The 288206-nt window shown below is 42.5% G+C and overlaps 12 protein-coding genes, 2 long non-coding RNA genes and 1 other non-coding gene across 20 annotated transcripts; 5 read left to right on the top strand and 10 right to left on the bottom strand.

The window, feature by feature from the left end:
• The first annotated feature begins 16322 nt into the window (after nucleotides 1–16322).
• Nucleotides 16323–55093, top strand: LOC129813189 (guanine nucleotide-binding protein G(I)/G(S)/G(O) subunit gamma-2). Of its 2 annotated transcripts, XM_055865456.1 has the most exons (4): nucleotides 16323–16617; nucleotides 27264–27376; nucleotides 47264–47385; nucleotides 54002–55093. In XM_055865456.1, the coding sequence occupies exons 3-4, from the start codon at nucleotides 47299–47301 to the stop codon at nucleotides 54128–54130; spliced, it is 216 nt and encodes a 71-aa protein (XP_055721431.1). In that variant the 5' UTR covers nucleotides 16323–16617; nucleotides 27264–27376; nucleotides 47264–47298; the 3' UTR covers nucleotides 54131–55093. The 2 variants fall into 2 exon arrangements, with proteins under 2 accessions (XP_055721431.1, XP_055721430.1); XM_055865455.1 differs by lacking the exon at nucleotides 27264–27376 and having other exon boundaries at nucleotides 16332–16617.
• Nucleotides 55094–56682: 1589 nt separating this feature from the next.
• On the bottom strand, nucleotides 56683–56765 carry trnal-cag (transfer RNA leucine (anticodon CAG)). Its single transcript has one exon. It is a non-coding gene; the product is annotated as a tRNA-Leu (tRNA).
• An 8284-nt stretch (nucleotides 56766–65049) lies between these two features.
• dusp23b (dual specificity phosphatase 23b) lies at nucleotides 65050–66223 on the top strand. Its single transcript, XM_055865453.1, has 2 exons — nucleotides 65050–65319; nucleotides 65535–66223. The coding sequence occupies exons 1-2, from the start codon at nucleotides 65050–65052 to the stop codon at nucleotides 65718–65720; spliced, it is 456 nt and encodes a 151-aa protein (XP_055721428.1). The 3' UTR covers nucleotides 65721–66223.
• An 86-nt stretch (nucleotides 66224–66309) lies between these two features.
• On the bottom strand, nucleotides 66310–69076 carry LOC129813188 (uncharacterized). Its single transcript, XR_008753130.1, has 3 exons — nucleotides 68048–69076; nucleotides 67584–67657; nucleotides 66310–67487 (listed from the first exon to the last, which is right to left on the bottom strand). It is a non-coding gene; the product is annotated as an uncharacterized LOC129813188 (long non-coding RNA).
• Nucleotides 69077–80987: 11911 nt separating this feature from the next.
• Nucleotides 80988–87293, bottom strand: slc22a3 (solute carrier family 22 member 3). The gene is given in 3 exon segments (XM_055865727.1): nucleotides 80988–81358; nucleotides 81682–81944; nucleotides 86832–87293. Coding segments are annotated over 3 exon segments (858 nt in total). The 3' UTR covers nucleotides 80988–81225.
• A 10597-nt stretch (nucleotides 87294–97890) lies between these two features.
• On the bottom strand, nucleotides 97891–117141 carry LOC129813186 (alpha-taxilin-like). Its single transcript, XM_055865452.1, has 10 exons — nucleotides 116866–117141; nucleotides 114922–115162; nucleotides 114567–114658; nucleotides 106619–106789; nucleotides 104739–104933; nucleotides 102391–102510; nucleotides 102072–102146; nucleotides 101824–101916; nucleotides 98944–99039; nucleotides 97891–98639 (listed from the first exon to the last, which is right to left on the bottom strand). Exons 1-10 carry the CDS (start codon nucleotides 117094–117096, stop codon nucleotides 98022–98024), a joined length of 1932 nt encoding a protein of 643 aa, XP_055721427.1. The 5' UTR covers nucleotides 117097–117141; the 3' UTR covers nucleotides 97891–98021.
• Nucleotides 117142–127802: 10661 nt separating this feature from the next.
• LOC129813159 (human immunodeficiency virus type I enhancer-binding protein 2 homolog) lies at nucleotides 127803–147998 on the bottom strand. Its single transcript, XM_055865405.1, has 7 exons — nucleotides 147443–147998; nucleotides 131279–135416; nucleotides 130871–131052; nucleotides 130091–130266; nucleotides 129772–129870; nucleotides 128746–129617; nucleotides 127803–128464 (listed from the first exon to the last, which is right to left on the bottom strand). Exons 2-7 carry the CDS (start codon nucleotides 135299–135301, stop codon nucleotides 127979–127981), a joined length of 5838 nt encoding a protein of 1945 aa, XP_055721380.1. The 5' UTR covers nucleotides 135302–135416; nucleotides 147443–147998; the 3' UTR covers nucleotides 127803–127978.
• Nucleotides 147999–164002: 16004 nt separating this feature from the next.
• LOC129813182 (proton-coupled zinc antiporter SLC30A2-like) lies at nucleotides 164003–169538 on the bottom strand. Its single transcript, XM_055865451.1, has 8 exons — nucleotides 169130–169538; nucleotides 168525–168745; nucleotides 168200–168346; nucleotides 167229–167382; nucleotides 166771–166981; nucleotides 166427–166532; nucleotides 166091–166225; nucleotides 164003–165822 (listed from the first exon to the last, which is right to left on the bottom strand). Exons 1-8 carry the CDS (start codon nucleotides 169192–169194, stop codon nucleotides 165677–165679), a joined length of 1185 nt encoding a protein of 394 aa, XP_055721426.1. The 5' UTR covers nucleotides 169195–169538; the 3' UTR covers nucleotides 164003–165676.
• A 109-nt stretch (nucleotides 169539–169647) lies between these two features.
• dnajc5gb (DnaJ (Hsp40) homolog, subfamily C, member 5 gamma b) lies at nucleotides 169648–181851 on the bottom strand. 3 transcript variants are annotated; one of them, XM_055865448.1, is made up of 5 exons: nucleotides 181747–181851; nucleotides 180427–180551; nucleotides 178585–178798; nucleotides 178127–178280; nucleotides 169648–172553 (listed from the first exon to the last, which is right to left on the bottom strand). In XM_055865448.1, exons 2-5 carry the CDS (start codon nucleotides 180540–180542, stop codon nucleotides 172435–172437), a joined length of 603 nt encoding a protein of 200 aa, XP_055721423.1. In that variant the 5' UTR covers nucleotides 180543–180551; nucleotides 181747–181851; the 3' UTR covers nucleotides 169648–172434. The 3 variants fall into 3 exon arrangements, with proteins under 3 accessions (XP_055721423.1, XP_055721422.1, XP_055721421.1); XM_055865447.1 differs by having other exon boundaries at nucleotides 181511–181819; XM_055865446.1 differs by having other exon boundaries at nucleotides 181631–181819.
• Nucleotides 181852–182062: 211 nt separating this feature from the next.
• tp53i3 (tumor protein p53 inducible protein 3) lies at nucleotides 182063–186099 on the bottom strand. 3 transcript variants are annotated; one of them, XM_055865437.1, is made up of 7 exons: nucleotides 185704–186099; nucleotides 185252–185296; nucleotides 184602–184742; nucleotides 184066–184333; nucleotides 183655–183867; nucleotides 183238–183434; nucleotides 182063–182930 (listed from the first exon to the last, which is right to left on the bottom strand). In XM_055865437.1, exons 2-7 carry the CDS (start codon nucleotides 185282–185284, stop codon nucleotides 182736–182738), a joined length of 1047 nt encoding a protein of 348 aa, XP_055721412.1. In that variant the 5' UTR covers nucleotides 185285–185296; nucleotides 185704–186099; the 3' UTR covers nucleotides 182063–182735. The 3 variants fall into 3 exon arrangements, with proteins under 3 accessions (XP_055721412.1, XP_055721413.1, XP_055721411.1); XM_055865438.1 differs by having other exon boundaries at nucleotides 184602–184711; XM_055865436.1 differs by lacking the exon at nucleotides 185704–186099 and adding an exon at nucleotides 185385–185655.
• Nucleotides 186088–187882, top strand: LOC129813171 (transcription initiation factor TFIID subunit 1). The gene is made up of 2 exons (XM_055865429.1): nucleotides 186088–186210; nucleotides 186372–187882. The coding sequence occupies exon 2, from the start codon at nucleotides 186376–186378 to the stop codon at nucleotides 187651–187653; it is 1278 nt and encodes a 425-aa protein (XP_055721404.1). The 5' UTR covers nucleotides 186088–186210; nucleotides 186372–186375; the 3' UTR covers nucleotides 187654–187882.
• Nucleotides 187883–187905: 23 nt separating this feature from the next.
• cenpo (centromere protein O) lies at nucleotides 187906–193476 on the bottom strand. The gene is made up of 6 exons (XM_055865445.1): nucleotides 193033–193476; nucleotides 192725–192885; nucleotides 192302–192464; nucleotides 191843–192114; nucleotides 191408–191570; nucleotides 187906–188774 (listed from the first exon to the last, which is right to left on the bottom strand). The coding sequence occupies exons 1-6, from the start codon at nucleotides 193049–193051 to the stop codon at nucleotides 188665–188667; spliced, it is 888 nt and encodes a 295-aa protein (XP_055721420.1). The 5' UTR covers nucleotides 193052–193476; the 3' UTR covers nucleotides 187906–188664.
• Nucleotides 193477–209054: 15578 nt separating this feature from the next.
• On the top strand, nucleotides 209055–220315 carry slc5a6b (solute carrier family 5 member 6). Its single transcript, XM_055865427.1, has 15 exons — nucleotides 209055–209508; nucleotides 209720–209785; nucleotides 209881–209932; nucleotides 210328–210395; nucleotides 215826–215980; nucleotides 216142–216282; nucleotides 216464–216593; nucleotides 216848–216936; nucleotides 217078–217190; nucleotides 217778–217848; nucleotides 217949–218035; nucleotides 218244–218437; nucleotides 218637–218743; nucleotides 218877–218998; nucleotides 219583–220315. The coding sequence occupies exons 1-15, from the start codon at nucleotides 209161–209163 to the stop codon at nucleotides 219706–219708; spliced, it is 1869 nt and encodes a 622-aa protein (XP_055721402.1). The 5' UTR covers nucleotides 209055–209160; the 3' UTR covers nucleotides 219709–220315.
• An 18-nt stretch (nucleotides 220316–220333) lies between these two features.
• Nucleotides 220334–282969, bottom strand: LOC129813155 (dynein axonemal heavy chain 6-like). The gene is made up of 85 exons (XM_055865399.1): nucleotides 282794–282969; nucleotides 281033–281142; nucleotides 280795–280934; nucleotides 280561–280713; nucleotides 280291–280403; nucleotides 279846–280016; nucleotides 278385–278494; nucleotides 278193–278255; nucleotides 277862–277997; nucleotides 277652–277783; nucleotides 276791–277041; nucleotides 276569–276689; nucleotides 276245–276407; nucleotides 276090–276135; nucleotides 274250–274347; nucleotides 271991–272163; nucleotides 265677–266024; nucleotides 265112–265453; nucleotides 264506–264896; nucleotides 264151–264341; nucleotides 263655–263900; nucleotides 262250–262371; nucleotides 260518–260689; nucleotides 259185–259289; nucleotides 256686–256804; nucleotides 256503–256577; nucleotides 256302–256389; nucleotides 255499–255749; nucleotides 254193–254424; nucleotides 253880–253933; nucleotides 253385–253530; nucleotides 253168–253236; nucleotides 252339–252525; nucleotides 251822–251901; nucleotides 251475–251637; nucleotides 251238–251327; nucleotides 250649–250780; nucleotides 249849–250058; nucleotides 249519–249567; nucleotides 249182–249402; nucleotides 248687–248933; nucleotides 248457–248529; nucleotides 248140–248363; nucleotides 247825–247941; nucleotides 247416–247592; nucleotides 246874–247006; nucleotides 246652–246713; nucleotides 246208–246404; nucleotides 245941–246069; nucleotides 245017–245157; nucleotides 244706–244873; nucleotides 243038–243208; nucleotides 242059–242226; nucleotides 240796–240993; nucleotides 239468–239626; nucleotides 239193–239387; nucleotides 238833–239014; nucleotides 238597–238705; nucleotides 238319–238444; nucleotides 237649–237743; nucleotides 237260–237419; nucleotides 236879–237010; nucleotides 236700–236795; nucleotides 236412–236552; nucleotides 235899–236114; nucleotides 235341–235571; nucleotides 233836–233957; nucleotides 233208–233452; nucleotides 232578–233017; nucleotides 231044–231239; nucleotides 230636–230839; nucleotides 230225–230328; nucleotides 229954–230110; nucleotides 229517–229727; nucleotides 229338–229440; nucleotides 226382–226603; nucleotides 226043–226246; nucleotides 224144–224343; nucleotides 223718–223878; nucleotides 222397–222599; nucleotides 221888–222000; nucleotides 221553–221674; nucleotides 221175–221320; nucleotides 220800–220946; nucleotides 220334–220626 (listed from the first exon to the last, which is right to left on the bottom strand). The coding sequence occupies exons 1-85, from the start codon at nucleotides 282797–282799 to the stop codon at nucleotides 220411–220413; spliced, it is 13632 nt and encodes a 4543-aa protein (XP_055721374.1). The 5' UTR covers nucleotides 282800–282969; the 3' UTR covers nucleotides 220334–220410.
• On the top strand, nucleotides 221532–223526 carry LOC129813185 (uncharacterized). Its single transcript, XR_008753129.1, has 2 exons — nucleotides 221532–221619; nucleotides 221899–223526. It is a non-coding gene; the product is annotated as an uncharacterized LOC129813185 (long non-coding RNA).
• Nucleotides 282970–288206: the final 5237 nt, after the last annotated feature.

Here is a 288206-nt window from a genome sequence, read left to right as displayed (position 1 = left end):
AGACAATTGAGACATGGATTGTGTATGTGTGCCATTCAGAGGGTGAATGGGCAAGACAAAATATTTAAGTGCCTTTGAACGGGGTATTGTAGTAGGTGTCAGGCGCACCGGTTTGAGTGTGTCAAGAACTACAAACCTGCTGGGTTTTTCACGCTGAACAGTTTCCCGTGTGTATCGAGAATGGTCCACCACTCAAAGAACATCCAGCCAACTTGACACAACTGTGGGAAGCATTGGAGTCAACATCGGCCAGCATCTCTGTGGAACGCTTTCGACACATTGTAGAGTTCCATGTCCCCACGAATTGAGGCTGTTCTGAGGGCAAAAGTGGGAGGTACAAATCAGCAGATGTTAATGCATGTGTAACGCAGGTCAACTAATGTTGAATACTTATCATTACTAGTGAGATTCCAGTAACCGATCATATTATACTATATTGCTATTAATATGTTTAAATTGACAGCTATTACAAATTAGCTGTCAGCTGCATGATGAGCAGTTTATCTTGAGCCAATTCAAAACTCAATATTCTCTTAGTCCGTCTCCTAACCTCAAATTATACACCAATTAGCGCCAACATGCTGAAAAAAAAGAACGGAACGTGAGTAGCTACCGCCATTCCATGGAAGAAAAACAAAGTTTCAAATCGTTGAGAAGTTGTATAAAACTAAACTTGAAAGAGAGAACTGGATATTAACACTCCCTTTTCTATACTAACATGCTGTGAAGGGGTTGAGGGAAAGATTGACACCAGGATTTGGTCAGGTTTTTTGAGTTTGGATTCGTTCCACCAAGGATGGAGAGCCGCCCAAACTCAAGACATCAATAAGAAGATTTACAGGCAAAGATGTATTTTCCTTGGAGAACAGTGAATTTGCACTGCCATACTACGGTGTGGTAGGATGTTTCTTGCAAGGCATCCTACATTGCAGTGGGATTGTTAAACACATGCTACACATAAACACCTTACAGTGTTAATTGATAGGCACAGTCACTCACATTTGATTCCATGTCATAGTGGTTTATAAGTCACTATTTGTGAATTGGGTTGTGTTTTTCTGTGGATTCATGTTTATTGTATTGCTATTGAACTTTGAATATTGAAATCTGAGAGACCCTCAGATTAAGATAGAGTTGGGTGGGCCCTAGTAAACTATAGGCAGGCCAGCAGCATACCACCCTGCACACCACTGCTGGCTTGATTCTGAACTTAAGCAGGGTTGGTCCTGGTCAGTCCCTGGATGGGAGACCAGATGCTGCTGGAAGTGGTGTTGGAGGGCCAGTAGGAGGCACTCTTTCCTCTGGTCTAAAAAATATCCCAATGCCCCAGGGTAGTGATTGGGGACACTGCCCTGTGTAGGGTGCCGTCTTTCGGATGGGACGTTAAACGGGTGTCCTGACTCTCTGAGGTCATTAAAGATCCCATGGCACTTATCGTAAGAGTAGGGGTGTTAACCCCGGTGTCCTGGCTAAATTCCCAATCTGGCCCTCAAACCATCATGGTCACCTAATAATCCCCAGTTTACAATTGGCTCATTCATCCCCCTCCTCTCCCCTGTAACTATTCCCCAGGTCGTTGCTGCAAATGAGAACGTGTTCTCAGTCAACTTACCTGGTAAAATAACGGTAAAATAAAAAAATAAATATATGGCCGATATCTAAGTCTATTGTACTTTTGATGTATTTCATTCATATTGAGCTCATTGTACAAATTTCACACATCAATATTTACTCAAGGTGATTCATTCTTTTGTGAGTATTTTTATTTACAAAATATAAGCTGGCATTTTTCCCCTAAATGATTCACTTGTGTGGTTTTTATTTCTCCCTACTGCTCCAGTAGCGAACCTAAGTGCTCCAATAGCGTTTACGCTTAAACATACGAGTAAATCAAGTGCATTGTTGGGTTTCTCAGTATTTCTCAGTCCCATAGTGTTAAGCAATTGTTACACTTGTGCTTCAAGTTCTGACAGTGCAGTAATATCAAACAAGTAATCTAACAATTCCCCAACAACTACCGAATACACACAAATCTAAAGCGATGGAATAAGGATGTGTACATATAAATATATGGATGAGCGATGACCGAGCGGCACAGGCAAGATACAATAGATGGTATGAAATACAGTATATACATATGAGATGAGAAATGCAAGATATGTAAGTAAACATTATTGAAGTGGAATTATTTAAGCTGACTAGTGATCCATTTATTAAAGTGGCCAATGATTTCAAGTCGGTATGTACAGTTGAAGTCGGAAGTTTACATACACCGTAGCCAAATACATTTAAACTCAGTTTTTCACAATTCCTGACATTTAATCCTAGTAAAAATACCCTGTTTTAGGTCAGTTAGGACCCCCACTTTATTTTAAGAATATGAATTGTCAGAATAATATCACATTTATTTATAAAGCCCTTCTTACATCAGCTGATGTCACAAAGTGCTGTACAGAAACCCAGCCTAAAACCCCAAACAGCAAGCAATGCAGGTGTAGAAGCACGGTGGCTAGGAAAAACTCCCTAGAAAGGCCAGAACCAAGGAAGAAACCTTGAGAGGAGCCAGGCTATGAGGGGTGGCCAGTCCTCTTCTGGCTGTGCCGGGTGGAGATTATAACAGAACATGGCCAAGATGTTGAAATAGTAGAGAGAATGATTTATTTCAGCTTTTATTTCTTTCATCACATTCCCAGTGGGTCAGAAGTTTACATACACTCAATTAGTATTTGGTAGCATTGCCTTTAAATTCTTTAACTTGTGTCAAATGTTACGGGTAGCCTTCCACAAGCTTCCCACAATAAATTGGGTGAATTTTGGCCCATTCCTCCTGACAGAGCTGGTGTAACTGAGTCAAGTTTGCTGGCCTCCTTGCTCGCACTCACTTTTTCAGTTCTGCCCACACATTTTTCTAAAGGATTGAGGTCAGGGCTTTGTGTTGGCCACTCCAAAACCTTGACTTTGTAGTCCTTAAGCCATTTTGCCACAACTTTGGAAATATGCTTGGGGTCATTGTCCATTTGGAAGACTAACTTCCTGACTAATGTCTTGATGTTGCTTCAATATATCCACATAATTTTCCTACCTCATGATGCCATCTATTTTGTGAAGTGCACCAGTCCCTCCTGCAGCAAAGCACCCCCACAACATGATGCTGACACCCCCGTGCTTCACGGTTGGGATGGTGTTCTTTGGCGTGCAAGCATCCCCCTTTTTCCTCCAAACATAACGATGGTCATTATGGCCAAACAGTTCTATTTTTGTTTCATCAGACCAGAGGACAGTTCTCCAGAAAGTATGATCTGTGTCCCCATGTGCAGTTGAAAGCTGTGGTCTGGCTTTTTTATGGCGGTTCAGTGGCTTCTTCCTTGCTGAGCGGCCTTTCAGGTTATGTCGATATAGGACTAGTTTTACTGTGGATATAGATATTTTTGTACCTGTTTCCTCCATTATCTACACAAGGTCCTTTGCTGTTGTTCTGGTATTGATTTGCACTTTTCACACCAAGTACGTTCATCACTAGGAGACAGAACGCCTCTCCTTCCTGAGCGGTATGACGGCTGCGTGGTCCCATGGTGTTTATACTTGCACACTATTGTTTGTACAGATGAACGTGGTACCTTCAGGCGTTTGGAAATTGCTCCCAAAGATGAATCAGACTTGTGGAGGCCTACAATTTTTTTCTGAGGTCTTGGCCGATTTCTTTTGATTTTCCCATCATGTCAAGTAAAGAGGAACTGAGTTTGAAGGTAGGCCTTGAAATACATCCACAGGTACACCTCCAATTGACTCAAAGAATGTAAATTAAAGGCAAAGGCACAGTCAACTTAGTGCATGTAGACTTCTGACCCACTGGAATTGTGATGCAGTGAATTATAAGTGAAATAATCTGTCTGTAAACAGTTGTTGGAAAATTACTTGTGTCATGCACAAAGTAGATGTCTTAACTGACTTGCCAAAACTATAGTTTGTTAACAAGACATTTGTGGAGTGGTTGAGTTTTAATGACTCCAACCTAAGTGTATGTAAACTTCTGACTTCAACTGTAGGTAGCAGCCTCTCTGTGTTAGTGATGGCTGTTTAACAGGTTGATGGCCTTGAGATAGAAGCTGTTTTTCAGTCTCTCGGTCCCAGCTTTGATGTACCTATGCTGACCTCGCCTTCTGGATGGTAGCAGGGTGAACAGGCAGTGGCTTGGGTGGTTGTTGTCCTTGATGATCTTTTTTGCCTTTCTGTGACATCGGGTGCTGTAGGTGTCCTGGAGGGCAGGTAGTTTGCCCCCGGTAATGTGTTCTGCAGACCGCACCACCCTCTGGAGAGCCTTGCGATTGAGGGCGGTGCAGTTGCCATACCAGGCGGTGATATAACTCAACAGGATGCTCTCAATTGTGCATCTGTAAAAGTTTGTCAGGGTTTTAGGTGACAATATCAGGAAGTTGTCTTTAGCTTTTGGTATACTCTGTGTATAACAGACTGAGCAATGAAAACAGAGTCAAGCGCAGTGCCCTATTCAAATACTTTTTTGAATGCACCACTGACTAAGTTGCGTATACAAATGACTAATGCTCTTATACCTAACCCTTCCTTGACATTTTCACTGATCTAACAGTGGGTTTATCAAAGCAAATATATGTAGTGGAGTCCCTGCTTTGTGTCCAAATTATGTCAGATCAATAATTACTTCAAAGAGGGAAGTATTGGAACTGAGACCTCTCCTCTCGACTGACATTCTGAGAACACTGGGAGAAGCCAAGATTCTGTATCCATGGAGACATGCTCCCCTCTGCTGCCTGTAGAAAACATCTAACCTCAGCAGTCATTAGTTTTCTGCCTCATCATACTATAGTTAGCCACCAGGTGGCAGTGTTGTCTGTGTCCCAAAACACTGTGCCAGGGCTGTGCAGTTTGAAAAGGGTTGACTATCCCAAAAATAACATTTACCCTAACTATTTGATTTCAATATTTTTGCATTTGTAATTCACAAATTGAATCATTGAATTCATAAATTGAACTTGTATTTCATGTTTTGATACTGAATTGAAGGATTATAGTTTTTAAATTATATTTCAATGTAATTCAATATGATATATTCATTGTCTGTGTATCAAGCTGACAAACTATAACTGCAAGTTTTTTTAATGGAGACATGAGGGATCATGAAGCTACATAATGTTTAGTCACACACACACAAACATTGCACATAGATTGGACATGCCTCTCTCTATAGCCCCTCACTATTTGCTCTAACTCCAAGGATATAGGTCAGTGAGAGTTGTTACTAATATCACTTTCTTAAAGCTTGTGTATGATTGAATAGTGTTTATGTATAAGTGAATAGTGTTTATGTATGTGTGAATAGTGTTTATGTATGTGATTGTATGAGTGAATAGTGTATATGGATGGGTTGTCCTCTGACAAATCAACTGTAAATTTCGGTGTTCCTCAAGGTTCCGTTTTAGGACCACTATTGTTTTCTCTATATATTTTACCTCTTGGTGATGTCATTCGGAAACATAATGTTAACTTTCACTGCTATATGGTTGACACACAGCTGTACATTTTGATGAAACATGGTGAAGCCCCAAAATTGCTCTCGCTGGAAGCCTGTGTTTCAGATGTAAAGAAGTGGATGGCTGCAATTTTTCTACTTTTAAACTCGGACAAAACAGAGATGCTTGTTCTAGTTCCCAAGAAACAAAGAGATCTTCTGTTGAATCTGACAATTCATCTTGATGGTTGTACAGTCGTCTCAAATAAAACTGTGAAGGACCTCGGCGTTACTCTGGACCCTGATCTCTGTTTTGACGAACATATCAAGACTGTTTCAAGGACAGCTTTTTTCCATCATCGTAACATTGCAAAAATCAGAAACTTTCTGTCCAAAAATTATGCATAGTGAAAAATTAAAAATGTTTTGTAGAAATGTTTGCAAATATATATATATATATATATATATATATATATATATATATATATATATATATATATATATATATATATATATATATATATATATATATATATATATATATATATATATTTGATATCACATTTGCATAAGTATTCAGACATGCAGACCCTTTTTGGTACCCTTCCCCAGATCTGTGACTCGACGAAATCCTGTCTCGGAGCTCTACGGACAATTCCTTAGTTTTCGCTTTGTCATTATGGGGTATTGTGTGTAGACTGATGAGGAAATACATTATTTTTTACCAATTTTAGAATACGGCTGTAATGTAACAAAATGTGGAAAAAGTCAAGGGGTCTGAATACTTTCTGAATGCACTGTAAGGGAACTGTGTGGAGTAGGGCAGACCAGGTTGGTTGTCACAGTACTAAATACTCCCAATCTAAATGGAGCTGTGTAATATTTTTAAGGTTAAAATGTGTGAATTCTTTGAAAGAACTCATCTACCTGGTCAATTCATGTCAGAATGACAAAACATTGAGGTGAATGTACTTTGTGTTTTTCATAAGTGAAAGTAAAAAATATATATATGTTTGTGTTTTCTTTGTAAATGTTTGAATTATGGGAGAATCTAATTAATTAATGACATTTTATTTTTGTGTCAAATCACCAGTTAATCCCATACAGAATTAATCCTTTACGGGATTGACACATAAACAAACATTACAATGATTCACATAGAATGCAGTGCCCACAGCATAAAGAATGTAAAATAAATCAATACATAGGTTATCCAAGCATTAATAATATCCATAGAGCAGTTACAAAAAACTAAATGCAAAATGAAAACAGATAAATACAGAAATATTTTACGGATCGATAAACAATTATCTTTGTTGAAAAGAGGAAAGAGAACTATATTTCAAATGGATTTCTGAGTTCCTAAATCAAACCATGTGGTAACCAGCATCTTAATTAGCATTGGGGGGTGGTTTTGGATTGTTTGTCCCATGGAATGTGGGGTTGTTTGTCACTATTAACTTCATTATCATAAACAACCAACCCCGTACTGTGACATCCAATGGGGCTGGTTGTCACAAGTGGACACAGTGTGTTTGATGGTTTATACCTCCACGTTTGAATAAGATATTAGGATAAAAAGGGTTCCCATTTCAATTTTGAAAATAGTCTTGTAAGATATACTGGTTCTGAGAAATACACATGAGAGTAAAAAGTGTGACAACCAACCCCAGTCTCCCCTACACTTTGTGTGTGAGTGTATGAGTAATTGTTCCCAATTGTTGAGTTTTGCTCTACAGTACTTAAGTGGGATGGAGAGTTGTGTTGTGCGTTGAATGAGTATTTCTCATGGAGGGGGATGCTGTGTGTGTGGGTGGGTAGGTTAAAGAGATGACATTAATCACATTGTACACAGTCGGCTTTAATAAGCTAGGGACACACTTTCTCTCGCTCTCTCTCTCTCTCTGATTCTCCCTCTCCCCCTCTTTCCCTTTCACTCTCTCGCTCTCTCTCTTTCTCTCTTTTAGTCTTCACTGTTTTCAGTAATGTGTAGGGAAAATCATAAATCCCAGTTAAAAAATTACCCTAAACCTCATCAGTATATTTGCTATTGTAGTCAACCAAATTTGTCATGAATTGTAATAACTGTCAAGTCAATTACCCGATATTAACATGTAGAAATATAGTGGAGTTGTCACAACCTGACCATAGATTGCTTTGTATGTTTCTATGTTTTGTTTGGTCAGGGTGTGATGTGGGTGGGCATTCTATGTTGTATGTCTAGGTTGTCTTTTTCTATGTGTTTGGCCTAGTATGGTTCTCAATCAGAGGCAGGTGTCAGTCGTTGTCTCTGATTGGGAGCCATATTTAGGTAGCCTGTTTTCCTTTGTGTTTTGTGGGTGGTTGTATCCTGTGTTAGTGTTCTCACCATACGGGACTGTTTCGGGTTGTTTGTTTTGTATTTTTGTTATTTCGTTCAGTGTTCTGTTTGATTGATTAAATATATCATTATGGACACTTACCACGCTGCGTATTGGTCCGACATTTCATACTCCTCTTCAGACGAGGACGAAACCCGTTACAGGAGTGGGGAAATCAGATGTGGTTTAAAATCTAGAGAAAACATGGACTGCTCTCTTCAGTTAGCTCCTCCCCCAGCCTATGACATCAATACAGTCTCTCTCTCTCTCTCTCTCTCTCTCTCTCTCTCTCGCTGCTCCTCCTCCTTCACTCACCCTTTTCCTCCCAGCTACACAGCTGTACAGGAAATCAGTCATCCACCAGCCACCACTGTCGCCATAGCAACACAGACGGAAAATCTATTTTATCAGCCTCCTCCTTTTCTCTCCGTTTCTCTTTTCACCTGCTTCTCTTTTCACCTGCTTCCCTTTTCACCTGCTTCTCTTTATTTCTTGCTGTCTCCTTTTAAGATGTAATTTGCACTAAACACGCCTATTTTTTATTACAAATTAAAAATAATAATCATATTATTACGCGAAGCAGAATGATTCCGAAGCTCAGCACAAAGGCAGTGTCACGCCCTGCCCATAGAAAGCTTTTTATTCTGTGTTGGTTGGGGCGTGATAGTGACTTGGGTGGGTCATCTAGGTGATTTGTATGTCTATGGTGGCCTGATATGGTTCCCAATCAGAGGCAGCTTTTTATCGTTGTCTCTGATTGGGTATTTAGGTAGCCATTTCCCTGTGGTTATTCGTGGGATCTTGTCTACCTTTAGTTGCCTGAGTGCACAACAGTAGCTTCACGTTTAGTTGTTTGTGCTTGTTTGTTTTGTTTTGCTGAGTTTCGGTTTATTAAAAGTATGTGGAACTCTACTCACGCTGCGCCTTGGTCTATTCATTATGACGAGCATGACAGGCAGCTGGCGGATCATTAGAGACCCGCGTAAACCCTGCCCTGTACAACAGCTGCTGCAGGAGCCAGATGACCACGAAGCAGAATGGAAGGCCTATGGCCTGTAGCCTGTGGCCTGTAGCCTGTAGCCTGTGGCGGGAGATCCATTCAAGCTTCTAGACTTATTTTCAAATGTTTTGTTGTTGATATAATACATTTATTTTCATTTTTCGGGTTGCTTCTTTTCTTTTATGGCTTCTTTTTCTTATTTTAGTGTTTTTGTTTGTTATGTTTCAGGAATGTCTCTTCCTGCTCCTTGACTCTCTCCTCTACCATAAACACTAGCCTACGATCTTTATACCTTATTTATAATTGTAGTAGCCTAGTAATGATGGAAATACAACCGAAGAAGCCTGTAGTTGACCTGTTTCTGCTCCTTGTCTCGACTCTACCTCCTCTGTCACAAGCCCTAGTCTACCCCACTGTACCAATTTCTGGAATTGTTGTAGCCAGCAGTATATCTAGGAGGGAGTGTCCTCTGTCTGAGGGATTAGTGATCTAGTACTTATTAAACCAGCTCATTAACTAAAACAGCCTTAGTGACACCAAAACAGGGTTCAGAGACGATCCTATAAGCCGATAATAAAACATGATAGCCAGATTACAAATCAACAACTCTCACGATTTATCTCTCTCGGCTGGAGGGTGTGCCCTGTCACTGTGATGTCAATCTCTCTGAAGGTACGTCCCAAACGGTGCCCTATTCCATATGTAGTGTACTAGTTTTGTAGTGCACTACATAGGGAAGAGGGATAGAGTGCCATTTGGGAAGCAGACTGGCTTTACACAATCCCTCTGGCAGAGGAACCATTACTGGGGGGATTATACACCATCTGGTCTGGGGTCAGATCCATTTCAATTCAGTCGATTCTAGAAGTACACCAAAATTCTGATTCCAATTTTCTTTTAAAAGCATTGAATTTCAGGTTATTGACTGAATTTAAATGGAATGAACACCAAATACTGCTAGCTATCTCATGGTGTAGATATTCTCTGGTCTTCTCCAGTATTCCTTTATTTTATGCTGCTGGAACAATGACTCACTCTTGTCTCTCTCCATGTCTTTCTCTTTCTCTGTATCTTTCTCTAGGCCTATCTCTCTCTATGTCTCTATCGCTCTCTCTTTCTCTCTTTCTCTTTCTCCATCCCTCTCTCTGTAGCAGTGGTCTAAAGTAGTTACAGTAAGTAAACATACTTTAAAGTACTACTTAAGTCGTTTTTTGGTGTATCTGTATTTTACTTTACCATTTATATGTTTGATTACTTTTACTTCACTACATTCCTAAAGAAAATAATACTTTTTATTACAAACATTTTCCCTGACACCCCAAAGTACTAGTTACATTTTGAATGCTTAGCAGGTCTAATTGACACACTTATCAAGAGCACATCCCTGGTCATCCCTACTGCCTCTGATCTGGCGGACTCACTAAACACATGCTTTGTTTGTATTGGAGTGTGCCCCTCGCTCTCCGTTAAAAAAAAACATCACAATTTTGCCATCTGGTTTGTTTAATATGATCAGTTTGTAATGATTTATACTTTTACTTTTGATACTTAAGTATTTAAAGAAAGTACTTTTATACTTTAACTCAAGTTGTATTTTATTGGGTCACTTTCACTTTTACTTGAGTCATTTTCTAATAAGGTATATTTACTTTTAATCAAGTATGAAAATTTACTTTTTCCAACACTGCTTTGTAGTACATACAGTAACTCTCCACACTAGATAACAGGATAAGACAGGAGAAGACAGGATAACAGGATAACACCAGTATGAATGGAGCTGAGGAAATAGTGATTAAAAGACGGTCTGGGGAATGAAGAATTATTCAGCCTTGTCCGAGCCAGAACGGACCACATTTTATTCTGATAACAATGAGGAAGACAATATCTCTAAGGGTTTGACTCCACGCACGCACACAAAGCCTTGGCATGTATGTACGTATGTATGTATGTATGTACGTATGTATGTATGTATGTATGTATGTGTGTGTGTGTAGTGTGTGTGTGTGTGTGTGTGTGTGTGTGTGTGTGTGTGTGTGTGTGTGTGTGTGTGTGTGTGTGTGTGTGTGTGTGTGTGTGTGTGTTAGAGTGTTAGGGTGATTCCACTCTGGGATGCATGCAGGCATTTTGGGGGGGTTTAATCTTCTGTGGCTTTAATAATCCAGTGGTCTGAAGATGAAAGCCCTTTGATTACAGGAGCTCACAATGGGCTGTCTGTCTGTGTGTGCGTAGCAGGTATCAGCACAGTGTCAGAATCAAAGGTGTACATACATCATCTACATCAGCGACATCATCTACATCAGCTACATCTACATCATCTAGAGCTACATAGTGTAACGTTTGTCGTCTGGAGGAGAAGAAGAGGACCAAGGTGCAGCGTGGTAAGTGTTCATATCATTTAACTTCTACTTAGTACTCATCCCGGATCCGGGAGCACCCTCATCAGTAAAAAAGCTGACTAGCATAGCCTAGCATAGCGCCACAAGTAAATACTAGCATCTAAATATCATGAAATCACAAGTCCAAGACACCAGATGAAAGATACACATCTTGTGAATCCAGCCATCATTTCTGATTTTTAAAATGTTTTACAGGGAAGACACAATATGTATTTCTATTAGCTAACCACGATAGCAAAAGAGCCAAAAAAAAATTCACACCATTTTTTTACTGCATAGGTAGCTATCACAAATTCGACTAAATAAAGATATAAATAGTCACTAACCAAGAAACAACTTCATCAGGTGACAGTCTGATAACATATTTATTGTATAGCATATGTTTTGTTTCGAAAAATGTGCATATTTCAGGTATAAATCATAGTTTTACATTGCAGCCACCATCACAACTCTCACCAAAGCAACTAGAATAACTACAGAGAGCAACGTGAATTACCTAAATACTCATCATAAAACATTTATGAAAAATACACAGTGTACAGCAAATGAAAGACAAAGATCTTGTAAATCCAGCCAATATTTCAGATTTTTTTAAGTGTTTTACAGCGAAAACACAATATAGCATTGTATTAGCTTACTACAATAGCCAACCACACAACAGCATTGATTCAAGCCAACAGTAGCGATAACGAATAAACCAGCAAAAGATATTCATTTTTTCACCTACCTTCTCAAACTTCTTCAGATGACAGTCCTATAACATCAAATTACACAATACATATATGGTTTGTTCGAAAATGAGCATATTTAGCGGCACAAATCGTGGTTATACAATATGAATAGTAGCCAAAATGCAAACAAAATCTTGGGAGAAATCTTGGGAGAGGCACCTAATCTAATCAATAACTAATCATAAACTTGACTAAAAAATACAGGTTGGACAGCAAATGAAAGATACATTAGTTCTTAATGCAACCGCTGTGTTCGATTTTTAAAATTAACGTTACTACGGCATACAGCTTACGTTATAGCGAGACCGCCCCGAAATTAATGGCAGAATATTAGTCTGAACAATTTCGACAGATATACGAATTAACATCATAAATTGTTCCTACTATTTGATGAGCTTCCATCAGAATGTTGTACAAGTTGTCCTTTCTCCAGGATAATCGTTGCTCGGTTGTAGAACGTCGTCTTCAACTGTGTAATTAGCAGCAAACGTTAGCCATGTGGCGCATAAGTGGCCAACCCTCCATAACGCAGAACAAAGAAAATACCGAAAATCGCATTAAACTGATATAACTCGGTTTAAAATAACTACATTATGATGTTATTAACACGTATATCGAATTAAATCACAGCCGGAGATATCTAACTTATAAAACGAAAGCTTTTCAGAGCGCGATGGAGAGGTCCTTCCTGCGTCAGGTCAAACCAGGAAAAGACCGGTCCTTCCGTTCCAACATGTCTTGTTCCGCCTCAGATCTAGCTAGACACCCCATTCCAATTCTCACTGCTTACTGACATCTAGGGGAAGGCGTATGCAGTGCATGTCGACCCATAGATTACATGCAAATTTATAAACTGACCCTGGAACAGAGCCCCAGATTTCAGATTGTTCAGTTCCTGACAGGAAGTTTGCTGCAATATGAGTTCTGTTTTACTCACAGATATAATTGAAATGGTTTTAGAAACTAGAGAGTGTTTTCTATCCAATAGTAATAATAATATGCATATTGTACGAGCAAGAATTGAGTACGAGGCAGTTTAATTTGGGAACAAATTTTTACAAAGTCGAAATGTCGCCCCCCTATTGAGAAAAGGTTTTAATAGAACATGCAACACTAAACAAAACAACAAACACGACAAACGAACAGTCCTGAAAGGTGACACAAACACTAATCCGGAAACAACCACCCACAAACACAGGTGGGAACAGGCTCCCTAAATATGATTCTCAATCAGAGACAATGAATGACAGCTGCCTCTGATTGAGAACCATACCAGGCCAAACACATAGAAATACAACACAAGGACAACATAGAACACCAGACATAGAATGCCCACCCAAACTCACGCCCTGACCAACCAAAACAGAGACATAAAAAAGATCTCTAAGGTCAGGACGTGACACATAGCTACATCAGCTACATCATCTAGATCAGCTACATCTACATCCGCTACATCTACATCAGATACATCTACATCAGCTAAATCAGTTAAATCATCTACATCAGCTACATCGCTACATCATCTAGATCCGCTACATCAGCTACATCAACTACATCAGCTACATCAACTACATCAGCTACATCAGCTACATCAACTACATCAGCTACATCAGCTACATCAGCTACATCATCTACATCAGCTACATCATCTAGATCCGCTACATCTACATCAGCTACATCATCTAGATCCGCTACATCTACATCAGCTAAATCATCTACATCATCTAGATCAGCTACATCATCTAGATCAGCTACATCATCTAGATCAGCTACATTATCTAGATCCGCTACATCTACATCAGCTAAATCAGCTAAATCTGCTAAATCCTCTACATCATCTAAATCCTCTACATCAGCTACATCAGCTACATCTACAGTTGAAGTCGGACGTTTACATACACTTAGATTGGAGTCATTAAAACTAATTTTTCAACCACTCCACAAATGTCTTGTTAACAAATTATAGTTTTGGCAAGTCGGTTAGAACATCTACTGTGTGCATGACACAAGTAATTTTTCCAACAATTGTTTACAGACAAATTATTTCACTTATAATTCACTGTATCACAATTCCTGTGGGTCAGAAGTTTACATACACTACGTTGACTGTGCCTTTAAAAAGCTTGGAAAATTCCAGAAAATTATGTCATGGCTTTAGAAGCTTCTGGTAGGCTAATTTACATTCTTTGAGTCAATTGGAGATGTACCTGTGGATGTATTTCAAGGCCTACCATCAAACGCAGTGCCTCTTTGCTTGACATCATGGGAAAACCAAAAGAAATCAGCCAAGACCTCAGAAAAAAAATTGTAGACCACAAGTCTGGTTCATCCTTGGGAGCAATTTCCAAACGCCTGAAGGTACCACGTTCATCTGTACAAACAATAGTACGCAAGTATAAAACCATGGGACCACACAGCTGTCATACCGCTGAAATAAATCATTCTCTCTACTATTATTCTGACATTTCACATTCTTAAAGTAAGATGGTGATCCTAACTGACCTAAAACAGGGTATCTTTACTTGGATTAAATGTCAGGAATTGTGAAAAACTGAGTTTAAATGTATTTTGCTAAGGTGTATGTAAACTTCTGACTTCAACTGTACATCAGCTACATCTACTACATCATCTACATCAGCTACATAATCTACATCATCGACATCAGCTCCATCATCTACATCTACATCATCATCATCTACATCTACATCAGCTACATCAGCTATATCTATATCATCATCAGCTAAATCATCTACATCATCTACATCATCTACATCATCATCAGCTACGTCATCTACATAATCTACATCATCGACATCATCATCAGCTAAATCTACATCATCTACATCATCATCAGCTACATCAGCTACATCATCTACATCATCAGCTACATCATCTACATCATCATCATCTACATCATCATCAGCTACATCAGCTACATCATCTACCTTATCTACATCATCATCAGCTACATCATCTACATCATCATCAGCTACATCAGCTACATCATATACCTTATCTACATCATCATCAGCTACGTCATCTACATCATCATCAGCTACATCAGCTACATCATCTACCTTATCTACATCATCAGCTACATCATCTACATCATCATCAGCTACATCAGCTACATCATATACCTTATCTACATCATCATCAGCTACGTCATCTACATCATCATCAGCTACATCAGCTACATCATATACCTTATCTACATCATCATCAGCTACATCATCTACATCATCATCAGCTACATCAGCTACATCATATACCTTATCTACATCATCATCAGCTACGTCATCTACATCATCATCAGCTACATCAGCTACATCATCTACCTTATCTACATCATCATCAGCTACGTCATCTACATCATCATCAGCTACATCAGCTACATCATCATTAGCTACATCATCATCAGCTACCTTATCTACATCATCATCATCTACATCATCATCAGCTACGTCATCTACATCACCATCGGCTACGTCAGCTACATCATCATTAGCGACATCATCATCAGCGACCTCATCATCAGCTACATCATCATCATCTACATCAGCTACATCATCATCAGCTACATCATCATCAGCTACGTCATCTACATCAGCTACATCATCTACATCAGCTACATCATCTACCTCATCTACATCATCATCCTCTACATCATCATCAGCTACATCATCTACATCGTCATCAGCTACATCAGCTACATCATCATCAGCTACATCATCATAAGCTACATCAGCTACATCATCTACCTTATCTACATCATCATCAGCTACATCATCAGCTACATCATCTACATCTATATCATCTACATCAGCTACATCATCTACATGCAAAGATGGAAAAAGCCATGGGTGTCACTGTCATCTGGTATTAAATTCTGTGTTTGTTTACAGTATGTGTTTGTTGACAGTATATGTCTGTTTACAGTCTGTATTAGTTGGCAGTATGTGTTTGTTGACAGTCTGCGTTTATTTACATTATGCGTTTGTTTACAGTCTGTGTTTGTTTACAGTCTGTTTGTTTACAGTCTGTATTTGCTTCAGTCTGTGCTTATTTACAGTCTGTGCTTATTTACAGTCTGTGTATGTTTACAGTCTGTGATTAGAAAAGACAGTCAAGCCTTTTCCTGTGGCCCCACAGAAGCACTGTGTTTAAGTGTCGAACAGGGAGAGAGAGAAAGAAGGGGAGGAAGAGAGAGGTGTACGGGGAAGGAGTGAGGCAGAGAGGAGATGGTCTCCTACTGGCTCCTTGTAGGCACAGTGTAGTGTAGTGTTGGTGCTGGCTGAAGGGTGGAGATTGAGAGCAGCAGAGGGGAGGGGAGGGCGTATGTCAACTGGATCAGCAAGAGAGAGCAGCTAGAGAAGGAGGGGAGGGCGTATGTCAGCTGGATCAGCAAGTGAGAGCAGCTAGAGAGGGAGCCACAGCACAGTGAAAGAGTGTGTGTGTGTATGAGCCTGCCTGCCTGCCTTCCTGCTTGCTTGCCTGACTGACTGACTGTGTGTGTGTGTGTGTGTGTGTGTGTGTGAAAGAAAAAGAGGGAGAGGGAGAGAGAGAGTCAGGGAGCTTGTGGATACTACTCCACCAGACTGCATGTCTCTGGCATCACTAGGGGAGCAGTCCACACATTACAGAGGTAAGACACACATTGCCACCATATTCTAACCATGTATTGTTGGCTTTCCCTTTGTTTGGTTGTAAGAAAAAGGATTGTTAGGGATTGTCTTCTTCACAGGGGCGGTGGGTCTGTTGATTTACAGTCAGTTGTTGTGTTAGTGCTGCAGGGGAGAAAAAGATCTGTTCTGTTCCCGTCTTCCCTTCAGCTGGTCTCTACATCATGTAATCCCCCTCTCTCCCTCTCTCTCTCCCTCTCTCTCCTTCTATCCCTCTCTTTCTCTCTCTCTTTCCCTTTCGCTCGCACTCTCCCTCTTTCCCTCTTTCCCTCCCTCTCTCTATCCCTCTCTCTCCCTCTCTCCCTCTTTCCCTCTCTCTCCCTTTTTCTCTCTCTGAGGTGTGTTTTGCATTTACTGCCTTTGGATTTCTGATCTCTGTGTGTATGTGAGAGAGCGAGGGATTGAGAGAATGGAATGTTTTCATTTCACATTGGACAGGTCTGTTATACGGAGAGGGAGAAATTAGGAGCATCTGTTTAAGGGAAATTTGCATGAGTGGGGGAAGAGAGAGAGAGACGGAGAGAGAGAAGGAGGTTAGGGGGAAGGGAGAGGACTGGAGGATAGATGCTGCTGGAGACAGAGAGAGAGGGGGGGGGCTGAGAATGGAATAGGAATCCCTCAACCCTCCCTTGGGTTCTCTGGTCGTTCCTATTCAGAAGGCAGTTACCGTTCAGTACTATTGTAAAATATCAGCTGACCACAGGCTGAGCTGTCCTCTCAGTAAAGCAGCAGGGTTAGTGTTGGCCATGTTGCATACATTCTCTTCTCTTTGGGAAAGGCTTTCTTTGGGAACACACACTGATACAAGCAGACATTCACGCGCACAGACAGATTCACATTCAGATTTACACACGCACACAAACACACACACACACACACACACACACACACACACACACACACACACACACACACACACACACACACACACACACACACACACACACACACACACACACACACACACACACACACACACACACACACACACACACACACACACACACACACACACACACACACACACACACACACCTTCACACTCTCACATCCAGTCAGCCATGTTAGGTGTGCATGTATTACTATCTCCTACTGTATTTCACTGTGTGGTGAGAATGACCATTTTCTCACGTTGTTATTTTCTCAGCCCTGATTACATTACAGTGAAATGGTTTAACCGTCACCGCTGAAATAGATTAGTGTTTTCTGCCAGGGTGTTATTATAAAGGCACATAACAAGTCCAGCGTCATAATTATGCAACTGCTCCGTTACAGGCTGCTCAGCTCTCGTGACACAGAACAGAGATGTCGGAGAAGGGAAGTGTGCATATGTTTGTAGATGTGTGTGTGTGTGTGTGTGTGTGTGTGTGTGTGTGTGTGTGTGTGTGTGTGTGTGTGTGTGTGTGTGTGTGTGTGTGTGTGTGTGTGTGTGTGTGTGTGTGTGTGTGTGTGTGTGTGTGTGTGTGTGTGTGTGTGTATAACAGACAGACAGACAGCGAGAGAGTGTGAGAGAGAGGGATACAAAAGACTTTGACATAATGCTAATAATTTCCCAGTTAAAGACTTTTCCTCTCTGTCCACCGAAACTCATTGTTGCCTTCCATTCCCAGCTGGACCCTGTTTTGGGGTGTGGCTCCCTCTAAAACCTACTTACGACTGAGTCAGTAGCCACACACACACACACACACACACACACACACACACACACACACACACACACACACACACACACACACACACTCTAAAACCCACTGACTGCTGAGTCACTGGCCTAGTTCTGGCCGGATTGGTAGAGGCATTATAGTTAGGGTTCTCCTTATTGTGTCTGTCTCCCATAGGGCCCTGGTCAAAAGTAGTGTACTATATAGGGAATAGGGTGCCATTTGGGAACACATCCTGTGTAATTATTCCTGTAAGTAGAGTGTAATAACTTTTTTTTAACTTTCTCATTGTTTAACTGTAGCCACTTACACCGTAGTAGCTATGGGTCAAAGGTCAATGAGACTCCCTGATGGGGACGTCAGATCATCACAGTGATGTACTGCATGCACTCCATCCAAATGGCACTCTATTTCCTACACATGGGCCCTGGTCAAACGTTGTGCACTAAATAGGGAATAGGGTGCCATTTGAGAAGCGGCCGTGTCTGTGGTAGATGTGACAGGTAGAGAGGAGTATATACAGTGCCTTAGGAAAGTATTGCAGATCAATCTGTTACGTTACGGCCTTATTCTAAAACTGATCGAATAGTTTTTTTCCCTCATCAATCTTTACACAACACCCCATAATGACAAAGCAAAAAAAGGTTTTTAGAAAATGTTGCTAATTTATTTAAAAAAAAAACTGAAATATCACATTTACATAAGTATTCAGACCATTTACTCAGTACTTTGTTAAAGCACCTTTGGCAGCGATTACAGTCGTGAGTCTTCTTGGGTATCAATCAAATCAAGTTTATTTTATATAGCCCTTCGTACATCAGCTAATATCTCGAAGTGCTGTACAGAAACCCAGCCTAAAACCCCAAACAGCAAGCAATGCAGGTGTAGAAGCACGGTATGACGCTATAAGCTTGGCACACCTATATTTGGGGAGTTTCTCCCATTCTTCTCTGCAGATCCTCTCAAGCTCTGTCAGATTGGATGGGGAGCGATGCTGCACAACTATTTTCAGGTCTCTCCAGAGATGTTCGATCGAGTTCAAGTCCGGGCTCTGGCTGGGCCACTCAAGGCCAGGAGTGTAAAGTACTTAAGTAAAAATACTTTAATGTACTACTTAAGTAGTTTTCCGATATCTGTACTTTATTTTCCTATTTATATTTTTGACAACTTTTACTTCACTACATTCCTAAAGAAAATATGTACTTTTTACTCCATACATTTTCCCTGACACCCAACAGTACTCGTTACATTTTGAATGCTCAGCAGGACAGGAAAATGTTCCAATTCACAAACTAATCAAGAGAACATCCCTGGTCATCCCGACTGCATCTGATCAGACGGACTCACCTAACACACAAGCTGAGTTTGTAAATGATGTCTGAGTATTGGAAAATGCCCCTGGCTATATTTAAATAAATAAAAACAAGAAAAGGGTGCCGTATGGTTTGCTTAATATAAGGAATTTTAAATGATTTATATTTTTACTTTGACTTTTAATACTTAAATGTATTTTAACAATTACATTAACTTCTGATAATTAAGTATATTTAAAACCAAATACTTTTAGACTTGTACTCAAGTACTTATTTTCCTAGCGTCATTTTCTGTAAAGGTATCTTTACTTTTACACAAGTATGACATTTTGTTACTTTTTCTACCACTGCTCAAGGACATTCAGAGACTGGTCCCAAAGCCACTCCTGCGTTGTCTTGCTGTGTGCTTAGGATCGTTGTCCTGTTGGAAGGTGAACCATTGCCCCAGTCTGAGGTCCTGAGCAGGTTTTCATCAAGGTCCTCTCTGTACTTTGCTCTGTTCATCTTTGCCTCGATCCTGACAAGTCTCCCAGTTCCTACCACTGAAAAACATACCCACAGCATGATGCTGCCACCACCATGCTTCACTGTAGGAATGGTGCCAGGTTTCCTCCAAATGTGACGCTTGGCATTCAGGCCAAAGAGTTCAATCTTGGTTTCATCAGAGCAGAGAATCTGGTTTCTCATGATCTGAGAGTCTTTAGGTGACTTTTGGCCAACTCCAAGCAGGCTGTCATGTGTTTTTTACTGAGGAGTGGCTTTCATCTGGCCACTCTACCACAAAGGCCTGATTGGTGGTGCTGCAGAGATGGTTGACCTTCTGGGAGATTCTCCCATCTCCACAGAGGAACTCTGGAGCTCTGTCAGAGTGATAATCAGGTTCTTGGTCACCTCCCTGACCAAGTCCCTTCTCCCCCGATTCCTCAGTTTGGCCGGGCGGCCAGCTCTAGGAAGAGGCTTGGTGGTCACAAACCTCTTACATTTAAGAATGATGGAGGCCTCTGTGTTCTTGGGACCTTCAATGCTGCAGATATTTTTGGTACCCTTTGCCAGATCTGTGCCTCGACACAATCCTGTCTCGGAGCTCAACGGAAAATTCCTTTGACCTCATGGCTTGGTTTTTGTAGAAAAATATCAACGATGATCAATGGAAACAGGATGCACGTGAGCTCAATTTCGAGTCTGAGAGCAAAGGGTTAGAATACTTATATATTTTCTGTATTTCTGTTTCTTATTTCTAAAAAATTAGCAACAATTCTACAAACCTGTTTTCGCATTGTCATTATGGGATATTGTGTGTAGATTGCTGAGAAAAAAATTATATTTAATCCATTTTAGAATAAGGCCTTAACGTAACAAAATGTGGGAAAAGTAAAGGGGTCTGAATACTTTCCAAAGGCTCTGTTTACGACAGCCCTTTTATAACCTTTAGAGGAGACTCAGCATTCCACTACTGAACTGCTACAGTATGATGGACTTTTATATCTTTCTATACTGGTCAAAGACCATGTTTAAAATGAAGGCTACACCGTAACGCTTCAGAGTTATGAAATGGTTTGTTCTATTGAACATGCCGCAACAATTAAGCTATTTTAATTATATGAACAATGCATTGGTCTTGTTTTTTTTTAATGACCAATTAACCCCCTTACCTAAAAGCACCTTCTACCTACTAAGATCTACTATCGTATCCTAGCAACGCTTTCCTTCCTTCTTTTCTCTTCAGGGTAAACAACAACCAAAGGTATGTGCCTTGCAGTCTTTCTGTCAAGCTTTTGTACTAGCTCATGATTCCCTCTGTGTAGTGTATCCATATCTATCTAGACAGCCTGCTTAGGTTATGTTTCGGTTATAAACTTTCCTGCAGACTCTAAACAAGCCCGGATGTTTGTAATATTGTCTGTGTCCCAAATAGGGTGCCTATTCCATATTTAGTGCACTACTTTTGACCAGGGCCCACAGCAACCTGTGCCATTAGGGACTCAGACGTGACTGTTAACCGTCTAGCGGAGGGAGTCAGGAAGTGTTATTGGTGGCTGAGGAAGCTGTGTTTATTCCTCCTCACCCAGAGCAACGTAGCATAACACTACATTCCCCTCACTGCTGACCAGTCCAACGCTGGGGTGTGTGTGTGTGTGTGTGTGTGTGTGTGTGTGTGTGTGTGTGTGTGTGTGTGTGTGTGTGTGTGTGTGTAGCAGAGGCTATCTGGAACTCACTGCAATCACTGAACATTTTACAGGAATGAGTTTGAATACCATTATGTACAGTTGATGGCTACACTAAAGGTATGTGACCCTTAGAGATGAAAGGAGAGAATTAGACCATATAACCAGGCAGTATCATCAACACGTCCCAAATGACCCCCTTCTTCCCCATAATGCTCTGGTCAAAAGTAGGGCACTAAGGAATAGGGGGAGGGGCTCTGGTCAAAAGTAGTGCACTATGTAGGGAATAGGGTGCCATTTGGGATGCAGACCCACTCTTTGGCTTCCAGCGAGGGGTATGAAGCCAAGTAAATGAGAACAGATAGAGAAGTATTTCCTGTTTACATCCGCATACACAGTGCCTGCCAGCTGGATCAACCAATCCCCTGTATTTCCTGTTTACATCCGCATACACAGTGCCTGCCAGCTGGATCAACCAATCCCCTGTACTTCCTGTTTACATCCGCATACACAGTGCCTGCCAGCTGGATCAACCAATCCCCTGTATTTCCTGTTTACATCCGCATACATAGTGCCTGCCAGCTGGATCAACCAATCCCCTGTACGTCCTGTTTACATCCGCATACACAGTGCCTGTCAGGTGGGCTGGATCAACCAATTCCCTGTACTTCCTGTTTACATCCGCATACACAGTGCCTGTCAGGTGAGCTGGATCAACCAATCCCCTGTACTCCCATCAGGAGAACACCTTCTAACGCGAGTCTGTGAACATCCCATCAACTCTTTTTCTTTTTTGTGTGTCGTTGGGATTTTTATATTACAATACATTTTATTTGATAGATATTTCAACTTAATAGATCATCTCTGCAACATTTATAGCATGAACGTAAACTTTTTCACCATTAATTTATAGTCCATCAGTCAAGAGACCAAGGGATGTATCTACACACTACTGTACATTACACCATGGACTTCATTTAAGGTAGGGTCAATCTATTAGTATAGAATTACATCTAGATTCTTCACGTAGTCTGTACACGGAGTATACCAAACATTAGGAACACCTTCCTAATATTGAGTTGGGGACATGGACTCTACAAGGTGTCGAAAGCGTTCCACAGGGATGCTGGCCCATGTTGACTACAATGCTTCCCACAGTTGTGTCAAGTTGGCTGGATGTCCTTTGGGTGGTGGACCATTCTTGATACACACAGGAAACTGTTGAGCGTGAAAACAGCAGCATTGCAGTTCTTGACACAAACCAGTGCACCTGGTACCTACTACCATACCCCGCTCAAAGGCATTTAAATATTTTGTCTTGCCCATTCAACCTCTGAATGGCACACATACACAATCCATGTCTCAATTGTCTCAAGGCTTAAACATCCTTCTTTAACCTGTCTCCTCCCCTTCATCTACACTGATTGAAGAGGATTTAACAAGTGACATCAATAAGGGATCATAGCTTTCACCTGGATTCACCTTGTCAGTCTTCGTCTTGGAAAGAGCAGGTGGTGTTAATGTTTTGTCCTCTCAGTGTATAGGCCAGCTGTAAGGCCACATGCACCCACTCACCCGTAGCCCTGTCCAGCTAGCTGTATTGCTACCCTCCATGGTCTATATCTCTCTCTCCAGCACCTGATCTTGAAACATTCCTCTGTATCTCTATCCTCCATGGTCTCTCTCTCTCTCTCTCTCTCGCACCTGATCTAGAATCAGTCCTCTGTCTCTCTGTCACTCCACCATTACGATCCTATCTGTAAGTCAGGCCCTAGACCAGTTGATAATAATAGCCTAAAATAGCCTAAAATAACCACAGACATAAGGCAATGGCCTGGAGGAAGGACCATGCCTGCTGTCTCCTCGCATCCCAGGGGAGGCATCATTTCCTGGGCCACTGCCCCCACCCCTCCCCCCTAAACATTGGAGCCCCAGGTTCTACCTCCTCCTCCTCCTCGTCATGCAGAGCAGAACCAGGCTGGGCAGGACAGTGCCCGCTGAGGCCATCGGAGGGCACAGATGTCTGGGGTAATCTAATAGTTGTGGGTTGTGGTCGTCTGACTGTGGTGGGGACACTGTAGGACAGAATCTCTTTATGCACTGACGTTCATATCGAGCATCATAGAAACAAAGATTGTGTCTCAAATGGAACCTTATAATTGGTTGCAACTCCTTTGGTTGCATTCAAAATAACACCCTATTTCCTATATAGTGCACAACCAGAACCCTATGGGCCCTGGTCAAAAGTAGTGCACTATGTAGTGGATAGGGTGTTATTTGGAATGCAGCCTAAGGAGTTCTAAAGAATCTAAAGATAGTCTGGAATCGTAACGGAAGGAAGTGAAGGGACAAGAGAGGTGTGTCCTCTCGTTATTTGACTCTTTTAGAACACACCCATATCAACATCGATCACAACCCTGTCCCATGAGTGTACAAGACAGGGAAAAGTCTGAAATGTGATGTCTGGGACGGATACAGTACAGTAGGAAGGCCTACAGGCCAACCACTACAGACTGTATAGAGAACTACACTAGTGGAGGTAGCAGACTGAATAATGTTGTTATTAATCTGCTTGCTAAGCTTCTGATTTATAGTTATTATTCTGAAGCAAGCACACCAATTTTCTGAAGGAAAAATTCTAGTTTCTACTTGTTTTTACTCTTTGTGCATGTCGTCATCATTGTTGAGTCATGCTCCCAGGCAGAGCAGAGTAGTAGGATTTGGACTGAGAATAATATACAAGGGGCATCATGACAACTGATCCAATTCCATCCTCCTCTCCCCTGTGTCCTATCTCCTCCCTTCCCCTCCCGTCCCTCTCCTCTCCTTCTCCCCCACTCCTCTTTTCCTCTCCTCTCGTCCCCTCCCCGTCTCCTATCCTCCCCTCTCCTCTCATCTCTTTTCCGCTCCTCCCCTGTGTCCCAGGCCTTCTGCTTCCTCTCTCCCCCTCCAACACAGACAGGTGTATAGGGATGATTCATAAAGCACCCAGCACGCTTCATCCTGCTTCATCCCTCCCACAGCATTAACTAATCAATGATGAATCTCTCTCTCCATGTCTCTCTCCATGCCCTTTGTAGGATCTAGTCCTGTAGGTTTAATTAATCACCCTGCAAGTCAGAGACATCCAGAGGCAAACACCAGCCATGATCACATCTGTGGAGGGCCTTGTCACGAACACACACACACACGCACACACACAGTCCCCCACCCCTGCCCCATGCTGCGATGCCCAGGGTGTGAAATCAGAGCATGGTAATTAAAAAATCTGTCCCTCGCTGTGTTTGTGTTTGTCCCTCACAGAGCCATCTGGAACTCTGTGGATGAAATACTAAATTATGAGGGTCAGCTGGGGAAGGTGGGGGGGTGGAGGGGGGAGATGGTAGGAATCACAGGAAAATGGTAGGAAAAATGGGTGGTAAGAAACCTGTGAAATTCTATCAATATCACATCAAAATGGATTAAAACCATTTACATGTGATGGAAAATATTGTCTAATGGTATATACATTTGAAATAAAGTCATATTTTGTCTGAAAAAGCCAAATTGATCAATTTGACCAATCCACACAATTGCATTTTGCAATAACAAAACATATTTCTGTGTTTTTTCTATGTATGGATAATATCTAACTTACTTTAAGTAATATTGGGTTTTCCTTTCTGGCTTCATTTGAAGAGATCGTATCTTACTTCTTTACCTTAAAATGAATGGTTGTCAATGGCAGTGTTCTGACCTCATAAACCACACATTAAAAAAATATATATGTATATATACAGTACAGTGCATTTTTCCACATTTTGTTAGGTTACAGCCTTATTCTAAAATTGATTAAATATTTTTTTCCCCCATTAATCTACACACAATATCCCATAATGGCAAAGCAAAAACAGTTATTTTTACATTTTTGCACATTTATAAAACGGAACTATCACATTTACATATGCATTCAGACCCTTTACTTTGTTAAAGCAGCCTCGAGTCTTCTTGGGAATGACGCTACAAGCTTGGCATACCTGTAATTGGGGAGTTTCTCCAATTATTCTTCGCAGATCCTCTCAAGCTCTGTCAGGACTCTCCAGAGGTGTTTGATCGGGTTCAAGTCTGGGCTCTGGCTGGGCCACTCAAGGACATTCGGAGACTTGTCCCGAAGCCACTCCTGGGTTGTCTTGGCTGTGTGCTGTCGTGTCTTTACTATGGATTAAGTGATATATGACATGCTATTTTATCAAATCAATTCTCTGTAATTAATATTACCTGATTAAACTAATCATGTAAATGTAATTAACGAGGAAGTTGGGGCACCACGGAATAATGTTTATAGAGCTGTTGTCTTCCGAATAATGTCTTAAAGACCTGGTCATCTTTTATATCAATAGCAGTCAATTACTAATCGTCACCTTATTCAGTCTCATCTGAACATCGTAAAATTCTTGGTTATCTTCATGAACCCTGGCTAACAAGTTGGATCAGCAATACAAAATTTGGTTTAATTTTTTATTTACTAAATACATAAATAATCACACAGAATTGCATATACACAGGATGAATCATAAATTGATTAATAATTATGTCATACAAGAAAACGTCCCTAGCGGATGAAACCGATATGACGTCTGGTTACACAAATAAAGGGGGTTGGGTTTGAATGAAAGTGCGGGAAGACTGAGGAACAAAAGGATTGGGTATCTATCGGACCTTATGAAGCTATGGTATCGTAAATACAGAATCTTATGCATTCTAAATAACTGCCCATTCGGAAAAGGAAAATGCAAGAAATATATTTACTCTGAGCTGCGCTTCGATAGATTGGTCAAAGATGGAGGTTGGGTTGCCCAGCAGAGATCTCCCTTGTCCTTTGAAGAATATTTCTGGGCAGATGCGTTGTAGTCTGTTGTCTTGTGGTAGAACGGATATGTTGTAGTACCCTGTCGTTCTGAAGAGATTGTTCGTCCTTTCCTAGGCCACAAACATTTACAGCTGCTGCTGATAACGCAACGTCTGGGATGTATCACTTTAAGTGAATAAAAGTGATGCTGCCACCACCATGCTTCACCGTAGGGATGGTGCCAGGTTTCCTCCAGATATGACGCTTGGCATTCAGGCCAAGACTTTAATCTTGGTTTCTTCAGACCAGGTGACCATTGGGTTCTTGGTCACCTCCATGACCAAGGCCATTCTCCCCCGATTGTTCAGTTTGAGAGTAGGAAGAGTATTGGTGGTTCCAAACTTCTTCCATTTAAGAATGATGGAGGCCACTCTGTTCTTGTTGACCTTTAGTGCTGCAGAAATGTTTCGGTACCCTTCCCCAGATCTGTGCCTTGACACAATCCTGTCTCGGTGCTCTACAGACAATTCTTTCGACCTCATGGCTTGGTTTTTGCTCTAACATGCACTGTCGACTGTGGGACCTGATATAGACAGGTGTGTGCCTTTCCAAATCATGTCCAATCAATTGCTTTTACCCCAGGTGGACTCCAATCAAGTTGAAGAAACATCTCAAGGATGATCAATGAAAACAGGATGCACCTGAGATCGATTGCAAGTCTCATAGCAACGGGTCTGAATACTTATGTAAATAAGGTATTTCTGTTTTTTTAATTGAAATAAATTTGGTTAAATAAAACATTTGATGCTTTCGCTTTGTCATTTAAATATTTGTTGACCTCTTATTTAACTAGGCAAGTCAGTTAGGACAAATTCTTATTTACAATGATGGCCTACACCGGCCAAACCTGGATGACACTTGGCCAATTGTGTGCACCATATGGGACTCCCAATCACGGCCAGTTGTGATACAGCCTGGATTTGAACCAGAGTGTCTCTATTGATGTTGCTAGCTCTGAAATGCAGTGCCTTAGACCGCTGTGCCACTGGGGAGACCCCCAAATTATGGGGTATTGTGTGTAGATTGATGAGGAAAAAAACAAATTTGATCAATTTTAGAATAAGGATGTAATGTAACAAAATGTGTAAAAATGGAAAGGGTCTGATACTTTCCGAACGAACTGTACGCTTGTGTAGGGGACAACTGTGATGTCAGACGAGTGGACAGGCGTCTAATGTTTCAGAGGCTACTGATGCCACAATCATTATACTGACACACAACACAGACTACTAAAGGATACATCTGGGTCTGAAGAGAGGCACTATGACTGTGAGTGCCATGATGTTTTTGTTTAGGAGCTGTACAGACTGCAATTTAGGAAACCTTGTATTTATTGCAACAATGGGTCGATGCTAAATTACACATTCTGTTAACATTTATAGTCTATGACGGTTCAGATTATGATCATTTTCACAGTTTGGATATAGTGAACTACATTTTCAAAGTAACTTTAGTTCAGTAAACTGTACGTTTCTTAAGCCTAGCTTCAGTGTAGCTTAACTTCCTCCAGTGTGAAGTAATTGGTAGCTTGGAGGGGGACATGATGGTCTGTCTAAGCACAGCTGGGGTCCGCTTTCTCTCGTTCTCTCTCCCTCTCTCTCCCTCTCGCTCTCTCTTTCTCTTTCTTTGTCTCACTTTCTTTTTCTCTCTCTCGCTCTCTTTTTCTCTCTCTCCTTCTCAGTCTCTGTCTCTCTCTCTCTCCTCTGTCTCTCTCTCTCACTATTCAGAGTACAATATCAAGCACAAGTCCTCAAAGAGTGTGCAGACAGTGTTGATATCATACTGCTGTAGTATTGTGACCTGTTTCGACATCTCCCATGAGTATTGACCATTATGATATTGTGGCCCCATTATGGAAAAATCATTTTATTTTAGAGTTGTTCAGAGCTTTGTCAATGATGCTGTTGTAGTTTCTGCCCTATTTCAACAAGTGGGGCAATTTAAATTACATTCTCATGTAAAATTGGGAGACCAAGTCTGGATTTCAATACAAGGCACGTTGTCGGGAACAGCATTGGTCTGTCAACAATGCACCTTTTAAAAGCAATGGTCCCGATGTTCACGAACATCACATTCACAGTAAATATTTTAAATGTTGGGTCAAGTGTAAATTGCCTTTAAAAGTCAAAGAGCAATGTGTTTCTCTAAAACCGCCTTGGACTGAATCATAACCTAAATCAGTATTAACCATCCAACATATAACGAGGCCCTTGGGGGCCTCAATCTCACAATGCTGGTCTTCCTGACACCCATCAGAGGCCAATGTGTAGAAGGGCAGGCATATGGCCTCCACTGAGGGGACCCAGATTATAACAGATTATAAGTATGGAAGATTTATCCAGGTCTGTCTTGAAAAATCTATTTTATATCTCAATAAGACTAAGCTGGTTAAATAAAATGAATGATACAGTGTCCCAGCCAGGTTAAAGATTATAAAACCCTTCTCACAAATATGAAAACATCCAACGCACCTCTCTGTGTTATCTCTCTGTAATAATTATAATTGCAGTATTCACTAGTATTCATTTTAGTATAGTATTGAATAATATCCAATTCTACTATTTAATGTATATATTCAGTAGGCTATTCTTATATTCAGTTCTAGTATTCAGTTCTGCTATTCAAGTATTTACTGTTCAAGGGGAACTGGTTTCATGGTAGAACTCAACTGCCCACCCATCCAATTAGTGTGACGCATGCTGGAGTGGTCCTGGAGTGGTCCTAGAGTGGTCCCTAGAGTTGTCCCTAGAGTGGTCCTGGAGTGGTCCCTAGAGTGGTTTCTAGAGTGGTCCCTAGAGTGGTCCCTAGAGTGGTCCTGGAGTGGTCTCTAGAGTGGTCTCTAGAGTGGTCCCTAGAGTGGTCTCTAGAGTGGTCCTGGAGTAGTCCTGGAGTGGTCCCTAGAGTGGTCCCTAGAGTGGTCCCTAGAGTGGTCCCTAGAGTGGTCCCTAGAGTGGTCTCTAGAGTGGTCCTGGAGTGGTCTCTAGAGTGGCCCCTGGAGTGGTCCCGAGAGTGGTCCCTAGAGTGGTCCCTAGAGTGGTCCTGGAGTGGTCTCTAGAGTGGTCTCTAGAGTGGTCTTTAGAGTGGTCCCTAGAGTGGTCTCTAGAGTGGTCCCTAGAGTGGTCTCTAGAGTGGTCCCTAGAGTGGTCTCTAGAGTGGTCCCTAGAGTGGTCCTGGAGTGGTCTCTAGAGTGGCCCCTGGAGTGGTCCCGAGAGTGGTCTCTAGAGTGGTCTCTAGAGTGGTCCCTAGAGTGGTCCTGGAGTGGTCCTGGAGTGGTCCTGGAGTGGTCTCTAGAGTGGTCCTGGAGTGGTCTCTAGAGTGGTCCTGGAGTGGTCTCTAGAGTGGTCCTGGAGTGGTCCTGGAGTGGTCTCTAGAGTGGTCCTGGAGTGGTCTCTAGAGTGGTCCTGGAGTGGTCTCTAGAGTGGTCCTGGAGTGGTCTCTAGAGTGGTCCCTAGAGTGGTCCCTAGAGTGGTCCCTAGAGTGGTCATTAGAGTGGTCCCTAGAGTGGTCTCTAGAGTGGTCCCTAGAGTGGTCCTGGAGTGGTCCCTAGAGTGGTCCCTAGAGTGGTCCTGGAGTGGTCCCTAGAGTGGTCCTGGAGTGGTCTCTAGAGTGGCCACTGGAGTGGTCCCGAGAGTGGTCCCTAGAGTGGTCCCTAGAGTGGTCCTGGAGTGGTCCCTAGATTGGTCCCTAGAGTGGTCCCTAGAGTGGTCCCTAGAGTGGTCCTGGAGTGGTCCCTAGAGTGGTCTCTAGAGTGGTCCTGGAGTGGTCCCTAGAGTGGTCCTGGAGTGGTCTCTAGAGTGGCCCCTGGAGTGGTCCTGGAGTAGTCTCTAGAGTGGCCCCTGGAGTGGTCCCGAGAGTGGTCCCTAGAGTGGTCCCTAGAGTGGTCCTGGAGTGGTCCCTAGAGTGGTCCCTAGAGTGGTCCCTAGAGTGGTCCTGGAGTGGTCCCTAGAGTGGTCTCTAGAGTGGTCCTGGAGTGGTCCCTAGAGTGGTCCTGGAGTGGTCTCTAGAGTGGCCCCTGGAGTGGTCCTGGAGTGGTCTCTAGAGTGGCCCCTGGAGTGGTCCCGAGAGTGGTCCCTAGAGTGGTCCCTAGAGTGGTCCCTAGAGTGGTCCTGGAGTGGTCTCTAGAGTGGTCTCTAGAGTGGTCCCTAGAGTGGTCTCTAGAGTGGTCTCTAGAGTGGTCTCTAGAGAGGTCCTGGAGTGGTCTCTAGAGTGGTCTCTAGAGTGGTCCTGGAGTGGTCTCTAGAGTGGTCTCTGGAGTGGTCCCTAGAGTGGTCTCTAGAGTGGTCCTGGAGTGGTCTCTAGAGTGGTCTCTGGAGTGGTCCCTAGAGTGGTCTCTAGAGTGGTCCCTAGAGTGGTCCCTAGAGTGGTCCTGGAGTAGTCCCTAGAGTGGTCCTAGAGTGGTCCTGGAGTGGTCCCTAGAGTGGTCTCTAGAGTGGTCCTGGAGTGGTCCCTAGAGTGGTCCTGGAGTGGTCCCTAGAGTGGTCCCTAGAGTGGTCCTGGAGTGGTCTCTAGAGTGGTCCCTAGAGTGTTCCCTAGAGTGGTCCCTAGAGTGGTCCTGAGGTGGTCTCTAGAGTGGTCCTAGAGTGGTCCCTAGAGTGGTCCTAGAGTGGTCCTGGAGTAGTCCCTAGAGTGGTCTCTAGAGTGGTCCCTAGAGTGGTCCTGGAGTGGTCCCTAGAGTGGTCCTGAAGTGGTCTCTAGAGTGGTCCTAGAGTGGTCCCTAGAGTGGTCCTAGAGTGGTCCTGAAGTGGTCTCTAGAGTGGTCCCTAGAGTGGTCCTAGAGTGGTCCTGAAGTGGTCTCTAGAGTGGTCCCTAGAGTGGTCCCTAGAGTGGTCCCTAGAGTGGTCCCTAGAGTGGTCCCTAGAGTGGTCCTGGAGTAGTCCCTAGAGTGGTCCCGAAGTGGTCTCTAGAGTGGTCCTAGAGTGGTCCCTAGAGTGGTCCTAGAGTGGTCCTGAGTGGTCTCTAGAGTGGTCCTAGAGTGGTGCCTAGAGTGGTCCTGAAGTGGTCTCTAGAGTGGTCCTGGAGTGGTCCTAGAGTGGTCTCTAGAGTGGTCCTGGAGTGGTCTCTAGAGTGGTCCCTAGAGTGGTCCTGGAGTGGTTTCTAGAGTGGTCCCTAGAGTGGTCTCTAGAGTGGTCCCTAGAGTGGTCCCTAGAGTGGTCCCTAGAGTGGTCCCTAGAGTGGTCTCTAGAGTGGTCCCTAGAGTGGTCCCTAGAGTGGTCCTGGAGTGGTCCTGGAGTGGTCCTGGAGTGGTCCCTAGAGTGGTCTCTAGAGTGGTCCCTAGAGTGGTCCCTAGAGTGGTCCCTAGAGTGGTCCCTAGAGTGGTCCTGGAGTGGTCCCTAGAGTGGTCCTGGAGTGGTCCCTAGAGTGGTCTCTGGAGTGGTCCCTAGAGTGGTCCCTAGAGTGGTCTCTAGAGGAGTCCCTAGAGTGGTCTCTAGAGTGGTCCCTAGAGTGGTCCTAGAGTGGTCCTGGAGTAGTCCTGGAGTGGTCCTGGAGTGGTCCTAGAGTGGTCCCTAGAGTGGTCCCTAGAGTGGTCTCTAGAGTGGTCCTGGAGTGGTCTCTAGAGTGGTCCCTAGAGTGGTCCTAGAGTGGTCCCTAGAGTGGTCCCTAGAGTGGTCCTGGAGTAGTCCCTAGAGTGGTCCTGAAGTGGTCTCTAGAGTGGTCCTAGAGTGGTCCCTAGAGTGGTCCTGAAGTGGTCTCTAGAGTGGTCCCTAGAGTGGTCCTAGTGGTGCCTAGAGTGGTCCTGAAGTGGTCTCTAGAGTGGTCCTGGAGTGGTCCTAGAGTGGTCTCTAGAGTGGTCCTGGAGTGGTCTCTAGAGTGGTCCCTAGAGTGGTCCTGGAGTGGTTTCTAGAGTGGTCCCTAGAGTGGTCTCTAGAGTGGTCCCTAGAGTGGTCGCTATAGTGGTCCCTAGAGTGGTCCCTAGAGTGGTCCCTAGAGTGGTCCTGGAGTGGTCCCTAGAGTGGTCTCTAGAGTGGTCCCTAGAGTGGTCCCTAAAGTGGTCCCTAGAGGAGTCCCTAGAGTGGTCTCTAGAGTGGTCCCTAGAATGGTCCTAGAGTGGTCCTGGAGTAGTCCTGGATTGGTCCTGGAGTGGTCCTAGAGTGGTCCCTAGAGTGGTCCCTAGAGTGGTCTCTAGAGTGGTCCTGGAGTGGTCTCTAGAGTGGTCCCTAGAGTGGTCCTAGAGTGTTCCCTAGAGTGGTCCTAGAGTGGTCCCTAGAGTGGTCCCTAGAGTGGTCCTGGAGTAGTCCCTAGAGTGGTCCTGAAGTGGTCTCTAGAGTGGTCCTAGAGTGGTCCCTAGAGTGGTCCTAGAGTGGTCCTGAAGTGGTCTCTAGAGTGGTCCCTAGAGTGGTCCTAGTGGTGCCTAGAGTGGTCCTGAAGTGGTCTCTAGAGGGGTCCTGGAGTGGTCCTAGAGTGGTCTCTAGAGTGGTCCTGGAGTGGTCTCTAGAGTGGTCCCTAGAGTGGTCCTGGAGTGGTTTCTAGAGTGGTCCCTAGAGTGGTCTCTAGAGTGGTCCCTAGAGTGGTCCCTAGAGTGGTCCCTAGAGTGGTCTCTAGAGTGGTCCCTAGAGTGGTCCCTAGAGTTGTCCTGGAGTGGTCCTGGAGTGGTCCTGGAGTGGTCCCTAGAGTGGTCTCTAGAGTGGTCCCTAGAGTGGTCCCTAGAGTGGTCCCTAGAGTGGTCCCTAGAGTGGTCTCTAGAGTGGTCCCTAGAGTGGTCCCTAGAGGAGTCCCTAGAGTGGTCTCTAGAGTGGTCCCTAGAGTGGTCCTAGAGTGGTCCTGGAGTAGTCCTGGAGTGGTCCTGGAGTGGTCCTAGAGTGGTCCCTAGAGTGGTCCCTAGAGTGGTCTCTAGAGTGGTCCTGGAGTGGTCTCTAGAGTGGTCCCTAGAGTGGTCTCTAGAGTGGTCCTGGAGTGGTCCTGGAGTGGTCTCTAGAGTGGTCCCTAGAGTGGTCCTGGAGTGGTCCTGGAGTGGTCCCTAGAGTGGTCCTAGAGGAGTCCCTAGAGTGGTCCTGGAGTGGTCCTAGAGTGGTCCCTAGAGTGGTCCCTAGAGTGGTCTCTAGAGTGGTCCTGGAGTGGTCCTGGAGTGGTCTCTAGAGTGGTCCCTAGAGTGGTCCTGGAGTGGTCCTGGAGTAGTCCCTAGAGTGGTCCCTAGAGTGGTCCCTAGAGTGGTCCTGGAGTGGTCCCTAGAGTGGTCCCTAGAGTGGTCCTGGGGTGGTCTCTAGAGTGGTCCCTAGAGTGGTCCCTAGAGTGGTCCTGGAGTGGTCTCTAGAGTGGTCCCTAGAGTGGTCTCTAGAGTGGTCCCTAGAGTGGTCCCTAGAGTGGTCCTGGAGTGGTCCCTAGAGTGGTCCTGGAGTGGTACCTAGAGTGGTCCCTAGAGTGGTCCCTAGAGTGGTCCTGGAGTGGTCCCTAGAGTGGTCCCTAGAGTGGTCCCTAGAGTGGTCCCTAGAGTAGTCCTGGAGTGGTCCCTAGAGTAGTCCTAGAGTGGTTCTGGAGTGGTCCTGGAGTGGTCCCTAGAGTGGTCCTGGAGTGGTCTCTAGAGTGGTCCCTAGAGTGGTCCTGGAGTGGTCCTGGAGTGGTCCCTAGAGTGGTCCCTAGAGTGGTCCCTAGAGTGGTCCCTAGAGTGGTCCTGGAGTGGTCTCTAGAGTGGTCCCTAGAGTGGTCCTGGAGTGGTCCTGGAGTGGTCCCTAGAGTGGTCCCTAGAGTGGTCCCTAGAGTGGTCCCTAGAGTGGTCCTGGAGTGGTCCCTAGAGTGGTCCCTAGAGTGGTCCTGGAGTGGTCTCTAGAGTGGTCCTGGAGTAGTCTCTAGAGTGGTCCCTAGAGTGGTCCTGGAGTGGTCCTGGAGTGGTCCTGGAGTGGTCCCTAGAGTGGTCCCTAGAGTGGTCCCTAGAGTGGTCCTGGAGTGGTCCCTAGAGTGGTCCCTAGAGTGGTCCTGGAGTGGTCTCTAGAGTGGTCCTGGAGTAGTCTCTAGAGTGGTCCCTAGAGTGGTCCTGGAGTGGTCCTGGAGTGGTCCCTAGAGTGGTCCCTAGAGTGGTCCCTAGAGTGGTTTCTAGAGTGGTCCTGGAGTGGTCTCTAGAGTGGTCCCTAGAGTGGTCCCTAGAGTGGTTTCTAGAGTGGTTTCTAGAGTGGTTTCTAGAGTGGTCCTGGAGTGGTCCCGGAGTGGTCTCTAGAGTGGTCCCTAGAGTGGTCCTGGAGTGGTCCCTAGAGTGGTCCTGGAGTGGTCCCTAGAGTGGTCCCTAGAGTGGTCCCTAGAGTGGTCCCTAGAGTGGTCCTGGAGTGGTCCCTAGAGTGGTCCCTAGAGTGGTCCTGGAGTGGTCCCTAGAGTGGTCCTGGAGTGGTCCCTAGAGTGGTCCCTAGAGTGGTTTCTAGAGTGGTCCTTAGAGTGGTCCTGGAGTAGTCGTAGAGTGGTCCCTAGAGTGGTCCCTAGAGTGGTCCCTAGAGTGGTCCCTAGAGTGGTCCTGGAGTGGTCTCTAGAGTGGTCTCTAGAGTGGTCCCTAGAGTGGTCTCTAGAGTGGTCTCTAGAGTGGTCCTGGAGTGGTCTCTAGAGTGGTCTCTAGAGTGGTCCCTAGAGTGGTCTCTAGAGTGGTCCCTAGAGTGGTCCTGGAGTGGTCCCTAGAGTGGTCCTGGAGTGGTCCTGGAGTGGTCCCTAGAGTGGTCTCTAGAGTGGTCCTGGAGTGGTCCTGGAGTGGTCCTAGAGTGGTCCCTAGAGTGGTCCTGGAGTGGTCTCTAGAGTGGTCCCTAGAGTGGTCCTGGAGTGGTCCTAGAGTGGTCCCTGGAGTGGTCCCGAGAGTGGTCCCTAGAGTGGTCCCTAGAGTGGTCCCTAGAGTGGTCTCTAGAGTGGTCCCTAGAGTGGTCCCTAGAGTGGTCCTGGAGTGGTCCTGGAGTGGTCCTGGCGTGGTCCTGGAGTGGTCCCTAGAGTGGTCTCTAGAGTGGTCCCTAGAGTGGTCCTGAAGTGGTCTCTAGAGTGGTCCCTAGAGTGGTCTCTGGAAGGGGTCCCTAGAGTGGTCCTTGAGTGGTCCCTAGAGTGGTCCTGGAGTAGTCTCTAGTGGTCTCTAGAGTGGTCCTGGAGGAGTCCCTAGAGTGGTCCTCAAGTGGTCTCTAGAGTGGTCCTGGAGTGGTCCTGGAGTGTTCCTGGAGTGGTCCTGGAGTGGTCCTGAGAGTGGTCCTGGAGTGGTCTCTAGAGTGGTCTCTAGAGTGGTCCTGGAGTGGTCTCTAGAGTGGTCCTGAGAGTGGTCCTGGAGTGGTCTCTAGAGTGGTCCTGGAGTGGTCTCTAGAGTGGTCCTGAGAGTGGTCCTGGAGTGGTCTCTAGAGTGGTCTCTAGAGTGGTCCCTAGAGTGGTCTCTGGAGTGGTCCCTAGAGTGGTCCTGGAGTGGTCCCTAGAGTGGTCCTGGAGTGGTCCCTAGAGTGGTCCCTAGAGTGGTCCCTAGAGTGGTTTCTAGAGTAGTCTCTACAGTGGTCCTGGAGTGGTCTCTAGAGTGGTCCTGGAGTGGTCTTTAGAGTGGTCCTGGAGTGGTCCCAGAGTGGTCCCTAGAGTGGTTTCTAGAGTGGTCCCTAGAGTGGTCTCTAGAGTGGTCCCTAGAGTGGCCCTGGAGTGGTCTCTAGAGTGGTCCTGGAGTAGTCCTGGAGTAGTCCTGGAGTGGTCCCTAGAGTGGTCCTAGAGTGGTCCCTAGAGTGGCCCTGGAGTGGTCCCTAGAGTGGTCCCTAGAGTGGTCCCTAGAGTGGCCCTGGAGTGGTCCCTAGAGTGGTCCCTAGAGTGGTCCCTAGAGTGGTCCCTAGAGTGGTCCTCGAGTGGTCCCTGGAGTGGTCCCTAGAGTGGTCCCTAGAGTGGTCCCTAGAGTGGTCCCTAGAGTGGTCCCTGGAGTGGTCCCTAGAGTGGTCCCTAGAGTGGTCCCTAGAGTGGTCCCTAGAGTGGTCTCTAGAGTGGTCCCTAGAGTGGTCTCTAGAGTGGTCCCTAGAGTGGACCCTAGAGTGGTCCCTAGAGTGGTCTCTAGAGTGGTCCTGGAGGAGTCCCTAGAGTGGTCCCTAGAGTGGTCCCTAGAGTGGTCTCTAGAGTGGTCCCTAGAGTGGTCCCTAGAGTGGTCTCTAGAGTGGTCCTGGAGTGGTCTCTAGAGTGGTCCTGGAGTGGTCCCTAGAGTGGTCCCTAGAGTGGTCTCTAGAGTGGTCCTGGAGTGGTCTCTAGAGTGGTCCTGGAGTGTTCCTAGAGTGGTCTCTAGAGTGGTCCTGGAGTGGTCCTGGAGGAGTCCCTAGAATGGTCCCTAGAGTGGTCTCTAGAGTGGTCTCTAGAGTGGTCCTGGAGTGGTCCCTAGAGTGGTCCCTAGAGTGGTCCTGGAGTAGTCCTGGAGTGGTCCTGGAGTGGTCCAAGAGTGGTCCCTAGAGTGGTCCCTAGAGTGGTCTCTAGAGTGGTCCTGGAGTGGTCTCTAGAGTGGTCCCTAGAGTGGTCCTAGAGTGGTCCCTAGAGTGGTCCTGGAGTGGTCCTGGAGTGGTCCCTAGAGTGGTCCCTAGAGTGGTCTCTAGAGTGGTCCCTAGAGTGGTCTCTAGAGTGGTCCCTAGAGTGGTCTCTAGAGTGGTCCTGGAGTGGTCCTGGAGTGGTCCCTAGAGTGGTCCCTAGAGTGGTCCCTAGAGTGGTCTCTAGAGTGGTCCCTAGAGTGGTCTCTAGAGTGGTCCCTAGAGTGGCCCTGGAGTGGTCCTGGAGTGGTCCTGGAGTGGTCCCTAGTGTGGTCCCTAGAGTGGTCTCTAGAGTGGTCCTGGAGTGGTCCTGGAGTGGTCCCTAGAGTGGTCCCTAGAGTGGTCCTGGAGTGGTTTCTAGAGTGGTCTCTAGAGTGGTCCCTAGAGTGGTCCTGGAGTGGTCCTGGAGTGGTCCCTAGAGTGGTCAACTAGAGTGGTCTCTAGAGTGGTCCCTAGAGTGGTCTCTAGAGTGGTCCCTAGAGTGGTCTCTAGAGTGGTCCTGGAGTGGTCCTAGAGTGGTCCCTAGAGTGGTCCCTAGAGTGGTCCCTAGAGTGGTCTCTAGAGTGGTCCCTAGAGTGGTCCCTAGAGTGGTCCCTAGAGTGGTCCTGGAGTTGTCCTGGAGTGGTCCTGGAGTGGTCCCTAGAGTGGTCCCTAGAGTGGTCCCTAGAGTGGTCCCTAGAGTGGTCCTGGAGTGGTCTCTAGAGTGGTCCTGGAGTGGTCCCTAGAGTGGTCTAGAGTGGTCCTGGAGTGGTCCCTAGAGTGGTCTCTAGAGTGGTCCTGGAGTGGTTTCTAGAGTGGTCCTGGAGTGGTTTCTAGAGTGGTCCCTAGAGTGGTCCCTAGAGTGGTCCTGGAGTGGTTTCTAGAGTGGTCCTGGAGTGGTCCCTAGAGTGGTTTCTAGAGTGGTCCTGGAGTGGTTTCTAGAGTGGTTTCTAGAGTGGTCCTGGAGGGGTCTCTAGAGTGGTCCCTAGAGTGGTCCCTAGAGTGGTCCTAGAGTGGTCCCTAGAGTGGTCCTAGAGTGGTCCTGGAGTGGTTTCTAGAGTGGTCCCTAGAGTGGTCCCTAGAGTTTTCCTAGAGTGGTCCCTAGAGTGGTCCTATAGTGGTCCTGGAGTGGTCCCTAGAGTGGTCCCTAGAGGGGTCTCTAGAGTGGTCGAGGAGTGGTCCTGGAGTGGTCCTGGAGTGGTCTCTAGAGTGGTCCTGGAGTGGTCCTAGAGTGGTTTCTAGAGTGGTCCTGGAGTGGTCCCTAGAGTGGTCCCTAGAGTGGTCCCTAGAGTGGTCCCTAGAGTGTTCCTGGAGTGGTCCTGGAGTGGTCCTGGAGGAGTCCCTAGAGTGGTCCCTAGAGTGGTCTCTAGAGTGGTCTCTAGAGTGGTCCTGGAGTGGTCCTGGAGTGGTCCCTAGAGTGGTCCCTAGAGTGGTCTCTAGAGTGGTCCCTAGAGTGGTCTCTAGAGTGGATCCCTAGAGTGGTCTCTAGAGTGGTCCTGGAGTGGTCCTGGAGTGGTCCCTAGAGTGGTCCCTAGAGTGGTCCCTAGAGTGGTCCCTAGAGTGGTCTCTAGAGTGGTCCCTAGAGTGGTCCTGGAGTGGTCCTGGAGTGGTCTTGGAGTGGTCTCTAGAGTGGTCCTGGAGTGGTCCTGGAGTGGTCCCTAGAGTGGTCCCTAGAGTGGTCCCTAGAGTGGTCTCTAGAGTGGTCCCTAGAGTGGTCTCTAGAGTGGTCCCTAGAGTGGTCCCTAGAGTGGTCCCGGAGTGGTCCTGGAGTGGTCCTGGAGTAGTCCCTAGAGTGGTCCTGGAGTGGTCCTGGAGTGGTCCTAGAGTGGTCTCTAGAGTGGTCCCTAGAGTGGTCCTGGAGTGGTCCTGGAGTGGTCCTGGAGTGGTCCTGGAGTGGTCCCTAGAGTGGTCTCTAGAGTGGTCCTGGAGTGGTCCTGGAGTGGTCCCTAGAGTGGTCCCTAGAGTGGTCTCTAGAGTGGTCCCTAGAGTGGTCTCTAGAGTGGTCCCTAGAGTGGTCTCTAGAGTGGTCCCTAGAGTGGTCTCTAGAGTGGTCCTGGAGTAGTCCTGGAGTGGTCCCTAGAGTGGTCCCTAGAGTGGTCCCTAGAGTGGTCTCTGGAGTGGTCCTGGAGTGGTCCCTAGAGTGGTCCCTAGAGTGGTCTCTAGAGTGGTCCCTAGAGTGGTCTCTAGAGTGGTCCCTAGAGTGGTCTCTAGAGTGGTCTCTAGAGTGGTCCCTAGAGTGGTCTCTAGAGTGGTCCTGGAGTAGTCCTGGAGTGGTCCCTAGAGTGGTCCCTAGAGTGGTCCCTAGAGTGGTCCTGGAGTGGTCCTAGAGTGGTCCCTAGAGTGGTCCCTAGAGTGGTCTCTAGAGTGGTCTCTAGAGTGGTCTCTAGAGTGGTCCTGGAGTGGTCCTAGAGTGGTCCCTAGAGTGGTCCCTAGAGTGGTCCCTAGAGTGGTCCCTAGAGTGGTCTCTAGAGTGGTCCCTAGAGTGGTCCCTAGAGTGGTCCTGGAGTGGTCCTGGAGTGGTCCTGGAGTGGTCCCTAGAGTGGTCCCTAGAGTGGTCCCTAGAGTGGTCTCTAGAATGGTCCTGGAGTGGTCCCTAGAGTGGTCTCTAGAGTGGTCCTGGAGTGGTCCCTAGAGTGGTCTCTAGAGTGGTCCTGGAGTGGTTTCTAGAGTGGTCCTGGAGTGGTTTCTAGAGTGGTCCCTAGAGTGGTCCCTAGAGTGGTCCTGGAGTGGTTTCTAGAGTGGTCCTGGAGTGGTCCCTAGAGTGGTTTCTAGAGTGGTCCTGGAGTGGTTTCTAGAGTGGTTTCTAGAGTGGTCCTGGAGTGGTCCTGGAGTGGTTTCTAGAGTGGTCCCTAGAGTGGTCCCTAGAGTGGTCCTAGAGTGGTCCCTAGAGTGGTCCTAGAGTGGTCCTGGAGTGGTTTCTAGAGTGGTCCCTAGAGTGGTCCTGGAGTGGTACTGGAGTGGTTTCTAGAGTGGTCCTGGGGTGGTCGCCATGCCCCCCTTCTGTTGGCACCTCCTTCTGTTTGTACCTCTTTCTGTTGGCACCTCCTTCTGTTTGTACCTCCTTCTGTTGGTACCTCCTTCTGTTGGCACCTCCTTCTGTTGGCACCTCCTACTGTTGGTACCTCCTTCTGTTGCCACCTCCTTCTGTTGGCACCTCCTTCTGTTGCCACCTCTTTCGGTTGGTACCTCCTTCTGCTGGTACCTCCTTCTGTTGGCAACTCCTTCTGTTTGTACCTCCTTCTGTTTGCACCTCCTTCTGTTGCGCACCCCCTTTTGTTGGTACCTCCTTCTGTTGACACCTCCTTCTGTTGACACCTCCTTCTGCGCTTCTGGGTAAACTCCCTGTCTACCTCTGTAGCCTGTTCTCCTTCACCGCTAGCAGGTACCAGACAAGGTCTACTAGGTGGTTGCAACTTTGTGTGTGTGTGTGTGTGTGTGTGTGTGTGTGTGTGTGTGTGTGTGTGTGTGTGTGTGTGTGTGTGTGTGTGTGTGTGTGTGTGTGTGTGTGTGTGTGTGTGTGTGTGTGTGTGTGTGTGTGTGTGTGTATGTGAAGACTGTGAGAACAACCAGAGCAACCAGGGTTGCGTCAGAAATGGTACCCTGTTCCCTATGTAGTGCATTACTGTTGACCAGGGCCCAGGTCAAAATATGTGCACTACATAGGGAATAGGCTGCCATTTCTGAAACAGCCCATGTCCTGAGAGCCTTAGACTCAGTAAAACCATGTAGTTTACATTACACTGTTGATACAACTTAGCCTGTTTACAGTCACTATAAATCCACTATGATAGCTGGTTCTTTGCCTCACTGAAATAATTGGCTTTATTTCAACTTCTCCAACTTATTGTGGGGACAATGTAGTTGTTTAATGGAGGAGACAGCGCGTCACATAGACAGTATGAGTTTTTTAATGGAGGAGACAGTGCATCACATAGACAGTATGAGTTTAAGGGAGGAGACAGTGCATCATAGAAAGCATGAGTTTAATGGAGGAGACAGTGCATCACATAGACAATATGAGTTTTTTAACGGAGGAGACAGTGCATCATAGAAAGTATGAGTTTAATGGAGGAGACAGTGCATCACATAGACAATATGAGTTTTTTAACGGAGGAGACAGTGCATCATAGAAAGTATGAGTTTAATGGAGGAGACGGTGCATCATAGAAAGTATGAGTTTAATGGAGGGGACAGTGCATCACATAGACAATATGAGTTTAATGGAGGAGACAGTGCATCACATAGACAATATGAGTTTTTTAACGGAGGAGACAGTGCATCATAGAAAGTATGAGTTTAATGGAGGAGACAGTGCATCACATAGACAATATGAGTTTAATGGAGGAGACAGTGCATCACATAGACAGTATGAGTTTTTTAATGGAGGAGGCAGTGCGTCATAGAAAGTATGAGTTTTTTAATGGAGGACGCAGTGCGTCATAGAAAGTATGAGTTTTTTAATGGAGGAGGCAGTGCATCATAGAAAGTATGAGTTTAATGAAGGAGACAGTGCATCACATAGACAGTATGAGTTTAATGGAGGAGACAGTGCATCACATAGACAGTATGAGTTTAATGGAGGAGACAGTGCATCACATAGACAGTATGAGTTTAATGGAGGAGACAGTGCTTCACATAGGAAGTGTGGGATTTGAACCCATGTTGATGCTGGTCTTTGTTTGCTATATGTGGTGGCACTGACCCCTAAACCACCCAGGCCACACCAGAGGATTTAATATGAGGAGGTGTGTCGAAAGGTAAGGGTAGGATAAGGGAATTCTTAAAATGTGCAGGGGGACTCAAGTGGGACCTCAGACACACTGTGTTCTGGGGTAGAACCAGACTAATGAATAAAGAATGACCCACCTCAGGCTAACACCACCTCAGGCTGATCACCTGACCCACTAACACCACCTCAGGCTGATCACCTGACCCACTAACACCACCTCAGGCTGATACCTGGCCCACTAACACCACCTCAGGCTGATCACCTGACCCACTAACATCACCTCAGGCTGATCACCTGACCCACTAACACCACCTCAGGCTGATCACCTGACCCACTAACACCACCTCAGGCTGATCACCTGGCCCACTAACACCACAGCCTGCTGTAGCTGCAGCTTACTCCTCAGACATACTGAGGTCTGGTCCCTGTTCCTTAGCTGTGTGGTGCCATCTGGGGTGCATGGACTTGAAATAAAAACAATTAAATAAAAAAGACTCTGTTACAAAACTTGAACACACAGACCCTCCTCAAACTATACACCTCGTCACACCACCTCTAACATGCAGTTCTATCTGGCAATAATTGTGATCATTTTCAATTGAAGTACTCTGAAAAATATTGATAACCTCTATTCTTACTTGTGAAGCGACGTGTAGCTAAAAAAAAAAGTTGTATCTCAGTTATCTTAACCTGTCAAAAGTGAATCCCTGCTCTGCAGTTTTGTCTCCTCAGATTTAGGACAATGTAAATGAAAAAGGTAGGGATAAACCAGCACCTAGTGGAGGTCTGTGGTAACTGGTTAGGTCTGGACCCTGTGGCTGAGGCAGATCAGGTGCAGGGTGTAGTCAAGCTGTGACAGCAGTGAAAACTGACCGTGCTACAGGGCTGTCCCTTTTGAGGCATCCACATGGACAGGTGTGATGCTGTGACATGGACCGATGGGGTGCTGTGACATGGACAGGTGTGCCACTGTGGGACATCAATATTGATGTTCCAGCACCATGCAGAAATCTGAGATGAGCGTTTAACCCACTGATCCATCTAATCCCACGGTGAGCCCAACCCTAACCTGCTGCACCATGGGGCTGAAAGGTAGGAGGCCACTGATGGGATGAATCACCAGGGATAGCTAGTCGGTTACACTGGCGCACACACAGACACTTCAACCTCCCTCTTATCATTGTTTTAATCCTGTTTTTAACCGCCCACGCAGAAATGTCATTAGCATAATAACAAAAATCCACCATCAAAATCTGTCTATTTAAACTCGATATATCTGTTCATGTCGGCCTTCCGCATCTGCGGTGGAAGGTGGCAGAGCTACAACGATGTTTGTCAGACCAGGAGACATCCTGAAAACGTCTGTAGCGACTGAACGGTTTGGGCTCTACGATGCCCACAAGCCTCACAAAACTCGCCTAAAGGTAACCCAGTACCAGTTTTAAAAAATGATGGAAGCATGAACGTACTTTAGTGCCAAAACAGTGGTTAAATATGGATAGAAACAGATTATAATAACCCTGAGCTATAGGACAGACACTGCAAAATAAGCTTCATTTTTTGGTATTTTACCCCCTATTTCTCCCAAATGTAAATATTGTCTCATCGCTGGAACTCCCCAAAGGGTTCGGGGGGGCAAAGTTCGAGTCACGCGTCCTCTGAAACATGACCTGCCAAACCGGCTTCCTAACACCCGCTCGGCAGCCGCACCAATGTGTCAGGAAACACCGTTCACCTGATGACCATGGTCAGCCTGCAGGCGCCCGGCCCGCCAAAAGGAGTCCTTAGAGCGCGGTGAGCCAATAAAACCCCCCGGCCAAACCCTCACCTAACCCAGATGATGCTGGACCAATTGTGCACCACCCTATGGGACTTCCGATCACGGCCAGTTGTGATACAGCCCGGGATCGAACCTGGGTGATGCCTCTAGCCCTGCAATGCAGTGCCTTAGACCTCTGCACCTCTCGAGAGGCCCAAGTATACTTTATTTGAATAAATGTTTTGACTATCTGTTTTGCCATGTATGAATATGTTATTCAATATGTTTCTATGGGCTAATAGGAGTAAGGCCAAATTCAATGTTTCATTAAATGTTGTACCTACAAGGGTGCGAGAATTCCAAATCAAATAGCTAAATGATCCTTGGTATGACCATCTTAAAACAATTCCATATGTTAGCTTAGTAGAAACAAAGCCCTGGCCCTTAGACTCTAGGCAGTCATTGTTTTCGAGGGTTGCAGTGAGTTCATCCTGTCTTTTCATGGCCTCTGGTCAAAAGTAGTGCACTATGTATAATGCAAACATCTAGCAACCGAAAAGGTTGAGTGTTTGAATCTCATCGTGGACAACTTTAGCTAATTAGCCACTTTTGAACTACATTTGAGCTACTTTGCAACTACCTAGCATGTTATCTAACCCTTCCCCTAACCCTCACCTTAAACCTTTTAGCTAACCCTTCCCCTAACCTTAATTAACCTGATCCTAATACTAACCCTAACCCATAACCCTAACACCTAGCCTAGCTAACATTAGCCAGCTAGCTAACGTTAGTGTTATCCACCTAGCTAACATTAGCCAGCTAGCTAACGTTAGTGTTATCCACCTAGCTAACATTAGCCACAACAAATTGGAATCGATAACATATCCTATGAATTGTAAATCGTAATATATCATACAAAATGGATGAACATCCACAAATTAATGCATACAATACGAAACGTGACATTTCATACTAAATGGAGTGCCTCGGATTTACAGGGCATTCAAAAAGTATTCAGATACCTTGACTTTTTCCACATTGTGTTGTTACAGCCTTATTCTAAAATGGATTTTATAGTTTTTTCCCCTCATCAATCTACACACAATGCCCCATATCCTAAACACGGGGGGCACTCAGGGGTGAGTGCTTAGTCCCCTCCTGTAGTCCTTGTTCACCAACGACTGCATGGCCAAGCACAACTCCAACACCTATCATTAAGTTTGCTGACGACACAACAGTGGCCTGATCATCGACAACCATGAAACAGCCGATAGAGAGGAGGTCAGAGGCCAGGCAGTGTGATGCCAGGACAACAACCTCTTCCTCAATGTGGGCAAGACAAAGGAGCTGATCGTGCACTACAGGAAAAGGATGGCCGAACATGCCCCCATTCACATTGACGGGGCTGTAGTGGAGCGGGTCGAGAGTTAAGTTCCTTGGTGTCCACATCACCAACAAACTTTCATGGTTCAAACACACCAAGACAGTTGTAAAGAGGGCACGACAAACCTATTCCCCCTCAGGAGACTGAAAATATTTGGCATGGGTCCCCATATTTTCAAAAAGTTCTACAGCTGCACAGCAAGCGGTACCGGAGCGTCAAGTCTAGGTCCAAAAGGCTCCTTAACAGCTTCTACCCCCAAGCCATAAGACTGCTGAACAATTAATCAGATGGCCAACCAGACTATTTGCATCGACCCCCCCCCCCCCCCCCCTTGGTTTTTACTCTGCTCCACTACCCACATGTACAAATTCCCTTGACTAACCTGTACCCCCGCACATTGACTTGGTACCCCCTGTATAAAACCTCATACTTGTTATTTTATTGTTACTTTTTAGTAGATTATTTACTTTAGTTTATTTAGTAAATATTTTCTTAACTCTATTTCTTGAACTGCACTGTTGGTTAAGAGCTTGTAAGTAAGCATCTCATGGTAAGGTCTACACCTGTGGTATTCGGCGCAAGTGACAAATAAAATGTGATTTGATTTGAAATTCCAAGCAAAAACTGTTTTTTTTTTTAATTTTTGCAAATGTATGTATAATAACAAATTGAAATACTAAATTAGGAAAGTATTGCAGATCAATCTGTTACGTTACGGCCTTATTCTAAAACTGATCGAATAGTTTTTTTCCCTCATCAATCTTTACACAACACCCCATAATGACAAAGCAAAAAAAGGTTTTTAGAAAATGTTGCTAATTTATTTAAAAAAAAAACTGAAATATCACATTTACATAAGTATTCAGACCCTTTACTCAGTACTTTGTTGAAGCACCTTTGGCAGCGATTACAGCCTTGAGTCATCTTGGCATGACACAACATAACAACATAAGTTTGAAACACCTGTATTTGGGGAGTTTCTCCCATTCTTCACTGCAGATCCTCTCAAGCTCTGTCAGGTTGGATGAGGAGCGTTGCTGCACAGCTTTTTTCAGGTCTCTCCAGAGATGTTCGATCGGGTTCACTCAAGGACTTTCAGAGACTTGTCCCGAAGCCACTCCTGCGTTGTCTTGGCTGTGTGCTTAGGGTCTTTGTCCTGTTGGAAGGTGAACCTTCGCCTCAGTCTGAGGTCCTGAGCACTCTGGAGCAGATTTTCATCAAGGATCTCCCTGTACTTTGCTCTGTTCATCTTTCCCTCGATCCTGCCTATTCCTCCAGTCCCTGCTGCTGAAAAACATCCCCCACACCATGATGCTGCCACCACAATGCTTCACTGTAGGGATGGTGCCAGGTTTCCCCCAGGCGTGACACTTGGCATTCAGGCCAAGGAGTTCAATCTTGGTTTCATCAGACCAGAGAATCTGGTTTCTCATGGTCTGAGAGTCCTTTTGGCAAACTCCAAGAGGGCTGTCATGTGCCTTTTACTGATGAGTGGCTTCCTTCTGGCCACTCTACCATTAAGTCCTGATTGTTGGAGTGCTGCATAGATGGTTGTCCTTCTGGAAGGTTCTCCCATCTCCACAGAGGAACTCTGGAGCTCTGTCAGTGACCCTCGGGTTCTTGGTCACCTCCCTGACCAAGGCCCTTCTCCTCCAATTGCTCAGTTTGGCCCGGGGCGGACAGCTCTAAGAAGAGTCTTGGTAGTTCAAACTTTTTCCATTTAAGAATGATGGAGGCCACTGTTTTCTTGGGGACCTTCAAAGCTGCATAACTGTTTTGGTACCCTTCCCCAGATCTGAGGTTCTACACAATCCTGTCTCGGAGCTCTACGGACAATTCCTTCGACCTCATGGCTTGGTTTTTGCTCTAACATGCACTGTCAGACCAAATCATGTACAATCAATTGAATTTACCACAACTGGACTCCAATCAAGTTGAAACATCTCAAGGATGATTAATGGAAACAGGATGCACCTGAGCTATATTTCGGGTCTGAATACTTATGTAAATAAGGTATTTCAGGGTTTTTTAACACATTTGCAACAATTTATAAAAACCTGTTTTCACTTTGTCATTTTGGGGTATTGTGTGTATATTGATGAGGATTTTCTTTTATTTAATCCATTTTAGAATAAAGATGAAACGTAAAAAAGAATGTGGAAAAAGGGAAGGAGTCTGAACACTTTCCGAATGCACTGTACATACAGAATGATACGAAATGCTCTGAGACCAGGTTGTCACCCCAGACAGACAGACAAACAGACTAACCTTAAGCTTCAACCCTAACCGAACCTCTTCTCTTCCCTTCAGACAGCCTCTACCAGGCCTAGCTGAGAATCTCTATCATGGCGTCCAACAACACAGCAAGCATCGCCCAGGCCAGGAAACTGGTAGAGCAGCTGAAGATGGAGGCCAACATTGACAGGATAAAGGTGAGGGGGAATTAGGTCTATATCACCGGCCAAGAAGATAAAAAACCTAACAGATACACTACCGGTCAGAGGTTTTAGAACAACTACTCATTCAAGGGTTTTTCTTTATCTGTACTATTTTCTACATTGTAGAATAATAGTGAAGACGTCAAAACTATGAAATAACACATATGGAATCATGTAGTAACCAAAAAAGTGTTAAACATATCAAAATATATCTTATATTTCAGATTTTTCAAAGTAGATACCCTTTGCCTTGATGACAGCTTTGCACAATCTTGGCATTCTTTCAACCAGCTTCACCTGGAATGCTTTTCCAACAGTTTGAAGGAGTTCCCACATATGCTGAGCACTTGTTGGCTGCTTTTCCTTCACTCTGCGGTACGACTCATCCCAAACCATCTCAATTTGGTTGACGTCGGGAGATTGTGGAGGCCAGGTCATCCGATGCAGCACTCCATCACTCTCCTTCTTGGTAAAATAGCCCTTACACAGCCTGGAGGTTGGGTCATTGTCCTGTTGAAAAACAAATGATAGTTCCATTCAGCCCAAACCAGCTGGGATGGCGTATCGCTGCAGTATGGTGTGGTAGCCATGCGGGTTAAGTGTGCCTTGAATTCTAAATAACTCACAGACAGTGTCACCAGCAAAGCACCCCCACACCACAACACCTCCTCCTCCATGCTTTACGGTGGGAAATACACATGCAGAGATCATTCGTTCACCCACACCGCATCTCACAAAGACACGCCGGTTGTAACCAAAATTGTCAAATTTCGACTCCAGACCAAAGGACATATTTCCATCAGTCTAATGTCCATTGCTAGTGTTTCTTTGCCTAAGCAAGTCTCTTTTTCTGATTGTTGTTCTTTAGTAGTGGTTTCTTTGCAGCAATTCAACCATGAAGGCCTTATTCTATTGTCAATCAAAGATGACGTAGCAGTCGGACGTGTTTTGGTCTTGTTTTGTCCCATGTAAATAGTCGGTTTCATCGTTTTTTTCCCGTATATATTTTAATCTCACTTTGAATAGTCCCCGCGATATGCAACTTTTCAGGGAAGTCAGGAACAAATATACACAGTCAGTTAGGAAAGCTAAGGCTAGCTTTTTCAAACAGAAATTTGCATCCTGTAGCACTAATTCCCAAAAGTTTTGGGACACCGTAAAGTCCATGAAGAATAAGAGCACCTCCTCCCAGCTGCCCACTAACTCTAATAAGCATTTCTACGGCTGTCCATGCTTTTCACCTGGCTACCCCTACCCCGGCCAACAGCTCTGCACCCCCCGCAGAAACTTGCTCCGGTCCCCCCCCCCCCCCCCCCCTGCTTATACTTCACCCAAATCCAGGTGGCTGATGTTCTGAAAGAGCTGCAAAATCTGGATCCCTACAAATCAGCTGGGCTAGACAATCTGGACCCTCTCTTTCTAAAATGATCCGCTGAAATTGTTGCAACCCCTATTACTAGCCTGTTCAACCTCTCTTTCGTATAGTCTGAGATCCCTAAAGATTGGAATGCTGCCGCGGTCATCCGCCTCTTCAAAGGGGGAGACACTCTAAACCCAAACTGTTACAGACGTATATCCATCCTACCCTGCCTTTCTAAAGTCTTCAAAAGCTAAGCTAACAAACAGAACACCGACCATTTAGAATCCCAACGTACCTTCTCCACTATGCAATGTGGTTTCCGAGCTGGTCATGGGTGCACCTCAGCCACGCTCAAAGTCCTAAACGATATCATAACCACCATCGATAAAAGACAGTACTGTGCAGCCGTATTCATCAACCTGGCCAAGGCTTTCAACTCTGTCAATCACCACATTCTTATCGGCGGACTCAATAGCCTTGGTTTCTCAAATGACTGCCTCGCCTGGTTCACCAACTACTTCTCAGATAGAGTTCAGTGTGTCAAATCGGAGGGCCTGATGTCCGGACCTCTGGCAGTCTCTATGGCAGTGCCACAATATTCAATTCTCGGGCCTACTCTTTTCTCTGTATATATCAATGATATCGCTCTTGCTGCTGGTGATTCTCTGATCCACCTCTACGCAGACGACACCATTCTGTATACATCTGGCCCTTCCTTGGACACTGTGTTAACAAACCTCCAAACGAGCTTCAATGCCATACAACACTCCTTCTGTGGCCTCCAACTGCTCCTAAATGCTAGTAAAACTAAATGCATGTTCTTCAACCGATTGCTGCCCGCACCCGCCCCCCCCTGCCTAGCAGCACTACTCTGGACGGTTCTGACTTAGAATATGTGGACAACTACAAATACCTAGGTGTCTGGTTAGACTGTAAACTCTCCTTCCAGACTCACATTAAGCATCTCCAATACAAAACGAGGCCAAACATACCCTCGTAAAACTGGCTATCCTACCGATCCTTGACTTCAGCGATGTCATTTACAAAATAGCCTCCAACACTCTACTCAGTAAATTGGATGTAGTCTATCACAGTGCCATCAGTTTTGTCACCAAAGCCCCATATACTACCCACCACTGCGACCTGTATGCTTTCGCTGGCCCTCGCTACATATCCGTCGCCAAACCCACTGACTCCAGGTCATCTATAAGTCTTTGCTAGGTAAAGCCACGCCTTATCTCAGCTCACTGGTCTCCATAGCAACACCCACCCGTAGCACGCGCTCCAGCAGGTATATTTCACTGGTCATTCCCAAAGCCAACACCTCCTTTGGCCGGCTTTCCTTCCAGTTCTCTACTGCCAATGATGGGAACGAATTGCAAAAATCATTGAAGCTGGAGACATATCTCCCTCAGTAAATTTAAGCATCAGCTGTCAGAGCAGCTTACCGATCACTGTACCTGTACACAGCCCTACTGTAAATAGCACACCCAACTACCTCATCCCCATATTGTTACTTGTTTTTTTTGCTCTTTTGCACCCCAGTATCTCTACTTGCACATCATCATCTGCACATCCATCACTCCAGTGTTAATGCTAAAATGTAATTATTTCACCACTATGGCCTATTTATTGCCTTACCTCCCTATCCTTACTACATTTGTACACACTGTACATATATTTTTATGTTGTTATTTTGACTGTACGTTTGTTTATCCCATGTGTAACTCTGTGTTATTGTTTTTGTTGCACTGCTTTGCTTTGCTTTATTTTGGTCAGGTCGCAGTTGCAAATGAGAACTTGTTCTCAACTGGCCTACTTGGTTGAATAGAAAAAATATAAAATTCACACATTCTCTTCTTAACAGTTGATGTTGAGATGTGTCTGTTATTTGAAGTCTGTGGAGCATTTATTTGGGCTGAAATTTCTAAGGCTGGTAACTCTAATGAACGTATCTTCTCCAGCAGAGATAACTCTGGGTCTTCCATTCCTGTGGCGCTCCTCATGAGAGCCAGCTTCATCATAATGTTCAAAGTTCTTGAAATTTTCCGTATTGACTGACCTTCATGTCTTAAAGTAATGATGGACTGTGTTTCTCTTTGCTTATTTGAGCTGTTCTTGCCATAATATGAACTTGGCCTTTTACCAAATAGGGCTATACCCCCCCCTACCTTATCACAACAAAACTGATTGACTAAAATGAATTAAGAAGGAAAGAAATTCCACAAATGAACTAAGAAGGAAAGAAATTCCACAAATAAACTTTTAAGGCACACCTGTTAATTGAAATGCATTCCAGGTGACTACCTCATGAAGCTGGTTGAGAGAGTGCCAATAGTGTGACAAGCTGTCATCAAGGCAAAGGGTGGCTATTTGAAGAATCTCAAATGGAAAATCTATTTTGATTTATTTAACACTTTTTTGGTTACTACATGATTCCATATGTGTTATTTCATAGTGTTGATGTCTTCACTATTATTCTACAGTGTAGAAAATATTCAAAATTAAGAAAAACCCTTGAATGAGTAGGTGTTCTAAAACTTTTGAACAGTTGTGTATGTGAGAAATCTGTAGCATCACTGCCCAAAAGGATAATACAGATATACACTCAGTGGACCAAACATTAGGAACACCTGCTCTTTCCATGACATAGACTGACCAGGTGATTCCAAGTGAAAGCTATGATCTCTTATTGATCCCACCTGTTAAATGTACTTAAATCAGTGAAGATGAAGGGGAGGAGACAAGTTGAAGAAGAATTTTTAAGCAGTGAGACATGGATTGTGTATGTGTGCAATTCAGAGGGTGAATGGGCAAGACAAAGGTTTTAAGTGCCTTTGAACGGGGTATGGTAGTAGGTGCCAGGAGCACTGGTTTGAGTATGTCAAGAACTGCAACGCTGCTGTGTTTTTACACTCAACAGTTTTCTGTGTGTATCAAGAATGGTCCACCACCCAAAGGACATTTTATTTAACTAGGCAAGTCTGTTAAGAACTAATTCTTATTTTACAATGACCTGTCTAGGATCAGCGTGGCGCTAGCGGCACACCCCCCCCCCCCCCCCCCCCCCCACTGAAAAACCAGTGCCGCGAAATTCAAAAAAAATATTTTTTAAAAATATTTAACTTTCACACATTAAAGTCCAATACAGCTAATGAAAGACACAGATCTTGTGAATCCAGTCAACATTTCCGATTTTTAAAATGTTTTACAGGGAAGACACAATATGTAAAGATGTACATCTATTACCTAAAAACACATTAGCATAATCCACCATCTTTTATTTGTCCACCAACACCAGTAGCCATCACCAATTCGGCTAAACTAAGATATTTATAGCCCCTAACCAACAAAAAAACTCATTAGATGACAGTCTGATAACATATTTATGGTATGGGATAGGTTTTGTTAGAAAAAAGTGCATATTTCAGGTAGATGGCATAGTTTACAATTGCACCCACCGTCACAAATGGACTAGAATAATTACAATGAGCAACGTGTTTACCTAACTACTAATCATCAAACATTTCGTAAAAATACACAGCATACACGAATCGAAAGACACAGATCCTGTGAATACAGACAATATTTCAGATTTTCTAAGTGTCTTACAGCGAAAACACAATAAATCGTTATATTAGCTTAGCACATAGCAATTAGCAGCCCAGCATTGATTCTAGCCAAAGTGAGCGATAAAAGTCAACATCGCCAAAAGATATTAATTTTTTCACTAACCTTCTCAGAATTCTTCCGATGACACTCCTGTAACATCACATTACAACATGCATATACAGTTTGATCGAAAATGTTTATATTTAGCCACCAAAATCATGGTTAGACAATGTGAAATGTAGACAAGCTGGTAAAGAAAAAGTCCTTGCGCCACTTAGACAGTGATCTACTCTTATACATAAATACTCATAAACGTGACTAAAAAATATAGGGTGGACAGGGATTGATAGACAATTTAATTCTTAATACAATTGCGTTATTACATTTTTTAATTTATCCTTACTTTTCAATACAGTTTGCGCCAAGCGAAGCTACGTCAAAAAACATGGCGTCCTAAGCCACTAAAATGTTTCGACAGAAACACGATTTATCATAATAAAAATGTCCTACCTTGAGCTGTTCTTCCATCAGTATCTTGGGCAAAGGATCCTTTCTTGGGAGAAATCGTCTTTTGGTGGAAAGCTGTCCTCTTGCCATGTGGAAATGTCAACTGCGTTCGGGATGAACTGAAAAGCGTGCCCAACTTTTCACATCGTTGCAAAAATAAATGTCCCAAAATCGCACTAAACGGATATAAATTGCTATAAAACGCTTTAAATTAACTACCTTATGATGTTTTTAACTCCTATAACGAGTGAAAAGATGACCGGAGAAATATAACAGGCTAAACTAACGCTTGGAACAGGTGCGCGCCGGTGTCCTCTAGGCTCATGACGCAGCTCCAAAAGAATGACTAGCTTCAGGGTTTTTTCATTTGTAGGGCCTGTGAACGCGCAATCGACCCCATTGGAATCGTCATCACGTAAAGGCATCCAGGGGAAGACGTAAGAAGTGTCCGTATAGTCATAGCAATGACAGTGCCCTTTTAACTGACTTCAGAAGAGTGGCCAACATTTCTCAAATCTGACTCCATGTCAGGGAAATTGCTGTAGAATGGGCTCTGTTCCACTTAGAGACAAAATTTCAACTCCTATAGAAACTATAGACTGTTTTCTATCCAATAATAATAATAATATGCATATTGTACGATCAAGGATTTTGTGGGAAGCCGTTTAAAAAATTAGCCAAATTAGCATAAATAGTCTAAACAGCGCCCCCATCCCCAACAGGCTAGGGAACAGTGCCTTGTTCAGGGGCAGAATGGCAGATTTCTTTTTACCTTGTCAGCTCAGGGATTTGATCCAGCATCTTTCGATTACTGGCATATTTGAAATATGAGAAATCGGTAACATCACTGCCAAAAAGGATATAACCAAAATATGAGAAATAGGTAGCATCACTGCCTAAAAGGATATAGGAAAGTAAGGGATATACAGAATGAGACATTGGTTGCCCTTTACATTACAGCACAGAATACAGTGGTAATAACATGGTGATAGTATGGTAACAGGTTATAGTTACTATGATATTACCACTTTATTCCACACTGAAATGTAAAAGTACCAACAAATCTATTGTGTCAAAGTCAAATTGTGTGTGTGTGTGTATGTGTGTGTGTGTGTGTGTCTTTCAATACAGGTGTCCAAAGCAGCAGCAGACTTAATGTCGTACTGCGAAGCCCATGCCAAAGAGGACCCACTCCTGTCGCCGGTGCCCGCATCCGAAAACCCTTTTAGGGAGAAGAAGTTCTTCTGTGCCATCCTGTAAACGGGGTGTGGTTTATTTGGTCTGACAGGAAGTCTACTCATCTTGGGACATTGAACGAGGACGTTCAATATGTAGACATCTTCTAACAGAAGGGCATGGAGGAGTAGTACTGTCTCTTTCTCTACAATGGAAGTTAAAGCAGGCATTTAAAAAACACAGAGTAAGACGTAACCATTTACAGCGGTCTGATCTGACCTGATCTGAGGGCTGTTGTTGAGGGCTGTGCAGCATGTTTGATGGATCCATCCGTGTAGTCAGAGGACAACCGAAGATAGTATGGTTATCCACCCAGAAACATGATGGACAACCAATCAACCAAGTCTTCAGGTTGTGTTTAAAATAAAAAAGAATGAAGGAAAAAAATTAAACAAAAAATATTTTGTGGTTCTTTTGGAACATGAAATCCAAGTGTTACATTAAATGATGGGTTGGGTAGGGTAGGGTAGATGAGCTGCTTACCACCAGATACTAACGCCTGTTTATCGGAATGTTTTTATTTTTGCTGTTGTTTATTTTATGCAGATTTTGATTCTGAGATGAATTGGTTTGGCTATATCACTTAGACAACTTTCTATACTGTATGTGATTACTGAAACAGCTATTTTAACTTTCTTTCTTTCTTTTTTTACATCGTTAGAATTGGTGAAAGCTGTTGTAATGGAAAGTTTGGACATTCAATTAAGTGATATTCTTTACAGACATGTTTCTTTAAACAACATATATATCTGGCAATGTGGTACAGTATGTGTCTCCTTCAGATACAAGCTCTCTTTTTACTATTTGTATAAAAATACTAGCAAGTAAACTGTGTTGTGCTGTGCGTTCTGAATGTTTGTGTTTATCATTAATAATTGCATGAAATTAACTATTTTTTAATTTTATTTTTAATGTGGGGATTGTATGAACGAGGCAGCCTCCATCTGGCAGTGCCAACTGTATTAAAAGGATAACAATGACTCAAAATGGACTCCATAAGGACATCTTTGTCATAGGAAAAACGAAAGGAACAAGACTGAGCTGCAAGCTGATGTTGTTTAATTTCCCAAATTGTTTAAAAATAGGTTATGGTTAGGCTTAAAGGTTAGATTTAGGGTTAAAGGGACAGTTCAGCCAAATTACAAAATTACACATTGGTTTCCTAACTCTCCAAACAGTCTATGGACCAAGTATGACAGCAATCCATGATTTGGTTTAGTTTCCATGGCACTGTTTCCACATGCTAACGTTTTAGCATTTTGGCATAAATCCCATTAAAGTCATGGGGTCGATATTAGCATTTTTCCCACATCATGTCCAAATCATCTAAAAGTATCTCAAAATGATTGTGAAGCTCAACAAAGTCACTTACAAATGTTTTGTATATGAAAATGCTAATATCGGTTCCATGACTTGAATTTATGCCACAAATGCTAAAACGTTAGTATGTTGAAACAGACTCAGGGAGACTAAACCAAAGCATGGATCTATCCCTAGCTTTAACTGTTTCGTCAAGGTTAGGGCATAGGTTGTCCGTTTTAGATTTTGGCTAGTCGGATGCTGGTCAGAAAAGTCCCTTTAATTTGGTCTCCCCTCTCATGCTATAGCAATACCTGGTTCTGACTGGTAAGTTATATTTCTATAGCACTTTGCACAGAAAGCTACTAGCTAGTTGGAGTATAAGACATCAATGAACATTCACATGGGCCAGACTATGAGGGTTATTCATAAAACGATATAAAATGTATAAATCAGCCATTCGAACTGCAAGGAGAAATCTAGTAGACATTGCAGACTGTGCAGAAACGGACATAGGTCCCTTCATCAAACAAGAGGTAGGCCATCACATTTCACGAGGAACATGGCATCCTACCATATTCATAATCATTCATATTTATAATCTTGGCAAGCCCCATTTATTACCCGGTGCTAACATGGGTCCTTTGTCCTGACCTTGCCTACATTCTGAAAAGTGTCTACACATGGTATTAAAATGTGTCTGTTATCTGTCCACTGTGTTCTGCACTGTGACCAGATTTCCTGGTCCCTCTATCCAAGGGCCTTCATGGGCCGCCTGTTGCCCATCCCTAAACTAGACCATAAGTAGGTATCATAACATGTCTTGGAGAAATATGTAAACGTATATTTCATATAGCTCTTAGGCCAGGCTGTAATATAATATAATTATATCATATTTGGATCATCCGTGAGCATAAAATTACAAAAAGTTCAAATAAAAATGAAAAAAATCTGAGCTTTCTTTAAGGGAATAGGGTGGATTTGCCTCTAGTCACTGATCTTGGGTCCATTTTGCATGTTCCCCACTAATGGTTAAGGATAGGAAGCTGTTCCTAAATCTGTATTTAGGAGAAACTTCACCCTTGCAGTTTGATGAGCTTCTATTTGTTGCACTTTTAGTGCCCTCGTGTGGATAACAGCTCCAACATAATTTTCAACATTATATTTATACTGATTTAGTATTGCGTTAGTTGCTACTATAAAATAACTTACTTGTAGCAGAGGATCTTACTAAAATCGACGCACTTGTCCGATTCAGTTCAGGGGCAAAAACAATTTGTCAGAAGTGGGATTCGAACCCACGCCTCCAGGGGAGACTGCGACCTGAACGCAGCGCCTTAGACCGCTCGGCCATCCTGACATGAGATTGATTGCGAATGTATATCATTTTAACCTTAGAAAGTAAATACGTTAACTTCGAGTATATTTAAAACTAGCATATATACGTTTCTTGGTTTTATTAGTGGCAGGATTTATTGAGAATATACATTTTTTGTACTTGCTAACTGGTTGAAGTTACTTACGTGTTGCATTCAACGATTTAGAAACTCAGAAGTGTCCGAGTTCCTAGTTCCGACTAGCACCTGAACGCGACACAAGGAGCTATACAAATCTTTGACGACGTCGTCGTGCAAGAGAAGGCAGAAGAAGGAATCTCCATTGGAGTTTGTGTACTTTGGTGTTTAACGTTGTTATTATAACGTTACCCTGTTTAACAGGACATCACCTACGCCCAGCTTTAGTCTTTTAGGTAGTTAGCTAAAACGTTTCCTCACCAGAGCTGACTTTTTTATACATTTCTCGAGAAATGTACTTAATGTAAGTGAATATTGCTTGAATGAATTAAATTGACAGTGGTTAGTTAGGATGCGTTACTAGCTGGCAACCTACATAATAAACGTCACTTGAAAGATAATCGAGCAAACGTTCTTTGTTACGGCAATATAGCTAGCTAGTTTATAATGTTTTTTGTTCACCGAGGGACTGGGCGTTTACTGTGTGGATTTCTTTAGCTAACTAGTTCATTATTAGCAGAGATAACTAGCTATATAAAATCTTTATAAGCTAACTAGCTAAGTAGTAACGTTACCTACTAACTAACGTTAGCTGCTTTTGAGTTGGTTGAAGTGTGTCCAAGTCACAGATGAAAGACGAAACCTTTAGCTAGCTAGTTATACCAGCCGTTTGTTAGTCTTTGTCCAAGTATCATGCTCTCTCCCAGTGGAGTGCAGGGCAACTCATTTAGGCCTAGACTCAGTAATCTGTCCAAAATCCTACACTTCCACGAGGCCATACATTTTCATTGTAGCAACGTTAACACAGCAATAAGCCTATTTATTATTTTATTATTTTTTTTATTTTATTTAATTGATTTTGAATCCCAGCCCCCGTCCCTGCAGGATGCTTTTGCCTTTTGGTAGGCCATCATTGTAAATAAGAATTTGCTGTTAACTGACTTGCCTAGTTAAATAAAGGTTAAATAAAAACAAAAAAAAGAGCAATTCAGAGTTCACCTGTTCAGATACAAGTAACCATAGACGCAATACATCCATAAAGCTATCAGAGTTATCCTATCAGAGTTATCCTCAGTGTCACGCCCTGACCATAGTTTGCTTTGTATGTTTCTATGTTTTGTTTGGTCAGGGTGTGATCTGAGTGGGCATTCTATGTTGTTTGTCTAGTTTGTCTATTTCTATGTGTTTGGCCCGATATGGTTCTCAATCAGAGGCAGTTGTTTGTCGTTGTCTCTGATTGGGAGCCATATTTAGGTAGTCTGTTTTGTATTGTGGGTTGTGGGTGATTGTTCCTGAGTTTGTGTTGTCACTTTACGGGACTGTTTCGTCTTTGTTTGTTTATTCGTTATTTTGTTTGTTTCAAGTATTCCTATTAAAATGGATACTCACCACGCTGCATCTTGGTCCGACATTTCTTACTCCTCGTCAGAGGAGGACGAAGAATTCCGTTACACTCTGTGAACAAGTTTCAGATAACAATACATCCATAAAGCTATCAGAGTTATCCTCATTGAACAAGTTTCAGATAACAATACATCCATAAAGCTATCAGAGTTATCCTCAGTGAACAAGTGTCAGATAGCAATACATCCATAAAGCTATCAGAGTTATCCTCAGTGAACAAGTGTCAGATAGCAATACATCCATAAAGCTATCAGAGTTATCCTCAGTGAACAAGTGTGAGATAACAATACATCCATAAAGCTATCAGAGTTATCCTCAGTGAACAAGTGTCAGATAGAGACCAAACATGGACATAATAACATTAGTCAGTCCTCTGAATACTGTAACAGAGAGATATATTTTGGCCCAGGATTACATGTGCTCGTTCATAACAAATGCTCTAATAATTTTAACTATGTGTTGTTTTTGTGGAATACAAATGTGCATAAAAAATTTACACAAAATACTTCAAAAATATTTGACTGCTAAGTGGTAGCATTCTTGTTTTACTTTTGTAAATAAAGTGGTGGTTTGTTGAGGAGAAGAAAGTCAAGCAAAGATTTGCTAGCTAGCTAACTTAGCTGGCCAACTTTAGCTAGCTAACATCAGCTATTTGGCTAATCCTCCATGGATATGGTAAGTTTAAATGTTTACCTGTTGTAGCTATGTGTGTGTGTGTGTGCGCGTGTGTGTGTGGAAATTACCCCAGAGCATCCGTAAATTGCTCTGGCCCTGGAGCTAGCAAGTGAAGGCTCCCTGGCCTGAGCCGTCCCGACTACGGTCTGGAGGCGATGCAGGAAAGGTAACAAAAGGGAAGGAGTACAGAAGTTAATCAGCCTGCTGACTGAGAAATGAAAATAGCCTATGTTGCTGTCTCTCTATCTCTCTCCGTATGTCTGCCTGACTCCCAGATTGCTGAGGGGCAACATAGTCAATGTACTTGCTAGGCTAAGTCTAATTTAGTAAAGAACTTAGGTAATGGTAATGGTCTCTGTATTTACAGTTCCTGGAACATGTCAATGGCCTAATGCATGTCCTCTAAAGCAGTGCTTGGCCACCCACTAAGTTACCAGTGATCTATTCTGCCACATCCCAGGGAATTGAGAGAGCAGAACTACCCCTCCTTAAATCCATAGTCATGGACAGTAAGTTTTGTGTGCAAAAAGTGATTTTTTCCATATGTTTAATAATGTGATATGTAATGTGTATTGATTCCTACTAACCAGCTTTGTAAGAGCTAGGTTTGTAATAGCAATGCTGATTATCATGAATGTGTTTTTCACTGAGACTTTCCCCAAGAGACATGCTATTCAGCTGCCTATGATTGCCTGATCTTACATTCTTAGAAAAAAAGGTGCTATTTAGAACCTAAAAGGATTAATCGGCTGTCCACATAGGTGAACCCTTTGAAGAAGCATTTTTGCTTCAATCTAGAACCCTTTCTATAAAAGGTTCTACCTGGAACCAAAAAAAGGGTTATCATATGGGGACAGCCGAAAAAAACATTTGGAACCCTTTATTCTAAGAATGTAGTGTAAGTAGATCCAATTGAAATCACTGTTTTAATAATATACATTTGTGAAGCAAATAAAAACCTATTTGAACTTTTTTTTCAGGTGCAAAACCCTTGAGAAAGTTTCTTCCATTTTACGCTTGCTCATTCTCCCAGAGAAGATTAAGATATTTGCCAAATACACCCATTACTAACAATGTTTGTTGCAGGAATGATATTACAGGCACATAACTTTTGAAAAATATAATATTTTATTGCCTTTTTGCACATACTTGAATTTTTGCATTTACCTTTCATTTTCTAAGACTGCCAAGCTGTCCTCAAATGAGGGGACCTCTGGATTATGGAGCGGTGTGTTTATAAAAGTTTTTAACATGTTACCACATGTATTAGGATTAAGCTAAACTTGACCATTTAGAGATGAGTAAAAAAACAAACATAATCCAACTACTGTCTAATTTTGATATCCTCATAAAATGTTTCAGATTGATGATTTAATGAAATGATGTCCCACTTCAATAATGAAGGGACATAGGAGGAGCAAACATGCCTGTGCATGTTTGTAGTTGGTAAGGAAATGTGAACCGTTGACATAGACAATCAGACATTTTTAATAGATTCTGACTGTTAAAGATATTTTACTGTGCATTACTGTTCTGTTGTGTCCTGCATGCCCACATTATGCCAACCGATAATTCATTTTTTCTCTTTTTATCCTTACAGTAAGTGTCAAGAAAAGCCAGAAATCTCAGGAGGTTGATGTGTTGTGGGCCGTCTGTAAAGTCCTAAAATATGCCCCTGAGGATGCAAAGTATTTATATGAGCAAGTTGCTCTTTTTTTGAAAGCATCTCTAAGCGATAACTGCCACAAACTTCTTCAACATGTACCATGGAAATACTTTTAGGTAGCTGAGTTCACAAAGTTTCTTCAGGAATGTCCTTTTCTCGTTTTCTTTTAAAATCTCAAATTGATACATTTGTAATGCGCTGACTCTCTTCACTGCGCTGATTCTCTTCACTGCGCTGACTCTCTCACTGCGCTGATTCTCTTCACTGCGCTGACTCTCTTCACTGCGCTGATTCTCTTCACTGCGCTGACTCTCTTCACTGCGCTGATTCTCTTCACTGCGCTGACTCTCTTCACTGCGCTGACTCTCTTCACTGCGCTGATTCTCTTCACTGTGCTGATTCTCTTCACTGCACTGATTCTCTTCACTGCGCTGATTCTCTTCACTGCGCTGACTCTCTTCACTGCGCTGATTCTCTTCACTGCGCTGACTCTCTTCACTGCGCTGATTCTCTTCACTGCGCTGACTCTCTTCACTGCGCTGACTCTCTTCACTGCGCTGATTCTCTTCACTGCGCTGACTCTCTTCACTATGCTGATTCTCTTCACTGCGCTGATTCTCTTCACTGCGCTGATTCCCTTCACTGCGCTGACTCTCTTCACTGCGCTGACTCTCTTCACTGCGCTGACTCTCTTCACTGCGCTGATTCTCTTCACTGCGCTGACTCTCTTCACTGCGCTGATTCTCTTCACTGCGCTGACTCTCTCACTGCGCTGATTCTCTTCACTGCGCTGACTCTCTTCACTGCGCTGATTCTCTTCACTGCGCTGACTCTCTTCACTGCGCTGATTCTCTTCACTGCGCTGACTCTCTTCACTGCGCTGACTCTCTTCACTGCGCTGATTCTCTTCACTGTGCTGATTCTCTTCACTGCACTGATTCTCTTCACTGCGCTGATTCTCTTCACTGCGCTGACTCTCTTCACTGCGCTGATTCTCTTCACTGCGCTGACTCTCTTCACTGCGCTGATTCTCTTCACTGCACTGACTCTCTTCACTGCGCCTGTCTCTTCACTGCGCTGACTCTCTTCACTGCGCTGACTCTCTTCACTGTGCTGATTCTCTTCACTGCGCTGATTCTCTTCACTGCGCTGATTCCCTTCACTGCGCTGACTCTCTTCACTGCGCTGACTCTCTTCACTGCGCTGACTCTCTTCACTGCGCTGATTCTCTTCACTGCGCTGACTCTCTTCACTGCGCTGATTCTCTTCACTGCGCTGACTCTCTTCACTGCGCTGATTCTCTTCACTGCGCTGACTCTCTTCACTGCGCTGATTCTCTTCACTGCGCTGATTCTCTTCACTGCGCTGGCTCTCTTCACTGCGGTGACTCTCTTCACTGCGCTGATTCTCTTCACTGCGCTGATTCTCTTCACTGCGCTGATTCTCTTCACTGCGCTGGCTCTCTTCACTGCGGTGACTCTCTTCACTGCGCTGATTCTCTTCACTGCACTGATTCTCTTCACTGCGCTGACTCTCTTCACTGCGCTGACTCTCTTCACTGCGCTGATTCTCTTCACTGCGCTGATTCTTCACTGCAGATCTGACCAATCACACCCCTCTTCAAGGGGGCCACTAAGCTCCAGATTGTCTTCTGGCCTCAGAGGTCCTTGATGAGGATCTACCTCATCATACCACTCATATTATTCATTAATGAAATAAAACAATGGGCCTTTATATACTCTGTGTCACTCACTCTATGGGTGAATTATGAATCAATTACTGTATGCAGATGTGCAAAAATATTGTAATGTAGATTTTGTTTTGCTATTGCTTGCTATTGTTTTGCTATCTTTTTTAAATGTAAGATTATTTTGCAGATTTAAACTTTAATTGGTGACTATGGAAACAGATAGAAATGTAATGAACCATATGTTCAATATCCAACTGTATCCGCTGCAATACTTTTTACTGTAGCTAATACGCTGTAGTCAGGTGGTCATTACCAGGTTATGAGGAGGTCTTAACTATAACCAGTTGGCAACATAATATAGCACATAATATAGTGGTCAGAATTATGACCAGGTCAGATAGAGCTCACAATTATGACCATTCGGTCATATGGTGGTCACAAAAAGACGTTACAATTATTTATTTATTTCATTTTTTTTCCCCTTTTTTTTTTTTTTATTCATTCATTTATTCATGCTCACTTAAATCAAATGTTATTTGTCACATGCACCGAAAACAACAGATGTAGACCTGACAGTGCAATGCTTACTTACAAGCCCTTAACCAACAATTCAGTTTTAAGAAAAATACTCCCAAAAAAAGAAAATAAATAAAAGTAACAAATAATTACATCATTTAGCAGACGCTCTTATCCAGAGCGACTTACAAATTGGAAAGTTCATACATTTTCATCCTGGTCCCCCCGTGGGGAATGAACCCACAACCCTGGCGTTGCAAGCGCCATGCTCTACCAACTGAGCCACACGGGACTAATTAAAGAGCAAATTAACAATAGCGAGAAAAAATGCAGGGGGTACCAATGTGCACCGGTTAGTCGAGGTCATTGAGGTAATATGTACATGTAGGTAGAGTTATTAAAGTGACTGTTCTTAGATAGAAATTGGACACTGGGACCTGTATGATGCCGCTAAGGTGGCAGTTGGAGGCCAGCTCCAGACCCTTACTGCAATCTCTCTGCCGCAACGGTCCAATGAAAAACAATGACTTCCGCCGCGACGTTGGCAAGGTATGTCAATAAAAAGGTTCTGACTATAAGGTGTACATCTACGACCAGAATTGACTTTTCATAGCAGGTTAGAAGAATTTACGCAGCAGGTTATAATAATTACTGTGGTGGGTTAGGAGACTTAGTTTAAGGTTAGGAAAGGGGTTAGAGTTTGCTAAAATGCTCTCCTAACGACAAAAAGGCACTTCCAGCCATAGCTCTACTCGCTCTATCTGGTCCCAACCAATGATGTATATAAAGCCTAGATTGCAGAAGCTTTGTATTGGCCAATGAGAGGCTTTAAAGCCACTGATGAGACCATATTGGCACTCCTCAGAAGAAGCAGTCCTCTGTAGGAATTTATGGAATTATACATTATTTCAATTAAATGTTTCACGGACAAAATTACATGTATTTAAGTATTTTTGTTGGTGTAGTGGGGACAGTAACATTAGTACTTTCAACAAATTATACTTTAAGGATTTTATTTGTATGTTTAGTTCTGTATGCACTGTATGCACTGGTCCCATGTGGCTCAGTTGGTAGAGCATGGCGCTTGCAACGCCAGGGTTGTGGGTTCATTCCCCACAGGGGACCAGAATGAATATGTATGAACTTTCCAATTTGTAAGTCGCTCTGGATAAGAGCGTCTGCTAAATGACTTAAATGTAATGTAAATGTATGCATTAAGGTGTCTGTAATATAATAAACGTGTCAAAAACAAATGTAGACATTATAAATGCATTTCTGTACAGTAACTTATGTACAGTGCCAAGATGGAGGTGCAGTGGCTTCAAACCAGTGCCCCCAGAATATTGTCTAGTGTATATATATTTTATTGTTCACCGCCCTTTACAAATCTTTGACGTCATCGTTCTAAAGACGGATTAAGCTCCAGTGTAGGTTGTGTTCTTTGGTGTTTAAGGTTCCCCTGTTTAACAGAACATCACCCACCACACCCTAACTTTAGTCGTTTAGCTAGCTACAAAATCTTTTCACACCAGATCTGACGTTTTTATACAAGGATTTCTTCAGAAAAGAATACTGAATGTAAGTAAATAAGTGTATTGCGTTGTATGAATGAATTGACAGGTGCCAGTAGCATGCTAGCTAACAACCTATTTTATAAACTTCACGTAGAGATAGCTAGCAAGCAAACTTTATATTACATTTGGACTTTTGGCAATATAACAAACGTTAGTTTATCATCTTTTTTTGTACACGGAGTTGACGCCCACCGTTTGTCATGGACGTTCATGGATATATTTAACTAACTCAACTAGTAGCTACTACTAACTAGCTGCTTTTGAGTGGGTTGAAGTGTCAAAGTCACAGATGAAAGGGGAAATCTTTAGCTAGCTAGTTATACCAACCGTTTGTTTATAATAAACCTTGTTCAAGTATCATGCGATCTCCCAGTGGAGTACAATTCAACTAGGCCAGATTTCAGTCATCTTTCCTAAATACTACACAAAACTGAGGCCAAACAGTTTCACCGTAGTAACGTTAACACAGCAATTGGCTTATTTTAGTATTTTCCTTAATTTTGATTGGGTGGCATCTGAATGCACATTGTGACTTGCTGTGAATATGAGATTATTGAATGGTAAAACAATCTCTACATTTCACAGTATTTCAGATTGACTTTGCCATGGCCTGTAGTCCACCCCCCAATTTCTCTTGGGTCGAACCTAAAAAGTTGGCAGGACTGGCTCTTCCCCGAATGACTGCCCACTACCAATACCTTCTGGACAATGGCATTCAACACCTGGTCTGCTTGTGTGAGAAAAAACCTCCCAACTATGATACCGTCCCAGGAGTGAAACTACACCACATCAATATAATAGACTTCACCCCACCAACTCCAGAACAAATTCAGAGGTTTCTGTCTATTGTGGAGGAATCGAACGCTAAAGGCGAGGTAAGGGTTCAATTAGCCATTATTCAGCTAATACATCAGAGGACTTCCTTCTGTTCTGACACATGAAACCAAACAAACATTGACCACTGAGTTCGCAATGGTCACAGTCAAAATGTACACTGTTTAATTATTGTCAACCATTGATGTATATTAACACACAGCCTTCTGCCTTCTTTATCTATGTAGTCAACCACATGTATTTCTCTCTGCTGTAGGGTGTAGCTGTTCACTGTATGCATGGCCATGGGAGGACAGGGACCATGTTGGCCTGCTATCTGGTGAAGACCAGGAAGATCTCAGGCATCTCAGCCATCAATGAGATCAGAAGACTACGTCACGGCTCTATTGAGACACACGACCAGGAGAAAGCAGTGGTGCAGTTTTACCAGCGCATTAAATAACTTTGTTTGTTTAAATATTTTACGTTTAAATAATTTTAAAGGGGAAATCAACTTGTATACCTGTACTGTACACATCTATAACTTGATCAATTGAAGTGGCCAAATTTGAAAAGGGCCCACATTTTATATATTGTAGCTGTATTTCTTCTTTAAAGCTGCTACTCAGGTTTGGAACTACACATGTATTTTTTTAGGAGTGACTATATTTAACTCTAGGAAGGTGTCCTGAGTTGTATGGGAAGAATACGGTACATCTATAATGTTAACCATGACCGCTGTGCCTCTGCATTGCTTACTCTTTGGAGTTTTAGGCTGGGTATCTATAATGCACTTTGTGTCAACTGCTGATGTAAAATGGGCTTTATAAAACACATTTTATTGCTGTTGTAAATTTTGCCAAAAATAACCATTAATTTATTACAAAAATGCATTAATTGACCTACCTAAGTTTTGATTGAGTTCAATTAAACAACACTCATGCAATAAGCATTTGTGACTCACCACCTGGATTTGGTCTTATGTAGCAACATTTGAAATTGGGTTTTTTACATTGGTAAAAAGTAGAGACTCCGCTACAAAATGGTATATCATACACTGCATTTTTGAGGAACAATGGGAAAGTAATTCTACTTTGGAAGTTGATACACTTGTAAACTCACTTTTGAGAAAATGGCCTTTGAATGTTTTGGTAAACCTACTGGAGAGCTCTACTTTGTCTATACACGTTCAGCATTGTTCACACCCTCTTAAGCCAGCCCCCACACATCTCTTTATGGATTCACATGTGAGGTCATGTGCTGAACAGTGTAGTAAAGATTAAGACTTAAAGTGGTAGTAGCCTACAATAAGGAAACATTCCAGGTAAACAAAGTATCCAGCTGTAAAGATACCTTAATATAACATGACTGAAGTAAAAGTCACCCAGTAAAATACTACTTGATCCGAGGGATAAGAGACGTTGGTGCTCCTTGAATGTGAGATTCTCAGGGGCTGCATCACCTCTGATGTCCTGCTGGACTCTGCATTACAACCAATCAATAACCCACAAATGTTATTGAGAAGATCAATTGTAGGTTATCAATACAGATATACAGACTGCGTATTATATTTACCTCACATGCGACCCATGAGAAGACTGCAATTATCCCATTAAATGAATTGTTAGTCGATTTTCAAGAGCAACACTATTGGTAGACTCACTAATCATGTTGGGGCTGGAACATTTCAGCTGTCTGTTCTTCAGCAGGGCCTGTTCTCTCTGTGTTCTGTTCCCTCCATGGTGAAGGTTATTACCCCATAGTCCTGAAGGACCAGGGCTCTGCACCATACCCTCATACAGGATCAGGGTCTTACCGTTGGGCTTAGCAGGGCCACTACCATCCAATGCTGAGGGAATCATAAACCAGTTGGTTAGATCTAGATCATCTCGGAACCCGTAGAGATCCATGAGAATGTCACCAGCTATAAGGTCTATAAGGTCTCTACCGTTTTTCATTGTGGAAAACGACTACTGATTGATGGGAGTCCATGAAATGCAATTAGCTGAATCGAAAATACAAATTGTCTTTGATCTTAGATCATTACACCTTTGTTGAGGGACTGTTCAGGGGGGAAAAAGCTAATGCAATAGAAATGTTGCCTTTTATTCTTGTTCTGCTTGTACCTATAGTTGCTACTGAAGTTCCTCTACTTGTATCTAGTTGTTACTGAAGGTGGTTCATCAAGCAGGTCAGCCAGACCATGGTATGCTGCCCCCTGCTTGGCAACCTGTTGAGTCACAACAATTATTATAATATATATATTTTTTAAGTTTCACATAGCCATAGGACTGAAAAAGGACCTGAAAGTTAGAACGCTATCTACCTTTCTTGTGAGAATCCTGCCAGATTGTGTCCATCCACGTACATCAACTGGCCCCCAGAAATCAACCTGCCATCCTGACCAACACAACGCCATGGAAACACATGGGGAACATAAGATTTCAATGATGTTCATTCAAATGTATCGACATGTTATTGCATACTGTACCCAGTCCACATACATTATTTTAATTGTACTATACACTGTACAAAACATTCCATGACATAGATTGACCAGGTGAAAGCTATGATCCCTTATTGATTTTACCTGCTAAATCCACTTCAATCAGTGTAGATGAAGGGGAGGAGACAGGTTAAAGAAGGATGTTTAAGCCTTGAGACAATTGAGACATGGATTATGTATGTATTCCATTCAGAGGTTGAATGGGCAAGACAAAATATTTAATTGCCTTTGAACGGGTATGGTAGTAGGTGCCAGGCGCAACGGTAGTCTTTTAACTCAGTTACCTTAGCTGTCTTGGGAACAGGAACAATGGTGGCCCTCTTGAAGCATGTAGGAACAGCAGACTGGGATAGGGATTGATTGAATATGTCCGTAAACACACCAGCCAGCTGGTCTGCGCATGCTCCGAGGACGCGGCTAGGGATGCTGTCTGGGCCAGCAGCCTTGGGAGGGTTAACACGTTTAATTGTTTTACTCACGTTGGGTGCGGTGAAGGAGAGTCCGCAGGTTTTGGTAGCTGGCCATGTCAGTGGCACTGTATTGTCCTCAAAGTGAGCTAAGAAGTTGTTTAGTTTGTCTGGGAGCAAGACATCTGGGTCCGCGACGGGGATGGTTTTCTTTTTGTAGTACGTGATTGACTGTAGAACCTGCCACATTCCTCTCGTGTCTGAGCCATTGAATTGCGACTCTACTTTGTCTCTATACTGACGCTAGGGCTTGTTTGATTGCCTTGCGGAGAGTATAGGTACACTGTTTGTATTTGGTCATGTTTCCAGTCGCCTTGCCCTTATTAAAAGCAGTGGTTCGCGCTTTCAGTTTTGCACGAATGCTGCCATTAATCCACGGTTTTTGGTTGGGGAAGGTTTTAATAGTCGCTGTTGGTACAACATCACCGATGCACTTTCTAATAAACTCGCTCATCGAATCAGCGTATACATCAATGTTGTTGTTTGACACTATCCGGAACATATCTCAGTCCACGTGATCAAAGTCATCTTGAAGCGTGGAATCAGATTGGTCGGACCAGCGTTGAACAGACCTGAGCACGGGCGTTTCCTGTTTTAGTTTCTGTCTATAGACTGGGAGCAACAAAATGGAGTCATGGTCAGATTTGCCGGAAGGAGGGCGAGGGATGGCTTTGTATGCGTCGCGGAAGTTAGAGTAACAATGATCCAGAATTTTCCCAGCTCGGGTCACGCATTCGATATGCTGATAAAATGTAGGGAGCCTTGTTTTCAGATTAGCCTTGTTAAAATCCCCAGCTACAACAAATGCAGCCTCAGGATATGTGGTTTCCAGTTTACATAGAGTCCAATGAAGTTCTTTCAGGGCCGTCGAGGTGTCTGATTGGGGGGGATGTACACGACTGTGATTATAATCTAAGAGAATTCTCTTGGTAGATAATGCGGTTGGCATTTGATTGTAAGGAATTATAGGTCAGATGGACAAAAGGACTTGAGTTCCTGTATGTTGTTATGATCACACCACGACTCGTTAATCATAAGGCATACCCCCCGCCCTTCTTCTTACCAGAAAGATGCTTGTTTCTGTCGGCGTGATGCGTGAAGAAACCGGGTGGCTGTACCGACTCTGACAACTTATCCCGAGTGAGCCATGTTTCCGTGAAACAGAGAATGTTACAATCTCTGATGTCTCTCTGGAAGGCAACCCTTGCTCGGATTTCGTCTACCTTGTTGTCAAGAGACTGGACGTTGGCTAGTAGTATACTCGGGAGCGGTGGGCGATGTGTCTGTCTACGGAGCCTGACCAGAAGACCGCTCTGTCTGCCCCTTCTGCAGTGCCGTTGTTTTGGGTCGCCAGCTGGGATCCGATCCTTTGTCCTGGGTGATGGACCAAACAGAGGATCCGCTTCGGGAAAGTCGTATTCCTGGTCGTAATGTTGATAAGTTGGCGTTGCTCTTATATCCAATAGTTCCTCCAGGCTGTATGTAATAAGACTTAAGATTTCCTGGGGTAACAGTGTAAAAAATAATACATAAAAAAACAAAATACTGCATAATTTCCTGAGAACGCGAAGCGAGGCGGCCATCTCTGTCGGCGCCGGATGTCAACAGTTTCCCTTGTTATCAAGAATGGTCCACCACCCAAAGGACATCCAGCCAACTTGACACAACTGTGGGAAGTATTGGAGTCAACATGGGCCAGCATCCCTGTGAAACGCTTTCAACACCTTGTAGAGTCCATGCCCTGACGAATTGAGGCTGTTCTGAGGACAAAAGGGGAGTGCAACTCAATATTAGGAAGGTTTTTCTGATGTTTTGTATGCTCAGTGTAGTTTTCTAACCATTTCTGCTGGTCCTCCCTTGACGATAGACGACGTATATCCCAAGGTTGTTTTACCCTGCTCCCAGTAGATGGGGGCAAAATATGGATTGTTGCATGAATGGATGATCTAATGAATTTGTACCTTGGCTGCCATGACGCTGACCCACATTCCTCTGTTCAAGGGTTGGTTCAGTGTCTAATAATTGAAAGAAACAGAGAAAAGATCACAATAAGATAAAAAGATAAAAACGGATACAGAACTGTATAATTTGCTTTGGGATACACTCAGAAAAAAAGGCTTCAAAAAGGCTTCTTTGGCTGTCCCCATATGAGAACCCCTTTTGGTTCGAGGTAGAGAAATGGTTTTCTCTGTTGAAGAAGATGGTCCAGAGTGGGGATGAGAGATTGTAATTCAAAGGTCAACAGAAAGAGAGAGCATTTTTAGGTAACTGTACACAGACACAACACACAATACATGCTGTACAGTGCATTGTTATGTATATCATGCATTTTACTTAAGATGTTTATATTTTCCATCCTGAATAAAGCCTCCAACAATGCAGATGTTTTATACCAGTTTTTAAAAGTCATTCACTGTTTTATAGCCTACTGAAACACATTAAAGTTCAGAAAACCTTAATGACAAGTGAATGCAAACGTAATCATATTATCTTTTTACAGTGGTGGAAAAAGTACCCAATTGTCATACTTGAGTAAAAGTAAAGATACCTTAATAGAAAATGACTCAAGTGAAAGTTAACCAGTAAAATACTACTTGAGTAAAAGTCTAAAAGTATTTGCTCTTAAATATATATAAGTATCAAAAGTAGATGCAATTGTAAAAATATACTCAAGTTTTAAAAGTAAAACTATAAATTATTTCACATTGCTTATATTAACCAAACTGCAATTTTTTTTTGTTTTTGTTAAATTACGGATAATTTACACTCCAACGATCAGACATAATTTGCAAACAAAGTATTTGTGTTTAGAGAGTCCGCCAGATCAGAGGCAGTAGGGATGCCCAGGGATGTTCTCTTGATAAGTGTGTGAATTTGACCATTTTCCTGCTGTTAAGCATTCAAAATGTAGAGTACTTTTGGGTGTCATGAAAAATGTATGGAGTAATAAGTACATTATTTTCTTTAGGAATGTAGTGAAGTAAAAGTTAAAAGTTAAATAAATATATAAATAGTAAAGTACAGATACCTCAAGAAACTACATAAGTAGTACATTAAAGTATTTTCACTTAAGTACTTTACACTGCTGTCTTTTTGCTAGATTACAAGAGTACCCTTGGGACAGATAGGCTCTAGGAACTCTGAAGCCCTGTGGGATGCCTCTGACCGTGTCATAGGATTAGCCATCCTCAGAGAGCAGCAAGGGGAAGTGGAGGTCTGGCCCCTCCTCCAGCTGGAGGTCCCGCCCTTCACTATGCACCACCTCATCAGCACTGGCCTCTGCAGCAGACATCACCCTGTCAATCACACCCTGGAGCGCAGGGTTCATGGTATATAGGAAGACATAAGGGGTATTTGAGAAAACCTGGGTTTTTTGGTTACACTTTACAATAACTTCCATGAATAAGCCATTATAAATCCTTGTAATTGCTTTATAATGTATCTGATGTTATGTCATGACCTTTACAATCAAATAAAATAAGCAAGATAAAAACAACAGGAGGCAATAAATTGATGAATAAAATATAATTAAAAAACACACAAATGAGCCAAGACACAGTCAAATCTAATCAAATTAAACATACATGTGCAGTGCATTGGGAAAGTACTCAGACCCCTTCCCTTTTTCCACATTTTGTTACGTTACAGCCTTATACTAACATTTTCCCTCATTGATTTACACACAATACCCCATAATGACAAAGTGAAAACAGGTTTTTAGAAATTTTGCAAATGTTTATCAAAAACAGAAATACCTTATTTACATAAGTATTCAGACCCTTTGCTATGAGACTCCCGTTTCCATTGATTATCCTTGAGATGTTCTACAGCTTGATTGGAATCTACCTGTGGTAAATTTAATTGATTGGACATGATTTGAAAAGGCAGACACCTGTCTATATAAGGTCCCACAGTTGACAGTGCGTGTCAGAGCAAAAAATCAAGCCATGAGGTCGAACGAATTGTCTGTAGAGCTCCGAGACAGAATTGTGTCTGAGGAACGGTACCAAAAAATGTCTGTAGGGTTGAAGGTCCCCAAGAACAGTGGCCACCATCATTCTGAAATGGAAGAAGTTTGGAACCACCAAGACTCCGATGGTCACTCAGACAGAGCTCCAAAGTTCCTCTGTGGAGATGGGAGAACCTTCCGGAAGGACAACCAACTCTGCAGCACTCCACCAATCAGGTCTTTATGGTAGAGTGACCAGACTCCTCAGTAAAAGGCACTTGATGGCCCGCTTGGAGTTTGCTAAAAGTCACCTAAAGGACTCCCAGACCATGAGAAACAAGATAAACCAAAATTGAACTCTGGCCTGAATGCCAAGCATCACGTCTGGAGGAAACCTGGCACCATCCCTATGGTGAAGCATGGTGGTGGCAGCATCATGCTGTCAGGATTTTTTTCAGAGGCAGGGACTGAGAGACTAGTCAGGATCGAGGGAAAGATGAATGGAGCAAAGTACAGAGAGATCCTTGATGAAAACCTGCTCCAGAGCCCTCAGGACCTAAGACTGGGGCAAAGGTTCACCTTCCTGCAGGAAAACGACCCTAAGCACACAGCCAAGACAACGCAGGAGTGGCTTTGGGACAAGTGTCTGAATGTCCTTGAGTGGCGCAGCCAGAGCCTGGACTTGAACATGATTAAACATCTCTGGAAAGACCTGAAAATAGCTGTGCAGCGACGCTCCCCATCCAACCGGACAGAGCTTGAGAGGATCTGCAGAGAAGAATGGGATAAACTCCCCAAATACAGTTGTGGCAAGCTTGTTGTGTCATACCCAAGAAGACTCTAGGCTGTAATCGCTGCCAAAGGGGCTTCAACAAAGTACTGAGTAAAGGGTCTGAATACTTATGTAAATGTAATTTTTCAGTTTTTTATTTGTAATACATTTGCAAAAATGTCTAAACCTGTTTTTGTTTGGTCATTATGTTGTATTGTGTGTAGATTTATGAGGGGGGAAAACTATTTAATCCATTTTAGATTAAGGCTGTAACGTAACAAAATGTGGAAAAAGTCAAGGGGTCTGAATACTTTCTGAATGCACTGTATGTAGTGTGAATGGGTGGGGATTTTGTGTGAGAGTGTCAGTGTAGTGTGTGAGTGTGTGTATATAGTGTATATGGTCTTGTGAGTGTGCATAGAGCCAGGCGCTGGTGGAGTGGAAGAGCTGGGAGAACAGCAGGATGGTGAGGGCTGCGTTGACCTGGCAGCAGAGCAGCACATTGACCTGGCAGCACAGCACATGTCACCCATCAGGTTGTTCAGTACGCCATCTGGTGGTAGGAATAGGGAGTGACAGAAACTAGTAAAAGCGTAATCTCAGAACAGAACAAAATCTTGCGTGTTAAAATGTTTTTTTTGGGGGGGGGGTATCTGTTCACCAGGTATTCCCACACACACAAAAATAGACATATATGATCGTGCCTCATTGTAGTCGAGGTATTAACTGTTTTTTTTCTTAAATACAATCTCTTTTTGGGTTTAGTTGTGGTCAAGTTGCAGTGTAAAAAATATTATAATTATATTCCGGCCCCGACCACCCACTCCGAGAAAAATCATCCCGCAGCTTAATCTAGTTCCCTAGCTAGAAGGACACTATTCCCAGTTGTCCTGTATATATAATGAACAAAAATATAAACACAACATGCAACAATTTAAAATATTTTATTGAGTTACAGTTCACATAAGGAAAACAGCCAATTTAAATAAATTCATTAGGCCCTAATCTATGGATTTCACATGACTGGGAATACAGATATGCATCTGTTAATCACAGATGCCTTAAAAAAAGGTAGGGGCATGGATCAGAAAACCAGTCAGTATATTGTGTGACCACCATTTGCCTCATACAGCACGACACATCTCCTTCACATAGAGTTGATCAGGCTGTTGATTGTGACCTGTAGAATGTTGTCCCATTCCTCTTCAATGGCTGTGCAACGTTTCTGGATATTGGTGGGAACTGGAACACGCTGTCGTACACATTAATCCAGGGTGACATGTCTGGTGAGTATGCAGACCATGGAAGAACTGGGATATTTTCAACTTCCAGGAATTGTGTACCGATCCTTGCAACACCGTGCATTATCATGCTGAAACATGGGGTGATGGTGGCAGATGAATGGCACAACAATGGGTATCAGGATCTCGTCACGGTATCTAATGTGCATTCAAATTGCCATCGATAAAATGCAATTGTGTTCGTTGTCCGTAGCTTATGCCTGCCCATACCATAACCACACCGCCACCATGGGGCACTCTGCCATCTGCCCGGTACAGTTGAAACTGGGATTCATCCGTGAAGAGCACACTTCTCCAGTGTGCCAGTGGACATTAAAGGTGAGTGTTTGCCCACTGAAGTCGGTTACGACGCTGAACCGCAGTCAGGTCAAGACCCTGGTGAGGATGACGAGCACGCAGATGAGCTTCCCTGAGATGGTTTGTGCAGAAATTCTTTGGTTGTGCAAACCCACAGTTTCATCAGCTGTCCGGTGGCTGGACTCAGACGATCCCGCAGCTGAAGAAGCCGGATGTAGAGGTCCTGGGCTAGCGTGGTAACGTGGTCTGCGGTTGTCAGGCTGGTTGGACATACTGTCAAATTCTATAAAACGACGTTATGGTCGTGGTCGTAGAAATTAACATTCAATTATCTGGCAACAGCTCTGGTGGACATTCCTGCAGTCAGCATGTCAATTGCACGCTCCCTCAAAACTTGAGACATCTATGGCATTGTGTTGTGTGACAAAACTGCACATTTTAAAAAGGCACAAGATGCACCTGAGTAATGATCATGCTGTTTAATCAGCTTCTTGATATGTCTCACCTGTCAGGTGGATGGATTATCTTGGCAAAGGAGAAATGTTCACCAGTAAGGATGTAAACAAAATTTGAGAGAAATAATCTTTTTATACATATGGACAATTTCAGGTCATGAAACATGGGACCAACACTTTACATGTTGTGTTTATATTTCTGTTCAGTGAAGATTAAATATAGATTCTATTGATTCTTTTATTGAGGTCCAGACTGGTCTCAAACAGGTCCAGTTCCAATGTTGGATGATATCAGCTAACCTCCGCCACTCTTCCTTCCCTGTCCGTCAACCCAGTAAATACTAAAGGGACAGTGTTTTGTCTTCAAAATAATCCTTTCATTGGCCACACTCTTCCTCCAGTGCGCTATCCTGCAATTACAAGAGAGCAAATCCAAAGCCTATTCCTGTGTCTCCTGTATAACCCATCTGTAGTACAACTCTGAATGCCTAAACATAATAACGTAATGACTTTCTCTAGCAGCAGGCCCTGGGACGCCTCCTCACCTCTGTTAGTGGCGGGTCATCGCACCCTTGTTATGTGTGACCATGACAACAATAGACTGGCCTCTTAATCAAATTATTGTAGCTGCTACCCAGATGACTGGATTGATCGTAGCTGCTACCCAGATGACTTGATTGATCGTAGCTGCTACCCAGATGACTGGATTGATCGTAGCTGCTACCCAGATGACTTGATTGATCGTAGCTGCTACCCAGATGACTTGATTGATCGTAGCTGCTACCCAGATGACTTGATTGATCGTAGCTGCTACCCAGATGACTTGATTGATCGTAGCTGCTACCCAGATGACTTGATTGATCGTAGCTGCTACCCAGATGACTTGATTGATCGTAGCTGCTACCCAGATGACTGGATTGATCGTAGCTGCTACCCAGATGACTTGATTGATCGTAGCTGCTACCCAGATGACTTGATTCTATAATAATACATATTGCACTTCCTGTGTACAATATTATAGCATAACAATATCAACAATAAAATCAACATCACCAAGTCTATGGGCCCAATAGCTATTGTTTTTATTGTAAAAGTGGGCAGTGTCCTAGTTCATTTCATAGTTAACTAGTGTGGGTAATCTGGTATGGGATGTATGCCTATGAAAAACTGGGAAAACCCCTACACCGTGTGGTTTATGGTACCCCTGTATGTATGTATGTATGTCTGCCTTTTTTATTAGTTTGTTCTGGTGCAGTGTACCCTACACATACAGTTCAATCATTGATCTGAATCATGAAGATACAGTAGTTACCCTGAACCCTAAAAGTCAGCCCCAGCTTGCTACAGTATGTATGAGCTCATTCCACCCTCCTTTAGTGGCGTCCGGGAAGTTATCATGCTTGAGTGGAGTCCGCTTCTGATGCATATATGTGATCTCCACCAGTATGTGCTACAGGCCTTCAATCCAGACCATTCAACCACATCATTAATGTAAGGCACTGTTTGTAACTGCTCTTGACGCTTCCAGTAGTAACTCACAATAGAACAAATACCTTAATACACATGAACAACCAATTAAATCTTATTTAAAACACAAAACAATGAATGCTATTGCCAACCCTATATCCTAGACACGCACCTGAGCGACCCACCCACTAAGGAGAAGTCCTTATCCACTTTATAGGCCTACTGCAAGTAGCCTGCACGCAGCCGAGACAGAAAGGTGAACGCAGTCAGAGACCCACTAAAGTAGCACTGCCCCCTCAAGAGTCTGAAACCCTGCCTGACAGGGTAGGTCCAAAAGCCAAAGCCGCCAGATGGGTGAGCATAATATACAAGGATTTTCTCAAAGCTGCTAATGAGAAACTTGATGACCTCGTACTTAGCAGGTGGGAATTCCGGTGGAGTACCCCACCTAGGTAGTGGCAGTGCTGGGTATGTTGATCTATGGGTGGAAGAGGAGAGAGGAGCAAACGTGTTGTTTGGGAGGGGTGGGGTGAGTGAGTGTATGCATCCCACATCTGTTGACAAAAATGTAGAATTCCTACTGCCAGACCTTGTTATACAATCCTTCCTAGAAGTGCTTATATTATTACGCTTATTATTTGTCAATTTTGGGAATAAATTAAGATATGCAAGATGTTTTAATATATATTTTTTTTAAATAACTAGATGCAGTAGAATCGAGGCGAAGGCATTCCAAATGATGTTGACTGCGGATCTAGTTCTTTACTGTAGATGGCACCATGTGCTCTTTATAAAGGATTGGCCCCTATCTCTTAAAAACCCTAGGATCCATATGTACAGAGATGGTCAGACAGTTTATTGTTTTTTTATTGAACCTTTATTTAACCTGGCAAGTCAGTTAAGAACAAATTATTATTTACAATGACGGCCTATCCCGGCCAAACCTGGACAACGCTGAGTCAATTGTGCGCTGCCCTATGGGACTCCTAATCACAGCCAGATGTGATACAGCCTGGAATTGAACCAGGGACTGTAGTAATGCCTCTTGCCCAGTGCCTTAGACCACTGCGCCACTTGAGAGCCCTCACTGGGACAACAACCCAACTTGGGATAAGGAGAGGTTTTAGATGGTGGAATATTGGAGGACAATTAGATGTTTACTTAGACGCAGCTACACTCAGTTATCATGGTACTTCTTAATGGTAAGTTTACAAACATATTTTATGGTAAGTATAATCAAAACATGTATCTCATTATGGTAAACGGTGAAATAAGTATCGCTAGTTATAATTGTAATGGCTTAGCAGACAATAAGAAAATATGATCAGTATTTACCTGGCTAAAAGAGAAGGAATATAATATCTATTGCTTACAGGAAACTCATTCTACACCTTTATGTGAAGTTGTATGGAAAAAGGACTGGGGGGGATGGACGAACGAAATATCTGTCTTCCATGTGCAAAGAAACTCAAAAGGGGTGATGATATTAATTAACAATCATTTAGATCAGAATGTGAAAACTGTTCAAACAGATCAGCAAGGAAGGTGGATCCTTTTAAATATGCTAATCGACCATAAACAGATTTGGCGTATTACTCTATATGGTCCAAATAATGATGATCCACGTGTCTTTAAAAGGCAATACATGACTCAGTTATTATGGTGGGAGATTATAATACGGTTTTAAGTACCTCAATGGACCGTAAGGGAAATCACACTACAAACTATCACCCTCATGCACTTATTTAAGGAAATTACTAATTGTAACTAGTGGATATATGGAGGCTTAAATATCCTGACCTAGTGAGATATACATGGCGGAGGTTTAATATCCTGACCTAGTGAGATATACATGGCGGAGGCTTAAATATCCTGACCTAGTGAGATATACATGGCGGAGGTTTAATATCCTAACCTAGTGAGATATACATGGCGGAGGCACAGTCAAGGTAGTTGTTTTGACTACTTTCTAATATAAATTTCTCCGGCACCAAAAGTCAAAAGAGTGTTGATAGGGGACTGAATGTGGTTGGACCATCAAATAATTGGTATACACATTACTCTTACAGAATTTCCGCGAGGGTGAGGATATTGGAAATGATATTGGAAACTTGTTTTGAACCAAAACAGAATTTATAATTGACTTTTTCCTGCATAACATAAGTACAGCAGATCCCCTTATTGTAAGGGGACACTTTTAAATATGCCTTTAGAGGCCATGAAATTCAATAATCACCTTTAAGACAAAAACAATTTAGGTCAAAATAGTTCATCTTAAAAAAGGAAATAGAGGAACAAACAATACAGATAGATAGCAATAAAAACTATAACACAGGCACGGAATAAGTTTGAGGAAAAACTCAAAGAAATGGAGGAACTTATTCAAGAAAGATCAAGTGTAATATATTATAGAAATAAAGCAAACTGGATGGAATATGGGGAAAAATGCACCAAAATATTATTTAATCATCAACATAGAAATGCTACCAAAAATGTACAGAAACTTGTTACAAATGACAGAGTCATCGATGATTCACCAAATTATATTTTGAAAGAAGAAGCAAAATACTTTAAGCATATGTTTTCATTTCAGTCTCCTCCATCTCCATTAACTGAAGTTAATTGTAAGGATTTTTTCTTTATTAATAGTGTACAGTAATTAGCAATACAGAAAGACTCATGTGAAGGCCTAATTACAGGGGAGGAACTCCTAGATGCAATTAAAGCCTCAAGTCCGGGAAAACTCCAGGGCTGGATGGCATACCAGTTGAGGTACACTGCTCAAAAAAATAAAGGGAACACTTAAACAACACAATGTAACTCCAAGTCAATCACACTTCTGTGAAATCAAACTGTCCACTTAGGAAGCAACACTGATTGACAATACATTTCACATGCTGTTGTGCAAATGGAATAGACAAAAGGTGGAAATTATAGGCAATTAGCAAGACACCCCCAATAAAGGAGTGGTTCTTCAGGTGGTCACCACAGACCACTTCTCAGTTCCTATGCTTCCTGGCTGATGTTTTGGTCACTTTTGAATGCTGGTGGTGCTTTCACTCTAGTGGTAGCATAAGACGGAGTCTACAACCCACACAAGTGGCTCAGGTAGTGCAGCTCATCCAGGATGGCACATCAATGCGAGCTGTGGCAAGAAGGTTTGCTGTGTCTATCAGCGGTGTCCAGAGCATGGAGGCGCTACCAGGAGACAGGCCAGTACATCAGGAGACGTGGAGGAGGCCGTAGGAGGGCAACAACCCAGCAGCAGGACCGCTACCTCCGCCTTTGAGCAGGAGGAGCACTGCCAGAGCCCTGCAAAATGACCTCCAGCAGGCCACAAAAGTGCATGTGTCAGCATATGGTCTCACAAGGGGTCTGAGGATCTCATCTCGGTACCTAATGGCAGTCAAACTATTTGGTTTGGGCTCAGTGAGACTATCATTTGTTTTTCAACAGGACAATAACCCAACAAACCTCCAGGCTGTGAAAGGGCTATTTTACCAAGAAGGAGAGTGATGAGGTGCTACATCAGATGACCTGGCCTCCACAATCCACCGACCTCAACCAAATTGAGATGGTTTGGGATGAGTCGGACCGCAGAGAGAAGGAAAAGCAGCCAACAAGTGCTCAGCATATGTGGGAACTCCTTCAAGACTGTTGGAAAAGCAATCCAGGTGAAGCTGGTTGAGAGAATACCAAGAGTGTGCAAAACTGTCATCAAGGCAAAGGGTGGCTATTTGAAGAATTTCAAATATATTTGGATTTGTTTAACACTTTTTTGGTTACTACATGATTCCATATGTTTTATTTCATAGTTTTGATGTCTTCACTATTATTCTACAATGTAGAAAATAGTAAAAATAAAGAAAAACCCTTGAATGAGTAGGAGTTCTAAAACTTTCGACCGGTAGTTTACATATGAGGGATTGGAAATGATCCAGACGATTACATTGATAGAAGCCATAATCTATCTGCAATATTAAAGCTGATCTACTCCCTAATCTTTTATAAAAATGTTAGCAATTGTCGTCAAACTGGAAAAAGACTGATATGTGATAAGTGATATGCCTGATGATATGCCAGATGATACACCCCCCCCCCCATGCTAACCATGTCCGTATCTTTTTTTTTAAAGGCTGAAAAAAATATATTTAGGATTGAAAAACTGTTGCACTAACTGTGTGCCCTTTCAGTTCTACAGTACATATCAGCCTCCCATCTTCCATCTACTGTAGATAGCAGTTTACACTACTCCGAAGAGAGCTCCCTGAAGCACAACAAGATGTTTCAGACACTACTCCGAAGAGAGCTCCCTGAAGCACAACAAGATGTTTCAGACACTACTCCGAAGAGAGCTCCCTGAAGCACAACAAGATGTTTCAGACACTATTCCGAAGAGAGCTCCCTGAAGCACAACAAGATGTTTCAGACACTATTCCGAAGAGAACTCCCTGAAGCACAACCAGATGTTTCAGACACTATTCCGAAGAGAACTCCCTGAAGCACAACCAGATGTTTCAGACACTATTCCGAAGAGAACTCCCTGAAGCACAACAAGATGTTTCAGACACTACTCCGAAGAGAGCTCCCTGAAGCACAACAAGATGTTTCAGACACTACTCCGAAGAGAGCTCCCTGAAGCACAACAAGATGTTTCAGACACTACTCCGAAGAGAGCTCCCTGAAGCACAACCAGATGTTTCAGACACTACTCCGAAGAGAACTCCCTGAAGCACAGCAAGATGTTTCAGAAATCAAAAGTAGGCCACCTCTCTAAAATTCTCCGGGACAGTTCTCTTATTGCACTTGGTAATGTTTTTAGCGATCCTCATAGCCTCTTTGGTTCTTCGTTGTGACAACAACCAGCGAGGAGATTCTGGAATGAGCCTGAAATGGAAAATATATTTTAATAATAAGAATAATCAGCAGCTTAATTTCTTAGGTTTTACCCAACCCCCTGGACACCACACACTATAGGATCATCTAGGTAGATTGCATATTTATAAAGTATAATATTCCATCTGTCACCTACTTGGTGTGTGTGTGTGTGTGTGTGTGTGTGTGTGTGTGTGTGTGTGTGTGTGTGTGTGTGTGTGTGTGTGTGTGTGTGTGTGTGTGTGTGTGTGTGTGTGTGTGTGTGTGTGTGTGTGTGTGTGTGTGTGTGTGTGTGTGTGTGTGTGTGTGTGTGTGCAGAAATATTGACATATTACCAAAAGTAAGTGATGAAGATGAAGCAGGGGAGACTCATGGCCAGCTGCAGGGTTTTCCAGAAGGGCAAGAAGTATGCCAAGAGAGGTAGGATGGCCATCCCAGTGGAATAAAAGGTACGGGACACCAATGAGACAAACTTCCGGTTGTTTGAGCCAAAGAACTCAATGACTATCAAAGACAAAAACAAGACAGACCACAATAACAGAACCGTCAAAGCAGGAGCCGGTACAGAACAGAGCATAAAACCTCCCACATCATTCCTCTGAACACTAAAACATGGGCACTGACTTTCTATCTAAAAACCTTGTATTGACTGTGTTCCTGTGTTCCTATTTTTCTGTGTTTCTGTGTTCTGTTTTTGTGTTCTGCGATTTATAATTTTGCATATCAATCAAGTTTATTTTATATAGCCCTTCGTACATCAGCTAATATCTCGAAGTGCTGTACAGAAACCCAGCCTAAAACCCCAAACAGCTAGTAATGCAGGTGTAGAAGCACGGTGGCTAGGAAAAACTCCCTAGAAAGGCCAAAACCTAGGAAGAAACCTAGAGAGGAACCAGGCTATGAGGGGTGGCCAGTCCTCTTCTGGCTGTGCCGGGTGGAGATTATAACAGAACCATGTATTATTAATACATTTTTACTTTGTAGAAACAATACCCATGTGTTTCAGTGATATTATGTGTGACTGCCATGTGACTGATTTGGAAAGGCACACACCTTTCCAAGAACCCAGTGGCCTCCATCATTCTTAAATGGAAGAAGTTTAGAACCACCAAGACTCTTCTTAGAGCAGGCCACCAAGCCAAACTGAGCAATCGGGGGAGAAGGGCCTTGGTCAGGGAGGTGACCAAGAACCTGAGGGTCACTCTGACAGAGCTCTTGAGTTCCTCTGTGGAGATGGGAGAAGCGTCCAGAAGGACAACCATCTCTGCAGAATTCCACCAATCAGGACTTTATGGTGCAGTGGCCAGACGGAAGCCACTCCTCAGTAAAAGGCACATGACAGCCCGCTTGGAGTTTCCCAAAAGACACCTAAAGACTCTCAGACCATGAGAAATAAGATTCTCTGCTCTGATGAAAAGATTGAACTCTTTGGCCTGAATGCCAAGCGTCACGTCTGGAGCAAATCTGGCACCATCCCAAGGGTGAAATATTGTGGTGACAGAATCATGCTGTACGGATGTTTTTCAGCGGCAGTAACTGGAAGACTAGTCAGGATTGAGGCAAAGATGAGCGGAGCAAAGTACAGAGAGATCCTTGATGAAAACCTGCTCCAGAGCACTCAGAACCTCAGACTGGGTCGAAGGTTCACCTTCCAGCAGGACAATGACCCTAAGCACACAGCCAAGACAACGCAGGTGTCAGGTTTTGGCCAGGACTATTCAGGTTTTGGTCACTAGATGTCCCCATTGCGCCTTTTTGAACCTTTTGTTGTTTTTTTTCCTTCTAGTTATTGTTTTCACCTGTGCCTCATTTCCTTGTAGGTATTTAAACCATTAGTGTCCCTCAGTTCTTTGCTCTGTGTTTGTATGTTAGCACCCAGCCATGCTGTGAACATATATTTCTCTTGTTGGATTTTCCAGAGGTACTCTGGTTTTGTTCTTGTTTATTTTTGATTAGTCTTTTGAGTTTTGTTTTTCCCTGCTGTTCTTACCACTTTGTGGATTTTCATTGTATTTTGGAGGATATCCATTTTTTCTCTTGGCTTTACTTTTGACGTTGTGGATTTATATTTTTTGCCTGAAGATCTTTTACCTTGATTAAACCACCGTCTCTAGTACTGCTGTGTCTGCCTCATCTTCTGGGTTCTGTCGACTATTAGTGACTGTTTCTCACACCGGGTCCTGACAGCAGGAGTGGCTTCAGGACAAGTCTCTGAACGTCCTTGAGTGGCCCAGCCAGAGCCCAGACTTGAACCTGATCGAACATCTCTGGAGAGACCTGAAAATAGCTGTGCAGCAACGCTTCCCATCCAACCTGACAGAGCTTGAGATGATCTGAAAAGAAGAATGGGAGAAACTCCCCAAATGCAGGTGTGCCAAGCTTGTAACATCATACCCAAGAAGACTCAAGACTGTAATCGCTGCCAAAGGGGCTTCATCAAATTACTGAGTAAAGGGACTGAATACATATGTAAATTTTTTTTTAACAGTTTTTGCTTTGTCATTATGGGGTATTGTGTGTAGATTGATGAGGGAATAAAAAAAAAAAATAAGTATAAGGCTGTAACGTAACAAAATGTGGAAAAAATCAATGGGTCTGAATACTTTCCGAAGGCACTGTATCTACAACACAAAATCCATGTGCACATGTGTGTATAGTGCGTATGTAATCGTGTGTGTGTATAGTGCATATGTCAACTGTTAAAACTGTAACTTAAAGCGGGTACTGCCTCAGTGGTCACAGTCAACACGTGCTGGAAGTTACACTGTGTGTATAGTGTGTATGTTATCGCTTGTGTGTATGCAAGTGTCTGTGTTTATGTTATCTTTGAAATCTATTCTAAATGTACATGAGTCAAGTTCCAGACCAGGTCATAGCACTATCTATGCTGCATCCTGAGTTATAGATGATGTGCTTAATTGCATGGATGAAGGGCAACATTCTGCTGCATCCCTAGTTATAAATGATTAATTGCATGGATAAAGGGCAACATTCTGCTGCCCTCTTCATTGACCTGTCAAAGGCTTTGGATACTGATGATCACTCACTGCTAATTCAGAGGCTTTCCTCAATTGGCCTAGACCAGGCTGCATGTAACTGGTTAATAAATTACTTGACAGACAGAACTCAATGTATATCTACTGATGGTGTTAAATCCGGTTTCCTGGATATTACGAAAGATTTGGGTCCTTTACTTTTTAGACTAACATTTACATTTAAGTCATTTAGCAGACGCTCTTATCCAGAGCGACTTACAAATTGGTGCGTTAACCTTATGACATCATCGACATGTCTGTAGAATAAAGAATTCTGTGCAACTTCCTGCACTTGTTGACGGTGACCACTGAGGCAGTACCCGCTTTAAGTTACAGTTTTAACAGTTGACAAGTAGGCTACCGTGGCTATTTGATTGTAATGTAGGCATACCAGACTGGACTACCATCAAAAACTATAGAGAAAATGCATTCCATAATATTTTAACATGGAAATAGCTGTTCTATCATTCAGCCTACAGCAGAAGCCAATGTGTGGTGTCTATGAGACTTTTGAAAAAGATATGCAGGGCTTGACATACATCTGTTTATCCACTTGTCCTTTAGATAAGGAGGTGACAGAAAATGTTGTTGTGTTGTTTGATGGAAGAAACCACGAGTATTACAGAGAATAAAACAAATTATGCTACCCTCTGCCTATTGGCTACTTAGTTTATTCAAGCCTGTCTCAAAATACAACACTGCCCCTTTAAGACAAAAAAAATATATTCACCTGTATTGCTTTTCAAGGATGTCTAGAAATGCACATGTTTTGTGCTCTTGTAGGAAGCAATCACTTCCCTTGCTGACTACAAATGATCTATAACTGAGCTAATAACTCACTAACTAGCAAAGGATATGAACAAAATGTGCACATGTGGCTACATGCAGCTCTCGCTTTGATTTCATGACAAGCGCATCTACTCGCGACCGCTCCTGCTGTACAAGTAAATGACACAGATCCATATATGGCAATGGCCTGTTTGCATAAAGGCCTACTGCAGCTCTGATTGGTTATTCCGCACGAGTCTGTGCACAGTACAGCTGAGTCATGTGCAATGGAATCCAACTCTGATGCGTTCTGCCTACAACAAAATATCTTGCATAGTTCGTTTTGTTTCGTTATGTTGCATTGAAAGTGGTTAATATTTCGTTGATTCGATCACAGTTGTCACAGTTAAGGGAAACGTCGATAGTCTTAACTAACAGGGAAAACTCTAGAAAGTTGAGTGAAATTCAATCTGGTGCTTCTCTCTGTGGAGTGATATTTATTCTGTGCTCTGCACGGCAGTCCAAGGGGAGCTGCGTGGCAGTCTCGGTGCATTAGTACTACATTAGTGAATATAGGTAAAACTAAGTATATGTTATTCTTTAGAGCACCATTAAAACAGCTGTGATGATTTGAGCATATGTACTTTGGATGGTGTCCATATTGATCATGTTCCTGGATAGATGAAAAGCTGTCCTTTAAAAAGCATATTGATGAGTTAATAGAAAATGACTAAGTAAAAGTGAAAGTCACCCAGTAAATAAATCTAAAAGTATTTGGTTTTAAATATACTTAAGAAGCTGAGAATAAAAATATGTTTCTATACAAATAGGTTATGCCTCTCGATAAGTAGTATAAAGCAAGTTATTCAGCCAAAGTTCCTATCTGTCCAAGACTACGGCGACAGCATCTATCACAGGAGGTTGGTGACACGTTCATTTGTGAAGACGGGCTGGTGGTAATGGCTGATGAATAGAATGGTATCAAACACACGGTTGTCATTCCATTTGCTCCGTTCCAGGCATTATTATGAGCCGTCCTCCCCTCATCATCCTCCACTGTCATCTATATGAACACAGCTGCTACTTCATTAAAGCTGTTAGATGCAGTTTATCATAATGCACTGCGCTTCATTATGGGCAACGGTTTTAGCACTCATCACTGCATTCTAGAAAGTTGGTTGTCCCTCTTTGATGACATGTAGGTTGATACATTGCTATGTTTTCATTTATAAAGTCCTTTTACAAAAAAATCCCATTGGACCTAACATCATCACTTAACCTCAGACAGAGGAGTTACCACCCCTGGTCTCAGGGATGGATAACTCTGGAAATTCCTTTGGTCACTAATTATGTAAATCAGCTTTTAGTTATTGTATCTTAATTGAGGAACAGTATTCAAAATGTACTGAAATGTGCTGTTTTGGTGCCTCTAGGTCAATTCAGAATCCTGATTGAGGACCTTTTAACAGATGAATATCTTCGTTTTTTATGACCATGTTTTTCTTTCTGCTTGCATTTTGCATTTATATTGATGTGTGTATTTTCTGTAATTTAATTCAGGGCTCATCTGTAAAATATACCTTTCATCTCAGTATGACTCCCTGATAAAATGAAGGTTAAATAAAATGAATTCATTCATTCAATTATTTCTTAGTAGAATTTGATCTCCTGAACTTCCAGACACTGCGGGGGGTTTTGAAGACCAAATTTACCTCTGAAACGATAGTAGTGCGAGATGGATCAAACACCCAGCCTCTGTCGCACGCGACTACCGGTAACTGGGTGAGATTAGAAATCAAGGGCCAGTCGGTGAGGTCACTGCAGTTGCTCTTGCTGCCGTTCCAGAACTTCCAGGCCACATCGAACCTCTGGCAGCGGCTTTAGGCGCCCAATGCGCCCTGCCCCGACTCATCCAACAGCGGGACGGTGAGTTCACGCAGCTCCTTGTCTGTCCAGTCACATTCATCCTGGATGCGCTCTGTCCCGGAGGTCCGGCACCAGTGCACGGGAGTGTTCCCCAAGAACACGACTCCTACGAGGACGAACGTGAAGGTCAGCACCGGCAGAGATCCGAGGACAGTGATTCTCCTTTGGTATGGTCCGTAATTTCCGATGTGGACGAACAGGTCATGTAAATTCGGCATTGTTTTACTATTTTATCTTGGGTTGAAAGATGTCACTGGTGGCGAGGAGGGCTCACCATCATTTTAAAGAGAGGGTCAAGTAATTTGACAAGGCACTCCTTTTGTTCAAATCAATCATTTGGTTCGGTTGACTCCATGCGTAATTTTACCTTACTACAGATGTAGAATCTTAATTGGATCACTCTGTTGCTGCTGATTATTGTCCTGTGCACAGCAGGAAATGCAAACTTGTTGTGTATTCAATGTTTAAAAAGGCTTTTAAAGTTTGTAATTTCCACTTTGAAATGTCAGACTTGATTTGCCCTAACAAAATGTTAACAACCCGTATAAAAAACAAAAACATTTAATTATAATAATTCACATTTCCTTTTTCTTCAGGATAATTTTTCTGCTGTAGCAAACTGGCTCAAATGAATGAATATCCTACATATGTAGAAGTAGAGGTGGGGCTAGTCTAGAGACTTGTTCAAAGTCCCTCAAGGAGAAGGAGAAGACACTCAAGAAAGGGGTGTTATGACCTAAGCAGAACTGTGGGCTCAGTAGGCTAATGTAAATTGAACTTGATACAACACCATGTGTACAGATGTATGATCTTAACTTGATCACCCTGTTGGAGAACTTTTCTGCAGTGCAAGAAATGTAAAACTCATAGTGTATTTGAGATTTTAAAAAGATTCTGCAGGTTGTAATTTACACTTTGAAATTTCAGACTTGATTTTCCCCAACAAAAATGTACATTAATTACAATCCGCATAATAATTAAAATGTCTTGTTGCTACATTATTATTTTCCTGCTGAAGCAAACTGGCTCAAATTAAGATTCTAAATCTGTATAGGTTGACAGTCTGAAATATTTTCTGCCTGTAGTTGACTTCAAGGGAGAGGCCTTTTCCTGGTGCACTATGCAACATATAAATGCAACATATTGCATTTAGCCTATATAACATGCAATATATAACATGCACATTTTACAATGTATGTAACAGAAATGATACAATAATGAGTTGAACATCAAATGAAAGTAAACATATTCAGAGTCTAAAAATAATGCTGACCCCTCAGACTTATTTATTTCATAAAATAATTTTATAGAAGAACTGACTAAATGTCCCAACTTTCTTTAATTCAATATATAAAGCATGACAATATAACTCACAAGAGTCCATTCGAAGCATTCAAATGCTGTTTCAATAGGTAATCGTATCTATTTATTTGTTTAATCCCCCGTCCACACAGGAGGCCTTTTGTCTTTTGGTAGGCCGTCACTGTAAATAAGAATTTGTTCTTAATTTGTTCTTAACTGACTTGGCTAGTTAAATAAAGATTAAATAAAAAATCAAATAAAACAATTAAAAAATCTCTGGTCTGTCCAGTTGTGCAACATTTCAAGAGAGATACTGACAGCTTGTTAATTTTCCTAACTTGGCCTTGAGCACCGGGACACGGGTGTAACGGTGGTCCTCCTCCTCTTCAACCGAAGGGGAGGAGTAGTGATGGAACCAAGGCGCAGCGGGTTGTGAACACATAATTTATTTAAAGAAAAGACGGAAAAAAACACGAACTTCATTATAACTAACAAAACAACAAACGGAGTAGACAGACCTGGACGACGAACTTACATTAACACGAAGAACGCACGAACAGGGAAAAAAGACTACACAAAAGGACGATGTACAAAACAAACCGAACAGTCCCGTATGGTGCGACAAACACTGACACAGGAGACAACCACCCACAACGAACACAGTGAAACAACCTACCTAAATATGACTCTCAATTAGAGGAACGCCAAACACCTGCCTCTAATTAAGAGCCATACCAGGCAACCCTTAAACCAACATAGAAACAGAAAACATAGAATGCCCACCCAAACACGTCCTGACCAACTAACACATACAACAAACTAACAGAAATAGGTCAGGAACGTGACAACGGGACATAATAACACAGTAATAATAATAAGACAACCACAAGTCATTACATAACATGTTTTGAAGATTTGTACAGAATGTGAGATTGAATACAATAAATGCCCCCCAAAAATCCCCTTGAAGTTCATTTCCTTTTTGTCTTTCCTACACACTGCGTTATCATGGTACCGAAACAAAACAGGGAACCATATTCCAGGACTATATTACATTTCTTTATTCGACGAGGACAAACCCTTCTCTAAAACTCTCCTCCAGTCCCCGCATGTTTCCCAAATGACACCCTATTCCCACATTAAATAGGTAATAAGGTGCCTGGTGCACTAGGCTATAGGGAATAGTGTGACAATTGAGACAGCCCCTGTAGATAACATGGATGTTCAAAGGAGACCTTGTCCTCATATGAAGCTATTTGTTACCCATCTGGATGTAATAAACAGGACTCTTCATTTTGCATGACAGACCATACATGGGCCACTGGTCTTCAGCAGAGCTGCCCTTTTACATCTGGCTTTAATGGTCACAACTGTTATTAAAGTCTACGTTTTATAACTGCTAGATCTTCTTTACATTAAAGGCAATAAAAGATCTGAGGACTCATTTTGAAAGTTGTGTGCTATGACATATTTCAGATTCACTGAATTCACATTCTCTAAGATACACCTGTCTTGAATATATCGTAAAGAATGACGTGTCAGTATAACATGCCCAGGCATACTGCTCTTCATAATACAATGTTTTATTATTATTCTTTATTTTTTTTTATACATAATGATCACTAGACTAAAAAAAAAGTTTCCAAAGAACTACCTAGAAATAATTGACCCAAGTTATCTGTAATCAGGATGTAAACAACAACAATCAAAACTGTGCCGCATGTCTGTGTCACGCCCTGGCCTTAGTTATCTTTGTTTTCTGTATTATTTTAGTTAGGTCAGGGTGTGACATGGGGGATGTTTGTTTGTGTTTGTCTCGTCTTGGGTGGTTGTATTATCTAGGGAGTTTTTGTAGAGTTCATGGGGTTGTGTTCAGTGTAGGTGTTTAGGTAAGTCTATGGTTGCCTGGAATGGTTCTCAATCAGAGACAGCTGTCTATCGTTGTCTCTGATTGGGAGCCATATTTAAGGCAGCCATAGGCATTAGGTAGGTTGTGGGTAATTGTCTATGTTGCATGTGTGCACGTAGTTTGTATAGCGTCACGGTTTTTGTATTAGTTTGTCAGTGTTCTTCAGTTTTCGTCTTCGTTTTATTAAAAGAAGATGTATTCATATCACGCTGCGCCTTGGTCCACTTTTTTCACCTCAAGACGATTGTGACAGTCTGCACCTTTATGTACCATAGTAGGTACAGTAGAAGAACCAAGCTCAAAATTAGAGCATGGGTACATGACTGACATCTACGGCATCCAAAACACTTTCAAAAAGGTATACAACAGCAAGCAATTAATGATAACAAATGCAATTTACCAAGACTTTATCTATTTCTTTTGGGGGGGGTTTATAAGTCAAAGCAAAGCTGTGATATCCAAATTATATTTATTCAAATGCATAAGTTAAAATCTGTAAGCAATACAAAAAAAGAATAATTCACAAGGGTATCTGATAAGAAATGAGGGAATATCATACACTGCTCAAAAAAATAAAGAGAACACTAAAATAACACATCCTAGATCTGAATGAATGAAATATTCTTATTAAATACTTTTTTCTTTACATACTTGAATGTGCTGACAACAAAATCACACAAAAATTATCAATGGAAATCAAATGTATCAACCCATGGAGGTCTGGATTTGGAGTCACACTCAAAATTAAAGTGGAAAACCACACTACAGGCTGATCCAACTTTGATGTAATGTCCTTAAAACAAGTCAAAATGAGGCTCAGTAGTGTGTGTGGTCTCCACGTGCCTGTATGACCTCCCTACAACGCCTGGGCATGCTCCTGATGAGGTGGCGGATGGTCTCCTGAGGGATCTCCTCCCAGACCTGGACTAAAGCATCCGCCAACTCCTGGACAGTCTGTGGTGCAACGCGGCGTTGGTGGATGGAGTGAGACATGATGTCCCAGATGTGCTCAATTCGATTCAGGTCTGGGGAACGGGCGGGCCAGGCCATAGCATCAATGCCTTCCTCTTGCAGGAACTCCTGACACACTCCAGCCACATGAGGTCTAGCATTGTCTTGCATTAGGAGGAACCCAGGGCCAACCGCACCAGCATATGGTCTCACAAGGGGTCTGAGGATCTCATCTCGGTACCTAATGGCAATCAGGCTACCTCTGGCGAGCACATGGAGGGCTGTGCGGCCCCCCAAAGAAATGCCACCCCACACCATGACTGACCCACCGCCAAACCGGTCATGCTGGTGGATGTTGCAGGCAGCAGAACGTTCTCCACGGCGTCTCCAGACTCTGTCACGTCTGTCACATGTGCTCATGTGCTCAGTGGGAACCTGCTTTCATCTGTGAAGAGCACAGTGCTCTTCATCTGTGAAGAGCACAGTGGCGAATTTGCCAATCTTGGTGTTCTCTGGCAAATGCCAAACGTCCTGCACGGTGCTGGGCTGTAAGCACAACCCCCACCTGTGGACGTCAGGCCCTCATACCACCCTCATGGAGTCTGTTTCTGACCGTTTGAGCAGACACATGCACATTTGTGGCCTGCTGGAGGTCATTTTGCAGGGCTCTGGCAGTGCTCCACCTGCTCCTCCTTGCACAAAGGCGGAGGTAGCGGTCCTGCTGCTGGGTTGTTGCCCTCCTACGGCCTCCTCCACATCTCCTGATGTACTGGCCTGTCTCCTGGTAGCGCCGCCATGCTCTGGACACTACGCTGACAGACACAGCAAACCTTCTTGCCACAGCTCGCATTGATGTGCCATCCTGGATGAGCTGCACTACCTGAGCCACTTGTGTGGGTTGTAGACTCCGTCTCATGCTACCACTAGAGTGAAAGCACCGCCAGCATTCAAAAGTGACCAAAACATCAGCCAGGAAGCATAGGAACTGAGAATTGGTCTGTGGTCACCACCTGCAGAACCACTCCTTTATTGGGGGTGTCTTGCTAATTGCCTATAATTTCCACCTTTTGTCTATTCCATTTGCACAACAGCATGTGAAATGTATTGTCAATCAGTGTTGCTTCCTAAGTGGACAGTTTGATTTCACAGAAGTGTGATTGACTTGGAGTTACATTGTGTTGTTTAAGTGTTCCCTTTATTTTTTTGAGCAGTGTATAATTTATCTCTCGACTGATCAGCTACTACAGAACATGTTTATTTTGTAATGGGTCTTGATAGTGTCTTATACAGTGCCTTCAGAAACGATTCATACCCTTTGACTTACTCCACCATTTTTTGTGTTACAGCCTGAATTCAAAATGGATGAAACAGATTTTTTTCTCACCCATTATACACACAATACCCCATAATGACAAAGTGAAAACATGTTGTTCATTTTTTTTGCAAATTTATTGAAAATAAAATACAGAAATGTCTAATTGACGTAAGTATTCACACGCCTGAGTCAATACTTGTTAGAGTCACCTTTGGCAGTGATTACAGCTGTGAGTCTTTATGGGTAAGTCTTCAGAGCTTTGCAAACCTAGATTGTACAATATTTGCCCATTATTCTTTTAAAAATTCTTCAAATCGGTCAAGTTGGTTGTTGATCATTGCTAGACAGCCATTTTCAAGTCTTGCCATAGATTTTCAAGCAGATTTAAGTCAAAACTGTAACTTGGCCACTCAGGAACATTTACTGTCTTCTCGGTAAGCAACTCCAGTGTAGATTTGGCCTTGTGTTTTAGGTTATTGTCCTGCTGAAAGGTGAATTAATCTCCCAGTGTCTGGTGGAAAGCACACTGAACAAGGTTTTGCCTGTGCCTAGCTCCATTCCATTGAACTTTTATCCTAAAAAACTCCCCAGTAGTTATCGATTACAAGCATACACATAACATGATGCAGCCACCACTATGATTGAAAATATGGTGAGTGGGACTCCGTAATGTGTGGTATTGGATTTGCCCCAAACATAAAATGTTGTATTTAGGACAAAAAATGTATTGCTTTGCCACATTTTTTTGCAGTATTACTTTAGTACCTTGTTGCAAACAGGATGCATGTTTTGTAATATTTGTATTCTGTACAGGCTTCCTTCTTTTCAGTCTGTCAATTAGGTTAGTGTTGTGGAGTAAGTACAGTGTTTTTGATCCATCGTCAATTATGTCCTATCACAGCCATTAAACTCTGAAACTATTTTAAAGTCACCTTTGGCCTCATGGTGAAATCCCTGAATGGTTTCTTTCCTCTCTGGCAACTGAGTTAGGAAGGACACCTGTATATTTGTAGTGACTGGGTGTATTGATACACCATCCAAAGTGTAGTTAATAACTTCACCATGCTCCAAGGGATATTCAATGTCAGCTTTTTTTGTTTTTTTAAACCATCTACCAATAGGCGCCATTCTTTGTGAGCCATTGGAAAAGTCCTTGGTCTTAGTGGTTGAATCTGTGACTCAAGACATTTAAACTTTTCATGGTTTATTAATTTGTAGAAATTTTAAAAACAAAATTCCACTTTGACATTAGGAGGTATTGTGTTTAGGCCTGTGACAAAAAAATCTACATTTTATCCATTTTAAATCCAGGCTGTAACACAACAAAATTTGAAAAAAGTCAATGGGTGTAAATACTTTCTGAAGGCTCTGTAAAAGACTGTTAGACCATGTGAGATTTGGTTCTTGGTTCTGAGATTAATTTAGCTAGGTATTGTTGTCTCCTAACAGCTGCTGTTCTTCTCTGGCACTGGAGACTATGGCCCAGGGTTATTCAAATCTTACTCTACAAGTACTGCTGTTCTACCTCGATAATTAATTGCGCCCACCTGGTGTCTCAGGTTTAAATCAGTCCCTTATTCGAGGGGTAGAATTTAAAAAAGCAGTGAACTGGCTTCAATGTCCTTGAGACGTCACAAAATGTTTGCCTTAAGTCGTCAGGACATTGTGTAATGGTAACCTGGAGGTTTTGTCTGGTTACCGGTTGTTCCTGGGGATGTCCCCAAGGAAGTTTTTAGGACATTCTCGGGATGTTGTCTCATGGTCCCCTGGAGGTTTTGCCTAGATCCCGGTTTGTCCCGTGAACGTTTTTAGGACGTTCTTGGGACATTATGTCATGGTCCCCTGGAGGTTAAGTCTAGTTCCCAGTTTTTAGGACTTTCTTTAGATGTTAGGTCATGGTCCCCTAAAGGTCCACTGAACGTTCTTGGGACCTTGTGTCATGGTCCTCTGGAGGTTTTTTGTCTAGTTCCCGGTTTGTTCCGGGGACGTCACCTGATTGTCGCAAAATAAAAATATTCTCCCCACCCAAAAAGTACTGACCCAGGACACGTGCGCCCTAGTTTCATTACACATCACCCCTTGTTACTGTTGCCAAGGACATCAAGACCCTGAATGGTGAACCACTGATCCAATCACATCTCTTTGTCTTTGGGCAACACTAGGGACACACAGACAGTGCTTTTAACATAGTGTTTTCAATTTACAAATATGACCAACATTGTGTATGTTTATTCATAAAGTAATGATTATTCAACATGTCCTCACCTGGTATTTGAACTCACATCCTCTTGGTTCATGGCATTCTAATCTCCTTGCTATACCACCTTGTTGGACTGAAGACTGATTTCATCTGTAGGCTTATCCCTACACTTTGTACTTCAACGTAACTATCATCTTTGTCAAAAAATACATGGAAGAAAAACTATTATATTTATTGTATCGATTCAGGAGTAAGATTAAAACAGAATAATATACAGTACCCCAACAGCATACCTTTAAAAATCTAGGCAAGTCCGTTAAGAACACGTTTTTATTTACAATGTTCGCCTACCACGGCCAAACCCTAACGACGCTGGGCCAATTGTGCGCCGCCCTATGGGACTCCCAATCACAGTCGATTGTGATAGAGCATGGAATTAAACCAGGGCCTGTAGTGACACCTCTACCACTGAGATGCAGAGCCTTAGACCGCTGCTCCACTCGGGAGTTTGTACTGCAGGTCTGTCTATAGGGCTCGTCCATATGTCCTCTACTACAGGTCTGTCTATAGGGCTGTCAGTATGTACAGCAGGTCTGTCTATAGGGCTGTCAGTTTGTCCTCTACTGCAGGTCTGTCTATAGGGCTGTCAGTATGTCCTCTACTGCAGGTCTGTCTATAGGGCTGTCAGTATGTCCTCTACTGCAGGTCTGTCTATAGGGTTGTCCATATGTCCTCTACTGCAGGTCTGTCTATAGGGCTGTCAGTATGCCCTCTACTGCAGGTCTGTCTATAGGACTGTCCATATGTCCTCTACTGCAGTTCTGTCTATAGGGCTGTCATGTACTGCAGGTCTGTTTATAGGACTGTCCAAATGTCCTCTACTGCAGTTCTGTCTATAGGGCTGTCAGTACGTCCTCTACTGCAGGTCTGTCTATAGGGCTGTCAGTATGTACTGCAGGTCTGTCTATAGGGCTGTCAGTATGTACTGCAGGTCTGTCTATAGGACTGTCAGTATGTACTGCAGGTCTGTCTATAGGACTGTCAGTATGTACAGCAGGTCTGTCTATAGGACTGTCAGTATGTACAGCAGGTCTGTCTATAGGACTGTCCATATGTCCTCTACAGCAGGTCTGTCTATAGGACTGTCAGTACGTCCTCTACTGCAGGTCTGTCTATAGGGCTGTCAGTATGTACTGCAGGTCTGTCTATAGGGCTGTCAGTATGTACTGCAGGTCTGTCTATAGGACTGTCAGTATGTACTGCAGGTTTGTTTATAGGGCTGTTAGTATGATCTATACAGCAGGTTTTGCACACACCTACTCATTCAAGGGTTTTTCTTACTTTTACTATTTTCTACATTGTAGAATAATAGTGAAGACATCCAAACTATGAAATAACACATCTGGAATCATGTAGTAACCAAAAAAGTGTTAAACAAATCAAAATATATTTTATATTTTCAGATTCTTCAAAGTAGCCACCATTTGCCTTGATGTCAGTTTTGCACAGTCTTGGCATTCTCTCAACTAGTTTCATGAGGTAATCATCTGGAATGCATTTCAATGAACAAGTGTGCCTTCTTAAAAGTTAATTTGTGAAATTTCTTTCCTTCTTAAAGCGTTTGAGCCAATCAGTTGTGTTGTGACCAGGTAGGGGTGGTATAGAGAAGATAGTCCTATTTGGTAAAAGACCAAGTCCATATTATGGCAAGAACAGCTCAAATAAGCAAAGAGAAACGACGGTCCATCATTACTTTAAGGCATGAAGGTCAGTCAATACGGAACATTTCAAGAACTTTGAACGTTATGATGAAACTGGCTCTCATGAGGACCGCCACAAGAAAGGAAGACCCAGAGTTACCTCTGCTGCAGAGGATAAGTTCATTAGAGTTACCAGCCTCAGAAATTGCAGGCCAAATAAATGCTTCACAGAGTTCAAGTAACAGACACATCTCAACATCAACTGTTCAGAGGAGACTACGTGAATCAGGCCTTCATGGTTGAATTGCTGCAAAGAAACCACTACTAAAGGACACCAATGAGAAGAAGATACTTGCTTGGGCCAAGAAACATGAGCAATGGACATTAGACCGATGGAAATCTGTCCTTTGGTCTGATGAGTCCAAATTTGAGATTTTGGGTTCCAACCGTCGTGTCTTTGTGAGAGGCAAAGTAGGTGAATGGATGATCTCCGCATGTGTAGTTCCCACCTTGAAGCATGGAGGAGGAGGTGTGATGGTGATTTATTTAGAATTCAAGGCACACTTAACCAGCATAGCTACCACAGCATGCTGCAACGATATGCCATCCCATCTGGTTTGCGCTTAGTGGGACTATCATTTGTTTTTCAACAGGACAATGACCCAACACACCTCCAGGCTGTGTAAGGGCTATTTTACCAAGGAGAGTGATGGAGTGCTGCATCAGATGACCTGGCCTCCACAATCCCCCAACGTCAACCCAATTTTGAGATGTTTTGGGATGAGATGGACCGCAGAATGAAGGAAAAGCAGCCAACAAGTGCTCAGCATATGTGGGAACTCCTTCAAGACTGTTGGAAAAGCATTCCAGGTGAAGCTGGTTGAGAGAATGCCAAGACTGTGCAAAGCTGTCATCAAGGCAAAGGGTGGCTACTTTGAAGAATCTCAAATATAAAATATATTTTGATTTGTTTAACACTTTTTTGGTTACTACTACATGATTCCATGTTGTTTCATAGTTTTGATGTTGTAACTATTATTCTACAATGTAGAACATTTTAAAAATAAAGAAAAACACTTGAATGAGTAAGTGTGTCCAAACTTTTGACTGGTACTGTATATCAGCCTACTCCCACCTGTATAAAGTCCTCAACAGCATTCCGCATTTCCTTACATGTAGAGAGAGATAGAGAGCAATAACAGTAGATCATCTGTGTAACTTCTGTATGTGCTGTTCAAAGGTTAATATAATGTGATGAATGAGATAAAGTTGATTATTACTAAATGCATTGGCTCTAATAAAGTTGACCTCACAAAGGTGTTTACGTTCAAAGTCAATGGTTCTCATTAGAAAAGGTAGCTATACTAGATGTCTTACTGGTAGTTTCTCGTCCATAGATCCTCAGCTTCCTTTTTCTTGTTCACAGAGAGGCTGGTGGTGAATAATAATCAATGTATTTTATTGTATGTAAACATATTTTGTAATCACGTACAATAATAATCATTTAATCTATGTTGGCTTGAAGCTGCATCATCAGTGTCTGAAAGACTGGGCTTTAATTTAGTCAGTCTAGTCAACTGACTCCATATCCCTATCTCTCTGCTCCTGGGCTTCGTCTTCTTCAGCTGCTACGGCAGAAGAAGATGGACTGGTGGTCTCCTCTGTCGTCTTGTCTCCGTTACACCCCTCTATGTGATTCTTCTCTGGGGCCTTGGTTGCCTCGTTACTGGCCTCTGGGGCCTCAGTTTGTCCATGTGGCTCTGTGGTGGTCTCCTCCTCTTCCTCGTTGTCAAAGAACTCAGGCGGCACGACGTTGGAAAGGGTGAAGGACATTTGAATCTCCTGTAGACGGGCCTTCTGGGCCTTCAGGTCAGCCAGCTCTCTGGTCAGGGGGGTTGCAGGAGTGGGATTTTCAGTAGCAGGAGTTACGACTGCGGGGGTCTCTATAGGAACAGAGGTTTCAGTAGCCCTGGGTTTTTCAGAGGGTGTCTCACTGGGCTTTTCAGTAGCAGGTACCTCTGGATTCTCCTTCTCTTTTGTCTCCGCTACACTGGTGGCAGCCGCTGGATTGGCTTCCTGGAGCTTATGAGAGAGACTGTTCCTCTCCTCCTGCAGTGCCCGGCACAGTTTCTCCAGCTTCTGAGTCTTCAAGGTGAACAGCTCAAACTCCTTCTCCTTCAAGGTTTTCTGAATGGGGTAAAAAGATACAAGGTGAGATTCGTCAAGATAAATCATAGCCATCATCACAAATGTCCTCCTATACCCTATCTGGTGTCTATAGTCAATATGGCTATGGTCAAGAGTAGTGCACTGTACCAGGGAATAGGGTACCATTTGGTACGCAGACACTATCTCCACCATGAGTCAAAGAAGATCTACAGTCATGTTTAAGTCTTTGTTGCTTGTTTGTCTTTCATGTCTTTGATAGAGGGTGAACGTAAAAGAGCACTGAGTATTACAAAAAATGGGTGAAACGTGTATGGTATCTTACGTCTGTGAGCATATCGATAAGAGCCTTGTTGCAGCCCTCGAAACGGCTTTTCCATTGGATAGACTCTTTCTCCAGCTTCCTCATCTTCTTGGACATCTACAAGACAAAAAAATGACAGTTCAATTGAAAAGTAAGGGATAATCGACAAGGGGCTATGCGCTCTATGGAAAATAATGAAGGACGTGGAAAGTGTGTTCCACGACACGCTTGCAGAGTTCAACCAACCTTGCACGGAGTTGCATTATTTTCCAGAGAACGCATAGAGCTCAGAGTTGATTATCCCTGTTATACAATGGCTATAATTGAACACATTTGCAGCTAGAAATGTGATCATTTGCAGGTAGAAATCTGTTAAACATCAACTGAAGTAGCTAGCAAGTTTACTAGATACGACAGTAACTGTCAGTTGCCTTGGTTACTGAACAAACAGACTTGCTAGTTTGGCTAACCAAACCATCTGTCCTGGCTTGCTATTATGAATATCGAATTCAACAATGCCAATAATGTTTTCAATTCGACTTTTGCTTTCAAAAGCAGCTCAAACATTGAACATGTAAGAATGAACTATAGCCACCTACCGTGCTTTATTTAAGCAATAAGGCACGAGAGGGTGTGGTATATTGACCATATACCACAAAGCCCTGAGGTGCCTTATTACTATTATAAACTAGTTACCAACCTAATTAGAGCAGTAAAAATAAATGCGTTGTCATACTCGTGGTATACTGTCTGATATACCACGCTATCAACCATTCAGCATTCATGGCTCGAACCACCCAGTTTAAAATGGGTATTATATAATGGGTGGGTCTAATCCTGAATGCTGTAAGGTTAAAACTGCATTCCAGCCTCTGGGTCTAACATGCTGACCAGACCACTCACATCGCGCACATGTTGATTTTGCCCACCCACACCAGACTCGATCAGGACATGCAGGTTGAAATATCAAAAACAAACTCTGAACCAACTATATTCATTTGGGGACAGGTTGAAAAGCATTAAACATGTATTGCAATTTAGCTAGCTAGCTTGCTGTTGCTAGCTAATTTGTCCTGGGATATAAACATTGGGTTGTTATTTTACCTGAAATGCCCAAGGTCCTCTACTCTGACAATTAATAAACAGATAAATGGATAAACTGGGTTTGTTTCTAGTAATCTCTAAAAACCAATGAGGAGATTGGAGAGGCGGGACTTGCCGCGTATCAAGCGTCACAAATAGAACCAAGTGGGTGCAATAATTGAATAACATGTATGTGTACATTTCTTTTGCAATGCTCGCACGCGATGCGGGCGATGTGGTCAGCATGTAAGGCACTACAGACCCAGATTCGATCCCAGGCTGTGTCGCAGCAGGCTGTGACCAGGAGACCCATGAGGCGGCGCACAATTGGCCCAGCATCGTCCGGTTTAGGGGAAGGTTTGGCCTGCCAGGATGTCCTTGTCCCATTGCGCTCTAGTGACTCCTTATGGTGAGCCTGGTGCATGCATGCTGACTTCGGTCAACAACAGTTGTACGGTATTTCCTCCAACACATTGGTGCAGGCTGGCTTCCGGGTTTAGCGAGCAATGTGTCAAGAAGCAGTGCGGCTTGGCAGGGTCATGTTTCGGAGGCTCTCGTGGCTCTCGACCTTCGCCTCTCCCGAGTCCGTAGGGGAGTTGCAGCGATGGCACAAGACTGTAACTACCAATTGGATATTTTTTTTATTAAGAAAACACATTCCAGCCGGTGTCTATTCCACAAGTTACCCCCGGTTAAATATATGATGTTAAAATGTCTATTTACTCTGTTGCATCTGACTGCGCAATCCACTGTCTCATCAGCCCAGCCAGGCAATTTATAAACTTGATCTCCACTATAAAAAGCATCTAGACATTATCTCACATTTCTTTTAGACTAAAATTTAGTTTTCAACAGCGGAAATTTGTATAAACCTTACTGTCTGTCTCCCCGACTTTTGCAACATTGTTTCAATATTCAAATTCGATCTCTAGCTGTCCCATAGTAATGAACGTGTCAGGAGTCGGGATGAGACAGACAGACAGGCAGCGTTTCTCAGCCAATCAAAATCATGAATCAGCTGGCTTCATTTTTATGGACATAAACAAAGAAACGTCAATTGAAAAAAGATAAAACTAAACGAAGTGCAGCTAGTTTGCAGTCTTTCCAGATTCAGTTTGAAGGGATTGTGTTGCTGTGTTGTTGGATAGCTCCTCTGAACAAGACAAGTGTGCAGATTTTCTATGCCAGCCGAAATCACGCTTCATTATCTCATTGTTATGGATGTACCCAAATATATGTCACTAGAAAACAGCTTAAACAAATGCAAATGCAGCTACTTAGCTTTTTTTCTGGCTGCACTTTTTTACGTGACTGTAAGTAGCTAGCAAGCAAGGGATGAGAACGTTGCCAGCCAGTATGGCAATGTAACATTTAGAACGAACGACTGGGTCCCGTCCATAGATACAGAACAAAAAGACTGAACGACTGGGTCGTGTCTCTGGCAACCGTACCGATAGAACGAACGACCAGCCGGCTTTGGTAACAAACCTACATTTGTGAGTCGGGACTATATCTTTTGGATGAAATAGTATGAATAAATTCATAAAAATAACGTTTGTAATGAAAATATGTCAATTATTATTTGAATATGTTGGTAACCCATGCCAATATCTTCCAAACATCAGCTTCTCGGGCATTGTCACTTCAATAATGCAAGCTCTAGAATGTCCTTAGAGCCAATCAGATATTAGTATTCAACAATCCCATGGTATAAATAAATGGAATGTATTTGTGCCATGGCAACACCATTGGTCTCATATAAGATTATACATAAGGTCATCACTATAGGATATACACTGAGAGTAAGACTTTGGCTACCTTCTCCATGTCCTGTCTGAAGCTGGCGTACACTCCATTGCTCTTTGACACAGTCCCCTGGATTTGATCAAACTTTTCGGAGTACATGGAAATCTGGAGGGAGTAATTAGAAAGTTAAGTTTGTGCAGCAGTATGTAAAAAAGAGAGAGAGAGGGTAGGGGAGACAGACAGAGAGAGATAGAGCGGAGACAGAGTGGGAGAGAGTGAGAGGGAAGACAGACAGAGATAAAGAAACAGTCTCCATTTACCTGGGCCTGCATCCCTTCCTCTTGTTCTTTCAGAATCTGCACCTTCACCTGCGACCGTGCAGCCTTATTTATCAACTTCAAAAAATGTCAAATGAAAATATATCAGTTGTGAATTCTTTGCCTTGTCACTGAATAACATTTTTCCATTATGTTTTTTCATGTGTGTAGCTTATTCCATGCACTGATCTTCAATAATAGACAGTATATGAATACACTGTATGTGATGAAACTCTTCTCATAGTCAATATAACCTGAAAATAAAATATTGTAAATTGTGTCAAATCTATTGTCAGTCAAGTGCTGTAAGATGCTAACTTACGTGGTCTTTCTCTCGCTTGTGCTTCTCTTCTCCCGCAGCAATGATCATGTTTGCCTGTTCAAGTTTGGTTTCCAACAACTTCTGCTGCAGGTCTCTATGTTTGAACACCTTTTCCAGGTTCTGTGAGGTAACAAGAGGTAGATTGGATCACTTTCACTGAGACAAACACTACACATTTTACACAACGTTTCCACAGTAAAAGAGTGGCAAGGGCTGGTTTGTATCATTGGTGTATTCTTAGTGGTATCATTCTTGCTTGAAAGGTGAACTTTGACATCCATAACCGAGCCAAGCTCATCAGACACTAACAACAATGAGAAATGAGACAAATTAACAACTGAGCATGCCCTTGACTCAAGGAGGAGCAAGCTTATATTGTCACACAGTGACCCCTATTGTTGCATGGGCCTGTTGTGTTCAATCATGATGGGTTTCTATCTCAGTTGAGTATTGAATTGAATATAAGTGTGTGAAGTGTGTGTGATGTGAAGTGTGTGTGATGTGAAGTGTGTGTGATGTGAAGTGTGTGTGATGTGAAGTGTGTGTGATGTGAAGTGTGTGTGATGTGAAGTGTGTGTGATGTGAAGTGTGTGCGATGGATGTTAGAAAGAGACAAAAAAGTTGTGTACAATTTAATACTAACATTGTAACATTAGTTTTATTTTAAAGCATCTTTGAGATTATCAATGTAATGAAAAACGCTATTTAAAATACATGTGTGATTACGTGTTAATAGACAGTACCAGTCATAAGTTTGGACACACCTACTCATTCAAGGGTTTTTCTTTTTTTTTAAACTATTTTTCTACATTGTAGAATAATAGTGAAGACATCAAAACTATGGAATCATGTAGTAACCAAAAAAGTGTTAAACAAATCAAAATATATTTTATATATGAGATTCTTCAAAGTAGCCACCATCTGCCTTGATGACAGCTTTGCACACTCTTGGCATTCTCTCAACCAGCTTCATGAAGTAATCACCTGGAATGCATTTCAATTAACAGGTAAGCCTTTTTAAGTTAATTTGTGGAATTTCTTTCATTCTTAATGCATTGAGCCAATCAGTTATGTTGTGACAAGGTAGGGGTGATATACAGAAGATAGCCCTATTTGGTAAAAGACTAAGTCCATATTATGGCAAGAACAGCTCAAATAAGCAAAGAGAAATGACAGTCCATCATTACTTGAAGACATGAAGGTCAGTCAATGCGGAAAATTTTCTTCAAGTGCAGTCGCAAAAATCATCAAGCGCTATGATGAAACTGGCTCTCATGAGGACCGCCACAGGAAAGGAAGATCCAGAGTTACCTCTGCTGCAGAGGATAAGTTCATTACAGTTAACTGCACCTCTGATTGCAGCCCAAATAAATGCTTTACAGAGTTGAAGTAGCAGACACATCTCAACATCAACTGTTCAGAGAAGACTGCGTGAATCAGGCCTTCCTGGTTGAATTGCTGCAAAGAAACCACTACTAAAGGACACCAATAAGAAGAAGAGAGTTGCTTGGGCCAAGAAACACAAGCAATGGACATTAGACCGGTGGAAATCTGTCCTTTGGTCTGATGAGTCCAAATTTGAGATTTTTGGTTTAACTGTCGTGTCTTTGTGAGACGCAGAGTAGGTGAACGGATGATCTCCGCATGTGTGATTGCCACCATGAAGCATGGAAGAGGAGGTGTGATGGTGTGGGGGTGCTTTGCTGGTGACACTGTCAGTGATTTATTTAGAATTCAATGCACACTTAACCAGCATGGCTACCACAGCATTCTGCAGCGATATACCATTCCATCTGGTTTGCGCTTAGTGGGACTATCATTTGTTTTTCAACAGGACAATGACCCAACACACTTCCAGGTTGTGTAAGGGCTATTTGACCAAGGAGAGTGATGGAGTGCTGCATCAGATGATCTGGCCTCCACAATCATGCAACCTCAACCCAATTGAGATGGTTCGGGATGGGTTGGACCACAGGATGAAGGAAAAGCAGCCAACTAGTGATCAGAATATGTGGGAACTCCTTCAAGACTGTTGAAAAAGCATTCCTCATGAAGCTGGTTGAGAGAATGCCAAGATTGTGCAAAGCTGTTTTCAAGGCAAAGGATGGCTACTTTGAAGAATCTCAAATCTCAAATATATTTTGATTTGTTTAACACTTTTTTGGTTACTACATGATTCCATATGTGTCATTTCATAGTTTTGATGTCTTCACTATTATTCTACTATGTATAACATTTTTTAAATAAAGCAAAAACCTGTGTCCAAACATTTGACCGGTACTGTAAGTAAACACATCCAGTTTAAACTGCACTACAAGATCCAGAGAGTTTGTAACAGGGCTCCATACCGCCTCTCTTGCGTCGTACTGGGAGATGAGGCTCTTGAGTTTCTCTGCCAGGTCGCTGTTCTCCTGACACAGCTTGGTGTTGCGGGTACTGTGCTCCTCGATCTGGATCTGGATGTCCGTTAGCGTGCTCTGGAAGTGAGTGGTGATGTCCTTCCTCTTCAGGTCGTCCTCCCTACACCTCTGGAGGGTCTCCTCCTGAACAATCATAGAATACAGGATGATGCACCATTAGGGTTTGTCTCCAATGGCACCTTATTCCCTATGTATTGCACTACCTTTGACTTTGGTCAAAAGTAGTGCACTACATAGGGAAAAGTGTGCCATTTGGACTCCCAGACAAACTCATGTAAGGAGTGAATACACAGACAGTGTATTCACATACTAACCTTACACCTGCCATATAATTTTAACTTAGTGAGGGCCACTGGTTGTTGCATCAGACCCAGGTCAAATAAATATGTAAAAGTATTTGAGATGCGCTTGATTTAGCTTGGAGTTTGAACATTCAAGGCTAATCCATTGGTTCCATTTTAAAGGGCAAAGTAAACCAATAGCAGTTCAGGTTTTTCAAAGTAGTATTTGATACAATTCTGATTGGCGGTACTAGTCAGTGAGAGGAGAGCTTCACCCTGGACATGTTACACAGAGTGTTATGGGTACTGAGGCACACTATATATACAAAAGTATTTAGATACCCCTTCAAATTAGTGGATTTGGCTATTTCAGCCACACCCGTTCTTGACAGGTGTATAAAATCGAGCACACAGCCATGCAATCTCCATAGAAAACATTGGCAGTAGAATGGACTTCCTGAAGAGCTCAGTGACTTTCAACACAGCAATGTCATAGGATGCCACCTTTCCAACAAGTCAGTTGGTCAAATTTCATTCCTGCTAGAGCTGCCCTGGTCAACTGTAAATCCTGTTATTGTGAAGTGGAAACGTCTAGGAGCAACAACGGCTCAGCCGCGAAGTGGTAGGCCACACAAGCTCACCGAACGGGACTGCCGAGTATTGAAGCACGTAGTGCATAAAAATTGTCTGTCATCGGTTGCAACACTCCCGACCGTATTCCAAACTGCCTCTGGAAGCAACATCAGCACAAGAACTGTTCGTCGGGATCTCCATTAAATTAATTTCCATGGCCGAGCAGCCGCACACAAGCCTAAGATTACCATGCGCAATGCCAAGTGTCGGCTGGAGTGGTGTAAAGCTCGCCGCCATTGGACTCTGGCGCAGTGGAAACACGTTCTCTGGATTGATGAATTACGCTTCACAATCTGGCAGTCCGACGTACGAATCTGGGCTTGGCAGATGCCAGGAGAATAATGGTCTGGGGCTGTTTGTCATGGTTTGGGCTAGTCCCCTTAGTTCCAGTGAAGGGAAATCTTAACACTACAGCATACAATGACATTCTGGATGATTCTGTGCTTGCAACTTTGTGGCAACAGTTTGGAGAAGGCCCTTTCCTGTTTCAGCATAGCAATGCCCCCGTGCACAAAGCGAGGTCCATACAGAAATGCTTTGTCGAGATCGGTGTGGAAGAACTTGACTGGCCTGCACAGAGCCCTGACCTCAACCTTATCGAACACCTTTGGGATGAATTGGAACGCCGACTGCGAGCCAGGCCTAATCACCCAACATCAGTGCCCAACCTCACTCATTTTCTTGTGGCTGAATGGAAGCAAGTCCCAGCAGCAATGTTCCAACATCTAGTGGAATGCCTTCCCAGAAGAGTGTAGGCTGTTATAGCAGCAAAGGGAGGACCAACTCCATATTAATGCCCATGATTTTGGATTGAGATGTTCAATGAGCAGGTGTCCACATACTTTTGTAGTGTAGTGTCATGTAGTGTAAATCATGCTACAATGAGAGGCTCACCTTGAGGGTCTTGTTGTGTCTCTGCAGCTCCCTACACAGGGACTCCAACTTGCTGCGGGCCAGAACAGCCCTGCTGTGTTCACTCTGGAGCTGGTCCTTCTCTTTCATCACCTGGAGAAGCTTCTTCTGCAGAAACTTCAGCTGCTTCTGGTCACCCCGGTGCTCATCCAGCTATATATATATACACACACACACACACACACATTACTTTTCCTCTTCACAAACAAAACAAATCTATGTAGTAAAAAAGTGAATTCCGAAAGTATTCAGACCCTTTAACTTTTTCCACATTTTGTTACGTTACAGACTTTTTTTCCTCATCAATCTACACACGATTCCCCATAATGACAAAGTGAAAACAGTTTTTTTTTTTTTTTTGCAAATAAAAAACAGAAATACCTTTTTTACTTCAGTATTCACACCCTTTGCTAAAAAAAATCGAAATTGAGCTCAGGTGCATCCTGTTTCCACTGATCATCCTTGAGATGTTTCTACAACTTGATTAGAATCCACCTGTGGTAAATTCAATTGATTGGACATGATTTGGAAAGATGATTTGGAAAGGGACACACTATATACACTATATAATATACACTATATAATAACACACTATATAATATCCCACAGTTGAAAATGCATGTCAGAGCAAAAACCAAGCCATGAGGGCGAATGAATTGTCCGTAGAGCTCAGAGTCAGGATTGTCTCAAGGCACAGATCTGGGGAAGGGTACCAAAACATTTCTGCAGCATTGAAGGTCCCCAAAAACAATTTTACGACATTTGGAATGAGACTGACGGAAGTTAAAGATTAATAATCATTAATAGAAGACTGTACTCGAAAAGATATGAAAATATCTGAAGAGAGTATCAACATTTGCCTTGGTGGCCCGACTTCCTAGTTGCTGAAAGTTTACATGATTAGCTTAATCACGTAATAATAATTACACATAGAGAATTGATTTGATGAAATAACAGTCTTCACATTTAATGATAGTAAAGACAAGACACCACCCTTTGGCAAAATGTGCAGAATTGCAAGAAATGTGTTGTAAAACAGAAGCTTTTCCTCTCCATCCCATGGTAAAATGAGTAGAATTGCATGGAATTAGTTATAAAATTGCAAAATCTTCTCTTTGGCATGGGATCAACACTACCTCTGGGGCATGGGATCAACACTACCTCTGGGGCATGGATCAACACTACCACTGGGGCATGGATCAACACTACCACTGGGGCATGGATCAGCACTACCTCTGGGGTCTGGATCAACACTACCTCTGGGGCATGGATCAACACTACCTCTGGGGTCTGGATCAACACTACCTCTGGGGTCTGGATCAGCGCTACCTCTGGGGCGTGGATCAACACTACCTCTGGGGTGTGGATCAACACTACCTCTGGGGTCTGGATCAGCACTACCTCTGGGTCATGGATCAGCACTACCTCTGGGTCATGGATCAACACTACCACTGGGTCATGGATCAACACTACCTCTGGGGCATGGATCAACACTACCTCTGGGGTCTGGATCAACACTACCTCTGGGGCATGGATCAACACTACCTCTGGGGTATGGATCAACACTACCTCTGGGGGTCTGGATCAGCACTACCTCTGGGGCATGGATCAACACTACCTCTGGGGCATGGCTCAACACTACCTCTGGGGCATGGATCAACACTACCTCTGAAGCATGGATCAGCACTACCTCTGGGGTATGGATCAACACTACCTCTGGGGTCTGGATCAGCACTACCTCTGGGGTCTGGATCAACACTACCTCTGGGGGTCTGGATCAACACTACCTCTGGGGGTCTGGATCAACACTACCTCTGGGGTATGGATCAACACTACCTCTGGGGTATGGATCAACACTACCTCTGGGGTCTGGATCAGCACTACCTCTGGGGCATGGATCAACACTACCTCTGGGGTATGGATCAACACTACCTCTGGGGTATGGATCAGCACTACCTCTGGGTCATGGATCAACATTACCTCTGGGGCATGGATCAACACTACCACTGGGGCATGGATCAACACTACCTCTGGGGCATGGATCAGCACTACCTCTGGGGCATGGATCAACACTACCTCTGGGGTCTGGATCAGCACTACCTCTGGGGCATGGATCAACACTACCACTGGGGTCTGGATCAACACTACATCTGGGGCATGGATCAGCACTACCTCTGGGGTGTGGATAAACACTACCTCTGGGGCGTGGATCAGCACTACCTCTGGGGTCTGGATCAACACTACCTCTGGGGTCTGGATCAACACTACCTCTGGGGCATGGATTAACACTACCTCTGGGGTCTGGATCAACACTACCTCTGGGGCATGGATTAACACTACCTCTGGGGCCTGGATCAACACTACCTCTGGGGCATGGATCATCACTACCTCTGGGGTCTGGATCAGCACTACCTCTGGGGTCTGGATCAGCACTACCTCTGGGGTCTGGATCAACACTACCTCTGGGGTATGGATCAGCACTACCTCTGGGGTATGGATCAGCACTACCTCTGGGGCATGGATCAACACTACCTCTGGGGTCTGGATCAACACTACCTCTCCGGCATGGATCAACACTACCTCTGGGGCATGGATCAGCACTACCTCTGGGGCATGGATCAGCACTACCTCTGGGGCATGGATCAGCACTACCTCTGGGGCATGGATCAGCACTACCTCTGGGGTCTGGATCAACACTACCTCTGGGGTCTGGATCAGCACTACCTCTGGGGTCTGGATCAACACTACCTCTGGGGGTCTGGATCAACACTACCTCTGGGGGTCTGGATCAACACTACCTCTGGGGTATGGATCAACACTACCTCTGGGGTATGGATCAACACTACCTCTGGGGTCTGGATCAGCACTACCTCTGGGGCATGGATCAACACTACCTCTGGGGTATGGATCAACACTACCTCTGGGGTATGGATCAGCACTACCTCTGGGTCATGGATCAACATTACCTCTGGGGCATGGATCCACACTACCACTGGGGCATGGATCAACACTACCTCTGGGGCATGGATCAGCACTACCTCTGGGGCATGGATCAACACTACCTCTGGGGTCTGGATCAGCACTACCTCTGGGGCATGGATCAACACTACCACTGGGGTCTGGATCAACACTACATCTGGGGCATGGATCAGCACTACCTCTGGGGTGTGGATAAACACTACCTCTGGGGCGTGGATCAGCACTACCTCTGGGGTCTGGATCAACACTACCTCTGGGGCATGGATTAACACTACCTCTGGGGTCTGGATCAACACTACCTCTGGGGCATGGATTAACACTACCTCTGGGGCCTGGATCAACACTACCTCTGGGGCATGGATCATCACTACCTCTGGGGCATGGATCAACACTACCACTGGGGCATGGATCAACACTACCTCTGGGGCATGGATCAGCACTACCTCTGGGGTATGGATCAACACTACCTCTGGGGCATGGATCAACACTACCTCTGGGGTCTGGATCAGCACTACCTCTGGGGTATTGATCAGCACTACCTCTGGGGCATGGATCATCACTACCTCTGGGGTCTGGATCAACACTACCTCTGGGGTATGGATCAGCACTACCTCTGGGGTATGGATCAGCACTACCTCTGGGGCATTGATCAACACTACCTCTGGGGTCTGGATCAACACTACCTCTCCGGCATGGATCAACACTACCTCTGGGGCATGGATCAGCACTACCTCTGGGGCATGGATCAGCACTACCTCTGGGGCATGGATCAGCACTACCTCTGGGGCATGGATCAGCACTACCTCTGGGGTCTGGATCAACACTACCTCTGGGGCATGGATCAACACTACCTCTGGGGTATGGATCAGCACTACCTCTGGGGCATGGATCAACACTACCTCTGGGGTCTGGATCAACACTACCTCTGGGGCATGGATTAACACTACCTCTGGGGCCTGGATCAACACTACCTCTGGGGTATGGATCATCACTACCTCTGGGGTCTGGATCAGCACTACCTCTGGGGTCTGGATCATCACTACCTCTGGGGTCTAGATCAACACTACCTCTGGGGTATGGATCAACACTACCTCTGGGGCATGGATCAACACTACCTCTGGGGTCTGGATCAACACTACCTCTGGGGTATGGATCAACACTACCTCTGGGGTCTGGATCAGCACTACCTCTGGGGTATGGATCAACACTACCTCTGGGGTATGGATCAGCACTACCTCTGGGGTATGGATCAGCACTACCTCTGGGGCATGGATCAACACTACCTCTGGGGTCTGGATCAACACTACCTCTCCGGCATGGATCAACACTACCTCTGGGGTATGGATCAGCACTACCTCTGGGGCATGGATCAGCACTACCTCTGGGGCATGGATCAGCACTACCTCTGGGGCATGGATCAGCACTACCTCTGGGGTCTGGATCAACACTACCTCTGGGGCATGGATCAACACTACCTCTGGGGTATGGATCAGCACTACCTCTGGGGTCTGGATCAACACTACCTCTGGGGTCTGGATCAGCACTACCTCTGGGGCATGGATCAACAGTACCTCAGGGGTCTGGATCAACACAACCTCTGGGGTATGGATCAGCACTACCTCTGGGTCATGGATCAACATTACCTCTGGGGCATGGATCAACACTACCACTGGGGCATGGATCAACACTACCTCTGGGGCATGGATCAGCACTACCTCTGGGGCATGGATCAGCACTACCTCTGGGGCATGGATCAGCACTACCTCTGGGGCATGGATCAGCACCACCTCTGGGGCATTGATCAGCACTACCTCTGGGGCATGGATCATCACTACCTCTGGGGTATGGATCAACACTACCTCTGGGGTCTGGATCAACACTACCTCTGGGGTCTGGATCAACACTACCTCTGGGGTCTGGATCAACACTACCTCTGGGGTCTGGATCAGCACTACTTCTGGGGCATGGATCAACACTACCTCTGGGGTCTGGATCAAGAATACCTCTCCGGCATGGATCAACACTACCTCTGGGGCATGGATCAGCACTACCTCTGGGGCATGGATCAGCGCTACCTCTGGGGTCTGGATCAGCACTACCTCTGGGGTATGGATCAACACTACCTCTGGGGTATGGATCAAAACTACCTCTGGGGTCTGGATCAACACTACCTCTGGGGTCTGGATCAACACTACCTCTGGGGTCTGGATCAACACTACCTCTGTGTCATGGATCAGCACTACCTCTGGGGCATGGATCAACACTACCTCTGAAGCATGGATCAGCACTACCTCTGGGGCATGGATCAGCGCTACCTCTGTGGTCTGGATCAGCACTACCTCTGGGTCATGGATCAACATTACCTCTGGGGTCTGGATCAACACTACCTCTGGGGTATGGATCAACACTACCTCTGGGGCATGGATCAACACTACCTCTGGGGCATGGTTCAACACTACCTCTGTGGTCTGGATCAGCACTATCTCTGGGTCATGGATCAACATTACCTCTGGGGTCTGGATCAACACTACCTCTGGGGTATGGATCAACACTACCTCTGGGGTATGGATCAACACTACCTCTGGGGTCTGGATCATCACTTCCTCTGGGGTCTGGATCAACACTACCTCTGGGGCATGGATCAACACTGGGGTATGGATCAACACTACCTCTGGGGTCTGGATCAACACTACCTCTGGGGTCTGGATCAACACTACCTCTGGGGTCTGGATCAACACTACCTCTGGGGTCTGGATCAGCACTACCTCTGGGGGTCTGGATCAACACTACCTCTGGGGGTCTGGATCAACACTACCTCTGGGGTCTGGATCAGCACTACCTCTGGGGTCTGGATCAGCACTACCTCTGTGGCATGGATCAACACTACCTCTGGGGTCTGGATCAGCACTACCTCTGGGGCATGGATCAACACTACCTCTAGGGCATGGATCAACACTACCTCTGGGGTCTGGATCAGCACTACCTCTGGGGCATGGATCAACACTACCTCTGGAGTCTGGATCAGCACTACCTCTGGGGCATGGATCAGCACTACCTCTGGGGTCTGGATCAACACTACCTCTGGGGCATGGATCAACACTACCTCTGGGGTCTGGATCAGCACTACCTCTGGGGCATGGATCAACACTACCTCTGGGGTCTGGATCAACACTACCTCTGGGAAGTGGTGTAAAGTACTTAGGTAAACATACTTTAAAGTACTACTTAATTAGTTTTTTGGGGTATCTGTACTTTACTTTACTATTTTTCTTATTGACAACTTTTACTTTCTGACAAATTGTGTACTTTGTACTCAATACATTTTCCCTGACACCCAAAAGTACTTGTTACAATTTGAATGCTTAGCAGGTCTAATGTACACACTTATCAAGAGAACATCCCTGGTCATCCCTACTGCCTCTGATCTAGCGGACTCACTAAACACATGGTCATCCCTACTGCCTCTGATCTGGCGGACTCACTAAACACATGGTCATCCCTACTGCCTCTGATCTGGCGGACTCACTAAACACATGGTCATCCCTACTGCCTCTGATCTGGCGGACTCACTAAACATATGGTCATCCCTACAGCCTCTGATCTGGCGGACTCACTAAACACATGGTCATCCCTACTGCCTCTGATCTGGCGGACTCACTAAACACATGGTCATCCCTACTGCCTCTGATCTGGCGGACTCACTAAACACATGGTCATCCCTACTGCCTCTGATCTGGCGGACTCACTAAACACATGGTCATCCCTACTGCCTCTGATCTGGCGGACTCACTAAACACATGGTCATCCCTACTGCCTCTGATCTAGCGGACTCACTAAACACATGGTCATCCCTACTGCCTCTGATCTGGAGGACTCACTAAACACATGGTCATCCCTACAGCCTCTGATCTGGCGGACTCACTAAACACATGGTCATCCCTACAGCCTCTGATCTGGCGGACTCACTAAACACATGGTCATCCCTACTGCCTCTGATCTAGCGGACTCACTAAACACATGGTCATCCCTACTGCCTCTGATCTGGAGGACTCACTAAACACATGGTCATCCCTACTGCCTCTGATCTGGCGGACTCACTAAACACATGGTTATCCCTACAGCCTCTGATCTGGCGGACTCACTAAACACATGCTTCGTTTGTAAATGATGTCTGAGTGTTTCAACGTGCCGCTGGCTATGCATAAATTAAAAAACAACAAGAAAATGGTGCCGTCCGGTTTGCTTCATACAAGGAACGTGAAATGATTTATACTTTTACTTTTACTTTTGATACGCAAGTACATTTTAGGATCAACACTGCCTCATGGATTAGCACTGCCTCATGGATCAGCACTAACTCATGGATCAGCACTGCCTCATGGATCAGCACTACTCTGAAGCATGGATCAGCACTGCCTCATGGATCAGCACTGCCTCATGGATCAGCACTGCCTCATGGATCAGCACTAACTCATGGATCAGCACTAACTCATGGATCAGCACTAACTCATGGATCAGCACTAACTCATGGATCAGCACTAACTCATGGATGTGCACTGCCTCATGGATCAGCACTGCCTCATGGATCAGCAGTACTCTGAAGCATGGATCAGCACTGCCTCATGGATCACCACTGCCTCATGGATCACCACTGCCTCATGGATCAACACTGCCTCATGGATCAACACTGCCTCATGGATCAACACTGCCTCATGGATCAACACTGCCTCATGGATCAACACTGCCTCATGGATCAACACTGCCTCATGGATCAGCACTACCTCATGGATCAGCACTACCTCTGGGGCATGGATCAACACTACCTCATGGATCAACACTACCTCATAGATCAACACTACCTCTGGGGTATGGATCAGCACTGCCTCATGGATCAGCACTAACTCTGAAGCATGGACCAACACAGCCTCATGGATCAGCACGCTCCGCTCACCAGCTCAGCATGTTTCTTGATGATGGCCTCCAGTTTCTGCTCTGGAGTGCCGAGCTTGTTCAAACTCTGCATCAATAGCATGGCCTCTTTACCTGAATAGAGATCACGTTATAGTACAGTTAATAACACAAAAACTATTGATACACCGTAACACTAGAACTATTGATACACCGTAACACTAGAACTATTGATACACCGTAACACTAGAACTATTGATACACCGTAACACTAGAACTATTAATACACCGTAACACTAGAACTATTGATACACTGTAACACTAGAACTATTGATACACCGTAACACTAGAACTATTGATGCTGAATAGAACCAAAGAAGAAGAAGAAAAGAACCCACCAAGGCTTTTGAGCATCTTCTTCTCCAGTTTCTGGTCCTTGGCGGAGCTCTTCTTCGTGACCTGCTCCTTCAGCGCCTCCTCTTCCACCTCCTCCTGCTCCGTGGGCTCCTCACCGGCCTCCTGGTAGGTACTGATAATGTCCTCTAGCTGCTTGCTCAGGTCCTCTGTCAAGTCCACCTGACCCTGACCCTGGGCTGGCTCCCCCTGGCCATTCACCTGACAAGTCTCCATTCTGATAGGCTAGCAACGAGAGAGAATGATACAGCATAATATTAGAATGACTAAAACTAATGTGGTTATATTCTAGTTCAATGTTTCCATGAAGGATGGTCATTAATGAGACAAGACCTAGAGACTATGCGCTATTACACACACTCACAATGCAAATCCCCCGATTGGTTCCTCATGCTCGGGTAATAAAAGCAATAAAATACTCTGAGTGTACAAAACATTAGGGACACCTTCCTAATATTGAGTTGCACCCTCCTTTTGCCCTCAGAACAGCCTTAAATAGTTGGGCATGGACTCTATAAGGTGTCGAAAGGGTTCCACAGGGATGCTGGCCCATGTTGACTCCAATGCTTCCCACATTTGAGTCAAGTTGTCTAGATGCCCTTTTGGTGGAGGACCATTCTAGATACACATGGGAAACGGGTGAGCGTGAAAAACCCTGCAGCGTTGCAGTTCTTGACACAAACCGGTGCACCTGGCAGCTACTACAATACCCTGTTCAAAGGCACTTAAATATTTTGTCTTCCCCATTCACCCTCTGAATGAGACACACACACAATCAATGTCTCAATTGTCTCAAGGCTTAAAAATCCTTCTTTAACCTGTCTCCTCTCCTTCATCTACACTGATTGAAGTGGATTTAACAAGTGACATCAATAAGGGATCATAGCTTTCACCTGGATTCACCTGGTCAGTCTGTCGTGGAAAGAGCAGGTGTTCTTAATGTTTTGTCCACTCAGTGTATACTAATATACTTCTACTATTATACTACTGTGTAAGGGGAAAACATTCAAGCCAAGGTCAATCCAAACTTCAACAGAATAGCTTTAACATAATCTTTTCCAATATTATTATAACTGTTTCCTCTTGATTTGTATCTATTGAATGACCCTAAATGACATAGTCAATCAGATTCACAACTTATAATATATCAAGTCTGGTTGGTGGAGCTTGACTGTGGCCTATTTATGTGCATATAATTAGTCTGCTGCCTGGGTGCAAAGCCTCTACTCATTCTCCCCTTCCCGCTGCTCTGTGCTTTCACAGGCAGAGCTGAGCTGTCAGAGTACTTGCCACCTGTTCTGGGCACACATGCTATTTTAGGAACTTCTTAATATGGTCATGTTATTTATTTATTTCAAAACCTCACTTTTGTTGGTGTAAATTGTAGTAGTATATGGATTGATGAAACTAATACCAGCACTTGAAATACCCAGAACAGTGACCACACAACAGAGTTGGAGTTGCATTATACCCAGAAGAAGTAACACATCTATTTTTATTGTAATACTATATTCCACAGCTTCTTGTCTAAAAATGGGACACTTTTGCATGTGTATGTATTTCTAATGAATCTTTCAGATAGAGTAGTGTGATAGGACATCAACCTCCAAGCAGCCTGCCTAATCCATTCCAAGAAAGACTTTTGGAACCGAACACTAATCTGATTCAACAGTATCCCGATATTGTAATTGACAAGTTCACATAAAAATGACAAAAAACAAGTGTTCCACCGTAACACAAACTGTACACTACTTCACCAATATGACAAATCTGTTACCCATTCCAAAAATAAAAATAGCTTGTCCAAAATACTTTTCAAACAATCCCTATAATGCCAAAAGAAGACAGGAAACATATACCCATGATAAAATTTCTGTCTACATCACCAAAAACACAAAATGCATATGAGATATTGAACTGATTCTTACCAGAAGGTCCTGGGTATATGAGAAAGAAAAGGAGAAGTGAGAAGGAGGAAAAGAGCGAGAGAGAGGGGGTGGGGGGTCTTTCCCACATATAGAACAGCTGTGATAAGACCTCAAAATAAACCCCAGGGACACAACTAGACCAACACAGCGAGAGGGACAGGGACATAACTGACACCAACACAGAGAGACAGGGGAACATACTAACACCAACACAGAGAGACAGGGGAACATACTGACACCAATAGAGAGAGAGACAGGGGAACATACTGACACCAATAGAGAGAGAGACAGGGGAACATACTGACACCAACACAGAGAGACAGGGGAACACACTGACACCAACACAGAGAGACAGGGGAACATACTGACACCAACACAGAGAGACAGGGGAACACACTGACACCAACACAGAGAGACAGGGGAACATACTGACACCAACACAGAGAGACAGGGGAACATACTAACACCAACACAGAGAGACAGGGGAACATACTAACACCAACACAGAGAGACAGGGGAACATACTAACACCAACACAGAGAGACAGGGGAACATACTAACACCAACACAGAGAGACAGGGGAACATACTAACACCAACACAGAGAGACAGGGGAACATACTAACACCAACACAGAGAGACAGGGGAACATACTAACACCAACACAGAGAGACAGGGGAACATACTAACACCAACACAGAGAGACAGGGGAACACACTGACACCAACACAGAGAGAGGGACAGGGACATAACTGACACCAACACAGAGAGAGAGAGACAGGGGAACACACTGACAGCAACACAGAGAGAGAGAGACAGGAGAACACACTGACACCAATAGAGAGAGAGACAGGGGAAAATACTGACACCAGTAGAGAGAGAGAGACAGGGGAACATACTGACACCAGTAGAGAGAGAGAGACAGGAGAACATACTGACACCAATAGAGAGAGAGAGACAGGGGAACATACTGACAGCAACACAGAGAGAGAGAGACAGGAGAACACACTGACACCAATAGAGAGAGAGAGACAGGGAAACATACTGACACCAATAGAGAGAGAGACAGGGGAACACACTGACACCAATAGAGAGAGAGAGACAGGGGAACATACTGACACCAATAGAGAGAGAGACAGGAGAACATACTGACACCAATAGAGAGAGAGACAGGGGAACATACTGACACCAACACAGAGAGACAGGGAAACATACTGACACCAATAGAGAGAGAGAGACAGGAGAACACACTGACACCAATAGAGAGAGAGACAGGGGAACACACTGACACCAATAGAGAGAGAGACAGGGAAACATACTGACACCAGTAGAGAGAGAGAGACAGGGGAACATACTGACACCAATAGAGAGAGAGAGACAGGAGAACATACTGACACCAATAGAGAGAGAGAGACAGGAGAACATACTGACACCAATAGAGAGAGAGACAGGGAAACATACTGACACCAGTAGAGAGAGAGACAGGGGAACATACTGACACCAATAGAGAGAGAGAGACAGGGAAACATACTGACACCAATAGAGAGAGAGACAGGAGAACATACTGACACCAATAGAGAGAGAGACAGGAGAACATACTGACACCAATAGAGAGAGAGACAGGAGAACATACTGACACCAATAGAGAGAGAGAGACAGGAGAACATACTGACACCAATAGAGAGAGAGACAGGGGAACATACTGACACCAATAGAGAGAGAGACAGGGGAACATACTGACACCAATAGAGAGAGAGAGACAGGAGAACATACTGACACCAATAGAGAGAGAGAGACAGGAGAACATACTGACACCAATAGAGAGAGAGACAGGGGAACATACTGACACCAATAGAGAGAGAGAGACAGGGAAACATACTGACACCAATAGAGAGAGAGACAGGGGAACATACTGACACCAATAGAGAGAGAGAGACAGGAGAACATACTGACACCAATAGAGAGAGAGAGACAGGGGAACATACTGACACCAGTAGAGAGAGAGAGACAGGAGAACATACTGACACCAATAGAGAGAGAGAGACAGGGGAACATACTGACACCAGTAGAGAGAGAGAGACAGGGGAACATACTGACACCAATAGAGAGAGAGAGACAGGGGAACATACTGACACCAATAGAGAGAGAGAGACAGGGGAACATACTGACACCAGTAGAGAGAGAGAGACAGGGGAACATACTGACACCAGTAGAGAGAGAGAGACAGGGGAACATACTGACACCAACACAGAGAGAGAGAGACAGGAGAACATACTGACACCAATAGAGAGAGAGAGACAGGGGAACATACTGACACCAATAGAGAGAGAGACAGGAGAACATACTGACACCAATAGAGAGAGAGACAGGAGAACACACTGACACCAATAGAGAGAGAGAGACAGGGGAACATACTGACACCAATAGAGAGAGAGAGACAGGGGAACATACTGACACCAATAGAGAGAGAGAGACAGGAGAACATACTGACACCAACACAGAGAGAGAGAGACAGGGGAACATACTGACACCAACACAGAGAGAGAGAGACAGGGGAACACACTGACACCAACACAGAGAGAGACAGGGGAACATACTGACACCAACACAGAGAGAGAGAGACAGGGGAACACACTGACACCAACACAGAGAGAGAGAGACAGGGGAACACACTGACACCAACACAGAGAGAGACAGGGGAACATACTGACACCAATAGAGAGAGAGACAGGGGAACATACTGACACCAATAGAGAGAGAGAGAGACAGGAGAACATACTGACACCAGTAGAGAGAGAGACAGGGGAACACACTGACACCAATAGAGAGAGAGACAGGGGAACACACTGACACCAATAGAGAGAGAGACAGCGGAACACACTGACACCAATAGAGAGAGAGACAGGGGAACATACTGACACCAACACAGAGAGAGACAGGGGAACATACTGACACCAATAGAGAGAGAGACAGGGGAACATACTGACACCAATAGAGAGAGAGACAGGGGAACACACTGACACCAACACAGAGAGAGACAGGGGAACATACTGACACCAGTAGAGAGAGAGAGACAGGGGAACATACTGACACCAATAGAGAGAGAGAGACAGGGGAACATACTGACACCAGTAGAGAGAGAGAGACAGGGGAACATACTGACACCAATAGAGAGAGAGAGACAGGGGAACATACTGACACCAACACAGAGAGAGAGAGACAGGGGAACATACTGACACCAATAGAGAGAGAGAGACAGGGGAACATACTGACACCAATAGAGAGAGAGAGGGGAACATACTGACACCAATAGAGAGAGAGAGACAGGGAAACATACTGACACCAATAGAGAGAGAGAGACAGGGGAACATACTGACACCAACACAGAGAGAGAGACAGGGGAACATACTGACACCAATAGAGAGAGAGACAGGGGAACATACTGACACCAATAGAGAGAGAGAGACAGGAGAACATACTGACACCAATAGAGAGAGAGAGACAGGGGAACATACTGACACCAATAGAGAGAGAGAGACAGGAGAACATACTGACACCAGTAGAGAGAGAGACAGGGGAACATACTGACACCAATAGAGAGAGAGAGACAGGAGAACATACTGACACCAGTAGAGAGAGAGAGACAGGAGAACATACTGACACCAGTAGAGAGAGAGACAGGGGAACATACTGACACCAACACAGAGAGAGAGAGACAGGGGAACATACTGACACCAATAGAGAGAGAGAGACAGGGGAACATACTGACACCAATAGAGAGAGAGAGACAGGGGAACATACTGACACCAATAGAGAGAGAGAGACAGGAGAACATACTGACACCAGTAGAGAGAGAGACAGGGGAACATACTGACACCAACACAGAGAGAGAGAGACAGGGGAACATACTGACACCAATAGAGAGAGAGACAGGGGAACATACTGACACCAATAGAGAGAGAGACAGGGGAACATACTGACACCAATAGAGAGAGAGAGACAGGGGAACATACTGACACCAATAGAGAGAGAGACAGGGGAACATACTGACACCAATAGAGAGAGAGACAGGGGAACATACTGACACCAATAGAGAGAGAGAGACAGGGGAACATACTGACACCAATAGAGAGAGAGAGACAGGGGAACATACTGACACCAATAGAGAGAGAGAGACAGGGGAACATACTGACACCAATAGAGAGAGAGAGACAGGGGAACATACTGACACCAGTAGAGAGAGAGACAGGGGAACATACTGACACCAATAGAGAGAGAGAGACAGGGGAACATACTGACACCAATAGAGAGAGAGAGACAGGGGAACATACTGACACCAGTAGAGAGAGAGAGACAGGGGAACATACTGACACCAATAGAGAGAGAGAGACAGGGGAACATACTGACACCAATAGAGAGAGAGAGACAGGGGAACATACTGACACCAATAGAGAGAGAGAGACAGGGGAACATACTGACACCAGTAGAGAGAGAGAGACAGGGGAACATACTGACACCAATAGAGAGAGAGAGACAGGGGAACATACTGACACCAGTAGAGAGAGAGAGACAGGGGAACATACTGACACCAATAGAGAGAGAGAGAGACAGGAGAACATACTGACACCAATAGAGAGAGAGAGAGGGGAACATACTGACACCAGTAGAGAGAGAGAGACAGGGGAACATACTGACACCAATAGAGAGAGAGAGACAGGGGAACATACTGACAGCAATAGAGAGAGAGAGACAGGGAAACATACTGACACCAACACAGAGAGAGAGAGACAGGGGAACATACTGACACCAATAGAGAGAGAGAGACAGGGGAACATACTGACACCAACACAGAGAGAGAGAGACAGGGGAACATACTGACACCAATAGAGAGAGAGAGACAGGGGAACATACTGACACCAATAGAGAGAGAGACAGGAGAACATACTGACACCAACACAGAGAGAGAGACAGGGGAACATACTGACACCAACACAGAGAGAGAGACAGGAGAACATACTGACACCAATAGAGAGAGAGAGACAGGAGAACATACTGACACCAATAGAGAGAGAGACAGGAGAACATACTGACACCAACACAGAGAGAGAGAGACAGGGGAACATACTGACACCAATAGAGAGAGAGAGACAGGAGAACATACTGACACCAATAGAGAGAGAGAGACAGGGGAACATACTGACACCAATAGAGAGAGAGACAGGAGAACATACTGACACCAATAGAGAGAGAGAGACAGGAGAACATACTGACACCAATAGAGAGAGAGAGACAGGAGAACACACTGACACCAATAGAGAGAGAGAGACAGGAGAACACACTGACACCAATAGAGAGAGAGAGACAGGAGAACATACTGACACCAATAGAGAGAGAGAGACAGGAGAACACACTGACACCAATAGAGAGAGAGAGACAGGAGAACATACTGACACCAATAGAGAGAGAGAGACAGGAGAACATACTGACACCAATAGAGAGAGAGAGACAGGGGAACATACTGACACCAGTAGAGAGAGAGAGACAGGAGAACATACTGACACCAGTAGAGAGAGAGACAGGGAAACATACTGACACCAGTAGAGAGAGACAGGGAAACATACTGACACCAATAGAGAGAGAGACAGGGAAACATACTGACACCAGTAGAGAGAGAGAGACAGGAGAACATACTGACACCAGTAGAGAGAGAGAGACAGGGAAACATACTGACACCAATAGAGAGAGAGACAGGGAAACATACTGACACCAGTAGAGAGAGAGACAGGGGAACGTATAAATGTCTTTCCTTGATGAGGACGACTCACAATGAAACCACACAAACTTATGCTTCCAAGATTGTAATGACCTAAAGACAAGAGTCTTTATTGACCAAGACACTTTAAGGACTTTGCAACAGTACAATTTAGCTCTATACATGAGACATGAGACAACCATGTTTTACTCACTCTGCAGCAACCATCAACCATCGTTTACTCACTCTGCAGCAACCAGCAACCATCGTTTTCTCACTCTGCAGCAACCAGCAACCATCGTTTACTCACTCTGCAGCAACCAGCAACCATCGTTTACTGACTCTGCAGCAACCAGCAACCATCGTTTACTCACTCTGCAGCAACCAGCAACCATCGTTTACTCACTCTGCAGCAACCATCGTTTACTCACTCTGCAGCAACCAGCAACCATCGTTTACTTACTCTGCAGCAACCATCGTTTACTCACTCTGCAGCAACCAGCAACCATCGTTTACTTACTCTGCAGCAACCATCGTTTACTCACTCTGCAGCAACCATCGTTTACTCACTCTGCAGCAACCATCAACCATCGTTTACTCACTCTGCAGCAACCAGCAACCATCGTTTACTCACTCTGCAGCAACCAGCAACCATCGTTTACTCACTCTGCAGCAACCAGCAACCATGTTTTACTCACTCTGCAGCAACCATCAACCATCGTTTACTCACTCTGCAGCAACCATCGTTTACTCACTCTGCAGCAACCAGCAACCATCGTTTACTCACTCTGCAGCAACCATAACCATCGTTTACTCACTCTGCAGCAACCATAACCATCGTTTACTCACTCTGCAGCAACCATAACCATCGTTTACTCACTCTGCAGCAACCATCAACCATCGTTTACTCACTCTGCAGCAACCATCGTTTACTCACTCTGCAGCAACCAGCAACCATTGTTTACTCACTCTGCAGCAACCAGCAACCATGTTTTACTCACTCTGCAGCAACCATCAACCATCGTTTACTCACTCTGCAGCAACCAGCAACCATCGTTTACTCACTCTGCAGCAACCATCGTTTACTCACTCTGCAGCAACCAGCAACCATTGTTTACTCACTCTGCAGCAACCATCAACCATCGTTTACCCACTCTGCAGCAAGCAGCAACCATCGTTTACTCACTCTGCAGCAACCAGCAACCATCGTTTACTCACTCTGCAGCAACCATCGTTTACTCACTCTGCAGCAACCAGCAACCATCGTTTACTCACTCTGCAGCAACCATCGTTTACTCACTCTGCAGCAACCAGCAACCATTGTTTACTCACTCTGCAGCAACCATCAACCATCGTTTACTCACTCTGCAGCAAGCAGCAACCATCGTTTACTCACTCTGCAGCAACCAGCAACCATTGTTTACTCACTCTGCAGCAACCATCAACCATCGTTTACTCACTCTGCAGCAACCAGCAACCATTGTTTACTCACTCTGCAGCAACCAGCAACCATCGTTTACTCACTCTGCAGCAACCAGCAACCATCGTTTACTCACTCTGCAGCAACCAGCAACTGAATTCATAGAGAGCTGAGACATTTTATGACTAATATACACACGAATCCATTGTATAATTGATCAGGGCGTGCTTAGTAACAGTGGCTTGGATTATAAATGATTGTATTTAAGTGCAGTGTAGTGACTATTCCTCACCAGAGGATGTCAGTAGAATATGAAACATTAATCTGTCTATCACTCTATTCTATCGTTCTCCCTCCCAGAGGGAGTATGATATAATCTGAAACCTCACTGGGTTTGCTCTAATCCTAAACAACTGTAGATTATGCGATAGATTATGTAGATGGTTTTGGACATTCATTATCAACAAGCACAAAGGTAAAGCTTTAAGGAGATAAATTACTGATAATGTTTTTAATACTCGGTATTCCCTGTTCAAAATAATCTGTAGCAAACATTCATAAATGATTGAGAACGATGTATATTCATTTAAAAACCATTTAAAATTAATTTATCAAAAGTATAGCACACAATAACAAACAAGCTCCAACATTAAGACACAAATAGAAGAACTGTCCTGTAATGACGTGAATAACTAAACAAGCTCCAACATTAAGACACAAATAGAAGAACTGTCCTGTAATGATGTGAATAACTAAACAAGGGAATTATCTGCCATGTAATATGTGGTTGTCTCACCTAGGTACCTTAAGATAAATGCCCTAACTGTAAATTGAGTATAAGAGCCTCTGCTAAATTACTAAAATGTCAATGTAATCATCCACAGAGCTTCTGCTTCAATATGTGATGGGTAAAGGATCTGTGATTTAACACAGACTTTAATAAAGAACACGAGAAGCACAGTTCAACAGATATGACATAGTGGACTAAAACACAGACGATACTCTGCAACAGAAAATACACTTGGGTATACAAAACATTAAGAACACCTGCTCTTTCCATGACATAGACTGACCAGGTGAATCCAGGTGAAAGCTATGATCCCTTATTGATGTCACTTGTTAAATCCACTTGAATCAGTTTAGATGAAGGGGAGGAGACAGGTTAAAGAAGGATGTTTAAGCCTTGAGACAATTGAGACATGGATTGTGTATGTGTACCATTCAGAGGGTGAATGGGCAAGACAAAATATTTAAGCGCCTTTGAACAGGGTATTGTAGTAAGTGCCAGGTGTACTGGTTTGTGTCAAGAACTGCAAAGCTGCTGGGTTTTTCACGCTCAACCGTTTCCCGTGTGTATTGAGAATGGTCCACCATCCAAAGGACATCCAGCCAACTTGATACAACTGTGGGAAGCATTGGAGTCAACATGAGCCAGCATCCCTGTGGAACACTTTCAACGCCTTGAAGAGACCATGTCCCGACTAATTAAATTTTTCTGAGGACAAAAGGGGGGTGCATCTTAATATTAGGAAGGTGTTCCTAATGTTTTGTACACTCAGTGTAGTTCTGTTCAGTAGCAGGAGAGGGAGAGATGATACAAACTGATAATCTGCAGTCAAATGAAATCCAACAGAAAGTCATATCTATTGGTTGCAAGAATTTCTATTCCCCCACCTGAATACACACATAACATAACCCTGTAGCTATATGGTACATACCTTACAGTATGACCCCAGACAGCATGTCCATTGACTGGGTTCAGCGATAGCTACCCCAGACATTCTTGTGAGAGGTAAAGCTGATTATAACACCGTGCTTGTAATGTAAACATGTGGAGTTGTGTGTTTCAAATCAGTCCACTAACTCATACCTCAACGGTGAACCTGTAAATGTGAAAATGTCCATTTTGCTAACATTCCTGTTAACTTCCATATTGGAAAATGCAGCCAATATTTTTTACCTCTGAAAAAAAAAATCTTAGTCGTTTATCTCTGTATCTACAATTCACATACAAAGTCATGTGAATTCAACACTGAAAAAAAAAATAATAATAATAATTGGACGTAAAGGAAATTTGAATTTCAAGGTACGTCGTTACGGGTCGTTACAAACTACTCAACCCACCCATCTTCTTTACCAAAAAATTGTTAAGTAAAATGAATTCACACTTGAACTAAAAGAGGAGTTAAACTTATGTGCCCTGTACGTGCACACGGATAATAATCCCTTCAAAGTAGTGGAATGTTTGAAGTGACACTAGAGCACATGGCTGTTTTTATTTCTCCTTAATAACCCTCTCATTCAGTTATCAAAGATAGGATGAAAGTGCTTATTTCAATTCATAAAGGTTTAAAGGCCAGAATAACGAACAACGATTGATTAAAGCCATAAGTTATAATGCAATGACATGACTTCATAAGCATCTCATAAGCATCTCATAAGCATTGGGTCAGTGGGACACACTGTTGCATAAGTGGAGATCATATACAGCATATAAATAGTAGACAAATATTTACCATCATCAATAAAAGCATACTTTTCTAATATATAAAGACATCTATACACTTCTCTATGTGTGCAATAGCAAAACCTCATGCGTTTGTTCAAAAAGCTAAAACCACAACATTGAGAATCTGCAACATAACAAATATTTCAAATAGATATATTTTACATAAAATGTAGCTATAAAAACCAGCAATTTAATTCCACAAAGTAAAAGCAAATTTTTTTTGTGCAATTTTTTTGTTGATAATAACACTGTCACGTCAGACAATTCTGATTCAAAGTTTCCTTAAAACATGATATTCACTTTTTCCTTGCTTAACATGATTCCTTAAAACATACGTAGAAAGCAAGGAAAAGGCACAGATCTTTGCTTTTCAATCAAAAGCACCAAACTGGACAAGAAGCAAGTCTACACTAAATTTGGTCAGATTCAGTTTTCAAATACTTTCATATTTTTTTTCGATACTTTCCCCGTTATTTCCTTTCCAATTTCTCTCCAAGAATCAAATCCTTAACTAATCACTCGATATGAATACAATTTAAACAACAAGCCTATTTTGAAAATAGTACACATATGCATTTATATGAATAAATGTGTTAAGAGTGGGTTATGGGGTATAATAAATATAAACGTTTCTGTTTGTGTGCAAGTGTATGCAAGCATAATTAACGTAGAAGCATTCTCTTTAAATCCCATATATTGCACCTGTGTCCACTACTTCAACCGTCCTCTCCACTGACCTAAAAGTTCAAAGAAATTCATAGAGAATTCATAGAGAGTATAAAGTCTCTGTTTTGTAATGTATTTAAAGGTTTGTTTTCCTCTCAGATATAGTATGGTGAGGGGAGGGGAGGGGAATGTTAAGACACGTGACCTTTGCATTACTAACATGAAGAAACCTGAAGTAACTGAAACTGAGAGAAGAATCCCCCCACACCCAACCAATGGGGTCTGTCTGTCTGTCTGTCTGTCTGTCTGTCTGTCTGTCTGTCTGTCTGCCTGCCTGCCTGCCTGACAGGGGTCTGTCTGTCTGTCTGTCTGTCTGTCTGTCTGTCTGTCTGCCTGTCTGCCTGTCTGTCTGTCTGCCTGCCTGTCTACCTGCCTGCCTAGTGGAATGAGGTTGAGAGGAACTGTGGACGTAGCCTGGTTCCATATCTATTTGTGCTGTCTTGCCAACTCAAATTTGACCATTGCAGTTGTCAAGACATCGCTAATTGATCTAGAACCATGCTAGCTGAGGACTGGACGTTGGATGGGGGGGGGGGGGGGGAGGGGCTCAGCTGCTCCTGGAGGAAGCTCCAAGGAACGTCCCAAATGAGGAAAGGCCCAAATGGTACGCTATTCCTTATATAGTGCATTACTTGTGACGAGAGCCCTCTGGTCAACAGTACTGCTTTATATAGGGAATAGGGTGCTGTTTGGGATGCAGCCCCAGTCTATAGATGCTCTTCAGAGGTGATCCTGAGGGAAGCGATGGCCTTGGTGCAGGTCTGAAGAACCTCTTCCTGCTTAGGGTTCCTGACCGTGAGGACAGAGACAGGGGGGTTTTCCTCCTCAGAGTCCCGGGGTGTCTGGAGGGGGGACAGCCTTTCCCTCTCCATCCCCCTCTCCATCCCCCTCTCCCTCCCCTGCTGCTGGGCTCCTGAGTCCTCTGCACCGAGGGCTGCCAGATGAACAGATCCCTCCTTAGTGCTGTCCTGGTGGAGCTCAGTCTTTTGAGGGGATAGGGCTGACAGATGGGTCCGGCCAGAGCTGCAGGAGGGCAGGGAGCGCAGTACCTGGATCCCTCCGATAGGCACCATGGGTAGGAGAGTCCCAGCTTGCTGCTGAGAGTGTAGGGGGAGGTGGCTGAAGAGGTTCTGACGGGGACAACTGGAGCAGGTTGGCCCAGGCAGGCAGGGAGGCACGCTTCTCCTCTGATCCTAAACACAACAAGTTATAGTGACTATCAGAAGACACTTTTCTACAGTTTCTTTCTAAAAAAAAAAACTTTTAAATGACAATCAAGAAAAAAATGCATGGACACCATTGGTGAAAAAAACAAACATTGTGATTAATAAAGGTTTTACATCAAGAACACTGAGTTGAAATGAAGTCAGTTGAAATGAAGTCAGTGCAGCAGTTTTGATGGACAAGGATATACCAGTCAATCTAAACATATACTAGTCAATGAAAACATACTGTAAACAACTATATTACATACCATATCCATTTCAATGGCTCCTCCCTGCTGAACCAGTTCAGCCTTGGCTTGCTGCCTGGTTTTATCCCCGGAGTCTCTATGTTGTGAGCCCCCTCTACGTGGAGACACAGCCCTGAGCACCACCCTCTGTCTCCTCCCAGCCAGGTCCACTCCACCTGGGGACAGGGGCCTCTCCATACAGACCGGGAAGAGGTGCTGGATGGGGGTGAGGTTGGGGGAGCTGGGCCTTAGCGGGGAGGTGTCCCATCGAGGTGAGGAGCGTCCCCGGGGGGAGAGGTCTCCCCGGGGGGAGAGGTAGCCGAGGCGGGAGTTAGGCGGTTCCCTCAGAGGGGACTCCCAGCCGGGGGACAGCAGACAGGTGGGGTATGGGTCGAAGAACAGACAGCCCTGGTCAGGAGACAGCATGGCCAGGCTACAGTCTTCCTTGTCCAGGCTGGAGGCCAAGACAGTTCTCCGGTCTGGCCCTGTCCTCCTGACCGTGGAGGGGGGATGGGGATGGGGGTGGATATCTATGCCTGGCAGGGTGGAGGTGGGATGGGGATGGGGGTGGATATCGACGCTAGGCAGGGTGTAGGTTGAGAGGCAGCTGGGGAGGGGATGGAAGGTACTGAGGGGACAGCCATGGATGTCTGACGACACACCCTGGATGACGGCGGTAGCTGTGACCGACAGAGAGGCTACGCCACAGGGCTGAGGGCTGGTGCTCCGGGAAAGGATCTTGGGAGTAGAGTCACCGTCGTAGTCATCATCGTCATCGTCATCTTCGTCGATATCATCGATCTCTTCATCCATGCCATCGGAGTCGTCTGCATCTGAGAACTGGTGTTTGGCTGTGCTCAAGACCCCGGTCTTCAAGTCTTGCTGGATGTCATCTGCATTGTTTGAAAGAACACAAATAAAGACAAAGGATAAAGACAAAGGATACATCACGTGTTTCTGTCATTATTTCTGTGGTACAATTACCATGGGTTACACAATCAGTTTTAAATATCTGAATAACTCCCTGGTCATTGGTCAATATCTTACCAGATTCCAGTGTCTCTGTATCATCCACTGTGACTGACACACCAAGCTCACGACACTTCTTCATGTGAGCCTTTGACTTCATATGCTTGGTCAGGTTTCCTGTAGGACAAACATGTTAAAGAGTCATTTAGCTGATTATCTTATTATCATTATCATTCAATTGTACTTTTTTGGGGGGGTAAATGTTACTGTTGTCATCAATTCAATCATCATTCAATCTAGTTGATTTGATCAATCCCTTTTTAAATCAGCAGTCGTGACAAAGCGCTTGTTCAGCTCTTGTCTCATTCATCTCAATGAAAGAAGAAGGGAAACCCACCTTTAGTTTTGAAAGCGAAGTTGCAGACCCTGCAGACGTAGGGTCTGACGTCAGTGTGGGTGCGTATGTGTTTCTTCAGCATGCTAGGTTTCTTACAGCGGATGCCACACTCCTCACAGATATACTTCCCCCGGCCTCGGCCTCTCACGTACACATAGTCCTCATTGGACTTGAACCTGAGGGAGGAAAACCAACCTGAATGTGATGTTCTATATCAGGGGGGTGTCAAACTCATTCCACGGAGGGCCGAGTGTATGCCGGTTTTTGTCAGTTCCTTTCAATTTATGTCCAATTATGACCTAGACAACCAGGTGACGGGAGTTCCTAACTAATCAATGACCTGAATTGATCAATCAAGTACAATTGGCTCATTCATCCCCCTCCTCTCCCCTGTAACTATTCCCCAGGTCGTTGCTGCAAATGAGAACGTGTTCTCAGTCAACTTACCTGGTAAAATAACGGTAAAATAAAAAAATAAAAAAATAAAAACAAAGGAGGAGCAAAAACCTGCAGATACTTGGCCATCCATGGAATGACATGTGTTTTATATTATAAGTAGCTATAGACATGCAAAGTAAGTGAAAACAGCTATTCAATCTAATTCCAGGGATCTCTTTCAAAGAGGTCTTCTGACTTCAATGGGACTACCAGGTTAAATAAAGTAAAACATAATTTCTACCACCAGGCGTAACCCTTTTATAAAACATGTACACATTACAAAATAACATTCTAAGTCATATTTTATCGCTTATTGATTGATGTGATATTATCATAACGGACCCTCCTTCAAATATTTTGATCCGGGTTGGTGTTGGTGCTGGTGTTGGTGTTGGCGTTTGTTTCGAGGAGACCTCCCTCTCTTTCCAGTCGTCCTTCCTTGCGTTTACCCTGCAGCTGGCATCCTTCACTTTCTGTCCATAAGAGCTCCCTTCCAGCTCATTGAGCTCCGGTTTGCTCTGTAGCTAAATGAGACAGATCATTAAACATTAATATAAAGAAGAAATAAAACAATTTTGTGAAACATTAAACATTCTGTGAACATGCAGTTTAGGTATAGAAGAAAAAGTATAATATGGTTACAATTAGATGATGTATTTATAATGTAACTTGATTCCAGGATTGGAAACATTCAATATAGATGTTTATGGAATAATGAATAATGAAATAATGAACGATCAGTGTTCTCACCAGCCCGAGCCGCTGCCTCCATAAGAGTGAGGAGGAGACCAGCTTCCCAGTCCCAGGTTGGTACATGGCAGCCATGGTGTATACCCATGTGTTAGTCGTCTGTTTGGAGCGGAGCAGAGCCAAGGTGGCTCTGGTGTTGAGGTTAGGAGGGTTGGGGTTATGGGAACTGATGCACCACGTAGCGTACACAGAGGACAGGGGAGAGCTGCTGTGAGTGCTGTTTGGTTTGGTGTAGTTCAGGTAGCACCAACTCACAGCTGTCATTGTGCGGAGACTTGGAAATTGAGATATCCGTTTGGTGTTTTCCCCGTCAGAGATGAGGATGCCCTGACCTTTGACTAGCTGCACCAGCACCTCCATCTGTGCCTTGCTGTCCATGCCAGACTCATTGAAATCCTTCAGAGAAAGCAGAGCGTGTGGATGTAGGCTTACTTCTGTTGGGGAGTTATCCATAGGGGAATCAGGACTTTCTGACCCTTGTTGCTGAGGTGAGATGGCGCTTCCTCTTGCTGGCTCGTTATGAGAATGAAGCGAGGATGACGCAGACAAAGAGGATTTTGAAGGAAAGCCTGACAGTGATGCTCCCTGGTTGGTGTCACTTTGAAACTCTAACTTTAAACTGTGCTTGTTCTCTTCAGTCACATTATAATTCCCTAACTCCACAGCACCCAACTCCTCCACTATCTCACCGTACATTTTCTCCTCTTTGACGCGTTTCTGCTGTTTGACCTCCATGAACAGGTCCAAGCTGCTGGCCGGAGACAACATGCGCTTGTTGGACCCAACACTGGACCCACAATTGGTGGTGGAGATTGTTCTGGAGGTCAGGGAGAGAGGAATGCCTGTCTTCAGCTTAGCTGGGGGCAGATCCAGAACTTGAACCTGGACTGGGCTGGTCAACAGTCCTCGAGGGTGTCCTAATAATAGATTCGATGTGTCCAAATTCGTGGCTAAATTTGCGAAGTGAGAAGTGAGAAAAGAGGTTCTGGTGGAGTTAACGCCTTCAAATGGATCATCTACAATTTGCGACACAGTGGTGTATGTGATGCTACCATAGGATGGCACGTAAGTCTGGATTCTAACAGGAACTAGGAGACCAGAGTGTGACGGCTGAGGGGCGAACATTGGCAGAGACTGAGAGTGCAGAGCGGTGGCTGAGAACGACAGGGCACTGCTGAGGTACTGAGGAAGAATATTTAGCGGAAGGACTGGATGTGCAAATTCAAGGTTAACATTCAAGGACTCCTGTCTTACCAAGTTACCCCGTCTGGGCTCCGAGTAGCTGGCGCTGAGTTCCGCATGTCTAACTTTGGCCGTTGGAGAGAGACTGCCGTAGTCAAACGATACACTGCGGACCTCTGGGAGCTCTCTGCACTGGGAGTGGCACGGTGCCTGTTCTGAAGAGGTACGTCTCATTTCATGTTGTTGACGTTGGTTCAGGACAGAGAGGGAGTAACCGCTTCCTGGCACCGCTAAGAACTCCAACGCTTTGCCAAACTCATCCTGTCTAGCCGCCGGGGAAGCTGGCTTAGGGATAACCTCTCTCTCTTTCTCCTCTCGGTCAAATGAGAAGCTGGAGCAGTAGGATAAATTGCTGTCTTGACTGGGGCTCCGGGAGAGGCTCGTACAAGCCGACTCAAAGCTAGACTCGCCAGAGGAGTGCTCCAAGTCAGCTAAGCGCAGTCTCTTCTTCTTTGGGGGGAGTTTCTCTGGGGGGAACTGAGACAGTGTTTCACTCCTCTGAGGCCATTGGAACTCCTCTATATGTCTATCGGGCTCCTTCACCTTCACCTGTTTCACCTCAGCTGCTTTCTCTTTCTCTGGACTGTCTGGTTCTACAGTCACCCTGATCTCTGGAACCGGTATGTTAGACTGACGGACTAGCTTAGGTGTCATTTGATACGACTTATCTAATAATCTACTGTCACTCAACTGGTGTGCAAAGATCTCAGTCCTTTTGTGCATCTCTCTAGTTTCGGTTTGCTCCACCACATCCATTGAGGAAGGCTTATCCTGTCTCTGGTAGTTGTAAGAATCTGACTGTTCAGAGAGAGACCTGGTAAGGGAGTTAGTGTGTTGAATCACAGAGATGACGTTACCTAAAGATCTTCTCTCTTCTCTCTCTCTCTTTTCCCACATTTCCCTTTCCAGTCTATCACATTGTGTTCTATCCTGTGTGTGCACGCTTTGGGCATGTCCTTTCACTGAGGATGTAGTGGTTAGAGCACCTTGAGAGGTTTGCTTTGAATCATAGTCCCTCATCTCTTCAGAGTGGTCATAGTCTGTGTGATACTGGCCTCCTACATCCTCCTCCTCCGCAACACAGTTTTCCTTACGCCGTTTCCTCGTCGCATATTCCATCGCTTGCTTTTGTTGGATGGTGAAACTTTCCATCTCCACTCCAAGGTTGGAAATATCAGAGATGTTTCCGTAGTGGTCAGGAGGTCCATCGTGTGCCGAGTGTTCAAAGGCAGCCTGTCTCGTAAGTCTCCTAATGCCTCCAGGGGACGCCCTTTCATCAAAGGAGTGGCTGCCTCGCAGGCCTTGTGACATGTCCTGACATGCCACCGAGGACGTGGGCATCGAGTTGCTCCGGACCAGCTGTCCAGAATCAGAGAGCTCTAGTTGAGCCTCCTTAATGTCCTCCCTTGTAAATGAATGTGTGTTTATTCTGATCGATTCAACCATTGATTCCTTTTCTTGTGTGAATACGCGGGAAACACCTCGCTCCGAAGTCTTACGATCACTCATTAAGTCTGTCCTGCAAGTCACAACAGTTATGGCATGTTGTTTTGGGTTCGGCTTGTAACACTTTCCAAACATTATCTCTTGATAGGACTTGGCGTTTGTGTTGGGAGGACCACCTGTTTGGTGTTCAGCACTCTCAGAGCGTGAGAAGTAGCCTGAGTCTGTGCTGCCTTTGCTTCCCTGGCTAGGCAGGGAGAGAGATGTGTCAGTGTCACTGCTCCTTTTCTCTGAGAGCCGTAGTGCCAGCCGCTGCTTGATGGCGCTAGATTGGATCGCACGGCTGACCTGAGAAACAGCTGGAGCCTGAGCAGCACTGATCTCCAAGAGCCTGGGTGGACCGTCCTCAGATAATGTTGATGCTAATGTAACTCCCTGTTTCTGGGCAACGAGATTCAGTACTTTAACAGCAGTGGTGCTATCTGGTTCCTCCACTGAAACAGTGTCCAAGAGCGATGAATCGTCTTCGTCCGTGTCCGAGCTCTGCTCAGCATCAGAGTAGAACTCTCCTTCTCCTTCTAAAGATCCCCGGTCCTCCATGTTGGCATTGTAAGAACCCAGTTCTGAAAATGGCACTGTCCCAGCTTTGACCAAGTGAGCATGAGATTTTCTGTGTTTGTATAAATTGCTCTTGGTTTTGAAGGAGAAACCACAGGGCACGCAGGGGTAGGGTCTCTCCCCAGTATGTGAGCGAATATGTTTCTTAAGTACGCTGGGTTTGGCACATGCCCTCCCACAATAATCACAAACATACTTTCCAGGTCTCTGCTGCTGCTTCTGCTCCATCTTACTACACACCTCCTTGGATAGTTCCTCTATTCCTGACTGGGAACAGTGTTGGAGAGACACGGGTAAACTGGGGGAGCTCCTCTGAGGAGAGGGCCCTCCACAGCTGACAAGTGGCAGTGCAGAAAGCAAGTGATCTGCTGTTTTCTGTCTAGCAAAGGGAACTGTCTGTCTCTCCTGTGGTGGATATGAGGTTAATACGTTGTAATGAGGATGACTGCAGGGTTGATCCTGTAATTGGCGTGGTGATTTCCCTTCTAATTGTCTTAGTTTCCCTGAGTCAGACATATCTGTTGAACAACATGTGGTTCTACTCTGGTCCTCCTCAGGTTCTGGGCATAGATGCCACCCCTCCCCTTCCGAATCAGCCGAGGGGGGTATTTTAGTTTGGGCAGTTGTAGGTTCTGGTGCTGCTGACTTTCTCTGGGGAACTGTCTTATCCAGAGCCTCTTTAGAGCGTTTCACCTCTGCAGTAGTTTCTAGTGACTCCATGACGATTCCAATGTCACCTTCCTCTTCAGGGTTGATTTCCAACAGACGATAAAGTCTGTTATGTTACTGTAGTAGTAATATTAGCAGATGTAAACTGGTTGCAGGAAAGGGTCATCTGAAAGAAAACAGAAACAGAATAATTATTTTTTGTGAAATTACATACTTCACAATATTAAATTACATACTACACAGTATTACATTAAGGACACACATGCATTGTCCCTACCAAATACACAATACACAACTAATCAGTAGGTGCAAAAATAGCACAACTACCTACTTACAAAAATACTGTAGTTTACATGCAACCCACTTCCTGTTTCTCCCAACAAGAAACATAAAGCAGATCATATCAACACTTGGTTCATGATTTTTTTCGGGACCTTATAACCTCACAGGCAAAATCCTTTTCCTAATATAGTTCCTCCTTCAACTAAACTTGGTGCATAATGACCAGTGATCACGGCAGGAAATAAAAGAATGACCATGCTCTTTACTAGACTGTCTCAAATGCCTGTACCTCACCTGTACCTCATCTAACCCCTGGCCAGTGCACTACAATGACAGTGTGTATGTTTACCTGGACGCTAAACTCATCAAAGACACTGGATATGTGTACTGTTTATTATCTCATCCTATACCTCAGCTCCATATCATGGGACTACCTGTGTCTCTTCTCCATCACACTATGTCTGCACCCCAAATAGCACCCTATCCCCTATATAGTGCACTACCCATAGGGCTCTGATCAAAAGTAGTGCACTACCCATAGGGCTCTGATCAAAAGTAGTGCACTATAAAGGGAATAGGGTGCCATTTGGGATGTACCCTATAGCTCCATAGCAGGGTATGTAATCTTGTCCTATACCTCAGCTCTACACCTTGGGGCAGGGTATGTAATCTTGTTCTATACCGTGGACCAGGGTATGTAATCTTGTTCTACATCGTGGACCAGGGTATGTAATCTTGTTCTATACCTCAGCTCTACACCTTGGGGCAGGGTATGTAATCTTGTTCTATACCTCAGCTCTACACCTTGGGGCAGGGTATGTAATCTTGTTCTATACTGTGGACCAGGGTATGTAATCTAGTCCTATACCTCAGCTCTACATCGTGGGGCTTCATGGTATGCTGGGTCTCAGAGGGAACATCATTCTCATCTTCTCAGTATCAAAGGCTGTGTGCTCTTTAACGAGGTTATGTAAGATTATCTGGTTCAAACCCTCTGAGCTACTCTTAATTAGGACATTCTATGAGCTACGTTCTCTCTTTCTGTTCCACCCTACTGCTCTCTCTTTCTGTTCCACCCTACTGCTCTCTCTTTCTGTTCCCTCCTACTGCTCTCTCTTTCTGTTCCACCCTACTGCTCTCTCTTTCTGTTCCCTCCTACTGCTCTCTCTTTCTGTTCTACCCTACTGCTCTCTCTTTCTGTTCCCTCCTACTGCTCTCTCTTTCTGTTCCACCCTACTGCTCTCTCTTTCTGTTCTACCCTACTGCTCTCTCTTTCTGTTCTACCCTACTGCTCTCTCTTTCTGTTCTACCCTACTGCTCTCTCTTTCTGTTCTACCCTACTGTTCTCTCTTTCTGTTCTACACTACTGCTCTCTCTTTCTGTTCCACCCTACTGCTCTCTCATTCTGTTCCACCCTACTGCTCTCTCTTTCTGTTCTACCCTACTGCTCTCTCTTTCTGTTCTACCCTACTGCTCTCTCTTTCTGTTCCCTCCTACTGCTCTCTCTTTCTGTTCTACCCTACTGCTCTCTCTTTCTGTTCCACCCTACTGCTCTCTCTTTCTGTTCCACCCTACTGCTCTCTCTTTCTGTTCTACCCTACTGCTCTCTCTTTCTGTTCCACCCTACTGCTCTCTCATTCTGTTCCACCCTACTGCTCTCTCTTTCTGTTCTACCCTACTGCTCTCTCTTTCTGTTCTACCCTACTGCTCTCTCTTTCTGTTCCCTCCTACTGCTCTCTCTTTCTGTTCTACCCTACTGCTCTCTCTTTCTGTTCCACCCTACTGCTCTCTCATTCTGTTCCACCCTACTGCTCTCTCTTTCTGTTCCACCCTACTGCTCTCTCTTTCTGTTCCACCCTACTGCTCTCTCATTCTGTTCCACCCTACTGCTCTCTCTTTCTGTTCCCTCCTACTGCTCTCTCTTTCTGTTCTACCCTACTGCTCTCTCTTTCTGTTCCCTCCTACTGCTCTCTCTTTCTGTTCTACCCTACTGCTCTCTCTTTCTGTTCTACCCTACTGCTCTCTCTTTCTGTTCCACCCTACTGCTCTCTCTTTCTGTTCCCTCCTACTGCTCTCTCTTTCTGTTCCACCCTACTGCTCTCTCTTTCTGTTCCCTCCTACTGCTCTCTCTTTCTGTTCCACCCTACTGCTCTCTCTTTCTGTTCCCTCCTACGGCTCTCTCTTTCTGTTCCACCCTACTGCTCTCTCTTTCTGTTCCCTCCTACTGCTCTCTCTTTCTGTTCTACCCTACTGCTCTCTCTTTCTGTTCCACCCTACTGCTCTCTCTTTCTGTTCCACCCTACTGCTCTCTCTTTCTGTTCCCTCCTACTGCTCTCTCTTTCTGTTCCACCCTACTGCTCTCTCTTTCTGTTCCCTCCTACTGCTCTCTCTTTCTGTTCTACCCTACTGCTCTCTCTTTCTGTTCCACCCTACTGCTCTCTCTTTCTGTTCCACCCTACTGCTCTCTCTTTCTGTTCCCTCCTACTGCTCTCTCTTTCTGTTCCACCCTACTGCTCTCTCTTTCTGTTCCCTCCTACTGCTCTCTCTTTCTGTTCCACCCTACTGCTCTCTCTTTCTGTTCCACCCTACTGCTCTCTCTTTCTGTTCCACCCTACTGCTCTCTCTTTCTGTTCCACCCTACTGCTCTCTCATTCTGTTCCACCCTACTGCTCTCTCTTTCTGTTCCACCCTACTGCTCGCTCTTTCTGTTCCCTCCTACTGCTCTCTCTTTCTGTTCCCTCCTACTGCTCTCTCTTTCTGTTCTACCCTACTGCTCTCTCTTTCTGTTCCACCCTACTGCTCTCTCTTTCTGTTCTACCCTACTGCTCGCTCTTTCTGTTCCACCCTACTGCTCTCTCTTTCTGTTCCACCCTACTGCTCTCTCTTTCTGTTCCACCCTACTGCTCTCTCTTTCTGTTCCACCCTACTGCTCTCTCTTTCTGTTCCACCCTACTGCTCTCTCTTTCTGTTCTACCCTACTGCTCTCTCTTTCTGTTCCACCCTACTGCTCTCTCTTTCTGTTCTACCCTACTGCTCTCTCTTTCTGTTCCACCCTACTGCTCTCTCTTTCTGTTCCACCCTACTGCTCTCTCTTTCTGTTCCACCCTACTGCTCTCTCTTTCTGTTCCACCCTACTGCTCTCTCTTTCTGTTCCACCCTACTGCTCTCTCTTTCTGTTCCACCCTACTGCTCTCTCTTTCTGTTCCACCCTACTGCTCTCTCTTTCTGTTCCACCCTACTGCTCTCTCTTTCTGTTCCACCCTACTGCTCTCTCTTTCTGTTCCACGCTACTGCTCTCTCTTTCTGTTCTACCCTACTGCTCTCTCTTTCTGTTCCACCCTACTGCTCTCTCTTTCTGTTCCACCCTACTGCTCTCTCTTTCTGTTCTACCCTACTGCTCTCTCTTTCTGTTCCACCCTACTGCTCTCTCTTTCTGTTCCACCCTACTGCTCTCTCTTTCTGTTCCACCCTACTGCTCTCTCTTTCTGTTCCACCCTACTGCTCTCTCTTTCTGTTCCACCCTACTGCTCTCTCTTTCTGTTCTACCCTACTGCTCTCTCTTTCTGTTCCACCCTACTGCTCTCTCTTTCTGTTCTACCCTACTGCTCTCTCTTTCTGTTCCACCCTACTGCTCTCTCTTTCTGTTCCACCCTACTGCTCTCTCTTTCTGTTCCACCCTACTGCTCTCTCTTTCTGTTCCACCCTACTGCTCTCTCTTTCTGTTCCACCCTACTGCTCTCTCTTTCTGTTCCACCCTACTGCTCTCTCTTTCTGTTCCACCCTACTGCTCTCTCTTTCTGTTCCACCCTACTGCTCTCTCTTTCTGTTCTACCCTACTGCTCTCTCTTTCTGTTCCACCCTACTGCTCTCTCTTTCTGTTCCCTCCTACTGCTCTCTCTTTCTGTTCCACCCTACTGCTCTCTCTTTCTGTTCCACCCTACTGCTCTCTCTTTCTGTTCTACCCTACTGCTCTCTCTTTCTGTTCTACCCTACTGCTCTCTCTTTCTGTTCCACCCTACTGCTCTCTCTTTCTGTTCTACCCTACTGCTCTCTCTTTCTGTTCCCTCCTACTGCTCTCTCTTTCTGTTCCCTCCTACTGCTCTCTCTTTCTGTTCTACACTACTGCTCTCTCTTTCTGTTCCACCCTACTGCTCTCTCTTTCTGTTCTACCCTACTGCTCTCTCTTTCTGTTCTACCCTACTGCTCTCTCTTTCTGTTCCACCCTACTGCTCTCTCTTTCTGTTCTACCCTACTGCTCTCTCTTTCTGTTCCACCTTACTGCTCTCTCTTTCTGTTCTACCCTACTGCTCTCTCTTTCTGTTCCACCCTACTGCTCTCTCTTTCTGTTCCACCCTACTGCTCTCTCTTTCTGTTCTACCCTACTGCTCTCTCTTTCTGTTCCACCCTACTGCTCTCTCTTTCTGTTCTACCCTACTGCTCTCTCTTTCTGTTCTACCCTACTGCTCTCTCTTTCTGTTCTACCCTACTGCTCTCTCTTTCTGTTCCACCCTACTGCTCTCTCTTTCTGTTCCACCCTACTGCTCTCTCTTTCTGTTCCACCCTACTGCTCTCTCTTTCTGTTCCCTCCTACTGCTCTCTCTTTCTGTTCTACCCTACTGCTCTCTCTTTCTGTTCTACCCTACTGCTCTCTCTTTCTGTTCTACCCTACTGCTCTCTCTTTCTGTTCTACCCTACTGCTCTCTCTTTCTGTTCCACGCTACTGCTCTCTCTTTCTGTTCCACCCTACTGCTCTCTCTTTCTGTTCCACCCTACTGCTCTCTCTTTCTGTTCCACCCTACTGCTCTCTCTTTCTGTTCCACCCTACTGCTCTCTCTTTCTGTTCCACCCTACTGCTCTCTCTTTCTGTTCCACCCTACTGCTCTCTCTTTCTGTTCCACCCTACTGCTCTCTCTTTCTGTTCCACCCTACTGCTCTCTCTTTCTGTTCCACCCTACTGCTCTCTCTTTCTGTTCCACCCTACTGCTCTCTCTTTCTGTTCCACCCTACTGCTCTCTCTTTCTGTTCTACCCTACTGCTCTCTCTTTCTGTTCTACCCTACTGCTCTCTCTTTCTGTTCCCTCCTACTGCTCTCTCTTTCTGTTCTACCCTACTGCTCTCTCTTTCTGTTCCCTCCTACTGCTCTCTCTTTCTGTTCCACCCTACTGCTCTCTCTTTCTGTTCTAACCTACTGCTCTCTCTTTCTGTTCTACCCTACTGCTCTCTCTTTCTGTTCCCTCCTACTGCTCTCTCTTTCTGTTCCACGCTACTGCTCTCTCTTTCTGTTCCACCCTACTGCTCTCTCTTTCTGTTCCACCCTACTGCTCTCTCTTTCTGTTCCACGCTACTGCTCTCTCTTTCTGTTCCACCCTACTGCTCTCTCATTCTGTTCCACCCTACTGCTCTCTCTTTCTGTTCCACCCTACTGCTCTCTCTTTCTGTTCCACCCTACTGCTCTCTCTTTCTGTTCCACCCTACTGCTCTCTCTTTCTGTTCCACCCTACTGCTCTCTCTTTCTGTTCCACCCTACTGCTCTCTCATTCTGTTCCACCCTATTGCTCTCTCTTTCTGTTCCACCCTACTGCTCTCTCTTTCTGTTCCCTCCTACTGCTCTCTCTTTCTGTTCCATCCTACTGCTCTCTCTTTCTGTTCCACCCTACTGCTCCCTCTTTCTGTTCCATCCTACTGCTCTCTCTTTCTGTTCCACCCTACTGCTCTCTCTTTCTGTTCCACCCTACTGCTCTCTCTTTCTGTTCCCTCCTACTGCTCTCTCTTTCTGTTCCCTCCTACTGCTCTCTCTTTCTGTTCCATCCTACTGCTCCCTCTTTCTGTTCCATCCTACTGCTCTGTCTTTCATTTCCATCCTACTGCTCTGTCTTTCGTTTCCATCCTACTGCTCTCTCTTTCTGTTCCACCCTACTGCTCCCTCTTTCTGTTCCATCCTACTGCTCTCTCTTTCGTTTCCACCCTACTGCTCTCTCTTTCACTATTTGTTACAACCAGGGATTTCTCTCTTTGTTACAAACACACACACACACACACACACACACACACACACACACACACACACACACACACACACACACACACACACACACACACACACACACACAGACATCATACACATTTGTCAAACAGACCGGAGAGATGATACAAATCCAAGGTGACTCTTAAGATGCAGAGATAAAATACATTAAATCAAAGAGGCTACGCTTCTACTGCAAGAATGTCCAACTAATATTTAAATGGGAAGTACTTTGTCCTCCCACTTGACACAGGGCTAAACACTACAGCTATCTGATAGGGTTTGTATTCCTCTCCTAGACAGACAGACCAAAGAGGAGAATACGGTATATACTGTATACTGTAAAATGTGACTTCTTGATACATTCTACAAGGGCAGAGGTGACAACATTGTAAGCCTTGAGCGGGAGGGGACAGGGATCTCTCTCTCTCCTCAAGGTCATTCTGACCTTATAGCTGGGTATGTTTCCATCCTAAAGCAATAAGAGGAGGGAACTACGAGTGCAGGGTGTCAGGGAGATAAGCCTGCCTCACTGAAACAATGCATACCTCTCTTCTGAACTACACTACAGATATAGAAAGGGAAGGACACAGCCTGTACTGTATGTAGGCTACACTTCCCAACCTCTGCTAAGTCATATTTACTAGTTCCCTCAGCAGCTATATACTACACTTCCCAACCTCTGCTTAATCATATTTACAAGTTCCCTCAGCAGATATAGACTACACTTCCCAACCTCTGCTTAATCATATTTACAAGTTCCCTCAGCAGATATATACTACACTTCCCAACCTCTGCTTAATCATATTTACTAGTTCCCTCAGCAGATATAGACTACACTTCCCAACCTCTGCTTAATCATATTTACTAGTTCCCTCAGCAGATATAGACTACACTTCCCAACCTCTGCTTAATCATATTTACAAGTTCCCTCAGCATATATAGACTACACTTCCCAACCTCTGCTTAATCATATTTACAAGTTCCCTCAGCATATATAGACTACACTTCCCAACCTCTGCTTAATCATATTTACAAGTTCCCTCAGCAGATATAGACTACACTTCCCAACCTCTGCTTAATCATATTTACTAGTTCCCTCAGCAGATATATACTACACTTCCCAACCTCTGCTTAAAAACTTCTTCAGGCTGCAGGGTGAATATTGAAAAAAATGGAAAATATGCGCACATTTTCAAACGGCCTCTTAAGAAATTTTTGATATTCCAATATGAATATATTTACTATTATTGGATAGAAAACAGTCTATAGTTTCTAAAAACGTTTGAATTATTGCTCTAAGTTGAACAGAACTATTTTTACAGCCCATTTCCTATCCAGAATTGAGATTTCCAAAATGCGATGTGTCTCTTTAAGACCTTGTCTATACAAGGTCATGGCACTTAGGACCGTAGAAACACGTCATACGCCTTCATCGGGGTGTAATGCGGAAGTGAGACTTGAAAGCAGTCGAATATCTCGTCCATGGACTGAATACCACACCTTCTTGTGAGACCTGCGCAGTTAAAAAAAAAATCCGGGCGCGAAGCAGAATTTGGACTCGGCTCCTGGAAGAAGCTCGATAACGGTGAATATGATCTCTTGCTACAATATTATTTGATACATGTCACAAAATCATCCTAAAGTATGTTTTTTCAATATACTTTAATTATATTATTGCAATTTATTCTGGACTTTAGACGTGATGTTTTGGAAGAATTTTTTGAAGACAGAAAGATTAGCGCCGCACAGCCGTGGTGCTTGCTAACCAAAGAGGGAAATATTTCGTTCTGGAACCCAACTAAAGACTGTACTGGACATTGGACCCCGTTACAACATTCTGATGGAATATCAACAAAGATAAAGACCCAATTTGGGATGCTTTTTCATATATCTGTCGAACTGTTCTATGCTAACTGTGCTAACTGTGCTAGGCTAGCGCTTGACTAGAATCAATGCTGCGTTATGCTAGCTTATGTTGTTAGCTAATATAACGATATATTGTGTTTTCGCTGTAAAACACTTCAAAAATCGGAAATATTGGCTCTATTCACACGATATCTGTCTTTCATTAGCTATCCACCATATGTTTTTCTGAAATGTTTTATGAGGTGTAATTAGTAGTTGACGTTGGTGTCTGTATTTTCTCTGGCTACTCCCGTCTGATTTCACACTGTAGCTATGCTGTAGCATTTATGGTAGCATCAATGTAAAACTGATTTATAGCTAAAATATGCACATTTTATGAACAAAACATAGATTTATTGTGTAACATGTTATATGACTGTCATCTGAGGTAGTTTTTTCTGGGTTCTTTAGGTTGGTTTAAGGTTATTTCGGTTGGCTTGTGCATGCTACTTGAATCATAATTCATACATCATAATCATAATCATACGTGTCTGTCCACTTTTGTATTTGGTGGTGAGCAAACATAAATATATGTGGTGTTTTCTCTGTAAAACATTTAAAAAATCGGACATGTTGGCTGGATTGACAAGATGTTTATCTTTCAAATGCTGTATTGGACTTGTTAATGTGTGAAAGTTAAATATTTAAAAAATAGATTTTGAATTTCGCACCCTGCAGCTGTTGTCATTTTCGTTCCGACATCGGGTTTGCAGCCCAAACAGGTTAATCATATTTACAAGTTCCCTCAGCAGATATATACTACACTTCCCAACCTCTGCTTAATCATATTTACAAGTTCCCTCAGCATATATATACTACACTTCCCAACCTCTGCTTAATCATATTTACAAGTTCCCTCAGCATATATATACTACACTTCCCAACCTTTGCTTAATCATATTTACTAGTTCCCTCAGCAGATATATACTACACTTCCCAACCTCTGCTTAATCATATTTACTAGTTCCCTCAGCAGATATAGACTACACTTCCCAACCTCTGCTTAATCATATTTACAAGTTCCCTCAGCATATATATACCACACTTCCCAACCTCTGCTTAATCATATTTACTAGTTCCCTCTGCATATATATACTACACTTCCCAACCTCTGCTTAATCATATTTACTAGTTCCCTCAGCATATATATACTACACTTCCCAACCTCTGCTTAATCATATTTACAAGTTCCCTCAGCATATATATACTACACTTCCCAACCTTTGCTTAATCATATTTACTAGTTCCCTCAGCAGATATATACTACACTTCCCAACCTCTGCTTAATCATATTTACTAGTTCCCTCAGCAGATATAGACTACACTTCCCAACCTCTGCTTAATCATATTTACAAGTTCCCTCAGCATATATATACCACACTTCCCAACCTCTGCTTAATCATATTTACTAGTTCCCTCTGCATATATATACTACACTTCCCAACCTCTGCTTAATCATATTTACTAGTTCCCTCAGCATATATATATACTACACTTCCCAACCTCTGCTTAATCATATTTACTAGTTCCCTCAGAAGATATATACTACACTTCCCAACCTCTGCTTAATCATATTTACAAGTTCCCTCAGCAGATATAGACTACACTTCCCAACCTCTGCTAAGTCATATTTACAAGTTCCCTCAGCAGATATATACTACACTTCCCAACCTCTGCTTAATCATATTTACTAGTTCCCTCAGCAGATATAGACTACACTTCCCAACCTCTGCTTAATCATATTTACAAGTTCCCTCAGCATATATATACCACACTTCCCAACCTCTGCTTAATCATATTTACTAGTTCCCTCTGCAGATATAGACTACACTTCCCAACCTCTGCTAAGTCATATTTACAAGTTCCCTCAGCAGATATAGACTACACTTTCCAACCTCTGCTTAATCATATTTACTAGTTCCCTCAGCAGATATATACTACACTTCCCAACCTCTGCTTAATCATATTTACAAGTTCCCTCAGCAGATATAGACTACACTTACCAACCTCTGCTTAATCATATTTACAAGTTCCCTCAGCAGATATAGACTACACTTCCCAACCTCTGCTTAATCATATTTACAAGTTCCCTCAGCAGATATATACTACACTTCCCAACCTCTGCTTAATCATATTTACAAGTTCCCTCAGCAGATATAGACTACACTTCCCAACCTCTGCTTAATCATATTTACAAGTTCCCTCAGCAGATATAGACTACACTTCCCAACCTCTGCTAAGTCATATTTACTAGTTCCTCCAGCAGATCAAATCAAATCAAATCAAATGTATTTATATAGCCCTTCTTACATCAGCTGATGTCTCAAAGTGCTGTACAGAAACCCTGCCTAAAACCCCAAACAGCAAGCAATGCAGGTGTAGAAGCATGGTGGCTAGGAAAATATAGACTACACTTCCCAACCTCTGCTTAGTCATATTTACAAGTTCCCTCAGCAGATATAGACTACACTTCCCAACAGACCTCTCTTTTAGGAAACTATCAATTTCTTGTGTAGGTAAAGCCAGTGGTCGTGTATATACACTAGTATATATCATTCATGGTATATCAAAACAGTTCACAGGAATATGGCAAGTGAGTAGTACTATAGGAGGCAGTTGGGTGGCAAGTCAGTGTGTTTTGAAATGATTGTGGGTTGGCATTTGAGTAGTAAGTCAGTGTGTTTTGAAATGATTGTGGGTTGGCAGTTGGGTGGTAAGTCAGTGTGTTTTGAAATGATTGTGGGTTGGCAGTTGGGTGGTAAGTCAGTGTGTTTTGAAATGATTGTGGGTTGGCAGTTGAGTGGTAAGTCAGTGTGTTTTGAAATGATTGTGGGTTGGCATTTGAGTAGTAAGTCAGTGTGTTTTGAAATGATTGTGGGTTGGCAGTTGAGTGGTAAGTCAGTGTGTTTTGAAATGATTGTGGGTTGGCATTTGAGTAGTAAGTCAGTGTGTTTTGAAATGATTGTGGGTTGGCATTTGAGTAGTAAGTCAGTGTGTTTTGAAATTATTGTGGGTTGGCATTTAAGTAGTAAGTCAGTGTGTTTTGAAATGATTGTGGGTTGGCATTTGAGTAGTAAGTCAGTGTGTTTTGAAATTATTGTGGGTTGGCATTTAAGTAGTAAGTCAGTGTGTTTTGAAATTATTGTGGGTTGGCATTTAAGTAGTAAGTCAGTGTGTTTTGAAATGATTGTGGATTGGCATTTGAGTGGTAAGTCAGTGTGTTTTGAAATGATTGTGGATTGGCAGTTGGGTGGTAAACCAGTGGGTTTTTGAATGATTGTGGATTGGCAGTTGGGTGGTAAATCAGTGTGTTTTTGAATGATTGTGGATTGGCAGTTGGGTGGTAAACCAGTGGGTTTTGAAATGATTGTGGGTTGGCAGTTGGGTGGTAAACCAGTGGGTTTTGAAATGATTGTGGATTGGCAGTTGGGTGGTAAATCAGTGTGTTTTGAAATGATTGTGGATTGGCAGTTGGGTGGTAAATCAGTGTGTTTTGAAATGATTGTGGATTGGCTATTGGCGTGTGAATGTGCTGCTCGCATGTGTGTGATTGAGTGGATGAGAGGAGGCGGTGACTCTTAGAAGGTTTCTTTATATTCAAGATACCGTTTGCTAATACATTTACATGCTCATAAGACATAGTACAGCAACACTGCTGAAGCATGTTGCATGGAGACAATGGGAAGCATACTGTACGTAGGTTATGGAAAACGTCATTACAATGCCACTGCATCACGTTCAGCTATACAGAGTAGTCTAACACTAGCCCCTCATCCATACATTTTATAAGGAAAACACATCGCGTCAGGGACACTGAGGCAGAAAGCCCATGGCATGACAGCATGCACAGAACACAACATGCAGAATTAACACCGATGTGAGATGAGAGACTGTTTTCTATCCAACTGTTTTTCAAATTGTCTTTCCACAAGCAGCAGACAAACGGACATGCAGATGTCGAATATAATCCTCAAACAAACCTGACATTAGTATACTCTCTTCTTGTCCCACATCGCCAGTCACATGTCACATTCCTCATATTGCAAATTACAGCAGTCCATTCTCCACATCCCTGGGCTATAGTAATAACATAAGCAATTATGATCAGATTTAGCGAGGGTAAAATCTTATCAATCAGACGTTGCAGCCGCCGATGCTGGCTGACTGAACGTGCATTAGGAGATCTATTGATGTGAGCTAGTCACCAGAGAAAATACCCAAGCGTGACGCGGGACCCAGGCACAGAAATAGCAAGGGGCCCAGTGAGGGATTACACAACAGCCCACGGTTTAGGACACTTTCTCCAACACAGCAGACAGATACAGTCTCAGTGTGGGGGGAAAACACAGCAGACAGATACAGTCTCAGTGTGGGGGTAAAACACAGCAGACAGATACAGTCTCAGTGTGGGGGGAAAACACAGCAGACAGATACAGTCTCAGTGTGGGGGGAAAACACAGCAGACAGATACAGTCTCAGTGTGGGGGGAAAACACAGCAGACAGATACAGTCTCAGTGTGGGGGGAAAACACAGCAGACAGATACAGTCTCAGTGTGGGGGGAAAACACAGCAGACAGATACAGTCTCAGTGTGGGGGGAAAACACAGCAGACAGATACAGTCTCAGTGTGGGGGGAAAACACAGCAGACAGATACAGTCTCAGTGTGGGGGGAAAACACAGCAGACAGATACAGTCTCAGTGTGGGGGGAAAACACAGCAGACAGATACAGTCTCAGTGTGGGGGGAAAACACAGCAGACAGATACAGTCTCAGTGTGGGGGGAAAACACAGCAGACAGATACAGTCTCAGTGTGGGGGGAAAACACAGCAGACAGATACAGTCTCAGTGTGGGGGGAAAACACAGCAGACAGATACAGTCTCAGTGTGGGGGGAAAACACAGCAGACAGATACAGTCTCAGTGTGGGGGGAAAACACAGCAGACAGATACAGTCTCAGTGTGGGGGGAAAACACAGCAGACAGATACAGTCTCAGTGTGGGGGGAAAACACTGTTGTCAATATTCTGCTTTTACCAATGGTTGGAACACAACAGACAGCCACATCTCAGCTTGAGGTTCAAAACACAGCAGACAACTTCAACATTAGAATAGTAGAATAAAATAGAATATACAGGGCCTCCCGAGTGGCGCGGTGGTCTAAGGCACTGCAGTGCTTGAGGCGTTACTACAGACCCGGGTTTGATCCCAGGCTGTGTCACAACCGGCCGTGACCGGGAGTTCCATAGGGCGGGGAGAGGTTGGGCTTTACTTAGCTCATCGTGCTCTAGCGACTCCTTGTGGTGGGCCGGGCACCTGCAGGCTAACTTCAGTAGTCAGTTGAACAGTGTTTCCTCTGACACGTTGGTGTGGCTGGCTTCCGGGTTAAGTAGGGTGGGTGTTAAGAAGCGTGGTTTGGCGGGTCATGCTTTGGAAGACGCATGACTTGACCTTTGCCTCTCCCGAGCCTGTTGGGGAGTTGCAGTGATGAAACAAGATCGTAATTGAAATTGGGAGAAAAATGTGGTAAAATACAAAAGTAATAGAATATTCAACTACACAGTGTGGGTAGACTGGGTTCTCTATACATCAAAATGGCTTTTAGCAGGTCTGAGATCCTTGATTATACTAGACTCTGATAACCTGGGATGACCCACATACACTGAGGGACTCGGATGAAACCCGGGTTTGCTATTTGGGGATTTAAACTCTCTCAGTGGGCCAAAACACAGCAGACACTTACTTTGAACACCTATTGGAGATGGGCAACATGTCACTATGATCACTGACAACTACAAAGACATTCTTCCTCACCATACAAAGAGGAACAAATCATGAGGTGTTTAAATGTGATGTAATCACTATAGCCTACACTACTCCACAGTCTGGTTAGCTTCTATGACATGCTCTCTCTCTCTCTCTCTCTTCCTGACCTGGGTTTCCAAAAGCATCGTAGCACTAAGAGCATCTTTCGTCCATTTAGTTTCAATGGAATTAGTATGATCTCATTGCTACGACACTTTGGGAAACCCAGCCCAGGTGGTTAAACTGTGGGAATTCAGAAGTGGACCAATGATGTGGTGAACATTTCCCAAAGCAAATTTGTTGGCTAAAATTAGGACACCAACCTCAGGAGAGGAAACTATCCTATTTTATAGACGTAGCAGGCAGTTTGTAAGGTGACGCCAAATAAACTTTTCTATCCTTGGATGGACAATAAAGCTCTGTTCTATTCCCTTCTGTTCTGTTCTGTTCTGCGCTGCTCTGTGCCTTTCTGCTCTGTTCTGTCTGTTCCCTTCTGTTCTGCTCTGTTCTGTTCTGTTCTGCTCTGTTCTGTTCTGTTCTGCTCTGCTCTGTTCTGTTCTGTTCTGCTCTGTTCTGTTCTGCTCTGTTCTGTTCTGTTCTGCTCTGTTCTGTTCTGTTCTGCTCTGTTCTGTTCTGCTCTGTTCTGCTCTGTTCTGTTCTGTTCTGTTCTGCTCTGTTCTGTTCTGTTCTGTTCTGTTCTGCTCTGTTCTGTTCTGTTCTGCTCTGTTCTGCTCTGTTCTGTTCTGTTCCCTTCTGTTCTGCTCTGTTCTGCTCTGTTCTGTTCTGTTCTGTTCTGCTCTGTTCTGTTCTGTTCCCTTCTGTTCTGCTCTGTTCTGCTCTGTTCTGTTCTGTTCTGCTCTGCTCTGTTCCCTTCTGCTCTGTTCTGTTCAGCCTGAGCTGGCTGTGTACTATGTAGCCTATGTTCTACTCCAGTCATGTCTACACCCCCAAGAATATCCCAATCAACTCTCTGCTGTCACTGATAGACGTAATTATGAAGCATTAATTGTTTATGAACATATTCACATAATTACGATTATTTATTTTGTCTTTTAAAGAAGTGGTATGTTCTAATTTAAAATAAATTTGATCTACTTGTACTACAGTATTCACATCACCAAAGTATCGCTCATCAAAATCATCACGTGTTACTTAATTGTATGGATGCAATGTGTACCTCTGTCATTTGTGTGAATCTTTGCCCTTTTAATACAATACAATTATCACAACTATAAATACCTGACCTGCCTTAACCCCCCTCTTCAGTTTCAGTAGGTGCTATTGGGTGAGAACAACTGGATGCTGCTATGAATAGGAGTCCTTGGTAGGGGGTTTGCACCAGCTATATACTGCAGTTAAGGACATTTTAGGAGAGGCTTATTTGTAATATAAAACCTACACAGCGCAACAAATGTTTGCTTACTCAGTTCATGTAACAGCTATATGGAAATTAAACCCATTGCTTTATTTATATACATTGTAATAAACTTTAAAGCTAGAATCCTTACTTTAAAGCTGAATGGGCCTGGAGAAATGTAAACACTGTCAAATTCATAGACAGAGCTATGGATGCAAGGCGTTACCATCAATTATATCAAAAATATAGTCTTAACCATGTTTTGAGGCCATACAGTGTTTGTTTACATTTTGTTACTAACATTGGAGTAAAACAAGCTTATATTTTGGGTACAGACATGATATGACAGTTGAACTAAGCTTATATTCTTTCAAAATCATATAAATGTCATTACATTTCTAAGTCCAAAAATGGATATAGAAATCTAGCTTTAAGATTCTGTCCAGATAGTAGGCCTGCAGTGTTTGTGTTTCACTTCCTCTTAACACAGCCACAAAACCACTTCCTCTTAACATAGTCACTTCCTCTTAACGGTAGTCACTTCCTCTTAACACAGCCACAAAACTACTTCCTCTTAACATAGTCACTTCCTCTTAACATCACCACTTCCTCTTAACATAGTCACTTCCTCTTAACATAGTCACTTCCTCCTAACATAGTCACTTCCTCTTAACATAGTCACTTCCTCCTAACATCGCCACTTCCTCTTAACATAGTCACTTCCTTTTTACATCGCCACAAAACCACTAACATGTTACCTAAATGTAATGAATCAAAATGCCACATATCAAGAAGAAAAAGTAATAATAATATAAAAAAATATATAATAATAGTAATAATAATAACAATAATACATATAGTAATAATAATAACAACAATAATACATACAGTAGCAATACTAGTAATAACAACAATAATTCGTATAGTAACAATACTACAAATAATAATAATAACAATAATACATATCGTAATACTAATAGTAATAATAATAGTAATAACAATAATACATATAGTAACAATACCAATACCAATAATAAATATATTAATAATAATAGTAATATGTATAGTAATAACAATAGTAACAATACTAATAACAATAATACATATAGTAATAATACCAATACCAATAATAAATATATTAATAATAATAGTAATACGTATAATAATAACAATAGTAATAATAGTAATACATATAGTAATAATAATAATAATACATATGGTAACAATAATAACAATAATAACAATAATACATATAGTAATAATAATAATCATAATAATAAGAATAAATATAGTAATAATAACAATAATAACAATAATACATATAGTAATAATAATAATCATAATAATAAGAATAAATATAGTAATAATAACAATAATAACAATAATACATATAGTAATAATAATAATCATAATAATAAGAATAAATATAGTAATAATAACAATAATAACAATAATACATATAGTAATAATAATAACAATAATAATAAGAATAAATATAGTAATAATAACAATAATAACAATAATACATATAGTAATAATAATAATCATAATAATAACAATAAATATAGTAATAATAACAATAATAACAATAATACATATAGTAATAACAATATTTTTTTTTATTTTTTTTTTACCGTTATTTTACCGGGTAAGTTGACTGAAAACACGTTCTCATTTGCAGCAACGACCTGGGGAATAGTTACAGGGGAGAGGAGGGGGATGAATGAGCCAATTGTAAACTGGGGATTATTAGGTGACCATGATGGTTTGAGGGCCAGATTGGGAATTTAGCCAGGACACCGGGGTTAACACCCCTACTCTTACGATAAGTGCCATGGGATCTTTAATGACCTCAGAGAGTCAGGACACCCGTTTAACGTCCCATCCGAAAGACGGCACCCTACAGAGGGCAGTGTCCCCAATCACTGCCCTGGGGCATTGGGATATTTTTTTTTTTTAGACCAGAGGAAAGAGTGCCTCCTACTGGCCCTCCAACACCACTTCCAGCAGCATCTGGTCTCCCATCCAGGGACTGACCAGGACCAACCCTGCTTAGCTTCAGAAGCAAGCCAGCAGTGGTATGCAGGGTGGTATGCTACAATAATGAGTAGTACTCATCTCTGCCTTGCCAATCGAAGATCTACCCATCTCCTTTTGTTCTCATTCACGCAAAGACATTAGTTACCCTGCCTTTTAGATAATAACTTAAGATCCTATAATAATAACAATAATACATATAATAATAATAACAATAACAATAATACATATAGTAATAATAATAACAATGATAAATATAGTAATAATAATAATAATATCAATAATACATATAGTAGTAATAATAACAATAATAAATATAGTAATAATAATAACAATAATAAATATAGTAATAATAATAACAATAATACATATAGTAATAATAATAACAATAATACATATAGTAATAATAATAATAATAACAATAATACATATAGTAATAATAATAATAATAATAACAATAACACATATAGTAATAATAACAACAATAATAAATATAGTAATAATAATAACAATAATACATATAGTAATAATAATAATAATAATAATAACAATAATACATATAGTAATAATAATAATAATAATAACAATAATACATATAGTAATAATAATAATAACAATAATACATATAATAATAATAACAATAACAATAATACATATAGTAATAATAATAACAATAATAAATATAGTAATAATAATAATAATATCAATAATACATATAGTAGTAAAAATAATAATAACAATAATACATATAGTAATAATAATAACAATAATACATATAGTAATAATAATAACAATAATAAATATAGTAATAATAATAATATCAATAATACATATAGTAGTAATAATAGTAATAATACTTTTAAGAATACTACTAACAATAATAACAATAATACATATAGTAATAATAATAATAATAGTAATAACAATAATAATAACAATAATAAATATAGTAATAATAATCATAATAATCATAATAATAATAATACATATAGTAATAATAATAACAATAATAAATATAGTAATAATAATAACAATAATACATATAGTAATAATAATAATAATAACAATAATACATATAGTAATAATAATAATAATAATAACAATAATACATATAATAATAATAACAATAACAATAATACATATAGTAATAATAATAACAATAATAAATATAGTAATAATAATAATAATAGTAATAACAATAATAATAACAATAATAAATATAGTAATAATAATCATAATAATCATAATAATAATAATACATATAGTAATAATAATAACAATAATAAATATAGTAATAATAATAACAATAACAATAATACATATAGTAATAATAATAACAATAATAAATATAGTAATAATAATAATAATAGTAATAACAATAATAATAACAATAATAAATATAGTAATAATAATCATAATAATCATAATAATAATACATATAGTAATAATAATAACAATAATAAATATAGTAATAATAATAACAATAATACATATAGTAATAATAATAACAATAATAAATATAGTAATAATAATAACAATAATACATATAGTAATAATAATAATAATAATAACAATAATACATATAGTAATAATAATAATAATAACAATAATACATATAATAATAATAACAATAACAATAATACATATAGTAATAATAATAACAATAATAAATATAGTAATAATAATAATAATAATATTAATAATACATATAGTAGTAATAATTGTAATAATACTTTTAAGAATACTACTAACAATAATAACAATAATACATATAGTAATAATAATAATAATAGTAATAACAATAATAATAACAATAATAAATATAGTAATAATAATCATAATAATCATAATAATAATAATACATATAGTAATAATAATAACAATAATAAATATAGTAATAATAATCATAATAATAATAATACATATAGTAATAATAATAATAATACTTTTAATAATACTACAAATAATAATAATAATAACAATAATACATATAGTAATAATAATAATAATAATAACAATAATAAATATAGTAATAATAATAACAATAATAAATATAGTAGTAATAATAATAACAATAATACATATAGTAATAATAATAATAATAACAATAATACATATAGTAATAATAATAACAATTATAAATATAGTGGTAATAATAACAATAACAATAATACATAGAGTAATAATAATAATAATAACAATAATAAATATAGTAATAATAATAACAATAATAAATATAGTAGTAATAATAGTAATAATAACAATAATACATATAGTAATAATAGTAATAATAACAATAATACATATAGTAATAATAATAATAATAACAATAATACATATAGTAGTAATAATAATAATAACAATAATACATATAGTAATAATAATAGTAATAATAACAATAATAAATATAGTAATAATAATAGTAATAATACTTTTAATAATAATAATAATAATAATACAGGCTAAATATATGCACTCCATTGCAGCTGAGATTCATTATGCTGCCTGTCTGTATTCACTATCTGGAGGACTGGCACTAAAATGGCTGATACTCAGTGTGCAGTGAAGGTCAAGTCGTCAGTCTATAAATATAAGGCTCTGTCCCAAATTACACCCTGCTCCCTATATAGTGCACTGCCTTTGACCAGGGCCCATAGTAGGGAATAGGGTGCCATTTGGGATGTAACCATGTTCTGTCCCCCTGGATGTTCCACACACACTGCTTGGCATTCCCAGTATCTGAGCTGTGCTCTGCGCGCACACACACACACACACACACACACACACACACGCACACACGCACACACGCACACACGCGCTCACACACGCGCTCACACACGCACTCACACACGCACTCACACACGCACTCACACACGCGCTCACACACACGCTCACACACGCACTCACACACGCACACACACACACACCATACACACACACACCATACACACACACACACACACACACAAACACACACACACACACACACGCACACACACACACACACACACACACACACACACACCCGCACACAGACCACTCCCACATGTTCACAAACCCACACACTCACACACCCACCCCTCACATCTACACCCACCCTCTCACATCCACACCCACCCACACTCTCTCACACAGCTCTGCTGACTGGATCAAATCCTAAACAAATGTACATGTGATTGAATACCACACCATGCTTTACAGCACCACCCTGTAGCAGTGAGGCTCTTATGAAATTATTACTAGGACAGATGGGAAAGAGAGAGAGGGGGGGAGTAGGGGAGGGAGACAGAGAGAATGGGGGGATTCTCATTTATGAATGAAACGACCTCTCTGTGTTGTAGTAACAGCAGCCTATCATAACATACATCAGACATCATAACATACATCAGACATCATACATACATCAGACATCATAACATACATCAGACATCATAACATACATCATACATCATAACATCATAACATACATCAGACATCATAACATACATCAGACATCATACATACATCAGACATCATAACATACATCAGACATCATAACATACATCATACATCATAACATCATAACATACATCAGACATCATAACATACATCAGACATCATACATACATCAGACATCATAACATACATCAGACATCATAACATACATCAGACATCATAACATACATGAGACATCATACATACATCAGACATCATAACATACATCAGACATCATAACATACATCAGACATCATAACATACATCAGAAATCATACATACATCAGACATCATACATACATCAGACATCATACATACATCAGACATCATACATACATCAGACATCATAACATACATCAGACATCATAACATACATCAGACATCATAACATACATCAGACATCATACATACATCAGACATCATAACATACATCAGACATCATAACATACATCAGACATCATACATACATCAGACATCATAACATACATCATAACATCATAACATACATCAGACATCATAACATACATCATACATCATAACATCATAAAATACATCAGACATCATAACATACATCATACATCATAACATCATAACATACATGAGACATCATAACATACATCAGACATCATAACATACATCATACATCATAACATCATAAAATACATCAGACATCATAACATACATCATACATCATAACATCATAACATACATGAGACATCATAACATACATCAGACATCATACATACATCAGACATCATAACATACATCATAACATCATAACATACATCAGACATCATAACATACATCATACATCATAACATCATAAAATACATCAGACATCATAACATACATCATACATCATAACATCATAACATACATGAGACATCATAACAAACATCAGACATCATAACATACATCAGACATCATAACATGCATCAAGTGTTACATATTGACTTTTAACATCTATTTAAAATTAAACTGATTCTTATGAAAACTGGACATAAAGGCGAATCTGAGGTCATTGTGTTCAGCCATGTTCAGCAGTTGCACTAGGTTATTACCAATGTGATTCTTACAAGGATCTGGGATAATTCTTCAGAGTTCCCATGGCAACAAATGTTCATCTCTGTTAAGGTTCTTCATCTTGACTCTTGATTCTCCTAGCCTGGGTGCCAGGTTGTTTGTGCTCTGTTGCCTGTTGTGTCACGCCCGTAGGAGTTGGCAAGAGAGCGCTATCAGCCTGGCACTCAGGATAGATTCTCCAGGTACAGGTACATGTAACCCTTTTCATCCAAGAGGGCTTCTAACGGGTTCTTTGGAACCTTCTCTGGATAAAAAAGGCTTCTAACAGGTTCTTTGGAACCTTCTCTGGATAAAAACGCTTCTAAACGGTTCTTTGGAACCTTCTCTGGATAAAAAGGCTTCTAAAAGGGTTCTTTGTGGCTTCTATATGAACCATAAGGGTGCTTCACCAGAGACATGCCCAAATAAAAATACAAATCTCAGAGTGAATATTAATGTCCTCTTCCAAGATATGGCTTGATCAGAGAAGATCACATGAAATTGCACCTCATATTCCAAGATGGCTTGTTTTACTGTCTTGGCATCCTGCCTGGAACAAAATGTCATCCCCCTGCCTGGAACAAAATGTCATCCTTTTCTCTCTTCCCTCACCCTGGTGATAAGAGATAAAGAACAGATATTACCCGTCTAAACTACATTAGTAATGTGCATTATTATGTGAAACTGGGCTATCCTATCCCGAGAAATAGATGGATAGAACATGAGAACCCCTTGCGAACCCCCTATTTTCACGTCATGGAACATTTGCGGAACAATTCAGAGAACCTTCCATCTCTCCACAAGCGCTCTGCATTTACAGATAGAGTTAGACAGACATGTTGCAATGCTCACACTGACTGGTAACAAATACGAAGGCTTCTAATGTTTGTTTAGAATATATAAATAATCGGGTTTGCTATTGAAATATAAATTAACAAACGACTGACCTTTTAAAATTACGCGCACGTAGACCCCCCCCCCCCCCCCCCCCCAATATAAAAAGGCAGCAGATCAGTTTATCGGAATACAGGACCCGTGCATTAAAATGATGTGTGCTTGTCTCACTGTATCTTTCATTTGATTGTATCCTTTCAAGGTTGAGTGTACAGTCAGAGAGCAATACGCTCAATATTCGCCTCCCTCCTATAGCTGCACGCGCTTATTGTCTGTCAAATGTTCACATGATTGAATCCCGCTCTTTGAAATTTTACGGCAAGTCACTGGTTGGCAGCAGCAGATGGGGCTCGTGTACCGCTGATCGGCCAAGCATTTGACAGATCAGATGATAATCTTTGTTCTCATCTGAAACGGACTATGTACCATTACAGTTTTACACTCCCCTGTGGCAGTTGTGGATATAATTATGTTGGACAAAATATTTTATAACAATTAAAGGATTAATAAAATGAAATTGGAAGTGATTTTATTTATGTAATTTGTAAATTCATACCACAAAATTGACAATGTATCAAATGCATCTTAAATCGTCACAATCCAGATGTAGGGTACTAGGGGGTAACCACAAATACACCATGACAGCGCAATACACAAGGGGTGGAACAGTGGCAAAGGTACCCACAGGACAAACAGAATAATATGTGACCAATAAACATTTGATTTGAAAATACAAGATGTCACCAAATGATTTTCCCTGGCTGCCACTGCTATTGCTCAACAAAAACATTTCCTCTGTGTCGGCACAACTTTTGGAGATATTTCAAACAAACGATTTTGTGGTAAATTGATTACATTTTTCACATTTAAAAAAAGTTGTAGATCTATACTTGTTTTTTAAATAATCCACTTGTTTAGAGAGAAGAAATAAGATAATGTTTGAGTAAAGTAGTATTTATTTATTTACCACTGGATGTCATAAGGTGAATGCACCAATTTGTAAGTCGCTCTGGATAAGAGCGTCTGCTAAATGACTTAAATGTAAATGTAAATGTAAACTAGGCAAGTCAGTTAAGAACAAATTCGGATTTACAATGACGGCCAAACCTGGATGAATCTAGGACAATTGTGCGCCGCCCTATGGGACTCCCAATCACAGGCGGATGTGATACAGCCTGGATTTGAACCTCTTGCACTGAGATGCACTGAGATGCAGTGCCTTAGACCGCTGCGCCACTCGGGAGCCTATGAGTGTGTTGGGGGGGTGACCTTCCTCCACATACCATTCTTCATCCACATACCAAACACACCGTTTTCTAGACAAGTATGCTCATACCATTTACAAACTGATTTAGCGATCTGGAGTGGAGGCAGGGCTTCAAAAAAATAAACATAAAAATAAAGCCCAACTTTAAAATGTTAGGAGAACCACATGAACCAGTTTAGCGCACCAGAAATACGATTTGTTTAATTGTTTGCGATACAGCCTATATGAATTCTTGCTACTTTTGAAGCACGTAAATATGTAATATGTAACACTGTAAACACTAAATTGTGTTAAAGCACTATTTTCCTATTAAAGTGTATTACATTGAAAATTGTACACTGTCACTTTAAAAAGTCAGGTTCGTGATGATGACGTGCAATAGAGCTGTCATTCATTTATTGCTATGATCATTGATCTCCTGAAGAAGCTGTCCCTTTTCCTTTCTTTCTGTACCTCCAAATGTTTGGATATACATGGCTGAACAAAGTGTAAACACATTTTTTTTTACGTTCAAACTGCTCTCCTGTGAAGTCCTGAATTGTGACATACGCCTAGTTTCCTGAAACGGGTCACAAATGGTTAGCGATGGGCACGTCGTTTTTGAAAGGCCCACTACATAGTTTATGGATGTAAAACGGTGATCCGCTATATAGGAAGATAAAAATGTTGCGCTGGTAATATTGGTCCGATCTTTTGACCTGGTTTGTCTAGAGTTAACAGGTATTCCCAAACTGGGGTACGCGTACCCAAAGCGGTACGCGCAATTCCGTCAGGGGTACGCCAAATAAAAATGTGAATCACATTTTTTAGTTTTGACTTTTTTTTTTCCTTCACATTTTCACAGTCCATTTATATTTTCCAACAGGGCTATATATTTGGGCAAGTTTTTTTTCTTGCCTGAGTAGCCTTGTTTCACTGCCAAAAATACAATTAAACTAGTGTTCAGCGGAGAAAAAAAAGAAGAAAAAAAAGCGAAATAACAACACAATGTCAAAACAGGTAGCCTAGTCAAATAATTAACATCCAATCACATTAACCGTCACTCTCTCGCGGGAATTCCACTAACGGTCCGTATATAGCCAAACGTAGCTGCTGCTCCTGTTGGTATCTGGACTGATGCCACAAAAGCCATGACAGGGAGACATAGTAGAGTGGTAATGCGCGTGCACGCCAATTGGGTACACTGCAGCATCCACCGAGGGGCTCTTGATGCCAAGGGAATGCCTGACTGCTTGAAAGACGTTTTGGACACTACAGTGACAATGGTTAACTTTGTTAAAGCAAGGCCCCTGAACTCTCGTGTATTTTCTGCCCTATGCAATGATATGGGCAGCGATCTTGTAACGCTTTTACAACCTACAGAAGTGCGCTTGTTATCAAGGGGCAAGTATTGACACAATTTTTTAAATTAAGAGACCAGCTTAAAGTTTTCTTTACTGACCATCATTTTCACTTATCTGACCGCTTGCATGATGACGAGTTTCTTACACAACTGGCCTATCTGGGTAATGTTTTTTCTCACCCGAATGACCTGAATCTTGGATTACAGGGATTCTCCGCAACTATATTCAATGTGCGGGACAAAATTGAGGCTGTAATTAAGAAGTTGGAGCTCTTCTCTGTCTGCATTAACAAGGACAACACACAGGTCTTTCCATCATTGCATGATTTTTGTGTGCAAATGAACTCAAGCTTACCGACAATGTCAAATGTGATATAGTGAAGCTCCTGAGTGAGTTGGGTGCGCAATTACGCAGGTGCTTTCCCGAAACGAATGACACAAACAACTGGATTCGTTATCCCTTTCATGCCCTGCCTCCAGTCCACTTAACGATATCTGAACAAGAGAGCCTCATCAAAATTGCAACAAGCGGTTCTGTGAAAATTGAATTTAATCAGATGGCAATGACAGATTTCTAGATTGGGCTGCGCTCAGTGTATCCTGCCTTGGCAAATCGTGCTGTTAAGACACTGAAGCCCTTTGCAACCACGTACCTATGTGAGAGTGGATTATCGGGCCCTCACTAGCATGAAAACTAAATAGAGGCACAGACTGTGTGTGGAAAATGATTTAAGACTGAGACTCTCTCCAAAACAACCCAATATTGCAGTGACAGTTGAAGTCGGAAGTTTACATACACATAGGCTGGAGTCATTAAAACTCGTTTTTCAACCACTCCACAAAGTTGGTTAGGACATCTACTTTGTGCATGACACAAGTCATTTTCCAACAATTGTTTACAGACAGATTATTTAACTTATAATTCACTGTATCAGAATTCCAGTGGGTCCGAAGTTTACATACACTAAGTTGACGGTGCCTTTAAACAGCTTGGAAAATTCCAGAAAATTATGTCATGGCTATAGAAGCTTCTGATAGGCTAATTGACATAATTTGAGTCAATCGGAGGTGTACCTGTGGATGTATTTCAAGGTCTACCTTCAAACTCAGTGCCTCAGTGCCTTTGCTCGACTCAGTGCCTTTGCTCGACATCATGGGAAAATCTAAAGAAAATCAGCCAAGACCTCAGAAAAACAATTGTAGACCTCCACAAGTCTGGTTCATTCTTGGGAGCAATTTTCAAATGCCTCGAAGGTACCACGTTCATCTGTACAAACAATAGTATGCAAGTATAAACACCATGTGACCATGCAGCCGTCATACCACTCAGGAAGGAGACGCGTTCTGACTCCTAGAGATGAACGTTCTTTGGTGCGAAAAGTGCAAATCAATCCCAGAACAACAGCAAAGGACCTTGTGAAGATGCTGGAGGAAACAGGTACAAAAGTATCTATATCCACAGTAAAACGAGTCCAATATCGACATAACCTGAAAGGCCGCTCAGCAAAGAAGAAGCCACTGCTTCAAAACCGTCATAAAAAAGCCAGACTACAGGTTGCAACTGCACATGGGGACAAAGATGGTACTTTTTGGAGAAATGTCCTCTGGTCTGATGAAACAAAATATAACTGTTTGGCCGTAATGGCCATCGTTATGTTTGGAGGAAAAAGGGGGAGGCTTGCAAGCCGAAGAACACCATCCCAACCGTGCAGCACGAGGGTGGCAGCATCATGTTGTGGGGGTGCTTTGCTGCAGAAGGGACTGGTGCACCTCACAAAATAGATGGCATCATGAGGATGGATAATGATGTGGCTATATTGAAGCAACATCTCAAGACATCAGTCAGGAAGTTAAAGCTTGGTTGCAAATGGGTCTTCAAAATGGACAATGACCCCAAGCATACTTACAAAGTTGTGGCAAAATGGCTTAAGGACAACAAAGTCAAGGTATTGGAGTGGCCATCACAAAGCCCTGACCTCAATCCCATAGAAAATTTGTGGGCAGAACTGAAAAAGCGTGTGCGAGCAAGGAGGCCTACAAACCTGACTCAGTTACACCAGCTGTGTCAGGGGGAATGGGCCAAAATTCACCCAACTTGCTGTGGGAAGCTTGTGGAAGGCTACCCAAAACATTTGACGCAAGTTAAACAATTTAAAGGCAATGCTACAAAATACTAATTGAGTGTATGTAAACTTCTGACCCACTGGGAATGTGATGAGAGAAATAAAAGCTGAAATAAATCATTCTCTCCACTATTATTCTGACATTTCACATTCTTAAAATAAAATGGTGGTCCTAACTGACCTAAGACAGGGAATTTTTACTAGGATTAAATGTCAGGAATTGTGAAAAACTGAGTTTAAATGTATTTGGCTAAGGTGTATGTAAACTTCCGACTTCCTTTCAAGCACACCCTTCTCATTAACCCGTGGTGAGTTATTCACAATGATATATTAACAAATAAGGTTTTATATGTAAGATGGTTAAATAAAGAGCAAAAGTATTGATTATTATTGTGCCTTGGTCTTATAAGAGCTCTTTGTCACTCCCCATGAGCCGGGTTGTGACAAAAACTCACACTCATTCTTATGTTTAATAAATGTATCGTATAGTGTGTGTGTGGCAGGCTTACAATGATGGCAAATACACCATTTGAGAGTGCCCCGACCCTGGTGCTAAAGGGGGTACGCAGCTGGAGGTCGAATGTTTGAAGGGTATGGGACTATAAAAAGTTTGGGAACCACTGGTCTAGAAGAAAATCTGTTTCCACTGTAGTAATGGTTCAACCATGACATTTACGAATCTCAATTGTCTGCTTCTCTACGGCACTTGGATACAACGATCCAGTGAAACCTTATCATTACAACAATTATTATGTTGGAGATTTCTTTTCATAGTTGCACACAACTCCCAAAATAACATTTCTGGCCGCACAGCAAAATATTTCATCGCTATGCAATCAAATTGGTCACACTGTAGAGCCCTGAGTGTAGGTAATTGTTTTAAAATCGTTATGAAATGTGATTGTGTACTATCCCCTATCTCCAGCTATGACTCGTTCCTACAAAATCATCTAATTTCACAGAAGGACCACAAACCCTGCTGGCTACCGCATGGAAGGTAGCCTAGCAGACAATGCGGTGGGAATCTACCTCGCTTGTAATTTAACCTTTGTTTAACCTCTCTCTCAGAACCCGATGTCTTTAAAGACTAAACACAACGTTCTGGAGCTCTGGCCGATCACATTTTTACTAAACAGTAGGTTGTAAATATACAGAACAAAAATATAAACGCAACATGCAACAATTTCAACGATTTTACTGAGGTACAATTCATATAAGGAAATCAGTCAATTGAAATAATTTAATTAGGCTCTAATCTATGGATTTCACATGACTGGGCAGGCTACACCGTCAGAGAAAAACAAAGTAAAACACACCGTCAGAGAAAAACAAAGTCCAACACACCGTCAGAGAAAAACAAAGTCCAACACACCGTCAGAGAAAAACAAAGTCCAACACACCGTCAGAGAAAAACAAAGTCCAACACACCGTCAGAGAAAAACAAAGTCCAACACACCGTCAGAGAAAAACAAAGTCCAACACACCGTCAGAGAAAAACAAAGTCCAACACACCGTCAGAGAAAAACAAAGTCCAACACAACGTCAGAGAAAAACAAAGTCCAACACACCGTCAGAGAAAAACAAAGTCCAACACACCATCAGAGAAAAACAAAGTCCAACACACCGTCAGAGAAAAACAAAGTAAAGAGTATAAATTGACATCCATATACCATTGACTTTATCCTGGTTTGAAAGTGGTCGTACATCAAATAATGTTGGAAAATGATTTATTTATCTAAGAATATTCTATAGCGATGGTATTACTAACACTACTCTCCTCTCTGCTTTTGTGTCTTAAACATACTGTAGGTGAGAAATGAGCCGAAGAACATCTCTGTCTGTGCTGAGTACATCAGTAAGGTAAAAGGGGTTCCCTTGGAGATGGTGATGGAGGTGACGACACAGAACGGCGTGTGTCTGTTCCCCAGGCTCAACACATTACTCAGAGCCTGAACAACCAAGTCCTGGATTCAATCCAAGGCACGTTTACAGAGCAGCACATGGCTCTTGACTTTTAAAGGTCATTTATGCTTGAGTTGACATGCACAATGTTTACATTGAATGTGATCTCCACGGACGTCAGGGAAATTTCCTTTCAAAGGCGCATTGTTGGCTTTCCAGTGTGCTGGTCTATAAAACGCCTTGGATTGAATCTCACCCTCTCTGTGAAGTCCCTCAATCACCATGGTCTCACCTTGGTAGTAAATCAGTAAGAAGAGTAGAGTAAAATAAGGAAACTGAAAGGTCTACAAACTGAAATGTTTAAAAAACAATGTTTGAGTTTGAAACGTTTCAGTATTTATGTTAATATACCACACCTGTTATATAATATAAACAAAATAAATATGATACATGTAATTATCTAAATATGACCTGATCTTTTACATAAAACATTATGTGTGACAATGACACTTTCTGTTGACCTTGTCTATCTGTCTGTTATCTTACTAGAAAAACCAATATTGATCGAAACAGGAGCTTTCCCACAGAAGTGCTACACGAAGGAAAATGAAGTGATAGCACCTCATGTCCCAGTGTATAATCTACAGTACACCCCCTGTTGAAGTAAAGTCGTGTGACCTCACACGGCATACTGTAACAGGCATACAGTACAGACATCGGCTGGGAAGAACTCTTTCCTCTCATTGGGTAGAGAAGGCTCTCTTGTCCGTAGAGTCTTTAGCCCCATACTGGTCGGTCATGACATACTGTTAACAAATCTCAATCGAGTAGCTAGCCAGCACATGCTAGATTTTGTACAGGGTTTTCAAATAATCCCCATAATGGATTCAGTCAGTCAATCTCCCATAGTGGTCCCTATAGTTCAGTCTCAACCCCCATGGTGGTAGTGATGTCAGTCCGTGGGCTCCTGACACTGCATGCAATAGATCATCTCCTCTGCATACTGCTCGACCTGGATGGTGATGCTGGAGAAACCAAACTCTGACTGAAGCAGCTTGGTAGCCTCCATGAGTACCAGTTGGGGACTGGCATCTTCCTCTTCAAAACAAAACAAAAACGAATATGGATTCTATTATTTTTGGTGAGATTTTTAGTCACATCAACACAAAGACAAACCACCAATACTGAGGTGTTCCTGATTAACAACTGACAGAATATTCAGATGTGTGTGTGGTGTGTGGTGTGTGTTGTGTGTTGTGTGTGTGTGTTGTGTGTGTGTGCGTGCGCTTGTCCGTACGTCTGTCTGACCAGGAGTGTATTGTACAGACAGAGTATTGTAGTGTTAGTCTGTGCAGGCATGTGATACCTATAGCCACGTGTACAGAGAGCTGTGACTGGCTCAATGTGAGGGCCCACATGTGGAGGTTGTGTGTGGTCTTGACTCCTCTCAGCGACAGCAGCATTTCTCTCACAGTATTGAAGTCGATACCTTTAGGAACCCCTGTAGAAAGTTCCACAAAAAAACCCTAAGGATGTTTATGATAACATTCTATACAGTGAGACTATTACATCCAATAACCATGTTATATAGCCTTTAATGATTTTTTTGTTTACCTTCGTCACACACTTTCAAGGTCCAGAATGATAAATACATAGGCCAAAGTTTTAACTTCAAGGTTTGGATGATAACCTGTGACCTCACCTTCCATAAGGATCCTGGAGACATCCTTCAGGATAGTGACAGTTGTTCCCAGCACAAATACAGAGAACATGAAGGTACAAATGGGATCTGCTATTTTATACTCAGGCTGTTGGGGATAAAAAGAGACGACACGTTCAAATCAAGCCGTCGTTTTCCTCTAAATATTAGCCAGAGTTGCAGGTATAGCCTACAGTAAGTACGGTTAACGTATTCTGCTGCATAAATATCTCATCCTACCCTTTGCCTGTTGATGGCTGGGGTTTGCTGAATAATAACTGTTAAGGCATTTTGCTCCACTATGAGCCAAAAGTAATAAGGCAAGTGAAGTCGACAGCATCACTGACCCAGAAGTGTATAATGGTAGCAGCCAGCAGTACCCCCAGACTCTGCAACAGATCCCCTACTGCATGGATAAAAGCCGCTCTCACGCTGGTGTTGCCATGGCCACCAGGGAGTCCGTGAGAGTGGCCGTGTGATAGGTTGACTGTATTGTCATGGGGTCGGTGGTTGGAGGGACCGTGGCTGTGACAGGACTGATGGAGGATTAGGGCCATTCTTCACAAACAAACAAACAAAGCCTATTGTTAGAAGAGCAGCCAATTATCTACAACTGACCAGGTCTTGTCCAGATCTTTTCATGCTGTATTGCCAAGTCCTATTGTTTGTCAATTACCATAGTAGTGGGCAAGAGAGCACAAACAGATCTGGGACCAGTCTATGCCTCTCACACATTCACAACCAATCCCATGAAGGCCAATAAAAAATATATATTGACAAAACAGACATTCTTAGCTTTACTCACAAGACATTGACCCCCACAGCACAGCCTGAGGTAATGAGCATGATCTGGCTGTGGATCTCAAAGTCATCGTTAAGGATCCTCTGAACGGCGATGAACACCAGTACTCCTGTCACAGCCCAGATGGACAGCACCGACAGACAGGCACCCAGGATCTCTGCAGAACGTTATAGGGACGATAAGAAATGGATTCCTATTATATCATGTATATGTGATACAGCCAACATTCAAGCCACATTGGAAGTTAACAATTAGCAACTTAACTTCCATAGTGTCTTTTAATCACAATGACCACTTTCAGAACACACGTGAACATGAAGGACTTATTGGGAATGATACCTGGTCATATCAATGCTGACACATTGATCTTCCCAGGAAATTAGAGAAACGTTTACTTAAGGTGTCAACTAATTTACTCCCTATTCACACCCCCTGTACAAAAAAAACACATCCAAATCTACAAGAGTAAACTCTCCCACAGTGAATCACTGAATCACTGAATCCCCCAAACTGAATCACTGAATCTTGCTTCCCTATCCAAATACACACCGAGAGTGGTAATTGTTATTAAAATATACATTATGGAAAGTTGCATCTTTTCAATGTACTGAAGCTCACTGAAACATGCTCAGGAAAGTTCATCTGACTTGTGGATAAATTATATTTAGCCTCAGAACACTTTTCTGAAACGTGTGTGTGTGTGTTTCATTTTCTCTATCCTCACAGGTGGCTACACGGCACACAGTCTGGCCGTCATGACCGACGCGGCTCATCTCCTCACAGACTTTGTGGCATGCTTTGTAGCATCATGGTCAGCCTCTTCTCTCAAGGCATATTGACACATGGTGCCAGCCTGAGTTCATCTGACTAAAACAAGGCATATTGACACATGGTGCCAGCCTGAGTTCATCTGACTAAAACAAGGCATATTGACACATGGTGCCAGCCTGAGTTCTTATAAAAGTCAAACCAACCTGAGCGATGCCAGCCAAAGTTCATGGTTTTGGTGGGAGGTCTGGAGGAGACCCATAGAGAGAAGAGGCTGACCATGATGCTACCGAAGTCTGTGAGGAGATGAGCCGCGTCGGTCATGATGGCCAGACTGTGTGCCGCGTAGCCACCTGTGAGGATAGAGAAAATTAAACACACACACACATTTCAGAAATATAATTTATCCACCAGATTGAATATTTTACAAGTTGAGTAAATAGGAAAATCTGTGCTCCAAAATGTATTAGTTTCTTTCTGTTTTCTGTCTCCATTATCTTCTTCATGTGTCATTATTTATCAGAGTCTTACCGATCACCTCTCCAACCATGAAGACCAGGCTGACAACAGAAGCGATGATGAGTTTCCTCTTGGCCAGCTGCTTCTCACGACTCTCTGTCCACGAAACCCTGTCGTTCTCATGGCAGTGACCAGTAGCAGTAACAGGTTGCCACCGGACAGCTGCAGCAGTTCTGTCTCCAGTCTCTGTTGTTGGAATGGGACATTTGTCTTGCTCAGACCCAGGGAATGACCTGAGAGAAAACGTCCCAAGATCAAGTTGATTTGTCATATAGAGTGGGTCATAGAATAATACATACAATGGAAAACTTACTCATTAGAGCTCTCGTATTAAAAACAGCAAGAAAGTTTGGGACAAAACGCACAAATATGTATGACAATCATAAGCACTTGGAATACATGTTCTGTCTAGGGTGTATTTCTTTCACACAGAACCACACATAACTCTATCATACACACATAATTCTATCACTATAAACTGATAACGGAGTTGTCCATTAATCAATTAGTGCAATTTAGACTGAACAGCTGTTAACTGAGATTAAGATAATGCAACATTAAAATAGTAACTTTTCCTAACATAGGCCTTAAAGGTTGCAAACAAAAGAACTACATGCCCCAGTAACGCCATCGAGTATGATGTAGTATCATCCTCGATGAGATGGTGTTTCTCAGAATCCATAATCTCCTTCAAAACAGCTCCTGAAAGGTTAGTAAGAATCAAAACATAGGCTTAAACAGTGGATATACAACCAAAAGGAAAACGGCACTGTCCTTATGATATCGCTGCCTCTCCAACCTAATTCCGTCAGCCTCTCAACATTGATCTGGTTCATGCTTGCTGAAAACCTGACACCTGTTAATCGAGTGTGGTGTTGGTATGGACACTGGGAGATAACTGACTAGGGGCCATGATTACACAATCAACCTATCACAACAGGCCAAGTCACTCCAAGTCAGTTGACCATTGTGGCTACTGCTACTCATTGTGTATCAAGCATCGATTGTAAATAAATTAGGTATCAAGTCTCATGTTTTTCTGGACTACAAGCACCTTTACTCACATTTATTTCCTGTAGAAGTATGGTATTGTCATGACAAATCAGTTATGCAGAAGACATGAATAGGCAAACAATTTATCAGAATCCACAATTTATTAATCATATACACACATAAATATATTTTACAGTATCAACAGTATATTAAACAAAAAGTAGGATTAAAAAATGTATATTAAAAGGAAGGCCTTTGTTCTATCCATAATAGGTTGAGTGAACAATTACAGAAAGATTTTTACCTGCTTTGGAATTTTGGCAGTATTCACTGAAAATGGTGAACTACAACAGAAACCCACTTTAAAATATGCGGATTGCTGGTGTGTGAGACAAAGGCTTTCAACAACTGTCATTACTTGGTGTCCAAGTGTTTAAAGGTCTAGCGGGCGTACGTAGGAAGCAATCAATATAAAAAAATATAGTGTACAGAAAGGGAATTTGACAGGGTATCCAGATCACACAAGATTAGATCACCAAAACAAATAGATAATCATTTGGTTCAGGAATACAGAGAGTTTTAAATGACAACATTTCCTATATTATTACACACAGAGGAAAAAAAATTGGGAGGTATGAGAGAGACATGACAAAATAAAAACAGTGAGCACATATGTGAGTTCAGGACTGGGGTTGGCGTACAGAATCCTACAAATTGGAATCACAAGCTTTGGAAAACTGAAAATAAAGCCTGAACAAATATTGCTCTGTAGCCTACAAACAAACATATAAACAACATAATTCAACTTTGGGCATTTCTTCACATAGGTTAAAGTTGCAGTTATTGGCTCCCACGTAAGGGGGAGTGGCAGACCACAGCAGCCCTTACTATGACAGTGGTTCATTATGCTAAGAAGGCGCTTAAAGTGCACATTTATTTACGAATTCAGATCCAGGCAAAGTCTCAAATGGCACACTATTCCCTATATAGTGCAATACTTTCGACAAAAGACTTACGGGCCCTGGTGAAAAGTAGTGCACTACATAGGTAGTGCACAAGACAAGAAGCCATTTGGGAGACATCAATTTTCGATTCAATCACCCTCTCTACATGGTCCATTAAGCATACATAGAAGCCATTACCCTGTACATACTGTTTCGTACTATTTAAAAAATTATAATTTTTCAATCTACAAAAAGATCCCATAAACATGAAGGTAAACTTGACAGTTGGCACAATCATAAGAATGTATGATTCTTGTAAACATAGACCACAACTGGCAATTGAAATGAGACATATACAGTCTTATTATGAAGATATGAATATATACATCCACATACTGTGCCTTAAGTATTCACACTACTTGACTTTTTCCACATTTTGTTACAGCCTGAATTTAAAATGGATTACATTGTGTGTCACTGGCCTACACACAACACCCCATAATGTCAAAGTGGAATTTTGTTTTTAGACATTTTTGCAAATTAATACAAAATGAAAAGCTGAAATGTCTTGAGTCAATAAGTATTCAGCCCCTTTGTTTTGGCAAACCTAAATACATTTCATGAGTAATAATTTGCTTATCAAGTCACATAAGTTGCATGGACTTATGTGACGTATATATTTTTTTAAAGCAGACATTGAATATCCCTTTGAGCATGGTGAAGTTATTAATTACACTTTGGATGGTGTATCAATACACCCAGTCACTACAAAGATACAGGCGTCCTTCCTAACTCAGTTTGCTAGAGAGGAAGGAAACTGCTCAGGGATTTCACCATGAGGTCAATGGTAACTTTAAAACAGTTACAGACTTTAATGGCTGTGATAGGATAAACCTGAGGATGGATCAACAACATTGTAGTTACTCCACAATACTAACCTAAACAACAAAGTCAAAAGAAGAAAGTCAGTACAGAATATTCCAAAACAAGCACTAAAGTAAAACTGCAAAAACTGTGGCAAAGAAATGAAATTAATGTCCTGAATAGAAAGTGTTATGTTGGGAGCAAATCCAACAACACATTACTGAATACCACTCCTCATATTTTCAAGCATTGTGGTGGCTGCATCATGTTATGGGTATGCTTGTCATCGGCAAGAACTAGGCAGTGTTTGATAAAAAGAAACGGAATAGAGCTAAGCACAGGTAAAATCCAAGAGGAAAACCTGGTTCAGTCTGATTTCCAACAGACAAAATCACCTTTCAGCAGGACATTAACCTAAAACAGGCCAAATATACACTGGAGTTGCTTACCAAGACGACATTGAATTTTCCTGAGTGACCTAGTTACAGTTTTGACCTAAATCTGCTTGGAAACCTACGACAATACTTGAAAATGTCTGTCTAGCAATGATCGACTACCAACTTAACAGAGCTTGAATAATTTTTTTAAGAATAATGTGCAAATATTGTACAATCCAGGTGTGCAAGCTCTTAGACTTACCCAGAAAGACTCAGCTGTAAATCGCTGCCAAAGGTGATTCTAACAACTATTGACTCCAGGTTGTGAATACTTATGTAAATAAGATATATATACACATTTCATTAGCAAAAATGTCAAAAAACACGTTTTCACATTGTCATTATGGGTTATTGTGTGTCAATGGGTAAGAAAAATTCAGGCTGTAACAAAATGTGGAATAAGTCAAGGGGTATGAATACTTTCTGAAGGAACTGTATATGGCTTTGGCCACATATAGTACAGAGGGTTGACTGTAACATGTAAGCACCTGCCACTGGACCCCAGAAACTGATCACAGTATTTTCAGTGGAGTGGACCATCATGGTTGGCAGTAGCAGACTGGGAAGACTAGACTGGTCCCATGTCTGTGCAGTCTTGCCAAGTCCTTATGACCATAGGAGTTAGCAAAACAGCACTAACAGATCTGGGACCAGGTTATGGGAAGACGCCTCGCTAACAGGTTCTTACTGGTCCGTTGTGGTGAATATAGGGTCAGAATGGTTGGATGCAGACTGGTCGTGGTCGGACTCTGCCTTCTCAACAGCAGCAGTATGAGGTTGGACCACAACGGGTTGATGTTCACCTGAAGGGAGAACAGAGATGTACTGTTAATTCACTGAGCTCTTCTCGAACAGGCAGCGATTTCCTATTAGATTGATAGATCTAGACCCATACTTATATTAGCTCATATGAGATGGACATTTGTGCTCTTCTTGTTTTGTTTTACACAACCACTTCTATTAGTAATGATCATCATCATCCACAATTCCAAACCATGTTTACCATGTAGATTAACAGGCAGTAACAAAAACATTGCCTTAATTATGCAATCATCACAATCAAACAAGGAAGCAGGCTTGCAATGGAAGAAAGTAATAACATTAGTTCAGCTGGCACATTCAGAGCTAAAATACCAGATTGGTAAAAGAGTCCAAAACAAGAAGCATATAGGTAAATAAACTGCAGGGCCTTATCTTCAGTGTTGGGGAGTAACAGATTACAACAACAACAAATTCACTGTAATCCGTTACCAGCAAAAATATTGTAATCAGATTACAGATACGTTTGAAAAACTAGATGATTACTTCAAGGATTACTTTTAAAATTCAGAAAGGATGTTTGCGACATTTCTTTTGCCACCTCTGTTTTCTCAATGACTTTCAAATCAGCATAGAAAAGGCACAAGTTTAAGTTTGTTCCACCTGAGTGAGTCTGACCACAAGTCAGAGACCACTATGATGACACACCAAATGTGTTTGATGGATCGTGTGAAGAGCAGGAATAGGCTTTTGTAGGCTACAGTTCAAGCTGTGTCTTCCAATGGTGCGACTGCTGTCAGCATCCAAAGATGATCCAACTTGAATAAACGCTTGGAGGTAAGGATGACAGCAGTGGTGTAATCTACGGGGATATGAATTACTATTGATATATACATAGGTCATTGATGTGAATCACACTGCAGCTCTCTCATTTAGCTATTTGCGCCTTACGGATTGTGGTTGTTGTGGATGGCTGTTCACAAATCTAAATGTGTATTTGAACTCAATAATGGTTGAATTGAATAAGTTTAAGCTGCCAATTAATCACTGTTTTTGAAACCAGTGAATGGAATAAAAGTGGGGCTTTTATTGCTCAATCTAATTCATGCTGATCCCCAGGCCTAATGGAGACATGCACAAACTTGCACACTTAAAAGGGGCAATGTATAGTTGCTACATCCATTTTTGGACTTATAAATAATGAATAAAAATATATATATATATATTCAGTCAAAAGTTTGGACATCTTTATTTGATGACTAGGTGCGTCAACTTTTGTTTGTTTGTATGTAGTGCTCAAAGCATGCCATTCCATGAGCGCAGCATTTATTTTTCAAATCAATGAGCCCAATCAGTCCTCCATGACAACAAAATCATAAACAACAGAGAAGGGCTGGCTAGTAAGTACTTTGCTTTGGGGTTATGTTCATTTAAAACAATTTGGCTAATCTATACTTCCACATTTACTAATCCTATTCTTGAAGATCAAGGGGTATAACATTTATTGGAATGACTGGAATTCTGATATAGACTTTGGATTTTAATGTACAGATATCATTTAATAGTATTATTATATGTAGTAGAAAGCGGTGGGTTATAAGAAGCCTACATAGCCAACCCATAAAGTAAAATGTTACATCCATATATGGCCAGCTATGTAAACATTAACATTGATTTATCCTGCAATAGATGTCGTTCAATTGGTAACATACATTTTTGTCTTCTTCCATGCCTCAAGGGGAAAGTAATCTAAAAGTAACAATGTAATTAGATTACGTTATTGAGTTTGGGTAATCCAAAAGTTGTTACGGATTACAATTTGACAGGTAACTAGTAAGGGATTACATTTAGAAAGTAACCCACCCAACCCTGACAAGCTGCTACAGTACAAAAGTCAATAGGTGTAAACGGTAAGCACGATTTACAGTATACAAAATGAGTTAAAGCCGACCCAGTTTGAGTTTCACCTGAGTTGTCAGAGGCTGAACTTGGGCCTGGCTGAGACATAATTATAATCTCACCACTGGTTGTAAAATGAAAAAAAATTCAGACTACTTCTACTTTCTCCCTCGCAGCATGCTATAGAGCACCGGAAGCCTCGCAGCATGCTATAGAGCACCGGAAGCCTCGCAGCATGCTATAGAGCACCGGAAGCCTCGCAGCATGCTATAGAGCACCGGAAGCCTCGCAGCATGCTATAGAGCACCGGAAGCCTCGCAGCATGCTATAGAGCACCGGAAGCCTCGCAGCATGCTATAGAGCACCGGAAGCCTCGCAGCATGCTATAGAGCACCGGAAGCCTCGCAGCATGCTATAGAGCACCGGAAGCCTCGCAGCATGCTATAGAGCACCGGAAGCCTCGCAGCATGCTATAGAGCACCGGAAGCCTCGCAGCATGCTATAGAGCACCGGAAGCCTCGCAGCATGCTATAGAGCACCGGAAGCCTCGCAGCATGCTATAGAGCACCGGAAGCCTCGCAGCATGCTATAGAGCACCGGAAGCCTCGCAGCATGCTATAGAGCACCGGAAGCCTCGCAGCATGCTATAGAGCACCGGAAGCCTCGCAGCATGCTATAGCGCACCGGAAGCCTCGCAGCATGCTATAGCGCACCGGAAGCCTCGCAGCATGCTATAGCGCACCGGAAGCCTCGCAGCATGCTATAGCGCACCGGAAGCCTCGCAGCATGCTATAGCGCACCGGAAGCCTCGCAGCATGCTATAGCGCACCGGAAGCCTCGCAGCATGCTATAGCGCACCGGAAGCCTCGCAGCATGCTATAGCGCACCGGAAGCCTCGCAGCATGCTATAGCGCACCGGAAGCCTCGCAGGATGCTATAGCGCACCGGAAGCCTCGCAGCATGTTATAGCGCACCGGAAGACTCGCAGCATGTTATAGCGCACCGGAAGCCTCGCAGCATGTTATAGCGCACCGGAAGCCTCGCAGCATGTTATAGGGCACCGGGAGCCTCGCAGCATGTTATAGGGCACCGGAAGCCTCGCAGCATGCTATAGGGCACCGGGAGCCTCGCAGCATGCTATAGGGCACCGGGAGCCTCGCAGCATGTTATAGCGCACCGGAAGCCTCGCAGCATGCTATAGGGCACCGGAAGCCTCGCAGCATGCTATAGGGCACCGGGAGCCTCGCAGCATGTTATAGCGCACCGGAAGCCTCGCAGCATGCTATAGGGCACCGGAAGCCTCGCAGCATGTTATAGGGCACCGGAAGCCTCGCAGCATGTTATAGGGCACCGGAAGCCTCGCAGCATGTTATAGTGCACCGGAAACCTCGCAGCATGCTATAGTGCACCGGAAGCCTCGCAGCATGCTATAGTGCACCGGAACCATTTCAGTGATATGCCTGTTGATCTAAACAAAGAGAGGGGCTGATTCTAAAACGAATTTCTTAAGATGTATAGCAGGGATCATTAACTAGATTCAGCCATGGAACGATTTTTTCCACAAGCGGATGGTCATAATTAAAAATACATTTGTAGACTGCAAATTGACCACAAGAAGCCCTAACAGATATAATGTTGGACTAAAACATAATCATTTCAAACCTTGCTTAGAATTGTATACCATCGCATACAGTGCATTCGGAAAGTATTCAGAACCCTTCACTTTTTCCACATTATAGCCTTATTGTGAATTTGATTCAATTGCTCCCCCCCACCCCCATCAATCTACACACAATAACCCCATAATGACAAAGCAAAAAACAGGTTTAGAAAAGTCTGCAAAATTATTGAAAATAAAAAGCTTAAATATCACATTTACATAAGTATTCAGACCTTCTACTCAGTACTTTGTTGAAGCAATTTTGGCAGCGATTACAGCCTCGAGTCTTCTTGGGTATGATGCTACAAGTTTGACACCTGTATTTGGGGAGTTTCTCACATTCTTCTCAAGCTCTGTCATGTTGGATGGGGAGCGTCACTGCACAGCTATTTTCAGCAGGTTTTCATCAAGGATCTCTCTGTACTTTGCTCTGTTCATCTTTCCCTCTATCCTGACTAGCCTCCCAGTCCCTGCCGCTGAAAAACAACCAGACAGCATGATGCTGCCACCACGTTTCACCGTAGGGATGGTGCCAGGTTTCCTCCAGACATGACGCTTGGCATTCAGGCCAAAGAGTTCAATCATGGTCATTTAGATGCCTTTTGGAAAACTCCAAGCGGGCTGTCATGTGCTTTTTACTGAGGATTGGCTTCCATCTGGCCAATCTACAATAAAAAGGCCTGATTGGTGGAGAGCTGGTTGTCCTTCTGGAAGGGTCTCCCATCTCCACAGAGGAACTCTGAAGCTCTGTCAGAGTGACCATCGGGTTCTTGGTCACCTCCCAAACTTCTTCCATTTAAGAATGATGGAGGCCACTGTGTTCTTGGTGAGCTCCAATGCTGCAGACATTTTTTGGTACCCTTCCCCAGATCTGTGATTCAACACAATCCTGTCTCGGAGCTCTACGGACAATTCCTTTGACCCTGTGGCTTGGTTTTTGCTCTGACATGCACGGTCAACTGTGGGACCTGAAATAGACAGCTGTGTGCCTTTCCAAATCATGTCCAATCCATTGAACTTACCACAGGTGGACTCTAATCAAGTTGTAGAAACATCTCAAGGATGTCAAAGGCTCTGAATACTTGTGTAAATAAGGTATTGCTGTTTTTATTTTATATAAATTGGCAAAAATGTCTAAAACCCTGTTTTCGCTTTGCCATTGTGTGTAGATAGATTTTTTATAGTGAAAAGTGAAACAAAATTTGGAAAGCACTGTAAGTACATAACAATGTTTAAACCACATCAGGAGACAATTTGAGGTCTAGTGCAGTTACCCTGCATGCAGACACCTTATACGGTTGTTTGGTTAGCAGTGTTCCTGTAGCACAAGTTGGAGTTTGCAAAAGAAAAGGCTACTGGATTGATGTGAAAAATCATGATATCATTCTGACAGGTAGGCTACTTTGTAGCTACTGTAGTTAACATTTAATAGAGAAGATTTTTTTTAAAGAAAGCCTTTCCATCTATCAGAAGACGGTTAGGCCTATCATTAGCGTCGCCAAATTTTTTGTATTTGTTAATTGTTTTAAACTTGGACGTTTTACTTCATGGAGGCACATCTTACCTTACTTGAAAGTAGCCTATAGCCAAAGTCCCACCATAGAAACATGAAGGCAATCATTTTTATATAGACATACATATGTGTTCTCCTGTTCTACTTTCATTGTCTAGCAGCCAAAGGCATTATCCTAGTCATATTAGCAACCCATGATCGTTTTGGCATATTTAAAATCACCCCTTCTTTCTAAATTTCTAACAGATATTTTCATCTCTGTCCATGAAACCGCTCGCATGTGCGGTGCACATTTTAGAACTGCGTTTTTTCCACAAATTGGATTTAGGAATATTCCCGCGAAGGCCTACCGTCGTCAGCACATTGCTGCGCCTAAAATGGGAAGAAATAGTAGTTGATCAACATTTTAAGCTAAACATTCTGATCTGTTCCATCAGCCTCATTCATTGAAACGGCGTATACCTCCACTACACTACTTTGATACGCATCAGTGGGGATTAAGAAATATACACAATACCTATACCACTGCCCCTTCCCCCACTCACCCCTGTCCTGCTCGGCTCTGATCTGGGCCTCAAGGTCCTCTGGGTCTACGTATACGTGCTCCTCGTCCCCCGGTGGCTTGCACTTCCCACAGCAGAAGCAGCAGAAACAGCAGCAGCAGCAGCAGGTGAAGATCCCACAGAACACCATCAGGGTCTGGGAAATACACCGGGGATTTTTGTCACACAAAGATAAGTATTCACGCATACACTTCTAAGTGTTAAAAAACTATAATAGAGTTTTGTTTTCTTTCAACACTAATGAATGAGTAATGATTAACATACAGTACAATTTAGCAATGCCAAGGTCGTGAGTTCATTTCCAACAGGAATAAAATGCTTACAACAAAAAATTTACAGTTTTGCACTCATTAAGTGGGTACAATAAGTCTCTTTTGGGTATAGGTGTCTGCAAAGTGTATATGTATGAAAATGTGTATAGGATCTTAAAGACTTCTTGCCTTGAACCAGCACTTGTGCATGAGGAAGTAATATTTAACACTCTCCTCTCCAAACTGCTCTGCGACATAGAGGCCCATGGAGCCGTACTCGTCATAGACCTTCCGCTTGGTTTCGTCGTTGAGGATGGAGTTGGCATTGTTGATCTCCTTAAACTTCTCAGCTGCCTCGGGGTTGTCTGGGTTCTTGTCAGGGTGATGCCTCAGTGCTAGTTTCCTGGGAGAAGAAGGCAAATATGTAGATTTTTACTAGACATCTTCCAAAAAGAGGAAAGAAAAGCAGCATCAGGACAGCCTATACTACAGCTTTAGTTCATGGTGCTTTTATTAACTTCACTAGGGTAGGGGGCAGCATTGGGAATTTTGGATGAAAAGCATGCCCAAATTAAACTGCCTGCTACTCAGCCATAAAAGCTAGAATATCCATATAATTAGTAGATTTGAATAGAAAACATTCTGACGTTTCTAAAACTGTTTGAATGATGTCTGTGAGTATAACAGAACTCATATGGCAGGCAAAAACCTGAGAAGAAAATCCAACCAGGAAGTGGGAAATCTGAGGTTTGTAGTTTAACTCTTGGCCTATCGAATACACAGTGTCTATGGAGTCAAATTGCACTTCCTAAGGCTTCCACTAGATGTCAACCGTCTTTAGAACCTTGTTTGATGCTTCTACTGTGAAGTGGGGGCTAATGAGAGGGGAATGAGTCAGAGGTCTGCCAGAGAGCCACGAGCTCAGTCTCGCGCGTTCACGTGAGAGCAAGCTCTGTTCCATTGCAATTCTACAGACAAAGGAATTCTCCGGTTGGAACATTATTGAAGATTTATGTTAAAAACATCCTAAAGGTTGATTCTATACTTCGTTTGACATTTTCTACGGACTGTAATATAACTTTTTGGACTTTTCGGACGTATTTTCCGCTGTACTTGCACGCGCGTCGCGAGTTTGGAATGTGTACTGAACGCGCGAACAACAAGGAGTTATTTGGACATAAATGATGGACATTATCGAACAAAACAAACATTTGTGAAACTGGGATTCCTGGGAGTGCATTCTGATGAAGATCATCAAAGGTAAGTGAATATTTATAATGCTATTTATGACTTCTGTTGACTCCAACATGGCGGATCTGTTTGGCTTGATTTGTTGTCTGTGCGCCGTACTCAGATTATTGCATGGTGGGCTCTTTCCGCAAAGTTTTTTTGAAATCTGACACAGCGGTTGCATTAAGGAGAAGTGGATCTAAAATTCCATGCATAACAGTTGTATCTTTTATCAATGTTATGAGTATTTCTGTAAATTGATGTGGCTCTCTGCAAAATCACCGGATGTTTTGGAACTACTGAACATAACCCGCCAATGTAAACTCAGATTTTTGGATATAAATATGAACTTTACCGAACAAAACATACATGTATTGTGTAACATGAAGTCCTATGAGTGTCATCTGATGAAGATCAAAGGTTAGTGATTAATTTGATCTATATTTCAGCTTTTTGTGACACCTCTCTTTGGCTGGAAAAATGGCTGTTTTTCTGTGACTTGGCTCTGACCTAACATAATCGTTTGGTTTGCTTTTGTCGTAAAGCCTTTTTGAAATCGGACACTGTGGCTGGATTTACAACAAGTGTATCTTTAAAATGGTGTAAAATACATGTATGTTTGAGGATTTTTAATTATGGGATTTCAGTTGTTTTGAATTTGGCACCCTGCAGTTTCACTGGCTGTTGACGAGGTGGGACGCTACCGTCCCACATACCCTAGTGAGGTTAAGAAAGCCAACACGTTTTGAACTGTTCTCTAGTCGTTGACTAAGCTTCTGTCTGTGGTTGAGAGCTTTATACCTGTATGCCTTCTTTATCTCTTCTTGCGATGCCCCCTTCTCCAGCCCGAGTACCTTGTATAGACCGTCTCCTGCGGTGGACATCTTACGTTGAGGCCTTTGGTTTGCTTCCGCCATGTTTTAGATCTGCAACAGTGATAAATACGACAGGCATGACAGGTATGCTATTAGGACATTGAGAAAGATTTTGCTTGTATTTTGAGTTTTAGCATATGAGACAAGGATGCAAAAAATGTGCTACATTATGTTACTGTATGTATTCATCTTCCACTAATGAGTCATACCCCCATCCACTTACCTATCCCCAGTGGTGTAAAGTACTTAAGTACTTTCAAGTATTTTTACTTAAGTCATTTTTGGGGGGTATCTATACTATTCATATTTTTTACTCCATATATTTTCCCTGACACCCAAAGTACATTTTCTATGCTTAGCCGGGCAGGAAAATGGTCCAATGTACACACTTATCAAGAGTACATCCTTGGTCATTCCTACAACCTCTGATCTAGCAGACTCACTAAACAGAGAACATCCCTGGTCATCCCTACTGCCTCTGATCTAGCAGACTCACTAAACAGAGAACCTCCTTGGTCATTCCTACAGCCTCTGATCTGGCAGACTCACTAAACAGAGAACATCCCTGGTCATCCCTACTGCCTCTGATCTAGCAGACTCACTAAACAGAGAACCTCCTTGGTCATTCCTACAGCCTCTGATCTAGCAGACTCACTAAACACATCTGTTTCGTTTGTAAATTATGTCTGTGTTGGAGTGTGCCACTGGACTATTCGTAAATAAAAATAAGGAATGTGAAATGATCTACAATTTAACTTTTTATACTTATCAAATTACATTAACTTTTGATACATACGTATATTTTAAACCAAATGCTTTTAGACTTTTACTTGAGAAATGCTCGGTTAAAGGTATCTTTACTTTTACTGGGTATTTTTTCAACCACTGCCTACACCACAAAACCATTCACATTCAATCAAACATGCTCCGGACGTTGAATGAACATCTGTAGCTTATTCATTTGAGGCAATACAAACATTGTTGAGAGAAAAAGTAAAGAAATAACTCGCCTTTAAAGACTGAGCCTGAATCAGATTGTAGGAAAGGTACCTTCAAACGTAGATAAACTAAGCATGAGAAGGTACAACAAGTGCAGAAGGCGAAAAATCACACAGCTACATTCTACCCACTTTCTTTCGACGGGCGTCGATGTTGTCTTTTTTAGTGTCCCTAGAATCTTTGTCCACGACGGCACACTTATTTTTACTCATTTGCCAGTTTAAAAACAAACAAAGTGTACACTCACATAAAATGAACTCCCTCCCAAAACAAAACTTGACGGTGACCTCAGGAAGTCGAACATTTAATTTCAGCCTGCCAATTCCGGTTTCTCGTCACGGGTCAGCTTGTGGCATGGTGCGCATAAACCCACCCAGGCGCTCTAGGGGTACTGTGGCCATGTGCATAGCATATTTGCAATATGTTTCTTTCAGGCATTCTTTGTGGGCCGACTGAACATGGAATTTCAACACATTGTATTACATAAGCTATAGAACATGTCAAATATAACGATTTAATGTATGTTAATGATTAGTTATGAACAGAAAATAAATTATTACAAACAATATTTTTTGTTCTTGTTGAGAAAAAAAAAGTTTATTCTTGTTTATAATGAAATCACAGATGGGCCAAACAAATTGTACTATTACCAGTAACACAGTTTTTGTTTTAGACTAAGTAAAAAATAATATGCATAATTTGATTGAACAATAAACAGAAGGTGATACAAATACTGTTAAGGTGAGGAGAGTGAGGATACACTGTCACCATAGTTACTGTAGTAGGAAACAGGAAAGCTTTATATCTAGCTTTCAACACAGTATTTATCAACTCGGTCACCTTATAACATTCAGGACATATGCATTCAACTACCTCGTACCTCTGCACATTGACTCGGTACAGGTAAGGTGAATGCACCAATTTGTAAGTCGCTCTGGATAAGAGCGTCTGCTAAATGACTTAAATGTAAATGTAAATGTACTCTTTGTATATAGCCTCATTATTTTATTGTGTTACTATTTCCCTTTTTCTTTTTTTCTAGCTCTGAATTTTTGGTTAAAGGCTTGTAAGTAAGCATTTCATTTTAAAGTCTACACCTGTTATATATGGCACATGTGACAAATAACATTTAATTTTGATATATGTTATAGAAGTGAATGGTCATAAACCAAGTTGCTCAACCAAATGTTAAGTTTGGAACTAAATGGAAAGATGACACCGTCACTAGAGGTCCCATCATTGTGGGTTCATGACATTGATTACAATCTTTCCCGTGTTTCTATTGGCTTCCATGTGTCTGTGAGCATCAGCTACCTGGTCCAGACTGAACATGCTGTCGATTACAGGCCTCAGGTGGCAGGGGGAGCTAGTCGGGTCTGAGAAGTGAGGTAGGGCCCTTTCTGAGAAGGCTCTCACCAGATCTGCTTTATACTGACAGGAGAAAACACAGGACCACATACTTCACATTTAGAAAGTAGTAACAAAGACAGGGTTCTAGGCTGGGGTAAGGCTAAAGTGTTTAATTGAATGGCATTTGAGTAATAGGTTCATATCCAACACATATTGAAAGTTTTACTTTGGGCATTATTGCACACAGAACATTTGTGTTGTAGGCATTGCCTTTCACTGGCATATTTTTTACTTTTTAATTTATATTATAATATTAGTTTCTACTGTGTAAATAATTTCCTCTCGTAGGACAAGCAACTGATCAATCAATCAATCATCCATACATCACCTGCAGACTGCGTGACCTGAGGAGACTACAGAGGAGCTGTCCTCGTTTGGACAGCAGCTTGCCCAGTATGTCTCCTGTCACGGTCTTTCCTCCCATGAGGCCATACAGCACCCATCGTCCATCTGTGGCCAGACAGGCCACGTTCCTCTCCCAGTTGGACCCACCAATGCAGTCCAAGATGACGTTTGCTCCTCTGCCTGCACAAAGCTTGCTTGTTTAGACTAGTTTGATCCAATGGTTTCTCTGGATACATCTCTCGCTGTATGGCTAAGATTTGTATCCACACACATTGATTTGTATGCATATGATACAATTATCAAATGAACTCACTCAATGTTGTAAGCAGTTCACAACACCCTAGATTCATTATTATGTGAAATGGCATTTATGTTCTCATTGATCTGATTATTAACTCACCTGCTGTAAAATCACTAACTTTCTCTGCAAAGTCCTCATGTTTGTAGTTGAAACCAGCAGCGGCTCCCAGTGTCTCTGCCATCTGTAGTTTCTCAGAGCTTCCTGCAGTAACTATGGGAATAGCCCCAGCCAATCGGACCAGCTGGACAGCGGCAGTCCCCACCCCACTGGCCCCAGCATGCACCAACACTATCTCTCCTTCCTTCACCTGAGCTACAAAAGAAGAGATTGAACATACATCTACAAGTCTGGGTTTCCTGATCGGTGCTTTGATTAAATGCCTGAATGCAAATATGAAATAGCCTTTCTTGGCTATGCAGGTCTCTTTTGGAAAAGAGGTCTTCTGACCTCAATAGGACTTCCTGGTTAAATAAAGGTTAAAGTAAAATAAAACATGCTATAGAGGCCTACCTACAAAGTGCAGGAGCTGAAATGCAGTGAGCCAGGCCTCAGGTATGGCAGCAGCCTGGTAGACAGTGAGATGAGTGGGGATAGACATGATAAGCTCCTCTGGAACAGCCACATACTCGGCATACCCTCCTCCAGAGAGTAGGGTCATGACCCGGTCCCCTAGCCTCCAGCACTCCCTAACCCCTGGGCCAACGCTGGCCACCGTACCAGCCGCCTCCAAACCCAGGACCTCACTCTCACCAGGTGGAGCGGGGTACAGTCCTTTCCTCTGTCAAAAATAGAGACAACAACTTTAGTATCTTAGCATAACAATAGTTAACATAATATTTGCAATCCACTTCAGTGTTCAGGTAACAATTGAGCCTTCTGAAAATTAACCCCTGTGACTGTCCAAAAGCTTGCTATAGGTGACGCTATATAGCCATAGGCTTAGAGTGATCCTGTGACTGTCCAATAGGAGGTGAAAGAAGTGACAAAGACTTTGTTGTTGATCGTAGAGCCATAGATGAATATTCATATGCTCTATAGGGGTATACCTGCAATGTGTCAGCCCTGTTTAGAGCGGTTGCATGGACTCTGATGAGGACTTCTCCATGTTCAGGTAGAGGTCTGGGGACATTCCTCAACAGCATACTCTCTGGTCCCCCTGGTGTGTCAATACACACTGCCTTCATCATCTGATAACCATTCATAAATAATTCATAAATAATTGTATTTGGCAGACGCCTTCAGGACACTCAAAGCCACATTACATTGAGAGTACATAAAATCATGTGCAGGTTCAAATGAATTTTATTCCACAGAGGAATAGAGAATAAAATCAATAGTTCAATAGCGATCCAATTATGGGGCGGCAAGTAGTCTAGTGGTTAGAGCGTTGGACTAGTAACCAAAATGTCGAAAGATTGAATCCCCGTGCTGACAAGGTAAAAATCTGTCGTTCTGCCCCTGAACAAGGTAGCTAACCCACTGTTCCTAGGCCGTCATTGAAAATAAGAATTTGTACTTTTAACTGACTTGCCTAGTTAAATAAAAGTAAAATAAATAAATAAAAATACATAACGACAAAGCTTTGCTGTACGTGTGTTGTATGGCAAGCCAATTTCAGCATACTTCTGCATCTGTTCCTTTGGGGAAATATTGCATAATAAAAGCGTATTAAATACTTTATTAATAAGGTACTTGCATTGTTTTCTGATGGTCTCTGATGTTGAGACATGTCTTCAAGAACCTTGAATGAAAAAATAAGTTCGTAACTGACTTACAAACAAAACATCTGTAGCCCATTGATACAATAAATGCGTTGAAGATAGGCCTACTTGAGCAAAGTTTACGCATTGTTGATTGAGGTAGCGCAACAATGTAGCCATTGACAACGTAGTAAAATCGCCAGATATTTTGTTGCGAGTATTGACTACATTGTTTACACTTCCTATCACCTCGCCAATGTGGGCAGAAAGTTGTCCGAACTATCGAACATCTCTCGAGCTCATTCTGCCACACAACAGAAGAGGGCAATGAACTTAATGAATTACAGAAATATGTTATGTAAGCTAAGAAAAAAGAACATTGCACAACAAGAGGTGCTGCAAATAAAGCATTATAATAATCTTGAAAGCTTGTTTTTAGGCTACTTACCAAAAGAGCTCAACAATTCCCAGAGAATGTGCTTGTAGTGGGTTTATGAGTTGCCTGATTGTAATTCCTCCTACCCGCTGCCCCCCACTTCATAGTTGTAGTGAGGGAACAAGATCAAGCTAAAGAATTACCTTTCAAAAATGTTTGAAATTAAACATGAACCAAAGATTATAGTCTACACTCTGAAATACGCCAATTTTATGAAATTGTGACAGCCAGCAGACTAATAACCATGTAAGGACTGGGTTATTACACAACACTGTGATAATCCTCAACACATAATTAGAGAACAGTAACACACATTCAATTCCCTACCACCCCTGGGAGAAATACAATAACCCTACAACAATGCTTGCTTAGCTGTCATAGCAGCCAACACTCCCCCGTGTAGCCTATCTAGAGTAGCCTACTGTTCTGCTCGCATCCACACCTCAAAAAGGTAACAGAGCAACATCGTGGGAAACTGTGGACACATGCTTGTGATACAGGTCGTCGTTCATTGACCAGGTAAGACAATTTGATGAAACCTTGACTTGCAAGTGAAACTTCATGGATATATTGAATAAGAATATACTTAGTTATGGTAATGTCTGGGTGAGTATTGTTAATGTGATGAAAACAGGAACAAATAGAGAAGTCAAAAACGAATATTCCTTTTTATTCCCAAGCACCATGATAAGGCATGATCTGGATATGACCGAGGTGGTCAACCGCAAGAGACCAAAGTCTGTTCTGGATGTGAGGTTTCTGAATCACCAGGAGGACATTATTCTTCAACACAAACTGACCCTGTTAGACATGAGGCACAGGTACACCCTCAGAGTTCTGTGTCAGGATAGAAACTCACTGATGATGGAACACAGGAAACTACTACTTCTCAAAGTCTGTGAACCTTGTGCCACTATCAACAAAACCATGAAAGAGATATCCAAAACTAAAAAGGCAAGGATGGATCGTGCCGTCTCTGCCTCTGACAACAGACGGTTGTACTCCAGTAAATCCCTTTCCATCGACAGAGGAAAACTAGTCTCATGTTGGCAGACATCAAACAGTAATGTCATTGTAGAGAAACCTAGAATGGTTGGGGTTGAGGCTAGAGGAACATCAATGCTGAGCTTGAGGAGATCTCAGTCAGCACAGCCCAAAACCGTACACTCTGCCAATCACAGAGAGACAGAGACAGGACACTCTGCCAATCACAGAGAGACACAAGCAAGGGAAGGACACTCTGCCAATCACAGAGAGACACAAGCAGGGGAAGGACACTCTGCCAATCACAGAGAGACACAAGCAAGGGCAGGGCACTCTGCCAAGCACAGAGAGACAGAGGCAGGACACTCTGCCAAGCACAGAGAGACACAAGCAAGGGCAGGGCACTCTGCCAAACACAGAGAAACAGAGGCAGGACACTCTGCCAAGCACAGAGAGACACAAGCAAGGGCAGGGCACTCTGCCAAGCACAGAGAGACAGAGGCAGGACACTCTGCCAAACACAGAGAGACAGAGGCAGGACACTCTGTCAAACACAGAGAGACAGAGGCAAGGGAAGGACACTCTGCCAAACACAGAGAGACAGAGGCAAGGGAAGGACACTCTGTCAAACACAGAGAGACAGAGGCAGGACACTCTGCCAAGCACAGAGAGACAGAGGCAGGACACTCTGTCAAACACAGAGAGACAGAGGCAGGGCACTCTGCCAAGCACAGAGAGACAGAGGCAGGACACTCTGCCAAGCACAGAGAGACAGAGGCAGGGGTGTTTTCTATCATGCAGCTGAGGCAAATATCCACTATTGACTCTATCTCAGAAAAGGAGCTGGCCAGCCAACAGCAACATGCTAGAGGAGAGAAGGAGAGACTCAAACAATGTCAGCAGGATACGCTAAGCCAGAAAATAAACAACTTTCTGAAAAAACTTGACAACACTTGTAATGAGCAGATAGAAACATGACAAGAGGTATTTCTTTCACCGGTCAGATGAAAACACGTTGTACCACTTTTTTTGAGAAACCTGATCTTCGTATCGTGTTTCGTGTAGACTATTTTGTTTCCTAGTAACCTTTGTGAAGTAATTATCCACTTTTGAAAGACTGTAAATGCAGACCACCATTTACCTCTGTGAGGTAAATCTCAGGTAGCTTAGGGGAATAGTGCCACTGCTTTTAGTTAACTGATGCAGTCAAATAAATCAAGACAACACCAATTTAGCTTAGCGAAACATACTGTATTGTTTGTCATTATATTGCAAACACGGTTGCCAAACTTGAGAAAAATGGGTACTTAACATTTTTATTAACAAAAATATATACATGTGCAAACAATGTTGAATAAGCGAAAGGGAATATCAAGTACATTAACTTTTACATTAACTCAAAAAGATATACACTGAGTGGACAAAACATTAAGAACACCTGCTCTTTCCACGACAGACTGACCAGGTGAATCAAGGTGAAAGCTATGATCCCTTATTGAGGTCACTTGTTAAATCCACTTCAATCAGTGTAGATGAAGGAGAGGAGACAGGTTAAAGAAGGATGTTTAAGCCTTGAGACAACTGAGACATGGATTGTGTATGTGTGCCATTCAGAGGTTGAATGTACAAGACAAAAGATTTAAGTGTCTTTGAACTGGGTATGGTAGTAGGTGCCAGGCGCACCAGTCTACCACCCAAAGTAGATCCAGCCAAATTGACACAACTGTGAAAAGCACTGGAGTCAATATGGGCCAGCATCCCCGTGGAACGCTTTCGACTCCATGCCCCAACAAATTGAGGCTGTTCTGAGGGCAAAAGGTGGTGTGCAAATCAATATTACTTCCTAATGTTTGGTAAACTCATAACAGACGACTACTAGATAATGACTGCCAATGAAATGAGTATAAAAAGAGATGTTAAATAAATGAAATACATTGACATAAACAACTGTTCAGTCTTGAGCGTATTTACAGGCATACTGTGATCAGACTAAGCGATACTGCCAGTCTTCTTCATGGTCACCAAGGCTGTGTGTAATGGAGTCTCCAGGAGTAGGGCTTGGTTCTTCTTCCATTGTGGAGAACTCGCCAGCGCAGTGTCTATACACACACATTAAGGATAAAAACTGACTTGTGCATAGATACAAATAACATCCTCAATCAACACACACACACACACACACACACACACACACACACACACACACACACACACACACACACACACACACACACACACACACACACACACACACACACACACACACGTTCAAAAGTTTGGGGTCACTTAGAAATGTCCTGGTTTTTGAAAGAAAAGTTTTTAAAATTGTCCATTAAAATAACACCAAATTGATCAGAAATACAGTGTACACATTGTAAATGTTGTAAATGTCTATTGTAGCTGGAAACTGCTGATTTTTAATGGAATATCTACATAGGCGTACAGAGGCCCATTATCAGCAACCATCACTCCTGTGTTCCAATGCCACGCTGTGTTAGCTAATCCATGTTTATCATTTTAAAAGGCTAATTGATCATTAGAAAAACCCTTTTACAATTATGTTAGCACAGCTGAAAACTGTTGTTCTGATTAAAGAAGCAATAAAACTGGCCTTCTTTAAACTAGTTGAGTATCTGGCGCATCCGCATTTGTGGGTTCGATTACAGGCTCAAAATGTCCAGAAACAAAGACCTTTCTTCAGAAACTCTTCAGACTATTCTTGTTCTAAGAAATGAAGGCTATTCCATGCAAGAAATTGCAAAGAAATTGAAGATCTCGTACAACGCTGTGTAATACTCCCTTCACAGAACAGCGCAAACTGGCTCTAACCAGAATAGAAAGAAGAGGGGGAGGCCCCGGTGCACAACTGAGGAAGAGGACAAGTACATTAGAGGGTCTAGTTTGAGAAACCGACGCCTCACAAGTCCTCAACTGGCAACTTCATTAAATAGTACCCGCAAAACACCAGTCTCAACATCAACAGTGAATGCTGGCCTTCTAGGCAGACTTCCTCTGTCCAGTGTCTGTGCTATTTTTCCCATCTTAATCTTTAATTTTTATTGGCCAGTCAGAGATATGGCTTTTTCTTTGCAACTATGCCTAGAAAGCCAGCATCCCAGAGTCGCCTCTTTACTGTTGACATTGAGACTGGTGTTTTGCGGGTACTATTTAATGAAGCTGCCAGTTGAGGACTTGTGAGGCGTCTGTTTCTGTTTACACACACACACACCTTGACTTTTTCCACATTTTGGTGTTACAGCCTGCGTTTAAAATTGCTTAAATTGAGAACTTTTGTTACTAGCCTACACCCCATAATATCAAAAGTGAAATTATGTTTTTCAAAATGGTCACAAATTATTTAAAAATGAAAAGCTGAAATGTCAATAAGTATTCGACCTCTTTGTTAAGGCAAACTTAAATAAGTTCAGGAGACACATACAAATTGTAAGGTCCCTCAGTCGAGCAGTGAATGTCAAAACATAGAATTAACCACAAAGACCAGGGAGGTTTTCCAATGCCTCGCAAAGAAGGGCACTTATTGGTAGATGAGCATGAAATGTAAAATCCATTTGAGCATGGTGAAGTTATTAATTACACTTTAGATGGTATATCAATACACATAGTCACTACAAAGATACAGGCGTCCTTCCTAACTCAGTTACCGGAGAGGAAGGAAACTGCTCAGGGGTTTCACCATGAGGCCAATGGTGACTTTAAAACAGTTAGTTTAATGGCTGTGATAGGAGATAACTGAGGGTGGATCAACATTGTAGTTACTCCACAATACTAACCTAACTGAAAGAAAGGAAAAGAAGGATCCTGTACAGAATACAAATATTTCAAAACATGCATCCTGTTCGCAACAAGGCACTAAACTAATACTGCAAAAAATTTGGCAAAGCAATGAACCCTTTGTCCTGAATATAAAGTGTTATGTTTAGGGCAAATCTAATAGAACACAGAGTATAACTCCATATTTTCAAGCATAGTGGTGGCTGGATCATGCTATGGGTATGCTTGTAATCGTTAAGGACTGGGGAGTTTTTCAGGATAAAAAATAAACGTAATGGAGCTAAGTACAGGCTAAATCCTAGAGGAAAACCTGGTTTAGTCTGCTTTCCACCAGACACTGGGAAATGAATTCATCTTTCAGCAGGACAATAACAAAACACAAGGCCAAATTTACATGGGAGTTGCTTGTCATGAAGATAGTGAATGTTCCCGAGCTACAGTTTTGACTTAAATCTACTTGAAAATCTATGGCAAGACCTGAAAAGGTTGTCTAACAATGATCAACAACCAATATGACAGAGCTTGAAGAATAATGGACAACTTTGTCATAATGGGGTATAGTGTGTATATGGGTGAGATTTAAAAAAAATCCATTTCATTTTGAATTCAGGCTAGAACAGAACAAAATGTAGAATAATTCAAGGGGTATGAATACTTTCTGAAGACGCTGTATATATATATTTTTTTACATCCTTTAAAACATCCATAGATTAGAAAACATAAGCATTGCTCGCTACGCTCCGGTACGCTCAAAGGTTAATATTATCGACACGCCGGTCACTTCAAGGTTAAAGATGCACTATGCAGAAATCGCTCTGCCATTTCCTGGTTGCAAAAATTCTAAATACATATTGCAACTTTAATATTATCATTGCTCCGGTACACTCATTTACACTGAAAGGTTCATATTATGTATTCAGTTGGTGTTTATGAGTTGTACCTTCAGACTCTATGTTGACCCGGGTGGGCAGGCGCTGTGTGTGGTCGGCATACTGCAGTGTACACAGTGTAGTCTCGGCCTTCTCTCCTGGTATAGTGAACATCAGCACCAGTATAGTACAGAGAGCATTACTTTCCGCCACCTGAACAGAGCTATGGATCTCCTGGACGCAGACAGAGAACAGGGCAGAAGACTGGTCTAGACATTTTGTATATAATAGGAGCCTTCAGAGCAAACATAACGTAGTCATGTGACATACTGTGTACAGCTATCACAACAAAGGTTTCTGGTACTATGTTCTTACACCTCTCTTTACTTTGAGCAGACAATAACAGTGTATTTTTAGATCTGCATAAGATGCATAATAAATGAAAATTGATTAATATTCCATTTCAGATATCAATGTGGATGACTGGTACACTAATACGCTGGTACCTTGGTGAGGTGTAGCTGCTGCTTGCGGCCAGCGTAGGCATTGAGATACTGGCTGAGGGTGTCCAGGAAATCCCTGATGTCTGTCTGCATGTTGCCCTGCGTAACAAGCCTCTCCAAGGGGATGAACGGAGGGATGTTATGCCGGCAGATCCTCAGGTTAGACCCCAGATCTATCTCCAGGTTATAGGTCTCGAGGTAGACGCCTTCGTATGCAGTGGCCAACGAGACACACACTCCTTTACCTTTACGAGTCTGGAGGACATCATACCCACCTGAGAAAGACAACGAAGGGGAAAGAGGCGTGGATGGATGGTTGGTGATATTGTCTAAAGAGTTTCTATACCACACACACACACACACACACACACACACACACACACACACACACACACACACACACACACACACACACACAGAGAGACAGAGATCGTTGATCATATTTGGGTTATAAGTACCTACCTATAAGATGGTGAGCATGAAGCAGGTCCTTCAGTTGTGTGTGTCTGGCCATCATCAGCAGAAGTTGTGAGTTATCTGAGCCATCTTCCAGGTCATCAACATCCTCATTCCTCTCATTCGGAACACCTGTTCGGTCCAGTAGAGTTCTCATCTTCTGGAGAGACTAGAAAGGAATACATTATGGTGAACTACTGTAAGCCCTGAGCAGCAGCCTACGACCACACATTGACTTCTCAGATTCACCTGCAACTCGTGTTAACTGTTTGATACTATTTAAAACCAAGGTTATGTACATTTGTAAACATTCTATAACACCCCTCCACCTATTAGTAAGCATCCATTTATTCAGATAATAAATTATAGCTACTGCCAGGTAATGCGACATCAGTATTAGTGATCTCAGAATTGATCTAGCCAGTTTACCGTGTTTGCCTTTATTTCAACTTTTAACTGGTCTCTTTTACTGAGGAGTGCCTGTAGTTTTGCACTCAGCTCTTCCTGGCGACCTCTCTGCCGAAGTTCCTGCTGCTGCAATTCCAAGTTGTTCGCCTCCATTTCCAACATGTTCAAGTGCCCCAAAAGACCTGGGGATATAAAAAAAAAAGGTTGGATGATAAATTATAACCAACGATCATAGTAAATTACACACATTTAAGACCAATCTACTCAAACATGACATTTGTACGAACTCTTGATAATGCAAAAACAGTTATAACGTTATTTGACGTTACCTTTTCTCGCTTCTTCCATTGTGTCCTCTAGTGTAGTTTTGAAAGTTGTCAGCAAAGATTGAACAATGTTTGATACGCGTAAGTGAATGCCAAAATAAAATCAATGACGCGTGCATGGAGTTATTAAGTAAAGAGATATCTAGTAACTCTTAATAACATATGCACATTAGGTCACTTCAATTTGGCGGCTATATTTCCAACCCGGAAGAAAATCTTCTTATTTTTCTCTTTTTTTTTCCTTCTTCTTTTTGGCCGGGGTAGGCCGTCATTGTAAATAAGAATTTGTTCTTAACTGACTTGCCTAGTTAAATAAAGGTTACATAAAAAAATAATAATAATAATAATCCTTCTTCTTCTTCTTCTTCTTCTTCTTCTTCTTCTTCTTCTTCTTCGGGATTGGGTTGGGGGATCGCATCCAACTTTTAAGCCGTACACCGTCACCTACTGTACTGGAGGGTGAGTCCAGTCACAGCCTACATACAATACACTAAATTCTCTTCATTAGTCCTGTTCCTATTAAAGAGTGAAATAGAGCCCAATACCCCCCCCCCACACTACATCACCCAAACCTCAACCATGACCAGCCTCTCTAACCCGTTCACACAATCTCTCCATATCTACGTCATACAGGGCTCCCGAGTGGCGCAGGAGTCTAAGGCACTGCATCTCAATGCTAGAGGCATCACTACAGACCCTGGCTCAATTCCAGGCTGTATCACAAATGGCTGTGATTGGGAGTCCCATAGGGCGGCACACAATTGGCCCAGTGTCGTCCGGTTTAGGTTTTGACTCGGGTAGGCAATGACATTTTTCCCGGAGAAGGTGGACTCTTGCCTTTTGACAGATCCATTTGTGGTTTCAGGCTGGGTGAGAAAGTAGTTGGGTGCAATTGAATCAGTGAAGGTAACCTGTAACGTTAGTGGACTTGTGATCTTTTTTTGTGTTTCTTCTGGTCAGAGGGAGCAGGCACTCGGTGAGTCAGAGTCTCTACCAGACAAAGTCATGTTAGGATAAAGCAGTTATCCTTTAGAGCCTTTTGTGCTGAATCCACTGCTCTGTTTCAGGTGCAACATTTATGGTCATGTCATAGCAGTGTGTAGGAAGGAGATTCCAAGATGTGGGAAGTGTGCACGAGGGCATGGGATAGAAGATTGTGTAGTTTTGGTGGATAAAGTTGTGTGTGTCTACTGTAGGGGTTTCCATGTTGCTGTGAATAGTAGATCTGTGCCAGCACAAAGGGATAGGCCGACGAATGATTCATGCTTCGTAAGGTTGGCTTTTTAGTGTTCATAGCAATGGTTATCAACTGTACCGCAGAAATGGAATGTAGTAAATCACAGAAAATAGATGTTGTGGTGGCAGCTGCAGAGAAGTATTTGGGTATACGAGATTGGACGTCAGAAGAGTTCCAGGGTGTGTTGCGGGGTGGTTTCCCCTCCTCCCAGGCCGTTGGCAAGGTTCCAGGAACAGATTGGGTCAATGTAAGGAAATGGGGTAGTGAGTTTTTTCATTAATGTATGTGGCAGCTGCAGAGAAGTACCTGGGTGTATGATATTTTGCTGCTGAAGATTTATGAGATGTTTTGAGATTTGGTATTGTTTTATAAATGGTGGCATATAGATGTAGCGTTGGTTTGTGATGGAGTTTTCATATTTTCCCCCCCTTTTTATTTTTTTGTATCACAAATGTAATGTGATTGAAATACACACTGCCGTACAGTAGGTGGCGGCATGCACAAACGAAATGTGCGAACATCATAGTACCGAAGAAGAAGTCATCCTCATGTGTAGTTTTTCCCAGATAACTGTCTTTATTAGCTATAGCTTTACAAATATAGCTTGAGTATCAGAAGCTTGAGACAGGCTTTTGATTTCCGCTGATCATCTATGTGGCAATTATGGTCAGATTCAGAGATGATGCCTGGTCTTAAGCAAACCACGTTTTGAGCGCATTAAATTAAGCAATCATTGTCGCCATTGATGATGCAAGACACAGACAAATAAAAGTGTTGGATTGGAAGTTGGACTACTCTGCACCACACCGTATCCAAGTAAAGACACAGATAATAGGTGTTGGATTGGAAGTTGGACTACTCTGCACCACACCGTATCCAAGTAAAGACACAGATAATAGGTGTTGGATTGGAAGTTGGACTACTCTGCACCACACCGTATCCAAGTAAAGACACAGATAATAGGTGTTGGATTGGAAGTTGGACTACTCTGCACCACACCGTATCCAAGTAAAGACACAGATAATAGGTGTTGGATTGGAAGTTGGACTACTCTGCACCACACCGTATCCAAGTAAAGACACAGATAATAGGTGTTGGATTGGAAGTTGGACTACTCTGCACCACACCGTATCCAAGTAAAGACACAGATAATAGGTGTTGGATTGGAAGTTGGACTACTCTGCACCACACCGTATCCAAGTAAAGACACAGATAATAGGTGTTGGATTGGAAGTTGGACTACTCTGCACCACACCTTATCCAGGTAAGGGTGTACAGTCAGTGGTTTTATGTCTAATTTGAGCTAAAACCAACTTAATTATCATTTGTTTTATTAAAAAGACAGTAAAAGTTATGGAATTTGTCATTACTGTGACTATTTCATATTTCGAGGTAACAAAAGTGACAGTTGTGCATGTTGTCCTACTGTAAGCGTGAGGCTATATATATTTGGATTTCACCAAACTGGTATGCAGGGTAAAGTTCACAGATGTTGTACTGTGCTCAGCATGTTATCAGACTTTATCTGTTATCCTGTTACTGCAGGGTTAAATCAGGGCCACACAGTGTTTCTTGATAGTCTCAGACAAAAATATACAACTCACACACATGGTTATGAGCGTAAAAAAAGAAGACACCTATACCATGTCAGATATAGAGTTTAAATGTATTACATTTTGAGTTTGCATTACAATATTACATTCATATATATCACAGAAGCCTGAATTGTAACAAAACCGTTTGACATAGAAACACCAGATTTTCTGCAGTTAAAAAAAATTATGTTGATTAATTATGAAAAATATTAATAATATTCCACCAATGAGGCCACTAGGTCATTTGACTGCAGGAAAGATATACTAAGAAGAATTTGTAGTCTATATTTTGACGAATTATTGTTATTTTTAAAGTCGTTTTGACAACATTGTCAAAGGTCATTGATAATGTTTTCTCTGTCGCCCCCTTGTTTTAACCTTGATGGTCAAATGTATTTTCAGTGGGAGTCATGACATGCGCTTTGTCTCAGAATTTCACTCACAGGCACCGAGATATGAAGATGACAAGGGCGATGCAATGGCAGTAATGGAACATCACTTCTGAACTCTTGTGGGGGCAACTTTGCCTGCTTGTCAAGTCGAGTGTCTTTTCCAGAAGGATGTCTGGACCTGAAGGAGAGGTGAAAGCTTCTTGCATTGACTGTGTGTGTGCTGTATGTCATCTATATCTATTGTGGCACACAATAACCTAGTTTATCATACTCCCTCAAGAGAACAGAACATGGTTTGGGTATCTAGGTACAGCTGAAGTCGGAAGTTTACATACACTTAGGTTGGAGTCATTAAAACTCTATTTCAACCACTCCACTAATTTTTTGTTAACAAACTATAGTTTTGGCAAGTCGGTTAGGACATCTACTTTGTGCATGACACAAAGTCATTTTTCCAACAATTGTTTACAGACAAATTATTTCACCTATAATTCACTTTATCACAATTCCAGTGGGTCAGAAGTTTACAGACACTAAGTTGACTGTGCCTTTAAACAGCTTGGAAAATTCCAGAAAATTATGTCATGGCTTTAGAAGCTTCTGATAGAATAATTGACATTGTTTGAGTCAATTGGAGGTTTACTTGTGGATGTATTTCAAGGCCTACCTTCAAACTCAGTGCCTCTTTGCTTGACATCATGGGAAAATGAAAAGAAATCAGCCAAGACCTCAGAATTATTTTTGCAGACCTCCACAAGTCTGGTTCATCCTTGGGAGCAATTTTCAAACGCCTGAAGGTACCACGTTCATCTGTACAAACAATAGTACGCAAGTATAAACACCATGGGACCACGCAGCCGTCATACCGCTCAGGAAGGAGATGCGTTCTGTCTCCTAGAGATGAACGTAATTTGGTGCGAAAAGTGCAAATCAATCCCAGAACATCAGCAAAAGACCTTGTGAAGATGCTGGAAGAAACAGGTACAAAAGTATCCACAGTAAAACGAGTCCTATATCGACATAACCTGAAAGGCCGCTCAGCAAGGAAGAAGCCACTGCTCCAAAACCGTCATAAAAAAGCCAGAATACGGTTTGCAACTGCATATGGGGACAAAGATCGTACTTTTTGGAGAAATGTCCTCTGGTCTGATGAAACAAAAATAGAACTGTTTGGCAATAATGACCATCGTTATGTTTGGAGGAAAAAGGGGGACGCTTGCAAGCCAAAGAACACCATCCCAACCGTGAAGCACAGGGGTGGCAGCATCATGTTGTGGGGGTGCTTTGCTGCAGAAGGGACTGGTGCACTTCACAAAATAGATGGCATCATGATGATGGAAAGTGATGTGGCTATATTGAAGCAACATCTCAAGACATCAGTCAGGAAGTTAAAGCTTGGTCGCAAATGGGTCTTCCAAATGGACAATGACCCCAAGCATACTTCCAAAGTTGTGGCAAAATGGTTTAAGGACAACAAAGTCAAGGTATTGGAGTGGCCATCACATTCACCCAACTTATTGTGGGAAGCTTGTGGAAGGCTTCCCGAAACGTTTGACCCAAGTTAATCAATTTAAAGGCAATGCTACAATATATGTAAACTTCTGACCCACTGGGAATGTGATGTAAGAAATAAAAGCGGAAATAAATCATTCTCTCTACTATTATTCTGACATTTCACAGTCTTAAAATAAAGTGGTGATCCTAACTGACCTAAGACAGGGAATTTTTACTAGGATTAAATGTCAGGAATCGTGAAAAACTGAGTTTAAATGTGTTTGACTAAGGTGTATGTAAACTTTATAGGAGTAAGTGACATATGTAGGTAGATATCACACTATTAAACAATAGATAGGTAAATAGTATAAGAAGGTAGATGTGAGTGTGTTTGCCATTCTGGTAAATACAGGAAACCAAAGATTAGCAGATGATGTAGTAGTAACATAAAATACATGGATAACATATAAATATTAAAGATAGCTGAACATTAAAGTAACAAACCACATGGTAACATAGATCATGAGACCGTGGTAATGGAAATCTACTAAGGGACGTTCTGACCCTCTGACCCTTGTAGATTCTCCATTATGCTGTCAGACAGATAGGCGCTTAAAGAAATTGGACACTAGACACACAGTCTGCTGATTCTTTAAAGAGATACACATGTCAGAGAAATATGTGTTTAGGGCACTTAGACCCACTAGAAATATAGTCTACTCATTCCACTAGAAAAGCATACATACCAGAGAAATATGCCTGAGATGGCTGGACACTAATGAACAAGAAACACATAGTCTGCTGATTCCATTTGAGTGAAACTGACCAGACACATAGACGCCTATAAGCAATTGGATGCCCTAGAGAGGGGGGGGGGGCACAAAGAGTGCATTGATTTAGTGGTAAAGGGAGGGTCCGGCCACCATTATAAACTGATTGAAGGCAGATGGTGGGGAATGACGTCATAGGGGACGGACAATACTATGTGGGTATAAATATAAAGGACTGGACTTCTGAGGGGGGGGTTCCGCGGTGGGGGTTCCGCGGACATTCCAGATGGCTGTACAATTGTAATAAAGAGCATGATTGAATTTACAAGTTCTGATAAAGCGTTATATTTCTGAGATGATTTTCCACGACATATTTTGGCGAACTTGCCAGGAGCTGATAGGGACTGGGACGTTCTTGGCTGATGATGGGTTCTTTGGACAATCTAACAAACAAGGGTGGCCGCCCAACTAGACGGTAAGCAAGTTCTTACAATGGTTGAAATGTTTGTGTAAGATTGCTTCAGAGATACTGTCTCAGCGAGAGGAGCGCCACGTAAGTCTCTCTTTCAAATTTCCTAAAATGAAACCAGTAAATACAAAAGAACTTTTAAATTCAATGAATTTGCATGTATGTGTAATTTGGGGAATTGTATTAAATATAAATGCATGTGCATGTATAGAGAATGAGTGAATAGGCGATGTGAACTTTGCTTGTGTTGGGTGTTTAGTGGAGCATGCGCTCGTTCTGATTAGACCGTTCGAATGTGTAGCTTAAATGATGTGCTTGTTTGTGCCATCTGGCTGAGATGGCTGGCTATAATGTGGGACAGCCCATACGGTAAAAACAGATAATGTAGGTATAAAATCCTGTGATACCTCTTCAATAAAATTAGTAGAAGGAATGCTTGGACAGGTTACTTATGAATAACGGCTCTAAAGATAACAGAGAACTGCATGAATAAGTAGTTAGAAAGCCACGATACCGCTCGTTAAAAAAGGAACATTTTTAAAGAGGTCTGATTGGGTGGATATTTAGTAAATAAATACTTCATGGATACCGCCTCAGAACGGGGGACTGTACGGATGAATATTTAGAAGGCAGGAAAAACGTTAGCCCGATTGTGCGGCGTTCAACTGCAAAAGTAGCTTATAAATATTAGGTTGTAGGAAAACGTTAGCCCGATTGTGCGGCGTTCAACTGCAAAAGTAGCTTATAAATATTAGGTTGTAGGAAAACGTTAGCCCGATTGTGCGGCGTTCAACTGCAAAAGTAGTTAATACGGTCGAAACATAAATCAGTAGTTAAATAAATATTTCATGGTTAACGCTCTGAAAGGAGGACTGTACGGATGAATATTTAGGACGTTTGCCCGATTGTGCGGCGTTCAAATGCAAAAGAAATCCTGCGAATAAAAAACCGCTCTGTCTAGCTAACAGGGTTTTTTAATTCAGTAGGTCACGCCACAATACTAATCAAATAAAAGAAGAAAATATCAGTATTGGGGGTTGGGTAGGATATGAAGACAAGCTGATCCGATTAGACAGTAGTCTCTCGTCATATCGTAGAAATCCTATTAGCCTAGGCTTATGTTGAACAAAGGGATTAAGTCAATAAAGAAAGAACTGAGTTGTTTTGAGGTAAAAACAAAAGGATGAATGATAATGTTGTAAGAAATGAGTAGATCTGTGTAGAGATAGAACATTAGGAAGAAAGAAAGGACAGGTTGGGTTGTGTGTGTGTGTCTGTGGTAGGAAGAGGCATGCGCAAGCCTCTCTGATAGTTAACTGAGTGTAATTTGAGAAGGAGAGTGCAGTTAACTGCTATTAGGCAGATGGAATGAAATTAAGGAACATCGAAGTAAAATAAGTTATAATCAAGGATAAAAACACTGATGTGATAAAGTAATAAGCGACCATAGTAGAATACTAAAAAAGGTGTTAAAATAAATAACCATAAAGATAATAAAAGAGGATTAAACCAAATAGTGTGTAACAAGACAGAAAGTAGAATCGTCGATAAATTGAAATTGTACTATAAAGTTAAAAACGAATCTAGGTTAGTTAAGATAAATAGTGATAAATAGTGAAATTCAGGACAGATTAAGGATTCACGAACGGTGTAACAAAGGAAGAGGAAAAAACAGGCCGTCGATCACTCTGTACCCACAGAGACTGCGGTCTAAAAATAGCCTGAAGGACAGAGACCAAAATATGAGAGGTTTGTTTCACTAAAACCGTGAATCGGGAATTAAACAGTAAAATGGGATAAAAGACAATGAAATAATAAGAATATAGATAAGAGGTAAGAAAGTATAGACAAAATAAATTAATAAAGGTAAACGTAAGACGTTAGATAGAGATCGTAAAGGAGCGGGCAGTGGACTGGTGTGACTCAGTTGGTAGAGCATGGTGCTTGCAACACCAGGGTTGAGGGTTAAATTCCCATGGGGGACCAGGATGAATATGTATGAACTTTCCAATTTGTAAGTCGCTCTGGATAAGAGCATTTGCTAAATGACTTAAATGTAATGTAAATGTAATCATAAAATTGATTAGAATTATAAAATGAATAAATAATAATATCTGTAATGGGAAAAACACAGTGATATTTGAAGTATTGTATTAGAATAAGACATTAAGTCATCTGTAGTATTCAGAAATAATGTCTGTACTATATAGAGCTTGGTTTGAGAAGAGAAATTAAGTGATGGGACAAATGCATTTTTAATTGGAAAGGGGATTCGCTCTACCTTGGAAAAATAGTAAATAAAAGGTGTATAATACATGGGAGTATTTAGAAAAAATAAATAAATAATTAGTGGCATGACAACAAAATGACTGTTTCCATAGAATAGGGAGAGAAGGACACTATTACCTGATGAACAGGATAAATAGGACAAGGGAATTAAACAGTCACATGGGACCAAAATGTGAAGCTCGATTTGCAGGCGTTCTGATGTCAACATTCTATCATCAGAAAATACATTGCGATGGGGGTGTGTGTGTGGTTCCTCTAATCCTCGCAGACGTGCGGGTGATTGGCAGAACTATTGACAAGATCTAAGAACCAATAAGAAAATAGCTCTCTGTTCTGGATATAGGTATATCGGGTATGAGAAAAATTAGTGTAATGTGACATTAGAACTTAGTGCGGTAGAAGGAAATGTCGCTATACAAGAGTTTATATCCTTGTCAAAATAACAGACAACTAATTGGTTTGAGGTTAGTGAGAATGGAATTTTTACTTGGCGGTGTGTAGTCTCTGAGGGAACAATGAGTGTTTCATAGAGATTGCAGTTTATATGTGGTCAAGAAGAAGTATTAGATCACGTTTGACTTGACATCTAGTAAAGTAACGATGGAATATTAATTGTTAGACATTATATACCACAATTCTCTGGAACTGTTAAAGACGCTTTAGAATAAAATCTATGGATAAGTAAAATTATTGGTTTGCTGACTAAAAGGTAACATTGTGAATATTAACGATATGTACACTTTCTTTTCCAGAAAGAATAAGGGAAAAAAAGGGTTTTCAATCTTCTCTGGTCAACAATGTCATTGGAGACTAATTAACTGCTTTCCACAGTAATTAAAGTCAGCCGCTTTAAAAATAAAAATATCTGGATAAGGCTAAAACATGGAGTTCTGGATGAGTGAGTCCAGTTCGTTTGCTATTATTAGCTTATGGTTCACTAGTGAGTACACCATGTACTGGGAATGAATATGCATTAGTAGATATATTGGAAGGGTTTTTTCCAATTCAGTTTCAAATTGGGTATGCAAAAGGATGAACATGTTTTTGAAAAATGTATTTAAGTTGTTCCTAAAGAAAGGGGGAGTGGAAACATATTAATGGTGTCAAAATGCCCTGAATCCTAGGAATTTCCTGTGAAAGACTGATCACCTTTTACTAGAAATTGTTGGAACAGGTGGGATTTACTTATAAAATGTTTAAGACACCAGACTCTATTCAAACTGTATAATTACTTTGAAAATCTATTATGTCTCTGGGAAAATTATGAAGAGTTGTACCCTTAAATTGAATAAGTTATTCGAATAGGTTTATTTTAATTTTTATTTTTGATATAACATGGGTTCATGGGTAAAACTATCAGTTCCTTGGGGTTATGGTCTTTGGGGAAATACACAAATGTGTTTTGTTCATTATGCATATAAAAAGTGTTGAAAGTTATTCCAACGGGTTTATTGGAGTGTGGGTTTGTGAGGGTTTTTGTTGATAAATACATCATCTGTAATTCATCTGAGAGAACACTGGTGGAATAAGGGAGTTATCATAAGAAGGTGACGTCAGAATGCTTTAAGGCATGGGAGAGAATATTACCACAAGTGGGTGTGGAGATCAAACCCACCCTAACCGACTGAACAGTGAGGGACAACTGTGTCTGATGACCTGTGAACTGTATCTAAAAAAGACATGCTGAAATGACATTATATTTGTTGGGAGAATAATGACTTAAAGTTATTGGGGTACTGATTTTTTATTATCAGGCCATTCATGAGAGAAACTGAGACAAAAGGGCTATTGGAAAATAGATAATACTGGTATTTAAAGTGTTTAGTATAAATGTTCATTATTAAAGGGATGTTGTGTATTGAATAGATAAGGTCAAATTTGAGTTAAAGTAAACACTAAGGACTGTTATCCTGAATATTGGGTTGGAAAATGTATTTAAGAAATAACTGTTTAGTTATTTAGATATAGAACTGTTTAAATTTAATAGGCCTAGGGAAGCTCTGGAAACTAATCCTGAGACAAGGTGGTTGACAAAACTTACAGAATATTAGATTAAAGGTTTTTTATTTTTTGTTTTATAATGTCATTGGAATTGGAATGATAAAATCTAATGTTTAATTGAATAAAAATATAGTATGTTGTGCGATGATACCCAAGAATGAAGAAGAAAGAGACCAATAATAACAGGGGCATAGAATGAAACAGATGGACGTTTTTCTCCAGGTTTAATTACATTACGAATAGTGGAAATTTATTGCAAATGTGTAATTATTATAAAAAAATTATTATTATTATTATTTTTTTTTTTTTTCTCTTTTTCTCGTTTGGTCAATTTCTTTTTGTTTTGAGGAACATAAGGTTGTGTATATGTTCCTGAGGAGGGACTGATTGATATAAATGATATATAAATTGACTTAAGGATGTATTAAACAATGGCTGCTATGGGTTAGGGGACTCATAAATGAAGGTAATGGTAGTGAAGGGGTGTTATTTGTAGAAACTATGTATAATAATAGAGATAATTCACAGAAAAGGAAAGACAGCTGACTGTGTAAAATATAGGGAAAATTCTAAAGTAAATAGAACAATTCACATATCTAAAGATATGGTAAAAAGAATAAGTGGTGGCATTTTGAACACTAGAGCAAAAGTTTAAGAAACTTATGACTTAGTTTTGTGAGGATTGGATATTCTTCCAACTGGAAGACACTTGACTGAGTACATGTTATTTTACAGCAGTTGCCGTAGGGACCATCATTTAACTATCATTATGAATATTTCTGTGGCAGGAGGCCAGGTATTTGAGGCAGAATGGTTACATAGGGCTGTTATTAAAAATTAAGATTTAGTGATCTTGCTAATGTTGTCAGGAAATAACCCATGTGTAAGTGTGTATGTCCTCAGGAAAAAACAGCCAGAAATGGAAGGGCTTGGGCTGCATTCTGGAGACTGAGTGTACATCAAGATACACCAGGCTGGTGGTATACTTCTTACAACACTGCAGTGGTAAAGTTCTTCTTGTCTCTCTTTGGTGGGTGCATAAGTCTCACGAGAAGTAAGGTCCAGCTGAATAATGGGTGAGCTTGAAAACACCATGACAGAGGATGTGGAATCAGAGAGAGAAAGAGAGAGAGACTAGATTCCACTATAGACATACTGGGTTGAGTTTGGAGGCTACTTGTTTTATTTTTAATACATCATGTGAAAGAGAATGGATGATAGGATATTATACTCTAAACAAACATGTTAAAGGGATTGATATGAAAGCATATACAGTGTTGAATTAATTCAAGAAGAGAGAATGTTAATTGTAGGTTATGCACATGATTATCAGTTGAAATGGAGTAGATGGGAAACTAAGTAAAAATGACATGATTTGGGAACACCTCTCAGAACCTGGGGCCGAAAGGGGAAGACTGGGTGGAAGCATGAGGAAGCTTTTTAGGGCTTTTATTTTTGTGGAGTCCAGCAGAAAAGTATCCTGGAGGCATAGAGTCAGGTAAAGAGAGAGTGGGAATTGTCATGGTCTCAGATTTCAGTTTGCATGAATATATTTATGCATAACACATAACATTGTCAATGCTGTTATGTTTTGTCTGTTGTTTTCCAAGTCTTATGTTTAGGAAACCAGAAGGAGAGGGGTTCGCCAGCTTCAGCTGGAATGTCTGTTTGTTGTGTGATGAGTGATGGAAGTAAGAGGATGTATGGTGCAATCATAGAACAGAGGCCATAAGTCTCTAAGTATGAATGCTTCACAGAAAGTAGGCAGAAACCTGAACCAGGATGAGAGATTCTGCGTCTGATGATCCAAGGGGACCAGAAGGACCTCTCCCAGTGATACCAGGAGATCTAGTCCACGTTGGAGGGATCCGGAGGAAGTGGGATCAACCGAGGAGAGATGGACCCTATGAGGTGGCCAAAGCAACAAGAACGGCCGTCCAAGTGAAAAGAAGCCAGACGTGGTACCATCTGAACCACTGCACATGAGTCCCAACAGAGAGAAGGATACAACCACATAGAGATGAGGACACAGAGGATGCTGATTCACCAGGAGGGAGCCTGGAGGGAGCAGGAGCAGCGGAAACGATTGAGACGCAAGGGAGGAGCCAAGAAAACAGTAAATCAAGTGAAAGCCAAAATATGACACGTGCACCGACTAATGCACCCAGAAGAGGAGAAGAGGCCTCACAAGGAACAGAATAAGAACGTTTCTTTCCTAAAATTGAAAGCCTTCCAGATGGAAGCTAAGTCCGGCCTGAGGAGGGAGCCTCAGGTGAAGAAAGAGGAGGAAAAGTCCGGCAAGCTGAAGAAAATGGGGATTACCCACAATTGACTTTTAAACTTTTGAATGGCCTCCTTTACAGACAATTGATGTTAGAACAACAAAAGAATAATGACATTGACATAACAGAAGTAACAGTGAATGCTAGAATAGAAACAACAGACTAATGCACAATCAAGATGTATGGTGGGAGCAGGAAGAGAAGAATGGAATCAGCCAAACAATCCAAAAAGACTGACAAGGTTAGAATCTATGTTCCACCTCAATTTATAACAGAAGTAGGAGAACTGAAGTTTCTCAATCATAAGGATCAAACCCTTATCGGAGATTGCACTCTGTGGATGGACATATCACCAAACAAAGGGACAAGTCATTTGGGATCCGAAAGGATGTGACCTGACATTAATCAAAGAAAAAGACGAGAGGGTGCTCATCATGAATCAGATTGAACCAGTTGAAGGTGAAGAATTAATAGTTGAAATAACAAGAACAACAGTGACCGAAGGGAGTAGCACCACTGTCATTAAGGTTGATTCTACCCCTGCACATGAACAGGAAGAACCTGTGACAACAACAAGGGTGGCGGCTGCTGTGACGACCACAGTAGCTATCACTAGATGACATCGACTGCCCTTACCAAGCAGACCACCGTGCCACAAAGCAACCTGAGACATCTGAGTCAGGAGAGTTTTTTACTGACAATTGGAACTTTCTGATAAACTCTAATGATCTACTTCAAGATAAGAACATTGAAAAAGCAACAGAATTAGATATATCAGAATCAGAACCACTCAAGGACACCACATGAGAAGAAGTAGTGAAGAAGGAGTGATACGAATGGGCTAAGTATATGGCAAACAGACACAGAATGGATAATTGTATTTTGTGAAGAAAATCACCTTTGTCTGATCTTTTAATAGTCTCTGAACCAGCATCATGTAAAAACTGTGTAAGTTGGGAAAAATGACTATTGTACCAATAGAAAGTATTCTTTCCCTTGTGTGACATAAAATGTAGGATTGTTCTGGTTAAGGACTAGGGGAAAAATTATGTTGAATGAGACCATGCTGGGAGACAATGATTGTGCTGCCTATAACATTAGAACTGAATTAAATGTACCTTAATTAGATAGAGGTACCGTGGTTAAAGGAAAATATGAATGTTGTTACAGACACCACACTGAAGGAATTGATGTAGGAAACACCACTGTACAATGTGATACTATTTTGGTATTAGAGAACGTGGGAGTTCGTAAAAGTAATGATAAAGGGTTGATTATGAATAGAAAAGGGTTGTGTAGTTACATAACTCAGGTTACGCCATCTCTTACTATGTTGAAAATTCAAGACAGAGGTATTGCTGATAGTTTCTGGATGTGTGGGAAAAACTAACTGTTGAATGTATTGTCTGATGGATGGATTGGTCCTTGTGCCTTAGTTAGAGCAATTAAATAGGTTACTATTATTGAATCACTCCATGATGACTATGTTAAACCTAGAGTTAAAAGGGTTTATGATAAGGATCCTGAGGTATACCTTAATGCAATTGGACTGCTTAGAGGTCTACCTAGGGATTTCAAGGCCAGAGATGAGGTTAAATCAGGATTTGAATCTATATTTCTGTGGATAATACCAAATAAGAACTTAAAGTGGGGATTCATGTTTGCTAGGATGACCATCATGTTGGGAGGAGGGTTGTTGGCTTTGGGTATTGCATTTTGTTGTGTTATACCCCTGGTAAAGTCAATTGTGGTTTAGACAACAGTTAAATAGATGTCTGTAAGGAGAGATGACCCTCCTGTGGTGATTGATCCTGTACCGGGAAGCCCAGGCAATTATACCAATAAGTATGGAAAGCCTTGCAATGCAGTTGGAGGACCTCTTGACTGCCCCTTTGGTAAACCTAACTGTCTCTATGAAGTGATTGGGGGGGTGGTCATGCGTGTCACGATTTTCGTAAGGATGGTTTCCATGTATATGTTAAATTACCCAGTTCAGATTAATGTTTACTCATACATGTCCACAAAAAGTGTAATTTGCGTCACAATTTCAAGTGGTGTACAAAAATTCATGAGGATGGTCATTATCATCACCTAGAACCTTTTTTCTGTCAAAGTGTCAAAGAAGAGATTGTCTTATATGTAAGGATGAGGACTGTGGTCTTATGTAAAGGGGTTTTAGCATATCTATTTTGCCTAATGCTTTGTGTTCTTTGTAACCTTAGGCAGGGATTCATACTACATGCTCATTGCTTCATCAAAATATAATGGTTGATTATTAGTATTTTTTATTTTAACTAGATCTTTCATTCCTATTTTATGTTATTAATTGGAGATGTTTGGTCTAGTTGGGTTTTGTAAGAATATTATGTTTCAATTGGATCTTTTCTTCCTGTCTGTGTTTATGTATTGGAGATGTTTGGTACAAGTGATTTGTAAGCTTTATTTTGATAATGTTTTAGTCAATTGTTGGTATTGATATCTACTCTCTATATGTCATTTTTAATATGGTTTTTGAGGTTATTTACCCTCAAGAGGAGGGATTATGTAGGAGTAAGTGACATATGTAGGTAGATATCACACTATTAAACAATAGATAGGTAAATAGTATAAGAAGGTAGATGTGAGTGTGTTTGCCATTCTGGTAAATACAGGAAACCAAAGATTAGCAGATGATGTAGTAGTAACATAAAATACATGGATAACATATAAATATTAAAGATAGCTGAACATTAAAGTAACAAACCACATGGTAACATAGATCATGAGACCGTGGTAATGGAAATCTACTAAGGGACGTTCTGACCCTCTGACCCTTGTAGATTCTCCATTATGCTGTCAGACAGATAGGCGCTTAAAGAAATTGGACACTAGACACACAGTCTGCTGATTCTTTAAAGAGATACACATGTCAGAGAAATATGTGTTTAGGGCACTTAGACCCACTAGAAATATAGTCTACTCATTCCACTAGAAAAGCATACATACCAGAGAAATATGCCTGAGATGGCTGGACACTAATGAACAAGAAACACATAGTCTGCTGATTCCATTTGAGTGAAACTGACCAGACACATAGACGCCTATAAGCAATTGGATGCCCTAGAGAGGGGGGGGGGGCACAAAGAGTGCATTGATTTAGTGGTAAAGGGAGGGTCCGGCCACCATTATAAACTGATTGAAGGCAGATGGTGGGGAATGACGTCATAGGGGACGGACAATACTATGTGGGTATAAATATAAAGGACTGGACTTCTGAGGGGGGGGTTCCGCGGTGGGGGTTCCGCGGACATTCCAGATGGCTGTACAATTGTAATAAAGAGCATGATTGAATTTACAAGTTCTGATAAAGCGTTATATTTCTGAGATGATTTTCCACGACAACTTCCGACTTCAACTGTAGGTAGCTACCAATAAAGGCTTCGTTACGAGTTAATCAACAACCCCCCCCCCCCCCCCCCCCATATTTAATTCTAGTGTGTCTGAAGTCTCTTCAAGGCTCTTGGGATCTCCTTACGGATGGGTGTGGACACCCTTACGGATGAGCCCCTCCACCTCCATCCCATTCAGCCATAGTAGCCATATCCTGATTCCTGGCAGCAAGTATGGATGCTTTGGCACAAATGCACTTCACCACTATCGACTATGTCATATTTGCCCTTTTGTTGGCGTCGTCCATGGGCATAGGACTGTACTATGCCCTGTCAGGGGGTCGGCAGCGCACCACTCAGGAGTTCCTGCTGGCGGACCGGAGCATGAGCTGCCTCCCTGTGTCTCTGTCACTAATCGCTACATTTCAATCAGCGGTGGCTATAGTGGGCGTGCCAGCGGAGATCTATACCCATGGCACTCAGTACTGGTTCATAGGCTGTGCTTACATCCTGGGGCTATTCATTCCAGCACACATTTTCATTCCTGTGTTCTACAGGCTGCATCTTACCAGCGTTTACCAGGTATGTATTCTAGGCTATTCTCTCTGCAAGCTTAGCTCTAGATGGAGAGAAATGTTTGGAATGAGAATATGTACGCTAATACCAGTTGAAATGTATAGGCCTAGCTGTTAAACCCTGCTAAGTTGTTTCTATAGTTTTGGTTTCTGTCAGGGAAGTAAGTGCTGAAAATACTGCTGTGTATATCACCTAGTGATGGTATTTTTCTTTTCAGTATCTGGAACTGCGGTTCAGCAAACCAGTGCGTATTTGTGGAACAGTTACCTTCATCTTTCAGACGGTAAGGTCCATACCAGATGCAATATTAAGACCAAAACAAGGAGAAGATTGTTGATGATCAGTTTTTCCTCTGATGACTACTGCTATCTCTTGCAGGTCATATATATGGCTGTTTGTGTGTACACTCCAGCCCTAGCACTCAATGCAGGTCAGTAACTCAGGATGTTTGTGTGTACACAGGACAGTAACTCAGGCACTTTTATGCTTTCAGGATTTACAGACAGTGATGAGACTTTATGGGCGGTTTATGGTCGGTTTCCCAGACAAAGATTAAGTAGTACAGGACTAAAAAGCATTCTCAATGGACATTCTCCATTAAAATAGCTTTTAGTCCAGGACTACTAGGCATAATCTGTGTCTGGGAAACTGTCCCTACAGGGTCTAACACTCTTGGGGGGAAAAATAAAGTAATAATAATGTTTTGTGACTACACCATTTCAGCTCCAGAAATTCCACTGTGTTTTGTGCCATGAGTAGGTTATTTAGAATTGTGCAACATGTTGGAGTAAAGGTTGCTTCATTTTGTTTCATGCTTCCCCATAGTTACTGGCTTTGATTTATGGGGAGCAGTGCTGGCCACTGGATTGGTGTGTACACTGTATACAACTCTGGTAAGTTGTTCATAGTCATTTTCTGAGTTTGTAATGAAGCTGTTATTACACAATGGTAAAAAAAAAAAAAAGGAAATATTACCCATGAAAAGCTTTTTGTGCAATGTTGACATTATGAAATGTCATTCCGAAGTAAAATCTTTCTTTAAAATGTTTGATATCACATTATTAGCTTGAAGCCTATCTGTGACACGTTTCAGGAAACTAGACGTATAGACCTATGTCACGCATCACTACTTCACAGGAGAGGCAGTTGAATGTGAACTTTTTTTCTCTACTTTTGGTAGCCTTAACTTCATGTTTGTTCGCAATCATAATATTGACAAAGTTCCAGTGATACTCTGCATTTTCATTGGCAGGTTCTTGTCATGTTCCTTAATTTATAAGCATAATTTTTCTCCACACAGATATTATATATGGAATAATCAGGCCATATTGTATAAAAATACTCATTTGTTTTTAGAATATTGGTTCCGAAATAATATCCTATTGATGAGCCAACTTGTAAATTCCGAGGGTCTTTTACTTAGTTATAAGGAATTCGTATCACTTTACAAGGTCCCTGTAACACCTAAAGATTTTGCAATTGTTTTAGATGCCATTCCCTCAGGTGTTGCTTTATTATTCAGGAACGTGTCAAGACCTGACCCTCAGAACATACCGACGATTACCCCTGTTGACTCATCAGTAGGGAAAGATTTGTTTTTCTTTTGGTCCAACAACAATAGAGTTTTACAAGCCTTGTTTCAACAGGATGTTGGATCTATACCTTATGTGATGCCTTATTGAAATGTTTTTATTGATAATATCTGTTGGGAAAAAGTTAGGATGTTGCCACACACATACCTACTTATTAACAAAATGAAGTTTTTATTTTATTTTTTATTATTCATAAATATTATCCTGCCAACCACTATATGAAGAAAAACTTCAATTCAAATTGTACCTTTTGTAATGACCACCCAGAAACAGTGTTGCATCTTTTTTAGCTTTGTATTCATGTAAGGAATCTGTAACAAGACATCAGTAGATTTATAATTGAACACATTTATGAAGATTTTCCATTATTATAGAGAGATGTGCTGCTTGGATTCTTTACCTACGATTGAAATAAGTTGAATCAATTTATGTAATTTCATTATTCTTTTGGCCAAATTTCATATTCACAAATGTAAATTTACAAACAAAACATCACATTTTATTACCATACAAAAAGAAATTTAACTATATTTTAAGACAATTACTCTACTAACAAAAAAGCTGTGAGAATAATAAATGTCTGTATGTCCCTTAAGGTCCTTGTGTAATGTGATACTGTAGCCCGCCCCTAGCCCCTCCCCTATCCCCGCCCCGCCCCTAGCCCCGCACCTATCCCAGCCCCGCCCCTATCCCAATTGTCCTTGGTATATTCTTTATATATCCTTGTGTTTCCCCAGGTACTTTTTGTATCGATTTCTTGTTAATAAAAAATATAAAAAATAAATAAGGAAAATAATAATAAGGTCGTTGTCCTTGCACCTAGCGTTGCACATTTTGGGGAATATTCAGAGGTGGAAACTTTCCGTGGGAATTAACGGGAATAAATGGGAATTAATGGTAATATATGCAAATTAATATTACTACTATTTAAATGTAGATGTTTTTTTTGCATAGGATATATTTACCATATGGAGACAGAAACATAAACCTTTTACCTTATAAGTAGACATAATTGCAAATGATTAAATCCTTTCAATAGAAATGTAAAAAAAAAAAAAAAAAAAAGAATTAGTTACGAATTGAACTTTAATTAAATTAGTTGACTCTTCACATGGGATGATTTCACTGAACAACAAAAGGGAATATTGAATGATCCCCAATGATCCATCGCGTCTCCCAAAAACTTTTTCAACATACATCTGTAAATGATGTAAACTAAAGCTTTGGTTGTCTGCCTCTCAGGCTTCCATGTCTTCACCCTGGAACTCCTCAATGTCCACCTCTTGAACATCACCCTCATCTTCACTGTCACTTTCCAACCTTGTTGAGGATGGCTCGTTGTAAGGCTCAAAAAGCCAAAAATTTGCCCGGATGGCCACCAATTTTTCAACCCTTGTATTGGTCAGCCTGTTGCGTGCTTTGATGTGTGTGTTCCCAAACAAGGACCAGTTGCACTCTGAGGCGGCTGATGTTGGTGGGATTTGGAGGATGATGGAGGGAACAGGGGAAAGAGCCTCTACACCCTTCCACCAGGTGGCTGATGAGATATGTTGGTACGACTGCCATATTGCATCTCCATCCCAAAGCCCTTGCTTGGAAGTGTACTTTGCCAGACTGCCAAGAACCTTGACCTCATCCAGGCCAAGGTGGCAAGATACGGTAGTGATGACACCATAGACCTTGTTGATCTCTGCACCAGACATGATGCTCTTGCCAGCATACTTGGGGTCCAACATGTACGCTGCAGCGTGTATGGGCTTCAGGCTTCAAGTCTTCACGCTTTTTGATGTATTTCAGAACTGCAGTTTCCTCCGCTTGGAGCAACAGTGAAGTGGGCGGGGCAGTACGGATTTCTTCTTACATCTGCAAGCAGAGACTGAACATCAGACAGGATGGCATTGTCTCCATCAATCCGTGCAATAGCTACTGCAGTAGGTTTCAGGAGTTTCAGGCTGCTTACCACTCTTCTTGACGGGGCTGTCCATATCGGCAGACTGTGATATGGCCATTTCTTGGAGAGACTCCTTCCCCTACAGGAGACTGTCAAACATGATGACAACACCACCCCAACGGGTGTTGCTGGGCAGCTTCAATGTGGTGCTCTTATTCTTCTCAATTTGCTTGGTGAGGTAGATTTCTGCTTTAAAACTTGATGACCCCTCACATACCTAACCATTTCCTTGGCTCTTGTAGAGTGTATCCATTGTTTTCAGTGCCATGATGTCCTTGAGGAGCAGATTCAATGCATGAGCAGCACAGCCAATGGGTGTGATGTGAGGGTAGGACTCCTCCACTTTAGACCAAGCAGCCTTCATGTTCGCAGCATTGTCTGTTACCAGTGCAAATACCTTCTGTGTTCCAAGGTCATTGATGACTACCTTCAGCTCATCTGCAATGTAGAGACCGGTGTGTCTGTTGTCCCTTGTGTCTGTGCTCTTGTAGAATACTGGTTGAGGGGTGGAGATGATGTAGTTAATTATTCTTTGCCCACTAACATTCGACCACCCATCAGAGATGCTTGCAATACAGTCTGCTTTCTCTATGATTTGCTTGACCTTCACTTGAACTCTGTTGAACTCTGCATTTTCCTGTAAAGATTAGAAAAAGATGAGTAAAAAAAATAATAATAATACAATTCCATGTACTAATAAATAGTTAAGCAGTTGGATGAAACAACTCCTTTGTAAGATAAATGTTTTAACATCAAACATTGTCACGCCCTGACCTTAGATAACTCTGTTTTTCTATATATTTTGGTTAGGTCAGGGTGTGACTAGGGTGGGTACACTAGTTTTGTATGTCTAGGGTTTTTGTACGTCTAGGGGTGTTGTACGTCTAGGGGCTTTGTATGTCTAGGGGTTTTGTATGTCTAGGGGTTTTGTATGTCTAGGGGTTTTGTATGTCTATGTTGGCCTGATATGGTTCCCAATCAGAGACAGCTGTTTATCGTTGTCTCTGATTGGGGATCATATTTAGGTAGCGATTTTCCTCGTTTGTGTTGTGGGATCTTGTCCACAGTAAGTTGCCTTTGTGCACTCCAGTAGCTTCACGTTTCGTTTGTTCTTTATTGTTTTGTTTAGTGAGTTTCTCTTTATTAAAATTATGTGGAACTCTATGTACTGTCACGATGGTGTGGAGGATTGACGGACCAAAACGCAGCAGTAGGAAAGTAAGCCATATTCCTTTTAATGAATATGAAGGCAAAACGAAACAAAAACACTTACACACTAAGCAAAACAAGAAAACAATCGTGAAGCTAATAACGAAGTGCACACACAGGCTACAAACGTATAACATAGACAATTACCCACATCAAATGAAAGCCTATGGCTACTCTAAATATGGCTCCCAATCAGAGACAACCGAAATCAGCTGTCTCTAATTGGGAACCCATTCAGGTAACCATAGACTCTCCTAGACAACTACACCAACATAGACACAGCTAGACACATGCACTCAACACAAACCCATACACTACACCCAACACCCCCTTTACCATATAACCACCCAAAACCTATAAAACACAAACATTCCCCATGTCACACCCTGACCTAACTAAAATAATAAAGAAAACAAATAATACTAAAGCCAGGGCGTGACATGTACGCTGCGCCTTGGTCTCATCATTATGACGAGCGTGACAAACATGCATGGAAACAGGTGAATTAACACTCCTCATTTAGCGGGCTCAAGCAAGCTAAAACCCACATGGTTGCAAAAGTTAGAAATTATTTAAACAAACTTTGCTGTTGGCTACTATTTACTAGTTAACAAAAAAATCAGGTTTGTCATATAAGATATATTCACCCCACCCAGTATTGTAATCAAAACTTACCAGAAAGCATGTAGTCCTTGGCTCAGACAGTCTAGTAGTGTGGGTGTAACGGTTCTCCTCTTCCTCTTCATCCGAAGAGGAGGAGCATGGATTGAACCAAGACGCAGCGTGATACTTAGACATGATGTTTAATAAACAAAACAGAAAACACGAACGAACACTTGAAGTTACAAAACAAATAAACGATGTAGACAGACCTGAACGACGAACTCACATGAAACACGAAGAACGCATGAACACGAAAACTGCCTACATAAAACGAACAAACAAACAAACAAAACTGAAACAGTCCCATGTGGCGCAACAACATACACAGACACAGGAGACAACCACCCACAACAAACAATGTGAAACAACCTACCTTAATATGACTCTCAATTAGAGGAAACGCCAAACACCTGCCTCTAATTGAGAGCCATACCAGGCAACCCTTAAACAAACATAGAAACAGAAAACATAGACTGCCCACCCAAACTCACGTCCTGACCAACTAACACATACAAAACTAACAGAAAACAGGTCAGGAACGTGACAGTGGGCTCAATAGCATCTCATTAGTGTGCAAGATCTTGAGAATCAGCTATACATGTGATGGAAGAATGCACTGCACATGTGATGGAAGAACGCACTGTGCGTGCAGAAGGTTGCAATTCCATTGAATTGGGGATAGTTTAACCAAAATATGCCACAAGACCTATAATTGCCTAACTGTAGTGTATTGTTCCCTAACTGTAGTGTATGATATACCATTTTCTATTTGACTCTCAACTTTTATCCAATGTAAAAAATAAAAAAAACATTTCACATTTTGCAACATAAGACCGAATCGAGACGGTCGGTCACATATGATAGTAGGCTCTGTGATTGGGTCTCTGTGTTGTACCTGGTCCTGACAGGGAGGCCTGAAGGCAGTAATCTGGACAGATGTCTTCCAGACCATAGTGATGTTTGCTGGCCAGCTAGCGGTCATCGTGGTGGGGGTCCAGCAGACTGGGGGGGTGGCAGAGGTCTGGAGGAAGGTCTCAGAGGGGAACCGCATCTCCGGCATAGAGTGAGTGGGACTGGTCACTATATTCACGTATTCAAGCGATGACTGGCAACCTAGTTTAAAGTTGATTTTTGAGGACATCTTAAATCCCATGTTCCAATTTCATTGTTCCAGTTCTAATATTCCAATTAGATGTTACCCCTCTTTACATGTCTGCTCTCCAGCCTGAACCCTGACCCTACGGTGGAGTACACGTTCTGGACCCTGGGAGTGGGGGGGGTCTTCCTGATGTTGTCTCTGTACGGGGTCAACCAGGCCCAGGTCCAGAGATACCTCAGCGCCAAGACCGAGAGGGACGCCATCATGTAAGACCACAGAGATACATCAGTTAGAGATTGAGAGACAGATAAGGCGCATGTATTGTGTTCTAGATCTTATTATACTATTACCATGTTATTAGCACTTTGTTTTAAGCATGTAAGTTATGTTAGAATAAGTGTTATTTTCCTGCTCTGGTGGATTGTGATTCCTCTATGTTTTCTGCAGGTCTTGCTACATGGTGTTTCCCTCTCTACAGTTAGCTCTAGCTCTGAGCTGTGTCATGGGGCTTGTCATGTTTGCACGCTACTGTGGGGAGGATCATTTCCACAATCTAGGTGTCTTATCAAAAAATGAGGTGTGTGTGTTAGTTATTATGGTAATCTGGAGTGCATCATTACAGTATTATAGTATTCTAGTTTGTGGATGAAGTAATATGCCACTTAGCAGTCAGCAGCAGATGCTTTTATCCAAAATGACCTGCAGTACAGTGAGTGCATACCTTTTGTATTATGTATATGATCCCCAGTGGGAATTGAACCAACAACCCTGGTGTTGCTATTGCCATACTCTAACCGACAGTACACCAACCAGTATGTGCTCTCTTCACAGATGGTGTTGTACTTTGTGATGGACATGCTGCAGGGTCTACCTGGCCTGTCTGGACTGTTCATCTCCTGCCTGTTTAGTGCAGCTCTCAGGTATATCAATATTTCTAACACCCTTTTTCCAACAGATGACAGGCTTTACAGTAACCCAGCCTAGACCTCCAGAACAAGCAGAAGCACAGTATCAGAGGGGTGGTTTGGTGTTGTGACTCAGTTTCATGTCTGTCTCCACAGCACCATTTCATCAGCCTTTAACTCTCTGGCCACAGTGACCATGGAGGATCTGATCAAACCACACTGCCCCTCCATGACAGACGCCAGGGCCACCCTGCTCAGCAAGGGACTGGGTACGTTGCGATATCCTGGGCCCTGTCCATAGCCCCTACCCTCTAGGTCCATAGCCCCTACCCTCTAGGTCCATAGCCCCTACCCTCTAGGTCCATAGCCCCTACCCTCTAGGTCCATAGTCCCTACCCTCTAGGTCCATAGCCCCTACCCTCTAGGTCCATAGTCCCTACCCTCTAGGTCCATAGTTCCTACCCTCTAGATCCATAGCACCTACCCTCTAGGTCCATAGTCCCTACCCTCTAGGTCCATAGCCCCTACCCTCTAGGTCCATAGCCCCTACCCTCTAGGTCCATAGCCCCTACGCTCTAGGGTAGTGGTTAGGGTAGTGGTTGTGTAGATCCGATTAAGTGGATGGGGAGTAGGGGCCAGAGGTTGAGTAGATCAGATCCAGTCTCGGGGTTAGGCCCTAGGAGTTAGGGGCTAAAGGTTGTTTCTGAACGGGCCCTGCTTACTGTTGAGTGCATCTTTTAACTTATTTGTAAGTTCTACATCATGCGTTTCTCACTTTACCTGTGAGAGCATGCTTCCTAACACGATACAGCACTCATCTCATTCTAAAGAGTCACATGTTCTGTTTCTGATCCAGCATGTTCATATGGACTGCTGTGTCTGGCCATGGCCTATCTCACCCACTTGATGACTGATTCCGTTTTGCAGGTAAGCACACAGATGCATCTGCCTCGTCCCTTTGCAAATTTTATTTTCAAATAGTTCATATTAAAATATTCTGACATGTTTGTGTTTGTTTTAATTCAAGACTGCTTTCAAAATATTTGGAATGGTTGGTGGTCCTCTTCTGGGCGTCTTCTCTCTCGGGTTGTTCTTTCCTTGGGCTAACTCTACCGTAAGTACTGATGTGTTAATGTGATCCCTGCGAGAATCAAACCTAGTGTCACGCTCTTACCAACTGAACCACACAGGACCCAGTAGAATTCATTACTTTGCCTCTGCTTTTGTTTTGCTAGGCCGGGTTACTGTAAAACCACTTAGTGAACACTGCTGGTGTAAAAAAGGCTTAATAAATACATTTGATTGATGTACTGTTTCTCCAGGGTGCCCTGGTAGGGTTGGGGTCAGGCCTGGCGATGGCCTTCTGGGTGGGCATCGGGAGCATCGTAACCAGTACCTCTGGAGGTCTTGCTGCTGTGTCTCAGTTCAACTGTACTGCTGTACAACTCTCAGGGAACATCACCACAGCCATGGGGACAGCACTCATCAGTACTGCAATGCCCACCGCTACACACAGGTATGAAACAAAGATCAACAGAACCAATACCGTAACTATTAATCGTAACGGAAATTTATATTTTTGCGGTCTGTTCATATTTAATTCCCAAACTCCCCGGAGACCAATCAGAAAGTATTTAACTTAGTTTACTCATAGATGCACATTTGTGAATACGATTAGTGATTTTTATAATAACTGTCTTTCAATTTTTCTTTAGCCGACCAATGGGTCTGCAGAGGTTCTACTCCTTGTCCTTCATGTGGTACAGTGCTCTCAACTCCTTCACTGTGGTAATCACAGGGTTGGTTGTTAGCTTTCTCACAGGTACAGATTCATTAACATTTGTCATTTAGCAGTCAAAGCAAAACATGCATTCAGATCGCTCAAACTTCCACAGATTATCCTACAGGAAGAAGTGAAGTTAATCAAATTTGTTGGCTTTTATCTTTAATTTTAGGACCAATGAAAGCGGAGGAGGTGACCCCAGGCACTCTTTATCCGCTGTTGGGCAACATGCTGTTCTTCGTACCAGATAAACTCAAACAGAAGCTGTGCTGCGTCACCCCACTGGGGCATGGGGTAAGACAACAGAGCACAGGGGCTCAGCACACACACACTTCAGGATTGTATTCGTTAGTGCAAACCATAGCAAAACATTTTTGCAACAAAAATATGCATTTATTATTGGACACGGTCAGGTAGTCTCCAGGGCTGCATTCAGCAGGGCACAACGTTGTGGAACGTTCGGAAATAAATATGTTATGTAGAACAAAAATGTCTCTCTTAAATGTAGAATAAGGAATCAGTTCCATGCAGGACATTTCTGTTGGCAACGTTCCACAATGTTTTCTTCCTGAGCTGATGCATTCCTATAACACACCACTAAAGGGGGCCCTGTCCACATACTCAGGATGGAATTCAATCATTGATTGCCGATAGTAAGATTCCCACAATGCACTTTCAGGAAGTGTGTAAAGCAACTAATAAATCACACACTTTTGAAAGTGCATTGTGGGAAAACCCACCTTCTTCAATGATTGAACTCTTATATTATGGCTAGCAACACTGTGTGTGAGGGTCATTTTAACAAAGCTATGTGCTATCGTATCAAGGTTACAAAACATTGTCCATTATCTTATCTCAAGGTTTTTTTTTGTGTGTAGCCAACCATCCAGGAATGTCCACCTGCTCAACACGAGAGAAATGGCCAGGCCGTCTACACAGAGGAGAGGCAAAGCTTTCTTCTTACCTCCCACACACCTGTTGTGGAACATGAGACAGCGCTGTGATGAACAGACTCTTCCACAACCACGTTATATCACGGTCCTCTGGGCAGTGAAATGGTCCACACACTGTATCATGTCAGAGTGTTTTTCACAGAGGTTCTGTTCTAAGGAGAGGATGCTCTGAGAGGAGAAGTGTTGTTGGGAGGTATTTTACTCCAGATTAAGCAAGGCACTACTATGGCTGCACTGGTACTGTACATGTCTAGCGTGCATGACGCCTGAACAAGACCAAAGAAACCTACAGTATTACTGAAATCAACGATAAACCCAAGGCCATGTTAATGTATACTTTTGGAGACAATCAGATTTGAATGGACCATTTGTTTTGCTACAAGGTATGAAATGAAGACATATCAAGGGGCATAACTCCTGAGGAAACACACAGAACTACTTGAGTACTGCTGGTTATTGCTGTGCGCCAGTCAATGAGAAAATAGCTTTCTGTTATTTGTGGAACTGAGTACTTGTTCTTTCAATAATGTGTTCCGGTGGACGACTTTGTCATGTTGGCCTGGTGTCTCTAAATAGGTATGGCAACAAAATATCTTCAAACGATACTTGGGTCATTTTCATTGCTTCGGAAATTAGAAAATAAACATTTTTAATAGTATTTCAGGTTTCACAGTCCTTACTTTGAAACAGTCTTTATTAGTTGGTAATGAGTTCACTCATAGCTTTAGTGTAAACAGTTAGTATTGAGTTTGTTCATTCATTAGGTTGGCAGAGGAGGGCAGTGCCCCTGAAGACCCAGTGAGTAGGACACACCAAGGTGGGTAGAGACACGGCTGTGATGAAGTTGGTAGAGATGCCTGAGGAGGAGAGGAAGCCTGCCCGCTTGAAGGTACGGTACAGGGGACAGTCATAGAAGTGGAGGTCCCCAGGAGACTCTGTAGTAGGCACGGCCACAGCATCCTCAGAGACCTGGCCAACCAAAGACAACAGGGATGTGATATGAGCTCTCACAATAGAAACAGGAAGAAAGTCCAGGACAAATATGCGGACAATGCTACATCCACTGTACGAAGAACGGTGGGTAAGACGCTGAAGTGATATTCAGTGGATTGGATGGTTAAATAAGAAGGTGAGCCCTCTACCTGGCAGGGTAGGAAGTGTATCTCAGGCACAGGGCAGTGTTTGATGTTGTGCTGGAGCTCCTGCAGGCTGTGGGAGACCGGGTCCCAGCTGGCTCCGTCAAGGTACAGCCCATACACCAACACGCCCTCATCTGGTGGAGCTGGGCCCTGGGAGAAAGATGGTGTAACAATTCACACCGTGGATCTAACGTAGAATGTTAGAGGGATAGTTCACCCGGATTACAATGTCAGATGGTTCCTGACCCTGGAAATGGCCGCAGACCATCTGATTAATATTGTCTTTTGGGTGCGCTATCCCTTTAATTGCTACCGACTGTTTCTAGATTGGTATTACTAAATTCTATACCCAGGGGAACTTTTAGCTAGTGTAGTTACCTCAAAAAGGAGTTTAGTTTTGTCTGCCACTTTGCTCCAGCTGCTGGAGCTCTCATCCACAGGTTGAACATGATAGGTGAAAGACAGAGAGTCTACGGGCACGGTGTTCTGTCGAGCACTGTTCTGAAGAACAGCTGTCAGAAAACCTAGAGGGAAGATTCATCAACTATAGAAATCAAAACGACTCTTTCAGAATATTACAGAAATGCTTATATTATTTGAATTTCGAAACTCAAATTTGTAAGGGCGATACAATTGTAAGCCAAAGACAAATTTCCCTTTCACTAAAGATTGACGATGAAGTTTTGAACTTCAAGCAGTGTCTCTATTATGGCTGCTATTTTAGGTATGTTTATTCTGGCTGTTGTGTTACAGTACCTTGTGGGAAGAAGAACCCAGAGAGCCAGTAGGAGCGAGGCTTCCTGTTCTTGAGGCTCTGCTGCAGGTCAGTCTTAGGTGGACGGTTCAGAGAGTAGACTCCTCCACTAATCATAGGTATCCTGAATACATAGAGGGTATATACAAGTAATATTAGGTGTTAGGAACATAAGTCATTTATAACTTGTCTTTTTTCCATTCACCATGAATATACAATGCTGTATTCAAAAGAAAACGAAGATGCCCATGACATAATCATGAACGTTTACATTGATTAAAGTTTAAACAATACAAGCTTTAAGTATATGTATGTCAACTTAGTTCATGTTTTCTACTTTTCTATAAGGTTGATCTTGATGTTGTCTGCCCAGGCTCTGAAGAACCACACTCTCTGTTCCAGGTCCTGGATCCAAGAACCCAGAGACATGCACGACTCGTATGAGCAGTGCTACCAAGGCAACAACAAAAGACAGAAAGATTACTTCTTGTCCAAGTTGAATCAATTGCTTTTCATTGCTTTGTTTATTTAGACTCTAGAGGATAATGACACCTTGGGCTTGGAGGAACATTTCAAAATGTCAAAACTGACGTGAAGCATGGAATTGGGTTAAAACATCAAGGTAGATTGTGTGCAGTGAGAGCTGAGCTGTGGAGAGTATTTACTTCAGGGTTGAGCAAACTAGAGCCTATTCAACCCAGCCTGCGGGAGGTTTGAGTAAAAATAAGAAAGAAACGGAGGGCCCGCAAAAAACGAATCTGTGCGGCCCTCCACTGAATTTCAAAATCCTGATGTGGCCCTTAAGGCAAAAAGTTTGCCCACCCCTGGTTTACTAATATACTGTACCTTCCAGTCTGATGGTACGATCATGGTGAGCAGGGCAGTGTAGACCTCGGCCAGAGCCTCACTCATCAGCACCCCTCCTCTGATGGAGGCAGAGAAGGAGAGGAGGCTGGAGCGTACCACACAGAGGAGGTAGTTAAACCGATCAATCTCCTGTCGCAGGATCACCAGCAGGGCAGAGGAGGCCGAGGCTGTGCGTCTCTCACCTTCAGAGTACATACACGGATGCACCCATACGCACGCATACAGACACACACAAGGCGGCTTTCAGTAAGAACTATGAACAAAAATGGACACAGATAGATATATAGAATCTCTCAATGTCCCTCTCACTCTCCCTAAGTCTCACTCTTAGAGGCAAAATAAGAAAAGGTACAACCTGTGAAAAATGATTTCCTTTTCAGAGGACAATACATTTATTCTAATCTATTCGTAGCCCTTTACCCTTGTACCCATATACAGGTTGATAAAAATGGCTGATAAGTGACTAAATTGGAACGCAGTGGCTGTACAGTAACATGCTCTAAATGACGTCAGAGCTCTGGCTATGCACTTCACAGCTCTGTATGGGTTTTGACTGGCAGACGTTCTGAACTTGAGCAACACACGTGACTAGAAGTTGCCCCCATCCCTCCAGCTAATTGGGTCACTTTTGACAATTTTTTGTTGTCTGGGTGATAGAAATGCTGTAAATTAAAATTACTATGTATTTTGAGAGATGAGACATTGAGGATTATCATAAATACCACCTTTATGTCATACAAGCAAGCCAAACACCTGTGAGTCCAAACGTGCACTTCACATTTCCAAATCATAAAACTCAGGGATGCAGGGTTGTGTTCGAAACAAAACAACTATAAGTGTTCTTTCTCTAGCTCCTCAACGTCTTGAAGACTCTTTGAGTCATAAAAGTGCATTGAAATTACTTAGGAACCGTGCACACTTTGAGAGGTTATTGGCCACTTGTAGACCAGTTAGCCCTCTATCTCAAGCCCTTGTCATTTTTTGGTCTTAATGTTCTCCTACCCCACATTTTCTAGGAATATTTTTACTGAATATATCCAGAGTATTTTCTGATTTCGTAAACAAGTGTGGTGAAAAGTACATTAAATGTAAAATGCACATAAAATCAACAGTGTAATGTTTGGATTCAGTCTTGTGTCAGGTGAACTGTTGTGTCCTCAACTTTGATCTAATCATTTCCCCATAATATCCACTGTTCCCTTTCAATTGTTACCATGTTTATGCATTTCATGTTTCTTCTGTAAGCCCTATCCATATAGGCCAATCCCAACAAGTGTAAAGGGTTGAGTATGTAAGTTACCCTGGTCAGAGGAAGATGATTCCGCAAAGTTGACTTTGGCGATGATGTCTCTGAGGAACAGTGTTTTCTCTGTGACACGATCAACCTCCACTGTCTCTGGTAGTTTGTTCAGGATGTTCATGGCCATCCTCAGAACGACGTTATCTTGGCACTGTCTGTCTCTGCTCCACACAAACAAACAGAAGAATACAACATTTCATTATTTTTTTAAATTACACTACATAACACAGCCGTTTTTCTAATTCACATGCCCAACTGAACCATATTGTGCTGCCTTGGATATTTTATTTTCACCTTGTCCTTTCCAGCACACTGTAGTGGATGCTTAACCATGTCAGCTCTGTACAGCTTCGCTTGGCTCAGTATTGCCAAACGGATATAAGTAATACATCTATTGGTGGGTTATATTTCCCCTGGGTGACCCACCTGACCAGCAGGCTGCTATCAGAGAGCCTGGGCTGCAGGTTGACGATAGTGTGCAGCAGCTGCTGGGTCTGGTTCTGCAGTATCACCGTCTCTGCACTGCTGTCGATGCCAAACACCTCCGCCAGGTCCTTGTCTGGCATGTTCTCTATGTAGGCTCTACACTGGGGCCAGCTGGCATCTTTAGGGAAGGGAGGGTAGCCCTGCCAAGAGAAATACAATATAATGCTCTCAATGAAGACAGAGCGAATAACAGAAACATACAATTTTGCTTTAGGATTATGTTTAAGTATTGTCTGTTATATTTCACTATGTAATATACAGTGCCTTCAGAAAGTATTCATACCCCTTCACTTATTCCATTTTTTGTTGTGTTACAGCCTGAATTCAAAATGGATTAACTATGTTTTTTACTCACCCATCTACACACATTACCCCCATAATGACAAAGTGAAAACATGTTTTTAGAAATGTTTGCAAATGTATTGAAAATGAAAGCACCTTTGGCAGTGATTAAAGCTGTGAGTCTTTCTGGGTGAGTCTCTAAGAACTTTCCACACCTGAATCGTACAATATTTGCCCATTATTCTTTTTAAAATTATTCAGGCTCTGTCAAGTTGATTGTTGATCATTGCTAGACAGCTATTTTCAAGTCTTGCCATAGATTTTCAATACGATTTAAGGCAAAACTGTAACTAAGCCACTCGGCAACATTCAATGTCGTCTTGGCAAGCAACCAGTGTAGATTTGGCCTTGTGTTTCAGGTTATTGTCCTCCTGAAAGGTGAATTTGTCTCCCAGTGTCTGTTGGAAAGCAGAATGAACCAGGTTTTCCATTAGGATTTTGCCTGTGCTTATAGCTGTATTCTGTTTATTTTTTATCCTAAATAGAAAGCTCCCTAGTCCTTGCCAATGACAAGCATACCCATAACGTGATGCAGCCACCACCGTGCTTGAAAATATGAGGAGTGGTACTCAGTGATGTGTTGTGTTTGCCCCAAACATAACGCTTTGTATTCAGCACAAAAGTTCATTCTTTGCCACCTTTTTTGCAGTTTTACTTAAGTGTCTTGTTGCAAAAAGGATGCATGTTTTAGAATATTTTATCCCTGTACAGGCTTCCTTCTTTTTACTCTGTCATTTAAGTTAGTATTGTGGATTAACTACAATGCTGATCCATTCTCAGTCTTCTCATATCACAACCATTAAACTGTAACTGTTTTAAAATAACCTTTGGCCTCATGGTAAAATCCCTGAGCAGTTTCCCTCCTCTCCGGCAACTGAGTTAGGAAGGACGCCTGTATCTTTGTAATGACTGGGTGTATTGATACACCATCCAAAGCCTAATTAGTAACTTCACCATGCTCAAAGGGATACTCCGTCTGCTTTTAATTTTTTTCTACCCATCTGCCAATCGGTGCCCTTCTTTGCGAGGCATTGAAAAACCTCCCTGGTCTTTGTGGTTGAATCTGTGCATGAAATGTACTACTCGATTGAGGTATGTGTGAGGTACAGAGATGGGGTAGTTATTCAAAAATCATATTAACTACTATTATTGAACACGGAATGAGTTCATGCAATTTATTTTTAAGAGTACATTTTTACTCCTGAACTATTTTACGCTTGCCATTACAAAGGGGTTGAATACTTATTGACTAAAGACATTTCAGATTTACATTTTTCATTAATTTCTGAAAAGTTCTACAACAAAATTGTGTTTAAATCAGTAAATACTTTGTTTTTTTTAATGACATTTGTCATGTAGCAGACGGATGTAAAGTAGATAAACAACCATTTGACATCACAATTACCTTATTCATTCTTTTATCAGTATGTTGACATGGATCCTGTGACTGTGATTTGTGATGCCAGTGTTAAGTGGAGGGGTGTGTCTGACTCCTACCTGAGCCTGACAGAAGCTGTGTCCGTCCTGCAGGACCGAGGGGGTATAGCAGCGGTGGAGAATGGAAAGCAGGCAGCGGCGGTCCCAGGGGTCGGTGACACGCCCTCCGTAGATCACCTCACCTGTCAGGTAGCGTAGGGCCGCCCATGGCAGCTCGGAACCTTCCGCAGCCCGCAGGAGACTCTCCTGGTTCAGCATGGACACCTAAGACACACAGACAGAGCCAAGACAAGAGACAATGACGATGCTCTCTCTCAATCTAGATGGATCTATGTCATTGTCTTGTAAACTGAGAAGCTCTGTTGAGTTGGAAACAGTATGTGTTACATCATAATGTACCTCCAGGTCAGAAGATGTAAAGGTGTAGGGTATGTTCCACCCCAGAGGGCCGTACTTCTTTCTCTCCTGCACGATGGCGTTGAAGAAGCAGAGGCTGAAGAGCAAAGTCTTCCAGGCTGGGCTGCAGTCCATTTTACAGAAGCTCCTCTCGGTCACCTCTCCACTGGGACTGAAGGTGTGGAGGAGCTTCTCCTTCAAACCCCGAGGAGGCTCCACAGCTATCTACGGGACAGGAAATTGAATTACTGTATTAGTAACTGAGGCTCTACCGCTATCTACAGGACAGGAAGTAGAATTACTGTATTAGTAACTGAGGCTCTATCTATAGGACAGGAAGTGGAATTACTGTATTAGTAACTGAGGCTCTACCGCTATCTATAGGACAGGAAGTGGAATTACTGTATTAGTAACTGAGGCTCTACCGCTATCTACAGAACAGGAACTGGAATTACTGTATTAGTAACTGAGGCTCTACTGCCATCTACAGGACAGGGAGTGGAATTACTGTATTAGTGTCACGCCCTGACCATAGAGAGCCCTCGGTTCTCTATTGTGTTTTGGTCAGAGCGTGACTGGGGGGTTATCTAGTTTATAGATTTCTAGGTCGGTGGTTTGTGTGGTTCCCAATTAGAGGTAGCTGGTAATCGTTGCCTCTAATTGGGGATCATATTTAGGTAGGCTTTTTCCCCACCTGCATTTGTGGGATATTGTTTGTGTGTTTGAGCACTACGTCGTCACGGTCTTTGTAAGTTTTGTTATTTTGTTTCTAGTTTCACTTTGTAATTAAAGATGTGGAACTCAATTCACGCTGCGCCTTGGTCCGCTCATTTCCAAATCGTGACAGAATATCCCACCAACAAAGGACCAAGCAGCATGAAAATGAGGTACAGAAGTTTTGGACTTGGGAGGACATGAGAGGACACGAGACCCTTCCTTGGCAGGAGTCGCCAAGGAGCATGGATGGACAGCAATGACACCGGGGACCACGGCCACAGAAACCCCAAGATTTTTTTTGGGGGGGGGGGGGGGGGCACATGGAGCTGGCGGTCGAGCAGCGGAGAGTGACAGAGCCTGTTTGGGAGTCGGAGGAAGAATTTGATGAAAGATTCCGGAGAGAGGGGGTAGCGATGAGAATGCTGCCATACAGGCGAGCTGAAGAGCGTGACACCAGTCCGGTGCCATCTGCACCGGTTTCACGCATCTGGCCTCCAGTGCGCCTTCCCAGTTCGGTACGTCCTGTGTCAGCTTCCCGCACTCACCCTGAAGTGCGTGTCACCAGTCCGGTGCCACCTGTGCCGGATCCACGCATCAGGCCTCCAGTGCGTCTCCCCAGTCCGGTACGTCCTGTGCCCGCTCCCCGCACTCTCCCTGAAGTGCGTGTAACCAGTCCGTTGCCAACTGTACCCTCTCCACGCACTAGGCCTCCAGTGCGCATTCCCAGTCCAGAGCTTCCGGCGACGGTTCCCAGTCCAGAGCTTCCGGCGACGGTTCACAGTCCAGAGCTTCCGGCGACGGTCCGGAACCTCCCGGCGACGGTCCACGGTCCGGAACCTCCCGGCGACGGTCCACGGTCCGGAACCTCCCGGCGACGGTCCACGGTCCGGAACCTCCCGGCGACGGTCCACGGTCCGGAACCTCCCGGCGACGGTCCACGGTCCGGAACCTCCCGGCGACGGTCCACGGTCCGGAACCTCCCGGCGACGGTCCACGGTCCGGAACCTCCCGGCGACGGTCCACGGTCCGGGACCTCCCGGCGCCGGTCCACGGTCCGGGACCTCCAGCGCCGGTCAACTGTCCGGGACCTCCAGCGCCGGTCAACGGTCCGGGACCTCCAGCGACGGTCAACAATCCGGGACCTCCAGCGCCGGTCAACGGTCCGGGACCTCCAGCGACGGTCAACAATCCGGGACCTCCAGCGACGGTCAATGGTCCGGGACCTCCAGCGACGGTCAACGGTCCGGAACCTCCAGCGACGGTCAACGGTCCGGAGCTCCCAGGCAAGGCGTCCAGTCCTGTTGCAGGGCGGGAGTCTTCCTCTGCGCCAATGTCCAGGCACGGCGTCCAGTCCCGCTCCATGGCAGGAGCCTTCCTCTGCGCCGATGCCCAGTCCAGGCACGGCGTTCTACCCGGCTCCATGGCTGGACCCGTGGTCTGGGCGGGGGCAAAGACCCGCACCGGAGCCGCCACCGCCACTAGTCACCCCCCTACCCTCCCCATTTGGTTTCAGGTTTTGTGGCCGGAGTCCACACCTTTGGGGAGGTACTGTCACACCCTGACCATAGAGAGCCCTCGGTTCTCTATTGTGTTTAGGTCAGAGCGTGACTGTGGGAGTTATCTAGTTTATAGATTTCTAGGTTGGTGGTTTGTGTGGTTCCCAATTAGAGGCAGCTGGTAATCGTTGCCTCTAATTGGGGATCATATTTAGGTAGGCTTTTTCCCCACCTGCATTTGTGGGATATTGTTTGTGTGTTTGAGCACTATGTCGTCACGGTCTTTGTAAGTTTTGTTATTTTGTTTCTAGTTTCACTTTCTAATTAAAGATGTGGAACTCAATTCATGCTGTGCCTTGGTCTGCTCATTTCCAAGATCGTGACAATTAGTAACTGAGGCTCTACCTCTATCTACAGGACAGGAAGTGGAATTACTGTATTAGTGACTGAGTCTCTACCTCTATCTACAGGACAGGAAGTGGAATTACGGTATTAGTAACTGAGGCTCTAGCGCTATCTAAAGGAACAGAATCATTGGCAATGAATTTGTAACAACAACAGACATCATTGTGTTCTGTGTATCTGAGGGGTGTGCAAAAGAATGTCTAGAAGAGACAAAGCCCCTCAGACAATGGCAATTTGACTGGTTCACTCATGGGTACACCATAGAAATAAACTCCCTAATTATACTTCTATAGGTGTATGGCCCTCTAATGGGAAGCTGTGGTAATGAAGGCCTGGCTGACCTTAATGGCTCTCTGCAGGATGGAGGCAGGGAACACTGGGTCTGGTTTAGAGGACAGCCACAGACGGAAGTGAGGGTCCAGGTCTGAGCCTTTCCACTTCAACCTGAGCAGAAGGGATGAAAAATACTCAGGTCTGTAGAGAGACATCTGTCTACAGCTGGGTGCTGTTGTCCACTCACGAGTTGACGACAGTCTGCAGTCTGGGCATGAAGGAGGCGGCCAGGTGGCAGTTCTGCAGGAAGACCCAGCGGCCCTTGAGGACCTGGGCCTTGTAAATGAGCTCCTCTGCCCTGGGGCCCTGGCCCTGACCCAGAGACACCATGTCCAGGTGCAGGCTGCTACCCCTCAGCTCCTGGGCCAGACGCACCAGGAGGGAGGCTGGGTCCATGCCTGAACAGACAGGGGAAGAATAAGGACATCAGACATGACCTAAAGCTGCTTGTACACTACACCATATTGTACAGGAATGTCAAAGGTGTAAAAGAGGCTTTGAGTGTCTGTGTCCATCCCAAATCCTACTAGTGAGAAAGAGGGTGCAATGAGCAGCCTAACACCAAGGTTATTACACACCAGTTTAGGGAGGATGTCTAGTACACAAGAGTAGCAGTAGTCTTACCAGGGGAGAGGAGGAATACGATGGGCACGTTGGCAGAGCAGCGCTCATACACCTCTCTCAGGGAGATCTTTCCAACCTCCAGGTACTTAGAACCCATCTTCTCTATGACAAAGGCTTTCACTGCCGTGTTCAGACACTCAGGCCTCAGGATCTTCACCTGGGAGATAGGACAGCCTCAACAGAGTTCATCATGTTTATCAAGGAGAATGTTTTGAGTTCTCACGAAAATGTAACCCCCCCCCCACACACATACACACACACACACACACACCAAGATGATCTTCTGGAAGCCTGAGAGGCTCTCCCAGGGGAAGATGTGGACACACTTGGTGAGATGCCTGTCCTTCGAGGCTGCTGCTGACTGGGATGACTCTCCTGGACAGATAGACAGACAAACCACATCATGATGTCACACACACACATTCATAACACAGGAGGTGAGCTAGATTAAGATTCTATCGGTTACGGGGAACATGCTAGAATTAAATTCTATCGGTGAGGGGGAACGAGCTCTGTGGTGAATTCAAACACAACGTGCATCAGGGAACACAGGACAGAAAACTTCCCAGAGCAAGGTTCACTGGAGATGCCATAGTCGAGGCTCTTTTCTGCAAGAGCTTCAAGGAATAAGTCAAGCAACCCAATGTTCACCAGGGAAGCTTCACGTTCCAGCAACACCGACCTTCAGTACCAGAACCAGCGTAGGGCTCACTGAGGAACTCATAGAGGTTCCTAGCCTGCTGGAACAGTTCCCACTGCACACGGTTGGTCTGGATGGACTTGTAGAGGGTGGCGAAGCAGGGCAGGTGGGCACACAGGTACTGGCACTGTGCCCACATGCTGTCTGTCAGCCACGGGTGTTCCGGACGCTCGCCCAGGAGCTCCCCTAGTGAGACAATCACACACAGATGCACTCAGCAATTTTACTGTGGTCACCCCTCCACCCCCCGTAATTACTCAAATGCTCACTCATTCATGGTCTACTTATTTTCCAATTGAAAGACAGTTTGGCGCCTTTTAAAGACAATCTCTGATTCAATATGCGACCTCATGTTACTGACAGATGCCTGACACAGCAGGTATTTTTTACCTTCCTCCTGCTCGGCTCTCTTTGAGTCCATCATGCTGGCCAGCACAGCAGAGTGTAGGAATATCTTCCACTCTTCAGCAGGCAGGAACTCAGTGCTGCCCACTATCATGTTGTGCTTGTTGGTCTTCATGATGTTACAACACATCAGGAAGGAGAAAACCACCTGGTGGTCCACAAACAGGGCCAGGGACACTTCCTGGAGGGGGAAGGGGGAGAGAGAAGGTAAGGAGTGGGAGAGAGATAGAAAGAGAGAAAGTGGGGGAGAGAGAGAGAGAGAGAGAGAGAGGGAGAGGGAGAGGGAGAGGGAGAGTGGGGGGGAGACATTAAGGAGAGGAGATCCACAGCAGAAAGACTATATAATATTGAGTATTTCACTAGTCTCGCATTTGAAAACTTCCAAGTTCCATTTTCACAGTTTTAGAACGAACAAACACCAGTGATGGATTTTACAACAAATATTTCCAAAAGTGGTATGTGTTCTTGTCCTATAAACCTGTTAATTCACTGGCTGGGTGGATGCTTGCCAGAAAACTGAATAGAAAAACTCAATCACGCTCCACTTAAGATGCGTAAAACACAAAAGAAAATAACATGTTACCTGTCCATGATTGTTACTCTCATTACTGTTACCTTGTATATACTCTCAGTGATGGCATTCATCATCATCAATACTGTTACCTTGTATATACTCAGTGATGGCGTTCATCATCATCAATACTGTTACATTGTATATACTCTCAGTGATGGCATTCATCATCATCAATACTGTTACCTTGTATATACTCTCAGTGATGGCGTTCATCATCATCAATACTGTTACCTTGTATATACTCTCAGTGATGGCATTCATCATCATCAATACTGTTACCTTGTATATACTCTCAGTGATGGCATTCATCATCATCAATACTGTTACCTTGTATATACTCTCAGTGATGGCATTCATCATCATCAATACTGTTACCTTGTATATACTCAGTGATGGCGTTCATCATCATCAATACTGTTACATTGTATATACTCTCAGTGATGGCATTCATCATCATCAATACTGTTACCTTGTATATACTCTCAGTGATGGCGTTCATCATCATCAATACTGTTACCTTGTATATACTCTCAGTGATGGCATTCATCATCATCAATACTGTTACCTTGTATATACTCAGTGATGGCGTTCATCATCATCAATACTGTTACCTTGTATATACTCTCAGTGATGGCATTCATCATCATCAATACTGTTACATTGTATATACTCTCAGTGATGGCATTCATCATCATCAATACTGTTACCTTGTATATACTCAGTGATGGCGTTCATCATCATCAATACTGTTACCTTGTATATACTCTCAGTGATGGCATTCATCATCATCAATACTGTTACCTTGTATATACTCTCAGTGATGGCATTCATCATCATCAATACTGTTACATTGTATATACTCTCAGTGATGGCATTCATCATCATCAATACTGTTACCTTGTATATACTCTCAGTGATGGCGTTCATCATCATCAATACTGTTACCTTGTATATACTCTCAGTGATGGCGTTCATCATCTTGAGGAGACGAAGGTTAAAGTCCCCCATGTTGGGAGCACATGTTCCAGGCACCACCACAGCCCTCCTCAGGCTTTTAGCTCCAGCCGGGCGCAGGGTGCCCGTCACAGGCATGGACACGTCCAGGGTGGGCCACTCCTGGCCTTCCGTAGCCACCTGCAAAGCTTTCACATACATGTCATTGAACCAGTCCAGGGAGAACTGGTACATGTAGTTGATCTGGGTGAGGTCGGCCAGGACAAAATACAGGTCTGCACCACGGTTAGCGATAGGGAGGTACTTCTTGCGGACCTCGTCGATCTCCTTTTCCTTGTCCTTAGCCGTCTCAACTCGCACAGAGATCTCATTGGAGGTGACCTTGGACTTTTTCAGGTTATCAACGAGGTCCTGGTCGTCCAATATGTGTCCTGAAGCAAGACAAAGTATTAGTGTTTTAATATGTCACATTTTAGGTGAAGGGAGACAATGTACTCATCTCTATCTTTTCTCTATCCTCTTAGTAAAAACAATAGTGAAAGAGTGCTAGAAGATTTTTACATTACATTTAGGGACAGGTGGAACGGCACAAAATCCCCCCCCCCCCCCTCCCTCCCTCACCCTGGGTGTCCTGCAGCAGCAGCAGGGACCTGTTCTCCAGCTCGTGAAGGCTGAACAGGTCAGCAGTAATAGTGTGGAGGAGCTGGTTGTGGTGCAGCTCTAGCTCCGGCTGATACAGAGACACCGCGCTGGACAGCAGCTGCTCCTGTAGACACTCGTACTCTACCGAGAAGTTGATCAGCTTCACCAGGACACACACTGCCGGGAGGAAGTGGGGATTTGGCAGACAGGTGGCCATGTAGAGCCTTTGGTTGAGAAAGAGAGGAGAGGGGAGAGGAGAGGGGAGAGGAGGAGGAGAAGGAAGGAGATGAGGAGGAGGAGAAGGCAGGAGTTGAGGAGGAGAGGGGAGAGGAGGAGGAGAAGGCAGGACATGAGGAGGAGGGGAGAGTAGGAGGAGAATGCAGGAGATGAGGAGGAGAGGAGGAGGAGGAGAAGGCAGGAGATGAGGAGGAGAGGGGAGAGGAGGAGGAGAAGGCAGGAGATGAGGAGGAGAGGAAGAGGAGAAGGCAGGAGAAGAGTTGTGACAATTTATAAGAACTATTCCTATTGCTTCAAATATGAACATTTATATTTTTTAATGAAGGGTCAGTTGATGAAAATAAGGGCTCAATTGAATGAGTAAATATACCTAAAGTTGGGATTGTACTCAATTTCAGTGTCTCCAATTTTGATGAATGATTGACCCTCACGTATTGTAAGGTTCTTGATCAGGATTGGCTGAAGACAGGGATCTATGTTCTCAAGAACATCCTGAAAACAGAAGAATGGTCAAAGGGAAGGATCGATAAGGACTAATAATCTTGATCTCATTTAGTACATCAGTTTCATTTAAGAAAACCACTACCTATGTTTCCATTCAATTGGCAACATATTTATGCGAATATGCACAAATCTGCATGAAAACAATCCACATTTTCCAACCAGAGATGTTTCCATCAAATTGACTTCTTGTGGATAAAAGGCTGTGCGTGATGACGTAGAGTACATAAAAATACCTTTTGTTATTAAATACCCAAGCCCATCGCATTTTCAACTCTACTGATGGTTTTGTCACTAAAACTGTTGCGTTATATAATGAATGTGCTCACTCCTGTGTTGGCACGCGCGCTCTAGCCAACAGCTCACAGATACAGTGTGAGTATAGCCTACATCAGGGGTATTCTGTTAAGTTCATGTTTTAAGTATCCCTATATTTCTGTTATTACGGGGCTCTCACTCAGTCAAGAGTGCGCATGCACAGGAAGTCTAGTCGTTGATGGACCTAGCCTTGAGTGTAATGGCTACTTGTAGTGTGTTCATATAGTATAGTAAACTTTGTTAAACTGGAACCTTGTCGTTGTGTCATTTCCAGTTAACATATTCAACTCTTACCTTACGAGGTCCGAAGCCTGCTGGTTTTCTGTTCTACCTGATAATTAATTGCACCCACCTGGTGTCCTAGTTCTAAATCAGTTCCTGATTAGAGGGCAACAATGAAAAAAGGCAGTGAAACTTGCTTTGAGGTCTAGAGTTGAATTTGATGGGCCTACTTGATGAGGTTATTATGGACAAAAGAGCGCCATAATATTTATTTGTCAAACGGCAGCCAAGCATCGATCAGAATAAGACCCTCTATATTTATTGGAAAGCAGAATTAAGCTCATTACTGTGAACTTTCACCCCGATGTGAAGTTCATCATAACCATTTCATCTGTAGCCTAATAAACTGCATGTTTTCCCGAGTCGTATGGGAGGACCACAACATATCATCGTATAACTCCACATATACTTTGATATGATAGTTATTAGATCAATAGTTTCCACTGCCATTTCTCGCATACTTATTTTTACAGACACAAAAAGATCCCACCTTGTCTAGCGTATTTTGTTTTGTCGACATGTGGAATGTTTACAGACAAATTAGCCGTTTCCATTCACATGTACTTTACTCTGATAAAAAGGTTGGATGGAAACCTGGTTACTGTTGGGAATCACAATCTTTGATTCTATATTGTAGAACTAAAATCAATCAAATGTGTCTATTTTAAATGGCAATACCTGAATAAGGGATCAACACAGAGGCGCTGGAGGACATGTGTAAAAAAATCTATGCTCCCCAAAGAACTAAAGGGTTTAAGTAGCCTTAGCAAGTACCTGAATAAGGACAGCGTCCCCCATGCGAATGGCCCTCTCCACTGTCTTCATATAGTTGGGGTCTGAGGCCAGCATCTTCCTGAGCCTGACCCCCTCCATAGAGCTTATCCACCTGGTGGCCTGGCCCTGGGGGTCGATCAGCAGGGGCCAATGGGGACCGTTCTTCACGATCAAAGCATTCTCTGTGGAGTTCTGATCTGGTGGCAGGCCTGTGTTCTGCCAGTGTCTCACCTGAGGGAGATAAGATTTTTTCGATATCATTAAAATGTTGAGAAAATAGCTAAATCTGGTGCATTATGGCAATACATGCCAAAACAAAATGTGTGTGTTGTTGTTTGTAATTTCTTTAAAATATTCTGTGAACATTCACATGAGATTGAGCTTTATGATCCATTGAGGCGGAATGCTTTGAATCCACTATCGTGCGGAGCTATAGCTCTGAATTAAATGACACTAATGTTAAGAGATTACTTGCACCACTGAACGTCGATCAGTGCATTTATGTGTCTGTCAAAGCTGTTGCTTCGGATAAAAACGCCTGCTAAATGACCACATCACCTGGTTCTTCTCAGTCATGGCTGAGGTGAAGGTGTACTGAGGAGAGACAGGGATCTCCATGTTGTGGCAGAAGTCCAACCACTTCTTCACCATGGCTTTACGGTAGTCGGCCGTCAGAGGTCCACAGTACGTGACGAACGCTGAGGAAACCATGACGTCACCCACTATGTGCTGCAGTTTGTTGTCCAGGTCACACACTGCTTTCTCCCAGCGATCCTGATACACAGAGATACACACAGACACACAGGGCAACAGGCAGGTCAAATCAACAGAAAGCACGCATGGAAGAAATCAGCATTCAAAGTGTCATTGTAGGGATGCATCTCTTTGAGTTTAATTTGTACCTAAAACAGTGAAATTTTAATCTAAAAAAACATGTATCGGCAGAAATATCATAATCGGTGTATTCTGACTCCCAAAGACTGGTATCGAATCAGATCCATAAGTCCCATATCGGTCTGGCTTTATGAAATTCAACAATATTTACTATTGTATCAGAACTGTTTGTAGGACCTTTTCATTAGACAGGGCTGATATGAGTGCAGCAGCTCTCTGCACTCTGTTCGTGGTCCTCTCTTTACGTCTCCCCAGCTCCTGTCTCTCGGACACACTGGCATCGTAGCGGTCCTCCAAAGCTTTCTGATGCTCCTCGATCTAAACAGACAGCACAGAACAATCAATCATCAACCAATTAATCAATCAATCAATTCATTGATAAAGCATACACTAAACGGAGAAACGAGCCCTTGTCATTTGTGTGAATTAATTATCAAACACGTTGCCAAACAGTAAATATCTTACCTTCGAAAGTCTTTTCTGCTTTTTCATCAGATTAGATTCTGATTTCACCAATGCTGCTTGAGCCAGGTTGACTTTGTTCTGTTTGGGCTCAATTATCTGGGGAAGATAGGACATCATGAATAACAATAAGGTAATATTTCCTTCTGGAGAACTAAAGGCATACAACAGTCAAAGTGTACCTTGTAGACAGCATGGTAGTGCTCCAAAGCCAGCACCCACAAGCAGATAGAACGACAGGCTATAGACACCATGCCCACCTTGGCAGGGTTAAAGTCAGGACACTTAGAATACCTCCTCAACTTCAGAAACACCTACAGAAATTCAAACATAGTATCATGCAGTATTATAATATATGCCATTTAGCAGACACTTTTATCCAAAGCGTGCATTTTCCCTAGCGGGAACCAAAACCACAAGCGCCATGCTGGTTCAAGCGCCATGCTCTACCGACGGAGCCACACAGGACCACAAGACAGTTATAAACAAGTATAATAAACAAGAGAATCTAAAGCTAGAAGATAAGCACATCTCAAGGTATGATTGGGGCCTAAATACCGCACCTTCTCTGGCAGGCTGTCTTTGTCCAGGGTGACCAGTCTCTTGAGGAAGCCAGGGTCTCCAAGCAGCTGTTTAGCTGTAGTCCAGTCAGGCTTCTGCTGTAGCAGGATGCAGACTGCATACATCACTGTCAGGACCAGTTCTGGAGGCTTGGTGTACACTCTGGAGCAAAAATAATGAACAGGAGATCAATACATTCAATTCAGAATGAATTCAGTATTACATATTGACAGTGTGTCATATTGATTTGCTGCCTCAAAACATTAGCTCTACTTTGATTTTTTTTTTGATCAGGTAAATTTGACAACAATATTGTAAACCCCTCCCCAAGTGTTTATGAAAGGAAAAGGCATGCTTAGGTGAAGAATTAAGCATGATTTTATTCACTTGCCTTATTTCTGAAATGTCACTCTTTTGCAGAGCATCTAAAGCTGAAACTGCTTTCTCCAGCAGAGGCAAAACTTTATTCAAATCTGCCGTGGCATCCTACAAGTTTTACAACACACAATGGGAACAAATGATTTACATAAACAAGATGTTACTCACAGTCAACAGAGAACACATTTATCAAAGGGTGAGTGCGGGTGTATGTAGCACTCTCATAAAAACATATTGATGTTCTCCTCACCTCTGCATATTCAAATTCACCTCACCTCTGCATATTCATATTGATGTTCACCTCACCTCTGCATATTCATATTGATGTTCACCTCACCTCTGCATATTCATATTGATGTTCACCTCACCTCTGCATATTCATATTGATGTTCACCTCACCTCACCTCTGCATATTCATATTGATGTTCACCTCACCTCTGCATATTCATATTGATGTTCACCTCACCTCTGCATATTCATATTGATGTTCACCTCACCTCTGCATATTCATATTGATGTTCACCTCACCTCTGCATATTCATATTGATGTTCACCTCACCTCTGCATATTCATATTGATGTTCACCTCACCTCTGCATATTCATATTGATGTTCACCTCACCTCTGCATATTCATATTGATGTTCACCTCACCTCTGCATATTCATATTGATGTCCACCTCACCTCTGCATATTCATGAACGATCCGTGTTTCTTGCAACATCATGTCTTCTTCCATTTTGACGATGGCTCGGACTTGTTCCACAGCTTGAGAATCCTCTTTCAGTTTACCCATCAATATCTCTATTTCCTGTCCAAAACACAGCCAGTCAGTCACACACACAATCAGTCAGTCACACACAATCAGTCAGTCACACACACACACAATCAGTCAGTCAGTCAGTCTCTCTCTCTCTCTCAAAATCTGAACACCCTATCTTGATATTGAATCCTCTTATTTACCTTTGACTTCTCCTCTATCTGTGGGCCCAGAGCTAGCAGCTCATCTTGCATGACAGTGACTAGAGATGTTGCCTCAGATAATATAGAGAGTCCATTACTAAAGCGATCTCTGTGGGAAAAACAGACGATATACAGTCCATTTAATATTACTCTCCGCTCAGCAAACATAATTTCCAATAAAATATCAGTCACAACCAACAAATCAATCAATCAATAAATCAACCTCCAGCCTTTACCTGACATTATGGAGCTTAGACCCCTCTGAACGACACATCTTGGTGAAGGTGTCTATGTACTCGATGAAAGTACTGGGGACTATGTAGTAGGGCCTTCTCATCTCCTGCAGGTACTGAGCAGCCATCTGGGTTGAGCTGTAGTGGATATCCACACACACTCTGGCTACCTTGTTCTGCAGGACCTGAAAGGTAGACAACTGGGGTTCCAGATTCTGGACCTAATCCTCATTCAATATGTACAATTAACCTTATTTGGTTTTTGGGTTATTTCATGTACACATTTGCAGATAAAACTTGAATTGTAGTACACATACAAATAGCGCTTGTAATTTTTATCTGGTGAATGGGGAACTACTGTACCTGTCCGAGCCAGTCAAAGTCGTCAGAGTTGATGTAGGTGCTGTTGGCTACCTGCAGCAGAGCGTCTTTAGACCACTCACTGTACCAGTCTATGTAACAACAGGAGAGCAGGGCCGGGTGGGCCCAACAGTACTGTCTCAGACGCATCCCAGCAGGGTTCAGGGCCAGGACGATGTGTAGTCTCTGATGAACTTGCTAAAGAAGAAGTCAAATGCTTCTTCTCAAACCATGGCATAAATCAACAAATCTACAGTGAATATTATACCGTATTGTACCTCTATGAAATAAGAGTACATCTCCTCTCTATTTTCACCGATAGAGCTCTCCATTGTTGACTTGAGATCCACAGTGATTGAATCAATCTCATCGTTGTCAAACAGGCCAGGGACATCACCATATTTCAGAATGCAGTTCAGATCCTCAAGGACTGACTCCTTTGAACAAAACACAGAGAAGATGTCACAGGTGATCAATAGAATGGACTACTTTTACTAACGATACCGATCTAGGGACCAGGCTAGCTAACGATAGTACGTAACATCTGAACCAGGCTAGCTAATGATAGTACATAACATCTGAACCAGGCTAGCTAACGATAGTACGTAACATCTGAACCAGGCTAGCTAATGATAGTACATAACATCTGAACCAGGCTAGCTAACGATAGTACGTAACATCTGAACCAGGCTAGCTAATGATAGTACATAACATCTGAACCAGGCTAGCTAACGATAGTACGTAACATCTGAACCAGGCTAGCTAATGATAGTACATAACATCTGAACCAGGCTAGCTAACGATAGTACGTAACATCTGAACCAGGCTAGCTAACGATAGTACATAACATCTGAACCAGGCTAGCTAACGATAGTACGTAACATCTGAACCAGGCTAGCTAATGATAGTACATAACATCTGAACCAGGCTAGCTAACGATAGTACATAACATCTGAACCATGCTAGCTAATGATAGTACATAACATCTGAACCAGGCTAGCTAATGATAGTACATAACATCTGAACCAGGCTAGCTAACGATAGTACGTAACATCTGAACCAGGCTAGCTAACGATAGTACGTAACATCTGAACCAGGCTAGCTAATGATAGTATGTAACATCTGAACCAGGCTAGCTAACGATAGTACGTAACATCTGAACCAGGCTAGCTAACGATAGTACGCGTCATCTGAACCAGGCTAGCTAACGATAGTACGTAACATCTGAACCAGGCTAGCTAATGATAGTACATAACATCTGAACCAGGCTAGCTAACGATAGTACGTAACATCTGAACCAGGCTAGCTAACGATAGTACATAACATCTGAACCAGGCTAGCTAACGATAGTACGTAACATCTGAACCAGGCTAGCTAACAGTAGCACATCTGAACAAGGCTAGCTAATGATAGTACGTAACATCTGAACCAGGCTAGCTAACGATAGTACGTAACATCTGAACTAGGCTAGCTAACGATAGTACGTAACATCTGAACCAGGCTAGCTAACAGTAGCGTATCTGAACCAAGCTAGCTAACGACAGTACGTAACAGATATGGACCAGGCTAGCTAATCTTTCTACTGTCTTTCACACTTTAAACTGACCTTGACAATGTCTGAGTCAGTGATGAGCAGCACGGTGTTTTTACGGTGGATCCCGGCCTGTCTGAACACCCTCTTCAGGTCATCTCTGAAGTCTGAGTAGCTGCAGTTCCGGCAGACAGACAGCCTGTAGAGATGGCTTCCAGACACATGACAGGCCAGAGTCACACACTCCTCCTTCCCTGTGCCATCCAGTCCAATCTACACAGAGGAAATAAAGTGGTCAGTCATTATCAGTAATCAATCAATTGATCAATCAATGAATCAATGAATCAAATAGCAGGAAGGAGCCATGAATGTGTAATAGTGATGCAATAGCCATTGGGAACCTGAACAACATATTATTTAGCTATATGGTTTATCCTTCAGTTAGTATAGTATTGTTAAATGAAAACAGTTCTAATTCAAGTGAACAGGAGTACACGATAAGTACACAAAGAGTGGAGAACCATAACCAGAGAGTTTTTTCCCCTTTCCCTCCGATGACGACCAATCAAAAACAGGTTATATTAAATCGTTATTGTTTGTAGGTGCGCTAGGCTGCTCGGAGAGAAGAGACAGCAGAGGGCAAGGTAAGCTTGCCTGAATAACTGGGCATGTGTGAGCATATTGGTGGCCACATTAATTACATGTACATTGAAGTGTTATTTGCGAACACACCCTGACGAACGAACACACGAACACACCTGAAGCGGTGAATGGTCTGTGTTGTTACTATGACAACGAACACACCCTGAATCACCGAATCGTCTGCGTTGTCACTATGACAACGAATTACTAGGCCTACAGCTGCCACAGGATGTCTTGATCAGTTGACTGACAGGTGTACTGCAGAATGATAAACGGTCCGTTTACAGTTATTTCTAATTTATCGTTACAGTTACCGTCCACACTCTAAAAGAGAGCATACAGGGAAAGCGTCTCAGTGACATCAGAGGTCTAAAAGGTGTGTCCAGGACAGGTACCAGCATCATGTGTGCTCCCTTCAATCTGAAAACCCGGGCGGCTCTAGTGATGTGTTCCACTGCCTCCCTGAAAAACACCATGGGGAACTACACACACACACACACACACACACACACACACACACACACACACACACACACACACACACACACACACACACACACACACACACACACACACACACACACACACACCCCCACACACACACACCCCCACACACACATCAAATTGTATTGGTAACATGCATGTGTTTAGCAGATGCTACTGCGGGTGAGTCAGTGTGGCTAAAGTGAACTGTACCTGAGAGGCTTTCCTTCCATGACTAGCGTGACACTCCTCCAGTACAGCCTGGATCTTCTTCAACTCTGGCAGGTGCTTATAGATCCTAGAAGCAGTTGGGATGCTCATATCCAGGAAGTCTCCGAATGTTATGGGTTCTCTCATCAGCTCCTCTGGTGGCCAGGACACCTTAACAGCCATGCACAAACAAGTTACAAGAAAAAGTAGCTGGAAAGTAATTTTACGCTCAGTTTACGCTCATTTTACGCTCAGTCATTTTACGCTCAGGCCAATTTATTAGGTACACTACCCCGTTCATGGTTCGCTCCTACAGACAGTGAGTCACGTGACTGTGGTTTGCTATATAAAGCAGGCAGACAGGCATTGAGGCATTCAGTTACCATTCCATTGAACGTTAGAATGGGCTAAATTTGCGTGGTATGATCGTCGGTGCCAGACGCACCAGTTCCAGTATCTCAGAAACGGCCGGCATCCTGGGCAAGGAGTCGCTAGAGCGCGATAGGACAAGAACCTCCCGGCCGGCCAAACCCTCCCCTAACCCGGACAATGCTGGGTCAATTGTGCGCCGCATCATGGGTCTCCAGGTCGCGGCCAGCTGCGACACAGCCTGGGATCGAACCCGGGTCTATAGTGACGCCTCAAGCACTGCGATGCAGTGCCTTAAGACTGCTGCGCCATTCGGGAGGCACTTTTAACTACTTTCAACACATAGGAATTTGGTTGTCTCACCTAGCTATCTGAAGATGAATGCCCTAACTGTAAGTCGCTCTGGTAAAGAGCGTCGGCAAAATGTCCCCAAATAAATCCTTTTATAAATGCAACACAGAATCAAAATGTGCATAAGCTTGGCATAAATGGATTACAGTAGAAGAAAAGAGAACTCATTCTGAATGGCCTGAAGTGCGTCTACAGTACACATTTCAGCAGTTGAGTTACTGTGTACACGTGAGACCTCTCTTGACACGTTGGCTACCAGTACCTTGAAGTAACTGTGCAGCTCGTTGGACAGTATCTGAAAGAACAGTTCTCTGTCCTGCTCGTTGACCAGGCGGTCGTGGAACACCCTGGAGGTCTCGTGGGAAAACAGGTAGGCTGCAGCCTCCTCTGAGTTTAGCTCAGAGTCGCTGGCCTGCATCAGGCCCTGGACCACCTATAGAGATATTACCAATGAGTTCAGCTGAGAGTCGCTGGTCTGCATCAGGCCTTGGACCATCTATAGAGAGAATACCAATGAGTTCAGCTGAGAGTCACTGGTCTGCATCAGGCCTTGGACCATCTATAGAGAGAATACCAATGAGTTCAGCTGAGAGTCACTGGTCTGCATCAGGCCTTGGACCATCTATAGAGAGAATACCAATGAGTTCAGCTGAGAGTCGCTGGTCTGCATCAGGCCTTGGACCATCTATAGAGAGATTACCAATGAGTTCAGCTGAGAGTCGCTAGTCTGCATCAGGCCTTGGACCATCTATAGAGAGAATACCAATGAGTTCAGCTGAGAGTCACTGGTCTGCATCAGGCCTTGGACCACCTATAGAGAGAATACCAATGAGTTTGAGAGTCACTGGTCTGCATCAGGCCCTGGACCATCTATAGAGAGAATACCAATGAGTTTGAGAGTCACTGGTCTGCATCAGGCCCTGGACCATCTATAGAGAGAATACCAATGAGTTTGAGAGTCACTGGTCTGCATCAGGCCTTGGACCATCTATAGAGAGAATACCAATGAGTTCAGCTGAGAGTCGCTGGTCTGCATCAGGCCTTGGACCATCTATAGAGAGAATACCAATGAGTTTGAGAGTCACTGGTCTGCATCAGGCCTTGGACCACCTATAGAGAGAATACCAATGAGTTTGAGAGTCACTGGTCTGCATCAGGCCTTGGACCATCTATAGAGAGAATACCAATGAGTTCAGCTGAGAGTCACTGGTCTGCATCAGGCCCTGGACCACCTATAGAGAGAATACCAATGAGTTCAGCTGAGAGTCGCTGGTCTGCATCAGGCCCTGGACCATCTATAGAGAGAATACCAATGAGTTCAGTTGAGAGTCGCTGGCCTGCATCAGGCCTTGGACCATCTATAGAGAGAATACCAATGAGTTCAGCTGAGAGTCGCTGGCCTGCATCAGGCCTTGGACCATCTATAGAGAGAATACCAATGAGTTTGAGAGTCACTGGTCTGCATCAGGCCTTGGACCATCTATAGAGAGAATACCAATGAGTTCAGCTGAGAGTCACTGGTCTGCATCAGGCCTTGGACCATCTATAGAGAGAATACCAATGAGTTCAGCTGAGAGTCGCTGGTCTGCATCAGGCCTTGGACCACCTATAGAGAGAATACCAATGAGTTTGAGAGTCACTGGTCTGCATCAGGCCTTGGACCATCTATAGAGAGATTACCAATGCATATCAATAGTCAAGCGCCTCTCTCCATACCTAAGCTAATCACAGTGTTTAAGGGGATCAGTTTGAGTAAGGCGAGGTGCAGAATCACTCATGTTGATCACATAATGAGTAGTTAGGTGCAGTGCAAGGTGACTTGTAGATCAGTGATTCTGTGCAATCTGACTGTATTGTAGACGATCTTAAACACACACAATAGTAAAAGACAGTGGAAGAAGAGAAACCAATGAGAATGTGTGTGTCTTACCTTGGACAGGTCTCGGAGGTTAAATGTGTAGTGGTATTTGGCTGGAGTGGGCATCATACGTTGACACATCTCATTGTAGACAGTGATGGAGGCAGACACCAAGGTCTCTCTGCATTTACGCACCTCCTTGGAGAAATCTCTGATACCAAAGAACTTCCCGAGTTGGACCTGGTTGATATACCAAACAGAAAGCATTTCAGGTACTTCCCCTAATTTGATATTACATAGCGACACAACTGCCACTTACACATACAGTAGGCTTAGTATAGGATGTACTGCAGTTAATCCACTAAAGACTGAGGGGCAGTGACCTGGAAGATGTGTTGCATGGTGTTGCTAGAGGGGTGTGGCAGCAGCAGGACAGAGAAGTGTCTTAGCAGACGGGGGCTGAGGTTCTGACGGCCCCCACCCGGAGGGGCACAGGCTGCACACAGAGTCACATCCTGGATGCCCTGTAGAAACAGATATTTAAACATTGTTACAGTATATATTCATTATTAAAAGAGTGGCCATTAAGAGAGTGTCTTTCGAGTGGCGCAGCGGTCTAAGGCACTGCATCGCAGTGTTGAGGCTTCACTACAGCCTGGGGTTTGATCCCAGCCGGCCGTGACCAGGAGTCCCATAGCGCGGTGCACAATTGGCCCAGCGTCATCCGGGTTAGTGGAGGGTTTGGCCAGGGGGCTTTTCTCGGCTCATCGCACTCTAGCGACTCCTTCTGGTGGGCCGGGTGCCTGCAGGCTGACTTCAGTCATCAGTTGACTTCAGTCGTCAGTGTTTCCTCCAATACATTTGTGTGGCTGGCTTCCAGGTTAAGCGAGTAGGTGTAAAGAAGCAGCGCGGCTTGGTGGGTCTTGTTTCGGAGGACGCATGACTCGACCTTCGCCTCTCCCGAGCCCGTTGCGGAGCTGCAGCGATGAGACATGATTGGATCGCAATTGGGTATCACAAAATTGGGGAAAAAAGGGGGTCAAATTACAAAAGAAAAGAAAAAAGAAAAGAAAAGAAGCAAATAGAGACCTGGAGCTAACATACTGGCATACAAATAATAGAAAGCACAAGAACACGGTTCTGTATAGAGACTAGCCCTATTCATTACATCTGATGTCAAACGAGGAAGAAAATAAGCCTCCCAGGAAAACCAACGGGTTATGTTTTACATAGCTATGATTTGCATCACGCATCACAGGGAAATGGTAGACACGAACTCTAATAACACTATGGTTATTGTACTGTACCTTCCAGGTGAGAGTCTTGGCATCGAATACTCCCTGGAGCTCGATGAACTGGCGAATCAACTCCATGGAAGGCTGGGCGCCATAACTATCAAGTGTTGGCATGTTCAAATCATCTACAAACACCAAGACCTGAGGAGAGAAACATAGAACATCAAAGCTGATTATGCATCCATCTTTAATGTATTTTGAATCCATTAGAGTACTTTGAGCATCCAAAACTTTAAATGTTTATTATCAGACATGTTTATGTAATAACATTTTACTCACCGACTTATTTTTGGGTGCACCAAGGTTATTTTTGCCTTTCTTGACGAGGTTTTGTAACATGTGTGCCTGTACGTAGGCAGTGGTTGTACGAGCAGTGCACTGGAGGGTACAGGTCAGGATTCCTGAGGATTCTGAGGTATGGCTGGGACTAGGCATTCTGCGCAACACTCCAAACGGCATGCTGCGCAACAAGCCACCTGGAAAATACCAACTTTTTGGTTGAAAATACCAATTTCTCAGAAATTGGCTGTCAATATTTGTGGTTTTAATTATTATGGCAACAATAAATTGTTCATATTAAAGAATAAAGCATTTTCTCAGGAGAAGGGTAATAGGAGAAGATGTGGCTTTTAGTCAGACTACTAACTTTACTCACTAGTTAAGCTCACTACTACTGACGACTACTAGATAGTCCTGACTACACCGTACTTAATGAATCACCACCTGTAGACTTATCTGCATCTCCCCCAAACACAGCTGTCAGCAGGTTAACATCCTCCAACAGGCTGGAGAAAAGATACAGTACATTAGGTTGCTCGTTCGTATCAGTCTCTCAGCCTCTCTGGGCCTTTCTTACACAATAATACTGAAGCTCACTGTCTTTCTCAACATAATGTACTTTTTACAAGATCAACAAAAGAGAATTGTGTTTTACGTTAGCTTTACCTGGCTGTCTTGGCTTGGTTGTGTAGAAAGACTTGTCCCAGTATAGTCCCTTGATTCACCATTTCTCCTCCGTCTTTCTGTAGTTTCTTTAGAATGCTTTGGATGAGAATGGTTTTTCCAACTCCAGAATCCCCTAATTGTCAAAACAAACCTCATTAACTTAAGAATCCCCTAATAGTCAAAACAAACCTCATTAACTCCAGAATCCCTTAATAGTCAAAACAAACTTCATTACCTCCAGAATCCCCTAATAGTCAAAACAAACCTCATTAACTCCAGAATCCCCTAACAGTCAATACAAACCTCATTAACTCCAGAATCCCTTAATAGTCAAAACAAACTTCATTACCTCCAGAATCCCCTAACAGTCAATTCAAACCTCATAATGAGACCTCTTAAATCTCTTTAATGATAAAATAGTTGGTTAAAGACAACCATATTTTTCTGTCAAGAACATGAATAGTAAGCAACAGACATGTAATTGGGGGAAAGAATGATCCTATAGTCTTATATAATACAGAGTGAAATCTCGACTGAATCACCTGTGAGAAGTACTGGTTGTTTGTTGAGCAGCAGCAGGCTCATTAGAAAGGAGTAGCGGACAGTATCATTGCTGCAGATGGGGCCTGATCTCAGAAAGCTGGTGGTATCTGTTGTGTTAGACTCTCCCAGGACTCCTCCCAACTGCAATGATTCAGAACCTGAGGATGTGTTCAGTCCTGAGGAAATGGACGTATAATGTGAGTCCCTAACCTTTAATGCTGTATGTTTTAATACTGCTGTTTTTAATGCTGTTGTTTTAATGTGAGAGCTCTGCTGAGTATGATTTCCAGTGAAATTACATAAGGAAAATAAACTTGAAACTCATCTTAGCACTCTTGAATGGTACGATTGAAAAGTGCATGTATGGATGCTTGCTGCACACCAGAGAGGGTAAAGGTGTGAGCAGACCTTTGCGTATTAGACTCTCGGTGCTAGGAACCAACTCATCCCAGGGAACGAAGGCACCTGTCTGTAGATCCACAAAGTAGTTGAAGATCATACGATTCCCCGCCGGTAAAGACACACCTGAAATATTCAGAGACAAAATAAAGTTTGATGAAGAGGGATACGTTCTACAAAATAGAAAATATAACGGACACTAGAGCATTATTTATTTGTTCATTTGTCAGAGACCATGTACAACATGTCATTGCACCAGATTTATCTAGATAGCACATTTTCCTCTGCAGTCCCTGGACATGATTAATTATTCTATTCACATACCGCAAGGTGCGCCTTCAAACAACTTGTGGATCAAGTTTTTGAATGCGTGTGCAACATTGACGAGGTGACAGCTTTTGTCTTTAGTAGCAGATGGGGAATCATCATAGTCATCTACATGGTTCAGGACTCCTCCCACTGCCCAGGCGTATGAAAAGACAAACAGCTTCCCAAGAAGAATCGTGAGTTTTTCTGGGTTTTTCTGTAGAAACCATTTGTTATCCTCCCTGTGACAGATTGGAAATATACAGTAACTTTACTAAAGCTGAACTAAGATAATATAGTAACTACAAACAGCTATAGATTTAATTTACACATACCCTTTTCCTGTGGACTCATTGTCTGCAGATGTCTTCCCAATGTCTTCCTCTGACAATGTCTCAAGATTTAGTCCTGTGACACCACAGAATGAAAATTTGATCAAACTTGGACCAAACTTATTTAAAGTCCACATAAGAAACAATACAACATCCACACGGACAGAAAGACAAGTAGTAGAAGTAGAAAAAGAAATACAGATGATGCTTAGCTTTACAGAAGATTGTCCTACCCAGGCCACCATTCCCCTGCATGAAGTTAATGAGAGCCCCCAGGATGCTGCAGACGGTCATGACTGTGGACATCTCCGGGATCTGGAAGTTGAGCAGCTTCTGGTGCTTCTTGACAAAGTTCAGCCCCTGGGTGATGCTGTTGTCAAAGAGCTGCTGGATGTGGTTCCTTCCCTCTCTGCTCAGCTGTCTGGGCAGCTGGGACAGCCAGCGCCTCACGTACGGCTTCCAGCCCAGGTCAACTGGATCCTGGAGTGGCGATTTAAAAAAAGATATAACCCAAATATTCTAACTTTGCATAACAAACTACTGTAGTTTAATACATTAGATGAAAACCTATAACAGATTGGGGTCCAGTTTCCCGGACCCAGATTAGGCCTAATCTTGGACCGGAGGACACTTGCAATGGAGATTCTCCAGGACGAGAACTAATCTGAGTCCAGGGAACCGTTCTGAAGAATAGGTCTGGTTGAACATAATGCATCTTGACACAGTACCATGTAAACCATGGCACAGCGGCTGATGGTAGCGGGGGTGGCCTGGCTGAGAGTATCCACTTCAAACAGGAACCTAATGCCATCTGGCAGGCTGATCCTCTCTCCGTTCACCAGGAACAGCGTCTTGTTGTCGTCCAACACAGTGTTCAGGTTCTCGACCCACAGGATATCCACTGGGCCATCCATTATGATCCAACGCCAGTTGTCAACCATGAAGTTATCTAAGAAATAAGAAAGAGACCCATTTAAATATATATATTTCTGAATGATAACATTCTCAAATGTTGTGTGATACTATACTGTGAGATAACCACAAGCAGAGTTCATTAAGACATACGTTGATAACTGCTGGGAGGTAAGGGTGTAGTGGAGTCACTCAAAACATCCTGAAAGGGAGACAGAGCCCATGTGTGGCCAATGTTACCAGCGTAAATGACAGTATCCTTGGAATGAATGATCATAAACAATGAATAGCAATAAAAAAAAATTGTGCTTAACTCTTCCTAGCAATGATTTTATAGATGGCGGCTATTTTGAGAAAGAGTTTACTTGCAAAGATCGTGATCGTTGTTTTACCTACTTCAGTTGAATGCATGACTGAAATGTAGTTTAGTCTGGATAAGAGCATCTGCTAAACTACTCAAATGTAAATGCTATAAGCACTGACTGAAGAGGAGGTGTTCCTGCTCTCGCTGTCTTTGGAAGTCTTGTTGTCTTGTTCGAAGAGTTCTTTAGCATAGGTTCTGACTGCAGAAGCGAACAGGCCGTCTGACCACTCCAGAGTGTTGGGGTCTACCTGGCCGTACAACTCTCCAAAGCTCACACACTTGGGGTTGATGGTGAAGCTTTCCACGTGGACCTCTGAACTCGGTGCCAACTACCCAATGGAAGTTAAGAGAAAGAATGAAAAAAGCACAGCAATTCATTACAGGAGTTGGCAAGACAGCACAAACATATTTGGGACCAGGCTATTCAATAAAGGCATAACGTATTTTAAAGGTGCTATATGCAGAAATCATAACGCCATTTTCTGGTTGCTAAAAATCTAATCGTTTGGCTAATTTCAGTTTATGTGACAAAACAAACAATAGATAATCATTGTATTGTATTTTCTTATGTTCAAAGCTGGTGTACAAAACCGAAAGTTAAAGATGCAAAAACAAAACTTAAGAACGGGAAGCATAGAAATAGAGCAAATAGAACAGATCTACCGGCTTCTTTGGCTTGCTTTCAATGAGAATGACAGATCTATAACTCACATTTCTATATAAATTTGGTCACGTCGCCACAAAAAAAGTGACAGATTGCAGCTTTAAACAACACACACAAACATACTATCTAACACTTCCATATCTGAAAGGAATAAAATCTGCACCAGTTTAGCTGCATGTTTAAACACACTTAAAAACATTCAGTGACAGATGTTTTCAGTAAACGATCTGAAGTGTCTAACGAGATGTGTAGTACATGCATAAAGACGTTGGTCCTCCTGTCGACTTCAGACAGAGAGGGCAGCAGGTGTAGAGCATGCTGCAGGATGAGTCTCGCTGTTGTCTTCCCTCCTCCGGTAGGACCAATCAACATCACCCCTCCTCGAGCCTGCAACATCAACATTGAAGTTGAATGATATTGTGAATTGAATTAATCACAAAAACAACAGGACAACGCTTGCTTAAACCTCAGGTGTAGACCTTCTGGAACAAAAAATGCTAGGTGTTAGCTTTTCCCACCGGAAAACATTTTACACTTAGCCACTATGCTAACACCACCAGCTGACCCGCGTGATTATTTACATTAACAAATACTGCTTCAGCCAACTAAAGAAGTAGACGTAGTTGGACATGATTTAACACTTTTTCACGAGAGTCCTTAATGGAAGTCATTGGTTGATTTGTTATTTGTTCCCGGAAATACAAATAACTCGTGGTAGCTAGGCAGCTAATTCTGACATGTTTTCCAATGGGAAAAGCTAACACCTAGCATTTTTGTTCCATCTGAGGTTTAAGCAAGGCTTCGTAAGTATGGACCCAGGATGTTTAAGAAACCAAATACTGACCAAAATCTGGCTATACAGCTGTGTAACCTTCTCTGCTTGATTTGGCCATTGTTGAAATCCAAGCATCTCTGTAGCCTTAGCTATGGCGATCTAGAGAAGATACAAGCATATGACATACATTTTAACCACAACAACCAAAAAAACATGCAGCCAAGTGATCTAACCAAGTTCCATTTACTTTACCAGAACAACCACCGACTACACCGGACTGTGTGAGTACACGTGGCAAGGAATTACCTCTAGTTGAGGATGGATAGTTTTGGGAGTGACGACGCCAGGGAAGAGATCCTCCATGATGCTTTTAAACAGAGGAACGTCCTCAGGAACCAGCTTGGGTAAGTTTGAGTTTTGTAAAGCACAGATCAGAACGGAGCATTCGTCCTCTGGTGTCAGGCCACACCTGGAATATCACACAGTATTTACTCACAATGTTTTTACGACAACAACTCTGGCAAGTTGAGATGAATGAGAGAAGCAAAGAGAAGACGGTAGTGACCAGTGACACAGCCTTTTGGTTATACCAATTCAAGGGAATGCCTTTTGGTCTCATGAATGCAGAGGATTCTTGTTTCTTTAATACTTACGACAGCGCTGCGAATCTTCTCTCCTGACCAGCGAGAACTAGCACTGACTTTATGGCTCTCATTCCAAAATCATAATGGTCCTAGATTACAGTAGAACCACGAAAGGAAGGGGAAAAAATCACAAAGACAAACTTAAGACATCAACAAAAAAGCAAAACAAAAGTTTTCAGAATGTCAAAGCTATGAACATAGTTCTAAACATTAACATGAACAGTTACAGTATGTATTTGATATTTAACTGAAATGTTCAACTGTTTTAACTGAAATGTTCAACTGTTTTAACTGAAATGTTTGTAATGTTACTCTTAGAAAAAATGGTTCCAAAAGTGTTCTTCGACTGTCCCTGTAGGAGAACATTTTTTGGTTCCTCTGTAGAAAGGGTTCTACATGGAACCAAAAGGGTTCTACCTGGAAAACAAAAAAGAGTTATTCAAAGCGTTCTCCTATGGGGACAGCCGAAGAACCCTTTAAGGTTCTAGATACCACCTTTTTTTCTAAGAGTCTATGTAAGTCCAACCTGCTGAGACAGCTGCTTGCTGGCGAGCTGGTAGAGGTTGACGATCTTCCTGGACAGTGATTTGGCTGATTTGAAGCCCTCAGAGAACAACATGATCTCAGCAATCAGGTCAAAGTCAGGTACCATCATAGAGACAGGCCGGAACAGGGACTTTAGGTTGTCAGGGAGATCCACTCGACCTTTGCAACTGAAAGAGAGAGGTCAACTTGAAAGATATGGCAAATAGAAATCAAGCCGGATGGACATAAGAAATAGATGGTTGAGGGTAGAGGAAAGACAGGAGTAAAAGCAAACAAAATAGAACAATTGTAAAATAGACTGTGTACATAAAATGTACATAGTATGTATGAACTGGAAATACAGGCCTAAGCATTGTTGTTCACTAGTTTGCTCCAATTGGGTTAGGGGTGGTAGGGTGGAGGGTAATAAAGAAAATATATATATTTTTAAAGATGTATATATATATGTATGTATATGTATTGATATGTATGTATGTATGTGTATCTGTATGTATTTATATGTGTATGTATGTGTGTGTATGTATGTACAGTACCAGTCAAAAGTTTGGACACACCTACTCATTCCAGGGATTTTCTTTATTTTTTTTTACTATTTTCTACATTGTAGAATAATAGTGAAGACATCAAAACTATGAAATAACACATATGGAATCATGTAGTAACCAAAAAAGTGTTAAACAAATCAAAATATATTTTATATTTGAGATTCTTCAAAGTAGCCACCCTTTGCCTTGATGACAGGTTATTAACGCTTATAAAAGGTTATTAAAAGGGTATGAATTTAAACTAAACATGACAGATCACGTTACCCTGGATTCATAGTGATGAAGAATCCACATGAGGTGTTCAGTCGGATATCTCTTCCCTCGAACATAAACCTTTGGTAAAAACAGTAAATATCGAATACATTTGACTAATTAACCTAAACTATTCACCTGTTCAGTTAAACCAATGTAAAATGAAAAACTTTCAAGCCATAAAAAATACAAATCAGTCTAAAGAATACAGTAAGTTCCAGAGGCATACCGTAAACTGTGACTATGCATGGCAGCCTTAATGGACTGAAGCTGAGCAGCGATGACTGACAACACCTCTACGTTGATACGGTTAAACTCATCAAAACAACACCAGGAACCAGACTGCACCATGCCAGAGAACAGCTTCCCCATCATCTGGTAAGGGAATGTCACAGAGAGAGACAACTGTATGAGATAAATTACATGACTACTGTATTAAACAACACCAGGAACCAGACTGCATCATGCCAGAGAACAGCTTCCCCATCATCTGGTAAGGGAATGTCACAGGGAGAGACAACTGTATGAGATAAATTACATGACTACTGTATTGATTTCTACATTTGTGCAATTAACTCACAGTATACAGTAAAATGTATACATACTTCCACTCCACTTCTTCAGTTTCTACAACTGATGCAATGAGCTTGAACAAACATATTTCAATGCATCAAAAGTACAATAGCTATAAAGTTATAATGAGAATAGAAATGTCCATGACTACCTTATAGTCTAGACTGTCAGAGCAGTTCAGTACTAAACAGAACTTTCCAAGCGCCTGCAAAGGAAAACAACATCAACATGGTTTTACTTCCTGTAAATACAGTATCAGCTTAAATACAGAGCTACAAGGGTATCAGCGACAGTGGTTTCCCAAGAGTGTGGACATTCTCTTTTTCTACTACTGGCATTTTCAGGTCCACACACCGACTAACTTACTAAATACTTCATAGGTTTTTCTCCTAACTTCAGTGACAGGTCCTTACCTCGGCCAGGTCCTTACCTTGACCAGGTCCTTACCTTGGCCAGGTCCTTACCTTGGCCAGGTCCTTGACCGTCTCTGTCTTGCCTGTTCCAGAGGGTCCGGCGGGCGCGCCCCCCAGATGGAGGCTCAAGGCCCCGGTGAGGGTCAGCCAGCATCGGTCAGTGAGCGGCGTGATGACCAGTCGAGGAGAACAGCCCAGGTACTCATAGCCATACATGAAGGAAGCCTGGGCATGGACCACGTAACACAGAGAGGTGCTGTCATACCAGACATATTGAAGCTGCCTGAAACCAACAGAACCAATGACAAAAAAATATATAAAAAGTACAAATGTTGCATCTGGAGATCTGTTTTGGTTGGCTTACTAGTCAAAATTAAGTTGTTCATGTAGGTAAGTCTTGTGCAGCTCTGAAGGTTACCCAAATGATCAACAATCATCTCAAATTCAGAGAATTTGACAAAACATGCTCAGAAGTCCTAGCCTGATATATTTACATTTACATTTTAGTCATTTAGCAGACGCTCTTATCCAGAGCGACTTACAGTAGAGTGCATACATTTTATTACATTTTTACATTTTACATATTACATTTTTACATACTGAGACAAGGATATCCCTACCGGCCAAACCCTCCCTAACCCAGACGACGCTATGCCAATTGTGCGTCGCCCCACGGACGACACAACAATTATATATATTTATATATATATATAAATCATATATATATATGGTATATCCTAGATATATATATATATATATTTTTATTTTATTTTATTATTTTATCCCCTTTTCTCCCCAATTTACGTGGTATCCAATCGCTAGTAATTACTATCTTGTCTCATCGCTACAACTCCCGTACGGGCTCGGGAGAGACGAAGGTCGAAAGCCACGCGTCCTCTGAAGCACAACCCAACCAAGCCGCACTGCTTCTTAACACAGGGTGCCTCCAACCCGGAAGCCAGCTGCACCAATGTGTCGGAGGAAACACCGTGCACCTGGCCCCCTTGGTTAGCGCGCACTGCGCCCGGCCCGCCACAGGAGTCGCTGGAGCGCGATGAGACAAGGATATCCCTACCGGCCAAACCCTCCCTAACCCGGACGACGCTAGCCCAATTGTGCGTCGCCCCACGGACCTCTCGGTCGCGGCCGGCTGCGACAGAGCCTGGGCGCAAACCCAGAGACTCTGGTGGCGCAGCTAGCACTGCGATGCAGTGCCCTAGACCACTGCGCCACCCGGGAGGCCATCCTAGATATATTTGACCTAAAAATAGGAGTTATTCTGATCGTAGACAGCACAAAAAAATCTGGAACTAATCTACATAAGGCCAGGTATTTCAACTATGATCAAAGCTGTGACCTTGTCCACTCGAAGTCGTCGACACTGGTGATGCGGTTCTGGAGGAGATGGCTGAGGATGTCTCTACAGTGAACCAGGATTGTGAGCAGGGCCTCTAGGGTGGCCTGCTGGTGACAGGGCAGGGGCTCGGACACAAGGTCAGCCAGCTCCTCCACATTGTGGATCACCTGCTGCTTCACCACCACCATGCTCTCCAGCTGCCTCTCACTGCTGAAGCTTTCCTGGCAGTCCTTAGTGAACATGATCTGGGTCTAGGGGACAGAGGGTTAAGGAGGGGTTTTGGTAGCCTGGGTACTAGCCTGTTTCTGCTCTCTTACCAACTCCTTTTGGAAATGTCAATGACCTTAACGGAGTTGATAAGAGCACAAACAGACCTGAGACCAGGCTATAGAAGGAGACAACAGAACTGGGACCAGGCTAAAGAAGGAGACAACAGATCTGGGACCAGGCTATAGAAGGAGTCATCAGAACTGGGACCAGGCTATAGAAGGAGACAACAGATCTGGGACCAGGCTATAGAAGGAGACAGCAGATCTGCGACTAGGCATGTGTTTAGGACAGAATGTAAGAAAACGGTGTGAAAAGTCAGATGGTCTCACATTTACTTTGGTCTTAAGTTTTCCTTGGCTGTTGATGTAATTTTGACAGGGTAACAGTCACTACATTCATCAGCCTAGTGAACAGGAACTGGAGGAAGGCGCTACACTGTTTAACACATGGTGGGGTTTCCCCAATTGTGTAGGTGGATAGTAATAAGTCTCGTTATATTCCTGTTAAATCTATACATTGCAATGGTAACTTACCACGGTGAGAACGACCTGTCCGGGATGAGAGAGGACCCATTTCTTAAAGTTCTGAGGATTCCATTCTGACACTCCTAACTTCAAGCGCCTGAAATGATTTGAAACATGATTATTGTATCAGGCTAAAAGTTCCCTTGGATATACTGTATCAACACCTTTTGAACCAGAAAGAAAAAGCTGCATGCAAAATGGTTACTGTACCTTTTCACTGTGTTGTACATCGCTGTTTCCACATTTCCCATCCATTGCTCCACTGGGCCACGTATTTGAACATTTCTAAAGAATCAAAAGAGAAGAAAGAATTGTTCTGGGATTCTAGGTAACAGAAAAAAATATGAATTAAAATGTTTCCATTTGGTTTATTATCATGATTCGACTATTTACTTTGGCATGGTCACAGTTTCACCCTCGGCTGAACGTATGCTTGCCACCACATGGTAAATCCTAGCATGTTCCTGGATGTCCAGGTGACGGATGTTGCTGAAGCATTTTACAAGATGAGGCTTAAAAGTGTTGTAGAGAATGGATTGAATTAAATTGATTGAATGAACATAAATATTGTTTGAAAGTTGTGAATGAAAATGTCTGAACATTTTGCACAAGCTTTTACAGCCCAGCTAATCCGTCCATCACCCGGCTCGCTCTCTGTCTAACCGTCTGGTTTCACAGCGCCTCAGAATGGAACTTGAATGAAAGCCTATGGCAGGACGAAACAACCACTGGGTTTAATTGGCTGATCTCTAAATTCATCACCATCTAGCATAACCCTTAGATTAACCTCCCCCTACATTGTGGACTTCATTGCACAAGCAGCTCAAATATTTAAACAAGGAAGTGAGTTCCCAAAAACCTGTTAAACATCATTTTCATGTATACAGTACCAGTCAAAAGTTTGGACACACCTATTCATTCAAGGGTTTTCTTTATTTTCTTTACTATTTTCTACATTGTAGAATCATAGTGAAGACATCAAAACTATGAAATAATATATGGAATCATGTAGTAATCAAAAAAGTGTTAAACAAATCAAAGTATATTTTAGATTTTAGATTCTTCAAAGTAGCCACCCTTTGCTTTGATGACAGCTTTGCACACTCTTGGCATTCTCTCAACCAGCTGTTGAAAAACAAATGATAGTCCCACTAAGCACAAACCAGATGGGATGGAGTATTGCTGCAGAATGCTGTGGTAGCCATGCTGGTTAAGTGTGCTTTGAATTCTAAATAAATCACTGACAGCATCACCAGCAAAGCACCCCCACACCATCACACCTCCTCCTCTATGCTTCACGGTGGGAACCACACATGCGGAGATCATCCGTTCACCTATTCTGCGTCTCACAAAGACACAGCGGTTGTAACCAAAAATCGCAAATTTGGACTCATCAGATCAAAGGACCGATTTACACCAGTCTAATGTCCATTGTTCGTGTTTCTTGGCCCAAGCAAGTCTCTTCTTTTTATTGGTGTCCTTTAGTAGTGGTTTCTTTGCAGCAATTCGACCATGAAGGCCTGATTCACACAGTCTCCTCTGAACAGTTGATGTTGAGATGTGTCTGCTACTTGAACTCCGTGAAGCTTTTATTTGGACTACAATCTGAGGTGCAGTTAACTCTAATGAACATATCCACTGAAGCAGAGGTAACTCTGGGTCTTCCTTTTCTGTGGCGGTCCTCATGAGAGCCAGTTTCATCATAGCGCTTGATGGTTTTTACAACTGCACTTGAAGCAACTTTCAAATTTCTTGAATATTTCCGGATTTTCTGACATTCATGTCTTAAAGTAATGATGGACTGTCATTTCTCTTTGCTTATTTGAGCTGTTCTTGCCATAATATGGACTTGGTCTTCTACCAAATAGGGCTATCTTCTGTATACCACCCCTACCTTGTCACAACTTAACTGTTCGCCTCAAACGCATTAAGAAGGAAAGAAATTCCACAAATGAACTTTCAACAAGGCACACCTGTTAATTGAAATGCATTCCAGGTGATTACTTCATGAAGCTGGTTGAGATAATGCCAAGAGTGTGCAAAGCTGTCATCAAGGCAAAGGGTGGCTACTGTGAAGAATCTCAAATATAAAATATATTTTGATTTGTTTAACACTTTTTGGGTTACTACATGATTCCATATGTGTTATTTCATAGTTTTGATGTCTTCATTATTATTCTACAATGTAGAAAATAGTAAAAATAAATAAAAAGCCTTGAATGAGTAGGTGTGTCCAAACTTTTGACTGGTACTGTAAGTTTATATGTCCGAACTCAGAATCAATTGGGCTTCCCAAAAATAAGATGGTCAATGTGATAGAACGATCTTCACCATTTTTCAAAGTCCCAGCTAATAGAACTGTACCGACGTAGGATCTCAATTTGATTACTCTTTAGTTGCTGAGAATTTTCCACAGCAGGAAATGCAAACTTGTAGTGTATTTGAGGTTTAAACAGGCTTTTAAAGTTTGTAATTTCCACTTAAATATGTCAGACTTCATTTGCCAAAACAAAAAATGTATCACCCCTATAAAAAATGTCCATTAATTACAATCCACATAATAATTCATTATTTTCCTGTTGTAGCAAACTGGGTCAAATTAAGATCCTACATTTGTAGCAGGCTCGCTCCATCTCCCGCCTCGATTTTAAACACCCCCCATTCAAGTCCCACTTTGAAGCAGTGTTACCAGTCTATATGCGGTAGTAATTGAGCCTGGAGACGAGGTTACAGCTCAGCTAGACCCTACAGACAGGAAATTAAGTGCATTGTGCTTTTGAGAGTCTGCTGTATAAAAGTGAAATAATAACTTCCAGCTGCTGCTTATGTTATTTTTTTTCAAAAGAGAGTAATTTCTTCTTGGATGGTTAGTCTATACTATGAGATGGGAACCTGAATGGCGTTGGGATTTTTGCTCTGTGACAGAACATCCAGCAGTTCCTCATTGCTGAGGAAGTAGAATCTTGCGAAAACTGTTCTTTTGGATTCAAAATAATCCTGCAGAAAACGAAACAAACAGTCAAGTATTGAAATAAACAGCAACTCTGAAAGTAACTAGGATAACATAAATGTTGTGTGAGAGTTGCAAATGAAAATGTGAAAGGTTTTACAGCCCAGCTGAACCTAAAGACAGGAAATTAAGTGCATTGTCCTTTTGAGACTCTGCTGTATCGTGTGGTATGCTAGCCTGGGTTCCAGTCTGCTGTATCATGTGGTATGCTAGCCTGGGTGCCAGTCTACAGTATCATGTGGTATGCTAGCCTGGGTTCCAGTCTGCTGTATCATGTGGTATGCTAGCCTGGGTGCCAGTCTACAGTATCGTGTGGTATGCTAGCCTGGGTGCCAGTCTACAGTATCATGTGGTATGTTAGCCTGGGTTCCAGTCTGCTGTATCATGTGGTATGCTAGCCTGGGTTCCAGTCTGCTGTATCATGTGGTATGCTAGCCTGGGTGCCAGTCTACAGTATCATGTGGTATGCTAGCCTGGGTTCCAGTCTGCTGTATCATGTGGTATGCTAGCCTGGGTTCCAGTCTGCTGTATATTGTGATATGCTAGCCTGGGTTCCAGTCTGCTGTATCATGTGGTATGCTAGCCTGGGTTCCAGTCTACAGTATCATGTGGTATGCTAACCTGGGTGCCAGTCTGCTGTATCATGTGGTATGCTAGCCTTGGTTCCAGTCTGCTGTATATTGTGATATGCTAGCCTGGGTGCCAGTCTACAGTATCATGTGGTATGTTAGCCTGGGTTCCAGTCTGCTGTATCATGTGGTATGCTGGCCTGGGTTCCAGTCTGCTATATCATGTGGTATGCTAGCCTGGGTGCCAGTCTACAGTATCATGTGGTATGCTAGCCTGGGTTCCAGTCTGCTGTATCATGTGGTATGCTAGCCTGGGTTCCAGTCTGCTGTATATTGTGATATGCTAGCCTGGGTTCCAGTCTGCTGTATCATGTGGTATGCTAGCCTGGGTTCCAGTCTGCTGTATCATGTGGTATGCTAGCCTGGGTTCCAGTCTGCTGTATATTGTGATATGCTAGCCTGGGTTCCAGTCTGCTGTATCATGTGGTATGCTAGCCTTGGTTCCAGTCTGCTGTATATTGTGATATGCTAGCCTGGGCTCCAGTTTGTTTCTACTCATTATGGAATTGCCATGTTTGAGATGACAATGAATGACAAGGATAGCAGAAACATTCTGACACCCAGGCACCCTAACTCCCTCCAGTACCTGCAGACACTTCTGTATTTTTTCCAGGTGGACATTGCCAGCCTGCAGCATCTCCAGGACCCCAGGGGCGGTAGCTGCTCTCAGGGCATTAGGCCTGTCATCTGTCCTCCTCATGATCTCCTTCCATGATTGATCCACCTGCAGGAACACCTTGGCCTCCGCTGGGAGCTGTCTAATAGGATGAGGTTCATTCATTTCAAGTCAGAAAAGTACATATTTTGGATTACATTCAATCATTTCTTTGGTACTGTGAGTCTTCTTAAAGGCCAAATACAGTCAAAAATGTGATTTTTTTCCATGTTGTATATATACACTATTTCCACACTATGAAGTTGGAATAATACTGTGAAATGATGACAATGCCCTGTAAAAGCTGTTTGATAAGACCGACTGAAATTTCAGCCTGTTTTGGTGGGTTGGAGTTTTGCCTGCCTGTTGACATCACCATGCAGTAAATGAGTTAATAGAGCAATAAGAAAGAGTTCCAGTTTTCCCCTCCCCACTCAGACCACTCACAGAAATTGCCCTTTGCCAAGAAGCTATTTTAGTTTATTTTTGACCATTTTATTTGAAAATAATCACAGTAAGGTTTGATTGTTACCCAGAAATGATTAGATATTGAGATAAAAACGTCTCCATTGGAACTTAAACCTACTCCAGGTAGATATCTAACCCATATTATATCAGATGATATGACTACATGTGCAAGGTATGTCTTTAAAGTGCTGTAAAAATAGCAATTTCCAAAATCATCAACCAGAAGCCTATGTAATAATTAAAATATACTGAACAAACATATAAACGCAACATGTAAAGTGTTGGTCCCATGTTTCATGAGCTAAAATAAATGATCCGTGAAATGTTCCATACGCACAAAAAAATGATTGATCTCAAATTTCGTGCAGAAATGTGTTTACATTTCTGTTATTGAGCATTTCTCCTTTGCCAAGATAATCCATCTACCTGACAGATGTGGCATAACAACAAGCTGATTAAACAGCATGATCATTACACAGGTGCCCCTTGTGCTGGGGACAATACAAGGCCAGTAAGATGTGCAGTTTTGTCACACAACACAGTGCCACATATGTCTCAAATTCTGAGAGGGCGTGCAATTGGCATGCTGACTGCAGGAATGTCCACCAGAGCTGTTGCAAGAGAAATTAATGTTAATTTCTCTACCATAAGCCGCCTCCAACATCGTTTTACAGAATTTGGTAGTACGTCCAACCGGCTTCACAACCACAGACCACGTGTATCACGCCAAACCAGGACCTACACATCCGGCTTCTTCACCTGTAGTATCGCCTGAGGCCAACCATCAGGACAGCTGATGAAACTGAGGAGTATTTCTGGCTATAATAAAACCCTTTTGTGGGGAAAAAATCTGATTGGTTGGGCCAGTGGATGGGCCTATGCCCTCCCAGGCCCAACCATGGCTGCGCCCTTGCCCAGTCATGTGAAATCCATAGATTAGGGCCTAATTAATTAATTAATTAATATTTCACTGATTTCTTCATATGAATTGTAACTCAGTAAAATCGTTGAAATTGTTGCATGTTGCGTTTATATTTTTGTTCAGTGTAGATGAATTGTCAGCAGCAGATGAAACACAAGACAACACAATAAACAATACAAACCAAAGTGCCATGACACACACCTCATCCGTTAATACAACAAACACAGGTTAATTAGCGTCATACACGAGGTAAAACTACAATAGCTGCCTTGCCTCTGAATCCCTCCAGCAGAGAAGATAGGCTCCAGGTAGAGCCATCTCTTCTGACACATGACCCACTCCTCCAGAGTATGTGAGAACTGGTTCAGCTTCCTCTCCCATTCATCTATCAGATACTAAACAAGAGAGAGATCACATTGTCATCACACACAATAATACTAAGCCTGGTCCCAGGTCTGTTTGTTCTGTCTTGCCAACTCCTATGGTCATTGTTATGCAGTGTGGCATGACAATGTCCATAGGAGTTGGCAAGACAGAACACACAGTTCTGGGACCAGGCTAACGAATACCACCTTGTCCCCCAACAACTGACAAAACTACAAGATTCAGAGAACTTAACTTATTTCTCTTCTTGAAATAACAGAGTGATTCCATTATGTACAAATATTATATTTCTCAAATTCTGCATAAATGGGTTTTATTTATATATTTTGATTTAATCCTTATTAAATCAAAGATAGTAATTACTAGCGATTGGATACCACGAAAAATTGGGGAGAAAAGGGGAGAAAATTATTTAAAAAAAAAAAAAAAAAAAAAAAAAATGGTTAACCATTATTTTATTTTAATTAATTTTTTTAAATACATTTTATCCCCTTTTCTCCCCAATTTTTCGTGGTATCCAATCGCTAGTAATTACTATCTTGTCTCATCGCTACAACTCCAGTACGGGCTCGGGAGAGACGAAGGTCGAAAGCCACGCGTCCTCCGAAGCACAACCCAACCAAGCCGCACTGCTTCTTAACACAGCGCGCCTCCAACCCGGAAGCCAGCCGCACCAATGTGTCGGAGGAAACACCGTGCACCTGGCCCCCTTGGTTAGCGCGCACTGCACCCGGCCCGCCACAGGAGTCGCTGGAGCGCGATGAGACAAGGATATCCCTACCGGCCAAACCCTCCCTAACCCGGACGACGCTAGCCCAATTGTGCGTCGCCCCACGGACCTCCCGGTCGCGGCCGGCTGCGACAGAGCCTGGGCGCGAACCCAGAGACTCTGGTGGCCCTAGACCACTGTGCCACCCGGGAGGCCCTATTTAACCACTATTTAACCTTTATTTAACTAGGCAAGTCAGTTAAGAACAAACTCATATTTACAATGACGGCCTACCCCGGACAAGCCCTAACCCGGACGACACTGGGCCAATTGTGCGCCGCCCTATGGGACTCCCAATCACAGCCGGTTGTGATACAGCCTGGAATTGAACCAGGTCTGTAGTGACGCCTCTAGCACTGAGATGCAGTGCCTTAGACCGCTGCGTCACTCGGGAGTCTACTCGGGGTTTGAAGCGAAAGACGAATTTCTAGAATCTATGATATGAAAAGGGGCAATATTTATTCAAATCATGTTATTTTTAACGAATTATGACGTCTCTCCGGTCAGTTTTAAATGACACCTGACCTTGATAGGCTCAGCGTAGCGGGATGACTTGATGCTCATGATAGTGGTCTGACTCTCTTCCAGCTGTGCCATGACGTCGTCTGCCGAGGCGATGATTTTCACCGTGGATGTGTCAGACTGGTGGGTGATCAGACGGAAGTCTGTGTTCCTCCACAGGTCAATCACTTTGTACAGGATGCTCTCTAAAGTGGCCTCATTGGTGGCAGTAGTGGAGATGTCCCCTATCGAACCACTTTGCTGAAGAATCTGCATACATGTCACAGAGGGAAATTTATAATTACATTTTACGTTCAGATTATAGTAATTTAGTAAATGCTCTTATCCAGAGCCACTTACAAATAGTGGATTCAACTAAAGTAGGTAAAAAAAAAAAAAAAACATATCACGATGGCAATGTTAGAACTTAGAAATGGCCCTGAATGTGATTTCTGAACATTTTTCCAGAAATTCTTAGAAAAGCAGGGTATTTCATTGCTACCATCTAAAGATGCCCTACCTTTATGTCTAATAGGTTTCCAAGGGTGAAGTTATCCTCTTTGGTGAAGAATCGTCCGATATAGCTCTGGATGTCTTCCCAGTGTCTCTGACGGAGATAAGGGTTCCTGAGAGCCAGGATGATGGGCAGACAAAGCTTGAAGTCCATCACCTTCTGCTTCAGAATGGGAACTATGTTGTTTTCAGGTAAACCTGAATGACAAAGAAAACAACGTTTATCAGTTGTTTCACATAAATTAATTCCTTTACATTCACACCATCATTTAACACAGCAACACTTGTGATAACAGAGAACCACCTGACATGACATGGTGGTGAATCCCAACAATAATGATCCTAAAATATCACTCAGAGACCTTTCTCTAACATGTAGATGGTCTGTGTAAAGCGGCTGACATCATTTTGCAGATCGTCCACATTGAGCAGCTCGAAGGTGGTGGCTCTCCAACGGTTGTACTGTTTATCCCATTCCTTCTGCATCCCCCAGAGCATCTTCCTCAGCGTCAGGGCACAGTCCACCTCAGACAGCTCTGCCTCCACTTCGGCAGCATTAGAACCACGGCCCTGCTTCATGCGGACCACAGTGGAGATCTTCTTCATAGAAAAAGAGTTTCTCAGGAGCTCTCCGTAGCTAGTGTAGCTGTATGCCTTATTGGAGTAGATGGCCACCTCCTCCGAGAGAGCCTGGAGGATCTCGTTGGCCACTTTGGGAGACGTATAGCAGCAAAGCAGGATGGGATTGTTCACCTGAGAAATAAGAGATTTGTGACATCTTTAAGTCTGGTCCTACATCTGTTGTCCGGCCATTGGCAGAATGAACAGGTGTGAGACCAGGTTAGGCAGCTTTGTCAGAAAGAGGAAATCATAGATACACACATGTTAAAACACAATCAAGAATAAAGACTCTTATTGAGTATTAAGGAGGGAGAAAAGCACAACAACTGCTAAAAGATCAACCGTACCTTCCTTTTAACCAGAACAAGCTCAAATCTGAGTTGATTTAAGTGTTTGCCCAGATCAACGCTGAACTTGAAGATGTTGTCATCCCTCTTGGTTTCACAGATCATGACAGTGGATTTGAGATGCTGGAAGCTGGGGACGAGGTGCTGGTACAAAGCCAGCTCCTCAGGAGAGATAGTGATCTGGTACTCTTTAGCCATACTATAGAGCTGAATGAGGAACTGATACTGTCTTTCCAGAGTTGGAATCTGCACAGATATCCGACTCAGGAAGGTCAGATGCTCGACAAACTCTTCCACTGTAAAAATGTCTTTATCCAGCTTTCTAAGAGCTCCTCTGATCACCTGATTGAACAGATTGAGAGGAAAGTATAACCGAAAAGTAGTACCGCTCAAAGCGCTCCTCAACACAGTTACAATAACTTCAAAATATGAATAGCCTGAACATGAATTATGCATGAAGTCTAAAGTTTACTTCATGACTGTAGGTAGAGTATCTGGTATTCAGACACGCTTAAACAACAACACTAACAAAAACTATGGTATACTAATGTACTATTTAACAAACCTCCATCAGTTCCAGGTTCTTCTTCTTTACAATGGAGGGGAGCATGGAGTGAATGGTAAAGATGAGAGCCTCTGGGTAGGGCAGGCAGTTTGACTGGTACTGGTGACACCTGACCAGGATCATGTTGACACGGGTCTCAGTCTCTATCCTTTTCATCAGCCTGATGCTCTCTGTGTGCACCGCCAAGATGGCCTTGATATCCTGGGGAGACCATTTCTCCCCGGCCAAGAACCCATCCATGTCAGTCAACATGGCTGTCTCCACCATATCACAGTACTTCTCTAGCCTCTGACAGTGCTTCTCCACTCCCTGCATCCCTCGCTGGACGGTACTGAGGATGTCCGACAGCTGGAAATCAACAAACACATCAGATGTGTATCATCTGTATCAAGGTCTATGTCATATGTCAACAAACCTGATTTAGAACATAGAACAACATGTCAAACTAGTAATAGGTAGGTGACAAACAACTACACTTCTATGGAAAATACCTCTTCAAAAAGTATCTCAATTAATCCCACAGTGACCCCCACTGTGACACTCCCTCCTCCAGCACTTTATATTTTAAATGATACAATGACTATGAAGCAAAAGTCAAAGACTTGTGAGAAAATTACAAAGGGTCAAAGACCATACCCCCCAAAAATGCTAACCTCTCCTGTTATTGTAATAGTGATAGGTTAGCATGTCTTGGGGCTATGATATTTGGCCTGTAACTTTCTTACTTATCATTATTCACGATTCATTCAGGACTATCTGTAATCATGGTAGCATCCACATGAATGTAGAAGTGTTAACTCCAAAATTACTCCAAAATTACACAATAAAATATTACCATTAATTTCTATCGGACACAAACTAATCTGAAACACAACCAAAACAAACAGCAAATGCATCCAACAAGTTGTACAGTCACAAGCTTAATGTAGCCATTGCGTAGGAATATTGGACCAAATACTTAACTTTTTACTACTTTTATAAACGTACGTGAATTTATCCCAATACTTTTGGTGTTTGGAAGAGGACATGACAGTCTCTTTCCCCTTCAGGTGGCTAAAAAGATTTAGCGTCAGCCATCAAATCCTCAAAAAGTTCTACAGCTGCACCATTTTGACTGGCTGCATCACTGCTTGGTACAGCAGCCACAAGGCACCTGACTGTAAGGCTCTCCAGAGAATGGTGAGTACGGCCCAGTACATCACTGGAGCAGAGCTCCCTGCCATCCAGGACCTCTGTGTCAGAGGAATTTTATTTTATTTAACTAGGCAAGTCAGTTAAGAACAAATTCTTATTTACAATGGCCGGCCTACCACGGACGATGCTGTGCCAATAGTGCGCCGCCCTATCACGGCCGGTTGTGATACAGCTTGGAATCGAACCAGGGTCTGTAATGACGCCTCTAGCACTGAGATGCAGTGCCTTAGACAACTGCGCCAGTCAGGAGCCCAACAAATTGTCAAAGACTCCAGTCACTCAAGCCACACTGTTCTCTCTGCTACCACACCACAAGCGGTACCAGTGCACCAAGTCGGGAACCAACAGGACCCTGAACAGCTTCCACCCCCAAGCCATAAGACTTCTAAACCAGGCTGCTAAATAGTTAATCAAATGGCTACCGGGACTACCTGCATTGACACTTTTTTTAACAAACTCTCTTGCACTGACTCTATGCACACACACACTGGTCTCTACCCAAACACTCGCACATACTTACACGCTGACATCCCAACACACACATACACACTACTGTACATATATCCACACACACATAACATGCTTACTGATGACACTCACACACTCACCATATACACTGCTGCTACTGCTCCACATACGCTGCTGCTACAGCTCAATCTATTATCTATCCTGTTGCCTAGCCACTTTATCCCTACCTACCTACAGTATACAGTGCATTCGGAAAGTATTCAGACCCCTTGACTTTTTACACATTTTCTTACGTTACAGCCTTATTCTAAAATCGATTACATTGATTTTTCCCCTCATCAATCTACACACAATACAACATAATGACAAAGCAAACACAGGTTTTTATAATACATTTTTGCAAATTTATTGCAAATAAAAAACGTAAATATCACATTTACATACTGTAAGTGTTTAGACCCTTTACTCAGTACATTGTTGAAGCAGCTTTGGCAGCAATTACAGGCTTGAGTCTTCTTGGGTATGACGCTACAAGCTTGGCACACCTGTATTTGGGGAGTTTCTTCCATTATTCTCTGAAGATCCTCTCAAACTCTGTCAGGTTGGATGGGGAGCGTCGCTGAACAGCTATTTTCAGGTCTCTCCGGAGATGTTCAATCGGGTTCAAGTCCGGGCTCTGGCTGGGCCATTCAAGGACATTCAGAGACTTGTCCCGAAGCCACATCTGCGTTGTCTTGGCTGTGTGCTTAGGGTCATTGTCCTGCTGGAAGGTGAACCTTCGTTGTCTTGGCTGTGTGCTTAGGGTCATTGTCCTGCTGGAAGGTGAACCTTCGCCCCAGTCTGAGGTCCTGAGGGCTCTGGAGCAGGTTTTCATCAAGAATCTTTTTGTACTTCATCGTTCATTTTTCCCTCGATCCTGACTAGTCTCCCAGTCCCTGCCGCTGAAAAACATCCTCACAGCATGATGCTGCCACCACCATGCTTCACCATAGGGATTGCGCCAGTTTTTCTCCAGACGTGACACTTGGCATTCAGGCCGAAGAGTATAATCTTTGATTTTATCAGACCAGAGAATCTTGTTTTTCATGGTCTGAGAGTCCTTTAGGTGCCTTTTGGCAAATTCCAAGCAGGCTGTCATGTGCCTTTTACTGAGGAGTGGCTTCAAGCCACTCTAACATAAAGGTCTGATTGTTGGAGTGCTGCAGAGATGGTTGTTTTTCTGGAAGGTTCTCCCATCTCCACAGAGGAACTCTGGAGCTCTGTCAGTGTGACCATCAGGTTCTTGGTCACCTCCCTGACCAAAATGCTTCTCCCCCGATTGCTGAGTTTGGCATGGGAGGCCAGCTCTAGGAAGAGTTAGTTCCAAACTTGCCATATTGCACACAGGATGCATGTTTTGTATTTTTTTTGTATTCTATACAGGTTTAGTTCTCTTCGCTCTGTCAATTAGGTTAGTATTATGGAGTAACTACAATGTTGTTATCCATCCTCAATTTTCTCCTATCACAGCCATTAAACTCTGTAACTATTTGAAAGTCACTATTGGCCTGAGCGGTTTCCTTCCTCTCAGACAACTGAGTTAGGAAGGACGCCTGTATCTTAGTAGTGATTGATAGTATTAGTATTGATACACCATCCCCAAAGTGTAATTAATAACTTCCCCATGCTCATAGGGACATTTAATGTCTGCTTTTTTAAAATCCATCTACCAATCGATGCCCTTCTTTGCGAGGCATTAGAAAACCTCCCTGGTCTTTGTGGTTGAATCTGTGTTTGAAATTCACTGCTCGACAGATAATTGTATGTGTGGGGTACAGAAATTAGGTAGTATTATTGCACACAGCGTGAGTCCATGCAATTTATTATGTGTCTTGTTAAGCACATTTTTAATCCTGAATGTATTTAAGCTTTCCATAACTAATGGTTTGAATACTTACTGACTCAAGACATTTCAGCTTTTCTTTTTTAATTAATTTGTAAAAATGTCAAAAAATATAATTCTACTTTTTTTTTTTTTTTATCTTTATTTAACTAGGCACGTCAGTTAAGAACAAACTCTTATTTTCAATGACAGCCTAGGAACTAACTGCCTTGTTCAGGGGCATGACAGATTTTCACCTTGTCAGCTCGGGGATTCGATCTTGCAACCTCTCGGTTACTAGTCCAACACTCTAACCACTAGGCTACCTGCCACCCCAACTTTGACATGATGGGGTATTGTGTGTAGGCCGGTTACACAAAGTCTAAATATTATCCATTTTAAATTCAGGGTGTAACTCAACAAAATTTGGAAAAAGTCAATGGGTGTGAATACTTTCTGAAGGCACTGTAAGTAAGCATTTCACTGTTAGTCTACACCTGTTATTTATAAAATATGTGACAAATACATTTTGATTTCATATGTTGTGTGGTCCTCCCACTAAAACTCGGGAAAACATGCAGTTTATTAGGCTACAGATGAAATGATGATGAACTTGATGAACTATGATGAACTTCACAGGGTCACAGGTGGTGAAAGTTGATGAGCTTGATGCTGCTTTCCAATAAATATAGAGGGTCTTATTCTGATCGATGCTTGGCTGCAGTTTGACAAATAGAGCGCGCATTCTAAGACCAGAGTGGGCACTTCTGTTATATATAACGCAACAGTTTTTGTGTCAAAAACCATCAGTAAAGTTGAAAATGCGATGGAAACCCATTTAACTTCTATTTTTTATTAGGTACACGGGGATTTAACAGCAAGTGTTATTTTTATGTGTATTATGTAATCACGCACAGCTTTTTATCCGCATCAAGTCAATTTGATGGAAACACATCTCTGGTGGGAAAATGTGCAAATTGTATTTATGCAGATGATTTCTTTTGGAATGAAAATCTGTTGCCAATTGGATGGAAACCTAACTGAGGAAGAGGAATACCTATTTGAGAATGCTGTTCATCGACTACAGCTCAGCATTTAACGCCATAGTACCCTCCAAACTCGTCATCAAGCTCGAGACCCTGGGTCTCGACCCCGCCCTGTGCAACTGGGTCCTGGACTTCCTGACGGGCCGCCCCCAGGTGGTAAGGGTAGGTAACAACATCTCCACCCCGCTGATCCTCAACACTGGGGCCCCACAAGGGTGCGTTCTGAGCCCTCTCCTGTACTCCCTGTTCACCCACGACTGCGTGGCCATGCACGCCTCCAACTCAATCATCAAGTTTGCGGACAACACTACAGTGGTAGGCTTGATTACCAACAACGACGAGACGGCCTACAGGGAGGAGGTGAGGGCCCTCGGAGTGTGGTGTCAGGAAAATAACCTCACACTCAACGTCAACAAAACAAAGGAGATGATTGTGGACTTCAGGAAACAGCAGAGGGAGCACCCCCCTATCCACATCGACGGGACAGTAGTGGAGAAGGTGGAAAGTTTTAAGTTCCTCGGTGTACACATCACGGACAAACTGAATTGGTCCACCCACACAGACAGCGTTGTGAAGAAGGCGCAGCAGCGCCTCTTCAACCTCAGGAGGCTGAAGAAATTCGGCTTGTCACCAAAAGCACTCACAAACTTCTACAGATGCACAATCGAGAGCATCCTGTCGGGCTGTATCACCGCCTGGTACGGCAACTGCTCCGCCCACAACCGCAAGGCTCTCCAGAGGGTAGTGAGGTCTGCACAACGCATCACCGGGGACAAACTAACTGCCCTCCAGGACACCTACACCACCCGATGTCACAGGAAGGCCATAAAGATCATCAAGGACAACAACCACCCGAGCCACTGCCTGTTCACCCCGCTATCATCCAGAAGGCGAGGTTAGTACAGGTGCATCAAAGCAGGGACCGAGAGACTGAAAAACAGCTTCTATCTCAAGGCCATCAGACTGTTAAACAGCCACCACTAACATTTAGTGGCCGCTGCCAACATACTGACTCAACTCCAGCCACTTTAATAATGGGAATTGATGGAAATTATGTAAAAATGTCTCACTAGCCACTTTAAACAATGCCACTTAATATAATGTTTACATACCCTACATTACTCATCTCATATGTATATGTATATACTGTACTGTATATCATCCACTGCATCTTGCCATCTTTATGTAATACATGTATCACTAGCCACTTTAAACTATGCCACTTTATGTTTACATACCCTACATTACTCATCTCATATGTATAGACTGTACACTATACCATCTACTGCATCTTGCCTATGCCGTTCTGTACCATCACTCATTCATATATCTTTATGTACATATTCTTTATCCCTTTACACTTGTGTGTATAAGGTAGTAGTTGTGGAATTGTTAGGTTAGATTACTTGTTAGATATTACTGCATTGTCGGAACTAGAAGCACAAGCATTTCGCTACACTCGCATTAACATCTGCTAACCATGTGTATGTGACAAATAAAATTTGATTTGATTTGATTCATGATTTGATAACTGTGATATGTGGTTGTCGTACCTAGCTACCTTAAATGCACTAACTGTGTAAGTCTCGCTGGATAAGAGCGTCTGCTAAGAGCATGTAACAGAGAACAGCTCCGCCTCCGACGCGTATAACACATGATTAGATGATGCTGGTGTGATAGTTTGACATGCCATACAGGTGACATGTGTACGTGTGAGATGTGTATACGTAGTTATAGCTACGTACATCAGACTGGAAAGAGGGATCTGTCCCCAGTAACAGCTCCAGCTCAGGCCATGGTCGGAGATGTTGGTCTCTTTCCTTCTCCAGCTCCTCGTCAACAGACAGTTTCAGGTCAAACACAGGAGGCGAGTGCAAATCCAGGAGGTTAGGGTCTTGGTTGAAGGACGTCTGTTTGGCTGAGTGAAATCAATGTAATTAATATAAAGGGCAAATGTGTAACTGTAAAACAGTTAGAGATAATTGTTACAATCCAGTGCTTATTTCATTTCTGTAGATTACTAATTATTCATGGATGTGTCGCAAATGGTACCTTATTCCCTATACAGTACCCAGTCAAAAGTTTGGACACACCTACTCATTCAAGGGTTTTCTATATTTTTACTATTTTCTACATTGTAGAACAATAGCGAAGCCATCAAATCTATGAAATAACACATATGGAATCATGGTGTCACCAAAAAAGTGTTAAACAAATCAAAATATATTTATTATTTGAGATTCTTCAAAGTAGCCACCTTTGCCTTGATGACAGCTTTGCACACTCTTGGCATTCTCTCAACCAGCTTCACCTGGAATGCTTTTCCAACAGTCTTGAAGGAGTTCCCACATATGCTGAGCACTTGTTGGCTGCTTTTCCTTCACTCTGCGGTACAACTCATCCCAAACCATCTCAATTGGGTTGAGGTTGGGTGATTGTGGAGGCCAGGTCATCTGATGCATCACTCCATCACTCTCCTTCTTGGTCAAATAGCCCTTGCACAGCCTGGAGGTGTGTTGGGTCATTGTCCTGTTGAAAAACAAATGATAGTCCCACTCAGCGCAAACCAAATGGGATGGCGTATCGCTGCAGAATGCTGTGGTAGCCATGCTGGTTAAGTGTGCCTTGAATTCTAAATAAATCACTGACTGTGTCACCAGCAAAGCACCCCCACACATCACACCTCCCCCTCCATGCTTCACAGTGGGAACCACACATTCCGAGATCATCCGTTCACCTACTCTGCGTCTCACAAAGACACGGCAGTTGGAACCAAACATTTGCAAAATTGGACTCATCAGGCCAAAGGACAGATTTCCACCGGTTTAATGTCCATTGTTTGTGTTTCTTGGCCCAAGCAAGTCTCTTCTTCTTATTGGTGTGCTTTAGTAGTGTTTTCTTTGCAGCAATTCGACCATGAAGGTCTGATTCACCCATTCTCCTCTGAACAGTTGATGTTGAGATATGTCTGTTACTTGAGCTCTGTGAAGCATTTATTTTGGCTGAAATTTCTGAGGCTTGTTAATTCTAATGAACTTATCCTCTACAGCAGAGGTAACTCTGGGTCTTCCTTTCCTGTGGCAGCCCTCATGAGAGCCAGTTGAATTATTGCGCTTGATAGTTGATAGCGACTGCACTTGAAGGAACTTTCAAAGTTCTTGAAAATTTCCGGATTGACTGACCTTCATGTCTTAAAGTAATGATGGACTATCATTTGTCTTTGCTTATTTGAGCTGTTATTGCCATAATATGGACTTGGTCTTTTGCCAAATAGGGCTATCTTCTGTATTCCACCCCTCCTGTACCTTGTCACAACACAACTGATTGGCTCAAACGAATTAATAAGGAAAGAAATTCCACAAATTAATGTTTAACAAGGCATTAACTGTTCATTGAAATGCATTCCTGGTAACTACCTCATGAAGCTGGTTGAGAGAATGCCAAGAGTGTGCAAAACTGTCATCAAGGCAAAGGGTGGCTACTTTGAAGAATCTCAAATATAAAATATATTTTGATTTGTTTAACACTTTTTTGGTTACTACACTTTTCATAGTTTTGATGTCTTCACTATTATTCTGGAATGTAGAAAATAGTACAAATTAAGAAAACCCCAGGAATGAGTAGGTGTGTCCAAACTTTGACTGGTACTGTATGTAATTAAGGTATTTGAGTTTTTTATAACTTTGCAGAAATTTCGAAAAAAGTTTTTGCTTTGTCCTTATGGGGTATTGTGATGTCATTATGGGGTATTGTGTGTAGATTGATGAGGTTAAAAGAAGCATGTTAGAATAAGGCTGTAACGTAACAAAATGTGGAAAAAGTCAAGGGGTCTGAATACTTTCCGAAGGCACTGTATGCTGCATGTAGGGAATAGTGTGCCATCTGGGACACAGTCCATTACCGTCTAGCAAAGCTCTGCACTTTAAAACAGCATAATACTTATGAACCTACAGTATTTACAAGACAATAAGGCTGTGAATTTAAATCTTTAGAGAATGTCTTACCAATGACTTGTTCAAATCCTTGTAGCACTTGCTGAATGTGCAGTGTGAAGTCATCAAGGCAGGGATAGATGGTTAGCTTCACTCGTTTGCTGGGCGAACTAGGAGAAGGAAAACAACAGCATCTGTGTAATATAATCACTTCACTGACTGAGCTGACTGACAGATTAGCAGAAAAACACTAGCTGATGTTTGTGAAATTCATACATTTTTCTAATAGAGGAACATGGAGCGATACAGTTTATTGTAATACACTGCTCAAAAAAATAAAGGGAACACTTAAACAACACAATGTAACTCCAAGTGAATCACACTTCTGTGAAATCAAACTGTCCACTTAGGAAGCAACACTGATTGACAATACATTTCACATGCTGTTGTGCAAATGGAATAGACAAAAGGTGGAAATTATAGGCAATTAGCAAGACACCCCCCAAAACAGGAGTGATTCTGCAGGTGGTGACCACAGACCACTTCTCAGTTCCTATGCTTCCTGGCTGATGTTTTGGTCACTTTTGAATGCTGGCGGTGCTCTCAATCTAGTGGTAGCATGAGACGGAGTCTACAACCCACACAAGTGGCTCAGGTAGTGCAATTCATCCAGGATGGCACATCAATGCGAACTGTGGCAAAAAGGTTTGCTGTGTCTGTCAGCGTAGTGTCCAGAGCATGCAGGCGCTACCAGGAGACAGGCCAGTACATCAGGAGACGTGGAGGAGGCCGTGGGAGGGCAACAACCCAGCAGCAGGACCGGTACCTCCGCCTTAGTGCAAGGAGGTGCACTGCCAGAGCCCTGCAAAATGACCTCCAGCAGGCCACAAATGTGCATGTGTCAGCATATGGTCTCACAAGGGGTCTGAGGATCTCATCTCGGTACCTAATGGCAGTCAGGCTACCTCTGGCGAGCACATGGAGGGCTGTGCGGCCCCACAAAGAAATGCCACCCCACACCATGACTGACCCATCGCCAAACCGGTCATGCTGGAGGATGTTGCAGGCAGCAGAACGTTCTCCACGGCGTCTCCAGACTGTGTCACGTCTGTCACATGTGCTCATGTGCTCAGTGGGAGCCTGCTTTCATCTGTGAAGAGCACAGGGCACCAGTGGCGAATTTGCCAATCTTGGTGTTCTCTGGCAAATGCCAAACGTCCTGCACGGTGTTGGGCTTTAAGCACAACCCCCACCTGTGGACGTCGGGCCCTCATACCACCCTCATGGAGTCTGTTTCTGACCGTTTGAGCAGACACATGCACATTTGTGGCCTGCTGGAGGTCATTTTGCAGGGCTCTGGCAGTGCACCTCCTTGCACTAAGGCGGAGGTACCGGTCCTGCTGCTGGGTTGTTGCCCTCCTACGGCCTCCTCCACGTCTCCTGATGTACTGGCCTGTCTCCTGGTAGCGCCTGCATGCTCTGGACACTACGCTGACAGACACAGCAAACCTTTTTGCCACAGTTCGCATTGATGTGCCATCCTGGATGAACTGCACTACCTGAGCCACTTGTGTGGGTTGTAGACTCCGTCTCATGCTACCACTAGATTGAGAGCACCGCCAGCATTCAAAAGTGACCAAAACATCAGCCAGGAAGCATAGGAACTGAGAAGTGGTCTGTGGTCACCACCTGCAGAATCACTCCTGTTTTGGGGGGTGTCTTGCTAATTGCCTATAATTTCCACCTTTTGTCTATTCCATTTGCACAACAGCATGTGAAATTTATTGTCAATCAGTGTTGCTTCCTAAGTGGACAGTTTGATTTCACAGAAGTGTGATTCACTTGGAGTTACATTGTGTTGTTTAAGTGTTCCCTTTATTTTTTTGAGCAGTGTATATAAGTGAAGTCATACCGCCATGGAGTCTCCTCACGGGAAACCTCTTTATCCTTCTCCGTATCTAGGTTGAGAAAACACTAAGCTTCAGCAGACATTTAAGTTGAACACCTTAGTTAATAGAGTTAATATCTACTTTAGTTTTTTTTTTTTATACTATAAATGGGATTCACCTTTTGTGTCGACTTCAGAGTGGAGCTCTGTTGTGGCTGTCCCTTTGGCTGAGACATCATCTGTCATTGGCTGGTTCACAGGTGTGACTGTAAGCAGGACGTTCACTTCAAATACAGCCTGGATCTCTTCTTTAGGCTCTTCCTTTTTAAAATCCGGTAGCATCTACAAATGTAATCTCAGTTAACCAAGAACTAAAGTTGGTCCACGAGAGATTACTAGAAAATGTGATACTACAAGTCAATTTAGTATTACAAGTGACGCATTGTTTAGTGATGTTTACATGTTTCTGACCACATTGGCACAATAGATAAAAGCTGATCTACCTTGTTAACAAGCTGTGGTTGGCCTTGGCTTGGTGAAGAAAGTTTATGCGCCGCATTACGACCAGTTGGCTCTTTGATAATATTTATGTAAGGTCCACTTGCATCCATCCTTGCCATTTTTCTAGGGAGTACACAGGCAAATATTTCAACATCGCAAGCATGCTAATTAAACTCATTGACAAATGCCATAACCTTACTATATTTCCCTTAAAAACCACTTACTTTGTCTTTTGTCTTCTCTCTTTCACTCCATTAGTGTTAGAGGACTCTCGGAGAAACAACAGAAGGAGTTGAACTGCAGATCTGACCAAGACACAGAGCATCTCTTCAAACATTCTGTCTATCATGTTGAGGAAGTGGCTGAAGCGACACAAGAGGATCCTCCACTCAGCCACCTCAGCATACATCGGCCTGTTGGTCGACTGAGAGGACAGAGGGAGGAACAGTCTCTCTGCACCCTGGACCTCTGCTACCTGACAAGAAAAAAGACAGTACAATGATATATTGAATATATCTTATTCAATATAAAATGTCTCAGAGTAGGAGTGCTGATCTGGGATTAGTTTAGCCTTTTAGATCATATTGACTATTATAAACTGGGTGGTTCGAGCCCTGAATGCTGATTGGCTGACAGCCGTGGTATATCAGACTGTATACCATGGGTATGACAAAACATTCATTTTTACTGCTCTAATTAAGTTGGTAACCAGTTTATAATAGCAATAAGGCACCTCGGGATTTGTGGTATATTGCCAATATACCACGGCTAAGGGCTGTATCCAGGCACTCCGCGTTGCATTGTGCATAAGAACAGCCTTTACAACGTGGTATATTGGCCATATACCACACTCCCTTGTACCTTTTTGCGTAAGATATTCCATGGATCTGATCCTAAATCAGCACTCCGCCTCTGAGGTTCTTTATGAATTAGGGCTGTTTGTGTTGTCATGCCAACACCTATGGTTGTTGTCATGCCAAACATCAAAACCAAGGTAGATCAGCAGAGGATAGTGACAGAGATGTTTTTTCAGGACTCTTAAATGACATGTCCTCGTAACAATCTAAAGGACTAATACAGTGTACCTTCAGACAAGCTGCACGAATCAAAGTGGCAACTTTGTGGTGAAGGCAGTGAAGTTGTCTCAGTGCTACAGCACATTGTTGGTTCTGGGCCTCACAGAAGCCTATCAAGGAGTATGTGGTGGATTTATCCAACTAGGTAGAATAAACAAAACCATGTTATTAGAAAGGAGTTGAAAACAAGATTGTTATCCAAAAAAAACATGGTCCCACCTTGGTTAAAACAATGGCACCGTCAGAATCGCCATATCTTGTCTTGTCACTGGCCATCTCGAAAAGTCCTTTGATTTCAACCAGACATCTCAAGAAGATGTCATCAGTAAAAAAAAGACCTTTGGATAATATTTCCCTAAAAAATAAAATTGATAACAAATAATGTAATTCAAAAGCTCTTAAGTTCTATTTGGAAGGTATTTAATAGCGTGGAGACAAAGAAAAGCAGAAAAAGAGGAACAAGAAGAAGACAGGCAACACTGGCCGTACGGAGACTTATTATAAGACAAGTGAAATATCATGTGGCACGTAATATTTGATCAACACTCACTTAGCTTTTTTGGTCTTTGAGTGGCATACTGTGACCTTCCAGATTGTAAATGCCTTCCAAATTCTACAGAGAGCAAAAAGTTCATTGTAAAACTGGATTACAGTATTTTACGGTATTATATCACATACTTTCCACATACACATATCAGATACACACTTTTCATCATCCTTCTATAAGAATAACCATACAAACCTGAATTTTGCAAACAATGGCAACTTGAAGATTTTGAAAAACAGTTCTCTTTCAGAAAGCCAGTCTATTACAGACATGATTTCACCACTTCTGTCCTCCAAAACAGACACCTATAAAATAAAACCGAGTGAGGTGGACTCTTTGGGATGGTTTCCTGGACACAGATTAAGCCTAGTCTTGGACTAAAATTAAAAACACGTTGAAGAATCTCCATTGAACATGCCAAGGCTCATATACCCAAAAAACTATCAGTTGTATGAGAGCTGATCTAGGATCAGTTTCACTGTTTAGATTATAATTCATTGAATTATATGGATAGATCTTAGATCTGCACTCTTGCTTTGAGATGCTTTGTGGATACAGGCCCAGGACTAGGCTTTACTTGTATTCTGGGAAACCTGCACATAAAATAGGAGTAAATTATGTGTGCGTCCCAAATAGTAACAAAAGCCATATATAGTACAATACTTGTGTCCCTTGTCAAAAGTTGTGCACTATACAAAGAATAGCAATATATGGGTGCGTTGGTAAATTCAATCTGGATTGCCAGAGTGCGCTCTGTGCGTTCGTATATTCAATCTGGAGTGCCAGAGTGCGCTTTGTGCGTTCATAAATTCAGAGCGTTGTCAGATTGTCCCTTCGTAAATTCAGAGTGTTGTCAGATTGTTCCTTCGTAAATTCAGAGTGTTGTCAGATTGTTCCTTCGTAAATTCAGAGTGTTGTCAGATTGTTCCTTCGTAAATTCAGAGTGTTGTCAGATTGTTCCTTCGTAAATTCAGAGTGTTGTCAGATTGTTCCTTCGTAAATTCAGAGTGTTGTCAGATTGTTCCTTCGTAAATTCAGAGTGTTGTCAGATTGTTCCTTCGTAAATTCAGAGTGTTGTCAGATTGTTCCTTCGTAAATTCAGAGTGTTGTCAGATTGTTCCTTCGTAAATTCAGAGCTTTGTTAGATTGTCCCTTCACAAATTCAGAGCGTTGTCAGATTGTCCGTTGGTAAATTCAGAGCGTTTCGCTCTCAGATCGTTCAGAGCACACACTGGAAGCTCTGGCCGAGGAGTTGGGTTCTGTCCTCACAAAGGCAGTCAAGCACCTAAGCTAACTTGGCTAACGTTGGCTAGCTGGCTAGCTACTTCCAGACACAAATGAGAGAAAAATCTCACTCTGACCATTTTATTCGCCCTAGCAGAGCTGGTTAGGGTGTTTTCATGTTATCTAGAGGGTTGGTGACGGTAACCGTGCTGCTGGCAACATTTTAATTACACTTTTTTTGCCGACGTTTACTGACACCGGCAATATTCAACGGGTGTTGAGCATTCGTAAATTCATCAGTTATTCTGTGCTCTGGCATACTCAGACGAGAGTGCTCTGAAATCGGAGTAGATAGCCAGAGTGAATTTACTAACGCACCCTATGTATTTTCACCAACGTTTAACAGTTCAACGGTGAACTAGTTGAACTGACCTTGAATATGCATGAAGCGCTAACGGTCCAGTACTGACAGCTCTGTTTAGCTGTCTGGACAGAAACCACCTGAAGATCATAGGGGTTGGGCTGGATCTTGAGGTCACCTCTGTTCCTCATCAGACAGTACACATACTCTCCAGGATCCTTTTTAGTCTCCTCAGGGATTTCCTGCACAACATCCACAAGGAAGTTAGATTTGCATTGATTCAAATATTATGTATTGATTATGAAGACGTATGCCAATGATTACAAAATATCTCTAGTGTATTTAAAAAAAAATAACACACAATTTAACTGTTATACTTATATAAACCTAGTCTTGGACATTTTTTTTTTTTTTTATATATATGTAAAATATAAAAACCGTGGACTGCAGAGACTCAATGATAAAGTTCACATCAATTGATCATATAGGCTAGCAACTAAAATGGTGGAAACCAACCTGTATGTTTTGTGGGCATGCTTTTGCTATTCTCCTGTCAGGAATCTCAGTGGACCAGCCCAGTTTTTCTCTCAATCTGATTATGTGGCTCACAACACAGTCATTGTCAGGCTCTGTTGAGAACCAACAATGTACAATAATTATGCTACGTCTAACGTCCTCACCCTGACATGTAGGCTATGTACAGAATAGCCTACATTTAAAAAAAAGCTAAGTGCAGCAAAAAAGCTTAATCAACCAGTTCCGTGTAACTATTTCGGGGTAATCTACCTTTTGCATCGAAGCGGACGTTTTTCACTCTATTTCCTTTATAGTTCCATGTGTCGGGGATCATTGAGGGTTCACACATGTGTTTAATTGGTTCAATGACCCCTCTTTTCAGACACAGTGGCTCCTGCTTGCTGGGCTGGAACATGCACCCAACTAGAGAAACAGAAATGTTGCGCGCACAATGATTTTGCTTACAAAATCCATTAAAATACAACAAATGAGGATGAGACTCACTTTTCTTAATGCTCCTTCCATGTAAAGGAGACCTGGACACATTTGATGATAGTGCATTTTCAGTGGGAGATTCTCCCACACCTGACAATTTACTCAATTTTATACATGATCTCTTGACATGTTTGTTTTTCTTTAGTAACCTGTAAAAATGACAAACATTTACAAATCCATACTGACAAGTAGCTAAGTTTCTAATTGAATTAAAAATACCACTTTGCTATATAATTGACAAACTTACATAGAAATGTAACTCTCTTCTTTTTCCTTGACATTCTTCCTGTGAAGTAAAGTATCAACCCTTGGTGGAAGTTCATTGGATCCTTTTCCTGAAGAAGAGCCTGGAGACTGCTGGAAGTTTGAAACCGTCAGATGCTGAAAATCTCACATTACCTAGCGTTATAATGACATAAACTAGAAGACTATTTCATTAGTTGGCCAGATCCATGGGATACATGTTACAGTATCAGGGTTGGGGAGTAATGGATTACATGTAATCCGTTACATGTAAGGGATTACAAAAAACGGCAACTGTAATCCTTTATGTTACCAGCAAAAATACTGTAATCAGATTACAGATACTTTTTAGAAATTAGATGATTACTTCGAGGATTACTTTTACATTCAGAAAGGATGTTTGTGAAAAAAAATATTTGACACTCCTCTGTTTTCTCAATGACATGCAAATCAGCATTGAAAAAAGGTGCAAGTCAGAGACCACTATGATGACACACCAAATGTGTTTGATGGATCACGGGAAGAGCAGGAATAGGCTTTTGTAGGCTACAGTTCAAGCTATGTCTTCCAATGCTGAGACTGCTGTCGGCATCCAAAGATGATCCAACTTGAATAAACGCTTGGAGGTAAGGACGATAGCAGTGTAGCCTACGGCGATACGTATATCACTTTACTATTGATATCTACATAGCGCATTGATGTGAATCACACTGCTGCTCTCTCATTTAGCTATTTGCGCCTTACGGATTGTGGTTGTTGTGGATGACTGCAGAATGCTGTGGTAGCAATGCTGGTTAAGTGTGCCTTGAATTCTAAATAAATCACTGACAGTGTCACCAGCAATGCACCCTCACACCTCCTCCTCCATGCTTCACGGTGGGAACCACACATGCATGCGGAGATCATCCATTCACCTACTCTACGTCTCACAAAGACACGGCTGTTGATGTTGAGATGTGTCTGTTACTTGAACTCTGTGAAGCATTTGGGCTGCAATTTCTGAGGCTGGTAACTCTAATGAACGTATCCTCTGCAGCAGAGGTAACTCTGGGTCTTCCTTTCCTGTGGTGGTCCTCATGAGAGACAGTTTCATCATTGCGATGGTTTTTGCGACTGCACTTGAAGAAACTTTCAAAGTTCTTGAAATCTGGATTGACTGACCTTCATGTCTTAAAGTAATGATGAACTGTAATTTCTCTTTGCTTATTTGAGCTGTTCTTGCCATAATATGAACTTGGTATTTTACCAAATAGGGCTATCTTCTGTATACCACCCCTATCAGTCACAACATAACTTATTGGCTCAAACACATTAAGAAGGAAAGGAATTCCACAAATTAACAAGGCACACCTGTTAATTGAAATGCATTCCAGGTGAAGCTGGCATTCCTCATGAAGCTGGTTGAGAGAATGCCAAGAGTGTGCAAAGCTGTCATCAAGGCAAAGGGTGGCTACTTTGAAGAATCTCAAATATAAAATATATTTTGATGTAACACTTTTTTGTTTACTACATGATTCCATATGTGTTATTTCCTAGTTTTGATGTCTTCACTAATCAAAAAGTTACATTACTGATTACAATTTTGCACAGGTAACCAGTAACTGTAACGGATTACATTTACAAAGTAACCTACCCAACCCTGACAGTATAAAGGTAACGCAGTTGCTAGATAAATGTATAATTCATCATGGATGAAAACGACGTCGTTAGCTGGCTAGCTAAGGACAATGGCTAAGCTAACTGACAGCTCTTGCTAGCTACTTACATCCATTATCAATTGCCAGGCTCAACATCAAAATATCAGAAGTTGATATTCTCAAATAATTCACTCATTTTCTGCATGAACTATTCAAGTGGTTAGCTAGCTATCTTATTGTTCATCAACAAAGTGCAACAAGAGATCCGTGGACTTGGCTTGAAAGCACTGGCAGTTGTAACAAGTTGCTGGGCAACGTTCTGATGAGCGAACGAACACGTGATTCGAACCCAGCGATTCACAGCAGGCCTCTCAAATAACTGCCAAGCATCTAGTGAATAATAAAACTCTGATCTGTATCGTTCATGGTGTTATTTCAATGAAGAGGAAATTCAGAAAGTCTTGGACAGTGGAAGTTAATAACAGAGCTTCTTTGTTGTTAATGGTAAGACCGCGTGTTGGCCTTTATCAGGATTTTGTTTTGCTTACCCATTGTGATTGGTCCCTAAACCCGTAGAAAGCCAGTTTGTGTGTGTGTGTGTGTGTGTGTGTGTGTGTGTGTGTGTGTGTGTGTGTGTGTGTGTGTGTGTGTGTGTGTGTGTGTGTGTGTGTGTGTGTGTGTGTGTGTGTGAAATCCAGATGAAGGTCATTGCTCTGGGTTTATAAAAAATACATTTTATCAACTTTCACTGTCCTCGCAAGAGTTACTCAATTTCCTATTCACTTCAATTCATGCTCCTCAATTGATGCATATTGGTTGGAGAACGAGTTATAAAATAAGGGGCCTAAACGTACTAGGCCAGTGGTCGATCTTCAAGGCATTCCTAGTCGATCACCAAACATTTCTGTAGAAAAGCTAACGATTAAGGCTTGCGCTCCTTTTTTAAAATTCGTGTTGAGCTGTTGCCGGTATTTGCACTTAATTCAGAAGCCCTGCGCACCGGGTGGGCTCCCTAGTGGTGCAGCGGTCTAATGCCCCATGTTCAAGGCACTGCATCTCAGTGCTAGAGGCATCACTACAGACCCTGGTTCGATTCCAGGCTGTATCAAAACCGCCCGTGATTGGGAGCCCCATAGGGCGACGCACAATTGGCCCAGCGTTGTCTGGGTTAGTAGGCCGTCATTGTAAATACGAATTTGTTATTAACTGACTTGCCTAGTTAAATAAAGGTTAAAGTTTTTTACTTTTAATTTGTCTGGAGAAAAAAAAAATCCTACCGGGTGGACCGGGGGATCTATGGCTCTACTGCGCTGGCCAATATCCCAAATCCCCGGACATACAGCTTCAAGCAAAGTGTAGCCTAAATATAAATAAATTAAATAAATCATAAATTAAAATAACACATTTAAAAACATGATCTGAGTGAGACTGTCAAATAATAAAGCAACGCGCTGCTGCTTTTATGAGTGAGTTCATGATTACGTTTTTATTCGACACTATTACAACACATAAAGCGCACTTCTCCATAGTACCACTCGCGCTGTAGCTGCTATTAATTACTGGCCACGTGTATCGACATCCCTGTGTTTTTATTGTTATTAGCAGCTCGTCGTATATATTTTAATATCGAGGAATATTTCCCTTTCTCTGGTCGTAGAAACAACATTAATTTGTATATGAGACAAAGACGGGTGCGGTGCGACTCGAGTTTCGCAATCAGGTTGAACACCGTGTCCTCTCTGGTCAGTTTCACTGGAGGAAGGGAAGGAAAGAGGCGGGACCGTGAGAGGCGGACCCTCTGCTGCTCTCTCCCTCCCTCTAATGAGACTAATGCCGTATTCAAACAACTGGGAATTTAGAACTCGGACTTCCGACTTCAGTGCGTTCAAGACATCTGGGAACTCGGAATAAAACGATGTCCGACTGGGAAAAATCGCTTTGATTTGCCTTGTTTTTTTCAGAGTTCCCAGTTGTTTTGAAAGCACCATGAACATCAGATGCAGGTACAATCAGTCGAGTAAACTAAAAAGCACATTATTTGCAAATTATTTCAATTAATGCTCAGCTGTGCCTTGCAAGTGCTACCCCAACTGATCTATTTTGTTATCAAAGCTCGAGTTTTGAAATATAATATGGTCTGAGAAGAACAATATTGTCAGAACAGGCATATAGCCAATTTGCTGTGATAATGTATTAGGCATACTGCACATAACTAATTCCTACAGAACTGCTTTTATTAGGTTAATGTAAAAACATTTAAGTCATGTTAAAAATAAAATCTGGGCAGTAGATCTCGGCTTGCTGTTTGACTGCAAAAGTGATCTTGACTCAGAAAAGGTTAGACCTACTGCACTTATTGTGGACTATGCAAATTGCAGTTTGCTTCAACAAGCACAGGGTTCTTTAATGATAAACATATTAGGGATTGATGCATGTGGGCCTACATCATCACTTTGCATAGCTCCTTTTCATAATGTGACCTCTTTGATGCAAATGGACAGGGGACGTTTTGGTTTATAGTTTCATAGAGGTGCCATTGTTTTCTATGGCTCTCAAAAACAGCATATCAACCTGAAGTTACTCTCAGACTTACAAGTCTGCGCTTCACCTCGCTTGCTGATTCATATTTTGATGATACTTTCGGGGGAGACAAGGAAGAGAGGTAGGTTTTCTTCATATTCTCAATCCTATCCAGTGTAACTGCTTCTGCATTTTTTATATTCTTCAAATATTCATATTAATATTTTGATGATATTTATCGGGGGAATCAAAGAGGAGAGGTTGGTGTTAATCATTCTGTATTCTCAACTCATTCTGAATTATATTCAGTATATCTGCTTCTGCACTTTTTATATTCTTCAAGAATCAATGTTATATTCATAGAGATCATATAATTCTAGTTCTGGGCGATTTTGTGGGAAGGTCAACTTGATACGTTCATAATTATCCTTAAGATCTATATGTGGGAGTTCAGGCATTATTTGAAATGTTTAAGTAGGAAATTGCATTCATTTTGACCATTAGTAGCTAGGTTTCCATCCAATTGGCGATAGATTTCCATGCGAATATTCAGAAATCTTTATAAAAAACTATATGCACATTTTCCCATCAAATTGACTTGTTGCAGATAAAAAGCTGTGCATGCTGACATAGTGCACATACTTTTTTTTTTTTATCCCCTCGCCTACAAAAAAATACAAGTTAAATGGGTTTCCATCGCATTTTCAACTCTACTAATAGTTTTCTCACAATTTATTTTGTGTGTTATAGGCCTTTATACAAAGGGTGAGTCTAATCTTGAATGCTGATTGGTTAAAACCGCATTCCAACGGTGTCTATTCCACAAGTTACAGCCGGATACATCTATGACGTTAAAATGCCTATTTACTCTGTTCCATCTGACTGCTCAACCGCTGTCTAATCAGCCCAGCCAGGCGATTTATAAACTTGATCTCCTCTATAAAAATCAGTGTTTGGAGTGACCTAAAAACAGATGTGCCAATATATCCTCCAAACACCGGCTTCTCGGTGATTTTCATCTAAATAGCGTGTGTCCACTCTGGTATTGGCACTGCGCTCTATCCGTCAGTTTAGTTTGCAGATACAGAGCGGATAGGAGAGCCTACATGATGAGATTATTATGGACAGACTATTTTTATTTGTCAAACGGCAGCCAATCATTGATTATCATGTCACCAGAATAAGACCCTCGATATTTATTGGAAAGGAGCATCAAGCTCATCACCTTGCATTTTCACCACCCTGTTAAATTCATCATAATGTATTTCATATGTAGCCCAATAATATACATGCTTTCCCGACGTGTCGTAGTGGGAGGACCACACAACATGTTATCGCGTGATTTACTTCGATGTGAAGGTTGTTATATCAATATTTGCGCATAAAAGTGTTTCCTCCGACATTTCTCGCATAATTAATTTTACCGAAACAAAAAGATCCCACATTGTCTAGTGTATTTTGTTTTGTCAACATTTTTAAAGTCGACCTACACATTTTCTGTTTCAATAAGGCTTGTGTTGACATGTTTTATCCGAAGTACTTGCATATAAAGATTGTACGGAAACCCAACGGGAAACCTGGTTAGAAAGGGCCCACAGAGCATGTTTTCCACTCACACCTGTCCCCCAGTGTTAGTTATGGAAATTAGATGTTAATGAAGCAATACAAAGCAGATAGAAGTGGTTTGAGTCTTTTAGTGATAGGGGGGTGACTGGGACTGGCAATGTAACATACATTGTTTTTAGGATAAGTTTTTGTAAAACATGCACCTTACATCGGATCATCTTGAAACCTTATCTGTAAAGCCAACTTTCAACAAGGTTTTATATGGTCTAATTGGTTTCTCTCTTTTCATTGTAAGTATAATTGTTCAGTGTTATGTTATCCGTAAAATTCATAACGGTTGCGGATGTGATGGATATTAATGCAACATATCTTAGCTTCAGATATCTTGAAAATTATGTGTTCTATATTTAAGATTATCTTGGAAAATACAGTACCAGTCAACTGTTTGAACACACCTACTCATTCAATAATTTTTCTTTATTTTTACTATTTTATACATTGTAGAATAATAGCTTTGCACACTCTTGGCATTTTCTCAACCAGCTTCATGAAGTAGTCAATTGGAATGCATTTCAATTAACAGGTGTGCCTTGTTAAAAGTTAATTTGTGGAATTTCTTTCCTTCTTAATGCGTTTGAGCCACTCAGTTGTGTTGTGACAAATTAGGGGTGGTAAACAGAAGAAAGCCCTATTTGGTAAAAGACCAAGTCCATATTATGGCAATAACAGCTCAAATAAGCAAAGAGAAATGACAGTCCATCATTACTTGAAGACATGAAGGTCAGTCAATCCGGAAATTTTCAAGAACTTTTAAAGTTTCTTCAAGTGCAGTCGCAAAAACCCTCAAGCGCTATAATGAAACTGGCGCTCAGGTGAACCGCCACAGGGAAGGAAGACCCAGAGTTACCTCTGCTGCAGAGGATAAGTTAATTAAATTGCAGCCCAAATAAATGCTTCACAGAGTTCAAGTAACAGACACATCTCAACATCAACTGTTCAGAGGAGACTGTGTGAATCAGGCCTTCATGGTTGAATTGCTGCAAAGAAACCACTACTAAAAGGATACCAAAAAGAAAAAGAGACATGCTTGGGCCAAGAAACACGAGCAATGGACATTGGACCGGTGGAAATCTGTCCTTTGGTCTGATGAGTCCAAATTGTCGATTTTTGGTTCCAACGGCCATGTCTTTGTGAGACGCAGAGTAGGTGAACGGATGATCTCTGCATGTGTGGTTCCCACCGTGAAGCATGGAAGAGGAGGTGTGATGGTGTGAGGGTGCTTTGCTGGTGACACTGTCAATGATTTTTTATTTAACCTTTATTTAACCAGATAAAACCCATTGAGGTTTAAAACCTATTTTGCGAGGGCGACCTGGCAAGAAGGCGAAACAGGAAAATAGCAGCATGTCCATAAAACATTACAGAAAAATACAGAATACACACAAAAGACAAAGT

The sequence above is a fragment of the Salvelinus fontinalis genome, chromosome 16 (assembly GCF_029448725.1).
Source record: "Salvelinus fontinalis isolate EN_2023a chromosome 16, ASM2944872v1, whole genome shotgun sequence".
Classification (NCBI taxonomy): Eukaryota; Metazoa; Chordata; class Actinopteri; order Salmoniformes; family Salmonidae; genus Salvelinus; species Salvelinus fontinalis.
This window is presented reverse-complemented; position numbering and strand designations above follow the sequence as displayed.

What these genes read in the sequence shown, in the direction of transcription:
- LOC129813189 (XM_055865456.1), top strand. Translation starts at nt 47,299, where the DNA reads ATGGCGTCCAACAACACAGCAAGCATCGCCCAGGCCAGGAAACTGGTA. An exon ending in CCAACATTGACAGGATAAAG is followed by an intron (nt 47,386 to 54,001) that starts GTGAGGGGGAAT and finishes CTTTCAATACAG; the next exon opens with GTGTCCAAAGCAGCAGCAGA.
- dusp23b (XM_055865453.1), top strand. Translation starts at nt 65,050, where the DNA reads ATGGCCTGTAGTCCACCCCCCAATTTCTCTTGGGTCGAACCTAAAAAG. An exon ending in AATCGAACGCTAAAGGCGAG is followed by an intron (nt 65,320 to 65,534) that starts GTAAGGGTTCAA and finishes TCTCTGCTGTAG; the next exon opens with GGTGTAGCTGTTCACTGTAT.
- LOC129813186 (XM_055865452.1), bottom strand. Translation starts at nt 117,096, where the DNA reads ATGTTCCCCTGTCTCTCTGTGTTGGTGTTAGTATGTTCCCCTGTCTCT. An exon ending in AGTACGACGCAAGAGAGGCG is followed by an intron (nt 102,511 to 104,738) that starts GTATGGAGCCCT and finishes GTTACCTCACAG; the next exon opens with AACCTGGAAAAGGTGTTCAA. An exon ending in TTATCGATATGCTCACAGAC is followed by an intron (nt 98,640 to 98,943) that starts GTAAGATACCAT and finishes TACCCCATTCAG; the next exon opens with AAAACCTTGAAGGAGAAGGA.
- LOC129813159 (XM_055865405.1), bottom strand. Translation starts at nt 135,301, where the DNA reads ATGGAGTCACTAGAAACTACTGCAGAGGTGAAACGCTCTAAAGAGGCT. An exon ending in CTTCGCTTTCAAAACTAAAG is followed by an intron (nt 129,871 to 130,090) that starts GTGGGTTTCCCT and finishes TTTGTCCTACAG; the next exon opens with GAAACCTGACCAAGCATATG. An exon ending in GAGCCATTGAAATGGATATG is followed by an intron (nt 128,465 to 128,745) that starts GTATGTAATATA and finishes TGTTGTGTTTAG; the next exon opens with GATCAGAGGAGAAGCGTGCC.
- LOC129813182 (XM_055865451.1), bottom strand. Translation starts at nt 169,194, where the DNA reads ATGGATTCTGAGAAACACCATCTCATCGAGGATGATACTACATCATAC. An exon ending in CTCCAGGATCCTTATGGAAG is followed by an intron (nt 166,226 to 166,426) that starts GTGAGGTCACAG and finishes AACTTTCTACAG; the next exon opens with GGGTTCCTAAAGGTATCGAC. An exon ending in CTCTGTACACGTGGCTATAG is followed by an intron (nt 165,823 to 166,090) that starts GTATCACATGCC and finishes TTTGTTTTGAAG; the next exon opens with AGGAAGATGCCAGTCCCCAA.
- dnajc5gb (XM_055865448.1), bottom strand. Translation starts at nt 180,542, where the DNA reads ATGGCGGAAGCAAACCAAAGGCCTCAACGTAAGATGTCCACCGCAGGA. An exon ending in TGCACAAGTGCTGGTTCAAG is followed by an intron (nt 178,281 to 178,584) that starts GCAAGAAGTCTT and finishes TGTATTTCCCAG; the next exon opens with ACCCTGATGGTGTTCTGTGG. An exon ending in CAGAGCCGAGCAGGACAGGG is followed by an intron (nt 172,554 to 178,126) that starts GTGAGTGGGGGA and finishes TTCTCCCTTCAG; the next exon opens with GTGAACATCAACCCGTTGTG.
- tp53i3 (XM_055865436.1), bottom strand. Translation starts at nt 185,435, where the DNA reads ATGGCTACATTGTTGCGCTACCTCAATCAACAATGCGTAAACTTTGCT. An exon ending in AGAGACCATCAGAAAACAAT is followed by an intron (nt 184,743 to 185,251) that starts GCAAGTACCTTA and finishes AATGGTTATCAG; the next exon opens with ATGATGAAGGCAGTGTGTAT. An exon ending in ACAGGGCTGACACATTGCAG is followed by an intron (nt 184,334 to 184,601) that starts GTATACCCCTAT and finishes TATTTTTGACAG; the next exon opens with AGGAAAGGACTGTACCCCGC.
- LOC129813171 (XM_055865429.1), top strand. Translation starts at nt 186,376, where the DNA reads ATGATAAGGCATGATCTGGATATGACCGAGGTGGTCAACCGCAAGAGA.
- cenpo (XM_055865445.1), bottom strand. An exon ending in TTGAAATAAAGGCAAACACG is followed by an intron (nt 192,465 to 192,724) that starts GTAAACTGGCTA and finishes ATTCCTTTCTAG; the next exon opens with TCTCTCCAGAAGATGAGAAC. An exon ending in GGTCAACATAGAGTCTGAAG is followed by an intron (nt 188,775 to 191,407) that starts GTACAACTCATA and finishes GTGTGTGTATAG; the next exon opens with ACACTGCGCTGGCGAGTTCT.
- slc5a6b (XM_055865427.1), top strand. Translation starts at nt 209,161, where the DNA reads ATGGATGCTTTGGCACAAATGCACTTCACCACTATCGACTATGTCATA. An exon ending in ATCTTACCAGCGTTTACCAG is followed by an intron (nt 209,509 to 209,719) that starts GTATGTATTCTA and finishes TTTTCTTTTCAG; the next exon opens with TATCTGGAACTGCGGTTCAG. An exon ending in AGCCCTAGCACTCAATGCAG is followed by an intron (nt 209,933 to 210,327) that starts GTCAGTAACTCA and finishes GCTTCCCCATAG; the next exon opens with TTACTGGCTTTGATTTATGG.
- LOC129813155 (XM_055865399.1), bottom strand. An exon ending in GCTGCTGCAGGACACCCAGG is followed by an intron (nt 233,018 to 233,207) that starts GTGAGGGAGGGA and finishes GTCTTGCTTCAG; the next exon opens with GACACATATTGGACGACCAG. An exon ending in GAGAGCCGAGCAGGAGGAAG is followed by an intron (nt 230,840 to 231,043) that starts GTAAAAAATACC and finishes TTGTCTCACTAG; the next exon opens with GGGAGCTCCTGGGCGAGCGT.